General features: G+C 46.7%; 1 protein-coding gene across 2 annotated transcripts; it reads left to right on the top strand.

Annotated features, from left to right (window-relative positions):
• Positions 1–53,788: 53,788 nt before the first annotated feature.
• On the top strand, positions 53,789–195,449 carry KLHDC2 (kelch domain containing 2). Of its 2 annotated transcripts, none has more exons than XM_085627009.1 (13): positions 53,789–54,107; positions 95,884–95,963; positions 100,949–101,066; positions 101,228–101,343; positions 118,477–118,555; positions 118,636–118,719; positions 154,966–155,046; positions 155,118–155,176; positions 166,867–166,976; positions 169,188–169,260; positions 191,680–191,767; positions 191,934–191,986; positions 195,140–195,449. In XM_085627009.1, the coding sequence occupies exons 1-13, from the start codon at positions 53,943–53,945 to the stop codon at positions 195,261–195,263; spliced, it is 1,230 nt and encodes a 409-aa protein (XP_085483135.1). In that variant the 5' UTR covers positions 53,789–53,942; the 3' UTR covers positions 195,264–195,449. The 2 variants fall into 2 exon arrangements, with proteins under 2 accessions (XP_085483135.1, XP_085483134.1); XM_085627008.1 differs by having other exon boundaries at positions 53,808–54,116.
• The last annotated feature ends 92,909 nt before the right edge of the window (positions 195,450–288,358 follow it).

Here is a 288,358-nt window from a genome sequence, read left to right as displayed (position 1 = left end):
TTTTTATTCCATGAAAAGGAAATTAAAATAGCATATATTTTAACGTAAGACAGGATTTAATGGGAATTGCATAAAGATAGAAGAGAATGATTGGACCCAACATCATCTTGATAGAATCCAGTCTACCCGACCATGAGAGAAATAAGGGATGGCTCTGGGAAGTAAGGGTAGATAAGGTTGCAAGTTGTAGAATTAAGAGAAACAGTTTTGCTTAAGGTATTAGTAAACCAAGGACCTGGATATTTAATTTTTACCAGATTCCAAAGAAATTAGATGACAAAATGTCCTGTTTAAAGCACCGCTTATTAGGAGAGAAAATTTGACACTTGCCAGAATTGAGTTTTGAACCCGAAAGCAAGCCAAAGTTAGTAACCGCGTCCATAAATGGTTATAGGGAGCTGTCTGGAGAAAACATATATAAAAGATCATCATCAGCGTAAACTGAGAATTTAATTTGTTTATCTCCACATTTGAAGCCGTATATGCTATCATGTCTAATATTCGATAAAAAGGGTTTGAGTGCTATAATAAAAAGAAAAGAAGAGGGGAGAAGAGACAACCCAGCCGTATTCCTCTGTGGAAGGAGAAGGAGGTAGAAATTAATCCATTAAGAAAGATTGATTCTTTGGGAGATGAATATAAAAGGGAAACTTGATTAATGAATTCTGCCTAAAACCAAACCAAGTAAGAGTAGAAAAAATAAAACTCCAATGCACGAGATCAAAAGCCTTCTCAATGTTTAAAGAGATAGCTGCTAACAAATATTTATATGTTTGGGATTTGCTCAGGATGCCAAAGAAAAGTCTGGTGTTGTCAGAAAGAGGTCTACCTTTAACAAATTCGGATTGTCATTTGCCAATTAAAGTCGGAAGGAGGAGATCTAGCAACAATTTTAGCAAAAGTCTTTTAATCAGAATTGACTAGGGAAATTGGCATATCATTTTTACAGTGTTTAGGATCTTTATTATCTTTAAGAATAAGGCAAATTGGGGGAGGAGCCAAGATGGCGACCGGGACGGCAGCGTAGATTCCCGGCTCCGTGAACCTCCGCATCCCGCACGGCTATCCTGCATGAGATCCTTACTCTGCGCTACGAAATCGTGTTCGTGAACGAAAGTGGCAACCGATCGTGTGACTCCGAGGTTTCTGACTGCCGTACAACCGGAGAAATCAGCGGTTGAACTTTGCGGCCCGTGCGGTCCCGAAGCCGGGACCTCGAGTGGACGCCTTCGCCGGGTGGCAGTTGAACAACAGCGGCCTGTGGTGACTGGGTGGAGTCGGTCCACCGAAGCGAAGCTCCCCTTGGCCTGCGTGCTGTTGCGGACTGATGACATGCCAGGGTGTACAATTCTCGGATTCTGTGGCGATTGCCCCTGCCTTTGACGGTGAGCTGCCCGGACGCCGTCCCTGGCTCGCCCTGATCCTTGGGGGCTGCTCCCGGCTTTCTGCGGGAGCTGGTCCGTGGCGGAGACGACTGTTGCCCGTGCCCGCGCAACGGCTGAATCTGTGCCTGCCCCAAGATCCCTGTCTTCAGCGACGTGGACCTTGAGGCGTTGTTCCCGGGGTCCTGGCCCCAATACGAGTCGGGCCTTCCCAGCGGCCATTTTGTCACGATGCAGCCTACCCTCCTCTCCGCTGGGACGCAGCGAGACAGGGGGTGTGTGACTTTCGGGAGTGTGGCGGAGCGATCGGAGGGAGCTGCTCTGGGGTACGGCGACCTCCTGGAGGCCCTTGGTGCCCTTCATTACTCCTTGGCTCATGGCGCCGGGATCCTGGGGGGGAAGCTGGATGATGTGGTGACAGCGTTGGGACAGTGGCGGCATGCTGGTCCACAGGTACACAGTGGCTTTTTACACTGCACACAAGAGGAAGATGTTGCGGCCCCCCCCGCGATTAGTGTACAGCCGGACACTCCGGACGATATGCTACCGTGTGGTCGGCTAACTGTGGACTTGATCTGTTCCGGAGGTATTGGACCTGAGCGGAAGATGGTGGCCTTGTCCCGTGTGCGGTCTCCGGCGGCCCGGGGACAATTCCGGCAACGTGTGTCTCATTTGGCTGATTCAGCCTGTCTGGACCTTGTGTGCAGCGCAGATCCTGGGGCGGCACTGGAAAAGACACCCCTCCATGAAGCGGTCAGTGCGGAGGCTCAGAGACTTCCACCCCACCCGTGTGCGGCGCTTCCCGACTGCTTTTGGACACTCCTGTACCTTGGGACATCGGACATGGTGCTGGGTCGAGGGGCAGGCACGGGCAGAATCGCAAAAAGCGGTCAAGGCTGAGGCCAATCCTTCGGGGGTGGTCACCTAGTAGACAGGCGGACTCACGGTTGCGCGCTCTCGTGGTTATTCGCATAATTGGTGTATGATGCTCCCCATCCCCCCCCCCCCCTTTTTTTTGATATGTCGACTTGGTGCTGCTAATTGCTTGCTGGGGGGAGATTTCACCGTGCGGGAGGGAGAAGCCGGGGGTATGTTTTTAAGGCCCTCCTCCAGTTTATTATATTCTTTCCGCCCCCCCGTCTGGGGGGGCTCTTTCTCACTCTCTTTTTTCCCTGTCTCTTCTATATTTCGGGTCTAGTTCCAGGGCGACAGGCACACTGCTGGGGGGTGGGGCCATACTCATTCGCAGAGGTGCAGGGTGGGGGGATGGGGGAGGGGACTCTTTAGTCTTTATCTCTTTTTCCATGGCCTCCTCTTTTTTCTCTGTTCCTTTTTGCTTATTTTTCTGGGATCAGTGCGATACACTACCCTGATTGTGAATCGTTTGCTTTTCATGTGTGCCACAGTTTCCGGGGGGTTCGCTGGGCTTTAGGTACGGGGACTTGCAGGCGCAATTATTTTTTTGATATTTCTCCACATCCGTACTTTTTCGCGCCTGCGCCATTGTTTCAATGTATTGCTGCTTATTGTTTACGTCTCTTATCCTTGCCCCTTCTCGCTGTTGGGAAATTGTTTGGCACCTGATCCTACTGTTTTGTCTTATCATAAAATGAAAAACCCTTTCTCTCCTGGTGTCCTACCTGCGCGGCTCATTGGCCAGACTATATTGGATTGAAGAATTTGCTCTCCGAGGTGCCGCCTGTGTTGACATTTGCTTTTATTATCCTGCTTACTTAGCGGCCGGCCCCGGGGGGTTGTAGGCCCATACGTGTAAATGATTGAAACATCAATAAAGGTTTTTCAAAAAAAAAAAAGAATAAGGCAAATTAAAGCATCTTGAAAAGTCCCAGTAGAGGTTTGGTAGCAGCAAAGAATGTAAATAATTGATGGCGTTTAGGAATTAGCAAATTGGAGAAATTATGATAAATTTCAATAGGAAACCCATCGGGTCCCGAGGCTGTGCCTTTTTTAATCAAATTCTTTGCATTATAAATATCGTGAACCGAGATTCCAGCTTCAAGAGAGGAAAATCAGTGGTTAAATCAAATTCTTTCCGAAAGAGGGGTATAAATTAATGTCAGTTTGAAGAGGATTATGGTCTAGTGTATAGGGAGTCTTGTAATATTAAAAAAATTAGACCTAGATGTCACTGTCTTTAAATGTAGGAAATGTATCATCTTGTGAAATAGTGTCTAATTTGACACAGTGCTTTTTTACTTTAATATAGTTTGCCAAAGGTTAGCCTGCTTTTTTTGGGCGTCCATAATATTTTAACAGATTTTATTGAATTTTCACTGCACCAGAAGGGCCGGACTCAGCAAGCAAAGTACAATTGAAATGCAGAATGAAAGGTCCTAAGGTACTGTGTAACACCCACCCCAAAGGTCTGCAGAACATCAGACCGAGAGAAACACCCAGCCCCCCCCCAAAGCGCGCACCACACATTTGTAATTAATATCTGTACATACCAAAAGAACGCCCATCTACGTTTTGTTGGCACTGGAACTTTAGACAGGTAAGTCATTCACCACCAGTCGTTCTATATGGTGCCGGGTGGCTGTCTGCGACATCAGGGACAAATCTATACCTCTGTACTTGGACCAAATCTTCCCATGCTTTTGTAGGCACCTCCTCGCTTGAAACACTACAATCTCCGCTGACATGCACCTATCCAAGGCCCTTTTCCAGTTGGATACAGAAGGCGGGGACGTATCCTTCCAGTGCTGTGCTATGTCACACTTAGCCAGTGTGAGACCCAAAAATAGCAGGTGTCTTTTATACCTGTTCCCCCCGATGTCTTCTGTGCTGTGTAAGAGTGCTAACCTAGGGTCAGTCAGAACATCCCATGCCAACACCCGCCCCATGCAAGAAAACACACCCGACCAGAAGAGCTGTAACGCTCCACAGCTCCACACCGTGTGTAGGAATGACCCCTCGTCTGCGCCACATCGGAGGCAGACCAGAGATTGAATTGCCCCCATTTTCCAAAGGCGAAGACGTGTGTAATATACCCTGTGGAGGTATTTAAATTGGATTAGCCTATATCTAGCAGAGACGGCGCCGTATCGAGGACTTGCCAGCGCCTCGGCCCAATCGTTGTCTGTCAGAGTTGGCAGGTCTGCCTCGCAGGCCGCCCGGGTCCGGTGAATAGTGGTCTTGGAGTGTGTAGTGAGAGTTTGGTAAATTTGCCGGATTTTATGGACTCCCAGATCTCCCATCAGTAAGTGACCTTCCAGCGGGAGGAACTCGGGTAACGACTCTAGCTGTCGAATCAGAGGGGTCAGAGTGTGTCGGAGCTGCAAATAATGATGGAACTGTGATTTATGAAGGTCAAAATACGCCTGCAGTTTTTGAAAGGATTTGAGGGTGGTCCCCTGCATTATGTCCCCAAGTGTAGAGATACCGATATCATCCCATCTACGAAACCCCACCAACGACGTGACAGGCCGGAGATACATTCCCTGCCAGAGTCGAGTGGTGACGGTCAGCGTACCCCACCAACCCATGGACCTAACCACTTGTCTCCATATCTGAATAACTACTCGGCAGCCGGGAGGAAGCGCTTCCAGGTAGGAGCTACTGTATAGGAGCAGGGGGTGCCCTCCATGGCCGACTGCTCCACGGCGTAGGCCGGATCTGTCTGGGAGCCGTACCACCACCTGTTGACCATCAGGAGATGCGAAGCCCAATAATACGCACAGAGATCTGCCGCCGCAATACCCCCACAGTAAATGGACTGTATGCAGGTTGCGAGCGCCACTCGAATAATGCCTCCCTGCCAAAGGAATCTATTCCGGAGCGCATTGATTTGGAGGAACGACAATGGGGGGATAGGATACGGGTAGTTCTGGAGCCGGTAGAGTAAGCAGGGCAGAGACACCATTTAAAAAATCGCGGACCTGCCATATAACGATAGAGGCAGTTGAGACCAGATCGTTGTCTCTTCTCGGATGGCAGGGAGCAATAGAGCTATGTTGTGCGTTCAAGCGTTGCTGGGACGTGTTATGAAGACCCCTAGGTACTTAAGGCCCGCGTCCGCAATGAGCAGTTGCGAAGCCCAAGCCTGGCTTCTCTGTTCGCCATGAATAGGGACCAGTGTAGATTTGGACGGATTGGCACAGAGGCCCGGAGGACCAAGGGTCGGACATGAAGAACAGGACGTCGTTGGCATAAAGCGCGATCCTGTCTTGAGTATTCCGGTGTCCAGTCCAGACTCCTGAAGACAGTCCAGGCGCACCCATACGGCCAAGGGCTCGATGGCTAAGGCAATTAGGAGAGGGGATAGGGGGCACCACTGTTGTGTGACCCTGCGGATCGGAAAGGGGGCCAAGCGGCATCCGGGCACACTAATAGAGTCTGTGAGGTCCGTATACCATAGCGTCACATATGCCAGGAACCTGGGCCCCAGGTTATTGGCTTCTAGGAGTTTAAAAAGGTATGTCCAGCTCAGGGAATCAAATGCCTTGTCGATGTCCCCCATCAGGATTGCCGCGGGCGGCCTAAGCGAGGGCCTCGCGACGGCATTGTGGACCCGCCTAATATTGTGTCTGGTGGAGCGCTGTGGCATGAAGCCTGACTGATCTGGATGCACCAGATATTGAATGCAGGTGTGGAGGCGATCTGCCAGGACCTTACCCAAAAGTTTGGGCTCAAAACTCAACAGGGAGATGGGGCGATATGAGCTCGGATTGTCCGGGGGGCGACCAGGTTTAAGAAAAACAACAATTTCGGCCTGCCGCCAGTCAGGAGGCAAAATGCACTGCTCCAAGGCTTCATGTAATGCCCCAAGCATGTGTGGACCCAGTCATAGGCGGGCGCAGAAACTCAGGGGAACCGGTTCGGGCCCGGAGAGTGGCTCGGATGTATATTGGACAACACCGCCTGTACCTCGTCCAGAGTGATTGGTTTATCCAGTTCATCGCGCACATCATCAGGCAAACGGCGAGGGAAATGTCCGTGAAAAAGGTGTCTACCAGGGGCGCGGCTATCACCTCACGCTCCTCATATAGAGCTGCGTAGAAACCGGCGAACGCCTGGACCACAGCCTCGGAGGAGGTGCACATACTGCCGTCTGGGGACTTCAGGAGGGGAAATTGCGTTGGGGATATCCGGGCCTGACATAGTCTATGGAGCATCTGACTGGACTTGTCGCCCCATTGATAAATCCTGTATTGGGTCGCTAGCCACGCCTCTTTGGCATGGTCAGTATGCAGTTGATTGAGCTGCTGTTGGACGTGAAGGAGATTTCGGCGGGTGCCGGAATCGGAGCCCTCTACCAGTTGGGCCTGCAGGCAGACCCGACGGTCCTCCAGTTCACCCACCTGCGCCAATCGCCGCCATTTTTCCCCGGAGCGATAACTGATGTGGGCCTCCATAATATTTAGCACTGAATTTGAGAAGATGCATTATTTGCCGTAGTGAGTTTATTAAACTCAAATTAGGCTTTTACTAATTCATCTAAGAATAACTTAGATTTGGACGTAAAGTAGGAGTGTTCTAATGTTTTAATATGATTCATGATATCTAATACTTTTTTCGAATGTGTTTTCTTTTTGTTAGCGTCATGCCTGCTGACCGTGGCAGGAGCTGAACATGTCGCAGGAGGCGTGCACTCCAAAGAATCCGCGCATGGCACAGGAGCCGAGCACATCAACAGGAGCAGTGCACGCCGAATATAGACCGGCTCTGGCAGACAGGAAACTGATTGGCATTCTAGACTGCAGCTTCCTGCCGTCGGGGTCATTCTCTTTTGCTTCCCGGTTCTTTCACATCATTCTTTTGGTGTCCTCTGCTGCTTCCTCCAGTTCTTCATGTATGCAGCATTTTTCTCAGCTGTATTTTTTTAGTTGGAGTCTTCCACAGCTGCCCTCGTCTCTGCATTCTCTGGACACCTGTAAAAGACACGAACAAGAGAAACACCATTAAAGTATCGAGGTTCAGTAAATAAGCAGCTGGGGGTAACGCGCTCTGCACAAATCTTTTTTTTTTTAAGTGACAATGTTATTTACTAATCTGAAAGTGGATTCCGTATGATGAACCCCAACTTGTGATGACTAAGTCTGTGGACAAAAAAGCATAATTAATTGATTTGCTTGTTTTTTAAGGGATAAAAATAAGTTTAACACTGCTTCTGGTGTACTATTTCTAAGGCTCCCTATTTTTGGGTACTTTTGACTATGGTTTTCTGACTAGAAAAATAATACATGTGGGAGTGTATGCATTTTTTTTATTTCTTTCTTTTGTCTAAATGTCTAGTGAGTAAAATGAGCCTTCTGACGACCAGAACAGTATTATCTGAGGTATGCCTTTATATAGAAAATACATACTCTTATCACATCTGTTGCTGTTTTCATATCCATATGTACATGTATGTACTCTGATGCTGGGGAAGGGGAGATCCTGGAAGCTTTTAAAGCTATTGCTGCTGGGGTCCTCAAATTGATGACAGCAACCATCCCTAGTAGTAAAGCATAGAATATCCCCAAATGGTTTGATAAGGACTGCTCAAGAACCCTGCCCCACTTCAAGGTACCTCGGAAGCAGGTTCAGAGGGATGGGCAATTGGTGAAAGATTGCAGGTGGGCCTATAAGTTGGCCCAATTTACCTGTAAACATCATTTATAGGAATTGGCCTGAGGGGAGCTTTGTCAAGCTTGTGAGACGAGGGACAGCGCTCTCTTTTGGAGAGTGGTAAATGGACCCTGCTTTGCGTTGGGTGCCAGGTCATCTTTATGCCATCACATTTCAGAGCACCAATGGGTGGGTCTTTTTGATGGTGTGTATAATCAAGGGGTATGTGGGGGCGACACAACTACCGCTAGCTAAGTCACAGCTTGTGACCCAGTGGTTTGGACCTTAGACGACGTTACAAAGGGTATTCTTGCATTGGAGAGTTACAAGGCCCGGGCCCCGCTAGTATCCTGCCAGACCTGTTTAAATCTCATATTGAGGTCTGGGCTCCACTATTAACACAGGTGTTGAATACGGCTGCCAGAATGCGGCCATTGCCCTCTTGGTCTACCGCTGTCATTCTTCCGATCTTCAAGAAAGGGGACAAAGACAACCCGCAATGCTATAGACCAATATCATTACTGGACTCAACGGTTTAGGTACTGGGGAGGGTGATCTTAAATAGGCTAAGTGACTGGGCAGAAGAGAAAAACATCCTGTGCGATGTTCAATATGGGTTTAGAGCAGGGAGGTCCACCTCAGACCAATGCTTGAACCTCCATTTGATTATTAATAAATGCGGGGTGGCTCAGTCTGAATCTACACATTTAACCTTTATTGACCTCTGCTTTTGAGAGGGTGAATCGAGCGAATATTTGGACCCTGCTTAGCGGGATGGGAATAGACCCAAGTATCATGGCCCTTCTAGCCAACCTGCTCAACCTCCGCACCCATATGCTCCGCAGAGGATATATCCCACTGTCCCCTTGCCATCGCAGCAGCCTGCTACTACTGTTTCAACTGTCCCTGTATCTACTGCTGTTGTTTTGATGGCTCTAGCTACGGCAGCCCCTGCTTCCTCTTTGGCTTCATCATCTGTGGCAACTGTGACTGCTAGTACACCTACTGTTTCGACTGCTATGTATCCTGCTCTTTCGCCTCCGGTGCAACAGCCTGCAAGGATTGTGCCTGTTACTTCTGTCGCTTCTCCCTATATCGGTCTTCATCCTCCAGCATTTGTAAGTATTGAGACGCTAGTTCGTGGATTTGAGGATAGAGATTTGATGAAATTTAAGGAGCGTATGGGCCCATTTGTTCGATCTGAGGTGGGGGATGAGGAGAAGGTAGTAGCCAATCAGGCTGCACAGTGGGGTCGTAATCCGATTTACAGTGTGGAAGATGTTTGAGAAGTAATGAGAGATTATGAGCCCTTTCAACAGCAGCACGCCCTTAAGCATATGTCTTAAGAGGTTCATCCAATATATCACCAGAAATACCAGAGTTAACGGACCAGCACGGAAATTTTACCAGACCGGGTGTAGCGGCCCGTTTTCAGGAACAATGGGTGTATACTCGGTGGAAGAGGATTGAGGTTTTATCCCTTTAAGCTCATTTGCCTGATCCTAGAAAAAATCCTACTGCTTATTATAAAGAACTGACTGAAGCTGCCTCTTCTGCTGTAATGACTCTTGCTGACATTGAACTATTCTTTGGTCTTCTTGTTCCGGTTGACATTTGGAGACAGGTTCATACTCAAGACCATGTTGCAGAGCTGGTTGGTACATGGGATGTGATTAAAGGATGGGATCAGGAAAGAAAGCCAGGTGATAAGACCCAAGCCGAGATACTTGCTTTGCCAGGCCGCATTATTACATATATGCATTCTCTTACTCCGCCGAAGAAAGTAAGTTGGGACAAGTTAACGGCTTGTCGACAGAAGAAGGATGAAAGTGTGTCTGATTTTTTTTTTCACTTGGTTTGAAGATACGTTTTTGAATTATAGTGGACAGGATTTGTCTATTGAGGGGGTGTTCGCTTGTTTGTCAACAGGTTTGTTTCTAACCTACTTCCTGAAAATGCAACTCGTTTGAAGGCGTCTGAGAGTACCTGGACCACCTCTTCCTCCTCTGTTATTTTGAATATGGCTCAATATTATGAGCATCGTGATCCGGAGGAGAACGAAAAGACAGATAAAAGGAATAAGGATTTAAAGACGAAAGTGCTGTTGCAGCAAGCGTTTAGAGGGAATAGTAGAGGACATGGAGGTCGTGCTAGACAGCTTCCCCGTACTAGTAGGCAGTCCACCACAACTCCTTTGGAGTCAAATCCGTGTGCATATTGTAAAGAAGAGGGCCATTGGTGTAGCGAGTGTCCAGTTCTTTTGCAGATGGTTGCGGTCCCTAGAGGGAGAGGTCCCGGGGGACGAGGTTGAGGGACTGATAGGGCTCAGGCTGCTGCAGTATCACAGGGTCATTCTGATAACAATTACTTTGATGACCCTCGTGATAGACAGTATAATCATGATGATTATGATACAGAAGAGGTCACAGAAATGTCTTACAGCTAGGATAGCCAGGGACAGAGTGAGGGACCAGTTACGATACTTGTAGATCAGCGTGGTCCTTATGTTACCGCAGATTTGCATGGCTCAACTAAGGAATTTTTGGTGGATACAGTTGCAACGAAGAGTTCTGTTTCTGGATCTTTGGTCCCTGGGGCAGCTCCGTCTGGCCATAATAACGTTTCAGTAGATTTTTCAGGAGTACCGGTTGTAAGCCCCATTTCACGACCCCTTGCATTGACTATTGGTCCTTTTACTGTGGATTCCCCATTTTTATTGCTATCCAATTGTGGTGAGAATTTGATGGGTTTAGACTTGGTGACGAAATTGCATGCTCCTATTTATTGTTCCCCGGAAGGTGTTTATATGATGATGGGCCCAAATGAGTGTACTAAACAGTGCCTGTCTCATCCTCTTCCCATTGAATTTGCTGCTATACCATCCACTCTATGGGCGACTGGTGATACAGATGTGGGGCTGCTGCGTATATCACCGGTTTCGATTCAGGTTAAAGATAATGCTATTTTGCCTCGTATTCCTCAGTATAAAATACTCCAGGTGGGAGGTCAGGCCCTTCTACAAATCATTTAGGATTTGATACGCAACGGAGTAGTTGAAGAGACCTCTGCCAATATTTGTAATAGTCCCATTCTTAAACGGACACCCTCAAGTTCCTCTGATGATCATGAAGATGTTTATCGTTTTGTGATTGACCTGCGCGAAATTAATAAAATAGTGGTTCCCCAGTTTCCAGTGGTTCAAGATATTACCACACTTTTGACAATGATTCCTTCAAACTGCTAAATTCTTTTCTGTCATTGTTTTGAAAAACGCATTCTTCAGTATTCCTATTCATCCAGATAGCAGATATCTGTTTGGGTTCATCCTCGCTGGTAGGAGCTTTAGGTTCTGTTGAGCTCCTCAGGGCAATACAGAAAGTCTGAGCATTTATGGCCAGGCATTGAAAGGTCAGTTGGATTCCTTGTCACTTCCCGCAGGTAATGTATTGGTGCAGTATGTCGATGACCTCCTCATTGCTTCTGATACCGAACAAGGTTGTAAAGACAGTACAGTTAAGTTATTGCTACATTTAGCTCAGAATGGACATAAAGTTTCTCTTTCTAAATTTCAGTATTGTGGACAGGAGGTCAATTATTTAGGTCACCTACTGTCGAAGGAGGATAGGAGGTTGACCCCTGAGCATTTTAGTACTATTGTCAAAATGCCCATTCCACAAATTAAAAAAGATGTGCATGATTTTATAGGTATCACTTCTTACTGTCGCCAACGGATACCCAACTATTCTTTGCTAATTAAGCCTTTGCTTGCATTGACAACGAAAGAAGTGCATGAGCCTTTGCCTTGGATGCCTGAATGACAGCAGTCTTTTGAGCAATTGAAAACTGCGCTTTGTTCGGCTCCAATGCCTGGCACACCTAATTATGGCAAACCGTTTGTGTTGTATGTCCATGAGATGGCTGGTTTCGCGCTATCTGTTCTAACACAAACATTTGGGAATAAGCAACAACCGTGTGCTTATTTCTCTGCTGTCCTTGATCCAGTTACGAGAGCCCTCCAGAGTTGTCTGAGAGCGGTCGCGGCTGTGGCCACTTCGATCAGACAATCGGCTGGACTTGAACTGGATACTGATCTCACAGTCATGGTACCCCATGCAGTGGACACGCTTTTGAATAAGAGAAAGACACAGCACCTCACCAGTGCACGTCTTACTAGCTATGAATTGCTAAACATATCACGATTCAAAGATGTGCTACTCTGAATCCAGCCACGTCACTACCCCTCTCTTCAGAGAGTGATTAAGTTGAAAAACATGACTGTACCTTCCGGACGGAAGTAGAGATGAAAGGATGGGTAGACTTGACTGACGTTCCCTTGTCTGACCCACAAGGGGAATTATATGTCGATGGCTCTTGTTTTAAATTACCAGAAGGCACTACAACTGCAGATTATGCTATTACCACACTGAGTACAGTAGTAGAGACATCAAGGGTCCCTTTACAGTCGGCTCAAGCTGCTGAGCTTGCTGCCCTTATTCGAGCTTGTGAATTGAGTGAGGGATTGGTTGTTAATATCTATACTGAAAGCCAGTATGCCTTTGCGGTTGCGCATAATTTTGGGTGACTCTGGGCTGAGAGAGGGTTCCTTATTTCCCATGGCACGAGAATCCAACATGGACACCTTATATCGAGGCTTTTGTCTGCTTTGACACTCCCAAAGAAATTGGCAATAGTAAAGTGTAGTGCTCACAGAAGGATCACCGATGATGTAGGGAGGGGAAATTCTTTTGCTGACCAGACAGCTAAGGAAACGGCCCAAACAAAAAGGAAAATAATCTTTGTAGCAGGTCCAGCTAGGTGGGTTCCTGAAGTTGTTATGTTTGAAGACACTCTTGAAAGTGTAAAGGAGATACGAAGTGAAGCCGCGATAGAAGAATTCACGGTATGGCATGAAAGTACAGCACAATTGAATGATGAAGGATGTTGGATTGATAAATCAGGGAAGCAAAGATGGATGTTGCCGGATACATATGTTCTTCATGTAGTCACTATGGCTCACGGCCCAGCTCATATCAGTGCTAAAGGCATTTGTAAATTGTTAGATCCTGTGTGGCAGAATGATAATATCTCCAAGACAGCTGCACACTTAGTGAAGTACTGCATGGTATGCATGATGCATAATCCCGGGAAAGGTACCCCTACACCCGCTGGTAACTTTGCACTACCCACTTTTCCTTTTGAGGTCCTTCAAATGGATTATATCGAATTAGAGAGATGCAATAATCTTTAGTATGTTTTGGTGGTTGTTTGTGCGTTTAGTAAATGGGTTGAGGATTACCCCACTAAAGACAATCCGGCCATTACGCCTGCAAAGATACCCCTGAAGGAGTTCTTTCCTCGTTTCGGCTTGCCCCGAGTGATCTGGAGTGAAAACAGAAGTCGTTTTAATGCAAAAGTGATTCAATTGATTGGTGAAGGTCTGCACATAAAGCAAAAATGTCATGCTGCCAGTCATCCGGTCTGGTTGAGAAGTACAATGGTACTCTCAAGCTCAAATTGGCAAAAATTCAGGAGACAACAGGGTTATAGTGGCCAGATGCTTTGCCATTAGCACTTTTGTCAACTAGAATGACAGCACATTCTAGAACAGGATTGTCACCATATGAGGTCGTGTTCGGACGCCGGCAAATGTCTGGGGCGTCCCGTGTCCTCGTCTGTTCTCTAATAGTGAGTACCCTGTGTTGTTGGACTATCTAGGCCAGTTAACAAAAAATTTACTTTCTATTCACCAACAGGTGCGTGAATCTACGCCGTCCATACCAGAGGGACCTGGCCATGATATCCAGCCCGGCGACTATGTGTTATTAAAGAACTTTCAGCGAAAGAAAAGTTTGGAGCCGCCCTGGAAGGGGCCAGAACAAATCCTGCTGGTGACCCAAACGTCTGGGAAGGTCGCTGGCCGAAAGAACTGGGTGCATGGCACCCACTTCCGGAGGCTTCCTTTGCCCCTCCCTTACGATCAGTGGGTGATGGACGGCATCGGGGACTCCGAGTGCGGGTCGGTGCCTCAGTTTGGCGATGCCCAACTGACGTGGACGCAAACAGATAAGGAAAATGATGACGTGCTGAATGCAGCAGTTCCTCTGGAAATACAAGCTATTCAGGAGCCCTTATTTGTTGATCATTCTGTGCCTGGGGCCGCCAGGCACAACTTGCGCCCTTGGCTGAGAGACGGTGCACCAAAACAGAAGAAAGATTAGTTGGGGATGGACTGTGTAAGTTAGGGTGTACTTTGTTATAGTACCAAAGGAGTTAGTTCAGATTGATGGGAACTTTGTGCACTGTTTGAACATTGAACTTAATAGATTGAAGGATACCTTGGAGGTATACCATCCTGATCGAGTTGGGTTATGAGCTTAGGATAGAGCAAGCTCCACTGCCGGTGCTCAAGAGCGCCAACATATTGATGGACGATAGGAGCCTGTACCAGTGAGGCTCGGAAGGACACTGGGAACTTGTATATTTTTCTGGTATTCTGCCCCTATTTCATCATTCGTTATGCATCCCTTTGGTAGAATGGTTGCTGAGGAAGAGCAGCCAGTGCTTCTTGTTGCCCAACACAACATGGTGTGGACCTGTAAACAAAAGTTAACATGTGTTGCCTTTGTGATTTTGTTAATAATTTGATGTGGTGTAACATGGGTTTTGGAAAATAATCAAAGTGTTCCTTTACGTAGTAAGGGTAAGGTTACCTCCCCAACAAGGACAGAAGAGCAGCCCAGAGTAATGTATTCTTAGAGACACATAAGAGGTTCTTTGGAGAAGGAACGGCCTGTTGCCCACTCACTCTGTCACTAGTCTATGGACTGCATACCCTTTATCATTTGTGAACTATACGTATACTCGGCCACCTGATTTCGTAGAAGTGAAAGGAGTGTTTGGGTTTGGTTACTCAGGGCCATGCTTTTATTATAGAAAACCATTGGGGGAGGGTTATCCTGGTTGCGATGATAGTACGTACCGTTATCATTTTTATATGGAAAAACAGAATATAATTCGGTGGGTTGGCATTACAAGGAATTGACAGTTCTCCGAGAAGCTGGTTATTATGCTGCTATTTGTCCAATTATTAATAGTACTGATACCTCACTGTACATAAATTGTTCCGGAAATTGTGTTGCATAAGACCACATTCCCTTTAGTGAAGTCAGAAGACCCCAGTACCTTTGGGTGGAATTCTCGATATTCCTCAGTGTGATAGACCGATTTATGCACACCCAGGATTTTTCTTTTTGTCTAAAGGGACTTATTCTAATGTCCATAATGGTACGAACGATGTGGCACTTGGGATGGTACTGCCCTTTGGGTGTACCCTGTAAAACTGCGAAGCCTAAAGTAAGAAGGATTAAAAGAACGCCGACCAAAGAATTCCGTGAGGGAGTGACTGATATAGAGGTCAATAATTATAGTAATGGCATCACCTTTGGATACATCTTTTCCTCTATTTTCACTTTAGGTGGTAGTCCTATGGCCCGAGGTGAGACAGCCAGAGAATATTTTTGGTGCAAGCTCCTAATTTTATCCAATACTACCGTAGCAGCTTTACGCGACATTACTACTCAGCTGGAGAATATGCGGATATATTCGGAACAAACCAGATATGCAATTGATTTCATTTTAGCCAAGAGTGATGGTGTATGCGCAGTAGTGGGAGATCAGTGTGTTATCGGGATAACAAATATGGAAAAGAATATTACCAAACACATGTTGGGCATTCTGGATAATGTCAAGGGAATGGAAAGGGGGAATTGGAGTTGGTCTCTTTTTGGCAGCTTGGTTGTATTCTTGAAAAGGTGATTTATTTAATAGTGATATTGGTATCTTGTTGTGCCCTTATCCAATGCTTTCCCTTTTGTTGTTTATATTGCACCACTCTTCTTACTCCAAAAAGGAGAATGTCCATTCATGATACTAATGCTGCAATTATGGTCCAGAAGGAGATAGATGATCTCATGCACATTGACGAGGGCATTTTTGAGACTTCTTCCCTCCTTACAGTCTCCCTTCCTGATGCTGAAAGTATGGAGTGTTCATGAGTAGTGTACTCATGATTTTCTGTTTTATTGATTTGTCTGTTCTTTATTATTGTTATAAAATGTTTTAGCTCATGCTAAAAGGAGGGTATGTTTGAATAGAAATTATTTTGTTTATGTATTATCATATGTAAGTTAGCATTTGCGGCACCATTTTCTATTTGGGCGCCATTTTGAATCATGATCAAAACTAATCCTTTGCTCTTTCTGAGAAAAGGCCTCTGCTTAGTTGTGTTTCTCCAAGGTTGAGTTTTGCTTCACTTATGAATACACTGTCCTTATTAGTGTATACCTTTCCCACTACATATAGACCTTCTCCCATGTGTCTAGTGGCAGGCACAGGCGGAACGACCTTGAGTAGTAGATAATGTGTGCCCGGCCTCAGAATCAAAACGTACTTTTTGTACTTCATTGTTTTGCTGCATCTGCTTGGAAAATTCCATTGTGGGCATGCCTTCATTGGTTCTGAAATGTACATAATGTATCTCTATGCTTGCTGATGACATTCCCTCTGCAACACTCCTAGCGACTGAGCAGACTGGGCTCCCCTCTGAGTGTGCCTGAATAAACAGATATTGGTTTGTGTTCTCTGTCAGTCCGACTCTTCATTTGGTATGGAAGGTTGAGAAGTGGTCATTAGTGACCTGAGTGACCTTAATCGGGCCACTTCCTATAGAGCCCAAAGAATTACAAGGGTTCCTAATCCTGAAGAAGGCTGGTAGACCCTTTAGGGGCTCAGGGAAAGCCGAAACATGTTGATTTAACAACAATGAATGCAAGGGAGTACGGATACTAAAAAAAACTGTATATCTCCAAGATACTGATTTTAACCCTGCCAGGGTAAGTTAAGAATAAAGATTAGTTGAACATTCTCCTAGGTAGTTTTAATCATTATTTTTGTGTTGAGAGGATCTCAGTCCCAGGGGGGACAGAGGGTTTGATTCAATCCCCTCAATTGTAGGATTTGTTTGAGAAAAAATATTTTTTAGCTTCATCAAATGACGTCAATCTGCGTCTTGATATTGATGCGGCCCTATGAGGAAGCATGACACTATTTAGTGCGTGAGGGCAGTATTAAAAACCTTATGGTTTTTCCAAAATGGGAAAATAAGCAGCACCCAGGGACAGACTGGTCCCACTGAATCCCCCCTTTCTCTTTTCTTTGTGTGTGTGGAAGTAAAAGCATGGCCTACCCAATTTCAAACCAATTTCTTGACTTCCAATTCAAGAATATGAGTTTCTTATAACAATGCAATGTCAGCATATAATTTGACTAAATGAGATAGTACCCTTTACCTTTTGATAGGTGAACCCAACCCTTTAACATTCCAAGTAGTAACATGCAAAGTCATGAATAACAAGTTAAAGTTAACTTAATACACATACACAGTTGTAAGAGAAATGTGTACTTATACAAGGAAAACGGTAAACATGTAACTATTAGTGAAGATAGATAAAAAAGGGAAGACATTGTGAAATACAAAAGAGCAAAAGACTGAGAGGAAAACTAAGGACATTAAACAGAAAAAAATTAAGAAATGGTATGTTGAAGGAAAGAAGGGGATTGTTGGAAAACGAGGCAGTAGCTGTGAGGCCTGCACAAACAACATGACTACATTTGTCCTTCACTGGGAACCAAACACCCAATTGTAGCGCCTGACTCTCAGAGGGTAGCATTGCAGAGCAGTCCGAGGCTTACTCAAGGGAGGTAGTGTGGGCTAGTAATCGCCATTTGCAGGTGCGCAGAAATAAAACTCAAATTGATTGTTCAGTCTGTACTTTGCTTTATAAAAGTAAGAGTACACACACACTACTCAATACTATGCACCAATTTACAAATATACATAAGCTGTTGGAATTACTTTGTGACATTGCATAACATCTCCACCCCTCCCTCAGGGGGGTGGGGTCTGGTACCACCACTCCAATGTATGCACATCATCTTGCTCCCAATGCAGGTAAATGAACATAACCTGGAGCGAGGGCCCTGCGCACTGGCACCATCCCCGTGGCGACCCACCCAATTACCTCAACATGCATTTAAAATAGGTAACCCAGCCTTGGTGACACATAACCCTGACTGAGCATTTCCTACTGACCCTGAAGTATACACCTCTGCATCTTAAGGGCTAGCAGTCTGGGTCCTTCACCTCAGCGCAGCAGCAGGAATACATGTTTAAACATCACTTTAGAATTACAGTATTAGAATGCATTGCAATTACAGCCCCTAAAGGCATCACAGATGAAATTGCAGAATTACTTGTATACAGCCAGACACCCTAGCAGGAATGTCTAGCAACATAACCCCACTTTGCTTATATCACCACCTTACACAGGTACTTCACATTACATATGTGACCTTCAGTCCCTCTAAAAGAAATAACCTTAGTAAATGCAGTTCTAGGGCAATTACACCTCTTCACCTCCAGGGGATGCCCTTCTCCAGACGTCCCCAACTCAGCCCTTTACTCCTTGATGCACTTATCCATACACGCCCAGTTGTAGAACAAAAGTTCCAGCCCAGGAGGTGTTGCATTACTGGATGAGCCCTTGAGAGGTAGTTTCTTTTAGGTCCCCATGAGACTTAGGGAGGGACTTTTCTTCGTGCTAGATGGAGACTGCGTAGCTCATGCAGCTCCCCCTGCACCTTGGCACACCTTTCGTGGTGACCCCGTTCTCTTGGGGCCACCTCATGCGGCAAAACAACTGGCATTTTCCTGCAGGCCGCCTGGGCCTGCAAAGCATTATGGGGCACGTCTTCCAGCCCCTTGCATGTCATAGCAGCGGCTCTCCCGCTGCGTCGGGGAGAGCCGCAATGTGTGCCTCTGGCCTCTTTGGACTTTCGTTGGAGGGTCCAGTCCCACCTGGACTCCCAGGTGAGGGCTTCGGCTCGGGGAGCCCACCCCAGGCCGCTCCCTTGGCTTTTTGGGGGCCCGGTCCCACCCGGGGCCCTCACACCTTTTCTGCTTCCTGACGTGGTCCCGGTCCCACCTGGGACCCCCGCATGTCATCATGTTGGGGGGCAGCCTGGGTAGCCCACCCCCGGCTGCCCCCGCCGGCTCCCCGCCTGGCCAGCACCCTCGCGTGCTGTTGTGGGAGCCGGCGCTGCAGGTCTGGTCTGCCCGCTCCGGCGGGTAGACACCGAGGCTTGCGCTGGCTGCGGGGGAGTGTAAGAGCACTCCCCCGTCTCCACTCTGCAATTCAGGGGCCCGGAGATGGGCTCCCGGGCCCCTAGGCCACCTTCACGGGGCTCCTGGCACCCCGCGGGGGCACCTTCAAAGGGAGCGTGACGGCGCTACCCCGGCTTATCTTCGCAGGGATGCGACGGCACCCCCGCCCGCCAGCGTGGCCCGCAGTTGGGGTCCCTGGCCCCCTTTGCACCATCTTCACAGGGAGCGCGACAGCACTCCCCGCCTTGACTTCTGCTGTTGGGGGCAGCCCTCGGGGTCTGACCCACCTCGGCGGCACATTAAAGACCGGTGGCGGAGCCCCACGTGCTTCGTCGTTGGTCTTTTTGGAGGTCAAAGGTGACCTACCTTCTGGGGCATATCTCAGCCCCCAGAGTACCGATCTGTGCCATTTTTGCCTCCTCTTGCTCCTGGTGATGCTACCCAGTCACTTTGTCCTCTGGGTCTCCCAGAGGGTGGATTCAGCAGGGAGCTGTCTTCACTGGCTCACTGCGCCAGCCTTTCGTCTGGCTCTCCTCCTGGGCCTCTCTTCTCCTTGGGCCGAGGCCCCTGCTTCTGCGCACTGGTCCTGGTCCCTTCTCCTGGCGCTGTTCAGGATCCTGGGACAGTCGGGGGGTTCCTCCTTCCAACTGCCCATTGCGCCAGGTTCCAGCACCTCCTGCCTCAGCAGACCACACCCCAGAGAGAGCTTCTCTTCCTGTGCAAGTTCTTTTAAGAGGTTGGGGAGGGGGCTGGCAGGAAGTCTCTGTTTTCCCTATCACACAGCGACACATCACTCCTGTTCCCTCCTTCCTGCCCAGGCCTCTGGGTTTGTTCAAGATGGCGTTGTCCAGGGTCTCCTGCCACATGGTCTCTGAGAGCCCCTTCCTCCCCCAGGCTGCCTTCCCTCCAGAGCGGCCTGGTGCCTGGCACCAGGTGTCAGCTTCTGATGGATGAACCTGTAGCTCCACCCATCTACTCTGCTTGGAGTGGAGGTCCTCGCCCTTGGAATGCTTGGTGTGCTGGGCTGGACCTCTGAGGCCATGGTTTGGAGAGGAAGGTCATTAATTCAGCCTGGCAGGGTGAGCCCCCAGCCAGGCCCTGGTGATGAGCTGACTCAGAGAAATATAACATTTCTGGATGACCCAAAAGCAGTACAAATATGACTTGGGACTCTGCAGAATACATCTTCTCACATAGGTTACAGTGGACTTTGGTGCGTGTCTGGAATTTGTAGGCCCTAGGAAAGTAGAACTAGCCCATGTGCTCCCTATCCCCATAAGGGAATAATGTAATAACCACTGTAAAGCACACTGACTTTGCCTGGCATGTGACTTCCCAGTGTATAGAGGCTGTTGCTTGTCACGACCCAATTCTGCATAAGTCCTGCCACACCATTCACTTTGCATCTGCTCTGGGGCTGCGCACGCCAGAAATCTCCCCTGCGCAGCCCGGATGTACACGTGTCTGCATGTAACTAGCCCGGTGCCCCTTCCTCCTGCGGCTGCGCAGCGGCCTGGTCAAGCCAGGGGAACACCAGTAAAGTCCCCTTTCATTGTGAGTTCACTGTGGGTGAGTCCCAACTTATGAGGCTCCCCCACAGTAAAAGCTCAACACATAGGTGCTCAAAAAACTAAAAATCCGGACGGACCATAGAGTCAGAACCACCTTCTAACAGAGATGTATAACAATAAAATAAAGGGAATAATAAACACAACATACCTACAATAAAAGACACAAGAAAATGCAAATAACATATCGGGTAGCAAAACAAATGATTGAAGGGGGTGAGACCACAAAGGAAAGATGACACCACTGGAATCCAGAAGCAACTGGGAAGGGTGTAATCCAGACCACATGTATGGCTATGTGTACATAACCATGAGACACATGAGAAAAAAACATACCAATGGGAGGATGAAAAAGAAATACATCATTATCACACATAGAATGTATAAAATTAAAGTAGGAAGAACATGAACAATACAATAGAAGAACATAAGTGTGTAGACAATAGATGCATATAATTGGAAGCATATGAAGTATGGAGAAACCAAACATTCAAGAATATGAGTTCTTATAAGTTTCTATTGCTACAACTTTACAATTGTCTATACATTTCTGCAAAAGAGAAGGATATCATACATTGGTGTTTTGTTCCTATTTGTCACTTTAAAGAGAGATGGGTGAAAGAGACCAAATTGGGCATTAAGGGAACATTGAGCATGTCTAAAAATCTTTTCTGACTGTCTGCAGTAGGTTTGGTCAGATCCTGAGAAAACATAATGAGTTACCAGACCAAGTGATGCGGCCTTTAGCTGCTTTAATCACCATAAGGAGATCCTGGTATTCCAAAAAGAAGACAACACTTTGAGGTTTAACTGATGGCGAAGATTGTTGGGAACTATGACCAAGTCTGTGAGCTTGTTGTATATTTAAAGGTGTGGATTCTGGTATGTCGAGAACCTTAGGAATAAAAGTTTGAAAAAACAAGATAGGTTGAGAGCCCTCTACTCCTTCAGCGAAACCATAAATGTGAAGGTTGTTACATCGATTACAATTTTCCAAATCTTCACTCAGCTTTTTGAGGAGTGCAACTTCAGTTTGGGGAGATTTAACATCTTGAGCAGTGCCTTGTATGTCGCTAGTTCGCTGTTCTATGGCACTAACTGTTTTCCATCAAGGACCACTTGTCATCAAGTTGCTGAAGTTTCCTTTTAGTATCCTACATGTAAGGCTTCAGAGCTTGTATCTGATCCAAAATAAGTTCCCTAGATATGTAAGTGGGAGGTTTGATAGGGCAGGGAGGATCTTTCTTAGGTCTTTTATTGGTTGGTAAAGGGCTGTTTAGAAAGTTTGGAAAGCACCCTAGAGCAAGAAACAAGTGTAGAGGATGAACATTATGAAGTAGCATCCTGAGGGGGAACAATGGAGTTATCCAACTTGGAATCTAGAACAGAGAAAGGTTTATGGTGTCAACAGTAAATTGAGGAGTGTTTTTTAATTTTCATGTTCCTGGTCTTCCCCATATGGAAGAATAGGAGTAAGCAAGTTAGAATCATTGACAGGGTTCACTAAATCCAAAGTGGAAAAATAAAGCCTTACTTAAAAGCAGAATTTTAGATTCCTGGTCTTCCCCACACTTGGAAATTAAGTTTAATGAGGCAGCCACAACATGATCCACAAATTATGAGGCTAAAGTAAGGCATAAGTGATAGAGAATGTCATAGAGAAGATATAAGCTCCCAACAAGACCCAATGGTCAATAATGCACTGCAGAGTATCAAAACTGCAAACATGGGCAAAAAATGATGAAGCGTGGTGTATAGAAGCCAACATTTGCCTAAGGAAAGATATTAAAATGGCAGGTGTGACCAGGTAGCAGCGCACATACCATCCAGTCGGGGGAGTCGCAAAGCCTGTGAGGAAAAATGTGCAATGTCACTCCATTCTGTGCAAAGGATTCTGCTCCAAGTTGCTTCAATAAAGAAGCAGTCGGCGGCAGGAAAGGTGTCGACAGGCCAAATTCCCTCATCTGGCGTGCTGAAAAATCTGTTATCGGGCAGCCATCTTCACCTGGTGCCAAAGCATACCCAATCAAACAAGTTTAATATGATGTTTAGGAATGTGTTCATTAACGTGATTTAGTTATGCCACGAAGTGCGCAAGAAATTGCATGGAGTGACTGGGGTAGATGTGGAAAACACAATTAGGGATGGCTTGCTGGGGCTACTGCCCCTTCCCCAAAAAGGGAGGAAAAAGCGATATAAATGTGCCCAGTTGGGCCTGCCATTGGCATGCTGCTGTATAGCTATACACTGGGCCAGTCCTATGGTCCCAGCGCACACTAAATGGAGGGTGGACCTACTGGAGTGGGTGGTGGAGAGGAGTGTAGGCTTAGGAGAGTGCGCACGGACGAGCAATCAGAAAGGGATCTTGAGATGTGGTTGAGTATGTTGGATGCACTTGGAGAAGGCAGGGTTGAGCGCAGCAGAAGTGAGGACCAGAATGGGTATGATGAGGTGGGAGCTACTTATGTGAGTGCAGAACACGAAATAGGGGGGAGGCACCGGACTTGCAAGTGTCACACAACAGTGAACATTTGGTGGATTGCACTGGATTTGATGGATATGTCTCTGCATGGTCACTGTCTTGTTTCGCTGGTTGTGAGAGGGTTCCCCTTCCCGCCCCTTGCTGTTGAACGCACATATGTGCCCTACATAGCGGGGACAGGTACATGTGAGAAGGGAGGGAGTTTTTTTTGTTTCTTCCTGTTCCTGTGGACACTTGAGTGTATACACTGAGCCCCCCTGTCTGAGAATAACAAACAACGCAAACCCCTAAATGAACTGTATGTACCAACTGTAATCTTGCTGCAATGTCATCTTTTTGTATTTCAATTGTTGAAAACCCGAATGATCAAATTTTGAGATTTAGTTATGCCACACCTTTGTGATAACACCATGCTTGATAAAATGGATGCTATTTCTGTCTCTGTTTTCCACTCTTGCATTCACCACTCCCATCTGATTCCCCTGTGCATTTACTCTGCCCACAGACTCCGCAGAAGCGAAGACAGTTGATCTAATGTTTTCAATGGCAATGAATACAAAGGCTTATTAATTAAACATTTTGTGTACTAGACAGATTGCAACATTCAAGGACTCATCTAGTGTTTCCGTAGTTCAGTTCAGTTTTGCATGTCCATAAATTGGGCTTGTTTTAATATTGCATATTTTGTTCAAAACATCTTTGGATGACAGTGACATAGAAAAGCAGGATGAGTTCTTAGAACTGGGGTGGTGTTAATGTATAATGCTACCCCTTGGTTTTGTGGGTGGGACACATTTTTATTATTTGTTTTGTCAAATTTTATTGGTTTTAATGTAAGCATGCATATCAAACATAACACATCAAAAGGACATTGCATGCATCCATCCTGCCCACACTTCGCAGCCCTCTGTGTACAGACTCATAACAACTCTATGTTCAAGGCACCGCTAGTTAAACAGTCCATACTATCCCCACCATCTACCCCATATTTTCTGTTACTTCTTTGGACACCCTCTGACAGTATAGACGGACTCCTCTTGTTTAACACACCAGTCCATTGCCTGTTTACACTCAGTCAGAGTTGGTGAATCCAAGGAAGCCCATTTGCGCGCAATGTCCCGTTTAACTACAACAGTGGCCTTCCCGACTAGTTTGTGGTCCCCCCACATCCTACAGCATGACCAGAAGGGCCGCCATAGATGACAGTTCAACTGGTCTTTCCAGTATTTGCCTCAGGGTATAGGAGACCTGCTTCCAGTACTTAGTTACACTCGGGCATTAGCACACCATGTGGAAAACATATGCCTATGGATGCATGCAGCGTGCGCATGTGGAGTCAGCACGCAATCTGGCTCTCCCGAGATACTGTGGTGTGAAGTAAGTCATGTGGAGATAGTGTAGTTAAATCATTCGAAGGCGCACTGATATAGCAATCTCTTGGGGAGCCATACAGGTCTCTCACCAGTCTGTGTCATCAAATGCACCTACCCAATGCTCCCACCTATGATGGAGTATACTAAGTGTGTTAGGGGCATTACAAATCGAGGACTGGTACACTGAATTATGCTGTCACGCCCCAAGCGATCCATTAGCAGTTTGGCCTCCCTCAAACTGATATCTGGTAGGTCAGTCAGTTCTGTGAAGTGACACACCAGTGAATGGTGAAGTTGGATGTATTTGCGAAATTGGGTATGTGAGAGTTTGAACTGCGCCTGAAGCTCTTGGAAGGAAATTATGTGAGACCTTCTCCAAACATCCCCCAAGGCGGTGATCCCTATTTTATCCATTTCCCAAAGCCATCTAACTGGGTGGTTTGGTGTAGCCATCAGAAGCTTCATAGGAGAGTCTATTGCGCCAGCCTCTTGTCCCACCCCGCAAGTCTTTTAAAAGCTTGCCAAATGATGATCACTATTCTTGTGATCCCAAGAGTATGGGAAGGAATGGACGGACCATAGAATAGATTCATCAAATGATCTTGTCCCAAAAGGGCTAGCTCCAACCAATGCACCTGATCCTCTGAGCTGCAGTGCAACCAATCATTTATAACCACAAGTTGGGAGGCCAAGTAGTACAATCTGATGTTAGGTGTCCCTAAACCCTCATCATAGAAAGACAGCCGGCATTTGTCATGGTCAGTATGTGAATGCAAACCCCACAAGACGAAGGAGTGAATCACAGCTGATCGTCAATAAACTACCCATTTGGGATAGGGAAATTCTGCCGCACGTACAGAAAGCGCAGGAGAACCCTCATTTTGATAAGGGCCCCTCAAGACATTCAGCAGAGGTTTAGACCAGCGTTGGAGGTCTTTTATAATCTTACTCAGGAGGGGGCTGAGGTTGAGATATCTGGTAAGCTCCGGTATGATCAATATGTGCTTCTCTGTGTATTTGAAACTGAGATGCCGAAAAGGGATACCGACTTCCAAGTGATGGTAGCATAGTAGAAAGAGGAGTACGTAGTTGGCATATAGCGCAATTTTGTCCTCCAGTGAGCCCCCCTATTTCACACCCTCACTTGAGCATCACATCATACCAATGTGGCCAGTGGCTCGATGGCGAGGACAAAAAGGAGAGGAGACTGCCGGCAACCCTGTCTCGTGCCATTTCTGATTGGAAATTAGGTTTACAATACACCATTGATGAGGACCTGAGCTGTAGGTTAATGATCTAGGAGCTTTACATAACACCGGTTTCTGGAACCAAACCCAGGCCACGGAGGACTTGATCCAAGTATCCCCAGTCAACTGTATCACAGGACTTCTCAAAATCTACCAGCAAAAGCGCTGAGGTTGTTTGAGAGAGCCTGAATTCTGGCTATAGTGGTGTGTACACGCCGTATACCATGTTGAGTATTTCTACTGGTCATAAGAATATCTATGACCTGTTGTAGTCGACTGGCTAAGATTTTGGCAAAAATTTTGATGTCAGTGTTAATCAGTGAGATGGGTCGATAGGCTGTGTAGGCATCTGCAAGATAGCCAGCCTTTAAGAGTAACACTATGGTGGCCAGGTCCAGATTGGGTGGAAAGGCGCCCTTATCGACTGCCTCTGTATAATTTGAACGGATATGGAGCATGGATATTCCTCTACTTGCTGTAATATTTAGAGGGGGGGTGCCCAGGTCCAGCGTTTTGCCTGCCTGTATATCTTGCATTTCCTCCCCAATCTCATCTATTGTGAAGGAGACATCTAGATCTGCTCTTAAAGAACGAGAGAGAGAGACACCTCATCGAGGGGCGGATGACACTACTCTTAGGGCCGCCTTGGATGATGGGAATATAGCTGTGTGTGGTAATTGGCGAACATCTCAACAATTTCTGTGGATGTGTGTATTTGTGTGATCTTAAGGCAGGGGATCAGGGTAGAGCCCCTGCCTCAGGTAGCCAGCCAGTACAGGAGCTTCCTGCTCTTGTTCCCATATTCAGACGCGCACCTGGTGGACCTCCTCCAGTTTACTGTGTCACGGCGAGACTCTGTCCAGTTTAAGCTGCCGTCTGAGGGTTACCGAGATGTCAGTCAGGCTTTTCAGTTCTAGGTCTTGGATCTGGACTTCGAAGTTAGTCAACCTGCCATGCTTAGCTCTGTTGATCTGCCTTAAGTGCAATTTAGCATCGCCTCCCGAATGGTAGCTGTAACTTTGGTACATCCATAATTGGCTACTGGTGAACCTGTATAAGTGCAAGTAGAAAAGGGGTGGTGGGTCCCAATTCCTTACTTGCCGTACTTAATTGAGCAAAAAGCTGTTAGGGTACTTGTCCTTGACAGGGGGAAAACCCTAACCCCTTAAATGCAAGAAGGTTCCAAAGGATAGTCTAGACAAGTCAGTATCATTGTGTTGTTCGGAAAGAATTCCAGTACTCAGTGTTCATATTGATACTTTTTTATAGATAGAGGTGTTGTGACTCCCTACAAGAATTTTGAGTCAAATGGCCAAAGAGTTGTAACAGCCAACACATGTTTCGCCCCTTTTACACGGCCATCCGTAACAAAGGTACTGTTTACGAGTCTGCTGACACTAACGCCAGTACGAATCGACGTGGTCAGCTGAAACTGTTGGATTCTGTTATTTTCAACACAGCGGTAGCACCGGACGGGTCTACCGACTTCAAGGAACTGAATTTTTAAGTCATATTTGCAAAGTGCCTATTTTTTATTTCTGTATGTTGGTCTGTTATCATTTTGGTCTTGTTTGCACAGATAAATAATGCTTCATTTTCTAAAACTGGTGTGGTGTCCTTTTGTAGTGTTTTCACTGTGTTATTGTTGGTTGTATGCAAATGCTTTATACAGTGCCTGTGCGATAAGCCAGACTACTCGTGCCAAGCTACCAAGGGGGTGAGCAGGGGTATTTTAGGAGTCTATCCCCCTTATCCTGACTAGAAGGAAGGGCCCCTATTTGGACAAAGGTGCCAACCATTGCACACTAGAGACCCCCATTTATAACAGTTCTCCACGCCAGTTGCGGCTACCAAGGCTTGTTGGTGTGCCCGCCAAACATCGACCACCTAGACACCGACATCCAACGTAGGACAGCTAATGCATGGCTCCTGGTCTTCCTCCGTATCGCCTGGTCCTCACAGCTGCAATGACATGGCCACTGCTGTCTCTTCTGAACCTCTCGACATTGGTGGGCATTATTCTTCCATGCCTCCTGGTCACCTCCAAGTGGTATAGGCTCGATCCCCTATGCTTGCAGGTTCTTAACTTCAAGAATCTACCCTTGGATTCCACCGGACTCCTTCACAGTCTTCTCCAGAGGCATCTTCTTCGAAGTCTCCCATTAGTATCTGCTACACACAGATAAACACAAAGCACACAATACTGGAGCACAGAAACAATCATACGTAGCACTAATACACAGTGGATGTATGACGTTACAACGCATGCTGTTACAACGCATGCTGTTACAACGAAAGTTTTACAACGCGAGTGCATTGACAACGCAGGACATTACAACGCAAGTCTTTACATCGACTTGCACTAGATGGCGTGCTAACATTAAAAAAGTGTAATTTACTATTCCAACTCCAGTCCACGTTACAGTAGGGAAGGTGTTGGGATAGTAAACTACACTATTTTTAATGTTAGCACGCCATCTAGTGCAAGTCGATGTAAAGACTTGCGTTGTAATGTCCTGCGTTGTCAATGCACTCGCGTTGTAACAGTTTCGTTGTAATGGTAGTGCGTTGTAAAAGTTGCGTTGTAAAGGTTGTTCCCCATACACAGTGGGCTCCTGGGGGAGACCACACCATATACTAAAATAGTGGTAGAAGAACCACGACTCGTGTCAAGACAGTGTCTAGAGGTTGCAGAATCACTGGGACCCCAAGGAACCACCCAAGGTGAGTAAGGAGGGACCCCACGGAGGACGGGCGCAGTGTGAGAACACGACCGCGTGCTACATACAATTCAATGGGAGAGTCACGGTTGCAGTTTTAAAGTTTAAGGACCCTTCCAGTGGATTACGAGGAAGCTCTTTGGATCATAGGAGGTTGGAGAGCCACCCACCCGTGGATACCGTAGTACCAGAGTGACATATTCCAGGGAAGCCGGGTGCATAGGGCTGAAGGGGTGTCGGAAACCGGCGTTTATCTCAATGGAGGACTTCAAGGAAATACCACTGCAGGAAAAGAAGAAAAGTGTCAGTTGGAATCAAAAAGTGGATTCTTCGTGAAGGGTACCTGAAAGCAGAGGGGACAGAGTCCGGGTCACTCAGGGGTGACCAGGGGCTCGGTAGACGAATGCCCACCGATGTCGGGTGCTTCAGGTGTGATGATGAAGACCTTGACTCTACAGCTGCAGGGACCAGGAGCCAGATACGAGCTGTCCCACTGAGGATGTCGAGTGCTGAGGGTTCAGTGTCCAGCGGGAGCGCCAACAAGCCTTGGCAGCGGCAACCCACGAAGAAGGTCAAGGAAGGTTCCGGTCTGGCCCAGCAAGGACCAGGGGACTCACCACAGCAAGGGGAGTCAGGGCAGGCCTAGAGCAACCAGGGGAGCCCAGGAAAAGCAATATTGACCCTCAAGAGGACCCACAGGTCAGAGGCACAGAAGTCGCAAGGGGACCTCGAGCAGATTTACATAGCAACAGCCCACAGAGCAAGGAGGCCGAAGTTCTTTGGTGGAAATGTGCCCAGAAGTTGAAGACTATATAAAGCCCAATGCACTTGCTTGCAAAAGTATGCGGTGCACAGGGGTTTGGGTTATGCAGTCCCCTCAAGGGATACTTGCATCAAACTTGGTGAGAGGGCAGCTCGACCTCAAGGAGCATAGGAACCCACCTCCTGTGTTGCTGGAGCCGTAGGAATCCGCAGGAGCTCAGGATCAGCAGACCGGTCAGTTGTGTTACGGTGCCTGCGAATGCAGGGTGTGACTCCTTCACCCCAAAGGAGATAACTTCAGTTGTCCTTAATGCTCCACAGGTCCTGCACGGGCACAGACGATGCTTTGGACGGAGAGGGAGACGAGGTCGGGCCCAGTCGAAGTCCAGCGAAGTCCAGAGTGTCCAGACGGTCGAAGATCAGTGGTTTCTAGTTCAGAATCTTGTCCTAGTCGAATCTAGGGTTCTACAGCCAGGTAAGCCCTTGTGTACCCATGGGAGAGGGATGGACAGATTCAGGGGACCCTCTCAGGGGAGGGTGGGGACACTGGGGAGGATACTCTCCTGTCCTTAGTCCAGTTTCGCGCCAGAGCAGGAGCCAACAGCTCCCAGGACTGGTTTAAACTGGACTATGCACAGGGGTGCCAAATGTGCCCCTCGTGCAGACTTTCAGGCACTTTGGAAGTGCACGCACCCAGCCCCAATACACTAAATCCTGTCTGGGAGGTGGTCACACCTCCCTGTGACAGGATGCCTATTGTGCTGCTTCCCCTGCTCGAGCGTGGCTCAGGAGTAGGAGGGCATAATTGATTCTCTGGTTGGCAGCAACCATTTTGTGCTATCCGGGTCGAAAAGGCTGCTACCAGGAAGAGCAGGGACCCCACGAAGCCCATTTCAGAAGGGTGAAATCATACCTCCCACACCGGTTACCGGTGTGGAGGTATGATTCCAAGGTGTTTGATACCAAATACGACATGTTTTGTTGCAGCCGTTTTCGAGATAGCATTTTACGCGAGCATATAATGCACCTCTGCCTATATGTCTGGCTGCGTCACCGACAACCTGGGAGAATGGTCTCCGAAGGCTGTAGGGGTGTCCCGCTAATGCAAGGGCATTCTCTCACGTACAACCCAGCACTCTGCCTTCAGGATTGTTAAGGCCTGATAGAGGGGTGACTGGTAGGTTTTAAGTGTAGTGACCTATAGATATAGGAAACCTATATCTTTCGTAACGTGGTGCAAGCACCAGCTTACACAGGCTGGACTGGCAGGCCTGTAGTTCCATTTTGCATGGCCTCTCATGAGTGGCATAATACAGGCTTCAGCCCATGGGAGGCCCTGGGTACCTATGCCCAGGGTACATGTGCACCATATACTATGGACTGACAAGGGTACCCAAGTATCCAATCTGGAGTATACCTGAGTACATTGCATAACATTTTAGGGAGAAAACAGATAGACTGGGGTCCTGATTAGCAGGATCCCAGTCAGACTAGCCAAAAACAGTGTAACATCAAGCAAAAAGTGGGGGTAACCATAAGAAGCAGATCCTACTTTCCTTCAGAGTGCAAGCAGCGCACACCACGTTTACATGGCACCATTTTTGAGGGTGAATTATCAAGAAGAGCCTGTTACCGCTGTGCAGTCTAGTGTCACATTGATGTCAGCAGTGATCTGCACACATTTATTTAAGCATTTCCATTAGTGAATATTGGTGCAGGACACATGCGGTAAGACAGTGGGATCAGTACCTCCCCATCTCCAAATAGTGTAAGGTAATTCCAGCTCCTCCTCATCTCCAGGAAGTGTGAGTTCATTTTAAGCCTTGGTTTCTGTGCAACATGCGCTGATTTGCATGCCTGGAAAAAACATAAAGTGGTTTAGTGACCAGTCTTTATTTGAAATTGGCTGTAAAAAAAGGTGCCTCATCTCAAGGCGGGGTGCATTCATAAGAAGGTTTATTTGCAACATGCAGTGATTTGCACACCTGGAAAGTTTTAAAGTGCTTTAGTGACCACGTCTATGCACATTTCAGTTTGATCAGTTTGGAGTTAATGAGAGTATGCACACGGTGATACACTCACTATTGTTGACAATCTGTACATAACAAGTGGTGCCATTTTTTGATAGTACATTACAGTGAATGTGAAATGGCATCTCAAAGTAATATTATCACTCTGCCTTTCTTTTTATCTCAGCCAGGTGTGCCTGCAATAATTTGGGAAGATTGGGTAGAAATGTTGGAAAATTACACCACAGCACTAGATGCCCAGAATTTTTGGCCCGCAAGGAAAAAAGCATTAATACTAGATTTAGGGAGGTATTGGAGCAATTGCAATCAACTTATAGTGCAGTGTAAGGAGAAGAAGATATAAGAGAGATTATGGGCTGCAAAAGATCCATTGTTTAAAGATGCTGTGGGGATGGCAAAAGTGATAGAGGAGTCACAACAATGTATGAAGGAGTTAAGTAAAAGAGAAAAAGGTTATCGAGAAGTGGTGATCCTAAGTAGTGATAGACAGAGTCCGGAGAGAGATGTCAATGTGATGTCTATAAATAGTAGTAAATGGGGGACATTGACCATGTGAAGAAACAAAGTGAAAGAGAGGACTTGATTTGGGAGCACATATCATACTTCAAATTTCAAAAGATGTTTTGTGGTGAATAAAAAACTTCAGGAAATGTGGTTGCAAAGGTCATTATGCGCAAATGTGTAGAGAAAGCATTGACGACATTGACGACCCCAATGACAAAAACAACGCACACCTCCTCGACAGTATGAGCAGCCTCGGATTAAACCCGATTGTCCACGATGCTACACACACCACAGGACACGCGCTGGGCACAATTTTCACCTTCAGCAACCGTGTCAAATACAGCCATGTCGATCATCCATCGTCCACTTCAGCATCTCCAGCTCCCACACTGCCACCCCCAAGATAACCAACGCCCCCCAACAGAGGTGGAACAAAATCTCAGATACCAGCTGGGCATATCACCTCAACACCTCCAACCCTGCTACCACCACCAACCTTGAATAGGGAGGGAAAAGCTTTAACACCTGGATCACCAATTGCACAGACAACATCGTCCCCATTAAGAGTAACATCCAGAGAAAATCCTCTAATAAGGCCAGCTGGTATACCCAAGAACTCAGAACAGCAAAATGAGACAGCAAACTGTTGGAGAAGAGATGGCGCACCAGCAAAGATACCTCTGACAAGGCAGCCTTCAAGACCTCTCTCAACCTCTACCACTGCCTTCTGAGGGCAACAAAGAAGACAGCCATTGCCGCATGCATCAATACTAGCGCCAAAAAGACCAAGGAACTTTTAAACATTGTTAAGGAATTCTCCAACTCGACTGCCAGGGAAAACAACATCACAGGATCACAGGACAGGAGCTGTGCGACAACCTCGCCCACTTCTTCCACAACAAGATCACAATCATATACAGAGACTTTGAACCCCAACCCACACCTACGGACTGCCACGACAGATACACCGCCACTGTAACCGCCACGAAACACACACTGATCACCTGGAACATCCTCTCCACCCAGGACATCACCTCCACCATGAAATCCATCCACTCGGGAACTCCCACAGACCCATGCCCAAACCACATCTTCAACCTGGAAACCAAAGGATTGGCCACCAACGCAACACTTCCTGGAAACATGCCGAGGTCAGACCACTACTCAAAAAACCTTCCGCCGACAACAGGGAACTCAAAAACTACTGGCTAATCTCCCTGCTCCGATTCACAGCGAAGGTACTGGAAAAGATCATCAACAATCAACTCATGACACACCTGGAGCAGAACCAGCTACTTAATGCCTCCCAATCCAGCTTCCACAGCCATCACAGCACCGGAACCACCCTGATCACAGCCATCGACAACATTTGAAACCTCAACCGAGGAGAAACAGCAGCTTTGATCCTACTTGACCTCTTTTCAGCCTTCGACACCGTATCACACCACACACTGATCAAAAAACTCCACCACATCGGCATCCAAGGAAATGCGCTCAGATGGATCACCTCCTTTTGAATCGGATGAACCAAGAGGATTCACCTCCCACCTTTCACCTCTGAACCCAAGGAGATCACCTGCAGTGTCCACTATGGCTCAGCCCCACACTCTTCAACGCACATATGGCCCCGCTGGCCAACATCGTCAGATACCACGGTCTCAACATAATTTCCTACACAGATGACAGCCAACTCGTACTCTCACTCACCAATGAGCCCACCACCACCAGAACCACAGATGCATGATAAACGTTGCCGACTGGATGAAGAACAACCGCCTGCAGCTGAACACAGACAAGCTGGAAGTACTGATCTTTGGCAACAGCATCAACACATGGAACAACTCCTGGTAGCCATCAGAACTAGGACCTGCACCCACCCACTCCCTCCAACCATGCCAGAAACCTCGGAATCATCATTGACAACGAGCTCACTATAAAATCACCAATCAACGATGTCTCCTTGGCCTGCTTCCTCACTCTGCGCATGTTACGTAAGATCTTCAAGTGGCTACCCCTACACATGAGACGCACCATGACACAAGCCCTCGTCACCAACCGACTGGACTACGGCAATGCCCTCTATATAGGAATCAACGCACACCTTCTACAGAGACTTCAGAACATACACAGTGCTGCAGCCAGACTCATCCTCTGCCTTCCTCAATAAACTCAAAACACACCCCACCTCAGGAAACTCCACTGGCTCCCTGTACAGAAGAGATGCCAATTCAAGCTGCTGACCCACGCACACGAGGCTCTGCACAACATGGACCTGCCTTCATTAACCAATGAGAAGACTACGCTACACCTCCCTTTCACTTGCCCATACTGGATGGCTGCACCAATTTTTACTCAATATAATGATTAATCCCTGAGCACCCAGTGGAATCATGGTGGTGGAAGAGGTACAACTACAAGATATATTGATGGATGCACAAGAGTATTCGGTAAAACCCTTGGAAGTTTAAAAGGGTTTGTACATAAAATAACCTTAAAGGAGTATGCCATGCCCATACAGCAAAAACTGAGAAGAATGCCATTGTCAATGAGAGTTGAAGTTAAGAACTTTTTTAATGATATGGTGGATGGAAGTATCATAGAACCTGTGGAAGCCTTTCCCTGGATTTCTCCAGTTGTAATTAATCAAAAATCTGATGGACGTTTGAAGTATTGTGTGGATCTGAGATCATTAAACCATGACATTGTTGTTACGTTTCTATTTCCAAATGTTAATGAACTGTTATCCTCTGTCTAGGGTGGTAAGTATTTTTCAAAATTAGATTTGAGAAGTGCTTACTATCAGATTAGGTTAAATGAAGATTCTAAGTCTCTAACACCATTTATAACAACAGAAGGCACATTCCAATGCGTATGCCATTTGGCTTGGTGTCAGCTGCAAGTGTGTTTCAGCAGATGATGGTGCAAAAGTTTGAGAAATGTTGTCTGTTTTCAAGATGATATACTGGTAGTCGGAGAAACTGTGGAACAACACAATGTCATTTTGAAAATGGTGTTAAAGAGGTTGGGGCAAACTGGTTTGACTCTGAGTAGAGAAAAATACACATTTTTAACAAAATAAATTGAATACTTAGGGGGATATTCTCAAGAACGTGTGATAATCATCGCAAAATTAGCATAACGCAACTTTGCACATCGCAGTCTATCGCGGGAAAATAACACCGTAGTAACTTGGTATTCTCAACCCAGCGGTACCATGAGGTAGGCTCACGATAAAGCGTCAAATGTCCGCAATAAAGTCAGTGCTACGCCGCAAAAATACGAAACACGAACACAAACAAAGCTGCAATGAGGCCAATCGCGATACAAAAATCTGTGAAAACCAGCGACAGGCCTGCAATTCCCACGTGTCATGCGGAAAAATGCACTATAAAAGCAACAAAAATAAAGGGGAAAAACAGAAACTGCGCAGCACCATGGATGCACCCGGACCGAGTGCAGAGGCCTACGCGAACCTCACAAGCCCCACAGACCACCAGCAAGGAGCCTCGTGGTCGGGGAAGGCCAAGGAGAAGAGGAAGAGGCAGACTGGGTGCAGTCCGCAGGAAAACCAGATCAGCTTCACGGAGGTGACGCAACACTTCCATCCACTGAACGTCAATATGACAAACGTGAATGCAGTCGGAGTGTCGAGTAGGTCCATGGAGGAGGACAAGAGATGCTGGTATGATGGGAGAAGGTATACCAAGCACAAACCCGCTGCTAACAGGAAGGCAGCAACGGTGACTTGAGGTGGGAGTCGTGTGCCACAGGAGGAGCAGGAGCAAATGGAGGCCACAGTCATCAGGGTGGAGACGGCGCACAGCTCAATAGGACCTGACACAACATCAACAGGGTGAGTAACGACCAGGGACTGGGGGGGACGGGGGTGACGGGCACAATGTTACACATGCACAACGACGTGTAGCACACCGCACACCCACAATGACCCCGAATCATTTCCCTGATCCCCGTGGCACACTGCTGCACACACACATAACAATCACAGCACATCCCACGACAATGTGGTACAAAGTGCAACACCAACACTGCAGAACAGAGGACACAACTGGATCCGCCCATGCGCAGAAACAGGCCAATCACATCTAACGTAGCAGGAAACTGTGAGATTGAAATGTACGTGTACAAGCTCACACCCGTCATGCAGTCCAAATGTCCACTGTCCCGCCTCAAATTTCAGCACCTCCCAAACAGGCACAATGTACATTGTCATACAGTCTGCATGTAAACAAGAACAATGCACCAACATACATGTCAACACAATGTCAACATGCATCTCCCCTTCACATTGCAGAGGGACAAACAACACCTCCAGCAGAGCAGACCAGACAACTCATCAGTGATGCTGGAGAGGACCACCACACTTCTGACACAGACGCCCTACAACAGCTCATGGACATCTTAGGCAACCCACCCCCAGGAGCAGGGCAGTCAAGCTACATAGAGGAGACCCCAGCCCCTGCACAGACCACACAGCAGGAAGCAACCGTCACCACGGCTGGCTCCCAACACTCCACCGAGGCACACATCGCATTCCAATGCCAGGTGTGAGAATGCCAAAAGGAGGTGGCCGAACAGGAGCGAGTGGGGTCAGAGCTCATGGAAGCTGAACTGGACCACATACGTGGGTGTCTAAGTTCCATCAGGGACCACCTACACCCCACAAAGGAGACCCACACTGTGACAGAGACACATGCATGTGCACATGTCCTGTAATGAACCACGCCCAGAGCCCCAGAATTATCATTCACACACCCATGCCGTACGACGGCCCAGTCCACTCCTCTTACGTATTGAGTGGGTGAGGACAAAGCTACATGTCCAAGGTCTTACCCGCTGCCAGTGGGGACATGGTTGCCTCCGCTGTACACAGCACAATGTAATGTTGTAGGGCCCATGCCCTCATGCACACATTATGAACACACGGACATGTCGGACTGTCTACGGGCATGTGCGGCCGGCCCCTTTATTGGCAGGGTCACATGTACAGTGACGCCTGTGCTGGATGTGTGTGGGGAGAGTGTAAGCCAGCCCCAAGGAGTGGTTGGTGCTGGCAACAACTACAACAGTGAACACCATTAAAACGGAAACAGCAAACACCAGCATTACAGAGACAACTACGGAGGTGAAAGGTGGAATTTGAAAAATATGGCATTATATCAAAAAGGAGGTGAATGTATGAGAAAAGAGGATGATGGATGCTTAGGTGCTATGTTGATGAGGGATGAAGAAATTAATACTAGGGGGATTAGTGATAATTCCACTACCAATGAAGTTGATTATCAAGAGTTACTAGAGAGGCAAGAGTTTGCAGAGCACCCTCTTATCTTGAGGACTATGTGAGATCATAATTGCTATCAGGAATCTAGTATGTAATGTTTTTTTAAATTCAGTATTTAAAAAATATATTATCTTTATATTTACCACATATTTATTTTCTTGTAATGGTAGGAAGATTTAATTTAAAGTTCATTAGTCATGCTTTTACTTTCATATTAAATTTACTACTTAATTCTGGATCAAAGGCAGGTTGTGTGCTCCAATAAACCTTACTTAAAAGGTTACTTTGGCTTGGCGGTGTCTTTTCTCCTTCACAACATAGTGCTGCAGGTCCAATAGTAGCATTTCATTTACAGGCCCTGGGCCGATGTAGTTGGTGCACTTTGCCAGGGAATTATAAATAAATTAAATATGCCAATTGAGTATGAGCCAATGTTACCATGTTTAGAGGAGAGAGCACATGCACTTTAGCACTGGTTAGCAGTCAGAGTTCTAAGTCCAGCAAAAAACAAAGTCAGCAAAAAGTAGGAGGAGTACGGAAAATAAGTTTGGGGGTGACCCTTCAGAGAGGGCCATTTTCCAACTGTGACCATACAGGCCAATAGATCCGATTCAACATTTTAGAAGAGGAACGTCAGAGGGACTTATTTATGAGCCCTTGCGTCACTTTTGTGACTCAGGTGCGTCACTTTTTGTTACGCACCAGTGGCGTAAAAGAATTAGCCTTGTTGCACCATATTTACAAAGTGACACATCTAGGTAGATGCATCACTTTGTAAACCCCTGCGCCACATTATACCCGCGCCAGGTATAATGTATGCAGGGGGGGGCGTTCTGACGCAAGAACGGGTCGTAGAAGTGACGCAGTGTAATCTTACAGATTTCACTGCGTCACTTCTAGGACGCAAATGCGTCAATATCTTACGCCTGTCTCATGGCAAGCGTAAGACTGACGGAGGCACATTTCACATGGGACTTGCCCATGTGTAATGACCCATTGCTGGAGTTGTGTCACTTTTGTGACACTCCAGCAATGAGTAATTTTTGTGCCTACAGATAAGTCAAAAATACTGACATATCTGTAACTCCTTGTGACATGATGCATCATACTCTAAATATGACGCATCATTGGTGGTGCAAGGAGGGCGCAAGGAAAAGTGATACATTGCTGTTTTCTCACAGCGATGCGTCACTTTTCATAAATGAGGCCCAGAGTTTTTAAAACAATAATCAGGAGAATGTATTTAATTCATTGATTTCTATTGAAGCAGAGGCAATTCCAGGTGGGAGACAATCAAAATAAAGCCATTTTTGGCATAAACAATTGTGAGTCTCCCACCTGAATCTGGTCTGTTGGCATGTCTGTGTGGGCGTGTCGTTTTCCTTCTCACATTAATGCAAAGGATAAGCTTACGCTAACCTAGGTTGTCTTTACACTGTCCTCCATCTTGCACTGATGTCGCAATACATCACATGATGACTATTGCTGTTGTTCATGTTCTAAATAAGGATTTGTGAGGCTCACACTTATAAACAGAGGTTTCTCAGAGACGTTCTCTCACTGTACCAAATCTAGGATATTTTAACTGTCCTAGGCTAACGCCATATAATCTATCAATTGAGATGCTTGAATAAACTGTGAGAATGTCTGAAAATCCAATGTATTATTACCATGAGAGAACCTTTGACTGTATTCTGTTATAAAAAAAAATCTTGCTTGTTACCTATTGGTGCATATCCTGAGAACTATGGACCCGTGTAGAATGTATGACTGTCTTTGTCTGAGGTCCTATAAAAGGACATGAAGATTCTGTACAATGAGAGACCCTATCCCCCACCTTTAGAATGTGAATCTACCACGGAGTTCTCTGTACTTGTAGGCTTATTTGCTAAACTTGCTGATGGCATATTTCATGTAATTGCCTATTTATCTTATAAATATATACATAATATTTGAAACGACAACCCTTGTCTGTCATTCTTACAAAAATGTTGCAGTATCTGTTATTGAACATGATATATTACTTCTGGATGCAGACCCAATAGGGGAGCACCAAAGTCTGTAAAGCGATTTAGAAAGGCCTGGAAAACTTGGCTTTTTAGTCGGAATGACTAGTTTTGTCTGTTATAGCGCCAGGACACCCCATTTGGGGTAGCTGCGCACTCTACAAATGTCTTTTAATATTATATATATTATAGGGATGACACTGCCCCCAGTCTTAGCCGTTGGCGTACCATATGAACGGGATTTTAGGAAAAAGTTTGCACACTGACATATGATAGAAGTTAATGGGGGAAATACCTTCTCCTACTTATTTTTTTTCAAATCTCCCACTTTACTTTTCTAAAATGCTGGCATGTGTGACACACAGTGGTACCCTGTGAGTTGGCAGGTCTGGCTCCCACCCACCCACTCTTCTTTCAGTTCTTTGACGGGCTTGGAAATATACAGGAGGAGCCAGGAGTGCCAGCCCCCTTTATGGCACCCAGGTTAGGTGCGTGCGGCTAGCTTACTTTTGTTCCTCTTTCCTTGTTTTTTAGGTCTCGCTGAGCCAGCGCATGCGCAGCTCTGTGAGAAATTTTGTGTGTGGGTTTTTCAAAGTGCTGCCACAGGCTTTTGGTGGCCTAGCGCTTGTGTTCATGTGAGCGTGCATGCGCGCATCCGCCATCTGTCTTTGATCGCGATCGCTATCACTTTCACTTTCGTGGGCCGCGCGCCCGTGTCACTTTCACGGCTGCGCGGCCAATGCTTGTTAATCCTTCTTGGTCCCTTTTACTCGCCTCTCATTTAACTGCCCTGTAAGCGTATATTCTCTTCCCCACGCTCTATTTTGTCATGAAAATAAACGGCACCTTACTCCTTCTCCAATCGGCGGATTCCATTCACTGATAGCCATTAGCCAAAAAGCTGCACCTTCGACTTAAGCCTGCCGTGTGCATACTAGCTTCAAAAACAAGAAACATCGGGCTCTTGTGATTTTGTTTCGATAGCCACCATGCATTCTCACAATTACCCGCATATCCTCACCTCTGCAGTGAACGCGTTTTTCACTAGGTTTGCCCCCACTCGTGCCAGATCCACGGCGCTCATTTTTCTGTTCTCTGCCGTCTGTCTGGTTAGCTCTTTTTCTTTAAAACATACTGTTCACAGCAACGCCGTGGATGCAGGAGATAATAGTGCAAGCTCCGCCTTCCTCATAACTATGTATGTTTCTTTGACCAATTGGGCTGCAGTACTGGTATACTCTGGTCTTTTGTCCTGAATGGTTCCGCAATGGGCGTTGACCTGTTGTGTAAGTGAAACACGCTACTGTTGCATAAATATCCAGGAAGTGGCAGAGTGCCTTGAAGGGTGTGCAGCAGAGCGCCCTCTTCAATTGTTAATACAAAGCAGGCCCAAAAGAGACTGCAAATGTCGCTGACATACTCGTGATTTGTCTGATTACCCTTTTGACTCGTGAATCACAACAATTTGCATGGAATCTGTGAGCAAGCGGCGCTTCTCGCAAGTCCATGCATTTGGCGTCAGTCGTAATGCAGCTCCATGTCGCCCTCAGAGGCTCTTCCAGCCTAGAACAGAACTAGAACGTGCTTTTGGTAAAATACACATATTTTTTTTAGCGAAACCTCAATTTGTGCTGATATTGTTTTGGAGTACCCGAGGTAATTTCTCTCTTAATGACTGTAAACAGCACCCTCCTGTCGTACCCTCCACGAACGTCATTGATTATATATAAAAAATAAATACCAATTAATTTTATTTCACTCTTCGAAAATTCTTTTCAAGTGATACAGCCTATATAACAAGCATTTGCAATGCAATAGGTCTCGCATTTGTCGGAGTTGGAGCTATTTGCATTGTAAATGGCAATGTTGTTTATTTATGTTTTTCTTTGCAGTGGAGTGATTATTATTTAAAGGAAAAAAAGCATGTTTTAATCTTGAAGTGGAGCCAGATTCGTAAGACAGGCAGGCATTTCATGTGTAACCCTGTTTGAAACCCCACCTCAGGGAATTTATACTCTCCGTTGGGTACAAGATCCGTACCATATTCCAGAAAGGTCCTCCTCATGCTCCCAGAATGCAAATTCACCATAATGCTGAATCAGGAGCTTTAAGGTATGTCCCTTAGCAACTGAGCACTGGCCGCAGTTCTCACCACCAAGTGTGGTGCCAAAAAGTGCAGCGCAATATTATAAAGCGCGTAGCTGCACTGCATCATAAGTACAGCCATTTAGCACCGCAAACAACACCGAACCTTGACAAAAGCCATCTTGTATAGCGCCCTGATGTACAGCAGCAAAACGTGCAGCGCCTGCCATGCTACTAAGCGGTACACGTCACATCAGCAAACACAAAGCGCAGCGCCATATGGCATTACGTCTGTGCGTACCCAGCGTAAATTGTGGCACAGCAGTGTTCAGCAGCTTAATGTGCACCACCAAACGTTACAGCGCAACAAAGTGCATGGTAATCTTGTACAGCACCACTGTGCACCAGTGCACGGTGACACACTACGTCATTGCGGCACTGCACGGTCTCCTCTTGTGCAACACACCACATTCTGCAGAAGCACCACACGCATGGCGTGCAACAACCCACCGCAGCGCCCTACAGCGGAGCAATCCCATCCAAAAGAAAGACGCGCGTGGGGTCCCTCGGTGCACGCCCAACACTACACAAGTCGGGCACGAACACTGCGGCACTGCACAGCAGCGACGGCTGAAGCGCGCACGGCCACCGGCCCAGGCCTTCGGGCAGCGACCGTCCGTCGCCAGCGCTAGGTTGGAAACATGCCCAAAAGGCAGGATTTCTGCAATCTTCATGTAACTGTAATGAAAAAACGTGAAGAGGAAAAAAAGAGCGATAGACAAGTTGATAGAGGAGGAAGGAAGCCAGGCCAGAGTGAGCCCCGAGCGTCGCATCATGAAAATATGCAGAACAGCAGCAGAGTTCCAGTAAGCAGGGCAACTAAATTACCTGTAACAGCGCCACAAAGTCTCTGGACTATACAATAAAGCGCTACAGAGATGAATGTTATAGGATTGACCGTTAACAGAGGGAGCCAGGTGAGGGTGGGAGATGCGGCCCTGTCCTCGGACAACCACAAATCAAAATATAAGGCGCCAAAAAGCAACTCTTCCGTCGTAGAAGAGCCACAGAAATCAGAAGCAATGCTTCTTAAATTCGCCATCGAATTGGCATAAAATGATTTTCAGTGACGATGTGTCCGTCGCCCCTAATATTTGTCTACATAATGCCGGGGGTCCACCCCACACAGCCGGACGCACCCGTGCTGTGCTCCTCTTCCAAGCCCGGCATGCAGCCTTCTAATGTGTGATCTGCGGCAAGAGTTCCACACTCACACCTTGCATGAAACCCGCAGTTCGGTCCAGCTCGCAGGGATTTCTTTTCACGAAGCTGCACGTGCTCTTGTGAGCTGTTAGACAGTAGGACTGGGTCTGCTTGTTTATTGTGCAGTGGAGGTTCGAATCTCTCCCCTACTACGCTCCCTGCCCCTTACAATACACATTAGTTGCAACCCTACTCTCGATTGTCAAGCAGCAAACCAACAGTGCGCAATGGGTCAGATTATTGAATAAAACTGCAAGTAATGTATGTACCTCGTCCAAACCATGTGAGCGTGTATGCGTTGTGTACAGTTCGTGTGCCCACAAATTATTTGTTTCGACATGGACAGCTGTTTTGTGTTCTTGCCAAAGTAGTGAAAGGGTGCTTAAAACGGAGTTTTCGCGACAGGGTTTTGGGAACGTTTAATGGACGCCTTTCTTTACTGAACTGCCTGCGCGCAGAAACATGTCGTGTAAGAATGCAGGCGAGGTTCGCCGCCCCGTGTGATCCTGTGCGCTTCCTTTCAGCACCACATCGATGATATGCCCAAGCTGGATTCAGGGAGAAGCCGATCCTATCTGCCAGGTTACACCACAGAGTCGTTTGATCAGTTTAGTTAAGCTAGCACGTTCTCCACAGCGCTCTAGTGCAAGTGTGCAAGATTTTACTTGGCCACTTCTCAAAAGTCCACACAATACATGCGTCATTAGTCCACAAAATAAAGGAATGCATTTACACTACCCAGGAAAACCAGTTAGGGTGACCAGATTCCCAAAACAAACAAGCGGCCGCGAAAGTGATCGCGATCATGATCAAACATCAAAGCGGCTGTGCGGCCGCGAAAGTGAAAGTAATCGCGGCGCGCGTGCCGCGCACATGCACTGTAGCTCTAGGCTGGCCTGGTAGCACTTTTTGGAGCCCTCTCAATAAGTCTCGCCAGAACAGCGCATGTGCTGAGTCAGGCGAATCCACAAATCCACAGCATGCCACCCGCAGCCAAGTCCACCTCTCACCACCACTACAGACCCTCAAGAAAACAGGCATGGCACAAACACAACAGGATGCTGAAAACAGCTTCTGCCAGCTGTGTTGCTCCATCGATCAGGCTTAGGTGCATTGTGCGGGCCTTTGTCTTCGAGTGCTGCCCTCACGGCGAGCACTCAAGCCTGGAAAGAGGCCGAGGGAAGGTGAGGCGCAGGGCAAATGCGGGCTCTGTAGTCATGGCACAGAGCGGAGGCGCTTCGGTGAGAAATGCCGCTGCCCGCGTCCCACGCAGGGGGACATCAGCAGGGCAGCCCTCTAGTGGCCACCCGTCGGAGCCTCCCCCCCTCCCCCTGCTCCGCCTCTCTCGTGAGGCCGCGCCTCGGGGAGGGGAGGCCCCAATGGGTTTGGCTGTGGGAGGCGTGCCGCGGGGCTGGGCGAGGCTAGTCCCCCCCTTTTTAAGCTTCGCACCCCTGCAGATTGCCCTCTGCTTCCTGCGCTCCTCCAGGCCATGCGAATTTGCGCTCCTCCTGGCCACGCAAGATCCTTTCGCCTCGTCGCTCCGGTCGCCGTCGTCTGGCCATACGTGTCGTCTGCGAGTCGCTGGTAAGTCTTGCCGCAACCACTCCGCCCCGGCCCTGTCCCTGGGTAGTACCAGGTGACGAGGGCCCTGTGGCTCGGAATTGCCACGGGTGGAGGGGGCGCAAGATGGAGTCTTTGGGGCGCGAAGGGGGGTCGGTGTAAGGCGGGAAACTTCGGCATCGGGCACTGAGTAATGGTGTGGCTGGCCAGTCATAGCGGTCGACGTTTTCTGGGGGACCGGTATTCAAGGCTTGGCTACAAGCAAGGGTCTCGGCGGCGCAACACTGACAATTGCAATGAGGGTGTGTGACAATAGCTAGTGTTTCACATGATTGCGCCTTCAGCGCTGACCGCGAGTCGGGCCTCGTCAGCGCTCCTACCACCTCCCCGGGGGAAGGGGCGCAGGGCTCAGCATATACCCCTTCGACGGCGCAGCCGCCTTTGGGGCATAGATCGGGGTTACGGACGCTTGGACTGTAGTACGCGGCAGAGTCGCGCTTTAATATTTAAAGGTCAGACCCGTGGATAAATCGGGGTGGGGATGTGGCGCCTCGGCTAGCCTCCGGACGTTCGGGCGGAGTGCCAGTGTTCAAGCCTCGGGGTCGCGTCCGCTTACTGTGCTGTTGGGGCGGGTCGCTTGGTCTCTCCGTGCCTGAACGCGTAGTGTAAATGCGGAGCTCGTGTGAAGCGCTCCGCTGCCTTCGGGTCGATTTCGCGCCATATAATTATGCAAATAATTTTCAGCCGTTAAGCGTTATAATACCTGCTGGGTTGCCACGTGTTGCGGTGCTCGTCAAGACACCCCAAATCCCTCCCCTCCCCCCAACAGCGCTACATAGTTATGAAGCAACCGGGGCGCCCGCGGATCACGGGAGGTGCAGGCGGTGGGTGCTCACGAGGTCTGTCGCCGCCCCCCCCTCCGGTGGCTGTATCGCGGAGCAGGTGTGAGGGGGGGCATGCATGGGGCGACGTGCTCAGGAGCGCGTGGCTGGGGGGATGAGGAGGGGAGCGGGTCCCGGAAACGCGGTCAAAATTTCATAAGTTGGCAAATCTCTTCTTTACGATCGGGATATTCGAGCATGGGAGGTGGTGCCTAGCCCCCATTGCTGTAATGTGCGTTTTTAACGCGGCGCTCACGCAAAACGCGCCGATGCCTTCTGGTCGATTCCGCGCGTTCGAAACATGCAGCATGCCAATCCCCCAGTGCCGCGATGGGGGATTTAAATACGGCGCTCCCGCGAAGCGCTCCAACACCTTGTGGTTGAAGGCGCGCTATATATAACATGCAGCATGCAAGCCCCCCAGTGCCGTGGCGTAGGTTTTCAAATACGGCGATCGGGCAAAGCGCTCTAAGGCCTTCTGGCCGAATGCGCGCTATATATCTTGCATGATGCTAAGCTCCTAGTGCCGGGATGTGAGATTTAATACAGCGCGCACGTAAAGCGCGCCAATACCTTCTGGTCAAATTCGCGCTATATAAACAGGCAGCATGTAGGGGTTGGCTGCCTAGAAGGTTGATGGTGGAGGCAGGGATTGCATTGTTCACGGGCCTGCTGAGATGAGTGCCGAGTAGATTATAGTTGGGCTCGCGTCATGCACGTGGGTCAGTGGGTGGTTACTTGTGAGAGAGGCATCCTTTGTTATTGGCAAATAAAATTTTGATTTAAGGTCCTCAGATGCAACAGCGTGCTGTGAGTTTAAATGCGGCGCCCAAGCAAAGCGCTCCGTGATGTGGCAGCACACATCGTCGGTGGACGTTTGGCTACACCTGAAGGGTTTTAAGAATGTTATCTATTTTAGGATAATGTCTGACATTCTTAGGGCTTCTCCGTTCTTTGTACACTTTTGGTTGCACGGAGGGATAAGGCGAATGTTTATGTGTGTGTTCAGCATACTGTACCCTGAGGACTGGGATGACTCAGCTTCAGTAAGGGACGCTGTAGAGGGCAGTCACTACATGCGCCGTATTGCCCAGTCCTCCCCGATCCCTAAGACTTAGAATGGGGGAAATGATTCTGAGTCAGTCTCATCATAAGAGGTACTGATGCGTTATGGACACTGCGTGGGTAATGAGGTAATTGCGCCAGACTGCCGTGTCCATAGGTGCCGCCTTGGGTGTATTGTGCTGCATCGAGCCGTTTAACCAGGGAGCAGTGCCGGTGATTCCTCGCAGTGAGTAGGGGGCCCACTGGGGCCTTTTCAGTATCCTAAGTTGGCTCATTGAGTTATACCGCGAGCATTGGGCACGGCGAGGCGGAGTTTTATGATCCCTGCATTTCCAGGCGGCGCCATTGATGCCAATTTATACGGCCACTGGGCAATTTTGGGCACGCTTGGTCTGGCTTTTGCATGGGGTTATACTGAGATCAGAGCAGCCCAGGAGCTGTTGCTCCAGGGCAGGGTTGGTACATTTGGGGCGCGGGCGCCTGGTGTTGCACCGCTTGGCGTTGGGAGGTCATATGACACGGCAGTTGTGTCACATGGTGCATTTCAGTGCTCAATGGAGCAGAGGCGTGCGGATGGCCAGGTGGTATCCCTCGGGTCGTTGGTTCGGTCCCGTTCTAGGAGCTAACTTGATCCAGAGAACGTTGATTGTCGGGTGATGTGTCCAGAGCTGAGATTGCTCTGCATTTTGTGTGTGGACAGGGTTTATGTCCATCTACACATCGGATTGATGATGTACTGGACGTGGTGGCTTGGGTGGGGCTGAACAGTCTGGTTTCGAAATAGAGGTCTTTATTGGTCACGCTGAAACGAGTTAGACTGCGATGGTGCCACAAACTGCTACTTTGGCACTGTTACTTCCCGCTGCTGATCGTGGACGTTTTATACAATGTGATCACCGACATTCAGAATGACAATGCCCAACCTCTTTGGCAGGTTAGGCTTGAGTGTTTCGATATGTTCTTTTATTTGTTGGTCGACGTACGAACACCCTATTGTTTGTGGATGTATATTACAGAGTGTTATAAGGTGGTTATGCCCCCGGGTGGAACTGTGCCGCGGCTTTTTGATACTCCTTTATCGTCAGCTTGTTCTTGTATAAGGCCATGCTGGTCTCGGTGTGAGTGAGTCTCCTGGCCTGCCCGCGCGGTTTTGGGTGAGCCCGGTTAAGGTGACCTGGTGCCTCTGCGACCGTAGCTGTGCTGCTGCCCCCACCCCACCCCCCTTGTGTTCGGGCTGGGCCTCCATGTGCAAACTCGCCACTGCAGCTCATATAGACTTGGACCTGTGGGTCGTTTGGGGCTCTGGTGGGAGAGCAGCGCCTTGCGCTACTTGGGTTTTAGTGACTGCCTTGGTGTTTTCACGTGTCGTGGACATAGGAATTTTAAATAATAGCATAAAGCTTAGAGACAGCGGCAGGGCGCCCCATCGTCATCGCCGTCTGTCACATGTTGTCATATGTCTACTTGCAGGTAGTATGGCGCCGCTTGGGTGAATGGTCAAACGCAAGCCCTTAAGTCCAGTAGTTAAGCTGCAGGAGCAGGATTAAGATGGCCACGGGTTAACTGTTATCCTCCACGGGGTGTTCCCGTTCGCAGTAATGCAGCCACCTCGCACGTGATGTGCAGTTGTGGTGAAGCAAACGCGGTGCTTGGGGGCAACTCAAGCAAAGACCTATGACTTCGGGGTCCATTGTTCAACTTGAGCTAATCGCACATGGTGGTACGTCGCGGGGTCTGCCCACACCAAAGTGGGCCATGATCACGCAAATCATAGGATCAGAGTGCGGTGTCATTCATATATGGCGTTATACCGTTATTCCGTCCCACGGGTCCTCGTAGTGCCTTCAGTTACTTCAGACGATATTAATACGTTGGAAATATGGCAACTGGCATTGAGACGATTGTCGAACCTCATGTGTGCCTTACACTTCCAGGTTCAGCATCATGGGTACTAGTGGGGAAATCCCGGCATATGGAATTTTGTTTCCCACAAAGGCGCAAGAACTGGTTGATATGTCGCTCACGTCATTGAATTGGATGATATCTGCATAGCAACAGATAATAGGGCATGGATGCAGGTGGCACAATTGATACTGGTGCAAGCTAACTACTGTTTTACCGTAGGAAACCGGGAGGTTATGCCCAGGTTCTGTCTTTCTTTGCCACCGGTCATACATAACATCTTGAAGGTATTTATTATTGTGAGTTCCACGCTTAAGTCAAGAGATGCTGCTGCCTTTCATCTTTAGCCATAGTGGCAGCTTAGTCTATACAGGAAAGTCAGCAGCCTGAGCTGTTTTGAGACAGGCGGAAGGCCTCGGTTTGTGTGTCATACATAACATCTTTAAGGTTATTCTCCCTGTCCACAGGGAGGCAAGGTAAAGCCCAGCGGTAGATATTTGGTGTCGCTCATGGATGCCCTGTGTTGGGTGAATGATATCTGAGAGCTGTACTCCTTCGAAAAGGACATTGCCAAATAGTCAAGCCAATGGCACATCAAGTGGTTATGGAAAAAATCCCGAAAGTAATTTTGTTTTGGAATAAAAAAATTAAAAAAACCTGCTCTCTTTTATCCATTCTACGATATTAATGTGTTGACGTGAAATGTTCACCTTGGCCACGTCACGACCCCCAAGATTAAAACTACATGTGGTGTTCCCCAGGGATCCATTAAATGGAAACACTTTGGTGGAACAAGGTTTATCACACTAGGTCCCAGATATTGGAACTCCCTACCTCTAGAGATTAGGTCCTGCACAGACCTCATGACTTCCCGCAAACTCCTAAAACATGGCTAGTTAGACAGGTATATGAGTAACATACCACCCTAACAGGTTTCAGAGTAGCGCCAGGAAACCAATCTGGTACGTGTGCCCTACAAATTTAGTATAACAGAACATAACAAATGTTGGATTGGATTTCATATTCTTTTAGGAGCTGAACATAATGTGTTTATGCATAAACTGTGAGATTCGAAAACAGCTCTTGGAACCACACAGGTTGTTTCACAAGGTGACAGCAAGCCACACTGTTGGAATAAACAATTAATAAAAAACAAATTACACTATTTTGAAATTAATTGAATAGAAGTCAACAAGTTTAACGATATTTTGGACTAATAGTTATGGTTAAAGGTGAGATAAGGTTACCTCGTTTTACAAAATCAATTCTAAGAAATTGCAGTTCAAGTTGTATCAGTCAATAACATTAACTAACAACATTATATAACAAACATTACACAAACGGTAAATAATTCCAGTGCCTGTATTGAAGGAAAAAAAAGAAATGGCATTTGCACATAGGTTTATAATTGTTGTGGTTAGCATTAGGTTTGAATTAGGGAAGGAGGTGCAGAGCCAATTAATTATTGAAACTGATTTGATTTCTATAAATATTAGTTCAGATTACATGCCGTCTTCAGGAAATAAACTTTAATTTAAGTAAATTAAAAAGTAGGAATGAACCGAAATATTTCAATAATATTTATCTTAGTTTGAGTTTATATGAACTATTGAACAAAAAAAAGCCAGAATAAGACTCCATCATCCAATTTAATGTAACTTAATTTGAATAAATATTCAATAAAACCTGTATTATCTGGTTAGTTAGGATAGATCCCCAGAATGCTAGGTCATTATTGGCAGTAGAGAGGCAAAAACAAGGAGATGTTGCTGAGATATTGGTCATTTGAAGTAAACAATAGGATAATAATACAATGTGAAAGGAAGCAAAAGTAGGGAGTTTATGGCAGAAAAGGTAAATACGGCAGAGTTAGCTGTTTTATTGATTTTCATTGATTTGTATTAGCATGCTGTAGGAAGGGGAGATTGTCTCAACGAAACATTGCCAATAATGCTGTCACTAGCCAAGGTTGTGGCATTAACCATTCAGAGACGGTGACATGAAGCAGCCAGGGACAGTGAGCATATGTTTTCCGTGTGCTGGGTGAGAGTTTAAAGACAGAGGCTGTTGCCCCCATACTGTCTGATGTTCACAGCTTTTAAGTGCCCAGCCCGTCATTAGATACCCGTGATGACAGCTTGTGTTTATAAACGTAGGGAAGGCAGTTAACCCACACGTTACCTTCATCTTGCTTTATTGTGCTGTAGCTGTTGGAAACACACTTCCAAGCCAGAAAGGACCCTAATTTGGCCCAATTGAAATATCACAATAGGATTTCATGTCCATAAACGCCAATTTCATCAATGACTTGTTACCCATGCCATATTTTCCAACATGAGAAGCGGATTTAGGTGTTGCTCTCCTTCGCTCAGTCTTTCCTGTAGCCTAGGGAGTTTGAAACGTTCACAAATTTTGGTCCTCGAGCTGAAAGATATGTATCCTTCAGAAGCAAATTCTCAGCTGTTAGTCAGTCAGTCATATTGGCTTTATCCGGAGTCATGATATAGGCGTCCAGATAAGCAGTCAGCTTGCAATATTTGGCCCTGCCTAGAAATCCTGCAAACCTCGAAGCAGCAGCAATTCGGGAACCATAAACACTATCAATACATCACCTTTTTTAGACAAAGTGGAACATGTAACCTTCTTCGTGCTAGGAAAGAAACTCTGTTTTCCGAAAATACACCCACCTTTACCTGCAGAGTACATATTCTTATATTGTTTATATAATTATGTTCAAGGAATGAAGAGTATAGATGGATTGAAGAATTTAAAAAAAAACAAAAAAAAACGATGGCTCAGCTCTACAATCTAGGTTTTGGATCTTCACACAATTACGGTAGGAAGATCTGCAGTTGCATCGCAAAGAAAGTTAGGAACATCATTCACATATAAGCTGAACAGCAGTGGGGCCAAAAGACATCCTTGCGTCAATTCGCTTTTTCTAGAAATCCCCTTTGTTAGTCTGCCCTGGGTTTCTGAGTAAAGTTGCAAATTATTGCTGTTATTTACGAGTTACAGAACAGGATCCAAGTTAGCCCACTAAAGCTAGCTCGCAGGGGCAGGGCACCTATAATAGCGAAGGGAGGAAGGGGGGGCTCTGGCAGCGACGGGAGCCTCCCCAGAGCTGTGGCGGAGTTACAGGGCGATCTGGAGGCAGAAGCGTACAGTAAGAGTACCTCTGCGATAGGCGGTACAGTAAGGGTACCCCTGTCAGGCACAGTAAGGGTGTCCGAGCCAAGGTCCGGGAGCCGAAGGAGGTTCTGGGAAGACCGCGACGGCGCCCCGTTAGTCCTTCGGGCGGTTGGGGGGCCTGACCAACCGGGGGTGTGCCATAACACGCTCCGCCCCCGTTAAAAGGGGCGGGAGTATTAGACAGATCACGTGATCCAAAGGAGGATCTGAAATAAAATGTGCCGCACTGCCGGGCATCGACCCACCGTGCGTGCTGGCTCGCAAGGCGGGCGGAGCAGCGAGGGGCTGCTTGCCCTGGATCGCCCGTAAGATAACCCACTTATCGTCATACTTATGTTGTATGAAATAAACCTGCAGCAGTTCTTCACCCATAACGAATGTGTCAGTGTAATCTTTGGGTGACGTCTGTGCATGCGTGTTGAGTGGAGCGGATGACGGTGTGGTCACTATGCCGCTGCCCGCGTCCCACGCAGGGGGACATCAGCAGGGCAGCCCTCTAGTGGCCACCCGTCGGAGCCTCCCCCGCCCCCCTGCTCCGCCTCTCTCGTGAGGCCGCGCCTCGGGGAGGGGAGGCCCCAATGGGTTTGGCTGTGGGAGGCGTGCCCCGGGGCTGGGCGAGGCTAGTCCCCCCCCTTTTTAAGCATCACACCCCCACAGATCGCCCTCTGCTTCCTGCGCTCCTCCAGGCCATGCGAATTCCCACCCTTTCCGCTTACCCTGCGTGGCGGAGGCAGCGCGCTATTGAATGTAGTAATGTTTTTACTTGCGTTGCAGGCGGAGTTACAGGGCGATCTGGAGGCAGAAGGGTACAGTAAGGGTACCTCTGCGACAGGCGGTACAGTAAGGGTACCCCTGTCAGGCACAGTAAGGGTGCCCGAGCCAAGGTCTGGAAGCCGAAGGAGGTTCTGGGAAGACCACGACGGCGCCCCGTTAGTCCTTCGGGCGGTTGGGGGGCCTGACCAACCGGGGGTGTGCCATAACACGCTCTGCCCCCGTTAAAAGGGGCGGGAGTATTAGACAGATCACGTGATCCAAAGGAGGATCTGAAAAAAAATGTGCCGAACTGCCGGGCATCGACCCACCGTGCGTGCTGGCTCGCAAGGCGGGCGGAGCAGCGAGGGGCTGCTTGCCCTGGATCGCCCGTAAGATAACCCACTTATCGTCATACTTATGTTGTATGAAATAAACCTGCAGCAGTTCTTCACCCATAACGAATGTGTCAGTGTAATCTTTGGGTGACGTCTGTGCATGCGTGTTGAGTGGAGCGGATGACGGTGTGGTCACTATGGCGGGTCACTTCATTGCCTGCAGACGGCCACCCCCGCTCAAACCACACACTTCTGTCCTCTCACCTTGTCCACACCTTTCTATTTGACCCCTAGCAGCAGGGCTTTAAGTGGGATGAAAAAAACTGTGGGGTATATGAAAGGGGCGTGGCTAATGTAATTAACGGCGTGGCTTAAAAACACACAAGTTAACAATCTGTGTTTAGCATAGTGTGCCCTCCGACTTGTATTTTGCTGTTTGTCATTGCATCGAGATATACGGTACAGCAAGTAACATCATACCTGCAACAAGTCGGTACTATTGGCTTTGTCAATGGTTGTTCGTTGTATAAGATAAATAAGCAGCAACTATGGCGTGTATTTAATATTGAGCAAGCATTAAAAATGCAACAGGTCTCGCCTTTCATTAAGTTAAAGCCATTTGCTTTGCTATACAATACCATTAGCAAAGCAAATGGCTTTAACTTAATTAAAGGCGAGACCGGTTGCATTTTCAATGCTTGTTTTTTGTTTGGCACATGTACCAAATAATGATTTATTTACTTTGATTAGGCTCCTTCCTTCAACTGTCCATCCGTGTTAATTTTTCCCTCCCACCTCCACCATGCCATTGCTTCTTCCCTCCAAACTTACCCCGCCATAAGAAAACAAGCATTGGCATTGCCAATAGGGCTTGCTTTTGGGACCTTATAAGTATTTAGTTATGCAGCACAATATCCTTGGTGCAACATCAACTGTTGCATGGCTAAACACTTATAATGTACAAGGTTTAGCCATTCAACAGCTGATGTAGTTGCACCAAGGATATTGTGCTGCAAAACGAAATACTTATAAGGTCCCAAAAGCGAGACCTATTGGCTATGCCAATGCTTGTTGTCAGTAGGTGACAGGCTCCTCTTTAGTAACGAATATGACCAGGACAAGATGGACTAAGGGAATTAATAACCCTTGCCTAGCAGGGTGGCGACCCACGACATTACAACGTTAATAGTTTCACATTATGACGCAGTGAGGTAACAATGTGAGAGTGCGATACCTCCGTGCTGCCTTTAAGAGGATGCAATTGCTGTATGTAACAGGAGTCTAAATAAGAAGCGCTCTATAAAAACAGATCTAATTAAAACATGTATATACACATCGATTCTGTATTTTGTATGTGAGAAAGAAACAAAGCACCCTTTTAAATATATGTTTCGTGTTGTAAATATTCTTGATTCGTTAAGAGCGTTCCGTTTCCTTAATATAGATCAAGACAATCGGTATGATCTGTTTCATAGTTTAAGAGATCCATTCCGTTCTCGTTCAGTGGACGTTGTACCATTCAAAGATGGCCATCTACTCTACACGGAGCTGCATTCGGTGAGTGTTTACAAAAGTGTCCCTTTTCCATGTCGATTACCCTTCTGTTCTGTGTTATGATGATTGCAGATTAACGAGTCGTCGGTGACAGTGGAAGTCTGTGAAGCTAGGCTAGTTGTCCCATGCCCATCTTCTGGCAGTGGTGATGGGCCCTCGCCTCCTTTAGGCATACTCCGCGCGCCGTGATGGCGGACGATAACGAGGAGCTACTGGAAGAAGATGAAGAGGAGGAGGAGGAGGAAGCATACCTGCCTCAGGCCCAGGAGGTCCAGTGCTCGGGCCCCGCGGAGCGCAGTGGACACGTCGCCGTGACAGACGGACAGCGCATGTTTGTGTGGGGAGGATATAAGGTGAACTTTGTAAGAACACGGCTCTGCCCACAGAGCATGTCTTCCTGGTGAATTTTTGAAGACCAACACCTTGATATTTAGGGAGGCATACGTTGCGACACTGTATGGGGTGGGTAGTTTAGGTAGTGAACAGTCGTAAAGTATTTGTAGGGACAGTAATGGGTTTTCACCCTCTGGCCCGGCAAATTGGGGTACGTTAGCACATGTCAATTTTTTCTGAGAGGGTTGACTGAGGGAGGAAGGTTTCTCTTTAAGTGTTCCAGTGCAGAATTAGCATCACCTGTCAGAAAGCATTTTAGTTAACAGTGATCACAGATGATATACTGTGTGTGAGAGAGTTGCACATAGTGCATTAGTGCTTCATTGTGTTTTCTGTTTTGTGAGCGCTGTCAGCTTGGTGATTTTGTACCCCTTTAGGGATACACCGTTGTGCTACTGGATCTATGTGTAAATGTCCCGGTTTTTGGTTTTTAATATCTGTTCACCGTAGCTTCGAGGTACCTTTCATTGGTGTCAGTGACTGCAGATGGGCAAGCCAGGTCTCGGCTGTAGGCCCCGTTATACCCTCATGCCCCAAAACAAGCCGATCTTTAATGTGGCTTCTGCCTGCCACCTAGCGTTGTACCATAATGAGCTAATAACTAACAAGCATTTGCTATGCAATCGATCTGGCATTTCTGAAAGTTAGAGCTATTGATATTGCAAAGGATAATTTTTTTAACGTATGTTTGTTTGTAGTGTAATGTATGTATTTTTGGTAGTGGTATTGTGTGTTTTGCATTGGAATTGTAAGTTGTGGAATTGTGTGATGATGATGATATGGAGCTTATTAAGTGCCCGAATGCCGAGGCGTCTTGGTGCTGATGAGTGTAGGCAGAAGCAGGGACTGAGCTTGATCTACTTGGGAGTGAACAGCCGGGTTCTCAAGGCTTTCCTAAAAAGTAGGAGGTTAGTGTAGTGATCAAGCAGAGTCAAAGGTGTAAAACAGCAAGACTTTATTCCACGAGCTCCCACGGGCACGCAAGCTTGCCTGTGGCTCCACAATAAACGTTGTCACCAACTGTCATAACTGTCATTAAACACCACGTCATCGCGAGCAGCGCGAGATGCTGAATGTACGCCTCGCGCTCTAGCAGCGCGAGACAGAACAAGCCACTACATATCTCCTTTTCTTGGAAAAAAGAGAAATAGAGAAAGCAGCGAAGGGGAGAGCAAAAGACAGGGAAGAAAGAAAGAAAGAAAAGCCCTCGAGAGAGAAAGAGAGAGAGAGAGCGAGAGAGAACGTAAGAGAGAGAGAGAGAGAGAGAGAAAGAGAGAGAGAAAGAGAGAGAGAGAGAGAAAGAAAGAAAGAAAGAAAGAAAGAAAGAAAGAAAGAAAGAAAGTGCAGGAGGAACACAACAGTGGCAAAGAGAAACACAGAAAGTCATTGACGGTACCTAACAGGAATATTAACTGTTCTGGTACTCCTCCTGATAGCGGCGTGGCTGGGAGAAGAGTTAAGAACATCAAGTTTACCTTGAGAGATCCTATGAGAGACCTCTCTTCTCAACATGGGACACTTGACGTCATTGAGCACATTTTTTACTTTCGCCACCTTGTTACTATTCCACCAGTCTTTTCCATTGACTCGAACCGCATTACCACACACTTTATCCACCACCACAATTTCCCCATACTTAGCTTCTCCTTTCCTTACAAAGCCTGGTTTCTTAATTCTGATCCTGTCTCCCACCGCAAATTCTCTGATCTTAACACGCTTCCTTTCATCAAAGTACTCTTTTTGTTTGACCTGGACCTCCGCAGACTTGGACCTCACTTTCTCATCCATTTCTTGGGGAGTAGAATTGGATTTATTCCATTTAGACATCCAAGCCGGTCTAAACTCGGTACATGGTTTCCTACCCCTCAGTAGTTCAAAAGGGGACACCCCAGTGGAAGAATGAGGAGTGGTTCTATAAAACCACAACATTGTCCTGACACTTTGGGGAACAGCTTTGTGGTGGGCAAGAGCCCACTTGACACAATCGCCTATGACTCTATTAAGTCTCTCTACCAAGCCGTTGGTTTGAGGATGATAGAGAGAACTTTGGTGATGAGTGATGGCAGATTCTCTAAGAAACTCTTGTACTTCAGATGATACAAATTGTACTCCGTTGTCTGAGATTAAAGTTTGGGGGAACCCTTCTCTCATAAATGTTTCCCTTAAGAAGTCGATGATTTCTTGGGAATCGACCTTAGAGACAAACTTGGCCTCGGGCCACTTTGTGTAATAGTCCACCATGACAATGGCAAATCTGCACTGTTGGGGAAGGCTGTGAAAGGGTCCTAGAACATCTATGCCAAGTTTTTCCCACGGTCCACCCGGGAGGGGAATAGGAGTAAGAGGGGGACTACTAGTGTGAAGACTTTTGTCACTTGACGAACAAACAGTGCACTCTTGCACCATTTTCTCAATATCTCTATCCATTTTGGGCCACCAAAAGTACTCTCTTACTCTACGCTTGGTTAATGTGGCACCTAGGTGCCCCTCATGTGCTTTGGTGAGAAGAGTGGATCTGATGTCCACCGGTGGAACAAGTTTTTCTAACCTGAAAACTAGACCATCCTCAATCGAAAGTTCATCACACACCTTGACATAGGGTTGTAACTTAACATCCACATTCCTTTCCCTGGGCCACCCTTGGGAAATATATTTCATCAGGTTTTTTGAAACTTCATCCCCAGCCACCGCCTCCCTCCATTTTTGCTGATCAATAGTACAAACGTTACTAAGTTCAACACTTGCTATAATATAATCCTCCTTATCATCAGAACAACATTCATCAATGCCTTGTATGTCCTGACTGGTATTAGCAGGTAAACGTGACAGTGCATCCGCTCTTACATTTTTTCCCCCAGCAATATGTACAATATCAAAGTTGTATTGTAAGAGTTTGGAAGCTAGGCGTGCGATGCGGGGAGTGGCCCCGCGGCTGTTGGTACACCCTAAAATCGCAACTAATGGTTTGTGGTCCGTTTGAAGAATAAATTTTTGTCCCCACAAATAATTTTTAAATTTTTCAATGCCCCACCAGCACGCTAGAAGCTCCTTCTCAATGACAGAATAGTGAGTCTCAGCTTCTCTTAGTACTCTGGATGCAAACCCTACAGTGTGTTCCTTTTGGTCAACAATTTGTGTCAAAACAGCGCCCAGTCCATAACTGCTAGCATCAACAGTCAAAGTACACTGGACCCCTTGTACAAATGGCTTCAAGGCCTTGACCGTGCTAAGTTGCTCCTTGATCCAATCGAAGGCAGCTTTGCATTCATCATCCCACACAAATTCACTTCGGTCTTGGAGAAGCTTGGAAATGGGACGAATCTTTGTAGAATAGTCTTGAATAAAGCGGGCATAAAATTCTGTGAGACCTAACAGTGATTTGACTCCTGCTTTGTCTTTGGGGGCGGAGGCATCAACAATGGCTTGAACCAAACTCGGTTTGGGCGTGACTCCTTCACTTGATATCGTGTGACCCAGATAATCCATCTTGTCTTTAGAGAATTCACCCTTGTCCCTTTTTAGGACCACCCCATGTTCCTGGAATATAGACAGGATCTTGTTCAGCACAATGTCGTGTTCTTGTTGGTCTTTTGCGAACAGCAGAATGTCATCCTGGAATATGGCCACGTTTTTTATTCCCTTCAGTAAATTGACCATAACTCTCTGAAAAACAGAGGCTGCTGAGGCCAAACCGAAAGGCATACGACTAAATTGGAACAAACCTGCAGGGGAGTTGAACGCAGTGAAATGGCGTGAATCCTTGTCCAGTTCAATTTGGTGATATGCCGAGGCCAGATCTAATTTGGTGAAGACCTTGGCACCTTCGACTACACCCAGCATTTCAGATATATTCGGTAGAGGATGCGAATCCACCCAGATGACCTTGTTTAGATTGCGCAAATCAATGCAGATTCTGAGGTCATTATTTTTCTTCCTTGCCATGACCAATGCTGAAGACCAATCAGACGACTCTATGGGTTCAATAACCCCTCTTTTTTGCATGGACAAAAGTTCTTTTTCCAAGTCTTCTCTGATGCTGAAAGGGATACTCCTTATTTTGTGTTTTACCGGTTCCGCATCACTCTTTATCTTGATCTTGTGTTTAAATCCTTTGATTTTCCCCAATTCGCCTGAAAACACTCTATGGTATTTATTGAGTAGTTCCTCCACCTGTGTTCGGTCCCGAACAACCAGAATCTGTTCCTTTGCTCCAGGGCACAGCATCATACTGAACAAACCTTGGTGGAACCATCCTAATATGTCTAATCCATTGACTGCGACGTATACTTTTCCATAAATGTGTCTGTTCTTGAAAATCAAGATGTCCTCAAAGTACCCCATCAGTTCTATACTTCTCCCTTCATAGGATACAGGCTCACGGTCAGGCGGTTGCAGAGGTCTGTTACCCCATTTTTTCCTGAACAAAGATTCACTGATCATTGTGATCCTTGCACCAGAGTCTACAAGCAGTCTCAAACTTTCTTTACCTACTCCAATGATGGCATAGGGATCTATACAGTCATCAGGGTTACCACTTCTTATGTTCCCTTCACTGACAACCACAACCATGTCCTTAAGTTCACAAAGGGTGTCGTCACTGTCACTACCACTAGCATCCATGGCACATGCTACCTGTTCTTTCTTATATTTTTGGCTTTGGCATACTTTGTCAAAATGTCCCAATTTCCCACATTTGCGACAGGTTGCATTTCTCGCAGGACACGGTCTACCACTTTTCACATGGGAGGGATATCCACATCTGTAACAGATATCAGTCCTTTTGAAAAAATTATTTGGCTGATAATCTTTTTTTTTTCTCATACTTTTTAAAGCGGACAGGGGTAACAACTTCAACACTTTTACTTTCCAGTTCCTTTATGGAAGATTGTGACGTTTCAATACTTTTCGCTATGCGAATAGATTCATCCAGGGAGGGATTTTCCAAAGATAAGAGCTTTTGTCTTATGGTTTTGTCCAGACATTTCCCTATGAACTGGTCACGAATCAATTGTTCACTGAAATTTTCAAAATCACATTCTGCCACCAACTTCCTCAAAGCAGTAATGTATGTGTCTACATCTTCCTCGTTTTTCTGCACTCTTTTAAAAAAATTTGTGCCTAGACACCACCACACTGGGTTGCTTATCAAATCTGACTTTTAATTTCTTCACTGTGTCTTTGTATTCATCAGTTTCTTCGTCTTCTTCTCCCACTACATCAGGTAAATGTTTAAGGGTTTCTCTCCCTTCAAACCCCAGAGAATGGAGTAGTAAAAACTTTTTCCTTTCTGCCCTGAACCTATGTGCTCCTATTGCACCCAGGTAATTTTCAAATGCGTCGAACCACTTTCTCCAAGGCACAGGAGGTTCGCCAGGTGTGTCCAGGAAAGGAGGTGGAGGAAGAATAGACTGCATCATGTAAAATTTTCTTCAAAAATGCGAATGAGGAAATATATATATATATATTATTCCTTCTTATAAGTGGTTAATGGTGGCAATCCCCAGAGTGTACAAAATTGCATCAAAGCCAGTGTTCTAGATGAGCCACAACGTTTGAAACAGCCTCTATAACTCCAACAAGGGAGACTGCGAGAGGAATAATGTGTAAAATCCTTTTATTTCTTAAGATCGTGCCCACGTCATGTCCTATTTGCCAAGTGCAGAGAGAGTAACCCTTTTTGCCTTAATGCGTTTTTTCTTCCCACTTGTTGATACTGCCCAGAACACACCAGTCCACTTTTCCTGCACTGTTCGGTGATAAACCTAGCGCAGCACTGAAAGTGAACTAAAGGAGGCTGCCGCTTTAAGAGCTGGGCGGGGAAGATAGAGTGTCAGAAGGCAGAAGTAGCGGAGTCTGCGCGCCAAACGCCTGTCGTCATACGTTTCCTCACCTCAGGCTATTCGAGTCAATCACCCGGACACATCAGGAAGCAGACGCTCGCATCTCCGTGCAAGGCTGTGGCAGTGGACGAACACCGACCGTCGCGTGAGGGGTGCGCAGGGCGTCCGACACTTCAGGTTTCTTCTATGGGTTCTTCTGTGGGTTCTGTGGGAGTCGTACTCGTCGCCACTTGTCCATGTAGTGATCAAGCAGAGTCAAAGGTGTAAAACAGCAAGACTTTATTCCACGAGCTCCTACGGGCACGCAAGCTTGCCTGTGGCTCCACAATAAACGTTGTCACCAACTGTCATAACTGTCATTAAACACCACGTCATCGCGAGCAGCGCGAGACGCTGAATGTACGCCTCGCGCTCTAGCAGCGCGAGACAGAACAAGCCACTACAGTTAGGTTGTAGTCTGAGTGCCACTGGCAGCTTGTTCCACAATTTTGCCAGAGATTGGTCCCCCCCATCTGGCCCTTCGGGTTTTAGGAGTACAGATCAGGCCAAGACTGGCTGAACGTAGGTTTCGCTCAGGAATATAGGGCCTAAATATTTCCTGACAGTCATCTGTGCCCCCCCCCGAATTGTGCCTTGTACACCAGGCAGAGTGCTTTAAATTCGATTCTTCGTCGCACAGGGAGCCAATGTAGTGCTCTTATTACATGTGACATAGGGTGACCCTTAGGAAGCTTTAGAATTAGTCGTGCCGCCGCATTCTGCAGCGATTGCAATTTGCTAATCTGATGTTGATCGATACCCAAAAACATCGCATTGCAATAGTCCAATTCGAACAAAAAAAGGGCCACCATTACAGTCTTCTGAAGTTTGAGGGGAATGAAAGGGAAGATTTTACGAAGGGTCTTTAACAAGAAAAAACTAGCAGATGTCAAACTGTTGACCTGTGCCGACATGTTAAGTTTGTCATCGAAAATAATTCCGAGGTTCCTGACCTTTCTAATAAGATGTGGCATTCCCCAGCCTCTACCGGCCACCAGGACTTGTTCCATAGTGATTAAGTTCTGTTTGCAAACTTGATCACTTCCGTCTTTCCTGTGTTTATCTTTAAGAAGCTCAGGCTCATCCAATTCATGATGTCATTTAGGCAGGAGTGAAAACTGGCAGCTGTTATCTCAGGCCTATCTGACAGAGATCTCACCAATTTCGAGTCGTCGGCATACGACACAAATGTGAAACCATGTTTCCTAACAAGTGTTGCTAGTGGTTTCACATAGACGTTAAACAACATCGGGGACAGAGTTGACCCCTGCGGAACACCACAGGGTAAATTAAAACTGTCCGATTCTAAGCCGTCCCACCTCAAACTCTGTTTCCTGTCCTATAAAAAGGAGGAAAGGAGGGCCAGAGGCACATCCTCAATTCCTACCTCCCGTAGTCGCCGCACCAACACCGTGTAATTCACGGTGTCAAATGCGGCCGACAAATCGAGGAGAATGAGAATTGCCCTGCCCCCGTCATCCACCACTCTCCGAATCCCCTCTGAGACCACAATCAGGGCGGACTCAGTGGAGTGTCTTGGCCGAAAACCATGTTGGGTGGGATCCAGTAGCCTGTTACACTCTAAGTATTCTGTCTGTGTCTTGTTGACAGATTTTTCAAGAACTTTAGCTACAAATGGTAGCCCTGAGATTGGACGATAGTTTTTAAGTTCAGTAGGCTCTAATGTGCTCTAATGTGGCCTAATACATGCGGTCTTCCAGGCCGTGGGGTAGATCCCTGATGCCAAGACTTGGTTAATCAGGCCGGTGAGAAACCCACTGATCGTCTCGACGGCCAGGTGCATAATAGCGGGGGGCAGGGGTCGTTCGGAGATCCAGATTTAATCGATTTTAAAAGGTTCGTTACATCCTTAGTTAGAAGGGGTCTAAAACAAATTAATCTAGACTGCACTGTCTCAACCATGGGGCGAGATTGGTTGGTGGCTAGCTGAACATTTAATGAATTGGCAAGGCTGTCATATATCACTTGCACCTTGTTCTGAAAGAAGGCGGCCAGCTGGCTACAGAAAGCCTGATCAGGAGTGAATGAATTAGCCTGCTGTGGTTTAGCTATAAAGGTCACAGATTTAAAAAGTTCTTTGGCTGAGTTTCCTGCCTCTTGAATCTTGGCTGTAAAATATAATCGTTTAGCTTCCAAAATAGCCTTCTTATACTGTTTGAGTGCCTCATTATAAGCATCCTTGCTCTGTCTACTGTAGTCTACTCTCCAGAGACGCACAAACCTCCTGAATTCCACCTTTAGCCCTTTAAGTTCAGGGCCATACCAAGGTGTCACCGCCTGACGCCTCTTAGCTGTTCCGGTATGTTCATTGGCCACGCAGTCAGCAGCATTCAGAATCCACTCGTCGAACTGGGAAGACGCGACTTCATTGTCGCTGTCTAATGTTGGGAGGGAAATACTAAGAGCGTCCTGTAGGTCCCTACCTTTTACCTTATTCCAGCGTCGAAACATCACCCTGGTTGCTTTGGGCCGAAAGCAGTTCTTTAGATCCCTAGCCTGAAAAAAAGACTGCCTTGTGATCATTCCAGGGGAGTGACTCTACTCTTACAAATCTAATGTCTGGATTATTAGAGAAAAGCCCGTCCAAAATGTGCCCCCCTTGATGTGTAGGCTCCAGCACTAGCTGGCCCATGCCGTACGCCTCCAGGTGATCTAGGAGTTTAGCAGTCTCGACATTTGCACCCAGTTCCAGATGATAGTTGAAGTCTCTGTATAGTGAAGAATTCAAAATCTGTGCAGGTTTCCATATAGGTCAGGAAAGCCTGCGAAAAAGCAGCTCTGGGGCCCGGCTGTCGATAGACCAATAGGCCCTGTAACTTAAAGGAGTCTTTGAGCCTGACGCAGAAATACATAGCTTCCGCTGGTAGGTCCCCCACTGCCTCCACCTGAACCTTCAGGAAATCCTTGTAAATAATAGCTATGCCCCCCCCCCCCCGTTCCCTTGTCTGTCTTGGTTACATAGTACATAGCCAGATGGCAGCGCAACATTCCAGTCTGGGACAGAGGTGTCATCTGTCCATGTCTCAGTAAGAAAGACTATGTCGGTGTTATGTGCGTTCAATAGAATTTCCAGTTCGTATTTATGCTTAACGACCGAGCGTGTGTTGAGGAGTATACAGTGGAGGCTCCTTCCTCGTCTATCCGCGGCGCCCATTGACGGCCATTGGTCTCCAGAAGTAGAAACTATATGGCCCTCAACTAAAGATCCCGCCCGACTCCTCCTCCCCCCCCCCCTACCGTTTCACTAACTCCCCCCCCCCTCCCCCCCATCAGTGTGCCGTTAATAGCAAAACTCCCCCCTACCTGGTAGAAACAATGTGTGCATGAGGGTACTACCACCTTATCCCCCATGCTGAACGTGTCGCATTGCAGCATTTACCCCGAAGCCTCAACAAAACCTCTCTGGTGTAGGCGTGGACCCTAGTACGACCAGGAGTCCTGGCGCTGGGCGCACTCCGGGCGCAGACGGGCTTGCCTTTGGCGCGCCTTCGGTGTGCCTGCTGCGCGCTTGCGCCAGCGTGCTTTTTGTAGTCCTATGGGCTGGAGAACTAGAGCGCAAACCCAGGCAAAGCAGGCCCGCTCTCACAGATGGGCACCGCGGGTCTAGCAGAGGGGATTTGGCTTCGAGGGGGAGAGTTTTAAACAAAAGGTATGTGCAAACCAGCAGTTGTGAAAAACCATGACAATTTCATACAATTAAAATTTTTAAATAAGTATTGCACTCGCACCAGAAATAGCAGCCTGACAATTCAATTTTAAGCTAAAAATTACACTCGCACCGGATATCAACCTAGTAGACTGAGCACGCAAGCCTTGTATGGTGGTTAGGGTATTTGAGTTTTGGAATTATGTGGAATGGTGAATAGATGTTGGTGAGCGGTGTATAAAATATATTGAAAGTAATATGGAAATGGATAGATAGTTTGTGTATGATGTGGTGAATTAACACTGGAGAGATTAGTTGAAAAAGTTTAAGCGAAAGTGTGAAAGAAGGATAGAGAATGTTAAAGACTTATAAAGAGGCTGTTTTTGTGTAGATTAAGACACCATAAGCAGAGGATCGTAGTGTGAGTTAGTGTTGCTAATTTTTAGAATTCTTTTGATGTATGAAACTGTGCGATAGACTTGAAGTGAACGAATCTGAGAAATTATGACTTAGTGTGTTGAGTGCGAGATAGTGTTGAGAGAGAGTGAGTAGTGTAAGTGTTAATTAGAGGGTGGTGGAGATTAGAGATGCATTTGAAAATACTTTTAGTATTTATAGGAAGGTAGCATGTGTTAGTAGATAGTTTGTAGAGTAGAGATCGATTTTGCGGGCATCATGTGAGGTGGTAGTGGGTATGTGAGGTTTAGATGCTAGAAGTAATATTTTGTTTTTATTGTTAGTTGTGTGGCGTTTAGTGCATTTGTGTTTTGAAATTTTGTTTCGAGATTAGTTAGTTTTGAGAGATTTATTGAATATTTGATACTGAATTTGAGAGTGCAGTAGTTTGTGTATGAATTGGCAAAATAATAGTAGAGAGAGTAGTAGTTAGTGTGTGTGTGAGAGATAGGGAGATGGGTAGATAAGTTTGTAGACGGGTAAAGAGGTTGTGTTTGCACAGTTAGAATATACTTTTAGGAAAGGAAAGTATGTGTGTTATTTGTTTATTGCTACTGTAAAGCTTTTGTGATGTAAAAAGGGAATTAAAACCTTTTTTTCCCACGAAGAGAGTGTGTTTTACTGGAGATCAGACCGAATAACCAGAGAGCTTGCTGTGCCGAAGCAAAGTCGCAAACACCATCTGATTTACATTAGGAAAAGTTGGGAAAACTCTTCACAAAACTGCAGGTTCCGCCAAATTGTCCAGGCAAACAGATGGTTTTCAGTCAGAATATTTGGTCCAGATTATGATCTGGCAACGTGCCAAAAGAGACTGAGTGACTCATTACTAGTGTATGACCTGCAACCTGCTAACTTTGCAAGTGTGGAAACAAAAGGTCTAGCCAACACCTATTTTAAAAACATTTTAAGGTTGCACCACGGATCAAATGTAAGGCAATGTCTTCAATGAGTCTCCCCTAACAAAGTAACTGTTTACCATTTCACATGAATACCCTAACAAGACGATGGCATTTGACCAGGGGCCACCGTTGTGAAAGATCTCGTGCGGCGCCTACGGAATATCACCGAACCGCTCACTTTCAGATAAGTCCTGGCGATCAAAGAAAGTCTTGACATGAACAACTCCTCGTCTTACCCCGTCCCCCGATGTGAACGTATGAGGCTTTTACAGGCCCTGCTACCTTAAGGATTTCTGTACTATCAAAGTATCTAAAATGTGGTTTATGTTTGTTGTAAAGAAGATTTAGTTCAATGGGAGCGAATCCTAGGTGGGGCAGTATCAGAATAGGAACTGAACGCAGTGTTTGTTTCCGTCTTCCAGCCCTTCCTCAAAGGAAGAAAGTAACATCCATCAACAGCAGACAACTGCTTCTTAGATGCAACTCTGCCTGTTCCTTTGCTGTTCAGATCAGGACTTTTCTGCAACACCTTTGTGACGCTTTTCATATTTGTCCAATTTTTGGTTGAGAACCTTTAATTGTAATTTCCATGCCTCTGTTTCTAAACGTGGTTGAAGTTCACTCTTGAGGTTAAAGATTTCTTATTCAAGTTCTCTTATGGTTTTTGACAATTCTTCAATAATAAGCAAGATCAAATCCAGGGAACATTTGTTGAGGATTGCGTACCATTTTTCCATGAATATTGGGTTGAGGTGAAAACGGAAAAACATAGGTTTGATTGCCAATCTGAGACCCCTCGGTATGCGTTTTGACTTATGATATTGCACAAGGGTAGATGCATGTAGTTTTTGGTTAAGTTGTCTTCTGGTAATGAATTCTAGTTGTCTGAGTTGTTGAGTTATGGAACCACCATGAGCATCGGAAAATTTGACATCCTGAATTAGTGAATAAATCTCCGTTGCTTCATCAGTGGTGTGTTTTTATAACCGCCCTGTAAGATTGGTAATTGTATCAAAAGACATTTGTCTGGTGGGGTGCTACCTTAGTGTGACATGAGAATTAAGTTAATAGTTGCTAAAGGTGCACTCCTATTTTATGCTTATCTAAATTATTTTCTAACTGTTTAGAAAGGGTGCTGAGGTACTGAATCCGCTGTCACTGCGGATATGTAAACATCAAGAACAACAGGTGGGAAAACCCACTTAGTGCCTCGCACTGTTCACTGGATTGGAAACTATCCAAAAGCAAAAATATCACGAATAGATAAACTATAATTAAAACAAATCTTTGGTAAATAACGTGATACAGTAATATATTTGGTTATACACATACAAATACAATTGTCAATACTTCATTTTTACATTGCTATTAGAACAATTGTGAGGTACATCATATTAATAATTCTTAATAGAGTGTACAGTCGTCATAGAAAAAAACAATGCAAATAATAGAGCGATAATACTGTTTTTCTTCATGTGGTTGGTAGAAGTGCCCAATGCATTTCCGGATCTTAAATCCCTTCGTCAGGGGCCAACCTAAAAATGAATGTGGAAATAATGAGTGATTCCTACAGTGTGTATTGTTACTTTAGCAGATGCTATGGTGGTGGATGTTAATCATAGGTGATGGTATTCATGCGTTGTCCATGTGGGTAATTCGTAGGTGTTTGTGGTGCCAGGGTGGTAAATTAAATGAGGGAAAATAGAACACGTACGTGAATTCCGAGAGAAGAAAAATAGGAAAAAAGTAAAATCCTACGTATTAGTGAATATTAATATTGGTGAAAAAGAAGGAATAAAGAGAATGGAAGTAGGCACGGGTTGACTATGATGCTCCCTTAATGTGACTAGGGTGCTGTGGAAACAAGTGATCCCAGAAATGCAGTTGTGAAAAGAATTGGCGAGAGGGTTACTATAGTGAAGAGGAATGACATGGTCGCTCACCTTGGTGGCGTGGATCAGAAAATAATGGAATGGACTAGGACGGTCATGCGGACAATTACTGTGTGAAAAACCTGTGTGGAAATATGACAGGAGGTAAAGGGAAAATGGATGGAGAATAAAGTCTTGGAAAAATAATTTGTCTCACGATGGAGGAAGCTTACCTTCAGCGGTTGGTGTTTAAATATAACGTGGCGCTAGCGGTGTAAAGTTCCCTTTAATGAAGGAAGTAGACCATACAGCCGGGTCCCAAATGAGACGAGATTACCAAGGTGGCACACAGTTAAGTAATTGTATGCGATTTATTTCACCACCTTGTATATATGTGATATCCTGCTATGCAGATAACGATCACTTGAATTTTCTATTCGCTTGTACTGTAATTAGAGAAAATGAATACAATTTGTTTAAAAAAATAAAAATAAAAAATGTGCAAAATGTAGGAAGCGCTTTAAACAAAATGGTATCATTGCAAACCTATTATTCTGCCAGTACCCAGTTTACTTTTAACAGCGCTGAAAAGACAGTCTGAGGGGCAATTGGGTGCCCTTTCTTAAATAAAGGCCAGCGCTTGAAGTCAAAGCAGCGCCTTTCATAAATACATAAAACAGCATTAGACATGCTACATTTGTCCGAGCAATGAATAGCCAAAAATGTGCAGTGCGGCATCCATGAAGCGGCAGCTGTGCTTGTACATGAGCAGAGGCAAAGCGAAAAATAATGCTTACAAGACTAAATAACACATACCGTGTAACAACCGAAGTAAAAGGGTCAGTCACCATGGGAGGTTACAAATGAAGAAAAGGCGGAACTAAGCAGGTACTAACAAGCCTATTTATGAATCAGAAGCCAGCATTTCCGAAGGACAATGACAAATATGGGCAGAGAAGGGTGGGGCTTCTGTTCCATACTACACTACAACAAGTCTCTCACACAGCAGCGCATGCATGCTGACTCTAGGCTCGACCTAAAAATGGAATGTAAAAAAAGCATGAACATTTGGCATAACTATATATAGTATAAAAACAAAGCATAAACAGTTTGTGTTAAAAAGCAAGAGAAAGAGGTAGCCATCAAACCGGTGTATTGCATAATGTGGAACCTGAAAATGTGGAACCAATCCCAGCTTGACCAAATTATATGATCGTAGGTGAATATTTTATTTTAGAGAGCCTCCTTTTACTTTGTTAACACATATGAGAGCGCCTTCCAGTACTTGAGTTCAGGGTGTGCACTATACAAAAATAACCTTATGTATGAAGGTGAAAATCTTCTGCATGTCAAAGAAATACCCTTTTTAAAAACTTTTAAAAATATTTGTTGCATGAGTTAGATTCCAACTATTTTCAGGGCTCAGCTTGTAAACTGGCTCATCTTCTCTATTTTCAGGACCCCTTGGCTGGGCTTTCCTTATTAATTTGTTGGTTCCCCCACCTCCATCAGTGATCCTCCTTTGCACATCTGTTTAAAACATATTGAACTATCTGTGTAGCCTATTACAATATCTTGCATATATACAGATTTACATGAACAATAGACTTCTTATGTGGAAGTCCCATTATGATGGAATACTAAGGTGTCACAAGGGTGCCAAATACCGATAATATGGCAGTCTCACAAGGGCCTAGACGGGGATGTGTCGAGAAGATTGTCATTGAAGTGGAGTGTGGGGAAAGGGCTGGGGTGGCAACATCAGGGACGGAGACGAATTGTTGAGAGCCATGCACTCAGCAGAAAGTAAACAAGCATTGAAAATACAATAGGTCTCGCCTTTGATTAAGTTAAAGCCGTTTGCTTTGCTAATGGCATTGTATAGCAAAGCAAATGGCTTTAACTTAATAAAAGGCGAGACCTATTGCATTTTCAATGCTTGTTTTTTACTGCTGTGCACGGGGGTGAGGGACCAACCCGTTTGCCAAGCATTCCCAGGACCTGTGACACCTCTGCTATTCGTTTGCGATGGTTTGAGGGAAGTCTGACCGCTGGAGCGTAGCTGTCATTGGTGTAGCAGGTGCAGTGGCACCGGGTCCCAGAGCACTAACGGCCAACTGAACCCTGATTATTGCCAGCGGGTCCACTTCCTTTCTTACTCAAAGCTACGCCCCACTGCCCGTCCCACTGCTGTCTGCTCTCCTGGTTGCTGTCCTGTGTGGGTAGATATTGTCCTATTGCGGTCTCTGCTGTACATAAAGTCAAGTTTTGTCGATGTGTGGTATGTTACAGCCTTCGGCCGTCCCAGCTCTCGTAGTGCTGTTGGCGAACATCCCAAGTGCTGGAGGTCACCCTCTCGACAGAGGGTCTGTTCATGTAGCAGATGGAGCACCCCCTTGAAGGTCATGCTGAAGAACTCTTCCCCCCCCCCCCCCCCCCCTTCTCCTGCTCAGAGGAGAGTTCACCTTGAAGAGGAGCCCACTCCAGTCCAAGGACTGCTGCACTCACTCAGCACATCTGCGGGGACCGGAAATATGCCTCCGTAAACCCCGTCCGATGTGACCCCCGTGCTGGCAGCGGGACGTCCCCAGGTGCGCTCTCCCGAGCTCAATCAGCGCATGATTACTGAAAAACCAGGTCATAGCTAGCCCTGTGACCTCAGAAGGGCACTGTAGAGAAAGCAAATGTGTTACTTCCACCATGATGTCAGCTGGGGTTTTGAGGTCTTCTGTGGCATAATTTACCGACTGGTCCTTCAACTTCACAGGGTCACAGGGCCCTAGAAGTGTGTATTTTTTGAGCTAACAAAGTAGGCAGTGTTACATCGATTAAACACGTTTCTATGTATTTTCTAGCGCAAAATCATCTTGTCTGCATAATTTCCTGTACCCCTTTACAGCGGTACAGGTAAATATTTTGGTTTATCATTGTGTGTGTCTTGGTTTCCCATATCAAGGTTGGCTCACTGCAGAATTATTCCATGCATTCAGGCTGCACCGCTGCCAAGATGCCCTTTATTGACCATTATAAAACAGACCTGACTGGTACGACATTGCCAAGTGGTAGTGGCTAGAAGTCCAGGACTGGTTAGAATTGTGAGGCGTGTCAGCTAGGCCGCAGTGACTATCACTACGGGAACACATGTGCCATGCCTGTTGCTGATGGTATATGGTCTCCAATTTTACCATGGCAACAGGAGTCGCCAGATAAATTGGCATTACAAGTGGTGCTCAAAAATGGCATAATGTTCATGGTGGAAGGGGACCTGGATGGAGGAAAATCATGTGGCATTCTGGGAGCAGTCCCTGATTCATGCAGCGTTATCCCCTCCCTCAGGATTGCTTTGCAATGCCTGCTAATACTAAACCTGGGCTTGCTGCACCACAGTGTCTGACAGGAGCGCTGAAGGCGTGGGTGCAGAGGTGCTGCAGCACCCCGATAACCTTTGGGGAGTTAAGCTGAATAATCGACCATGAGGAGTCGATTGATTGATATGTTTTTCTTGTAACACTTTCTGTTTCTTCCAAGGCTGTGGGTCAAGTGTCAGCCAGCTTCTTATCAAAAAATGCTTCCAATACGTTTGAGTCCCTTGGCTACAAGATGAGCGAATTGTATTCAAGGACACACTTGCCTGGTACAAGATAGTGTGAAATGGAATTGTTACAGTGTAGAGAACCGTTTCCACGCGCATGCAAAGAAAACCATTGGCTCAGGTTTGCATACTTCAAAATATATCAGCCGCGTGGAAAGTACAAGTGACTCATATGGTAGCATCAAATCACAGCAAGCAAAAACGGTGCCACTTAACCACCAGCAGACTCCTGGGGCAAGCTGCACAGATCTCAATGTGCAAACTCAATCCTTAAAAGTGTCCGCATGCTTCATGCCCCATTGTATCTCTTAAATGCCAAATCTGTCCATTAGTGTCCAGGGGAACAGTTACTGCTTATACTGGGTTTCACCTCCTTATTTAGCCAGCGGTATAAATGAGCACCATTTTGCTTCTTTTCAGTTTGCCATCCGGGCTCTTTTATGTAGTTTCTTTCAGTGCGTTTTTTCAACTAAGGTTTTCATTCATCTTTCATTCTGTTGTCAACATTGATGGGTGCATGCGACAGGCGCATTAACTGATGACACGCCTGAACCATTAGGTGGCCCTAAGCTGCGATGTGAGCATCATCTGCTGGTTATAACAATCCACCTTTGGAGTGCTTGAGTTCTATGTTGTAATCATAACTTCAGGGATCAAACACTTACCAAACTCAGTGCTTACCAATATATACTTAAAAAATGCCAAATTCTTTAGGGTGAATTAATGTAAATACGTTTCAAATCATGCCAGCAAATAACAATTATGAGGTGACCAGAAGTACACAATTTTACAATGAACATAGATGCAGTTGAAAGTCAAGTATGTTTGATAGCTCACACAACTACATTGTGAGATGAATATATTCATGTGCCTTCGTTCACTCAGAAAGGGGATGTTTCAGAGGGTTAGTGAGTGGCAGAATGGGTGAAGCTCTGGAGTCTGCATCTGACTTCTAGTCCCCTTGGTGTGCAGATATTCACCCTGACAAGGATGCTGGGAGTACAGGTTCTGCTCAGTATTCGCTTGATGCTGTAGGGGTCTGCCATGCAGGGACTTTACCTGTGTTTTGCAGTGTTAAGTTTAGGGTTGTCCGATTGCTTTGTGTCTGATGTGTAAACAAAAGGAATGGAATTGAGGTATTTTGCCCACGTGGATTAAGAATTTGGCAGACCTACTTATAGAGCATAGGGCACACAGCTGCTTATTCCCACAGGCCTCTGGCACTGTGTTTCAGATGCTCGGCCTTTCCCCGCAGTTTCAAGTAGGCCAGCTCTGTAGTGCAGCATCAAGGTGTTTTATCTCATTCAAGATCAGAACTTTAGAGCATGCTGTTAAAGACTGGAGAGGGCTAGATAGCCGTCCCTGAGAAGCATCCAATATGTCATTTCTTTTTCACATTCCCCAATGGCAACAGTACAGAGGAAGAGAGGTAGAGCGTGGGAGAGCGAGAGAGAGGGAGAACAAGAGTGTGGGAGAGAGGTCGGCCCCTGAGAAGCAATCTTCCGTTTGCCCCGACCTGTGGGCTGCTCTAACTCCAAGAGGCAGACAATAGCAATTTAGAGAAGAAAGGTTCACACGACAGTGGCAGTTGGTACACTTACTCTTTAAGTAGCACTAGGATTATTCACTAGTTTCAGTGACCTTGTGCGGATGACCAGCAAACCCCATTCACAAAAATTGTTCCGGCACCACAGGGATCTGTAGTTTGGGGGGTGGTGTTGTTGCCACTACGGAAGTTACAAGGACCGCCACGAAAAGCACTTGAGTTGTAGAACTTTCCTTATTTTTTCTAGAAATAGGCAACTTGGTGCTCCGTATCTGGCCACATGGCAGTGCTAGAGGAAAACGTTTTCTTTTTAAGTTGGCACTGCGCTGTTCCAACATTAGCACCTTTATTTATGAAGCTTTTTTTAGGAAGCACAGTGACGGCAGGTGTCAAAAGTTATATAGTAAGGTGACAACAGGAAAATCTTAATAATTAGGCCAGCTCTTGGTTTCTGTGTGAAGTTGAACAGAAAAGGAGGTTGTGGAAGGACAGAACTCAGCAGGAAATTAAACACAGATGAAACAGCAATGAAAGAAGGGAGTGCATTACCAGGTAGCAGTTATCGCTGCTTAATTTGTGCCGGTGTTTGCAAGTGTGGGCTCAGACAATCGCTGTTAGAGATCAGAATTTATATTACAACATTACACTTTTACTCACATCAAGGGAGAGAAAGGGAAAGAAAGAGATAAGTAAAGACTAAGAAGAATTAGAAAGCAGAAATGAAACACAGACAGGAAGTGTAGGCGGTGGGAGAAAGAGGCATGAGCGGCAATCAAGACCAAACAACCTTGGTGTTTAAATCCCAGCATTCGGAGGCACCAGCAGTGGGCTTCCAAGAATAACTTTCGCCTGTTACAATTATTTATTCTTTTTTTATTTTATTTCATTTACAAATTGATCCCCGTGAGTCACATTATTGTCAGCTCTATGTACTAAAAAAGAGTTCACACTGACACTTATTAGAGCACTTGGAGGCACAGGCACCGAGAAAAGTACGGCTATAGCACCGAGAAAAGTGCGGATATAGCATCATTGGATCCGCACTTACAGCCACAGGCTTCATTTAAAAAAAAAAAAAAAGAATGATCTTATTGCTGCAATGAAACAAATGTGACAGCCGGACTGAGAACGGCAGGTGACAGGATGTGACAGAGACACGAGAGGAGCATTCATCTGTTGGGATTTGTCACCAGCAGACCAAGCATTAGGCGCATTTCAAGATGTTGTTTAAAACGTACTAGTGGGCCATATCGTTCCAGGAAGAAATGCTGCAGTGTGAAGGGGCACGTTTTGTTTATGCCACAAAGAGATCAGGTGTTTATGGAGCTGGTCGGGCAGCGTTTCCTGGATTAGCAGCTACGTGTGAATTTGAGGGTTTGGTAGGCCAAATCCCGGAACACCAATTAACACGCTATACACACAAAACAAAGGCGACACTGTCGATCAGCAAAAACCAAACTATAGGCAGGCAATTGTAATAATACAGTGAGCTGAGCAGTCTATGGCCAGTGAAGAAGCAGCTTCTGATGAGAGCCAAATGAAGCACGTGAAATGTCCGGCAAGAGTAAATGTACGATGAATCAAAATAACACGAGAAAGAGACATGAAATAGTGCTGTGGTTGTGACAGTATTATCACATAATAATTAAAGATTTTCAGCATTAGTAAAGCTCGCCAAAGGGTTTAAAAGGAACGAGTACTAAGTATAAGTATACAAAATGAAAAACAATACAAGCGCGGCCCGTCATAGGATGTGAACGGCTCTTTATAGGGCGGACAGAAGATGTGCACGCGGGGACTGCCTGTACTGGCGGCGGAAAAAAAGTCCCCAGTGTATCACGCCGCCAGTAAAGTATCCAATCCCCGCGTGCAAATCTTCTGTCTCGTTCGTATCGATTACAAAAGGCCTCTGCATGGCAGAGCAGCGCATGCGCTGCTTTCGCCAGGCCGAGACCTAAAAAAACCAAACACAGGGCAAGCGCTGTGCAGGCAAAATATTTTAAAGAGAAAAAAAAAGTCACACAAAGCGGATGAATACAGTACTTGAGCCACAGGAGAATGATAAGAGAAAGACACAAGGAACAACAGGAAATAGTATACTCCAGCCTATAGAGAGGAAAAGTAAGTGGCAAGCACGGGAACCATTGAAAAGCAAGGGGGCGAGATGTTAGCCCCTTTTAGGATTTACATTCATATTGGATTTCACAAGCACAGTGCAAGTGCTGTGCAGGCGAAACCGGAAAAGGAGAAGGAAGCAGAGAATTAGCTGTACACAATAGTAACAGATAGCTGCCCAGCCTACTCCTGCCAACAAAGGTGCTCGTGTAACACATACACCTTGTAATGGTCCCTTTGCTACCGGGCAAGCTAGTGTAAACCAGGTGAAATAGTAGGTAGTCTTCTTTCTAGTTTGTGATCAGAGTTAAAAACAGGTTGTGCAGAGGCATGAGTCAAAACTGTTGTCAACAGCATACAGCAGTTCTGGATGGACTGTTCCCATGAGGCACAGGGTCAAGACTGATTTGAATATAGCTGGGTCTGAACTGGGGTGGCGAACTGAGCTAAAGAAGCATGATAGATTCAACCCAGATCTGTGACGGGGGGTGAGTGTCTGAAAAGTTTCAGCGCTCTGTCAATCATCTCCTTCTGTTTGCTTTGTTCGTCCGAAGTTGGCTCGGTATGCCCAGACGTGGGTCTCTTGCTCACTTTGCCACTGGATTCAATCTAGCTTGGCTGATGAGGGGTGTTACCCCAAAACCGGTCCCAGGATGCTTGTTTCCGGTCCAGGGAAGACCTGGCCTGGCAGTTCGGGCTGGACTGTTCCCATGAGGCACAGGGTCAAGACTGATTTGCATATAGCTGTGTCTGAACGGGGTTGGCGAAGTGAGCTAAAGAACGATAATGGATTCAACCCGGATCGGTGACTTGTGGTGAGTGTCTGAAAAGTTTCAGCGCTTCGTCCATCATCTCCTTGTGTTTGCTTTGTCGACAGCATATTATCCACAAACTACAAGTTCTAATTTTTGTAAGCCTACTTTAATTTTGATATGTGGATAGGCGTCTATTTTGGATAGATCCATATGATGTAACAAAGAGATTCAGATAGGTCATAAGCAACTTGAAGGCCAGCATCAGAAAGAGGGACAGTTTTTTACTTCCCTTTGGAATGCATCTATCGGAATTGAATATATTGAAAAGTAACAGCCTAGGCAATCATAAAGGATAGAAACAATTACTAAATATGTGTCTATTAGTCAAAAATAACTCAAATCAACAATGAATAAGATATATAAAAAATGTTTGTTGAAAAGTAAACAGTCGTGCCACAGCATTGTCTACTTTTTTTATATAAATAATAATTTTTATGATTGTAATGAATTTACTACAGATGTGTGTAGAATAATATTGTGTTTTAAGGCAACTTCTATGTTATGAATTAACTAATTAATAAAACAACAAACATATTTTTTATATATCTCATTCATTGTTGATTTGAGTTATTTTTGACTAATAGACACATATTTAGTAATTGTTTCTATCCTTTATGATTACTTAGGCTGTTACTTTTCAATATTACCCTGTCCTAGGAATTGGAGTTACCAGGGGGTCCTTGTTATTTTCAAATATCTATCGGAATTGAAAACAAGCATTGGCAAAGCCAAAATGGTCTCACCTACAAGTCCTGTTGGCTTTCCTAGTGTTTTTTTTTAGCAATGTTGTACAGCATCTGCACTGCTGTTCAGCATGGCTTGAAAAAAATAAAATAAACACTGGCACATCATTTTGTAGAGAGGTGTATGCGTTTGCGCCTACAAAAGGATGCTTTCGTTTACTGATCCCAGATGGATTGTGTGAAAGTGCTTTAAGAAAACAAGCATTTTCAATGCAATAGGTCTCGCTTTTGCGAGCATTTTAGCGATTGGCATTGTAAATGACCATGCCTTTTATGTATGTGTTTTAAACCCAGGACATATATAAAATAATAATCCACTTTTGTAAACCGCGAACAATCACCCGTAAGGGTCCCTAGGAGCTGGGGACCGTCGGGAAGATTAAGCAAGCTATTGCCCAGAGTTGCATGGTGCTGGGCTAATCTGCCGCCGGCTCCGGGGATCGAACCGTGATCCCCAGATTCCGGAGACAGTCGCCCTGGCCGCGGGCGCCACACCTCTTCCCTATAAAAGGCATTGTTATTAATGCCAATAGCTCACACAAATGCGAGAGCACTTTAATGTTGGTCACGCCCCTTTCTTTAGACGCTACTCGCCTTATTCAGGTTACATTGAGCATTGTCTAAACAAAGGGGCACAATATTAAAGTGAAAGCGCGTATGGTGCGCTTTCACACAAAGCCAAAACAAAATAATTAATTTAGAAACGTACTGCAGCGTGGCCGCTGTAGTTAAAGCAGCCTGCGCTATTAATAATTAAATAGACGCAGCCGCTAATGCGAAAGCGTCTGCCTGTAAAATATATAATTAAATATGGGCGGCCGCTAAACTGAATGTGGACCGAGCCGTAAATGAAATATTTGAATAGGTGCGGCCGCTGTAGTTAAAGCGCTCGCCGTGGTGCGATGTCGTGGGTGGAATAGGGGAAGAGCATTAAAGAAAATAGTGCTCACCCACTTATGTAGCAGACCATGTAACAACACCAGTAAAAGGTCCAGTCGTTATGGGAGGTAACAAATGCAGACAAGGTGGTACCAAGGAGGGGCTAACAAGCCTACTAACGACTCGTAAGCCAGCGTTTATGAAGGACAATGTCACAAGCCAATTAAAAATGTGGGCGGGGGTTTAAAGCCATACTTCACTTCTTCATGCCTCGCAGCAGGGCATGCGCTGCCCAGGCTCGACCTAAACAGTAATATATGAGGGTTGCAGGAGTGGGTTTGGAAGGGCTGGTGCATGAAGTGCAGGTGGTGGGGGGAACAGCACATGGGCAGACAGATCAAGGTGAGGGGGTAAACACACAAGGGTGATAACTAAAACACAAGCACTCATGGTACGCCTAAACAAAAAGGAAAAAAAGTAGTTTTCATAAAGTGTGCACAGAAAGCATAGTAGTCAACCAAAGAGATGGGTAAAGAGGCAAAAAGGTATCGGATGAGAAGCAGCCAAAGGATTGACAGGAAAGCCAAACAATGGCAAGAAAAGGGCGGAATCCAAGCCCCTGCATATTCTTGATAAGCCTCCAATATGTATTTCTCCACCAGGTTGCACTGCCTGGTAGGTTAAAACCTAAAAAAAAGGCGTCAATGTTTTGAGCCTAGTTTTTCTTTTTTTGTGCGCACTACAGAAGAAGCAGACATAGCATTCACTCCTGAGTTTTGCGTGTGTAATTTTTTCACAAGCCTGCCTGGAGGCTTGCTCAGGTAAAACAAGGCAAAAGGAGTGATCATCTGTGCCAAAATTAGCTGTAAAGCTCATTTTCACAAGTTACACAATATTAAAACCCACAAAAATTGTAACAAGACGCAATATGAAACATGTTCCCAGACACTTCTTTGGTGACGAGTGCCAGGTTGGGAGCAAGGTTCCCTTTACATCACAGTTTATATTAACTTGAACAACTGGTGGTTCATTTTTTGCCCTAGAAAAGCAATCTTGTGCATGCCCCAGACACTGTACCAACAATAGTGTTTGTTGGAAATAACTGGTGCAGCCAAAACGCCACAATTGCAGGATAAACTGTAACAAAATAATGGCATCACCAATTTCAGACAAATTGCTAATGTAAAAATAAAATTGCTGTATCATAAACGATAACTTTAAAGCTTTATTATCTCCTGCTCAAATTTCAAGTGTTCTATAGTAATTGCACATCCCATGGTCAAGCTCTCCCTAGGCAAAAGAATAGCTTTTAAAAAAAATACTTTCAATTATTGTGATGCATGTATGTATTCAACAATTGTTTGCTAGTAGATCGGGATATTGAGATGTTTAAACAAGTTTTTAACCTTCCATGTCGTACTTTGTGTCCTGGAGTTAAGTCGAAAGTATATATAAGTGGGATGTAAACACCTAAAGCAGAACATAGGCAACGTGAGCTGCTTTGTAAACATTCTAAATAAACCACGAGTGGAGGTACGGTTTTTGCCGGTGGATATTTGGGCTTCTCAATGGCAGCAACAACACCATCTTTCCACACGAATTGTCATCCCCCTCCAAAATTATTAAAAGGTAAGTCAGGGACAGTTATCTCGTTTTGTGAACATAAAAGTCAGCTGCTTCTTTTACACCCTGGCTTCTTTCTTGTGAGGTCACACACAGGAGACTGCCCCACAGATATGCAGCTTCCAATGTTGGTGACAACATGGACGTCAAGTGATATGTAAACAAACCAGGTGTTAGCCTCTACCCACCCCGAAAAACAGCTGCGAACAAATGTGGCCAGAGAGCCTGCATGACAACTACCTGAATATCACTTAACATGGTAAAAAAAAGAATAAAAATGTAAAAGTCCTAGCTGTTAATGCTGGTGTTGGAGGTGGTGGGTTTAAACTATTTACAAACAAGCATTTTGAAAAAGCAGGATTAATCATCAAACCTGATACCTGTAACTTTTAAAGCGAAGATGTGGCTCTGTTTTTATCTTGTTTTCCTGATCGTTGCTTGAGACGCTGAAAAGAAGTTCCACCAAAGCAGATAAACAACATTACTTTTGCAGATAGGAAACTGAGAAGAGAAACACACACACGGAAGAACAGGAAATAGAATGCCTACAACGATGAAATAAAGACCCTGAAACACAATAAAACAGCAGACCATGATGGCTTTAAGGGATTTTTTTTATAAGACTTGCTACTAAGCTGACCCTAAAATTGAGTGACCTATTTAACTGTTGTGCTGAAAATAAATCTATCACTAGAACTATCATCGGGGCTTTAATTAGTCATCTCAAACCAGGATAGGATCTTACTGGGCCATCACTCTGCTTAAAATGCTTGTGATGTTATTCACCAAAATACCTACCCACCCTTTCTCTTCCTGTTATATTCAGACCAAATTGAGATTATTCAACGTAGGCATGCACACTGGAGTGTGCGAGAGACGGTCCCCAATTTGTCAAAAAGGGTAATTAAGAGTGCATATCTGCTATTTTGTTATCATTAGATGGGGGGGGGGGGAAAGGCCTTTGATTGGGTGGACTGGTTCTCTTTGCGCACTGTCCTGACAGCCATGGGGTTTGGCTCAAAATATGTTGACAATGACTCTCCCAACTGCATTCATCCCGTGGCAAGGATAGCTGTTATCTGTCACCTTTCAGAATCTCTGTCCTTGCATAGAAATGCTCGTCAGGAGTGCCTGCTGTTACCCCCCCTCTTTGCCTTGATTATTGAACCCTTGGTATATCAGTTCATGCAGTAGTCTCATTTTAAGAGGATTTAATTAATGCCAAAAGAAAATAAAAACAATTTGTCTGCAGACAATGTCCTACTCACCTGGGGGTTACCTGATGCCTTTCCTTCCTTCCAGGAGTAATCAAACAAATGGAGTTATTTAAAAAATATGAAGTTTTAAACATAACACTTCCCTGGAAGTAGGTATAAAACCTGGAAATGGCATACTCTTTTACATCGGCGAATCAACACATTAAAATATGTAGGTATTAAAATAACCCCCAAGATATTGGACACGTTTAGTGCAAACTACTCTGTTGTTAGCTGAAATACTAGAGACTTGGAGGAGAAGGTACATCTCTAGGACAGGCAGAATACATACTATTAAGATTAATGTCCTCCAATATCGTCAACATAGCTATATGCATTCCAAAACAATACAAATTATATATTTTAAAAAACCCAAGATGAATGTCCTCAGGCCCTGCTGGGCCCAGTTGATAAGAAGTTTGCACTACAAAAACTAATTATGCACTTTGCAGGAAACAATAAGAAACCCAAGAGTCCTTAAAACTTCATCAACATACAGTAACAAGAAATCTCCTTCGAGACCTGTTAACTTTGCCAATGTCTTTTGGCGATGCTGTACCGCATTAGCTAGGTACCCTTTAAGCACACAGGTGATGTGGATTTATTGTGGGGTTAAACCATTTCAATTTTTTAAAACACATAAAAAAATAACAAGGTATCTTAAATCATAATGACACCACACATATTTTATGACATCATAATAATTTAAAAATCCTATTGGTATTATTTCATGCTGACCAAGTCAAACAAAGTGCTAGTGTAAAAAAAAAAAAAACAGATGAATAGCATGGTAAGGCAGAGAAGTTCAAGTACAATTCCTGGCAAATGGAACAAACCTCATTTGGAGGGAGATCAAGTTACAGGGCACCTGGCCCATGTCTAGCTGCTGGTAGTAAATCAGGTGAGGGCGTCCATTCACTGGGTGAGGGGTACAGTCCAACCAATAAAACTACTACAACGGCCATTTAACACAAGTTAAAATACACAAGGGTCGGGAAGTAAAATTCGAACTTCAGATTGGGGAAACTAACTCATAAGGTGCTAGTACAATGAGAAGAAGCAGTAAGTTAACCTTGAGAGAGCCACCTGACCAAATCGCATAACAATAAAATCACTGACAGATGTTTAAAACACACAAAAGTTGATTAATACTAGCCTCACATAACATGGAAAGAACCTTCATACCGCTTGACAATAATAATAGCAGGGGTTATTCAATGAGAGTGCCCACTATCCGCATTGCGTAACCATAAAAACACTGACCCATATTGAGACACTCAGAAGTTGATAAGTGTCAACCGGACTTCGTATAGCGGAGAACTATCTAACAGCAGCTGATGGGGAAAGAAAGTAGTGCCTCGTGACAGTGGAGGGGAGAAATGCTAACCCACAGTGTTAAAAGCGCTACTCACCCTCACACCAGAGCTCCCACTCGGCTGGTCCTGCCCTCCATTGCCCTCACGCGGTCTATCGACTGTGAGGGTGTCAGCTGCTGCACAGCAGGGCTGATTGGCGGGGAGGGGCTAGGGGTCACGGGAGGCATTAAATCGTACGCTGAGCGGACGCGCAGACCAAGAAGACACGCTTGCCCAGGCAGTGCATGTTGTGCTTTTACCTCTGTTCCTAATATTTTCTTCCGCGCTTGAGTGTCACTACTATCTGCAATTGCCGCACTACTCACCCTCACACCAGTGCTCCCACTCGGCCGGGCCTGCCCCCCATTTCCCGCACGCTCCCATGCGGTCTAGCGACTGAGGGTGTCAGCTGCTGCACAGCAGGGCTGATTAGCGGGGAGGGGCCAGGGGTCACGGGAGGCATTAAATTGCACACTGGAGCGGACGCGCGCAGCGGGTGCGTTGCCGGCGCGCCGAAGGACGCGCATAAGGCAAGCCCACCCGCGCCCGACCGGGCTCAGGAGCCAGGGCCCCTGGCCAATTCCGGGCATATTCGGGTGATGATCTAAGATCCCTTGATCGCAGACCCTATCCCTTAAAACCTGAGACGGTGATCACACTCAAGAAAGAAGGCCTCCTCATCCCACAGAGGGGAGGGACCCCTAGCTCCACCCCGGTATACAACCCGGGCCACTACAATTCCAGCAGCAATGATATCCTGAAACTCACGGCCCTAAACACACGCTCATTACAGAAACATGCTATTGAGGTCCTCACGCTCCTACAAGATGATGCCCCGGACATACTAGCTCTAACCGAAACATGGCTTGACGAAGACTCAGGTCTTACCATCTCGGTAGCACTACCCAATGGTTATGACGCCTTCTGGCATAATAGGCCATCGGAAAAAAGAGGAGGTGGGGTAGCACTTCTGTATAAAAATCACCTGACAATTGATAAGATGTCAGGAGATAACCTAGAAGGAGCGGATATTCTAACAATTAAGGTCTGCCACCACTCTTTCAGTCTAGTAATTATGGTAGTATATCGCCCACCTAAATGCCCCCCACGCTTCATAGACCTCCTGACAGAATGTGTTGCCAACCTCCGCTCACGCTTCCAACAATTCCAGGTGGTAGGAGACTTGAACTACCACTGGGACCAACAACCCAGAGAGGCACAGACCCGACAGCTAGAGGAGACGCTCACCACTCTTGGGCTTACACAGCTAAGAACAACCTCTATGCATGAGCTAGGACATAGTCTAGACTTGGTCTGGTCTACCCTTCCTCTGGTGACCCTAAGGGATATCACCCCATGTGCGTGGTCGGACCACTATTGTATCAACCTTCTACTCCCCCTTGCTAGGCGTTTGATACGCCCACCCCCGGATTGGAAATATGTTCGTAGTTGGTCAAAAATCGAGGGCCCGGCACTAGAAAGCACCCTAAGAGACAACCCCGTCAGGAGGCCGGAGACAGCTGATATTGAGGATTGGACCGAAGCCATCTCAAGCCAGCTTCTATCTGCCATCAATAAACTAGCTCCAGTTAAAAAAATAAAAAACAGTAATAAAGGCAAGGGCGCACTGTGGTTCACGGAAGAGCTCAGGGCTTTGAAACGCATGCTCCGCCACCACGAACGACTGTGGCGTAAAGATTATGAGCCACAGGCTCTCGTAAAGTATAGAGCTAAAGTCTCCATCTACAAAAAGGCGCTCCTTAGCAGCAAAGCGGAATACTATGAAAACAGGATCTTAGTAGCAACCAACAAACAAAAAGAAACGTTTATAATCCTGAAAGAATTAATTCAAAAACAGGCACTGATGACACCATCCAATCTGGATCAGTGTAATCAATTCTTATCGTACTTCTCTGATAAAATGCAAGAGATCTTGATTGAGATGGACAAATCCCCATTTAAGCAATCCCTTGATGTATCGGAGGTAACCCAGGGAAAGAGGGCAGAGTTGTACTCCTCCTTCCAAACTCTCGACATTGAGACCCTCCGTTTCATTGCTACAAAATTCAAGTCTGGCTCATCCGATGATCCCTGCCCCCACCGAGGATTTTTAAGTTAGCTCTTCCAGAGACTGAGGGAGATATTCTCGCCTTGTTGAACCTCTCTCTGGAGACTGGGAAGGTTCCTCGTTATTTTAAGGAAGCCAGAATAATCCCCCTGCTCAAGAAGACAGGTGCGGATACTTCCAATATGAAAAACTATAGACCCATTTCCCAGCTCTCATTTCTGGCCAAAATCATAGAACAATATGTCCTGCAAACACTAACCAGGTTCATGGAAGACCACCATCTCCTGGGGGACAGGCAGGCTGGTTTCAGAGCACACCATAGCACTGAATTGGTGATGCTATCAGTACTCGATGATATCAGGATGACAGCTGACAACAATAAGCCATGTGTCCTAGTCCTCCTAGACCTGTTGGCAGCGTTCGACACGGTCAACCACACCCTACACCTGGAAAGATTAAGAAACCTTGGGATTGGTGGGCCTGTCCTCCAATGGATTTCCTCATTCCTGACCAACCGCCCCCAGAGAATCCAGATGGGCGATTGGGTCTCAGAAAGGGGGCCCATTCCCTGTGGTGTCCCACAGGGGTCGGCTCTCTCCCCCCTCATATTTAACATATATCTTAGACCTCTGATAAATGCCCTCACGGTAATGGACTGCCAAGTTTTCAATTATGCAGACGACACACAAATCATTCTGCAAATAGAAAGCACCCCACAGGCCCACTCCCAGGCCAAAGATGTGTTGCGATTCACGGTTCAATGGATGACGGCTAACTCACTCAAAATTAACCTGGACAAAACGGAGGTCCTTGCTGTAACCAATGTTCATAACCCTAGGAACTCCCTCTACTGGCCTCATGAGCTGGGTGATGCTCCAGCTCCAGCGGTAAAAAGTCTGGGAATAAAAGTGGACGCCAAACTCTCATTGGCCAATCAAGTTTCCATTGTGTTTGGAACTTGCGTGGGCCTACTCAGGATATTGAGGAGACTTTCTCCCATCCTCTCTTTTTCAACTATGAGGACAGTCGTAGCCGCCCTGATCCTGGCTCGCCTGGACTATGGCAACTTGCTCTATATCGGATTGCCAGACTCACTGGTGGGCAAACTCCAGATTGTGATGAATGATGCCCCCAGGCTAATCTTCAAACTACCTAGGCGCACGCGGGCATCACCTCTACTGCAACAACTCCACTGGCTACCCATAAAGCAGAGGGCCAAATTTAAGGGCCTCTGCATCGCACATAAGGCCCTTTATGGGCAGGCTCCCATTTACATCAAACAACGACTTGAGAAATACGTCCCTGGTCGCTCGCTAAGGTCCTCCACAGAGGGCCTTTTAAAATGCATTCAATTCAATTACGCCTCCAAAGGGGACTGAGCTTTCTCCGTCCTCATACCCACACTTTGGAATAAGCTGCCTGGCCAGGTCTGCGGAAAGCCACCTGTTCCCTTTCAGAAAAAAACGGAAGACCCTTCTATTCACAGAAGCTTGGGCCTAACTGTATGCTACTCTCCCTGGAACTGCCGCCGCTCTTCTTGAAGCGCTTAGAGACCTGTTGGTATTAAGCGCTCTACAAATCAAAATTAACAATAACAAAGCAGAGGTGAGGAAGTTCTGTGACTCAAAGCTTCTGAAATCCCGCCCTGCTGAGCCAAGCCTGCTGGAGGCGTGCCGGGGGTGGAGACTTGACTTCCCGGTGGCACCTCTGATCAACTGAGTCTGTTGAGTGCAAGGGAGATGAATTTGGTCAGCAGCATATTTAAGATGGTGCTATCTGGATTCTCACCGTAGCCTGGTTGTACGCACCTCCCAACAATGTGGAGAGAGACAAACCATACGATCAAGAGATTCCTCACAGTGTCCACAACACCTGCAGATTGTTCCTTCCAAGGGTCAACGCTAGATGGCGAGATGTTTCAAGAATGGCACTCCATCAACCTTGGAGCCATAAATCTTGTTTTCAGATGACTGGAGTATGTGCAGGCAGGATAGGATGAGGGGATTGCAGGCTGGTAGGTATTGATGACTGCCCAGGCGGGATTGCGCTTTGCTAGGATTGCCCTGTCGGAATGGTATGACCAGAGGCTGTCCATATTTTTTTACTTCCCAGCTTAAAGGCATGTTGACTCTGCCCAAAGATCGTTCACATTCAGGAGGGGGTGACAGTCCTCAAGGAACTGATGCTGTACAGTATGGCCATAAGACATGTTTTTTTTAAAAAAAGGCCTGAGTACGTGGCCGCAGAGATTTAGCCATTTTTTAGGCATTCATATGCAGCAATACGCATGTCCACCCACAAAATTTTGCAATCACCATTGTTTTAATTTACTGATTTGAGGTGGATTGATAAATTAAAGACAAAAAATGAAGTAGCGGTAAAGCACTTTTATATTTTTTATTTAAAGGGAGCGATCAATAGCAATTTGCTGCCCCCCTCTTCCCCCCCCAAAAAATACAAAATAAAATGCTTACAAACAACGATGGGAGTGGGAGGCAACAAGAGCAGGGAAAGCAACGGGGATTGGGCGAGGGAGGCCATAAGCAGCGCACACGGGGGAGTAACATGGAACGTGGATTATTGCAATTGAATTGCACAATAACGAGGTAAATGACATACTATCTGATTTACACAATTGTATAATATAACGGTATAACACTGCCCCACTGCAAGAGACATTCATCTGTGGCAGGATTCTATCCATGGTGCAACAGGCCCATGAAGTTTCAGATTGCGTCGCTTTTAAAACAAACTTGCTGCCAAATGATACTTTAAGGGTACATCCTAACATAGGGAATGGATGGAAATAGGCTACTGTGATCCGGTGTTCGCACTGAGAAACACGAGTTTGGAAATATGTTGTAAGACTCAATCAAAAATAAAAAAATGTCCAATTTATTTTGCATTTACTCGCATTGTGTTCATCGGTGTTTGTAATCTAACTGACACTTAAGAAGCAAGATGAATTGCATATTTATTGCATGAAATTTGAGATTTTTTTGATTGCTAGGAAAATTGCACCCCTTGCTACAATTGCAGTACTCTGAGGGCAGTAAACACTATTATCAAGGTTGGGGGCCATCAGAGAGTCATGATTGATTCGTCAATGAGAAACGAAACCACAAAAGGCAAGCCAGTACCTACTGTCTGAGAGACCTAAATCGTGCTGGCAGTACGGTTGAGAAGCCCTTAAGTTAAAAGGTTGCCTGGGTGCATACAGGATGTGTGAATGTGCATGACTGATTTACAGTGCTACCGAGCTGCAACAGTTTTTAAGAAATGATTGAAAAGAAATACGGCTACACTTGGTGTTAGTGGTCATTTGGGCCCTGCTACGTTATTTCTCCCCTCCTTGAAAGGCCCTTGCAGATTGTCACAAATGCTACCTCTCTACAAATGGCCTGCATGACAAATGTGTGGAGAAACTCTCTTCCCAGTTATCACGAATTTGCAACGCCTGTGCTCAGGGTGCGGTTTGTACCCCCTGCAGTATTCCCTGTAGTACTAGTGGACACATAGTTGCAGGATAAACAACAGGTTGTGTCTGAACGAAAGCATGCAAGCCCCAAAAGTGACCGTGTACCTGGGTGGTCTGAAAGATTCCACAACTCCTGGTTCTTCAGTGAGCAAGCATCTATTTTATGTTCGTTCGTTTGAAAATGGGGATTGTGAGCTTGAATCAGTGCCTTTCTTTACTGCTTGGCTGTGCACGTTTCGCTGAGGGGTTAACATGCCCAGTTAACTACATAAATACAGACAGTTCTTCATGCACATTGAAAGCCTCATGGTTTTGTTTAGTAGGAAATTAATGTGAAGCGTTGTAGCAAAGTTGTTCTTGCTACCTTTGTGCCTTGAGGTTGTAAAATGTTCAGTGTATGTATATTCTTTATTGTCCGATTAATTAAAATCATTACAATAAAACATAGTTCATAAAACAAGGCAATTTCTTACATTCCTTAAAAATAATGAGAAGGTGTTAACAAATCGTTATAGGTATTTTGTTCATAACCGAATATGAACATTACATTTCATTGTTATTCACCATACATATTAGTAAACCCATCCATACAGAAAATCTTTGAGTCCCCTCTCTGGTTTTTAAACAGCCCCTTAAAAGAAGTAAAGCATACAGTAACACATGTTTGGTCCAATTATGCTCTTAATGCTTAAAATATAAAGTGCATCTGTGCTTCTTAAAATTACCCCAAACCTTAGATACTTTATAAAATGTATCAAGTTACATTGCCAGTATAGGGGAAAACAATATAGTTGGAATCATAACCGCTTTCTATTCTTATTATAGGACCACATCATTATCCTGAGCCAGTTTTTTCTCACCTATAAGGATACATTTAACAGAGTTAACTGTTAAATTGATGATACGTCCTTGAAGGCACAGTATTATCGTTTGGCGACACGTTCTCAACCTTTGTTCATTAAATATTGGTTTTAAAAGTGTTAATCTTTCTTGACACAATTTGAGGCAAATACATACAATGTGCAATAACGTTTCATTTATATAACCACATAATCCATGTTCAGTGGTGTGTAGGGTGCTCGCCCTGTTGCCGTGAGCAGTAACCGGTCCGTTGCCACTAGAAATTTTCCCTCAGGGTATGTATATCCTCCATTGTCTCCAAGCCCACCTTCCTAAAAACAGCAAGTGCATCTGTTTCCTGTGTTACCGAAAAGACCGGATGGTGGCCGAAAGGAAGCACTGGGGCATATAGTGGAAGTTTGTGGGCTTACACCCTGTGGGCCTTCCAGGCCAATGTCATTCAGTGGAGCGTGTTTATTGCTGTGCGGGGATATTGGCATGGCAATGTTGTAAAATAGTAGAATTGGATGAGCGTATCCGGCCTCAACCGCCAGACGTGGCATACAATTTTGTGGGTAATACCATTGGTGCGCATAATGAGCTTGAGCACAAAGATTATAGAGATACATATCAGACGCTCCAAAACCGCCTTGTGTGTGTACGGTAGTGTCCTAGTATCCCACCTGATATGCGGCTGTTTACTTACTGAAGCTAGTATGATCAGATGTGTGCGTAGTGTCTTAAGGATTGCAAAAGCACTATAAGTATATTGCCGAACAAGTAGAGAAAACGTGGAAATATGATCATATTCATGATTGCCTCCCTATCCGCTAGGGAGAGTGGCATCTTATTCCACCTCTCAACTTGACTCTCCTATGCCCTTCCATAGTTTTCGCAGATCACTGTCCGAGTACCTGTGTATCTACAGCCCTAGATATTTCACTGGTTCTGTGCTCCAGTCTGACGGATAATCTAATTTGTGCGGTGTTGTGCACTGTGCCAGTGGTATCGCCACCAACTTGGTCCAGTTGATTCCCAAGCCAAAATGTCCCTCAAACCGGATATTTTCCTTGAGTAGTTTGCCAAGTGTTGTGTGGGGTTGCGAACATATAGGACCATGCTGTGTGCATATAACCATATGCCAATCGGTCTCTGTCAAAATCTTAATGCCTCCTCCGTGTGCTGCTGCCGAATTCTACAGGTAAGCGGCTCTAGGGTCAAAGTAAACAGAATTGGAGACAGTGGGCATCTCAGGCGCACCCATTTTAGGAAATGCTCAGGTTAACCCATTCTTGTTAAGACAGTAAACATTTATGGCCATTCTCTAGAATTGAAGGCTTTGGCGGCATCTAATAAAACAGTCACTGCCTCTAGATCTGGGTTCAGTTGATGTAATAGCCCAAAATAGTTCGTAAGTTATGCGCATTGGAGCGCCCGAGCACGAAACCCGATTGGTCGGGAAGGATCATAGTATAAGGGCTGGAGTCTGCTAGCTAGGGTTCTCGCCAAAATATTTGCATCAGTATTAATTAACGAGAGGAATACAAATGATGATCCTTCCCGGATTCCTTTGTCTTAAAGAACCTCTCACTCTGCCTGTCACGTCATTGATTTCTGACCCTAGACAGACTGGCCGCTTTATTCATTTGAGGTGGGTCCAGACACCGTGTGGCTCTTCTCAACTATCAGCGTGCTCCCTATGATGGTGGGCTATGAATGTCCAATTTTTATTACTATTACCTAGCCACCCAACTCTTGGTAATTAACGACTAGTTCTTAGGAGGGTGGTCAGACCCATCATACCAACTGGAGCTAGCTTCCCTAGGGTTTCCCAAGATCTCCAACTACATTCCAGCAGTGACCCAAGCGTTTTCCTCGCATGGAGAACTGCACTTGGACAGATACGTTGGAACACGAAGCTGGCGCTACGGACCTTCCTCTGATAAAGCACCTGGTTAAAAGAGGTGGCCACATTGGAGGGCTTTGGGAGGTGGGACCTTATAGGTTTATCACACTTGGGAGATATTTGGTCTGGGAACCAAAGACGCGCTTTCCAGGAACTGCAGAAAACGTACACGATCAACGCCACACAATTTTATAAATACTGGCAGATTAGACATGTGCTCACCACCCACGTTCCCGCAGACACCCCCATCCCAGAGTTCAGTCCACTGGAGGCCAAGAGCCTGATGGGGGCACTGGGTAAGGGTGGTGTTTCACAAATCTATTGCACACTTGTCATCAATGCATCACCTGCACTAGACTATCTCAAGACACATTTGGAAGGCAGCCTCGGACCCTTAGAAGACAACCCCTAGCGGAATGCCCTTATGGTCCCTCGGGTAATAACTATTTCTTCCAGTTGTCTGCATCTCTAAAAGGTGTTGTGGCAGCAAGTCAGGGAACTCCTTGTAAAACTCACCATTTAAGCCATTTTGCCCCGCACCTTCCCATTTGGTAGGGAGCGGACTGCTTTGCATATTTCTATTAGTTATGGCTTGCGATAGGTATTCCTTCCGTCCCTGAGAAGCCGCACTAAGGCTATGACTTCTAAATAAGCTATAATGTCCTCAGGTGCGGACAACTCTCTAGTGGCTTACAAATCCTCAGAATTCTTGAAAAGCAGATAGTACCCCATGAGTATCATACCGGTCGCTCCCAACTTTCCCGACAATTTTTAGCACTGGCTGATGCCCCTTAGCTGGTCTTAGCTTGGCAGCCAGCACGCATCCTGGCAGCCCCCTCACCATATGCTCTTGCCATCTTGCTTGGACATGTAGCACATCTCTTGCTCCGCCATAGTATTGTAAGTTGTAATCTGATCTCTCAAAGCGTCCAATGTGGCCGTGCTGGGCACATGCTCCCGTGTCCTCTGCAGCTCTTCAAAGTTTGTTCAGTTTTCTTTAAATGCCCATGAATGTCTTTGAGTATACTCACCTGTGTACTAAAGCAGGTTCCCCATATGGTGGCTTTAAAATCCTCCCATTGGGTATCTGGCCCCTCGACTGAGCCTTGATTGATTTTGAAGTATTCTACAATGGCTAGTCTTCTGGTCTCTATATATACGGGATCTAACAGTGCTGGCACTTGTGTGGGGATTACAATAGTGAGTTGAACTGGATTATGGTCTGATAAGGTCCTGGCAAGGTGTTGTACACCTGTGGTCCATGTACTCGCCTCACCTCACAGGTCGACAGCCAGCAATCTAACCGAGACCAGGAGGTGTTAACCGAAGAGGCAAAGGTTCCCTCCTGTACCCCTGAGTTTCGAACACAACAACCAACATATCTACGCAAACCCGACAAACCGCGCCCGAGGAAAGCCGCCTGGTTCACCACCGACATCCAAGAAGCCAGACGCACCTACAGACGCCTGGAGAAAAAACTGGAGAAATACCAAGACACCACCTACAAGGATTCCATGACTGACTACCACAACCAAATCAGAACCACCAAAAGGACTTTCATCCACACGAAAATCCTTGCCAACTCCGCCAACTCCAAAGGAACTCTTCACTCTCATCCAGGAATTCACCAACCCTCGCAGCGAAGCCACAGATATCATCCCGTCCCAAGACCTCTGCGACAGGCTTGGAACCTACTTCCACCTCAAGATCAAAAACCTCTACGACAACTTTGTCGACCTCCCACCTGGCGCCACAGCCGGCCCACCCCCCTAACGCTCCAGCCAGCCCACCATCGCCACCTGGACACCGAACACTGCTGAAAGCACCACCTCAACCATAAAAGGCATCCGCTCAGTGGTCCCCATTGACCCCTTCCCCCCCCCCCCCACATCTACCACAAAGCTGTCATCGCACCCGAACTACAACGCACCATCAACACCACCCTTGAAACAGGCACCTACCCAGACGACTGGAAACGCGCAGCAGTCAAGCCCCTGCTCAAGAAGCCGACAACCGACCCCACCGACCTCGAGAACTACCGGCCCATCTCGCTCCTCCCCTTCGTGGCCAAATTCGCAGAGAAAACAGTCAACAGGGAACTGACACGATTCATCAAACAATGCCATTCTAGACCCATCCCTATCCGGATTCCGAAGCAACCACAGCACAGAGACCGCCGTACTCGCCACGACAGATGAAATCCGCACCCTCCTGGACCAAGGCCACTCCGCAGCCCTAATCCTACTAGACCTATCAGCAGCCTTCGACACAGTCTCCCACCGCACACTAATCGCCAGACTACACCACACCGGCATACAAGGAACAGCCCTAGACTGGATCCGATCATTCCTCACTGGAAGATGCCAAAGAATCAGACTGCCACCCTTCCTCTCCGATCCCACTGAAATCACCTGCGGAGTCCCATAGGGATCATCAGTGAGCCCGACCCCCTTCAACATCTACATGGCCCCCCTTGTTGCCATCGCCCTACAACACGGCCTCAACATTGTCTTCTACGCCGACGACACCCAGCTCATCCTCTCCCTCACCAAAGACCTCGCCACTGCCAGACTCGACTTCCAGAAAGGAATGCAGGAGGTCGCAGTCTGGATGACCAACAGCTGCCTTAAGCTCAATGCCGAGAAGACTTCGGAACGAGCCCTTCAGCATGGGACAACACCTGGTGGCCGACCGCCTTCGGAAGCCCACCGGCCCCCTTGGACCATTCCAAAAACCTCGGCATCGTACTCTACTCATCTCTCACCATGAACCGACAGATCAACGCCGTCACCTCCAGCATCTTCACAACCCTCTGTATCCTCTGCAAGACCTTCAAATGGACCCCACCGGAGTCAAGGAAGACAGACACCCACGCACTCATCACCAGCAGACTGGACTATGGAAACTCTCTCTACGCCGGCATAAACCAGTCCCTACTCCGAAAACTCCAGACGATACAGAGCACCGCCGCCAGACTCGTCCTCTGCATCCCCCGGCACAAACACATTAGCCAACACCTACGAAGACTCCACTGGCTCCCCGTGGAGAAAAGGGTCACCTTCAAAATCCTCACCCACACCTACAAATGCCTACACAACACCGGACCCAAATACCTAAACGACAGAATCAACTTTAACGTACCCAAAATAAACCTCTGATCTTCCAACCTTGCACTGGCCGAAACCCCACGCATCTGCAGAGCCAGAGCAGGAGGAAGGTCCTTCTCTCACACTGGGGCCAAAACCTGGAATGAGCTCCCGGTAGACATCAGACTCTCACCCTCTCTGAACACCTTCAGGAAGGTCTTCAAGACATGGCTCTTCGGCTAACGCATGTGCAAACGCCCCGCCTACGCTTCAGCGCCATGAGACCCTCAAGGGTAAGTAGCACGCTTAATAACCCCTGATTGATTGATTGATTAACAGTTGGAAAATATGAACAGCAGTGTCTGGGGACAGGGCACCTTAGAGACTTGCGGTCTATTACCCTTATTCTCTCATAGGTCTGTTTGTCAAGATGCTTATCTAATCCACCGGCCGCTCACCACATCTCCTCCGCTTACTGGATCAAATTGGGGGGCTTCACCAGCCATACGTGCTGCAAACGTATCGAGAAGGAGAGAGAAAAGAAAACAAGCATTTGCAATGCAATCGGTTTTGCATTTGGGACCTTATATGTATTTAGCTGTGCAGCACATTAGCCTGGGTGCTGAAACATCTACTGTTCTTTAACATGGAGGGAAAATAAGCACCAAACTGCAGAACACGACAGGTATGGGAACACATAGCGAGAAATATTGTCTGTCAGCGGGAAACTGTATAGTCCAAAGCTCTGTTTTTAATCACAAATTTGGGTCTTCGGTGGTCATATCACTGAAAATACAAGATTTGAGAAAAATATTATTGTCTATGGGTACTCATGGAAGACCAGTTTCTATGGCCTGGAATCTAGAAAATGCTAAAGTGGTTCTGGTATTTTACTCACCCCTGTTGCCAGAAAATTTAAATAATAAAATCCCTAAGCAGGAAGCAATTCTGGTATTTTACTGACCTCTACTGTTTGTTTTCTATCAAGACAGTTAAAATTGAGCTAGTTGAACAAGCAGAAAGCAGTTCTGGTATTTTGGTGACATCTACTAGTCGTTTTCTATCAAGACAGTTAAATAGAGGCTGTTGAACAGAAAAAAATAGTCCCTAAGCAAAAGTGGAAGCAGACAAGTCCTGGGGCTGATCTCCAGAGCCCACAAAGTACATCCAACAGATCATCCAGACAGCTCAAGTGCTGCCTAGGCTCGACCTAAAAAGAGGAGGAATTGGGGGTGTGACTGCAGCGTCTTTCTAGTCTTTGCACACTTTTCAGTCTCCCACATTATCTTCTTCTGGAGCATGCTTGATCTGAGAGTTTTTGAAATATTCCAGCGCAGCCTGGGGTGTCGTGAAGATCTTCATTTTGCCTTCGTAGTCGCCCTGCAGCCTGGCTGGATATAACATGGCAAATATTTTATAGCTTTATTTTGACGGGCAAGTATTCCTTCCGGGCAGCCTGAACATTAGTAGTGAAATCGAGAAACAACAACACTGCGTTTCCCTGGTAGGGGATGTTGCGTTGTTCTTGCGCCAGGTGCAGGACTGTGTCCATGTAGTTTAACAGCTTGGCGATTATCGGCCTGGGAGGGGCTCCCAGGACAGATCTCATCACCAGGGATTGGTGGGGCATGATCGACTGCCAGTAGGCGTGATAGGTTGTCAGGTCCGAATATGTTCATCAGCATGTTTTCGACATACATCTCCATTTTCCCAGTATTGGTTAATTCTGGGGTCCTCACAATATGTATGGTGGTCCGTCTGGAGTGTGCCTCCAACTCTTGATTCATTGCTTGTGTATATGCACTGTGCTGCTTCTGCCATTTGCGTTGCTTACTTCTTCTTCTCTCTCTCTTCTCTCTCTCTTCTCTCTCTCTTCTCTCTCTCTTCTCTCTCTCTTCTCTCTCTCTTCTCTCTTCTCTTCTCTTCTCTCTTCTCTTCTCTACTCTCTCTCTACTCTCTCTCTTCTCTCTCTCCTCTCTCTTCTCTCTTCTCTCTTCTCTCTCTCTTCTCTTCTCTCTCTTCTCTCTCTCCCCTTCTCTCTCTTCTCTCTCTCTCCCCCCTTCTCTCTCTTCTCTCTCTCTCCCCCTTCTCTCTCTCTCTCTCTTCTCCCCCTTCTCTCTCTCTCTTCTCCCCCCTTCTCTCTCTCTTCTCCCCCCTTCTCTCTCTCTTCTCTCTTCTCCCCCCTTCTCCCTCTCTTCTCTCTTCTCCCCCCTTCTCTCTCCTCTCCCATTCTCTCTCTCTTCTCTCTCCCCCCTTCTCTTCTCTCTTCTCTCTCTCTCTCTCTCTCTCTCTCTCTCTCTCTCTCTCTCTCTCTCTCCCCCTTCTCTTCTCTCTCTCTCCCCCCTTCTCTCTCTCCCCCTTCTCTCTTCTCTCCCTTCTCTCTTCTCTCTCTCCCCCTTCTCTCTCTCTTCTCTCTCTCCCCCTTCTCTCTCTCTTCTCTTCTCTCTTCTTCTCTCTTCTTCTCTCTTCTTCTCTCTTCTTCTCTCTCCCCCCTTCTCTCTCTCTTCTCTCTCTCCCCCCCCCCCACTCCCTCCCTGCCTCCCCCTTCACTGTAAGTGCCAGCATTCTGCATTTTCACAAGGAGCACACAAAGTAATTTTGTTGAGTGCCAGGAACTACTGTGGCAATGTGTTCTTTTTGGGACCAAAAACAATTTTTGCTTTTGACAATGTTTCTTATAATGGTGAGGGCACAGCAGCTCCCACACCAATAAAGTTTTACAAAAACCATGCTAAAACAAGTCATAAATTGACATGTTTCCTATAATCTTATTGGAAATGGTCACATTGATTTTTCCATTATAAATATTATTTGGAAACATTAGTATATATCAACACGTTTTACTAAAAGATGCTGCAAAGAAATGGCACCTAAAATTTTACAGTAGTTTAGCTAAATGTTTTATTTCTACATTTTATTTTGAAAACGAAGAATCATCAGTCTTGCTGTCAAGCTTCTGCAAATATTTGCATCTAATCAGAAAGCATTCTGGGAGCATTATACATAGCCTCATATTGCTAAACTTTAAAAAAGGTGTGTACACGTTTATACTGGAATCACTGCCAGTAGTGCAGTCTGAGTGTACATTTACTTATAGCGCTCACCCTAATAACAAAAGCTTTGCATTAATGAACCATAAATACAAGTTTGAACAACATTAACACATGGACACAAATATTAGCTTTTCTGCAGACAATGCTGTTCCCTGATCCATAATATGATACTGTAAACTGGCAGCCAAAGGGTTTGTGCTGTAAGGGGTTGGTCTTACTTGTCCCAAGGACAAAATGCACATCAAAACTTGTTGCCCTTGACCCCCAACAATATGTCCTTGGCGTTGGGCTATAGGAATTCCACATACCTGGATGTGACGAGCATTAACATTTCATCTTGTGACTGTGCTTGGTGTGGTGACCGCCTGATATATCACACCATGAAGGAGACTCCGAGTTTTCTGTTGAGTCTTACTTTCTGCTACCCACATGAGCATGAAATGTGTGCCTTCCTGCTGTAGTAGATGAAAGCAAGTCTAAATTGCTTGAAATAACGGAAATAAGGTGTATTGTTACTAAATATGGTTAGGGTGATATCATTGTGTGTTATTGTTTAACTATGGTGTCTGTTAAATGGTGTTTTCTGTTTGTTTTTTGTTTTTGTAGAATGCACCAGTTACTGGACTTTATGATTTTTATCTTCCTAGAGATGAAATATGGATCTACTACATGGAAACAGGGACATGGTATGTATTACTCTTTATATTTAGGTAGTTAATAACAATGCAAGGAAAAGTGTTGAAAGTACTTTTCTGATGAAGATTTTGCAAGCATTGATATCAGAATAGGTATTTGAGGGTAAACACTGTGCCCACACAATATATTTTAAATACTATTTTTAAATAAGCCAGTGACGACGAGACAAAGCTGTGCAAAAAAAGTTATGTTGAGTGCAGATTTTCACAATTCCACATTTAGATGGCTAACATAATTGTGGGGAGATAGGGAGGCATTGGGAGAAAGGAAAACACATGTGAACCAAGACAGCAAAAGCCAATAGACTAAACAATCCCTTCTGTGAAATGTTTTTAAGGGAGTGCTTATATCCACAATCAAATGAAAAGTACTATCTAAAGCTGTGAGAACAAACCAATTTAGCAATGTGGTGAGACAGAAACATGCAACATGATAGTTGTCTATATCCTTGTGACTAAATCGACTGCAGCCTTTTTAGGTCTCGCCTGACCCAGCGCATGCGCTGGTCTGGCGAGACTTTTAGTGAGGGCTCAAAAAATGCTACCATGGCCAGCCTAGAGCTACAGTGCATGTGCGCGGGCGTGCACTTAGGAGCAGAGGCACCATATGGCAAACCTCATCATGCTCATTAAGCGCCCGTGATCACTTTCACTTTTGCCCGCAATCACTTTCGCGGCGCCCCTTTGATGTTCTCGTTCAAAGAACATCAAACATCAAAGAACATGTTTTTGTGTTAATGCTTTGCTGCACCCGTTTGACTTACAATGTGCTTTCTCTTGCCACAAACTCGATGGTTGTGTTCCTTTATTTTGATATGCTTTTAGTATTACTGTCACACACACAACCACAACCAACCACACACAACCACACACACACACACAACCACACACATACACACAACCACACACATACACACAACCACACATACACACAACCACACATACACACAACCACACATAAACACAACCCCACATACACACAACCACACACAACCATACCCAAACACACACAACCACACACAACCACACACACAACCACACACACAACCACACACACAAACACACACACAAACACAACACACAACCACACACACACACACACACACACACAACCACGCACACACACACACACACAACCACACAACCACACACACACAACTACACACAACCACAACCACACACAACCACACCCACACACACAACCACACCCAACCACACACAACCACAACCACACCCACCCACACACACAACCACACACACACACAACCACACACACAACCACACACACACAACCACACACACAGCTACACACACAACCACACACCCAACCACACCCATCCACACCCACAACCACACCCATCCACACCCATCCACACCCACAACCACACCCATACCCACACCGTACCCACACCCATACCCACAACCGCACCCACACACAACCACACACACAACCATAACCACAACCACAACCACACACACACCACACACACAACCACACACACAGCCACACACACAACCACACACACAGCCACACACACAGCCACACACACAGCCACACACACAGCCACACACACAACCACGCACACACAACCACACACAACCACACACACAACCCCACACACAACCCCACACACAACCACACACACAACCACACACACAACCACACACACAACCACACACACAACCACACACACAACCACACACACAACCACACACACAACCACACACACAACCACACACACAACCACACACACACCACCACACACACAACCACACACACAACCACACACACAGCCACACACACAACCACACACAACCACACACAACCGCGCGCACACAACCACACAACCACAATCACACACAACCACACACACAACCACACACACAACCACACACACAACCACACACACAACCACACACACAACCACACACACAACCACACACACAACCACACACACAGCCACACACACAACCACACACAACCACACACAACCGCGCACACACAACCGCGCACACACAACCACACACACAACACACACACAACACACACACAACACACACACACAACACACACACAACACACAACCACAATCACACACAACCACACACACAACCACACACACAACCACACACACAACCACACACACAACCACACACAACCGCGCACACACAACCACACATACAACCACACACACAACACACACACAACACACAACCACACACACAACCACACACACAACCACACACACAACCACACACACAACCACACACACAACCACACACACACACAACCACACATACATCCAACCACCCACTCATACAACCACACACACACCCACGCACACACATACACACACAACCACGCACACACCCACGCACACACATACACACACAACCACACACACAACCACACACACAACCACAACCACACACACAACCACAACCACACACACAACCACACACGCACCCACACCTGCACCCACACCTGCACCCACACCTGCACCCACACCTGCACCCACACCTGCACCCACACCTGCACCCACACCTGCACCCACACCTGCACCCACACCTGCACCCACACCTGCACCCACACCTGCACCCACACCTGCACCCACACCTGCACCCACACCTGCACCCACACACAACCACACACAAACCACACACACAAACCACACACACACAAACCACACACACACAAACCACACACACACAACCACACACACACAACCACACACACACAACCACACACACACAACCACACACACACAACCACACACACACCCAACCACACACACACCCAACCACACACACAAACCACACACACACCCAACCACACACACACACAACCACACACACATCCACACCAAGCATTGGCATAGCCAATAGGTCTCGCCTTTGGGACCTTATAAGTGTTTAGCCACGCAACAGTTGATGTGGTTGCACCAAGGATATTGTGTTGCATAACTAAATACTTAGAAGGTCCCAAAAGCGAGACCTCTTGGCTATGCCAATGCTTGTTTAGTTCTTCTTTGGAGATGTTCCAGTGCCTTGGAGGGGCTGAAAGTTCGTTATAATAATCAAATATCAAGTGCGCTTGTTTAGTTCGGGGTGATCAAAGTCACTTCCTCTGAGCTGCCATATATTTTGAATATATTTCTGCATAAAAGGTACTAGAGGAAAAACGTAAGGCAGGCCGAAAATCCAGTACAACTGCAGGCATATTCCTTCACGTGTGTTTGGTGTGCCCCTGAGCAGAATTCCTAGATGTAGATGTTCACTAATTCTTTGGTTAGGCGTTTGGTAGCTGCTCCTGTTTTCGTGTTAAGGTCTGTTTAAAAATCTTCAAAAGGAAAACCCTCAGTGACAGTCTGATCTCTTCATTCTAAGTGGCCAATGACCGTTCATCACAAGGCAGTGATTGTTGTACTCTCCAAGTGTGCCCATTAGCTCTGTAGAGATGCATGCATTATGGCTGTTACCTGAAACCAAGGAGGTCTGCGAGGTTTCCCTTCTGTCATGTTTGTGGGGACAGTCCACCGACTGGAAGCTTTTTTAAAAATTTTTACTTATCATTTAAAACAAACAGTGGTAATTAACATATTTGTCACTACACATCCACAGCTAGGTCACACAGTGAAACAAAATGCTGATAGATTCACTTACTACAAACATCGTTATTATGTAGCATACATGACTGTAAAAGGTAGGAGGTGATTTGCGATGTCCGGGGTACACACGCCAGCAGCCTGTGGGCGACATAATAACAGAAGGGCAAGTCTGATCCTCTCCCCCCACTAGTCATTTGGTGGCAAATTCCACCGAATGGAAGTTGGTTATCTGGAATGGTGGTAGTGGCATCAGACGCCTTAGGTTCCGAAAAAATTGGTTCCATTGCTGATGTAAAGCCCATTACAGTGTACTCTCATCCACAAGTGCAAGTGGATGATCGGAAGGATGCAAGATGTCATCAATCGAAGTAGATGGGTGACTACTTCTGCTGTTATCTTTGTGAAAATTCTAGGGCTCAGATGAGTCGAACTGCAAATTGAAACACTCCTCAGGTATTTGCTGTAAACCTTCCACATGAGAACATGAAAGTTTGTGAATAGGAGATGTAAATAGTTTGAGACATTTTTGTTCTGCAGGACTAGCAGGATATGCTGTACAGTGGCCATCTTGCATTCTTTAAAACAAAAATATTTATGAAGTGCAAACCTGGATTACTCATAAAAACAAATTGTTCCAATGATAAATTGTACAAAAAAAGGAGTAAGTATATATATATATAAGAAAAAATAATGCAAGTCATTTGCCCCTTTTACATCTTATAAATCAGCTGTATCTCGAACAGGGAACCCTTGTGAATCAATGATTAGTGTCACTTAGCTTCAGCTAGCGTTGATGAATCTTCATTGCTGTTAAAAAATAAATAAAAAAAAAGAATAATAATAATCTGGGTCTAAGACGCGTGACAGCTGTGACATGGTTATATTTGCAATATGTAGAAACATGAATTAGTTTGTGTCTTCACCATGTGCTTTTGACACACATATTGTTACTCTTGCAACAGGCTGTGAAAGAGATGTACTTGGAAAGAAAACAATACGTAGCACAAGCAGTAGTGCCATCATATATGAATACCGAGAATACGGGAGGACATTTGAGCCTTAAGGGGAAGAGGGAGGTGATGTGGTCAGTTGTCTGAGTGGTATGTTGTGATGACAAACTCAAATTAAATTCCGGCTTTTAAAAAAATATTTACTGTCTTTGCATTCTGCGATTTGCTGTTCTTTTGCCTGATTCCTTATCTTACTACGTATGCAGCATTTAGAAATGGGCTTAACTTAATGATATTGCGATTCAAATCGACTGTGCTTATGTGTTTTATTTTAATAATCATTCGTATTAATCAAAGAAAATATTATGCAGATTGTGTATTGTTGAGCCTTTCTGAAAATAGTTTTTTTCTTTGCAAGGACAAAAAAGAGCACCAAAGGTGAAATTCCACCCTCCATGTCGGGCAGTTGTGCAGTGTGTGTGAATAAAATAATGTACCTATTTGGAGGTCATCATGCAAGAGGCAACACAAATGAGGTTGGTCCTGTATTATCCGTTTTAAGCATGTTCTCTGCTCCTTTCATGCTATTCCTATTTTAAATCCAAACTGGATCCTCGAATCGTCCTCAAGTTTTTATTTCATGACTTAGATTGCTATGTAATTTTAACATGCAGATTATTCTAATTTGTGTTTGCAGTTCTATATGTTGGACTTGAGTTCGGATGACAGCGTATTGCAGTGGAATAGAATAGTCTGTAAAGGTGTTCCTCCTTCGGAGAAGGACAAGCTTGACGTGTGGGTGTATAAAAATAGGTAAGTTTAAAGTGAAAACTAGTACTGCACCTTTTTGTTTGGTGACGCCTAAGACACCTCATGCACTGTCTGTTGTGAGACATGTTATAAGCTTACAGTGAGCTTAGGGCCCGTCCATTTCTTTCTGTTGGTTAGCTTTATTGTCACTCTCATTTACCTGATTCTTCTTTATCAGTTTCTATGGACTTTCCTTCGTCTTCTGTTGTTTGTCCTCCTTTGGAGCATTGACCCATTGCTTGCGTCTTTTCACTGCTCCCGTCTCTGGAGCTACGTTTTGCTTTTAGTTTAAGTACTCTACAAGAGTGAATGTTTTTCAGTAGTCTTTCTCGTGTACTTTGTGTTCCTGTTTCTCCCCTCTCACTCCCTCCCTCAGTTGTTGTTCTTGCTTCCTCCCCACTGTACACCTACTGTTGCTGTTCTTGCTTCCCTATCTCCTCCGTTGTCTATTTGTTTCCCCATCCCCATTCACCAATCCTCTGTGGTCTGTCTGCTTTCCCTCCTCAGCACATCCCTCCTCTGTTGTCCATTTGCTTCCCCCTCCCTTCTTCCCTTGTCCATTTGCTTCCGCATCACAATGGCTTTACATTATCTGTGTGCTTCCCTATCCCTGCATGTTCTCTATTGTTGAGGTGCTTCCCCATCCACTCTCAGTTGTCAGTGTTTTTCCCCTTTCTTGTCTCTCGCTTATCTTTCTGTCCCCTACCCGCATTCTTCTCTCCTGCCCTTCCTTCATGTTGCCATGTCCTCTGCTCGCTCTCCCAACCCACTTACCTTTTTGATAATTATTTGTTTAGAGCATTAGCATTATATCAAAAAAGTGCTTTTTTTTTGGCTACTTTTTTTCTATTTCGCCTCAGAGATCAATTGGGATAAATAAATGCACACCTCCTTTTGTAGGTGCATGCATCGGTGTTAGTGCGTGGCTACAAAAAGATGTAACAGCCACGTCATAATTTATTTTAAAATATTCTTTTTAGCCATGCTACTGTACAGTATGACTAAAATCATTGCCAAAGCCAATAGGTCTTCAAGGCGGGAATTATTGACTTTGTCAATGCTTGTTTTCCCCTATTATTGGTACTGCAGAATCAAATGCTATGGTACGACTTCATTTTAACTCTTTCTTGTGCAGCATGTTTACGTCAACTGTTCAAGGGATTGAAAAATATATACCACCCAACCTGGGAGGTAGATGTTTCCCAGTATCCGATTAGAAAACCACAGGTATCCGAGGGACTGTTGTCTGGTTGAGAATAACCACCAGGAGAGAAGTCTTGGAATTCTGTTCAGACTCAGTCTCTGAAATGAAAGTCAAAATCTTCCAGCAGAGTAAGACTCGAAGCTGCTGACGGGCTGAACTTCGTAATGCCAGATTCCTTCTCTGTAATGTTTTGCTCATCAAGTTTTCTCAGTGGGATGAAACCTTTTTTTTTTTTTTTTGTTTGATTTTTTGCATCTTTAATTGTGACCTCCCTGGGCACATCTCCGCACACTGTCCCAGTTCTTTGAAGGTGGACAAAATGACTGAGTTCCAACATATACAAAGCGCTCAAAATGTTTCTCCTGGTCCGTCCCGTAATCCCTAGCTGCTCAGGTTAGATTTCTCAACACTTTGTCTCTCTACAGCCAGGTATTCTGTAGGGTCCAGTCTTTTTGTGGTCATCTGAACGATCTTGAAATCAGGACTTTGACTGATTTTTGTGTCCCCAAAGCAGACAAACAGGAGGCTAGCGACTTGACTCTTGGTGCAGTTCCTGTCCCTGGCTGCCAGCAGGATTCAGGATTCTCTTTCTTGCTGCAGCAGCCAGGAGTCTTTTTTCAGCAAGTGCTGTCATCTTATACTGGAGTTTTCCTAGGCCCAGTAATGTTCTCAAAGGTGGTGGCTAAGGTGTCTAAGATTCATCAATGCACTAGGCAGACACTGGAGAAATTCTACCACCAAATATTAACTATTTTCTTTCCTATTCCTCATCTTGGAGATCCCATAAAAGGAGATCACCTCACGGCCATTAATCTGGGGAGCGTCCTGAAAAAGCCCTTAAAAAGACCGCTCATGGGTCTCGTGGGCGCAGTCCCTCAAAATCTCCTCAAAAACATGGAAAGGAGAGGAGGGGACATGCTTCAGGGGATAAAACAGCGAAAAAGGCGAGTTCTGAGCTGCCTAAGACACCCCCTCGGGTCAGGCAGTCCTTCCAAAAAGCCCTCTTCAGTGCCTCCTAGACGTCGACAAAATCATCGTCGACGGTGCCGTCGACGAAGAAACAACCTCTGGTGTTGACGTAGATTGAAGTTCGCCTGTTGCCGAAGAAAGCCTCAACGTGCACAGCGTAGTTGGAAACTCTTCGACGAAGGTTTTGTCACCGTCGACGAAGGTTTGGACGCCGGTATCATCATCATCATCATCGACGGCGACACAAACAGCGGTAACGTCGACGACAACGACGGTAATGTTGTCGTTGACGGTGGTTAAACCATCGCTGATGATGTTCAATTTACCGCCGATGGATGCAGCATCAACAACTGTTGTCGTCGGCGAGCTTGTCGACGGGCCCGTCGATGAGGGAAAAAACACCGGACAGAACAGAGAAGATTAGAACAAGGTGAATTACACCTGAAATTACATCACCTAGCAATGTTACACCTCTTTTGCCATCTCACCTGTTGGAAAAGCAGGATTTTGAGGAAGAAGATGAGGGGCCTTATGGCTATGCGAGTACCCCTTCCCAGCTGCACGTTAAGTGTCAAGAGGATGATTTTGACGAAGAATATGGTGAATATCAAGGCAATCCTCCTCAGGGAGAATACCATCAGAATTATCAGGAGGAAGTAGTTTGCTCGCTGTCCTCTTTATTAACGGACCTGCAGTTCATGTTGGCTGACTACAGGAAGAGATTTCCACCAACTCCTGTATCTCAGGAAATGCCATCAGTAGTTCTGGTCTACTCCAAAGAGAGATCAAGCTGTTCTGGCTGAACCCTTACAGAGATCACCTCCATCAATCCCCCAACAAGATCCGGGTTCTACGGATGATGATCAGGAGGAAGGAGAACTTAGAGATCCAAATAGAGTATGGGAGGACTACCTCATTCCCACGCCTTCTTCTTCTCCGGTACCTACTGACTCACCACCAGAGGATATTGGTGGTTTCCATAACTTGCTGGAGAGAGCTCCAAAAAGATTTGATCTGCCAATGCCGGCTACCCTAACGGAATGTTTCTTATATGATTTTAAGGAACCATACAGAAAGTCAGTGGGGGCTATCCCGATTATAAGTCATGTATGGGAGGAAGGAGTCCAGGTCATGAGAACACTACCGACAGTGACACCAGTACTAGCTAGGTTGGAGAAGAAATACAAGGCTCCAGCCTGTTTGGTGGGCCATCCTGAATCAGATTTGGTTATTTCCCAGGCAGATCAACAAAAATCCAAAAACCCTTCGCCACCCATTACAAAACCTCCTGTTAGAGAAGGCAGGCACCTAGATAACACCGGTGAGCGTTTTTCGTCAATGTCAGCTCTGTTGGTCAGAGCGGCTAATGCCCTTGCCATATTGAGCGGATATCAAAGACAGATGTGGTGTGACCTGGCTCCGTATGTGGATCAGCTTCCTGAAGAGAGTAAGCCAGAAGTGAAAAATATTCTGCAAAGGGAGAGAGCTTCTGCAGAAATGATAGATTGTCCGATGGATATCGCAACTACAGCTTTCAGATCGCTGCTGGGCACAGCGGTTTTGCGCCGTCAAGAATGGCTCCGAGCCAAGTCATTTAGATTGGAGGTTCAAAATAAGATCCTGGACCTTCCTTTCGATAGAGAGGCTTTATTTGGGAAGCACATGATGATGCGCTGCAAGATATCAAGGATACCAATAAAGCAAAGGCTTTAGGGACACTCCAGTATCGGAAAGTGCCCTTTAGAAGAGCTAAAGGAAAGGGCCTTTCATCCTACAGGGGAGGATTTCAACAGTATAGATAACCCATCATATGCTACATCTTCCCAGCCGTAACGTCAACAGTACATTCAACGACAGCAGTAGTCAGGGGCGTATTCTAAATCTGCCCCCAGAGGTAGAACAGGACGTCAAGGAAAGGACACCTCACAACGTCAATGACTAGCTTCAGGCTCCAGCTATTTTTATTCCCACCTTTCCAGAAGTTCCCCTGGGGGGCAAAATTTATTTTCACCTTCACAAGTGGCAGAAGATAACTTTGGACCGATGGGCCCTCAATCTAATACAATTTGGCCATACATTGGAGTTTCTCCAGATCCCTCCATGTACTGCATCAGGACGCCAGGAGGCAAAACATCTACATCTCCTGCGTTTGGAGATTCTTATAATGCTCCGAAAAGGAGCAATAGAACTAGTGCCGATCTCCCAGAGAGGGAACGGATTTTACTTACTGGTTCGCAAGAACTTACGTCAATGGCGTCCGATCCTGGATTTGAGAATTCTAAACACTTATCTCAAAAAGCAGTCCTTCCGCATCGTTTCCCTTTAGGACATTCTGTTGCTCCTAAACCCAGGGGATCATATGACCACCTTAGACTTACGAGATGCATATTTTCACATCCCCATCCATCCCTTCCACAGGCAGTACCTTCGATTTGTCGTAGCCGGAAGCCATTACCAGTCTAAGGTACTGCCATTTGGCCTCAAGTCAGCCCCAAGAATTTTCACAAAATGTCTGGCTCCAGTAGCAGCTTTTCTGAGGAAGCAAAGACATCAGGTGTTTCTGTACCTGGACGATTGGTTGATCAAAGCACCTTCACACACAGCTACTCAGTCGTCCAAGGTGGCATGTGCAAGACGGTTTGCCAAAGTAGGCCTTACTCTGAACGAGGAAAAAGCGTCTCTCCGTCCATCCAAGACCATTACTTTCTTAGGGGCAATTCTGGACACCACAATAAACAAAGCGTTTCCTTCTCTCGAGAGACAAAAGAAACTGATCTCACTCTCCCAAGCATTCACAAAATAATTCTCTTTCAGTGCAACGTTACAAGTCACTCCTGGCGGCAATGTCATCATGCATCCCTCTCGTCCCCTTCTGCCGGTTATGGACGCGTCCATTGCAGGAGGAGCTGGATCGGCTATGGCGTCAAACAGTAGGTTCCTTCGAGGATGTTACGCCAGGCATGATCCAGGCCGTGTCTTGGTGGACCCTACGTCAAAATATTTATGTCGGTCTTTCTTTTCTCACCATGCGGGCTCCACAGGTGATCAGCACCGATGCTTCCCTGGAATGTTGTCAAGACCAGCAACTTCACATCAATTTACTGGAGCTAAGGGCAGTGAGATTAGCATTGCTGGTATTTCTGCCGAGGATAAGGAACTCGACTGTGGTGATCAGGACGGACAGCACAACTGCAATGCATTATCTCAACAAGCAGGGCGGCACAAGATCTCTCCCCCTGTTTCAGGAGACCCAGAGCATCTGGAGATGGGCTGTTCAAAACGGAATGTCGCTGAAGGCAGAACACCTTCCGGGGGATCAAAATGTCAAGGTAGACACAAGCCGACTCAAGTCAACCTGCCACGAGTGGGAGATCCATCAGGGAACCCTAGACGGCATCTTTCTAAAATGGGTCAAACCAACAGGACCTCTTTGCGACAGGTCAGAACAAGAACTGCCGTTTCTCTGCAAGTTGGCGTCGCCAGCCGGGATCCTGGGAGAATGCATGTTTGATGGATTGGTCAGGCGTCTTTGCCTACGCCTTTCCATCGATTCCCCTCCTACCACGACTAATGTAGATCAAGAGAGAGCCATGCAGGATAATCCTGATATCCTCATGGTGGTCCAGACAACATTGGTACACATAGCTTCTCCTTCTTTCGGAGACACAACCTATTCTCCTTCAACCCATTACATCTCTCCTAACAATGTCACTGGGACAATTGCTACATCCAGATCCCAACTCACTACGTTTAGCAGCATGGCTCCTGAACCCTGTGAATTTCAACATCTAGAACTCCCATCTGAATGCAGGAATATGCTCTCAAATGCCAGCGTACAGAGTACGAATAAGACGTACAAGATGAAATGGAGAAGATTCTGTTTATGGTGCCCGGATTCCAATGCTCATCCTCTAAGATCCGCATTCTTCTATTAGCAAAATGTGGATTAGCACATGCGTCAATAAAAGTCCTTCTAGCTGCTATATCCTATTTCAGGAGGACATCCTCCGGACCATCGGTATGGTCGGAGAGAATCGTAAAACAGTTCATGAAAAGATTATTTCGTACTTTTCCTCCGGTTAAGCCTCTGTCACCACTCTGGCAGCTTAATATAGTATTATCACAACTCATGAATCATCTCTTTGAACCCATTCATAGAGCGGACCTTAAGTTCCTTTCTTGGAAGGTGGCGCTTCTTCTGGTGCTGATATCGGTCAGGAGAGTTGCGGAGATTCAGGCCCTGACCATACATAACCGTTGCTGCAGTTTAGAGGGGATTGAATGGTCCTTCGTACTAATCCAACGTTTATACCCAAAGTACCATCAGACTTTCACTTGTATGAACCTCATATTATCTCAACAAGCAGGGCGGCATATTAACCTCATATATATCAAGAGGTTCTTCCCTCAACCGACTACTGCAGCGGAAATGACTCCTCAGTCGCTGGATATCCAGCATTGCATTAAATTGTATCTACAAAGAACAAAACTGTTCGCAAATCGTCACAGCTGTTTGTGTCTTTCAGTGCGCCGTGAAAGAGCTATCCTCTTTCCAAAAGGGGGATTGCTCAACAGATCTTGTGGGCAATCCAGTATTGCCATGAAGCAGCAGGGAAACCTCTGGGAGCATGGGTGCGTGCTCATTCAACGAGAGCAGTATCTACATCCACTGCGTTGTTTGCTGGAATACCTATCCAGGATATATGCAGGGCTGCTACCTGGAAGAGTACACACAACTTCACCAGGATGCAGCTGCTAACAATGATGTGGCAGTTGGACAGGGGGTGCTGAGGAACCTTTTCCATTGACAGTGAGCTCTCTCCTTCATCCCTCCTTCCTTTATACTGTAAGAACGTGCACATTTTAATTTAGATGCATTTCTCATTGTGTAGAGGTTTATAATATGGTGGTTACCCAAAGAAGTGTTTATTCTATATGATGTTTAGAATGATAGATGTTAAGCATGGAGTAGTTGGGGGCTATGGTTTTTATTTTTCAAGTAAAACTATTCTTCCCTACAGGTTGACAGTCTAGAGCACACTTTTGCATGCATTCATGTAGATGCAGAATAATATGTGCTACAGGCTGCTAGCTAATCTGATTCAAGCATGTGAATCTATGAAAATTCCAATACTGGAGTAAGGAAACCAGTTACTTACCTGTAACTGTAGTTCTCCAGTATTTGAAGCTTTCATAGATTCACATGCGACCCGCCCTCCTCCCCTGAGAGGCTCACCTTTTGGATTTTATACAGGGTTGTCTTGGGCACAAGTGCTCGGAAAATCTGAAGGTTTAAGGTGCTCTCAGGAGTGTTCTAGAGGGTGAAGGGTCCTGATTGGTTCAAGAATTATTTTGGTCTCTTTTACAAAACAAGAGTTATGGGTTGCAAAACTGAAATGTGCCTAGACCTTTTTTCTGCTTTGAATTGATTTAAGCATGCTTTTTTGATGTACGGGGGACTACTATCTCAATGACAGGGAATGGTTCAAGCATGTGAATCGATGAAAGCTTCCAATACTGGAGAACTACAGTTACAGGTAAGTAACTTGTTTTCATCTAGCATGTATAATGTCCTAGATATCGTGAAAGAAAATGTAGTCCTTTTTAGGACATGGAGATGAGGATAATCCAGCTCTGCACCTCTGAGGGATCCCACCCAGGATCATTGGCATAAGAGACTACGTTGGGTATAAGCATATGTTTTTTTGTTGGCTCAAGTTGATACAATTAACAAATAATGTGCAAGATAGAAGTGTTTGTCAAAGGCAAAGGATATATATATATATATATCACCACCGCCACCACCACCACCGCCACCACCACCACCACCCAGTTTGAGCCCAGCCATATGCAAATCAGTCGTGACCATGTACCTCATGGGAACAGTCCAGCCAGAACTGCCAAGCCATGTCTTCCCTGGACCGGAATCAAGCATCCTAGGACCGGGTTCGGGGTTTCACCCCTCTTCAGCCAGGATAGCTTGATTCCAGTGGCATGGAGAGCACGGGACTCGCGTCTGAGCATACCCGTTCCACTCGGGGTGACAAATGCAAAAACAACAGTTGATGGACAGAATGCAGAACAATGTCATACACTCACCCCGGTACAGAGATCTGGGCCTAAATCCATCGTTTTTTTGCTCATTGGGTGAATGTTTTGCCAATGTGCAACATTCCGTACATCATCTTGTGTGTTTTGCTGTTCGCCCTATGTGGGGAGGGTATGCCCAGACGTGGGTCCCGTGCTCACTACGCCACTGGAGTCAAGCTATCCTGGCTGAAGAGGGGTGAAACCCCGAAACCGGTCCTAGGATGCTTGATTCCGGTCCAGGGAAGACATGGCTTGGCAGTTCTGGCTAGAGTGTTCCCATGAGGCACAGGGTCAAGACTGATTTGCATATGGTCATATCTGAACTGGGGTGGCGTGGTGAGCAAGATAACGATGGATTAAACCCAGATCTGTGACTGGGGCTGAATGTTTTGCCAATATGCAACATTCCGTCCATCATCTTGTGTGTTTTGATATATATATATATATATATATATATATATATATATATATTCACTTAAAAAACCATAGGTTTCACACATGTTATAGTTAGCTGGACATTTCACTCGTAAAAAACCAATGAAATTCCCCCGTTATAGTTGGTGCAGGCAACTATAACTCACGCGACCGCAATCCTCTGCTGATGACGTCCGATATTACATCACTGTATTTAGACACTTATTTACCCATGTCTTCTTCCATTAATCTTTAGCTATACATATATTACAAATATTTATTTTTCATAAAGACACATATGTCATCAGTGATGTAATATCTGACGTCATCAGCAGAGGATTGCGGTCGCGTGAGTTATAGTTGCCTGCACTAACTATAACGGGGGAATTTCATTGGTTTTTTACGAGTGAAATGTCCAGCTAACTATAACATGTGTGAAACCTATGGTTTTTTAAGTGAATTTGCAAGGTTTTTTAAATGCTAATTCGTAACTATAACGTGTGTGAAACCTATGGTTTTTTCAGTGAATTTGTACGTTTTTTTAAATGCTAAGTTATGTATTCATTAATTTTTTGAAAAATCGCGAGGTGCGCGCACGGTGCACTTTGCACACTGTGCGCGCGCTGTGGGCACTCGGTTCGCAGTGCGTGCCGTGTGCGCACGGTGCGCGCGTATAGATATTGATATGCTTTTAAATGCTATTTTCTCAGGAAATACTGAACCGCTTTACACCAGACCGGCAAAAGGCACTTCCTTGACCTTATGGCTACCTCTGCCAAATTCCACGTACTTCTGTTCAGCCGTTCGGGCTGTAGCTGCGACTAAAGGTCCTATGGAAAAATGCATGGGGGAAAACGCGTTTTGGGACCCCCCCTTTTTTCTCGGCCCCCGCTTGACGAATCACCCCGAGACTTTCAAGGTAGGAGCTGAACGGAGCGCCCCATTAGTTTTGAAAATTTCGCGAGGATTCGTCAACTGGCGCCAAAGTTATTCAAAATAGAATTTTGAGATTTCCTATGGAAACTAGGTTGTAACTATAACTATCTACTGGCGACCGCCAGTAGATTATATATATATATATAGATATAGATATAGATATAGATATAGATATATATATATATATATATATAATTTGTTTTAAGAGCAGAACATAAACAGTATTATTAAAAGCACTTACAGAAGAAGATGAGTAGGACAAAGAAGCACGAAACAAGAGAACATGCTATTTTCTGTATCTTTAACTGTATCTTTGATAGTTACTAGGACCAAGGAAGCCCTGGTTTGGTGAACTAAGTAGCTTCAAGGACTCTTGGGAGTTTTAGTCCTTGTGTTGTAATGTGGTAATTGAGCTGCTGAGCAAAATAAAAGAAGATAGCATGCGTAATCAATCAATCAATCAAAACATTTGTAAAGCGCGCTACTCACCCGTGAGGGTCTCAAGGTGCTAAAGGGGGGGGGGGGGGGGAGTAGGCAGCTACTGGTCAAACAGCCATGTCTTAAGGCGTCTCCTGAAGGCTAGCAGGTTCTGGGTCATACGTATATGGGGGGGAAGGGTGTTCCACGTCTTAGCAGCGAGGTGAGAGAAGGATCTGCCGCCGGTGGTTGTTCGGCGGATGCGTGGGACGGTAGCAAGTGCGAGGTTGGCGGAGCGCAGTTGGCGGTTTGGGGTGTGGAAGGACAGTCGTTCATTGAGGTATGCTGGTCCGTCGTTGTGGAGTGCTTTGTGTGCGTGGCTTAGGAGTTTGAAAGTGATCCTCTTGTTGACCGTGAGCCAGTGCAGGTCTCGTAGGTGGGTGGTGATTTGGCTGTGGCGGTGGAGTCTGAGGGTGAGGCGTGCGGAGGCGTTCTGTATGCGCTGGAGTCTCTTCTGGAGTGTAGCCAATGTTCCTGCGTAGAGTGCGTTGCTGTAGTCTAGCCTGCTGCTGACGAGTGCCTTGGTAACTGTTCTCCTGGTTTCGGTGGGGATCCATTTGTAGATTTTCCGGAGCATTCAGAAGGTATTGAAGCAGGAGGAGGAGACGGCGTTGACTTGCTAGGTCATGGTGAGTGTTGAGTCCAGGATGAACCCCAGGTTGTGTGCGTGGTTAGTGGGGGTCGGGGCAGCTCCCAGCACGGTCAGCCACCAGGAGTCGTCCCAGGCGGAGGGGGTGGAGCCGAGAATGAGGACCTCCGTCTTGTCAGAGTTCAGTTTCAGGCAGCTGGTCTTCATCCATTCTGCGACGGCCTTCATTCCCACTTGGAGGTTGGATTTGGCGATGGCCGGGTCTTTGGTGAGGGAGAGGATCAGCTGCGCGTCGTCGGCGTATGAGACGATGTTGAGGTGGTGATGTCAGACGATGTTGGTGAGCGGTGCCATGTAGATGTTAAAGAGGGTTGGGCTGAGGGATGATCCTTGGGGTACGCCGCAGCTGATCGTGGTCACTTCGGATCGGTACGGGGGAGGTGGACTTTTTGGGTTCTGCCGCTGAGAAAAGAGGTGATCCAGTCCAGGGTTTTGCCTTGGATCCCTGCGCCGTGGAGGCGTGTGCGAAGGGTGTGGTGGCAGACTGTGTCGAACGCGGCCGAGAGGTCCAGGAGGATGAGGGCCGCGGTCTCGCCCTTGTCTAGTATGGTCCTGATGTCGTCAGTGGCGGCGATGAGGGCGGTCTCGGTGCTGTGGTTGCCATGGAAAGCCGGATTGGGAGGAATTCAGGACGTTGTTCTCCTCCAGGAAGGTGGTCAGTTGTCTGTTGGCGGCCTTCTCGATGACTTTTGCCAGGAACGAGAGCAGGGAGATGGGTCGGAAGTTCTTGAGGTCCATTGGGTCTGCTGTGGGTTTCTTGAGGAGGGCATTGATTTTGGCGTGTTTCCAGCTCTCTGGGAAGGTGGAGGTCTCGAAGGAGCCGTTGATGATCTTTTGAAGCTGGGGTGCGATGATGGTGCTCGCCTTGTTGTAGATGTGGTGGGGGCAGGGGTCGGAAGGTTAGCCGGAGTGGATGGTGTTCATGATTCTGGCGGTTTCTTCGTCGTTGACGCTGTTCCAGGTGAGCAGGAGGTCGGTGTGATCGGTGGGTGTTGGTGCAGGGGAGTCGGCGTCTGTTGTTTGCGTTTGGGTGTTGAAGCCAGTCAGTCAAATAATCTTTATTTCGGTCAAAGACCATCAAAGATACAAAATTTCACACATATCAATATCAAATACACAAGAATAAAAACAGGAGTAAAAAATGACTGTAGAAATTAATTACAATTAAAAAGTAGGGTAAAATAAAAATTTCCAGGGTTAACAGCAGGAAAAGAAGGACACATAATTTTATATGAAAGTTTTTCTCCTACGCCACATAGCATTAATAAAACGTGAGACCGAGAAAACTATGGGCGTGGAGGTGTTAGTGTGTAATATACTAAGTGCCTGTTTGTAATTTCTAACCCCAAGATTTCTGCAAGGTGGGACGAGCCAGCGATGTCGTATCAATTTGTACCCTTTACAAAAGAAGAATACATGGGCGACAGACTTTTCCTTGGCGCCACAGGCCGGGCATACCATGAGTTTGTTATTCGACCATTTATGGGAGAAAGCCCTTAATGGGAGTGTACCGTATCTAAACTGTAAATACAGTTTTCTCGCAGAAGACGGCACAATCTCGTCAAGGAATGGCTCTACTTTATAATATGTTTTATGGTTAAAGTAGACCAGTGTTAGTGAACCCAACCCAGGATTGCAGAGAGTAGTCGAAATACTATGGGTACGATGTAGGTTGACCAAATCGACACAAGACATCTCAGCACAGAAAGAGGCAGGATTGGACCAGAGACCTGGGATGCCTAATTTCGCACTTACATTCTTTATGTGGGTGAACCAGGGCAATTTATGGGTACCCGCTAGTGATAACAGCTCTTGGATCTCTAGTCTAAAGTGAAGCAATTCGGGAGTTACCCAGAGTCTTCGCCAGAACAGTAAAGGTCGTAGGGAGACAAGTTCTTCAATAGGTCTGATGCCCAAGTCCATTCTAATGGGAATAAGGGGGGTGCTCGAGGGTAGAGCCAGCAGCGATCTGAAGAATGCATTTTCAGTCTTGGAGATGTCAGAGATCGTGGAGTGGCCCCACAATTATTATAGCGTTAAATAAGTAGCAAAGATATGTGACCCAAATAGCCACTTGATCCTTGTAGAGGTCGCCAGGGATATTATCAAGCCCTGGCGCCTTTCCAGCAGGAAGCCTTTTTATGGCTGATTCAACCTCTAATAGAGTAACTCTAAGATGGTAGGCTTCAGTAGATGTGTAAGTGGGGCTGGCTAGGGAGCATACAGACATGGTCTCAACAATCTGCGATGGAGGATAAGAAGAAGATTTGGGAATAGGATGGGAGATAGTAGGAGGGGAATACAAGGATTGATAATGTTCAATCCAATTCTCTGGGGCGATATTGGGGTCATCTGCTTTGCGGCCATCCCTACTTCCATTTCTAACTATTTGCCAAAATTCCCTCATGTCTCGTTTGCCCAGTGCGGATTTTATGTCCTCCCATTTACTTTTGTCCCAGTTCAGCTTGGCCTCATTTAGCACTGACTTGTAGTGCAGTCTCTGTTGCCTTATCAACGGTCTGTCCATGGATTTAATGGCAGCAAACAGTGCCCCCTTTGCGGACTTGCAGTTATGGTCAAACCAGTTGAGGGGTTGCTTGGACTTTCTAGGTTTGAGCAGTGGAGGATTTAATATATCAGCAAGGGAAGACACTAGGTCCAAATGAATGTGATATATCTGCTGGGTAAACAGATCTTTACACTGATCAGAATAGGCAATTAGTTCAGAAAGTGCCTGGGAAGCCACTTGATATAAGATAGCCATTTTTTCTGGAGATCTTTTGACCAGTGGCCGTTTGAGCCTTCTTCTGTCGTTGGAAAGAAGAGGAATGCCGCTAGTAATAGCTCTATCCTCTATGTTTAGACCAGACACGGGGAGGCTTACATCGAGAACAAGGGCATCATGGTCACTGTCGTGGCGGGGAAGAACCTTAAAGTCTATTACCCTGGGCCAAGTCCTAGTCTCTACCATAATGTAGTCGATAAGAGTGGACTGGCCGGGACGATTAAAGGTTGATCTACCCTCCAGATCTGATAAAGAATGGCCATTACAGGCTCTCAAAGAGTGTGCGAGAGTGATGGAATTCCACTGAAGCGCAAGAGGGGACCAGGACTTTATCGGTGGAACTTGGAGGTAAGGGATAGACCAGAGTGAATCCTCCTCTAGGGTAATAGACTCTACAAGACCCGGCAAGGGTTCGTACTGGCAGTTAAGATCACCAGCAATTATCAAAATAGTCTCGCCCTGGACAGTTGGGATAAATTTGTCTAGAGTGTCTAGTAACGGTGATTCTTTACCAGACTGGGTAGGCCGAGAATATACATTAATGAGAGTCAGAGAAGTTTTGGGGGAAAACAAAAGTCTAACACACTGCTTATCAGGAGAAGAGATAGGTACATGAGACACTATACAACCTAGATGTGAGCCAATTAGGATAGACATGCCCCCAAACGGTCTACCCCTCACAGCGGAAGAAGCCAGATTGTTAATGGATAAAAAACCCAACCTGGTAAAATGCTCCGAGAGCCAAGTCTCCTGAAGCAAACAAACATCGAACTGGTCAATGAAGGAACCCCAGTCTGGTGAGCCCATCTTATTACGGAGCCCTGCTACATTCCTTGACAAAAGAGAGAGTTTGTTAGCAATCCCCGAGGCTTCGAGACCATTGATATTTAAAGAACTAGGGGCCACGGGTGCAGGGAGAGAAGGAGATCTGGCCAGGTAATTCACTGGTTTAGTAGTGCCCTTCGCTAATTGAAAACCAGCAAGAGATGGAGATAGAGGATAAGGAAGACCCCCAGGAGGATCAGGCCTGCTCTTAACTGAATTTGGAGCAATCGCAGTGGAATCTCCGTCATAGGCCAAAGAGCCTTGGTGATAACTATCTAGAGGCTGATCGGGTGGCCTAATAAGTCAATCTACATCTTCCAGTGGAGCATAACAATTTGAAACTGGTAAGTTATATAAAGTGGTGTAGTGCTGCAAATTGGGAGGTAGAAACTTTGTGGGCGGAACGCATCTATCGGAATTAAATGGAGGAAAAGGAGCGTCCGTCCTCCAAGGGCGGGGATAATAGAAGTCGAGAGTGTGAGCACAAATTGACGAGGGAGGATCCCTTGTTGTTGGATGTTGAGTTAGTATACTTCGAATAATTGCTGGAGTTCTGAAGTTTATGATCACACAGTCCCCGGGAAGGGACTTGTGTGTGGGACCCACCCAGGCAACCCGCCTGACCAGCAAAATATCGTCAGCCTCACTGTATGGAAATTGCTTGTTTCTAGCCAACCAAAATAAACACTTGTTACGGAGTTCCAGCTGAGATTCTCTATTACCGTGCTTCAGTTCGGGCAACCCTGAAAGTATTAATACATAGGGGGCAGCTTCCGGGGGTAAGTTGATTGTGGGGAGACAAGTTTGTGTTTGCAAAGAACTGGCGCCCCCTGCGTTCTCTAAAGTAGAGGGAAAAAGACTATTAGAAGTGACAGCATGAGGTCTAGTTGTAGTTTCGCTTTGCCTTACTCTTTGAGATGCATTAAGATGAGTAGTGTTATATGAGTTACGGGAAGATGAACCGACCATATCCTGGCCAACAGCTGGGATAACAGCTTGTTTGTTGCTAGAGACTGCAGGATTTAGGGAAGGTCGATCTTGCATCGAATTAGCAACTGCGAGAGGCTGCAAAATCAAGGGGAGAATTGGGTTCTGTATATGCAAAGGCCCTGGAGTTATAATGGAATCTGAATGGGTTGACCTGGATTCCTGGTTCAGATGTACCTGTGGAGTATTGTTAATAAATGTACTATTGTGAAGTTTTGATAAAACAGGAGCAATCTCTTCCCTCACCATCTGTCGACACTGGGCAAGTAGGTCCGTAAGGAGGGCTTGAGCCCAGGGAGGGTAAGACCGAGATTGGGGAGATTTAGAGGGGATAGAGGTCGATCCTTGTACAGGTCTCACTCTGTTTCTTTCCCTTGGACCCCTCCCCCCCCCCCCCCCCCCCCCCCCCCCTGGGGAGCTGATTTTTCGTTCCTAATTTTGGTAATGAATCCCTCAGTGGTAGACACAATATTTGGAAGTGGGGACGGGTCAGAGACAACAAGAACCTCATTTTGATCACAATTAGAGTCAATAGAAATTGGACAGTCATTCGGGGGAGACTGGTTAAAATGGAGACAGTCCGGAGTAATAGAGAGACGCCTCTCAGTCTGTTCAATTTCAGAGGTGACAACTCCAATCGCCTTCTGGAGCATTAAATCAATGGAGGTAGGGAGAGCTAGAGCGGGAGAGTGCAGCTGTAGGCCAGAACGTTTTGCTGCACATGCACGTTTTCCCTGTATACGGGAAGGGGGGACTTTGGGCGCCATCAGAACCAAAATACAACAGTACCTGAATGTAGAGGGAATCGGATCGTTGAGCGTAGGCAGCAAACGTAGATCCAAAGGTGCACAGATCAGAGGGATAGCCCAGCCCAGGCTTCTCCGGGCAAGGACGGGCCCGGGCTTTGCCCGGGCAAGCCCGCGCGCATCCCGCGCTGCGGGAGGCGCTCCTCGCCGTTATGTGCCTCTGGCGCCACCTGATGACGATTCGGCGCGTTTTGCGCTCAGCCCACTGGGTAATGTAGTTCGTGGCCGAGCCGTTCACCTCACGTCAGTGGTGCGGGGAGTAGAGGGATTTTCAGCAGCCCAGAAGGGGAAAAAGATTTGTAGCAACGAAGGGAGAGTCCAGCCATTCCCCTCACAGCTATACGTGTGCTGGTATGGCGCGTCGAAGCTGTTGTAGATGTCAGCGATCTTGCGGTGGAAGAAGGTAGGCAGGGATCCTCGTATCTTTGCCCTCAACTTTCTTTCCCTATGGGTATGAAGTGTTGCATTCCTATTGCAAACAGTTTCAAGATCGAGCACCAGTTGCCCTCATAATCCGTGCACATTATGCAAGCAGGCCAGCGAAAATCTGGTGAATCTATTATGCATCTGCCCATTGCTGTTAAATTAAATAAAAGAACTACTAAAATGTTTGGTGGAGAGATAAAAAATAAAATAAAACTAATATACGCTGCTTGCTGTGTGCTGTATGTTAAGTGGAAAGGATTTCATCATGTCCAGCAGTTTAAGTTTGTAAGTAACTGTCGGAAGCTCCTTTCTGCATTTAGCCACACCAATCCTGGGAACTGTGCAGTAGTCGAACTAAAAAGGAGACATTTTTTTTTTTTATATTTCTCAGTTTTTATTCTAATTATGTGTGATTTGCAATGGTGTAAATAATTTAATGATCTGGGTCTTCATTAAGTTCGATTTTACCTTCTCTACCTTGTTAAAAATAAATTTTGATGCTGATATTGATATGGTTTTAATCAGAAACTTGATCATAATAATGTCTGAATGAATTTTGTTTGCCTAGGTTGATCTTTTTCGGTGGCTATGGGTACTTTCGAGAAGAATCCATCGGGAACTTTGAATTTGATGAAACTTCCTATGGAGTAAGAACAAACTTGGGTTAATATAATTTCTAAATTCAATTTTGTGCCTCCTAGAGTAATAATGTTTTTCGTTTCTAAAGAATGCAGGACCTCCAAGAGGATGGAACAACCATGTGCACATGTTGGACCCGGACACCTTTACTTGGGAGCGGCCCATAACCACGGTACTTTTTTGTTTCAGTTTTAATTTTGGTATTGAATGTTTGACAGTCAGCCTACAGGACCATTAAATAAGCAGCCACTACCCTATTTTCCTCCTCCCCTTTTCCTGTTCATTTCCTTCTTCGCTCTAATCCTTAACTCTATGCACTATTTCACCAGAGCCCAGTTTATATGTGCAACTCTCCAACATTCCTATAGCTGTTAGCTTCATTATATGGACTGAGTTCCATATGGGCTGTAAATTCTTATTAAGGCTCATTGTCACCCCTTCATTCTGAATCTCTTCTATCTGGTGTACTCTCTGAATTCGTCGGTATTTTGGGCATGCAAACCCCCTAAATTTGGTGATTGACTATGTTAACATCCACCTACCAAATCAAATTCAAAGTCTCTTCTTATGTTAGTTAGGGCTCTAAATAGCTTGTTCGAGGCATATGAGCTGTAGATCATATACTATGCTTAGATCGCCATCTGGTGTTGGGCTCGGATGTTTACAGTTTGTTTTGTTCGAAGAGGTCTTTGTAGTCACGAGATAGGTGACTCCTAACGATGACTGTGCGCATGGGCATCGACTCCATCCCCAGATTGTTTTTTTCCGCCATCGGGTTCGGATGTGATCAGTTTCTCCGACATCGGGCTCTGGTGGAGACTTTAGCGGACCACTGGGGAGATCTACGGGAGGGACCAGAACAACACTTAGCGGTGCAGTATCTTCATGTTATGGGACGGGGGAGACACCTGGTTAAATGGTTTGCGGCGGCGCTACGAACACATGCGGCGTTGAGCCTGGGGTTGTTGCGCGGAAAATGGGAGGCGGATCTTGATCGCCCCATGTCCGATAAGGAATGGGAAAGGGTACTACAGGGTCCGAAAAGAGTGCCTTGTAACATGCGATTCCGCCAAATACATTTCTTCATCTTACACAGGGCATACCTCACACCGGCGACCATTAACAGATACTTCCATCGTACAGATGCATGCTGTCCCCGTTGTGCGGAACCGGACATTGGCTTAATTCATATGCTGTGGGGCTGCCCAGTATTGAGCACCTACTGGCAGGCAATACGGGAGGCGCTCCGCACGTGTACAGGACGGGATATCCCCTCCAAGTGGTCAACCTGCTTGCTGCACCTTTTCCACAGACCGCCCTCTTCAAAAGTCGCCTCTAGATTTATAGATCTGGGGATTGTGGTGGCGAAGTGGCTCCTCACTAAGCGCTGGAAGGCAGCTAACTCCCCACATGTGAAGGCATGGCGTGGCTCATTCCTGGTCTGGGCAAAGGCGGAGGAGGTGGCCCTCCGGAGGGAGGAAACATTGGGACTCCGGATGACACCCATAGCATCCCAGTGGGAGGTGATGTTGCAATCCCTGCTGCAATTGGGCGTAGCTGGCACGGAGGACAGTGGGGGTGGGCTGAGAGAGTTGCGTTAGTCGGCAAGGGGCTGGCTCGCCGGGTGGAGTATCGCGGCACAAGGGGCTACAGCTTTGGTAAAGATGGTGCGACACAGGAACACATATGCCACTGTCTGCAGGGCACACTGAATAGGGGATGTGTAGGCTGAGAGGAGGAGACCCAATAGGGGATGGCAGGGGGGGCACTTAGACACATGTTGAGCGCTGCTGTTGTTTTTCTAGTTGTTACTCTGTAGGGGAGATAGCTTCCCGGCTGCAGAGATTGGTTATTGATAAAATAATTGGATGTCTGTTTGTTGGAATTACTGTAGGGAACGGACATAACACTAAGACTGCTACTCTATAGTCGCCTCATAGGGTACGACTTCGAAGCATGTGGTGCATCAGTAAACGTACTCACTGCCATGAGGCCTTTAACATAAGACAGAATTAAATGCTGCCCCCACCGTTACAGATTACTGCAGTTGATTGTACAATATCATGAATGTATGTCGTGCGTTCACTGTAACTGTACACTGCATTGCTCCATAACCTGATGTATATCTTTCGCTACAAAACTCAATAAACAGATTTCTAAATCAAATCGGGTTCGGATGTGATTTTCTGCGCTCGGGGTCGGTATCATCTTCGAACCCCCTACGACGCGCAATCCTTCACCACTCAACCATATTGTTCTCATTCGCGTTCCCCTTTCGACGCGCATCCTCCAACTTCAAATAATCTTCGACCAAGAGCTTCGACCCGGGCCGTTGGGCCTACCCGCACCGGCTGTCGATGGAACGGCCCCATTCCGACACCGAATATACACCTTCGGCACCGAAGCCAAAAACCAAGTCGGTGCCCCACACTTCATTGCCGGCACCGAAGACACCTTCGACGCCGAAAACTACGACGCCGAAGCCACCAAAAGACAAAGCTTCGGAGCCGGATCAGAACAAACTGAAAGCATCGGAGCCGAAACAGGACAAACCAAAAGCTTCGGACCTGAAGAAAATCTCGGATCCGAAAACTCCCTCACCAAAGGTTTCGGAGCCAAAAACACCTACAAAACCTTCACAGCTTAAGCCCGTTAAGGAACACTCTACGGCCAAGCTTCCAGCTCCAGAAACAAGAAATACCACTCAAAGACCTATCTTTTTTTTTTTAGAATCTTTGGATCCAATGCAGAAAACTCTTCATTTTGACCCCGAAACTGGCCAACTCCCACCAAACCTCCTAAGAAACGGAAACTAGACCTCCCAGGGGATTCTCACATACCTCTCAAATGCAAGGACATGGGTACTAACCCTTCTCCCCCTTATATACCTCTCTCTCCTCCTCCTGATCCTAACTTATTTATCTCACCAGCAAACTCACCATCACCTACATTCTCACCTGCACCACAGGATGATGATGATGATGATGATGATGATGGGGATACACTAGTGGAGATGACAACCATAACATACCACAGGACCCAGACCCATGAGATGACAATGATGAAGACCAAGATCTACACAATGACCCTGATCTGTATTCCTCCAGGCCATCATCACCTGATGATAACTTATTAATAGGGCTGCTCATTACCATGGGGTGGAACTAAACACTGATCCCCTAGAAGAGAACTTCTTAGTGGAAACATTTGCACCCTCACAAAAATCCACCCACACCCTGCCCATGCTAAAAGGCATGTTAAAACACACCACAGAAGTATTCAAAGACCCTGTTAGAGCCTGAATACTTACACCAAGGGTGGATAAAAAATATAAAGCAGCTCCCACAGACACAGTGTATATTAAAGGCCAGGTACCTTTAGACTCTCTTGTTGTGTCTAACGCACGCAAGAGGGCTAATTCCCAAGCTACAGGTGACACCCCTCCTCCTGACAAGGAGTCAAAAATTATAGATGCCTCAGGGAAAAGAATTGCGTCGCAGGCTGCTAACCAGGGCCGGACGGCAATGTCGGGCACCGGGCAATCCCCCGGTAGGCTGCCAGGGGTGGGGGCCGGTATTTTGGCAGGGGGCCGGTTTTGTTGCTGGGGCCGATTTACGGTCCGGCGTTAGTCTGAATAAAATAAATCAGAGAAGTTCGCTCAGTACAGAGTAGTCACTCACTAATGCATTAGAGCACTGTCTGTGCACCATTTAATAGGGGGTGGGTCGCGCGCAGCACGCTGATGTCTCTGCTGCCGCGTCTGCGCGGTCTCAGTTCACCAACCTTAGGGAGGGGCGGCTGGTGGTGGTGACATGCACATTGAGGTTCGCGCACACTTTTGACCCGTGACGTGAGGCCAGGTCGAGAGGAGCATTCCAGAACAACTAAGCCAGAGACTGAGGAGGCACAGGCACCCCATAATTGTATCATTTCTAGCCCCTGTCTGCCTGTTCCTCCCTGCTGCAGACTGTCTGCCGCCTGCAGGTGCGTCACTGATGTCGTTTTCATTTTTGGAAAATTGCATTTGCATTCATCAGATTCATCATGGCATTGGCACTGTGGGCTGTGGGCCGGGCCGGGATAAAACAAAAGGTCTAGGTGCACCTGCTGCACCAATTGTAGCTGCGCCCAAGCCCAAGGGGGTTTGCATCGTACGCATGAAGCTAAAACACATATATGTCAGTATAATAATGCAAGGGCATCGTTCACCATATAGTCCATTACCTCATGCACAACCTGTAAATTAACAAAAAATATAGCTTCGATTAGAAATTACGCGACCTCCTGACAAGTGTGGGGCGCCTCAAAATATTCAACCTGAAATGTTCCTAATGTAAGACGAAAATATTTCAATAAAACGAGTAAAAGACAGTTGCAGGCGGCAGCACTATACCACGCCTGCTTAGGTGTTTGCATCCTGGAGAATTAGTATTTTACTGATCCATATGTCAAAAACTCAGCCAGAAATCACACATTCGAGGAGAGCGTCGCTGGTGGAGTACTGTGCTTGCTCTCTATTTACATTCGGGGTCACTCCCAGGTCTCAGACACAGTGTGAGGTCTGAGGTGGTGGGTGGCAGGGCAGCCTTGTTTTAGCAGCAACGGACCGATCCCTGTAGGCTCTAAAGTAAGGCAGCCTGGACTCACTCTCTGTGCAATATTCAGCACAGAAGAGCACCATCCGGTCGCCCCCAGCCCTGCCCAATGAGGACACGCTGACGCTCATCCTGGCAGTTGGGCAATGAGGGGCACTTGTCACAGGTGAGTTGTGCTGTGAATGGGATAAGGTGGTGAGGGATAGGCCAGTACGGCTGCTACCTTACCCAGGGAATAATAACGGCACTTTCTAATGTTGGAAGATTCTCCAAAAGCCTAGACATGATAAACAGGACTCTATACAAATAGTTCGTATTCCTTTTTAACACTGACTTTCTGCATTTTATTACTTTATCAGTCACAGACCATCAAAGCAGCTCCTCCACACATTTTAAAGTGCTTTTACTCGTATGTTTGCTGTTTTAAATGTGCACTGATAAGAGGGAAAAAATGGCAACTTTTGGCGATTTGTGTGCTGAGACATTTGAATAGTAATCAGCCAGATTAAAAAACAGCCAGGTACAAACTCTATAGTCTGGTTGCTGTATCTGGGGCCAGATTTGCTTAAACTGACTGGGTTGCATAGATATGGTGTTTGCATGCACCGGGCAGGGATGACTAAATCATACTGGGAAAAGGCTACTAGATGGGACTGGGCAGGGCCAGGATAGTTGTGTTGAGGGTTAAACGGTTTAGAATGCACTGGGCAGGGTCACACTAGTTCTGGTGGATACGAATGAGCTAGAATGAAATTCAGCTGGCGGGGATGGCTCTGATGGAGGTAAAGGGGTTGGAGTGCATTGAGCAGGGGTAATTCTGCTGGAAGTCTTCAGGGTTCCAACACACTGGGCTGGCCCTGGCTGTTTCTGATCCGGTCAATGAAGTTAGGATGTACTGAGTGGGTCAGGTTACTTCTGATTGGCTGTTAAAGGTGTTAAAATGGACAATATAGTCTCGTAAGTGCTCCTTATTGCCCACAAGGTGAGTAATTTGTGATATTTAACTCTCAATATGGACTTTATTGCTTATTTCTACTGGGGAGAAAGTGGCACTCATTTTGCCAAACATTAGGCAGTAGAATGTCACTCACAAGTACACTAAAACCATGGAAATCTCATACATAAGCAATCTGAAAATGTGGCTGCTGTGTTATAAATTCAGTGTTTAGGCTAGTGTGTGGTCATGAATGATCAGATCAATGAGATCATCTTCTGAGCAGTTGCAGTGCCTGTCTGCCCTCTGTTACTATGAACTGCAGTCATGCAGTCTGTCTCTAGTGAGTGCTCTTCCATTTCTGGTGCTATGCAGCAGTTTTAACATCTTCTTAGAGTTTCTTGTTGCTCAAATGGGTGTAATATCTGATATTTATATGTTTCCCTCATCTTCATTGCTTGATTTCGCTCACGATAAAGTGTCACTTATAGTCGTTGAAAAGTCACTCATTATTACACTGATTTTAAGAAAATGTCGCACATAATCAATATGAAACCTTGGCAGCTATACGAAAGGGGTCGGACGTAAGCACGTAAACACAAACCACAGCGCCACCAGTTGCTGTTAGCTTTTTGCCTGAACTTCTTTTATTGCCCTGCCTCACATTAATGTTTTATTTAGAATGAACATTTCACATAACGATTGTGATACACTTTTGTTGACTGTATTTATTTGTGAACTTTTTATAGCGCTGTACTGGAAGCTAAAATGCATCTGGGCACTTTTCAGTCCATTTCAGAAGTGACAACCATTGGTCTGCATATCTTTACAGCGCTCCACTAACTAAAGCCACTATCATACAAGCTCTAATTGTCTGTATTTTCAGACCACTTCCATTTTTTTTAATTATCTATCCATTTGAGACCACTAGGGCAGTGGGTGGGTTGCTTGGTGCAATCGCAGTCTCACGCAGAGCCAGAATTTCCCAGCAGCACTAGTGCAACAGTTTAAGATCTTAGAGTTTCTGGTTGCTCAAATAGGTGCAATTTCAGATATTTATATGTTTCCCTCATGTTCATTGCTTGATTTTTGCTAGCGAGAAAGTGTCACTCATAGTCATTGAATATTACTCGTAATTACACTGAATTTATGAAACTGTCACACATAGCAATCTGAAACCTTGGCAGCTATGCACAGTGCAGTGTGCACTCCTGCCTCTGCTCTGCGGAGAAAAAGCACAACTGCCATTGGTGAGGTGACCTCTCACTCACAAATGGCAGTGGTGCTTTTTACCCGCACAGACAGACAGAGGTGCTGCGGTGCAGTAGTTGGGTTGAATGTAGTAGTGCGTGTCCCTCACACACACACACTACTAAATTCAACCCAAGTTACCATACCAGTCCACCCAACTACTGCACTGTGCGTGCACAGGAACAGGGTGCCGTGCAGGCTGTGGCCCGCGTACACTTACTTTCGGCGCCAAACCCACTATCTACCACCAACCCGCCTCGTGACCAGGCAGGCACTGAGGCACCTGACCTGCCTTAACTAACCTGGTCCTGGTGTTGTAAAATGCACCATTTTGGCCTGCCCCCCCCCCCCAACCCTCCCCCCCCCCCCCCCCCCCCCCCCCCCCCACAAACCCTCCTAGTAGTGGTCAGGCTCGCTCGCTGTGTTCGCTATGCGCCGGATGGGGACTGCTCTGGAAAAATTTGCCAGGGCTACTTTCAGTTCCCTGTCCGACCCTGCTGCTAACCATTGGCGCAGTGCCAATGCTCAAGCTCTCTTAGCTCGCTACGACAGAGCGCACTATGACGAGCTGGAAAAACGAATGCAGCATTTACCAGAGGAACACAAAAACAAGGCCAATTAACTCATTCAAGAGGGCAAACTTATAACTAATACCTCCATAAAATGTGCCCTAGATGCGGCTGATATCGCATCTCGTGCCATTAACACCAACATATTACTGCGTAGGCACACTTGGCTTCGAATCTCCGCATTCAAGCAAGAAGTTCAAACCACCATATTCAATCAGCCCTTCGATCAAGAGCATCTTTTCGGACCTACAGTCGATACTTCATTGGAGAAAATGAAGAAAGATACCGAGACAGCTAACTCCATGGGAGCCTTGCAACTACCTTCCCACAAGGATTCCTTTCGCCGCTTCTTTTACAGATGTGGCTCCAAAGCAATGTTGTCAGAAAATCCCTCCTCATCTTACAAAAGCCCCAATCAATCTCCCTCCTCCAGAGGATATTTTCGAGGAGGATACAGAGGGAACAATAATAGGGGAAGAGCCAGAGGTAACAGCACCCGCAATTCCCCTACCACCAAGCAGTGACGTCCCTACAATACCCCTTCCACTCCTGTCTCTCCCAGTTCCTACCTGTCTGCAACTCAATCACAACAGACAAGTGGGTAAGACAAATTATCCAGTATGGTTTTTGCCTAGAACTCACTTCCACTCCCCCAAATATCCCCCCCCCCCCCCCCCCTTCCCCCAGGCAACATCCAATGTCCTCAGAACATCGGACCCTCCTAAAACAAGAGGTTCTCTCCCTGTTACAAAAACATGCAATAGTACCAGTCTCATTGCCTCATCAGGGCACAGGGGTTCACTCCCTATACTTCCTAATTCTGAAAAAGGACGGCTCTCTCAGGCCAATACTGGACCTCAGACCACTAAACCTCTATATTCAGTCAGATCACTTCCACATGGTCACCCTCCAGCAGGTACTCCCATTGCTTTAACACAGCGATTTTCTTTCCACTGTGGATTTAAAGGACACCTTCTTCCATATTCCCATTCATCCAGCTCACAGAAAATATCTCAGGTTCCTGGTGGACGGTCAACACTACCTATTCAAATTACTCCTGTTCGGTGTAATCACAGCACCCAGAGTCTTCACCAAGTGCCTCGCAGTAGTTAGAGCTCACTTAAGAAGACCACACATTCACCTGTTCCCATATCTGGACAACAGGCTCATAAAATCCAAGTCACACAGCAGCTGTGTTCACCACACCCACAAAACAATTCCGTTGCTTCACAACTAGGTATTCACTGTGAATTTCACCGAGTCCCACCTCCACCCATCCAACATACAAATGTATCTAGGAGCTACAATAGACACTTCCAAAGCTCTAGCATACCCCAACCCAGTCAGAATACACAGCATACAAGCTCTAATATCACAATTTCAGCCTCAACACTCATTACCAGCTCGAGTGTTCATGCAATTATTGGGGATGATGGCCTCTTGCATTCTAATCGTCCCTTATGCAAGACTCCACATGCGTCCTCTTAGGAATGCTTAGCACGTCAATAGAACCAGGCTCAAGGTCAGCTAACAGATAGATTCATGAAAAGTGAAAATTCCCATGTCAAGTCCATGTAAAATAGTTCAGTGAACAACTATTCAAAGACTGACAGATTAAAGTGCAATCTGTGCCTTTCACCGAACAGTCTGTTGAACATATATCAAACACTTAGCAAGTGATGTGCACTACCTCATTTCATTCTCTCAAACCTGTACAAAAACTCATCTTTTTAATGGATGCATCCTCCCATACATAATGACGTGAATTTCCCCAGGTATCTGACTGAATCTAGAAATGTTCCAGCTGACATTTGTCAACATGGACACCTAATGGCGCCGAATGACATCACAAATGGAGCCATGTGATCTCTGCCTATGATGCCATCATTGTTATATAGAACACTTTGTTGTTGATCACGTCTTTTCCTTTCTTTCTGTTCATACATCAATATGGATCTAGAGCTTTGAACATGTTGACAGTTGCTTAGCAATGACTAATAAGAAATGTTGCCATTTTACTTTGGTAATTTGTTCTCCTAAATCATAAGATTGTAAGTGGTTTGGCAATGTCAGAAAGCTGATGTCTGTGACCGACTAGAATAAGGTTTATATGGTGTCCAAGTAAAACTCTTGTTGCATCGTCCTGTAATTTATGTGCATAGATGAATCCGTAAACTCTTAGTGAGTGAGGTAGGGAATGTCTAATGACTGAGAATAGGAGAGATCTCATTCCCAGTCTAGGAGCCGTATCCCTAAGTTGCATAAGAAACATAGGAGGGTCCATTCTTCCAAGTGAAGGGGGAGTCTGTGCAGCAGCTTGAAGCTGTGGGTCATGATGTTTTTATTTAGCCCTCTACATTCTGGTGTGCTTTCGAGCTACTTCTAATGTGAGGACTAGGTCAGTGACATTGGCCATTATTGTTTCAGAGTATGCAACAGCTGCTCCAGCTTGGACTGGTTTTTGCAGAACATGTAGATCGCAAAGATAAATAAAGCACTCTGTGTAAGTCAGTGGTCTTCGTAGACCAGGGCCAAAGTGCAATTTCAGGGCGACTGCGAGGCAGCCCATGTCGGATGCACCAAGTGGATTGGTCCTGATGAGAGTATGGATGTCAAAAAGCTCAAGAAAGTTTCTAAGTTGCAAGTCAGAGTGGTACTTTGCCACTTTTTGAGATAATAATCCTGCCAGTTTCTTTTTCAGAGGTGTAGACCCCTCTGCACAGGACAAAGCTCAAATTCAATCCAACACTGTGGACTGTTGGATATTTTTCTGGCTGGTACCTCTGGAGAAAAAGATTTCAAACGTTAGCGTGCTTTCTTCTGGTAAACAAGCCAACACAGAATTATGCTTCTAAACACCACAGGTCCTCAAAGGAAGGCAGTTAGAGACTTTCCGGGTGTCAGGCAGAGGCCACCAGCCAAGTTCAGCTCCTGTCCAGTTGCCACTGGAATTCTTCACAGGAATGTCCTCCTGCAGCTTTTTAATGTTTCTGGAGCCACCCAGGGTATCGGCCTTATGATCCTTGGCAATCTTTCTGTCTTTGGATTTCACAAGAATTGTGATCTAGACCTGTTTGATCTCTTTCAGTGTAGCAGTCGTTTTACAGATGCCTCTGATAGGCTGGTCATGCAGGATTTGATACTGTTGTCCCGACAGCAAGGGTAGGAGCTCCCTCTGTGAATATTCTGATGAGCTCAGATTGGGCATTGCTTCCAATTCAGATCGAGCTGTCAATCAAAGTGGCCACCTGAAAGGAATTTCACCCCTTATTATTGGCAGCATAGCAGCTGCAGACTAAGGTTAGGTAGCCTATAGTGATTCAGGCAATTAAACACAACTTGTGAAAAGTTAGAATTCCCAACTATTTGGAAAAATTCTGATGTTACAAGTATATTGGATTTTTAAAGGTAATTAGGAAAACTTCTTAACATTTTTCTGTAGCTGCTTCCTACTGGATAATGCAGAAATAGTGATTTGATCTGCCTTACCAGTATTTTCTATGGGAACCACTAAACCAATGCAGTGAAAATAGCTTTTGGTGATTTATTCACTGTAGGTACATGCTAATATTAATTTGGGCATGTGCCACTGCCAATTCTAGGCAGGATGCACCCTTTCTTATGGAAAATCGTGCAGTTGGGTGGCGTTGTTCACAGCAGAAATGACATGTGCAGTCCCAATCTCGGCACTACCCCAGTGCACTGACATACGTTCTATTCCTTCCGCGCCAACCTACTCCGATTCAGAAAGAACAACCTCCAATTTTTGACTGACTTTCTAAAATGATTTGTTGAATATGTTTCCTAGACTTTGTCTCCTGATGTCATAGGAATGTTCCCCAAAAAGCCAGCAGGTTTTAAACCCTGTGGTGGTTTTCACAGGCAGATGTCTTTGACCGGCCCACACCTGGCTTGTCTTTGCTTCTTGGAGCTCCATGCACCCGAAGGCATTGTGGGAGCACTCTTTGAAGCTCTTGTCGCCCAACGTCAGACGACCATGTGACAGTGTAGATCCTGGTCGCATAGAAGGTCCATGGACCATTCATGAAGCAGTTCTTTATATTTTCATCTCAGTCGAAGTCGTGGGGTAAGTCCCACAAAATGAAAAAGTCCAAAAAGTTGTGTTCTTCAACTTCACTGTGCTGGTCCTAGTCTGCAGAAGAGGCACAGGAACAACATCACAAATCGACGCCTTGATCCTACGCTTCCACTGCAGAGTCCATGCTTGCCGTTCCTGGCGCCCCTGATTCACTGTGGTGGTGCTGGCCCCATTGTCATTCCAGACACCGATACAGATGCGGATGGGTGTCACCCCGACTTCGGCTGGAGCCATTCTCTTCAATTCCGAGCCACTGCCTTTTTCTTTTGACAAGCCTGGAGAGGTAGACGATTGGGAGCGGTATCAAGACCCTTATTGCTTTAACCCCCTTGATGAACCCAAGTACAATTGGTAAGAGGAACTGGCAGATGCCAGTGGATTGGATACTTCATCCGACACCGGATTGGTCTCTTCTCATACTGTTGCTACTGTGGAAGGGGCATCCTTTGCCATGGTGGTGTGGAGAGCAGCTGAGGTCCTGGACCGATCGCTGCCCTTGGTGGCAGTCAGGACAAACGTCTTGACAGAGCTGCTTCAGCCAGGAGTTGCCCCCTCCTGAACCTCTGCTCCCATTTAATAAATCCCTTATGGATGTCCTGTTTGAAGCCTAGCCTAAGCCCTGCACAGGGCTCTTGTGCACAGGACAATTACCCACCACCATCGCCCGGCTCCTGGGGACCCCAGGTTTCTCACTCAGCAACCGACACTGCAGAGCTAAGTGGTCCAAGCCTCCACTTCCAGAGTCAACCCTGGCATGTTCCCTATCACTCCACCAGATAGGGAATCCAAGAGACTGGACACCTTTGGCAAGAGGATGTTCTCTTTCGCCAGCCTAGCACTGCAGTCTGTGAACACCACATGCTTTTTGGGCCGATAAACCCATACAGTTTTGGATTCTGTTGCACATGTTTCCCATGGTCTTGGAGGAGACCCGAGCCATTCTGTCACAAGTGATTGCAAATGGCAGGAAGCAGCTACGTTCACGATTTGCTGTGGACTGGACACAACAGACTCGATAGCCTGATGAATTGTGCCATTCTTAGCACAGAGATGCCACGCCTGGTTTAGAACTACTGGCTTTTCAAAGGATGTCTAAACTTCCTTTATGCCTATGTCATTTGATGGCTACTGCCTATTTGGTGAAAAGGCAGACTCCGTGATGGAATGCTTTAATAACAGCCGGCTACTGCCAGGTCCTTGGGCCTCTCTTTGGCCCCCGCCAGCCTCGGTCTGCTTTTCGCCCATTCCATGGCAACAGTAGGTGCTACCAACTGCATCCTTTCCCACCCAGCTACCAAGGCCAGCAGACTTCCCAGCCTTTTCAAAGACACGGATGTGGTTCCCACAGACCACCTGGGACTACCAACCAGAGGTCGCCCCAGCTTGCCACCCTCCCGGAAGCTGCAGCCTCCAAACCCCTTTAGTTTTCCCTCATACCTTCACTGGCACCCAGTGGGAGGCAGGACCTGCCATCACCAGCCCCATTGATGGTTCAGAACATTGAGCAAGTGGGTACTTCGATCATTCAGCGGGGTTACTCCATCCTTATTTTGGAAATCTTGCCACCCATTACACCTTCTTATGACTGGAAAAACACCTTTCCCTGCTCCATCAGGAAGTACCGTCTCTTGAAGCTAAAGGAGCTTCAGAAGTAGGTCATGTTAGCTATTCCTGCTACTTTCTGGTGCCCAAAAGCGACAAAGGCCTCTGACCTATTCTAGAGCTGCACCCTCTCAACTTCTGCCTGAAAAACCAGAAGATGCTCACATTGGCTCAGGTTCTGTCCGCCCTTTACCCTGGAGACTGGATAGTAGCTCTGGACTTGCAAGACTGTAGGCCAAAGCATTATCAGTTTGCTTTGCGTCTCATTGGCTTTACCAGCACCTTTTGGGTGTTCACCAAGGTGATGGCAGTGGTTGCAGCACAACTGCGGGAGTTTAAGGCTTCCAGTCTCCCTGTACTTCGACAATTGGCTGTTGAGGGCAGGCTTGTCCCATGCGGTCGTCTGCCACACCCAGACTACGGTGGACCTTCTGCACTCACTGGAGTTCACTATAGAGTTCCTAAGTCATACCGACTCCCCCCAGACGCTCCCATTCATTGGGATTGATCTGGAAACAGTGCTCTTTCGAACCTGTTCTCCAGAATGGCAAGGTGAGGAAATTCGGCATATGATTCCAATGTTTCAGCCTCTATCATAGATTTTGGTGCGACTGACTGTGAGGCTGTTGGGTTTCAGGGCCTCCAGTGTCCAGCTGTTGACACATGCCCTTTCGCACATGCGGGCTGTGTGGTGGGACCTAAAGTCCCAGTGGGCTCAGCGTCAGGGAAATCTCTCCGACCTGATCCAGATCTCAGCGGGAACTGCAAAAGACCTGCAGTGGTGGCTGACAAGCTGCGATTTGGTCAGCGGCAGAACTCTTTCCCTTCTCCCAAAGCCAGCTATATTGACAGATGCGTCACTCCTGGGGTGGGTGGCCATCTTGGAGAGGTGGAGATCAGAGTACTCTGGTCTGGTGCAGACCACAGCTCCCCATAAACTTGTTGGAGCTGAGTTTGATTCAACTTGCTTTGAAAGCCTTTGTTCCTTCGATCAAGGGAATGCTTTGTGTAATACTTGGGATTGTCTACAAGTCAGGGTTTTTTTTAAAGCTAGCATTTACAAGCTTTAAAATAATGGTTTATTTTGAACTGCCAAGATTTACAAACGACTCGGTTTGCAATACTTCATAAAAAAGGCATGTCCCTTTGCAGCGCATAGTGCTAGCTAGGCGCTGTCTATGAATGGCACATATGCATCAAGAAACAGAAGTAATTTGCTCAGGATCACACAGAGGTGTCAAGTGGGGAGTTGAACCCATGTGTCTCGGTTCTGCAATTTAGAAACAAAAACACACTCCATGCAAAAACATATATGCACAATATTGGAGCCAGTTTGCTCTGATCTATTTATATTGCATTTATATAGCGCTTACTATTTGACAGCATTTTGAAACTCAAGTTGATTCAAATTACATTGCGCCTTAAAGCGCCCCTAGCTCACAGGGCACTATTCATATAGCATGTGTCTCCACGCTAGAATAGGTAAGGTGGTTTTTACCTTTTACATTCTGTCTGTCCTCTTTCAAACACTTCTTAGTGCTACCTGGACGCCTCAACAACAATGTGTAGACCTTTTTTTTTACTAGCTCAAAACTTAGTTTCCTGTGATTCAGTTTCTGCCCTTGATACATTTCGAAATCGATGCTACTTTCCTTGGAAACTTTGCTAGTTGCCACTAACAGACCCATGCATTCAGAGATGTGTAAGTTGCTCTGGTGTATAATGTACTTGCTGCAGAATTCCGTGCGAAGACTCCAGCCATTGTGCTTCTGAGGTCGATAAAACAGAATACCCCTGATTTTTAAAACCGCACTTCTCCCTTGGACAGCGAGAGCTAGAAGTCACAAGGCTAAGAGAACCGAAGAATAAACAAAAATCAATATGTATTGTCATGAGCGTGGGTTAAAGGTGTGCACATTGTTTTCCATACTAAGCCTCTGCATTCGGCGGGGTTCTCTTCTAAGAGACAGTCGTCAGCTTATCGTACTATATTTGAGGCTTTGACATTATTGTGATCTGTTCAAGGCTTTTGCGCCCCGGCTGGTGGTTCACGAGTGTTGTGTTTAATTCATTTTTTTAAATTTGTCTTGTCAAGTATCAACATGCACCTTCGGTGGTTGTTTCAGTAACTAGAACATTATGCATGTTTATGTTACGAACATTATCTGAAAGAAACAGTTAGTTATAAATTCCTTACCTTAGAATTACCCCCAGGCGTCAGACTGGAGCCGGAAAGTTTTTTCGTCAGCAGTACCCCTGCACGCCAGAAGATGGCGTTGGTCGACTCCGCGTCCATCGTCTGCGTTGCCGGGCTGACTTTGCGGTAGCTACATTGATGCCACCCTCGCACGCTGATGTCAGTTCTTTCTTTTTCCGCGCCAGCAAGTGCAGATCTGCAGAGAGTAGTACCTCCAGTCATTTTTTGACTGACTTTTTGGCGACTTTTGTCGACTTTGTTTTTGAGTCTCAAACGACTCCTGGTGCATGAGGGATGCTGGCTTCAAGGCATGCGGTTCCTGTTACCGACTGATGTCGGTGACGGATCCGCACCCCGTGTGCCTCTACTGCCTGGGGCACGACCATGACCCATAGTCGTCCTCCGGTGCCGAACCATGGCCCCAAAGTCTTTACGGGAGCGTTCCTGAAAGTTCCTTGAGGCCCGGCACTCTGCTCCGCATCCCTCAAGGTCCCAGTCGCGTGGGAGATCGAGGGACCGATCGTGGAGTCATCATCACTCCTCTTCGAAGTCTTTGCACTCGGGGTCAGGTAAGTCGAAGCCCAAGAAGTCGTCGAAGAAGCATCGTCGCTCATCGACTTCCCCTCGTCCGTCGGCAGGCGCGACGAAGGGTGCGGGTGGTGCCCTTCCCGCGGCTCTGCGTGCGGAGGCTTCAGGGTCGACTCCAGCCTTCCCTCCCTTCCCGGGACCGGGAGCGACTCCTGTCCAGCTTCGTCAATTTTATGAAGCGATACACGCCATCTTTGGCCTGCCGGACTCCGCCGGCGCGCCTTTGGGCCTGCAGACTCGGCTAGGGGCCCTATGCCTTCGACGCCTTCGGCTTAGGCACTGCAGGGCCCCCTTGGATCCAGGCCTGGATCCGGATTGGTTCCTGTTAATCTCGTTACACCTCCACCGGTGCCGATTCCACCGGCACCACGCCGCAGCTGACGCCGGCTAGACCTCCAGCCAGCATCGACCCTGGCTTCTGTGGACACGGAGCCGGACCGGCGTTGACCGATTCCAGATCTGGCGTTGATGAGTACTTTTGTCCCTGTGCTTCAACCTGGCCATTTTCAGCCAGATTGGCAGCTAGAGGAGGGTGTGGAAGACCGGGAGGGGTCTGGTGACCCTTTGGCAGACCAGTTGAGTATGATCCAGACTGGAGAGATGAACTGGGGGCTGCCAGTGGTCTGGATACCTCCCCAGACCTAGGCATGTTGTCTCCTCCTACCTTGGCTATGGAGGAGGGAACGTCATAAGCAGTGGTGTTGCGTAGCGCGGCCGAGGCTCTCCACCTCGAGCTACCTACGGTGGCAGTCAGGACTAACCTCCTGACAGATGTCCTTCAACCGGCAGCGAGCTCTTCAGAGCCCCTGCTGCCTTTTAATGAAGCCCTCACAGACATCCTTTTGGGCACGTGGTCCAGGTCCAACACAGGGGATCCTGTGGACAGGATGATTGCCCGACGCCGGGGCCCAGGCGACCCCACTTTCCTTTCCCTACACCCCACCTCTGAGAGCTTGGTGGTTCAAGCCTCCACTTCTGAAGACGCCTTCCCTACCCCAAAAATCTGGACCACCTTGGGAAGAAAATGTTTTCTTCTGCAGGCTTGGGACTGCGGTTAGAAAACACCCCATGTCTGTTGGGCTGTTACGCCCACTCTGTGTGGGATACGGTGGTGCAGGTGCTGCCAGAAGGCCCGGGCCGTACTCTCCCGTGCAGTTGCCGAGGGGAGAGACGCAGCGCAGTTTACCATCCGCTGTGGGCTGGATATCGCTGCCGCAATTGGCAGCACGATTTCCACCTCAGTAGCCCTTTGACGCTACGCCTGGTTGCGTTCGACTGGTTTTGTCTGGCGATGTCTAGTCCACCCTTATGGACATGCCCTTTGATAGCTGTTGCCTTTTCGTCGACAAGGCAGACAACGCGCTAGACCGCTTTAAGGACTCTCGGGCTACGACCAGGGCCTCTCCACCACCAGCCCTGCGCAATCTGCCTTTTGCCCCTTTCATGGCTACGGAAGGGGTGACCCGCTATGTCCCGCCCAGAGCCACAGGCCGGCACAAGCTGTTCAGCCCCAGCGCGGCCGGGGACGTGGGAACCACCGGCATGGTTCTGGGGGCCAGTCCACCACAGCCCCCTCTGCAGCAGCCTCCAAACCCTCCTAGTCCAACCTTTCAGGACCACCTAACACCAGTGGGCGGCTGGATCCGCCATCCCCTCACCACAGGCGCTCCATCTCGTCGTACAGATGGGTTTTGCAAATAGTCCGAAGGGGCTACTCCTTCCCTTCCGAGACTACCCCTCCTTCCAAACCACCTCAGTACCATTGCATGTCGGAGGGTCACCTGGCCCTTCTCCAACAGGAAGTTTCGGCACTCTTGGCCAAGGGGGCCATCGAGCGCGTTCCTGCCCCAGAAGTAGGTCGTGGTTGCTATTCCCACTACTTTCTGGTACCCAAGAAGGACAAAGGCCTGCGTCCTATCTTGGATCTCATGAACGTCAACCGCTTCCTCCGGAAGGAGAAGTTCAAGATGTTGAGGCTCACTCAGGTTTTGTCTGCCCTCGACCCTGGAGACTGGAAGGTAGCGTTGGACTTGCAGGACGCTTACTTTCACATCCCCGGCCCACCGACGTTACCTGCGGTTCACGGTAGGCCATGAGCACTTTGTTTACCGTGCTCCTCCTTTGGCCTTACCAGCGCCCCTCGGGTGTTCACGATAGTGATGGTGGTGGTCGCAGCTCATCTGTGCAGATCAGGGGTTCCAGTTTTCCCCCTATCTCGACGACTGGCTGTTAAAGGCGGGCTCGCCCCAGGCTGTCGTCTCCCACCTCCAGACAACGGCCGACCTCCTGCCGAAGTCACACCTGACCCCCTCTCAGAAGCTTCTCTTCATCGGAGTGGTTCTGGACACAACACAGTTTCAGGTTTATTCTTCCGAACAGCAAGTCTGAGATATTCGAGCTATGATTCCGATCTTTCAGCCCCTATCCCGGGTTTTGGTCAGGATGATCCTGAGGCTGCTGGGTCTAATGGCCTCCTGCATCCTGGTGGTCGATCATGCCAGGTGGCATATGCGGGCTCTGCAGTGGGACCTGAAGTTGCAGTGGGCACAGCATCAGGGGAACCTGTCCGATTGTGTCCAGATCTCAGAGGGCATTGCACGACAATTGCAGTGGTGGCTCACGAACCAGATTGGGTCAACGCCAGATCCCTCTCCCTTTCCCAACAAGAACACACAGTGGTGACAGACGCATCCCTTCTGGGATGGGGTGGCCACATGGGAGAGGCGAAGATCAGAGGCCCCTGGTCTCTGGAGGAGTCCGGGCTCCACATTAACCTTCTGGAGCTTCGGGCGATCTGTCTTGCACTCAAAAAATTCCTTCCCTCTGTCCGGGTAAGAGTAGTGCAGGTTTTCACGGACTACAACACCGCCATGTGGTACTGCAACAAACAAGGCGGGGTGGGATCGTGGACCCTATGTCAAGAGGCCCTCCACCTCGGGACATGGCTGGAACATCAGGGCATATCCCTGATGGTTCAACACCTGCCAAGTTCACTGAACACTAGGGCAGACAAACTCAGCCTCAGGTGCATGATGGATCACGAATGGCGTCTTCACTCGGAGGTGGTGCAAGGTCTCTTTCAGCAGTGGGGAGAGCCTTGGTTAGATCTATTCGCCACCGAAGAGAACGCGCAATTTCAGCAATTCTGCACGTTGGAATTTCCAAGGCGGCACTCGCTGAGCAACGCTTTTTGTCGCGAGTGGAGTTGCGGTCTTCTATACGCTTTTCCTCCTATACCACTTCTTCCCAGAGTGCTGGAGAAGATCAAACGTGACCGGGCCCAAGTCATTCTTGTGGCTCTGGATTGGGCACAAAGAGTCTGGTATCCCGAGCTGCTCAACCTGGCCATCGATCCTCTGATCAGACTGCCTCTTCAGGAGGATCTTCTGTCGCAGCAGCAGGGGACGGTCCTCCACTCGAACATGTCCAGCGGCCACCTCCTTGCGTGGAGATTGAGCGGTGGCAGTTGACGTCATTTGACCTGCCTCCCAAAGTCTGTGATGTAATCTTGGCAGCCAGGCATCCCTCCACTAAGATGGTATATGCCTGCAGATTGAAACCATTTGTGGCATGGTGCACAGCAAAGGCTGTGGATCCCCTTTCTGCCCCTCTTTCTGAGGTTCTCTTGTTCCTCCTATCTTTGGCCCAGCAGGGCTCTGCTCTGGGCCATTTCAGCCTTCCCCAGGCTCCCTGATCAGCCTTCTCTTTTTAGGTCCCCTGTTGTAAATAGATTTCTTAAGGGCATTACTCCTCTTTCCTTCTGTTCCCTTCATAATGCCTCAGTGGGAATTGAACGTGGTTCTGACATATCCTATGTGTGCTCCATTTGAGCCACTACATAACTGTCCTCTCAGAATTCTCACTTTGAAAACTGCTTTTCTGGTGGCCATGACCTCTGTGCGCAGGGTGAGTGAGCTACAAGCTCTGTCTTCCAAGCCTCCTTTTCTGGCTGTTCATCAGGACAAGGTCGTCCTTAGAACTAGACCTTCCTTTCTTCCCAAGGTGCTTTCCACATTGGCCAAACCATCACTTTGCCCACCTTCTTTCAGCCTCCGCATCCTTCAAAAGAGGAAGAGAGGCTCCACCGTCTGGATCCAAAATGTGCGCTTTCTTTCTACTTGGATCGCACAAAACAACTCTGTGTGGACGACCAGCTCTTTGTTGGTCACGTGGGCACTAAGAAAGGTCGGGCGTGCACAAACAGACCATCTCCAGGTGGGTTGTTCTGTGCATCAAAGCCTGCTATTGTTTGGCTAAGAAGGAGCCTCCAGTGGGGCTGCGCACCCATTCCACCAGGGCTAAGGCAGCTACTACTGCTTTAAGACTAGGAGTTCCCCCTAAATGACATCTGTCAGTCAGCTATGTGGGCATCGCAGCACACGTTTACGAGACACTACTGCCTGGACAGCCAAGTCTGGAGAGACTGCTTCTTTGGCCGTTGTGTTCTCCAGGACTTTCTGGTGGGAACTTGGTTCGCAGACCCAGCTCCGGGGTTGGTATCTAGTTGAAGGTAAAGAATCTAGAACTAACTGTTTCTTTCAGATAGACAAGTTACTTACCTTCGGTAACGATATATCTGTAAGAAACATAGGTTAGTTATAGATTCCTTACCGCCCCACCCATCCTTTCCGTTCTGCGAACTGACTTCTAGGGTTAAGGACATCCTTTCAGGGCACTAGTTTTGTGCACCAGTGGTCAGTGTCTTGCATGGCTCTAGTTTCTGGTGTTGAAAGTCGTGTACAGAACCGACTTTAGTGCGCGAGGGCGGCGGCTATGTAGCTACCGCAGCGCTGATGACTGAAGCGGAGTCGACCGACGCCACCATCTGGCGCGCAGGGGTAGTGCTGGCGGAAATTTTTCTGGATTCAGTCTGATACCTGCGGGTAATTCTAAGGTAAGGAATCTATAACTAACCTATGTTTCTTACAGATATATCGTTACCGAAGTTAAGTAACTTGTTCTTTACTAACACTATTTGGTGTATTTCCTTGAAATCTAAATAAAAAATAATCCCAATTACAGATGTATTGCCTCTTCCTCCGTATTGTATGCAACTCTCAATAGTAAATGCCATACATTATTATGTATATTTTAGGGTGTTCCACAGAATCTTCAATTATCATTTGAGAAGATGTATGTCTCTTGACAAATTTCTCCATGTTTCTAGAACTTCAGACAGTTTTCCATCTTGCCCAACACATCTGTGTCTTATCTCTTCTGCAGTTGACCCTTCGTGAAAGTCTAATCTACTGGTTCTTTTTTCATAAATTTAGTAGAGATGCTCCAGCTTGATAGCACAAGTACCAGCAGTACTGCTTTCTTTTTAATTGTGTTTTGACTCATTAACAGCCTGCAGGCATTCTTTAGGAATCGGATCATGCAGTATTTCAATTCCCACAGCTGAAAAGAACCTGTCATTCACCTCGCTCCAGTACTTCACTATTATTGGACAACACCATACAATATGATAATAATATACTTTATTGTTTGATTTATAAAAATCATTACAGTGAAGTTCATCCGAATATTCATTCTCACATTATGATAAAAAACAGAGGTATATCAAAATAGATAGTTGAAATATGTGCCCCCCCCTAAAATGTCCTTGGTTTCTAGGTCCATACTACTTATTTTCTGCAGTTTGTGGATATTGTTAATACAGCCCTTAGCCCCTTAATTGCTGCAGATTTGGGGGACAGTAGTAGATGGTTGAAATATAGAACAATAAATACTTAAAACAGACCAAATTAACACCCACTAAAAGTCATACATTTTCTGATTCCATACTACTTAAACAGGGTTTTGGGGGTGCCATAAAATTGAGGCCCTTTCAGTTGGTTCTCAATTGTGGAACAGTAATAAACAATTAAACTTTAACTTCACTACTAAAAAGAGGACATATAACTGATCGCAAAGTGTTATGTTTATAAACTGTATTCAGTATTATGAAAGGATGGCTTTGGTACTTGCGGGCTTCAACTTAAGGAGACTCTTGGTAATGTAGCGGAAAGCACATATTTTGAAACAAAATCCTCACAAACCTATAGCACCACTCCTTATGGACCCAGCCACAAACTGAATTGGAGCTCCAGGAACCTCCAGCCCTCAACATTGCAACCCAAATTAGGGCTCACCCTTATTAGAAAGCACCATGGGAACAAAGAACGTGTCACCGTTCCTTTCTTTGTTTAAATAATTTATGTTTCTGGCAGCGGAAGTGCAAGTACATATGAGTTCTTATCATTTCGTCATCAGTAACATGATGTCATAAGATGGGCGCGGGCAGTGCCTCGTTCCCCCCCCCCCCCCCCCCCCCCCCCCCCCACCGCCAACAGGGAAATCCAAGCTTGTGCAGAAAATATAGTTATGTATATATGTTTTTCAGAAGTACAGGTCTCTTTAATGAAGGCAACACCATTGTATTTTAGAAGCACGTGCTTGCTTTCAAAACACAGCAGGAGTCGGGAGCACAGGCATCTTGTAGGTGAGGTCAGTCCCTGGGTGTAAAAACTGGCTCTATATATACTACACCAAAATAAGGTATAGTGTGTATAGAGTCAAAGTGTTCCCAGAGGTAGGCAGAGGTTAAAGTTAGATAGAACCTTACTCTCTAATAGTGGTAGCTTGGTCGAGCAGCAAGGCAGTATCAGATGACAGTGTTAAGCATTTGATGTACACACTCAGTCAGCAAATGCATTCACACACTCAAGAACTGAACTCTAGGCCAATTGTTTTTGTATAAAAAATATACTGTTGTTTTATTTCTAGAACCAAGCAAGCCTGGCACATTCCGTCCATCATCTTGTGTGTTTTGCTGTTCGCCCTATGTGGGAAGGGTATGCCCAGACGTGGATCCCGTGCTCACTACGCCACTGGAGTCAAGCTATCCTGGCCGAAGAGGGGTGAAACCCCGAAACCTGTCCTAGGATGCTTGATTCCGGTCTAGGGAAGACATGGCTGGCAGTTCGGGCTGGACTGTTCCCATGAGGCACAGGGTCAAGACTGATTTGCATATGGCCATGTCTGAACTGGGGTGGCGTGGTGAGCAAAATAACGATGGATTAATCCCAGATCTATGACTGTGGGTGAATGTTTTACCAATGTGCAACATACCGTCCATCATCTTGTGTGTTTTGCTATAAAATAAGGCACACACAAATTAATCAGTGGGAAAGGCATTCGTAAAGGATGACATTTCTGTTGGTTAATGTAGTCCCTGCAGATTTCTGAGTGTGTGAGAGTCCGAGAATTGAACCTGCTTGGTGCAGTGTGGAATAAGGACTTTAGTTTTTATAATGCTACAAGGACCCTGTCTTTGGCAGAAAGCAGTGTGAATGTGTCATTATTTTTAAATTTGATTACACACAGCATAAGACATGCTGCAGCAACATGATTTAGGCCAGATTTACAAAGAATTTGCACCAGATTTGTGTTATTTTTAACACAAACCTTACGCAAAGTGTGTTGGTATTAACAGTCCAGTGCAAATCACGATTTGCACATATAATGCAAGGATGTGGAGCGCCACTGTAGGGACCAGATTTACAAATGCTTTGAAACCGTTTTGCATTACTTTTGTAATGCAAATCTGATGCAATGTGTTCTGCTTGGATTTACTATCCAAAGAAAGTCAGGATTTGCATTGGATAGTTTACCCAAAGTAACACAAGGTTTTTGCTACATGCTTCCTTGCATTACTTTACATCAAGGGTGCATTCCATGGGTAGAGCATGGGTGTTTTTGCAAAAGGGACATTAGGGCTCATATTCCTTGCTAGCATTAGAGCAGAGGGAACCCTTGCTGCAGAACTGACAACGTGTGGGATCTATTTTTTCTGAAAGGAATAGAGGGCTTGTGTCAAGACTGGAGTGACGGCCAGGGTGGGGAATGGGTGAAAGAGGTACAGAAGACAGCCTGCTACTCAGAAATGCAGCTATCATTAGTAAAGCAGACAATGTTGCATTGGGTCCCAGGAGTGTAAGGAGCTCATCAACTTTGTTCAATTTCTGTTTCAAGCATTTATTCTTTTATAAGTCTTACATTACTGTGGATTATGAGCTACATAAAAAGTACCCCTGAAATAATCTCACTAGCCCAAACCTCTGTGCTCAGCCCTGCCCCTCCTGCTCTTCCAGTCCCTGCCATAAAATTATGGAAGGGGGCCTGACTTCAAAATATTTAGCTTAGGTGGGCTCAGCACAGCAAAGTTTGAAGACCTCTGCCCTTAAGCCCATAAATCTAGTATTTAGGGGAGCCCCTGGCACCAGGAAATCCGATTCTTGCCAACCTAAGAAGGAGTATACTAAAGAACCGTGAGAAGCAAGGACTGTGGAGCAGCAACTGACTTGGCGCCAATTCTGCAGGCCTGTCTGCTGTTTTTGATAAACGTGCACCAAAGTCGTCTCATCCTGCAGCTCTTGTGCCTCCAAAAGCCTGGGAGGACAGCCTGCCTTCAACAAAGACCCTAGAACTCCAGTGGAGTAGTGGAGCTTCTTCCCTGCATCCTGCAGGCACTCAAAAGAACTGTGAGGACACCAGACCACAGCAAACCCGATGCTGGAAAGCACCACTGCACCCGTGCCCCCTAGCCAGAGTTGAAGTGGGGCAATGGTGCTATACTAATTAAAGAGCCAGCTTCCTACGTTGGTGGTGCAGAGGTGGGGTACAAGACTTGACATTAGCTTTACCAGTTGGTTAAAAAGTGATTCCACTAAGGAATGCAAAATTGTCTTTAGCTAAAAATGTTTTGAGTCCATTTCAAATGTTTTCTAAATTGTTTAACCTAACTGCTAGGGCCTTGTGTCAAGTCTCCCAGCTCCAACTGTTTAAAATGTAGAAGTATTTTAGTTAATGAGGCCTTTTTTGAAAAGACCCCAACTACTGTAATACCATGACTGATGCAGCGGGTCCTTCCCAGGAGTTCAAACTAGGGCCATACAGGACGCTTAAGTTTGCCCAACTTAAGATCCTCTGCCAAGCATGTAACCTTGCTATGGGGGTCTAGGCCCAATATAGTACATCTGAAAAAGATGCTTTCCGAGAATGATACAACCATAGCAGGGCAAGAAGCCCCTAATGACTCTGGGGAAGTGGATGCTGAAGAGGATGATGAGTCCTTCAGCACTCCTACTGAAAGCAATACCACTGGGAGTACTTCTGATAGTACCACAGAAGAATTAGACAGTGAAGATGCTGATCTTCAAAAACTAGCCAAGAGGATAGACAAAGAGGCTAAACTCTTGGCTGTGGATAAGGATAGAGCCGAGATGGGCCTAGGATCCCTCTCTGGTGGCAGCAACATTTTAAACTGTGAGAAAGGGGAAGCATTTGATGCTAAGATTTCCAAAGGGATTGTACCCAAATTTGTAGAGGGTGATGAAATCACCAAGTGGTTTTACAGCCTTTAAGAGGGCTTGTAAAATGAGGAAACTCAGCCAGAAGTACTGGGGCTCTCTGCTCTGGGAGCTGTTCTCCGTAAAGTGTAGGGATAGGCTCCTGAAACTGGATAAGACAGATGCGGAGCCCTATGACCTCATGAAGAATACCCTGACCACTGAGAAGTACGGGATCAGGTTCAGGGAAACTCTCAAAGCCTCATGTCCGACATGGGTAGATTTTGTTGACTTAAGTCAAAACACTAGGTGACTGGTTTAAAGGTAACAATGTGCAATACTATGAAGGGCTTTATAATCTTATTATGAAAGAGCATCTGTTGAGTAACTGTGTTCCTGAAAAATTACATCAGTACTTGGTGGACCTAGGCCCAATTTCTCCCAAAGAATTGAAAAAAAAAGGCAGACCACTGGGGTCAAGGCTAGGGTAACCAAGACAACTCATAGTGGAGGTTACCAAAATAAATGAGTTGCTAAGCCCCAGAGAGAAGCCCTGTCAGCCCCAGAAGGAACTGAACCCCAGGAACTTGGGCCTTACTTGGCAGAATTCCTAGGTTTAGGGGGACCCTCTAGGGAAGAGATATGTCAAGGACAGAGTACCCGTCCTACTCTTGAGAGCCTGAGACCTCAAGCTGCTGATCAGGAAAGTGGAGATGTCAGTGACTCCCACTGAACCTATTGGGAGGAGAGACTCGGTACACTGAGGGCAGAGACCCCAAACCTGGTGCCACTAGGAGAGTGGTTGTTCCTCAGCAGCTTAGAGAGTTTTTACTCTTTAGCTCATGACATCCCCTTAGCTGGGTATCGTGGGCAGACCAAAACTTGGAGTAATTACTCACCCATTTACTCCAGTATTGGAACTTTCATAGATTCTCATGCTTGTATCATTCCCCGTCGTCGGAATGGGAGTCCCCAGTATACATAAAATAGCAATAGAAACCATTACCAAAACAGAACCTAGGCCTAAGCCCATTCTTGTTTTGCAACCAATCCACCTCTTTTTGTAAAAGAGACCACAAAAAAAAGAACATCCAATCAGATTAGCCTCACCCCCTAGAACCCTCCTGAGAGAAGCTCCGAACCTCCGATTTTCTACCTCACGTTGTGCAAGGGAGTTTCCAGTGAGCTCTGCTCAGTTTTTTTCCTAAAACTTGGATTCTAAAACTTTTTCAGCAGTTTTTTCTTCTTTCTTCAATTTCTTCAGGATGTCGGATAAAGAGAAGAAGGCCCTCTTTAAAGCATGTGCTACCTGTGCTAAGACGAGGTTATATATTGAAGACAAGCACAAGGACTGTATTTACTGTCTGTACCCAGACCATAAGGCTGCAGACTGTAACATATTCCACACTTTTTCTACCAAGACTTTGTGTGATTGTGAAGGGCGTCTTTTGACCTGGCTCCAGAAGCTGAAGTCCAGAAAGGAGCCAGTGTCCAGTGACAGCGACGAAACATTTTCTGCGACCTCTTCCAGAAGGTCTGTCAAAAGGGGTAGAGCTTCTCCTTCACCTTCTGAGAAACACCCTGGTAAGGCCTTGAAAAAGACCTCTGATAGGTCTGAAAGGCTTAGTCCTGTCGAATCGCCTCACCAAGGTGTAAAGGAGAGGGAAGGACTATCAACAGGAGTAAGTTCTGAGAGGAAATCCAGTTCTGTTCCTCCAACGTCTCCTCCGGCGGCTTCAAAGGCCTTCAAAAAGCCATCATCATTGACTTCTGAGGTGAAATCATCAAAAAAGACTCACTCGTCGACGACGCCATCATCGATTCCGTCGACGAAAAAGCCTAATGTACAGTCCTCTTCATCTTTCACCCCATCGACTGGCTCGTCGACGGTGGTTTCATCGTCACCGGTACTGACACAGGGCTCTGTGTCGACGAGTTCAACGCCAGTGGTATTTGTATCCTCGATGATGGTGTCGACGATGTTTTGTATGTATTAAGGCTCCCTTGAGCCATTGGGCTGACGAGCCCTGGACCAGCACCTGCTCGCCATGAGTGGTACATTACCCGATAATACTTTTCTGGCAGTCTACGCGGCAACCCCACACACTCGCCTACTCCCTGCTGACGAGAGGCAACTACCTCGAAACACGTGTCCAGGGATGGCTAATGCGACACTTACTTTCATCGAACACTTTGGGACAGGCGTAATCGCCGTCGCTACTACATGGACCACAGTTCCTTGGGGCAACATGCTGGTAGGATGAGCAGAGTGCGGCCAATCGGACGTCGTCGATGATGACGACGAGTGTGACGATACCAACAACGTCGACAAAGACGACGACATCGACTGCATTGATGACAGCTGCGTCGACGACGGTTCTTTCTTCGACGTCGACAGTCCCGTCGCCGACATCGTTGACGGTGGAAATTTTTTCGATTTTGCTTAGTCAAATCACACCGGAGATGATTTCGCCAAGGAGGGTGACTCCTTTGCCCTCCTGCACTTCTCCTCGAAGAAGAGGAATCGGATGAGGAGGAGGGACCTTTTGGCTATGCTAATAGTCCTTCTCCGCTACATGTCAAATGCCAGGACACGGATTCAGAAGGGAAGTTTGAGGATTTTGAGCAGTATGGTCCTCCCTCTCAATATCAACAAGACTATCATCAGGAGATGGTCCAAATGCCCTCCTCCTTGCTAACAGATTTGCAAGCTATGCTCTTGGATTACAGGAAAAGATTTGCGGCACAGCCTCCTGTTCCAGAAGGAGTGCCGGTTACTGCTGATCGTCCCGTGGCCCCTCAATTACCACAGCCTCAGCCAATGCTGGAAGCACAGGATGTTCCATCGGTTGCGCCTCCCGTCCAGGATGACACCTGTGACTACGACCAAGGCAATGTCACAATCCCGGATCCAGATGTAGAGTGGGATGACTGTTATTCCGGATCCAGCTTCTCCTGCTCCAGCACCTGTTGATTCCCCCCCTGTGGATATAGGGGGTTTCCATAACTTAATGGAGAGGGCCACTAAAAGGTTCAACCTGCCCATGACCAAGAAGGAATCTAAGTGCTTCCTTTACGATTTTTAAGGAACCTTATAAGAAATCCGTCTGGTCAATTCCAATTGTGGACCATGTTTGGGAGGAAGGCTTAAAGGCAATGCAAAATCCAGCCACGGTCATTCCAGTTTTACCTCGTCTGGAGAAGAAATACAAGGCTCCGGAGGGTAGCCCAGCCTGTTTAACCAGCCAGCCTAAACCGGACTCTGTCATCTCGCAGGCCGCTCAGAGGAAATCTAGAAATCCTTCAGCTCCCCTTACCACTCCTCCAGATAAAGAAGGCAGGCGTCTGGATAATGTGGGCAAGAGATTTTCTTCTATGTCCAGCCTGCTGGTCAGGGCGGCTAATTATTTGGCTATACTTGGACGATATGATCGCTAGATGTGGTGCGACCTGTCCCCCTATCTCGATCAGTTGCCGGATGAAGGAAAGAAAGAAGCTAAAAAGATTCTCCAGGAAGGCGAGATAACATCAGAAGAAATAATTGATTGTGCAATGGATATTGCAACGACTGCCTTTCGCTCTTTGGCTGGAGCGGCTGTCCTTTGCTGACGGGGCTGGTTGCGGGCCACTTGGTTCCGACCAGAAGTCCAGAATAAAATCTTGGATCTGCCTTTTGATGGGGAAGCGTTGTTTGGAAAACATATCAATGATGTGCTCCGGGATATTAAGAATGATACAGAAACCGTAAAATCCTTAAGGACTCTGCAGTACCGCAAGTTCCCATTCAGAGGAGCGAGGAGAAGAGGTAACTCTTCATATAGGGGAGGTTACCAACAACAACGGTACTCCTCGTATGGTTCCCAGTCTTAATCCTACAAGCTGAATTATAACCAACGGCAGAATCAATCTTCTTCTTTTTCTCGCTCGAACAATAGAGGGCAGAGACAACTCTAAGCGCCAATAGCGGCTTGCTGGCTCTGACTACTGCACCCTCTCCTCCTGTGTCATCAGTGGGAGGCAGAGTTTCATATTTCCTCCACAATTGGCAACATATAACATCAGACCGCTGGGTATTAACCATCATTCGTTACGGCCATACCCTGTAGTTTGTCCAACCACCACCATCCAAGCCCCCTCGCGCCACGGTATCGAAACATCTCCGTCTGCTATGGTTAGAGGTCCATCAAATGGTCCTCAAAGGAGTTATAGAACCGGTCCCTATCTCCCAAAGGGGGAAAGGGTTTTACTCCCGGTTCTTCCTGATCTGGAAGACGTTAGAAAAGTGGCGCCCTATACTAAATCTGAGGGAGCTCAACACCTGTCTCATCAAGCAATCCTTTCGGATGGTTTCTCTACAAGACATCCTTCGACTTCTCAACTCTGGGGATTTCATGGCCACTCTGGATCTAAAGGACGCTTATTTTCATGAACCCATTCACCCAGCTTACAGGAGGTTTCTTCGCTTCACAGTAGCCAAGAGCCATTTTCAATTCAATGTTCTTCCCTTTGGACTACGATCTGCTCCTCAAATCTTCACAAAGGTATTAACTCCGGTAGCAGCCTTTCTGCGGAAACGAAAGCTCCAGGTCTTCCCTTACCTGGACGACTGGTTGCTAAAAGCTCCTACCAAACAGGCAGCAGAGGAAACAGTCATAACGTGTACACACCTGTTTGCCAATCTCGGCCTAACAATCAACGAACAGAAGTCTTCTCTCAGTCCGTCAAGGACAGCCAGATTTCTGGGAGCCATTCTAAACACATCCGTAAACAAGGCTTTCCCGACCTTGGAAAGGCAAGAGAAGCTGAGGTCCATGGCTTCCCGACTGTTAACAAGAAGGTCACTTTCAGTTCACCTCTACAAGTGCCTGCTGGGTTCCATCTCCTCATGCATACCCCTGATTCCTCACTGCAGATTAAGAATGCGTCCACTCCAAGAAGAGTTAGACTTGCAGTGGCGCCATGTCGACAGATCCTTCGATGACAAGATCTCCGTGACCGAGGCCATAAAAGAGGCCGCGTCATGGAGGATGACCAAAGAAAACATTTCTCAAGGTATGTCTTTCAGGCTAGCCCCGGTTCCACACATACTAACTACGGACGCCTCTCTCGAAGGCTGGGGAGCGGTGTTACAAGATCTTCATGTGAGCGGCCGGTGGCAGCCTCAGCATCGTCTGTTGCATATCAGTCTGCTGGAGCTCAGGGCGATTCGCTTAGCCTTGCAAGCTTTTCTTCCACTAATTCAACAGTCAACAGTTCTTGTACGTACGAACAGCACTATGGCCGTGCATTATATAAACAAATAAGGAGGCACCAGATCTCGACTGTTGTTGCAAGAAGCCCAATCAATCTGGGAGTGGGCAATTCAACAAGAAACATCACTTGTTTCAGACCACAACCTACTGGTGTGGGTCTTCCCAGCTCTTCAAAATCAGAATCTATTCGGATCCCACACTAATTACTTCATAGGATCCCCGGCATTCATTTGTTGCGGCGGTCAACAAATGTTTTCCTACCCCCCTGTCCTGATGAAGACCCGCCTTTGACACATATTAAACTGCGCTACCACCTAGGGTCGAGACGTTCACGTTACACTAGTCCATGCAGCTTCCCTGACCCAACACAGAGTCTCCCTTGGGTCGTGTATTCATGCATTGAAAAATGGACAGTACAACATAACTATTCTTGTCCTTACGTGTTATCTATTTGTATAATATATGTATAGTACTTTTTTCACTTATCACCACGAGTCACTTTTCCTGCACTTCAATCCCTTTATCGCCTTGCATTGTATTGTTTTATTGACAGCCTTTTGCATTACTTTATGTGCATAATACTCATACAATACAACTGTCATTCTTGACCAAAAAGTATTTTGTCCTTGTGGTGTGTTCCGTGTATCCCTAATTGGTTCTTTAAATGTGATGTTGAACCTTTGTCTTCCATTAATTTAGTAAATGTTTTTCACTAAAAATTGAATGTTTTGGATATATTAATTACATTTCAACAAAGAAATTGTCACATTCCCGACAGAACCACTTCTCTATACATCGTACATACCCAGGTTCTGAGGGACACAGGGTCACCCCGTTATTGCTAATGGTTAACCTCTACCAGGACAGGGCTGATGTGGCCATGCTGATGGTCACTGATGAGAATCAGTAAGAAGATGATAAACCTCTCCCTGACCACCTCTCACAACCCTAAAGATGGGTCAATAGAAGAAGTTGTCTTTTCAGACACCCTCTCTGCCCAACAGCAGGCTGACTGCAAGCACATTCTGAGCTCTTCACTTGACCCCTAGTCAGACAAGCTGGTGTTCACATGATGTGGCACTGGGAGTGGCCTACCTGTCAAAAATAAAATATACATGCAGTCTGACCAAGTCCAGGAGAGCATCAAGGCTGAAGTCAGCAAGATGCTGGGATTGGGAGTCATTGAACCCTCTGAGAGCCCCTGGGCCAGCCCAGTTGTTTTAGTCTGAAAACCTAATTCCAAGGGTGGAAAACCAGAGCTGAGGTTTAGTGTGGACTGTAGGGGCCTCAATGCAGTGACCAATACAGATGCACACCCAGTTCCTAGGGCTGATAAACTGATTGACAGGTCGGGGCAACCAAGTTTCTCAATACTTATGATTTAACATCAGGGTACTGTTAGAGTGGTATGACTCCTGAAGCAAAAGTATGATCCGCACTTTTTGAGTGCAGGTAGCAGTGAGTCCATAGGCTAGGCAGCATTGTGCTGGTGTTTGCCATATGTAGGGCTGGAAAAGGGTAACTAACCAAAACAGAATCCATTAACCAAAGCCCATTCCCCCAATCTTCCCCCTCCATATACTTACCCCCAATAGAAGCATCTGTCGCCCAGTAACTGTCCCTGTCTCAAAGGTGGGTGGTGGTAGATACGGAGCATTAACTTTCTGTCCCGAGGCTCTTGTCCTTTGTGACCATAGAAAGATAATATGGTGCTGGTGTGCCTAATCGTTGTGAGAAATGGAGGCCCCATGCATATCTTATACCATCGAGTCAGGTGTTTTCACTCTCCACCAGTGGGCAGCTCCCCCTTCAGGGTCGGATAGGTCCATTGTTTTTTCCTGTTCTGAGTCCGACGCAGCCGGGACATCCCAGCGGTTGCAGTGGCCTTTGTAAAAGTGCTTCCTGAGCCTGGACTCACTGCGCTTGGTGCTTGGGTCTCCAGGACCCCGGCTGTCTGGGCGGCCTCTCAGTGGAGGCAGCGCGTTCAGTCAAAAAATAGGATTTGCCCTCTAGGACAACGTGCAGGCGCACTGGGAAGAGGTCATCAACACAAAAGGAGCTACCGGGGGAAAGAAAGCCAGGCCGCCCCCCACTCAACGCACTATTAACAACAGAAGGCCTGACCAAAAGAGACAACACCTAATACCATAACTTCGACACTAGCGGGTTTCTATACTTTTCAACTCCCTCTCATGCGTATTTACTAACAATAGTCAAAGTGTCGTGGTGTGTCACTTTACAACAAAGAAGTCAAATTACCATCATAGTCCCACCCAAAGATAGAAAAAGTGTGGGAAAGGGGAGAAAGCACCTCACGGTCATAACACCAAGGGGGTTGCTGGCTGGTACTCACCGGCACATCCACTTATCATAGGTTACTTTCTCTCCAAAGAAAAAAGTGTGTGTTCTGTCGTTAAAAAATCTCAAACCCAATGAAGTGAGGAAAAAAGACAGTGAAACCTAAGTGTAGATAAACTGTCCGTGCATAGTGTCATTACAGGTGCCCACTGGACCCCTGTGAGAATACAAACACATAATTCTCACCATTAATACTAATTAATTCTACGAATGTCATCTACAAACTGACGTGTAACTGTGGGTTGCACAATATTGGGTTGACCTCACGGAAGGTGAAAGTTCGTGTACAAGAACATTTAAGTACTCTTAAAGCCAAAAAATTGGCAACTCGGCTGAAAATTGTCCCTCAAATGCACTTTTAAATTTCTTTGTTTCAAAACTTTCTCTTTTCTCTGTGAAGTTGGGGCTCTTATCAAAACCTTACTTGGGGAAGGTTGGCTGGCTGAAATTCAGATCAGGTATTAAATCTTGCCAGGTGTGGGGCGGAGCATATTGAGAATTAGGTGGAGCCAGTCCATGGATTAGGTGGAGCCGATGACAGTGGGTGTGGCATCCTAAAAAAATTATATCACCTGCACTTAATATTTTACAAATTAAGCACTGTGCCTGGGGTCCCTACCACATTGTCTTCCCAAAGAAGTAGGGCCGATACCCCCTCCCGACTAGTTGGTTGAATCAGTGAAGCTGCTCCCCTCTCAGGCCTTCCACAGCCCTGCCAAGTACCACGCATAGTTGGTTAGGGTAAGCAAAATAATGCTTTTCCCCACATCACCGCACTAGTATTCAAAGTCACGCATACGTTATTAGTTGCAATATGGCTTGAGACACTCTGCTCAGTAAATGTTGGCGAGAGCAACTCGAGCTGTGCGGAACCTGTTGAATTGCACAGTCAGAGAGCCTGTCCTGGCTGGAGTAGAGGTCATAGTAGCCATAGATACCAGGATCACTTGCGAGTGCTAGACCATTCCCTTCATCCCCACCTCCTTCCAGGCACTGCTGAGGTACTTCACAGAACTCATAACTAAAGAAGCATGAATCGGCCAGTCGGCCTTCTAGCGAAGACCACGCAATAAAGTGTGCAGATCTTCAGCGTTGCGCTATCATAGCAGTGACGTGGCTGCTGGATGAGGACTTTAAGTAAGCAGTCACTCAAGGTTTAGTCTGTCACTCGGCAACAGACGGCTCCAGCTGTCAGAGCATGTACAGTTTAATAAGTCAGAGCAGAGACACTGGCAATCTTGGAGAAATATGCATTTTTTTTCCCTAGACGTTGAAAATCCAGCAGATTTTTTTTTTTTTAATATTGCTCTCTGGACTGTTGCGCCCTTCCTCTGATTTAAACTATAGTGCTTCATTTCTCCCAGTTGTGTTCGGATCTTGTGTGGTGCATTTCTCCATTTGCTCTGGCGCACTGCATTCCATCTTCCATTAACGTTTCAGGGTGGCTAGGTGATTAAATGGCGTGGGTTTGTTACATTGAATAAACACATGAAGAGCTTTGCAATTACTTCCACACTCCTTGACCATACCTCTGCACAGAAGTGTGTTCTTTTTGCAACGTACCACATTACATCGACAGAACAGAAATGTCACACATAAGCATTCAAATGTCACTGAAACATTGACATGTCACATATAAGCAAGATGAAAACTTCCCAGCTATGCTCCCCAGTGGCAGCCGGCATGACTCGTGGGGGAGGGGTGGGAGGAGCAGAGTTGCACAATGCAAAATAAAAAATAAAAATATACACTTACCTTGCTGTTAGGTCCCGTATCTCTGCTCCTGCTCTCTTCGTGAGACTCGAGGAACTGGAAGCCCGAAAAAACAGACTGGCTGCCCTGACCATAACAACGCTGCAATGCAGAATTGTGATTGGTTTTGAGCGTCCTTGTTTGACGCTCAACCAGGGAATAGAGGTCTGGGTATGTATCCATGCAGGCTGTAATGCAGCCTGCTTGGAGAACAGGGAAAGTGCGCATGACTGTTTTGGGCAGCCTGAAAGAGCCGACCAAACAGTCTTTGCGCATTTAGGAGTGGGCGAACCACTCCTGCCCTGCCCTGTTCTGGAGCAGCGTTACAACAAACACTACGCCACTGGAGTCAAGCTATCCTGGCTGATGACGGCTGATAGCCGGAAACCGGTCCTAGGATGCTTGATTCCGGTCCAGGGATGACATGGCTTGGCAGTTCGGGCTGGACTATTCCCATGAGGCACAGGGTCAAGACTGATTTGCATTTGGCCATGTCTGAACTGGGGTGGCGTAGTGGGCAAAAGAACGATGGATTTAACCCAGATCTCTTGACTGGGGGAGAATGTCTGCAATGTCAGCATTCCGTCCATCATTTGTTTGTTGTAAAGCTGTTCTGGAGCAGAGCAGCCCTGCCCACCCGGAAAGGAAACATAATATTATAACTCAAAGTTATCATTTTATATATCCTTTACTTTGAACTGCTCAAAAGCACTGGGGCGACGCTCCTCTGCCATAGCGGAGGAGCCGCCACTGATGCTCCCCCGCCTCTCCGCGGCCCCAGTGTTGTGCGTGGCCAGGTTGCTTTGTCCCCGGGTTGCCAACGCTTGCCATGGCTCTCCTCTGCCACGGCATGTCCGGGTCATTCAAAAACTGCCCGGCAACGGCAAGCCGCACACCAGCACCGCCACCAGCAGTCATGGGCCAGGAGCCGAGCAGGAGCTCAGGAAAGAGTGACTGCGTTCTTGGCCGCCCCGGGACCGCCCCTAGAAGAAAGATTTATTTCATCCTAGCTGGGCCATCCTTGTCTGTTTCGCATGAAGGAAGATAGTCCTATTGTGATCCGCTTTGTATGCATTGTGGCAAGTATTCATAGATTGGTAGATGAAACATAAGCGCCTTTGCCCAAGAATAGCCATAGGTACTATTTATGTCAAAGTAAACATGATTAATGTTCTGTGATTTGAACAGGTGGAAAAATGATTTGCAGATACCTACTCCTGCATGGGGAAGGGAAATGCGCAGGCGGTTTGATAGCTATAAACTTCCACCAGAGCAAAGGAGCACTAATTAGTTTATTGGACCTTTCAGATAGTGTCCACGAACGGTGGTGGGTGGGTCTGTTGAAATAAGATGAGAGAAGTAAGCTGTAGAATCATTGCTGTACCCTCCACTTTCTAAGAAATCAGTCTGTTATCTGCATGGGCTTAAATCCTTTAAGGTAGACTAAAGCATGTAACTATAACTTTTGCTAGCATTTTATTGTGTTTATGATTGATATAAAAAAACGACATGTCAACTAAGTTTTGTATTTAAGCCCTGTAAATAACAGTCTCTCCTCTCAGTTGATATGACCGGTCAACAGCAGGATATCTGGTCCGTTGCAGGGCCATCTTGGCAGACTTGTGTGTACGTAATTGGCGCATAGGCATTTATTAGCAACCCATATGTTACTGTTATGGTGGACAATCCATGTGGATGGTTGATAATACTTAAACCTTGTTAGGTTACGCAAATCCCTGTAGTGCACTGCAGTAGACAGGCCATGTTCTCAATGCGAGGCTGTTAGCTAGGGTCCAGCTTTCTTCATTCACATGTCTCCTCCCTTTGTTTCTAATTGTAATATTGCACAACACGTAATTTCTGTTTATTTTGGTATTTCTTCACTGCAGGGTAAATCCCCATCCCCCCGAGCAGCACATTCCTGTGCTGCGGTTGGAAACAGAGGATATGTTTTTGGAGGGCGATACCAAGTGAGTGTTTGACTATTTAACTATATCGTCAGTTTGTGCTTGTTTTTATTAACTATTTGTTTTTCTTTCAGGATTCTAGACTGAATGATCTGTATTACCTTAATTTTGACACCTGGGAGTGGAATGAAGTGTGAGTAACCTTGTTTGTTAAAGTAATCTACAAATAGATGAATGTTCATATCTTTCGTATTGTGTGAATGTTCATTTTAGTTTTTGGACGAGTTACCCAAATTGCCTCCAATTTAGATGTTAGAGCAAAATACCCACAGAAAAAAATATATTTTCACTTTCTTCATGCCCCACTTCTTTTCTGACCTGTAGATCTTTTTTTCTGTCAGACTTACATCATTATTGCTGTGATTGTTTGATTCATCTTTATACCCCTCTTTGCCCTTCCCTCTTCTCCTGTATTGCCCTTCATTTCCTCTTCTCCCTGCTTCTGTTACATCTTCCCTCCAGTCCATATCGGCAAGTGATCTTTTTTTGCAGTTATGATGACTTTGTAAAACTGTTAAAAATTGTTCAAGGTGATAGTTATTTCTCACCTGCAAGTGTTTACATTTTTTCAGTGCTGTTGAAATTAATTGTTTTTCCTTCTAATCATATTGTGTCCATGCAAGTAAGTATATAAAGAGCACTAACAGATTGGATAACCATGTGGAATAACTAGACAACCTCTCTGCAGCCTACTAATCAGTCTTAAAGAAGACTGAAGTGAAGAAACATCATACCCTCAGACATGGTATCTGCTAAAAGACGCTTGGATGGTGTAGCAGCAGAGACGTATGCGCTCTAGATTGCAAGTTCAATACTCTGGAGGTGTAAACGTCATCATTCTTTCTTAATACTGATACGGAAAGCCTTCTCCACGTCCTTCACAGTATGGTTCAGTTGGAGTGTAGCTATACCTCTTTGAACGCTTTGATTACAAATGACGATGCCGGAAAAAAATTAAAATTAACTACCATAAATTGTTCACCTTTCATACAGAAATACAGTTTTGCTTGGAGCGACCATTCACACTTCATTAAACCCATGATTTTGGATGTCCATGTTTGCGAAAAATGCAAACTATGTTTCTAAAATCACTGTTTTTGTTCCCACATTTCTACTATTTCAACTGGTTTACTCTGTCAATGAATAAGTCTTGGATTCAAACATATAACTGTTCATTGTCACTGGATTCCCCTTCGGAATCCGGGCTTGCCCCTTTTATCTGTTCAAATGGCCATGTAAAGGAGGACAACAGTAGCTGGCTTGTTTGCCTTCTCTAGGCAAGCCCTTTACAGAAGATAATCCAAGTAGTGTACACTTGAGAGGGCGAAGTGTCGATTACCTATGGTTCCTAAGTCTGATGAAGACTCTATTTTGTGCGTGGTCTCATTCTTTTCTCTCTTGTCCATTCTCTTGTCTTTCTCACGCTTACAGATTGAAGTAGTAATCTATTTTTGGCTACCTATTTTTCAAGTATATAAACAATATGTTATTAGTTTGGGATGATGTGAGTCCTTTGTAAGTAATATGTTCAAGATCTTTTCCGACCCAACATACAAGTTAGTAATTAAACCTGTGTTGAACCTTTGATAGCTACAGCCCGCTGGCTTAACTTAAGTAAAAGTGTGTAAAGTATTGAGCAGTACCAAGGCAATTAAAGTAAAAATCCCAAACAATAAATAATCAATTTCTAAAAATGAAGAAATATTTTATTAAGAAAAATGTCACCAAAACACCAAGGGAACTAGAAACGTGAATTTTTAAGGTTTTTAGGCAAAGAAAAAATAGAGTGCCAATCAGAAGTCCCTGTTCACGGTTGACTGGGACAAGGGTGTGATTTTAGACTAAAAACGATGGCGGAGAGGTCAAATACATCAAGCGGGTCGTCCCAATCAAAGATATTACCTTCAAAGTTAGTCTCTGGAATGGATGTCTAAATCCTACAGTGGGAAAGGTTTGCAGGCTTTATCTGGCAAAGTCCTTGTAGTCGGATAGCAGTTAGTAAAGGTCCCACTGAAGGCATTGACTTTGTCAAGAAAAGCTTTGAGAAGGAAAATTCAAATTTCACATCCACCAAACTGCTTTCGTTGGGCGGTTACATTTAGCACATTTGCCCAGTCCAAATTTTAACTTTGGTCTTTTTTGGAGCTTAAAATCCACCAGCGAGGCAATCTATGAAACTGTATCCAAAGAAGTCCTCTCAAAGTCAGATACCTTTACCCCCTCTGGACCTGCTTAAGCTTTGGAGGTCTAGGAAGTCCAAAGAGCTTTTAAGTTCCATTTTTCAAGTCTTTCGGGAGCAGGTTTATTTGGGCTTTTCTACAGCTAAAGCAAACACAAGGAGATGAAGGACGGAGCACTGAAACGTTTCAGACACTCACCCCCAGTTACAGATCTGGGTTGAATCCATCATCATTCTTTAGCTCACTTCGACCCCAGTTCAGACAAAGCTATATGCAAATCAGTCTTGGCCCTGTACCTCATGTGAAAAGTCCAGCCCGAACTGCCAAGCCATGTCTTCCCTGGCCCGCAAACAAGCATCCTGCGACCGGTTTCTGGGTAACACCCTTCTTCAGCCAGGCTAGCTTGAATCCAGTGGCAAAGTGAGCAAGAGACCCACGTCTGGGCATACCCTGCCAACTTAGGGCGAACAAAGCAAACACGAGGAGATGATGGACGGAGCACTGAAACGTTTCAGACACTCACCCACAGCTCCCAGGACCTCAGGGAAAGCACCTAGGGGAGAAGACTCACTTCAGCAGAGTCTACTAATAAGGTCCAGTCCAGTCTAATTCCAGTTGCTACTGGTCAGCTGGTCACTCAAGGAAAAGGGCCTCATGCAGCTTGGTGTGCCCCTGCTGCCACACAGATCAGCCAACTGACCCTTGGATTCCACTTCTGGATTTTTTGTATAAGTGGGAGCAGGTCCACTCAGGTCTTCACACAGGTGACCGAAAATAGGTCCAGTTCTATTCTGTCCTTCTGCAGGTTCAGAAATTCTGATGAACTTTGGGTGAAGTCCAACTTTTGTAGGATTCACTAGCCAGGGAATAAGGGTTTCTGTTTCTAAAAAAAATGATAAAATTCCCAGGGGCAACAATTTATATTTTTGCGGCACATCCTTTTTTTCCCCTTATTATAGATTATTCTACAGTACACTAGTCTGAGTAAGCTCCAATAGGACAGCACCCTTCAGTCCTTAAAGTATTCTGGTGTCAGCGAAATAAGGGATTCCCTCCTCTGCAACTCCCACCAAACTGGTTCTGGGACCAGACCAGATCCCCTTCTCACTGGATTGGTGCCAACCTGGCTGTAGTTATCCCAGGGTTTCAAGGCTTCTCTTCTCCAGGTCTCCCTTTACAGTTGAATATGAATAAGCCGCAGTCACGGGCGGCATGATTCGCGGGTGGTTAATAAAAAAAAAAATAACTTGCCTTCCCGGGTCCCGCGTTGTCTCTGCTCCTGGCAGGGTCCTGCGTTTTCCTACTCTCCTGCCTCCGGCAGAAACAGAAAACAGGCAGCCTCTCTCCCCTCTCCTAAGCCAATCACAAAGCTGCAATGGTAGCGTTGTGATTGGTGGGGACGCCGACCAGCCAGGCGTCTATGGGAAGGCCATTTTCTCCATCTAGGCTGCATTCAGCCTACATGGAGAAAAGGGAGTGTGCATGACTGGTTTGGTCGCCCCACAGGGCCGACTAAACAGTCGGGGCCCGCAGCATTGGGTAAGCCACTACTCCCCTGCCCTTTGAGCAGACCCACCCACCCGCCCCCAACCGAACCCTTCTGCTTTGTCTCAGTGCGAGAAGCAGAAAAATAAAATTGTAGTTTTACCATTTTATGTTTCTGCTTCTCGCACTGCGATAAAGCAGTGGGGCAACGCTCCTCCACCCTAATGAAGGAGCCACCCCTGATCGGCAGGTCTCACCCTGTCCATCTGAAGTTAATGAAGTTCTTGAAACCTCTCTTCCTGTTTTGAGAGGAATTAAAATTAATCAGTGAATTTAGATTTTTAAGGAATATGAACAGTAGTGATTTAACAATCCCTGTAGCTAATCCAAAGCCGAAGTTAGCAGAAATAGTACTTTATTCAGAATTTTGATTTTCTCATGGAGACAGCTAAAACCCTTTATATTTTAAATAGCATTTGGAGACTAGTCACTGTAGGTATATGCTACCATTAAATTCTTGCCTGTATCACTTTTAAAATCTAGGCACCTCCCTTATAGGTTACAAGGCCTACTTAGGGGTGACTTGTTCAGTATTTAAAAATAGGGTTCTATCTTGTCAAAAAAAGAATATATTGCCAGGTTTCCTTGCATGTTTAAAAGCTGCAGCAGTCAGACTACACACAAATGGCTGAAACAATGTTTTTTTTGTCAGCCTAGGGGGTGGCACAATGTGTGTTGCAGTCCAAAGGTGACATTTAACTTCCCATGCTATTTGGTGTATTTTCTACACTGTGTACTAGGACCTTACTGGAAAGTTAAATATTTACAATTGGCGCTTAGACAATATTTCAATGTTTTAGGGTTCAGAAGCAAACCCAAGGGCCTGGACAGAAGAGCAGAGTTAAAAAACCAGCAATACCAGTCAGTACAAAATGGGGATGATCACTCAAAAAGACAGATTTTTCTCACATCCACAATAAACATTGTGTAAAATATAATGCTTCTCCTTATATATTGCACTAAACATGACACAAACGGTTGATATCCAGGTTTAAAAAAAATATATCGATTACTATTTGCTTGCTCCCAAACTTGTTTTCTGTGCTTACAACTCCTGCATCTAAATTTGTGTGGAAAGGTCCTCATTTCAATTTAAGTACTGCCTTTAATTTGCCAATATATGATCTCATAAATGTCAGATGCATGAAAAATTATGCATAATTTTCCAAATATAGGAGGAAGCGTTTTACTTTCACTGTATTTTTTCCTAAGTAGATTCAAGCTTCCTGTGCAGTAGTTAACTAGCCAGATTCAATACTAAAGGATCTGTGGCACCTTATAAAAGACTGCATCTATAATTTGAATGATTAAAGTAGGATCCAGAATGGTGAGGGTCTCCGATCAATTTCAAGACAAATTAAAAGGCAATTTTGTAGCTTACTTCTATGTCCTGTGGTAACATGATTTTTTTTTCGCTTTCCTACTTCTATTTTTCATTAGCTCTCTTTTCGGTCTTTACCACTGCAGAGGCAGCACATATGTTTGCTGTTTTGTATTCGTGATTATATTGAAAGTCCAGTTACGAAGAAAGCAAAACTAATTGTCGAGAATCCTAATGCTGTAGCATGGGTATGTCTGACTTCTCCAACTGCCCCTCAGCCTCACCCTCTTCTCTCTGACAACACTGTAGTAATTAAATCTGTGAGCAGGAAATACCTTGCTTAATGGTGTCCAGATCTGACACAATAAGAAAGACTGTTGCTTCTGTGAACACTCAGCTGGCTTATTTGTACCCTATAACATTTAAATAACCAGCCTAAAGAAATGTTTCTGAAGGTAGAGAGACCATTTTCTGATCACACTGAAACTGTTTGATCTGATCCCTTGTTCCTTACTGCATATTGTAAAGGTTATAAATTCAACACCCTTCGCGTCCCCAAAGAAAGTCATCTAGTACAAAGTCAAAAGTTCCATATGGACTGACCCAAAACCTTAATTGGGAACCTTGAATCCGATACTACCTAAAGGCTATATATCTAATAGAGATTTTAGCTGCACATTCCTTACCCTTGAATATCCCCAGGTATCAGTCTGAATCCGGAAGATTTCTGAGCAGTACGGCTGCGCGCTGGTAGGTGACGTTGTTCGGCTCGGTGGCGTCTATGCTAGAAGTGGCATGTGCAGTACCTATATAGATGCCACCTTTGTGCGGTAAAATCCGTTCTTTCCTTTCCGTGCCAGATAGCACTGATCCGGATTAAGCTACCCCTCAATTGCTTTTTGACAGGTCTTTTTCGACTTTTTGTTGACTTCTTTGAGATTTTTGTCCTGCTGTGAAGATGTCACCAAAGAAACTGGCTGGTTTCAATCCATGTGGGGCCTGTCATTGGCAGGTGTTGGTGACAGACCGCCCACTTGGTGTGTTTGTGGTACCTAGAGCTGGGACACAACTCCAAGGCATGTGGCAACTGCCGTGCCATTCACCTGCAGGTGCTCGGGGAGGTCGACTAAGTCCCATTAGCGCAAGAAGTCCAAACAGTCTTCGACTTACCCGCATCCGTCAAAGTCATCCGACGAGGGAGCGTTGGCACTCCAGGCCCCGTTATTCAATGGGACCTGATCCTGGGTCCACTCCGCCTCTCCTCATTTTTCTCAGAGCCGAGCAACCGTCCCCCAGCTGAAGGAATTTCCATGCACCTCATCTTTGGGAGGCTCGGCCCCTCTGGAGCGCCTTTGGGTGTGGGAGGGGCCCAAACCGGGACAACCCAAGCAGGGTCACCTAAGGATCCCTTGCTGGATCTGGACCGGAGAAGCTGGCAAGATCGAGACCTTCCTCTGCTCCTGCTCCCGTGCTGATTCCCCATGTGCTGCTGACACCCCTAAGTGGCAGCATCCCCATTGTTATTTCCGGCGCCCGAGGACATTCTTCCCAGAGTAGAGCCAGTGCCTTATTTGATGGATAGGCCTGGTGAGGGAGACGTCTGGGAGGGGTTTATGGACCCTTATGGGGATGACTCACTTGAGAAGGACAGCTGGTCTGAGGAACTGGGGAAGGCCAGCGGGTTGGACACTTCACCTTACATTGGCCTGGTTTCCACTCCTGTTGTGGATGCGAAGGATGGTGCCTCTTTGAGTGGTGGTGCACAGGACAGCTGAAGTCCTGGACCATAACCTACCCTCAGTGGCAGTCAAACCTAACATCATGACAGAGGTACTTTAGCCAGGAGTCACCCCCTCAGAACTCTTACTTCCATTAAGTAGGTTGTGGTTATTCACACTACTTTCTGGTGCCAGTGGTCTTCGTCCTATTCTTTATCTGCACCTTCTCAACCTCTTCTTGAAAAAGGAGAAGTTCAAAATACTTGCGCAAGTTCTGTCTGCCCTGGACCCAGGAGACTGGATGGTATTGCTGGACATAGAGGAAGCTTATTTTCACATCCCTGTCCTGCCTGTCCACAGGCGTGACCAGTGGTTCACGGTGGGCCAAACCCACTTTCGGTTTGCTGTGTTACCTTTTGGCTTTCCAGCGCCCCTCGGGTGTTCGCCATGATGGAGGTGGTCTCGGCTCATCTGCGGAGGTCAGGAATTTCAGTCATCCCCCCACCTCGGCAACTGGCTGTTGAAGTTGGGCTCGCCCCAGGCAGTTGTCACCTAACTTCAGACTACGGCGAACCTCTTGTACTCGCTGGGGTACACTATCAAAATGCCGAAGTCACACCTTACTCCCTCTCAGACGCTCCCTTTCATCTAAGCTGTTCTGGACACTGTGCAGTTTAGAGACTATCCTATAAGTGGCGAGTCCAGGATCTTCCGGCTATGATTCTGATGTTTCAATCTCTATCCTGGATTTTGGTGATATTATCTCTGAGCCTATTGGGTCTCATGCATCCTGCTGGTGACACATGCCCGCTAGCATATGCGGGCTCTGCAGTGGGACCTGAAGTTCTAGTGGGCACAGCATTAGGGGAATTCCTCTGATGTGTTCCAGATATCTGAGGGAACTGCAAAACACCTGCAGTGGCTGCTAACGAACCGTGATTGGATCAGACGCAGACACCTCTCCCTTCCCCAACCAACTCTAACGGTGATGACAGATGCATCACTACTGGACTGGGGCAACCGTCTAAGAGAGGTGGAGATCAGAGGACTCCAAACTCCACATAACCCCTGTTGGAGCTTCGGGCAATTCGCTTGGCATTAAAAGCCTTTCTTTAATCACGGAAAGGCAGGTACATGTGTTTATAGACAACACAACCGCCATGTGGTACTGCAAAAAACAGTACGGGTAGGGTTGTGGACCCCCTGTGTTAGGAGGCTCTATGCCTCTGGACCTGACTAGAAAATCCAGGCATTTCCCTGGTGGTGCAGCATCTGTCGGGATCTCTGAACGCCAGAGTGACAAATTCAGCCAAAGATGCCTAGCAGACAACGAATGGCATCTCCATCCGAGGTGGTGCAGCACTCTTTCAGCAGTGAGGAGAGCTGAACCTCTGAGAACTTGCAATGTCAGCAGTTCTGCGATCTGGAGTTTCCATGACTACTCTTGCTCTGAGTCACTTTTTGTCTCGAGTGGAGCTCCGGCCTCCTGCATTCCTTTCCGCCAATACCACTCCTGCCCAGAGTTCTCAAGAAGATTAGGAATGACCGGGCCCAAGTCATTCTTGTTGCTCCGGATTGGGCACGGACAATCTGGTATCCTGAACTGTTGAGCATGACCATCAGTCCTCAAGTCAGTCTACCTGTTCGGGAGGATCTTCTGTTGCAGCAGCAGGGCAGGGTTCTGCACCCAAACCTGTGCACCCTCCACCTGCATTCATGGAGATTGAGCAGCGACAGCTGACAGCTTTCGACCTTCCTGTGATGTTATCCTGGCAGTGAGGTGTCCCTCCACTAAATCGGTATACACCTGTTGTTGGGATAAGATTGTGTCATAGTGTACTTCCTACAACGTTGACCCCCCTACTTCCCTTTTCTGCGCATTTGTCCAAGGTTCTCTTGTTTGCTTTATCTTTGGCCCAGCATGGCTCTGCTCTGGCCACAGTTAAATGTTACCCCTCTGCCGTCTTGGCATTTTTTTGGTTGCCGAACCAACCTTCTCTCTTTAAGTCACCAGTTGTGGATAGGTTCTGAAAGAAGGTCTGCAGCATATGTTTTCCTCAATGCCATTCATCAGGCCTCATTAAGACCACAACCGGGTCTTCACCTTTGTTATATGTGCACCATTCGTGCCTCCACACAATTGCCCTCTTAGGCTCTTGATAATAAAAACTGCCTCCTGGCCATAACGTTGACCAGGAGGGTAAGCGAATTGCAGCCACTCTCTGTGCACCCTCCTCATGCTACTGAGCATTACCCTGCTTACCTTCTTTGCTTAGACTCATCCTTCCAAAGAGGAGGAGAGACTCCACAGTCTGGATCCAATAAGAGCGTTGTCGTTCTACCTTGACCGCTCAACAAATTCCGGGTAGATCAACTCTCCATGGGCTATGTTGGAGCCAAAAAAGGGAAGGATGTGTAGAAGTGGGCCATCTTGCGATGAGTTGTCCTCTACATCAAGATCTGCAAGGCACTGACCAAAAAAACAGCCTCCTGAGGGCTTGCAGGCTCACTCTACCAGAGCTAAGACTGCGACCACTGCATTGGTGCATGGTGTTCCTCTCCTGGATATCTATCAGGCAGCGACTTGGGCATCACTCCACACATTCACTAAACATTACTGCCTGGACAGTCAGGTCTGCCTTGAGTGGCACATCGCTCTTTCGGTCCTGCAGGAATGTTTGGATTGATTAGTTTTGCAGACCAGCCTCCAGGGAGGTATTGCTTGGGTAACTCTTCAAAGGTAAGGAATCTATGGGTAGAAGTGTCTTATCAGAGGAACAAGTTAATTACCTTTGGTAACGCCTTATCTTTCTCAGTCTCAGTCTCGCCACAGATTCCTTACCAACCCTTCCTTCCTTCCGCTCTGTGAACTGTTTCAGGTTTAAGGGACACCTTTTTGAGGGTCTTAGTCTTCAACACCAATGGTCAGTTCTCAGTGTTGCTCCATGCTCCTGGCTTGGAAAGTTGTGAAAGTAGCTGACGACAGCGTGCCGATGTGGGGCCTATTTAGGTACTGCACACGTCACTTCTAGTGCAACTGACGCAGAGCCAAACGACACCACCTACTGGCACACAGCGGTACTGCTTGAAAACTTTCCAGATCCAGTTTCACACTTGGGGATATTCAAAGGTAAGGAATCTGCTGCTAGATAGTCTCTACCAGATAAGACGTTACCAAAGGTAAGTAACTTGTTCGTTAGTGCATCACTTTGACTGAGGAAGCAAATTATTAGAAATAAAGAGATTACAGATTATGGTTCAATATGGAAGTAATAATTGGCTCCAAACTGGAAAAGTTTTGTATTCTGAGCAGGTTTTCAGATGCTGAATACTGTTAAATTGACATGAGTGCAATCTCTAGGGGCATGAAGGGCCAAGTTATTCCCACTAAGCTGCTCAAATCGTAGCATTTTTCTAAACAAGTCAGTTGTTCAAAATTGACTGTGTGATCACTGTTGTGATGGGCTTTAAAAATGCACCATGTTCAGCCCAAGGATCTGGTCAAAGTCATCCTGATCGTGCAAAGGTAATCCATTATTATAGCGTGAAGTTCCTTGACTCCTTAGCCGTGTCCTATCTGTTGAACCTACCACAACCCCTGCAGATGATGCATAGAATCAAAACCTCAAACCTGTCTGTTCACTTCCCAGGAGCTTTTCACTAAGATTCCTTTGCTATTCTTGCCATGGAAATCACAGACCTGCTGAATTGATTTGTAGAACACAGATCATTTTTTTGCAACATCAAACATGACATAATTGGGCCCATCCTAGATAAAGCAATATCTAATCCAAAATTGTTCACCATTTACCTCTGTATTTTGACTGTTTTGTCTTGGCAATGGTCGCGAAAACAAGTTCACAAAACAGTTGTGACTGAGCTAAAAACCATGTCCGCCCTAACAATAACTTTACAATTGTGATAGAGAGTGTACTGGTGAAAACAAGAGAACTCTTTGCATCAGTAAATGAGGGTGGTCCTGATCCTCTTTGATCTTTCCACAGAACTCGTGTGCATACCAAAGCATTCATCTTTAACGACCTCATCTGAACTCTTCCTTTCAAATTTGACTTTTTTTCATGTGTGGTTGTCCAAAACTCCCTGTAGCCATTGACCCACATAATCATGCTTCACTCACCACCACCACCCCTAGTTCCAGATTTGCACGGATAATACTGATACTCTTTTGGTTGCAAAGAGGATCATAGAGATCATGCGGCAAACCTCCAGCTCGTTGGAAGTACTCTACGGTTGGAAAAAGAAAAACGAAACCTCTGAATGTGGCTAAATCATTTAAGTACTGGGGCGCAAACTTCAGTGCCATCTCTTTTGGGGGGTCCTGTTCCTTCTGGACAGGCACCCCAGTATTGAAAGTTAAAATCAAAACATAGAAAACTTGGACTGCAACATCTTTCATTACAAATGTTAATGGTGTCCGCTGGAGAATACAGTACAGTTTGGTATGTTTATGCCCAAGTAGGTTCTGCTGCTCCTTCAGTCAAACAGTTGGGCAAAACTCAGGAGGGTATTATTACTGTATCAGCGCGGCTACAACATTGTCTAAATGGGGATTAGCCATTTGCGAGAGTTCAGAACCAGATGTCTCAACACTTTGAGCAAGACACCATGCACCCTACTAAAGCCACTCTATCAGCTCTCCATCAAAGAGATCACAAATCGCAAAATGCATCTATAAAAAAATATAATTGGACCATTGTGAAGCCTGCAAACACAACAATACCTTTAAATGCTGCTGTTGAAATTTGTGCCAGGGCCCCAGTTTTGTAGTCTTTGAGAGAGTGGGTTAATGTCATGAAAATAGTTATGTGCAGCAGACGTATATAAGCGAGTTTGACACAAAGTTTTGTCATGTGGTCGCAAACTAATATGCATTTGTTTTAAAAATGTGTTGTGCTTCATTTTATTTGTATGGAATTGTGTAGTAAATTATATCATGGTACTTTATGGTAACGTGCAACAAATTCACCTCACACATTTAAAAATATTTCAATTTCTACTGATAAGTTAGAGTTACTTCATCTGTTACTTCTTTCTCTAGTAAAACACAGGGAATCTGCCCGGTGGGACGATCTTGGCATTCTTTAACGAGAATTTCTTCTGATTGCCTTTTTCTCTTTGGAGGATTTACTACTGATAAACAGCCACTAAGTAAGTAAACACTAGTCGTTTGAGAAGTATGTCGATCTGAAATATTTCCATTCCCCAGCGACCCTGGAGGCACCTCAGGTTTACGGAGTAGTATTCCCCGGGGTTCATCTGTTGCCCCCGCCCCAGCTGGTCTCTTTCCGGTACAGTCTGGACCCCCTCGAATGCGGGTTTGACGCATGGGACACGAATAATACGTGTTTCCCTCCACTTTTGATGGGATTATAGGACATACCTGTTCACGTATCTCAATTTTATCCCTTCCTTTTCACCAAGGTCCTGACGAAGCGCTAAGGATCCACTAGGGACCACGGGCAGCGCGAAACATGTTGACCACCCTCCTTACATCCTCACTCTCACTCTAAAAACCTCACACACGGGTTGAGAGCAGTGGGATTGACAACTCTACTCCCCTACTCACTTCAGTGCGACTCAGACACTACTCCCCGTTAGATTTTACCCAGTCGGGTCTGGGTCAGACACTACTCCCCGTTAGATTTTACCCAGACCCGACGGACTCACTAATAAATCAGTTCAGGGTACCAGAGGGTCTTTTTAGACACACCACGTCACGTACTTCCCCATACACCCGCATGCACAACTACGGCTACTCCACTAAAAGATCTCCGACAGAGAGCCCTCTTGTAGGGCCCGTGAGGGACTGCAGCGCCACCCCCACGAGGAGCTTCACCCTATGATGATGCTTTGCACCCGCAAGGGTGTGTGAGGGCACTTCGAACACCACCCAGGAGTATCTGGCCTACACCACATCCACACTCACGAACCTCTCCCTAACTTTCCCTGTTGCTTTGTCCCTTACCCTTTAGGCAGTAGATCATACCGGCACTGTCTCTCTTAGGAACTGTTACCCTATTGTACGTGTAGTTATCTTTGGAGCATTGGTACAGGACCTACTCTCTAATTTTTGCTCCCTGTCCCCCTCTCAGTGTGTGTATATTTTGAGTAATGCTACCATGGAACTAGACACTGCTCTGAAATCAATTTCTGAAGCACAAACGTGGGTACTCATAAGTAAATGGAAGCATGCTGGACCTGGTACTTTGTGGAAGCTCTTTAGTAAGTGTCTAAAGATGGCACTTATGCTACTTGTAACAAGCATTGGCAAAGCCAGTAGGTCGGACTTTAATATGCCAGTGCTTGTAAACACAAGACATTCACAAAGGCTGTTTACATGTGTTGCATGCACAAAGGTTATCACATTACTATTACCTTTACCAATGTTGGAAAGACTTAAGAAAAAGGATTGCTTTCTGTGTCTGAGGAATTTGGAAGCTAAAAATTGAATGTGGGGCAATGGTGTGAATATTGAGTGTACATTTCAGATGTCTTTTCAAAATACTGATTCATGCATTCCAAAGGATGCACTTCCTGGAAGGCAAAATGATACACCAACCAGGCTGTAGCATGAAGTGAGTAGATCCGAAGCCCCTTTTCCTATGCATATTTTAGAAATTGTTAGTGATGTGCTGTGCAGACAGCTGCACTTGCAAGCGCTCATGCTTTACTTAGAACAACCTTAATTTTTTTTAATTTGACTAAACGTGTCCATTTGCAGCATCACTGTGTCGATTCCATAGCTTTACACTCATAATTCAAATCACAATTTCTAAACTATCTTATTCAATAAGAGTCTGTGACAAACTTACTGGTATGGAGAGCCCTCATTTAGCTGTAATCAACATTTATGTAAAGATAATACTCCCTATGAACATTATGTGTGTAAGCTGTCTAATACTAATTTGCGTGGTTTATTAACAAAAATGTCATTCTCTCAAGAATATACCTATAGGCACCAATCTAAAGTCATTCTTAACTCTTGCTACAGAAGTTAGTATTACCTTTGGGAAATATGGAGGTGCTCAATCTTTCATGCTGAACAATGTGCATTTGGGGGGGAAAATGGCAACATCAAAGTGGTACATTGAATGAGCCTACTCTACTGTGCCAATGAGCCGGGCTTTTACCTAGTGTGTTCTCAGCAGAATTAATATACTGTGAAAACTGTACTCATCTTTATGATTGGTAACGGTTAAATACAAAGATTGTTTAGATTAAGCAGTATATTTCATAAGAGGCTGTTAATTTTTCTTTATTGATTTCCATGATCAGATTGTTAATTTGGGAAGTTGTACAAGCTTTAGCACATATATAATGCAACATCTTTAACTATCGAAGACCATATTTTATTTTTAGGTGATGCCTGGCTTTATTCTCTTTCAAAGAATGAATGGAGTCGCTATGCGAACATTTACCCAGATAAACCAAGGTAAAACCTGGCTTTTTAAGCAACTATTTGAGAAGCTCGATGGTAGCCATCTTCTGTACAACATGTGTGCAAATGACACCCAAGTTCCAGTTCATTTTCATTTGTACTCTGCAATAGGGGAAGTGTCTGAGATTTACTATGTAAGGTTGAGATATAAATTAAAATCTGTGTTCCCCAAGTGCATACAAGATGGACATTCCTGTACTAGTTTAGTGGTTTTGAATGCCAAGCAGCTGAAGGGGACCCACCCAAATCCAGAGAATGAATTTAAAATTCCAGTAGTCATTTTTGAAGGTTATATGACAATTCCGCCTCATGTCAGCATTATGGTGAGTGAAAGTTGTCACCTGTATAACATTTCAGTAGGTTGCATCACTACTCTTTCAACTGATTAATACAGGTTATTCCTCGGATTAGGCTACTTGTACTGTGACTCAATGTACCTGACCTTCCACCAAGAAAATTAATCAGATGTACGAAATGATTTATGTTCTGGAGTATTTGGAATCTGAAATGCCATCAATACGTCTGAGTTGAGACGTGTTGGCATGACTTTCCACTCTTTCCACCATTTTAAAGGTCCATCATGAAAAACACTAAAGACAATGTTTTTATTACTCTCTAAAAGACTTACTTCCTCCCCGGGCGCTTCCCCAAGGCCGGTCATCACAAAGATCATGAACTATGCCTATTGTGATGCTATTCTGCGATTCGCCAGGACACATAAAGACAGCTTTGTACACGAATCCTGCTCTATAATGGTATTTCCGAACTATACGCGTCTGATCCAACAACGCCGCCAATCCTTCATGGCTGCGAAACACAGACTTAGAGAATTGAATGTACAATATATGCTGCTGTATCCAGCCCGGATGCGCGTGATTTATAATTCCAAGTCCTACTTCTTCGACATCCCTGAGGCGGTCTTTGCTTGGACGGATGAGCGCCCACAGCTCCGAGCGAACTCTCCATTGGCCTTAGACTCAGATTCTTCTCGAAGCTCACAGAGTCAGCGGACACGAGGCAACAAGTCTCAGAAGCGGCGAGGGCCGGGGTCGGACAGGGTGTCACCTAGCCCTGAGATTCCGCCCTGAAGGATCTGGATTGCTCCACAGACCACATGGCGATCTGTAAGACACTGTAAATGTTTGAATTCGCATTAGCAATATCGTTCTCTGGCCGGGCGTGGGACCTTGACCATGGGCTGCCAGGCCAAGGACTTCTTGCACTTCCCGTTTTCTTAGAGTTATAGGTTGGGGTGGGAACCTTTGGTGTGATATCTGTGGGCCCCCCGTTGGGGGTCCGCTGCTCTATGACCGTGACAGATGGTCCTTGTTTCTGGTAGTGTCGGGTGGGGGTGGGGAGGGTATCCCTTCGGCAATGTAGTTTTATAATGTTTATATGTTTTAAGTACATGCAGACGGAGGCTATTTTTCATATTATTTTCTATGCAGATCTCCTTGCTTTATTCAACTCCTGCCTAAGACTTAATGACGCCCGGTGAAGTAAACCCCCTCGGAGACCTAACGGTGGTCTCATGGAATGTTCGGGGATTGCTGAATAAGGTAAAACGTGGCACGGTCCTACGGCAGGCGAAGAGGTATGGGGCAGGCATCCTGCTTCTACAATAGACCCATCTACTGGGAACGAAAGCCCCGTGCCTCGCCCGCTTTGGCTTCTGCCACATCTACCACGCAGTGTTCTGTTTACAAGGGGCTCCAGGGGGGTGGCTGTTCTTATCCACCGCAGGGTTCAGTTTCAATACATAGCTCATAGGGCAGATCCCGGGGGCCTATTCCTTTTCGTCACAGGTACAATTTATGGCGAATAGATCACCATTGGTAGCAGTTATGCCCCCCCACCGTTAGGGGCTACTTTTATTTAAAAATGATTGGGGGTTTGGGGATCCCTCCCAACTGGTTTGATCCTGATGGGTGGCGACTGGAACGACACCATTGGGCCTTTAGACCGACAGCGCAACTTAAACTCCCCTCAACCATTGGGTCCGACCAAACTGTATACATTGGCATCAACACTGGACTGGGCTGACATATGGCGCAAATTCCACCTACAGAGCGAGATTACACATACCTATGGACGGTTCACGGGTCACAGTCCCGACTAGACTATTTTTTTGTTCCTCGGGTATTTCTTCATAGATTTTCGCAGTTACAGCATCGACCACGCGGTCTGTTCGACCTTTCCCCGGTCGCAATGAAATTTCACACATGCTCACGCAGGCCCCCATTCCGTTGGAGAATGTCCCCCTGGCACCTCCGTAGTCCAGCCTATCAAGACATGCTCAATACGGCTATCACTACTTATTTAGCAGACAATGGTCCGTCCGCCCCTTCGCGCACTACTCTCTGGGAAGCCCTCAAGCCGACCGTCCGGGGTTCTGAAATTAGCTATCACACACAAGAGAAACGTACACGCCGTGAACAGCTTGATACCCTAGAAGCGCGCCAGGCGAACATATCCTACCAGCTCAGTTCCAATCCCTGCCCCATCTTCAGCCGCAATTTGATCCTCGGGCAACAAGAACTGCGTCAATATTTGCTAAGTGAAGCCAAGGAGATCTGGGAGGCATCACAACATCGGATATATCAGTGGGGGGATAAATCCAGTAAAATGCTGCACAGACTGTGCCAAGTGGACGGCGCCCAGGCCGTCACACCTACTATTCGTGGTTCAGACGGGTCTCTTTACACGTCGCCGGCGGGGGTTGCGGAGTAATTTGCGAGGCACTTCACATCCCTATATGCCTGGAAGGAGCAGATCTCTACCGAACTCATAGCGGAATTCCTAGTGGACATTCTGCCTCGCCGGTTCCCCCACTCCGTCCGGGAGCGGCTGGAGACCCCAATTACAATGGATGAACTTACTGGTGCCCTCAGTGCGATCCAATCGGGTCGTGCCCCGGGTCCCAACGAGTTCCCCATGGAATTCCTCCGATCCCACATGCCTCTTCTGGGGCCTCATTTATTGGCGACCATTGCGGACGCAACAGACTTGGCAGGTCTACCAAGAGACTGGCGTCATGCGGAGATTGTGCTTTTCCTCAAGCCTGGCCGACCCCCTGAGGACCCATTTTCCTATCGCCCCATTTCCCATATTAATTTTGAACCCAAATTATTAGGGAAGGTCTTGGCTGATCGCCTTCGGGGGTGTATTACGGATCTGATTCACCCAGACGAGTCGGGCTTCATGCCGCAGACACAACATCAGACGAGTCCATAACACCATCCCTTCTGTCCCTACCTTAGGCCAACCTGCTGCCCTATTGTTAACCGATATCGACAAAGCATTCGACTCGTTAAGCTGGATCTATCTTTTTCAGCTGCTCGAGGCAATCAACTTTGGACACCGTTTTTTGACATATATAGTCTGCTATATACGGACTTGATGGCATCAGTTCGGATTGCGGGACACCGCTCTCGCCCTTTTCCGATCCAGAGTGGTACCCGTCAGAGCTGTCAACTATCTTCATTGCTGTTCGCCCTAGCAGTTGAGCCTCTGGCGGCCTGGGTCAGAAGCAACCTGGTGCTCAGGAGGTTCGATTGGTCCCGATCACGTTCGGAACGTATAGCATTATACGCCGATGACGTTCTCTTATTTATGACAGAACTGTGGTACTCGGGACCCCGTATATTAGAAATTCTTAGGGTATTTGGTGGCACCACCGGCCTCCACGCCAATCCCGCTAAAACCAACCTCTTCCCAGTGTTTGGACATCAAGGCCGTGAATCATGGGCCGCGCAGTTCTCCTGGGCCACAGACGGGTTCACATATTTGTGGATCTACATCTCCCCGTGCCCCAAGATCTCATGGACACACAATATTACCCCATTGTTGATCAGTCTCGAACAAAACGACAATATGGTCCGCTCTCCCTTTATTCCTCTATGGGCTTTCGGCCATCTTCAAGATGGTTTCTCTGCCTCGGATCCTATATCGCCTACAAAATTTTCCTTATCCTATCCCTCGTGCTTGGTTTGCACAAATAAATGCGATACAAAACAATTTCCTTTGGGGTGGTGGAGCTGTTCGCGTGGCGCTCCACACCTGTGCATCATCTACGTATTGTTGGGGAATAGTGGCCGCTGACATTTATTCATACTACGTTGCGTCCCACATCCTTGTAATCAACGAATTGTGGTATAATTCTACCGATCCGGCTTATGCTATTGAGCACGCTGCAATGGAACAAGCCCCTCTGCTCCACTTATTATATAGCAACACAAGGCTAGACCACTTACCACTGGCTGGCAGAGTAGCCATACAGTTATGGAGGGCCAAAACCAGACAAATGGGGTGGAAATGGAAACTTACTTGACAGACCACCTTATGGTATGGTACACACCTCAGAACAGCTACCACATTGAGCGGGTTCCAGGGATGGGACCTGGTGGAGATTTCGACCCTTGTAGATTTAGTGAGGGGCACTACGTTAAAATCACTCCAACAATTACAGACAGACTTTGGCTTCCATATGTTGCAATTTTATACATTTTTACAGCTTCGTCATGCACTCTCCCCCCAGATCCGAAATGTGGAGGCTCTCCCCGAGTTCCAGCCCTTGGAGGGCCGCCTGCTAATGAGGGACCATGGACTACACAAAATCAGACAAATATACCAAACACTGACTGTTAGACTTGGGGGTCTCTAGTTGGCACAGGTATGCACTTGTGACAAATAGGGACCCTCACCTCTAGTCAGGGTAAAGGGGTACACTCTTAAAATAACCACTGCTCACCCCCTTGGTAGCTTGGCATGAGCAGACAGGCTTATCTCAGAGGCAGTGTGTAAAGCATTTGTGAACACATACAGTAATCTAGTGACACACTATAGATGGGAACCACACAGGTTTTATATCAAAAATAAGTATTCTTAATATAGATTTACCACAAGACCATTAAATGATAAAAATCCACAATACTGTTACTTTAAGATGGTAGAATTTAGCTTAGTTCTCTTTAGTTCTTAAATGTGACACTTTAAGTCAATGTACCTTTTAGATGCGACACGCAGGGCAACAAAAGTGTTGCAATGATGTTGATGCGATGAAAGTTATGGTGCAAAGAAATAAAGACGTGAAGATCTTCCAGATGCGGCACGCTTCTCCGATGTTGCGAGAAGACTCGACTCGATGCGTCAGCTGCAGCGGTGACACCACTCTACGCGATGCGACGACAGCGGCTTTGGCGGCGACACTCTTCTCCGACGTTGCGAGATGCTTCCGCAAGATGCGATAGCTTGTAGCGGCGACAAACTTTACGCGATGCGACGAAAACAGCTCCAATGGCAGCATGCTTCTCCATGGATGCGAGACGCTTTTCTTGATGCGGTGCAATGCGTCGGCTGCGATGGCGACACGCTTCTTCCTTGATGCGAGACTCTTCTTTTGATGCGGTGCAATGCGTCAGCTACGATGGCTGCGATGGCGACACGCTTCTTCGGTGTTGCGAGACACTACTTCGATGATGCGAGATGCTTCCGCTCGATGCGACAACTGCAGCGGCGACACCACTTTACGCGATGCGACGACAGCGGCTCCGACGGCGGCACGCTTCTCCTTCTTGAGTCGCGCTTCCAGCTCCTTGCGACACGCAGTCCCTCAGAAGGCCCAAAACAGCAGCAGGCACTTTCAAAGAACTCTGGGGAGCTGGGGGGTGAAGTCTGTTGTTCCTGAGACTTCAGCAGGAGGCAAGCTTTTTTCCAAGCCCTTGGAGATCCTTCACGAGTTGAGCAAAAGTACACACAAAGTTCCTTTCTCCTCTCTTTAGCAGTAGGCAACCTCTGCAAGCCAATCCCCCCAGTTTCAGGGATAGTCTCTCCTCAGTTTCTTATTGGTTCCTCTCCTCAGCAGAGGTTTCTTCTTGTTTTCCCAAAGTGATCTAAATTCTTGGGATCAGGGTCCCAATACTTATACCCCAACATCCTTTGTCCTCTGAAGGCAGAGGGGCCTTTGCCTTGTTCAAATCGGTTCTGGTCAGTCCTGGAGCACTTTGTTTACCTGACTCCTTCTTTCCTTTCAGAGTGCAAGGCAGAGACATCAGACGCACCACAGGAGGTGGAGCCAGCATTGTGGAGGGAAGGCACAGCCCTATTCAGGTCCCAGGTGCTACTCCTCCCACCCATCTAGATGCAGATCTCTCTATTCACCACTGGGCCACCTCACCCTGTCTCCTGGAATTCCCCAGCCCTGTCACTCAAATTCCAGACAAGGAATACACAGCCTAGCAGAGGCAGGTTTGAATGGTTAGACAAGAAAATACCTACTTTCTAAAAGTGGTATTTTCAAACACAGAATGTTAAAACCAACTTCACTAAAAGATGTATTTTATCATTCTGAGTTCAGGCATACTAAATTCGAATTTCTACCATGTTCCCTGAGTCAGTTAGGATTATAAAATGTAATAACCAAACTGCCCATTCTGGCCTATGGAGAACAGGTAGCCTTGTAATAGTGAAAAACGAACATGGCTGTAATTCACTGTGAGAAAGTGGCTCTGTATATACTGTTCCCTAATAGGTACAGGGTGTACAGAGTCCACAGTCCCCCAGGGGCTGATAGAGGTCAAAGTTAGGTATGACCTTACTCTCAAAAGTGGTAGCTTGGTCGAGCAGTAAGGCAGTACCAGAGGACAGTGTAAAGCATTTATTGTACACACTCAGTCAGCATATGGTTTCACACACTCAATAACTGAACTCTAGGCCAATGATTTGTATATATAAAATATATGCTTGTTTTATTTTTAGAACCACAAAGGGGGTAAAAATATACTTTCTCAGAATGAGAGGTTGAATATAAATACTTTTGTTTTAAGCAATAAATTTGTGTAAACAGTCACAGTTGGTTGCAATAAACAATCCTATTTCCTAAACATAACAATGCATTGAGCTCAATGGTAAATTCAGGTTATTTGTAATAAATTACTTTTCAGATTACTTTTGGAATTCCAGGTCTGGCTCCTAGAACCAGCCTGGGGTCAGTATTCAGAATCAAGTGATGAAAGTCGACTTAATAACTGTAATGATTTTTAAATAATATTTAGCTATTTCAAAAGTTAGCACTTAGAAAATATTTCACAGAAAACATTCAATGGATCTCTATGGCAAGAAATTCAAATTGCAGGTAGAGTACTTTATCGTTACTTTAGTAATCCAGGACTGGGTGCCTAGACCCAGGACTGGGGTCCTTATCAAAAGCAGGTAAGTAATTTTGTTTGCAGAAATGGTACGATTTTAAAAGAATATTTCAAATTTGCAAAAGTAGACACTTAGAAGAAATTTCACAGAAAAGCAGACAATGGTTTCCTATGGGAGAAAAATGAGTTAGAGGTAAGTATAGTTGTGAACACTTTTCAGAGTCAGGGCTGGGCACCAAGATCCAGCACTGGGAGCTCACCTAGGAGCAGGTGAGTAAATTCGTTTTTGTCACTTGGCTGATTTTTGGTGAATTTTTGCAGTTTTGAAAAGTTCACACTTAGAAGATTTTTGAAGAAAAAGCCAGTCAATGTTACCCTATGAGGAAAATGAAGTTAGCGGTTTAAGGGTAAGTACTCTACTGGTAGTGTTGAAATTCCGGGCATGGACTCAGGGGTCCCCCAGTGTCAGGTAGGTACAGTTGGTTCACCCTCAGCGGTTTCAGGACGGCCGGGTGCAGAGAGAGTTGGGCCCAATGTTATCCTATGAGGGATAGGGGGGCCTTGGTTGGTGGCTGCTGTCTGGCAAGCCACGCGGCTGTGGGAGCTGGGCTCCTGGTCACTTACTCAGGGCAAGTGGGGAAGTAGGTTAGTGTAGAGAGGGCACTGCCAGGGCCACTCGGGCGGCTGGGTGCAGGGTGCTTTTGAGCCTTAGGGCGCTCAATGGAAATCAATGGGAATGTTCCGGTTTGGAAAGAGGCTGCAGGCTCGGGGACGAGGATGTTTCAGGTGCCACCACCACTTCGAGAGGTAAGTTGGGTAGTTGTAGGTTAGGTGGGTACCCCGGGATTGGGCACAGGGGGTCGCAGGGCGCCGGGTGCAGGGGTGCCTTTTGACGTCGGGAATCTTACCCTCTGGTTGATCGCGGCTGGGGTGGCACTTGGTTCTGAGGCTGCAGGCTTCTTCCGGGATGTCGAGGGGGGGTCCTTGGGTGCCGGACTCTGGGTCACAGTCGCCGTGGGGTCGTCCTCTGGGTCTTTGTCCACTCCGGCACTGGCCAGGCTTGGCTGGTGCAGAGTGTGTTGGGTCCGCGGTCCCGGGCTGGTGCCAGGGATAGCAAATAGGTTTCTTGAGTAGAGCCTCTACTCGTGGGAGTCCCAGGGGCTTAGAGCTAAAAGGTAGCCAGGTCCTCCGGGGTTGGTGAGGTTGCTGGCCACGTGGGATGCCGCGCTGGTGCAGGTTCGAGAGTCGACAGGCCGGTAGGGCTGGGGCCAAAGCAGTTGGTGTCTTCTTCTCTTTTTAGCAGCTGCAGGGCAGGTCTTTGTTCTTCTTGCTCTTCTTGTCGTTTTTCTATCTGGAATCTGAGGAAGGAAGGTTCAGGGGGCCCCTAAATACTAGATTTAGGGGCGTTACAGGTAGGTGAAGGCCAGGGACCAATGGGTCCTTGTCCTGGGGTGGGTACACCCCCTATCCTGCCTCTCTCCTGTGGGAGGGGGGCAGTAGCCTAATCCTGATAGGGTAGGGCCTCCCATCTTCAAGATGGCGAGAGCCCGGAGATGTGCTTCACCTCGCCTCCCCCACCTGAGGGGTGGGGTGGGCAGGCTGGCACATCCCCTGTCCTTGTATGGGGTTTCCGGCCAAGCTTCCCGCCAGAGTGGGGGGTTGCAGTGGCCTGGGGAAACTCCAACTGGCGGCATGCCTTTGAAGCTTCCCTTTGCTCATCCTGGGGGAGGAGATTTCTCACCTCACCCAGGATGTGCATTGTTGCAGGCCCGGGAGAGCAGGGGCTCTCCCACCCAGGGGTCCAGCAACGTGTCTGCTGTGTGGCAGCCTGGGCAGCCCCAGAGCAGACGTGGATTGCAAGTTAGCTGTAAGGGGGCATCTTCTAAGATGCCCTCTGGGGTGCTTAGTACATTAAATCCTACACTGGCATCAGTGTGGGTTCAATGTGCTGAGAAGTTTGATACCAAACTTCCCAGGCTTCAGTGTTGCCAATATGGTGCTGTGGAGCTCGTGTTTGACAAGCTCTCAGCACCATGTATTCTTAAATGACAGCACTGCACTTACAGTGCCCAGGAATGGACCCGGGTACTGTAGGGGCACAGGGCTCCTGCTCCTGTGCCCACACCATAGGCGTAATGCACCCAGCTAGAGGGGTGGCTGACATATGCCTTGGCAGTGTAGGTGATGGGCATGGTACACAGTGATGTGTGCCATGTCGACTCTTTGTTTTGTCCTGCACCCAGACACTCAGCCTGCAAGGGCAGTGTGTGTGTGTAAGGGTACAGGGCCTCTGAGGGTGGCACAATGAGTGCTGCAGCCCTTAGAGGCCTTCCCTGGTCACAAGGCCCTGGGTACCATTTACTAGGGGCTGACATGTGGCTAGGGTTTGCCAATTTGGAGTTTGTGTGGTTTAAGGAAGGAACATAGGCCCTGGGCACCTGATTGGCAGGAACCCAGGGTACACTCAATCGAAGTACATTCAGCAATTTAGCAAAAAGTGGGGGCATACCATGCAAGAAAGATGGCACTTTCTCACATTCACTATTAGAACATGCCACACACACACAAGGGCATGTCCTACCTTATCCTTACAATGCACCCTGCCCTTGGGCCTACCATAGGGTGTCTGATATGAAGAAAAGGGAAGGTTTAGGGACTGGCAAGTGGGTGCACTTGCCCAGTCAGCATGACAGTACCAGACTGCACGCAGGCTCTGCAATGGCAGACCTTAGACACACTTTTACAGGCTGCTTCTGTGGGTGGCACAACCAGTGCTGCAAGCCCACCAGCAGCCTTTGGATTTACAAGCCCTGGGCACTCCTGGTTCACTGTACTAGGGTCTGACAGGTAAACCAAACCAACCAATCATGGCATCACAAATTCATACATTAATTTACAATAGGGAGCACTTGCACTGTGGCACTGGACATGATGCTTCAAGTGACTTCATCAATGTAAAGGCCTTACTGCTTGCCAAACAGCCTTTACAACTGCACACATTAATATATCTTTCAGCTAGCAGCAGGTGCTCACCTTTGAGAAGAGACAAAGCCGCAATGTACCCTACTTCGTCAATACATGCTATGCTTTTGCACTGATGCTAAACACTCTCACCTCTCCAGGACTTAATAGGCATTGTACAAAAGAAAAGTAAAAGAATATGACTCCAACAGAAAGGGCAGGCATTGGCAGTTCGGCGTCGGGTCTGATATGTTTTCCTGCCATTTGCCATACACATTGAATATTAAATCATAATACAAATCACGTTATGCGATTATTTAATCACCATTGTGAATTGCACATAAAGGTGGAAAATTGGGGGAGCCGAGCCCAGCCTCAAAAAAAATAATATATATATATATATATATATATATATATATATATATATATATATATATATATATATATATATATATCACTCACAAACTTCCGGTAGTCCGGGGCTTTGCTGCATGTCGGTCCGTAGCGGAATCCGGTATTCCGTAAATAAAAGAAGCTACATACACTTCAAGATGCTTAATATGTTTATTCCGTAACAGATCACATCCTACCGACGCGTTTCGCCTTTACGGCTTGTTCACAGTACGGCAAGTCGTATTTCGCTTCCGTATTATAGATAGACACAGTGCATAAACATAGAAAGTTGTCACGCCCATTCCTGGTCACAATTCATAAGCACCATATTGTAATGTACATTGTATCATGATTGCAAGGATCGTAAAATAAGATAGTTAAACGGTAAAGTGCAAGTGCATATTAATTCAGTGCAAGCATTTGTCATTTCATGTCATAACCGTCAATGTCATACCCTTTATATACGTAAGATATCGGTTCAGATCGTCTATTCCAAAGCTTCCTGCTCAAGTGGGCTCACAGGTACTGTAAGGGAGAGTTTATACATCACACACGGGTATACATGTATTAAATAATACCCATTGATTTCTTGGTAGTCAGACCCCATTGGGCATTAACAATTTATCACATGGTAATATTACCCAAAGTTGTTATACTTATTCATGACATTTCAACTTACATTTGCTTCATCACAATATTCTATCAATAACTGACTCTTCATATTATGCTTACGAGCCTTGCCGCTAATAATACTATTATTTCCAGATGGTGCACGTTCCTGTTTGCACTAACGGAAAAAAAAAAACACTCCTATTGTGATGTTAATAAAAAAACATATCTGATTACCAAGAAATTCTTTAAAGCATTTAATCCTTCAGTGGCTGCCCCAACATCTGTATGTAATCTGCATACATATTTAGAATTTTTCCTTTAATATAAGAGTGACTAAGTCACTGGCTCTTCTTGGGCTATACAACCACCAAATGTGATCGGACATTGCACCTTACCTGGATCTAATTCCAGAGGACAAGTGAAGTAAAGAAAAGTAAATCCTTTGCATGAGAGAGCCTCAGCTATGGTCCATCGGCTCTGCAAAGGACATAATCAGCACAGACTTCAGACAGTTGGCAGGAGCAGTGGTTCTCTTTAGGCAAGGCTGGTTAAGGTGCATGTCTTTCAGGCCTTGCGTTCAGAGCATAATCCTGGATATACCATTTGATGGCAAAGACAACTTCGGCTGTTATGTTGACAATGCACTGTAGAACATCAAGGTGAATACTGATACAGCCAGGTTGCAAGGTCTTGTGCAACTGTGCTACCAGAAGCCCAGTCTTGGAGCCATGGGCTGAAGTCCAGCTTTTTACAGAGGAAGATATCAACCCTACTGTTGATGCCATGCAATATTTCCATCCTTCTGTTGATCTTATGTACAGACTCACTTTATACAGAGAGGAGGAAGGGATGCAACCAGCCCAAATAGCAGGACACAAGTAGACTTGGATTTCTTACCGGCCTCCACTGCACCGCACACGCACAGGGTCTGGCAGTGGGAGAATCCCGGCGTTACTCCAGTATTGGAGCTTTCAGGGATTCCCATAGCTTGCATCATTCCCCGTCGTCAGAATGGGAGTCTCGGTACACAAAATAACATAGCAGTAGGTACAAAGAGAAAGAAAAATGCCTAGGCCTCATTCCGTTTTGTAGCATATCTACCACTTTTTGTAAAAGAGACCAAAATAGAGCAACAGCCAATCAGATTAGCCTCACCCCACAGAACCTTCCTGAGAGAACCTCCGAGCTCTGCTCACTTCAACTCTAGTTGACTACTTTTTTCTACATTTTTCTTCAGAATTGTTTGGTGTTTCATTCAGAAATGTCTGACTAGGAGAATAAAGCCCTTTTTAAGCCTTGTTCCACCTGTGGCAAGAAGGGGCTGTATGTGGAGGACCGGCATAAGGACTGCATTTATTGCCTGTACCCGGATCATAGGGCAGCGGACTGCAAGATCTGCCGCCCCTTCTCTACGAAGACCCTCCGGGACCGTGAGGGTCGCCTTCTCACTTGGCTCCAGAAGGTAAAGTCAAGGAAGGGACCTCTGTCAAGTGACAGTGAGGACTCATCATCTGGCACCTCATCTCGCAAGTCAGTGAAAAGGTGTAGGGCTTCCCCTTCACCATCCTCTGAACGTCCTGTTAAGGCCACAAAAAAGACCCCCCGTGAGTCTGAGAGCCGGAGTCCGAGTAAATCTCCTCACCACGTGCAAAGGAGAGGGAAGGAGTATCTGCAGCTGTGGTGGAGTCTGCTAAGACGTTTAAGAAGCCCTCTTCTCTATCTTCTGAGAAATCAGAAAAAGATTCCAGATAGTCGACGACACCGCAGAAGACTCCGTCAACGAAAACTTCAAAATCTCAGGTGAAGAAAGTTACACCGTTGACGGGCTCGTCGACGGTGCCTTCTACTCACACATCGACGTCAGCGTCGACGGGAGCATTGACAACGGTTACGGCGACGACGAGAGTGTCGACGACGGTGGCGGCGACAACCGTGTCGTCCACGAGAGCAATGACTACGTCGATGATGACGACGGCAGGAGTGTCGACGGTCTCGTCGACGGCAGCGTCGACGGTCTCGTCGACGACGCCTATCTCTTCTTAGATGATTCAACCGTTGACGGTGCATCTTCCGTCGACGACCTCGTTGATGATAGTTTCTCTTTCAACTCCATCGCAGATGGTACCGTCGACAACATCTTCGTCGATGGAGAGGATTACAATATCCTTAAAGAGAATAACACCTGATATGACGTCACCAAGGAGGGTTGCCCCCTTGCCTCCCGCGCTGTTGCTCGAAGAAGAAGAGTACTCTGACAAGGATGATCAGGATTATTGTGGCTATGCCCATAGTCCCTCACAATTGTTGGTCAAATGTCAAGACACTGATTCGGAGGGCGACTACACTCCTGGGTACTCATACCAACAATCCTCTTGTCGCCAGGACAGCGCAGGCCAAGAGTTGGTTACGGTCCCTTCTTCGCTCCTGGCAGATCTCCAGGGCATGTTGCGGGATTATAGGAAGAGGGTTTCTCAAGCTCCTCCTCCTCCATCTTCGACTTTCTCTGCAGTACATACTGTGCCTACACCATTGGCTCCTGCAGTGTTTTCTCCGGGAGAACCATCCCAGATGGTTTCACAGTCGCAGGTCTCCAGCCCAGGTTTACCTCCAGTAGTCCCGGATTTTCATGATGATTCCTCGGACTAGGATCAGGATGATGGCAACAGGTCTAACCAGTGTGTTGAGTGGGAGGACTGTGTGATCCCGGATCCTGCTTCACCTACTCCGGATCCAGTGGATTCTCCCCCGGCAGACATTGGGGGTTTTCACAAGCTGATGGAAAGAGCCTCCAGTAGATTCCAGCTTCCTATGCCGTCAGTTCAAACGAAATGCTTCCTTTATGATTTTAAGGAGCCCTACAGGAAAGTGGTCCGTTCCATTCCCATTGTCGGCCATGTCTGGGACGAGGGTTTGAAGGCGATGAAGAACCCGGCTACTGTTATTCCAGTTTTGCCACGCCTAGAGAAGAAGTACAAGGTGCCTGGGGATAGTCCAGCGCCCTTGGCCGGTCAACCGAAGCCGGATTCGGTAATGTCCCAGGCGGCGCAAAGAAAGTCACGCAATCCTTCTGCGCCACTGACGACTCCTCCCGATAAGGAAGGCAGGCGCCTTGATAATGCGGGGAAAAGGTTTTCCTCTATGGCGAGTCTTTTAGTACGGGCAGCGAATGCGTTGGTGATCCTTGGTAGGTACGATCGCCAAATGTGGTGCGACCTTTCACCATATTTGGACCAGCTCCCACAGGAGTCCAAGGCGGAGGCCAAGAAAATTCTACAGGAGGGAGAGGCTAAATCAGCGGAGGTGATCGACTGCGCCATTGATATCGCCGCAACAGCTTTTCGTGCACTGGCAGGCGCAGCTGTTCTTCGTCGCCAGGGCTGGCTCCTGGCAACATGGTTCTGACCGGAGGTTCAGAACAAAATCCTTGACCTCCCGTTTGATGGTGAGGCATTGTTTGGGAAACATGTCGACGATGCCCTCCAGGACATTAAAAAAGATACGGAGACGGCACGGTCTCTAGGCAATCTTCAGTATCGAAAGGTTTCTTTCCGTGGGGCCAGAGGGAAGAGTACCACATCCTACAGAGGCTTGTACCAACAACAACGGTACTCTTCTTATGGTTCGACGTCTCAGTCGTATCGCCCACCGTACCAACAACGACAAGGCCAGACCTCGTCTTTCTCTCGCTCCAACACTAGAGGAAAGCAGAATCGCCAGGGACGTGACACCTCCAAGAGACAATAGCGGCGTTCTGGCTCTGCCTACTGTACCCACCTCCCCGCTAACACCTGTGGGAGGCAGGGTGTCTCAATACCTCCACAACTGGAAACGGATAACATCGGACCGTTGGGTGCTCAACATCATTCGAGATGGCCATACGCTGGAGTTTCTTCATATACCACCTTCCAAGCCCCATGTCGCTATGCCTCCAAAACCTCTGCGTCACTTACGGCTTAAAGTTCATCAGATGCTCTTCAAGGGAACAGTGGAGCCGGTTCCCCTGTCTCAGAGGGGGGAGGGTTTCTACTCCAGGTTTTTCCTGGTCAAGAAGATGCTGGAGAAATGGCGCCCCATTTCAGATCTCAGGGAGCTCAACACCTATCTCATCAGTCAATCCTTTTGGATGGTCTCTCTACAGGATATCTTACGTCACCTCAACCCGGGAGATTTCATGGCCACTCTCGATCTCGTGGATGCGTATTTTCACATACCCATTCATCCAGCCCACAGGAGGTTTCTACGATTCACAGTAGCCAAGAGCCACTTCCAATTCACAGTTTTACCCTTTGGACTTTGCTCTGCCCCGAGGATCTTTACCAATGTGCTGGCACCGGTGGCAGCTTTCCTAAGGAAACAGCATTTTCAAATCTTCCCCTACCTGGAAGACTGGTTGCTGAAGGCTCCGTCCAGGCGGACAGCGGAGGAAAACAGTTGAGGCATGTACGACACTGTTCAGCAATCTGGGTCTGACTCTCAACAGGAAGAAGTCGTCTCTCTGTCCGTCAAACAGAGCACGGTTCCTAGGGGCTAACTTGGACACGTCTCTCAACAAGGCTTTTCCATCCTTCGAAAGGCAAGAAAAACTAAGGTCTTAGGCTCATTTGTTGAGAAAAAGAAAGTGTCTTTCAGTACGCTGTTACAAATCCCTTCTAGGAGTGATTTCTTCATGCATCCCTCTGATACCTCACTGCAGATTGCGGATGCGATTTCTTCAAGAGCAACTAGACATGCAGTGGCAACAAGTTCATGGCTCTTTCGACGACACGGTGGGGATTACTGCGGCAATGAAGGAAGCCGCCTTGTGGTGGACACAGGAGGAGAATTTATCCCAAAGGTCTATCCTTCGTAATCAATCCAGCTCCTCAAGTTGTCACAACAGATGCCTCGCTGGAAGGCTAGGGTGCGGTGCTTCAGGACTTTCACGTAAACGGGCATTGGTTGGCCCGGCACCGCCTTCTTCACATCAACCTCCTGGAGCTCAGAGCGATTTGTCTGGCTCTTCAAGCATTTCTTCCACGTTTGCAGGGTTCGGCGGTTCTCGTCCGCACGGACAACACCACGGCCATGCACTACATCAACAAGGAAGGGGGTACCAGATCTCTTCCGTTGTCGCAGGAGGCCCAAAGAATTTGGGAATGGGCGATCCTGCACGGACTATCACTCACGGCAGAACACTTACCAGAAGTGCTAAATGAAAAGGCGGACAGACTCAGCAGGCTTTCGTCAGTCAGCCATGAGTGGGAACTCAACCAGATGGTCTTGGATGACATTCACAGGTGGGGCACACCCTCAATAGATCTCTTTGCTACCCCGGTGAACACAAAAGTTCTACGCAAGCAAAGTTCACCATCGCGGATCACTGGGGAATGCACTTTTGATAGCTTGGTCAAGAGCATTTGTGTACGCCTTTCCCCCCCTTCCGTTAATTCCGAGGATACTCGGGAAGATCAAATCGGAGCCATGCAAGATGATCCTAATAGCCCCAGCTTGGCCGAGGCAGTTTTGGTTCACGGAGCTTCACCTTCTTTCTCTGGTCCCTCCACGCCCTCTACGGGCGATCCCGGATCTTCTCACGATGTCCCAGGGCCAGATCTGGCATCCAGATCCTCGTTCCTTACACCTCTCAGCATGGCTCCTGAGCAGCGAGAATTCCTAGATCTTCATCTCTCGGACGAGATAAGGAATGTTCTCTCTCAGGCTAGAGCTCCTTCCACTAATAAGACTTACCGTCTAAAATGGAAACGCTTTTGCATCTGGTGCCAACAGCAAGGTGTGGACCCTTTCTTGTCTCAGCCTCATCAAGTTCTTCCTTATTTCCTGTCCTTGGCTAAGGCAGGTCTGGCTCATTCGTCCATAAAGGTTCACTTGGCTGCAGTTTCTCGCTACAGCCTCTGGGCCTTCTCTTTGGTCCTCTAGAATTGTCAAACAATTTCTCAAAGGCCTGTTTCGAGTCTTTCCTCCTGTGAGGCCTCCGCCTCCCACATGGCATTTGAACTTGGTTCTCACCCAGCTGATGAAGCCTCCCTTTGAACCGGTTCATCGAGTAGATTTGAAATTCCTCTCTTGGAAATTAGCACTCCTTCTTGCTCTCACTTCGGCAAGACTTATTGGAGAATTACAAGCTCTCACAATCCAGAAACCTTTCCTCCAATTCAAAAGGAATACAGTAATTCTAAGGACTAATCCAAAGTTCATACCAAAGGTGCCCTCGGATTTTCATTTAAAGGAGCCGGTAATTCTCAAGGCTTTCTTTCCTCAGCCATCTTCACCGGCGGAAAGGGCACTTCATTCGCTGTACGTGCAGCGGTGCTTGAAATTTTATCTGGACTGTACTAAAGATTTTCGGAAATCTTCTCAAATGTTCATTGCATTCAGTGCTCCCTGCAAAGGCTTACCCCTGTCCAAGCAGGGTATTGCTCGATGGATCTCCAGTGCTATACAGTTCTGTCATTCTGCAGCGGACAACCCTCTAGAGGGCAGAATTAGAGCACACTCGACAAGGTCCATGACTTCCTCTACGGCTCTCTTTGCGGGGGTCCAGATTAAAGACATGTGCAGGGCTGCAACTTGGAGCAGAACGCACACCTTCACAAGACATTACTGCCTGGAGACCTTGGCACAAGAAGACACGGCTGTAGGCCAGGCAGTCCTGAGGAACTTCTTCCATCGATAGATATGCTACAAAAGGGAATGAGGCCTAGGCCTTTTTCTTTCTCTTTTGTACCTATTGCTATGTTATTTTGTGTACCGAGACTCCCATTCCGACGACGGGGAATGATACAAGCTATGGGAATCTATGAAAGTTACCAATACTGGAGAACCAAAGTTACAGGTAAGTAACTTGTTTTCTTAGTGCCCATGTGGGAATCTGTTACATCATACAAGCAAGACGATGACACCTACATAAACTCCAGGCAAATATCATGTCCATGCACTAGAAAAAGGTCCATAATCCCACAGTTCATCTTAGCAAAATGAGTTGTTTTTTTCTTGTTTGAAAAAAATACTGCAATTTGTGTCTGATTCTTGACCTGTGGCAGGTGAAAGAGTAACTCTAGACATGTTTGTTTCACTTAGTTATGCTGAAGGATGCCCTTCACCTGCTTCTGGAAGGAAAATGTATAATATCCTTAGACCTGTAGGACATAAATGTTCATGCTCACATCTACACCAACAGTCACAAGTTTCTAATGTTTGAGATGGCTATACCCATTTCAAAATACTGCCCATATGCCACCAAAGATTCAAGGATTTGTATGAAGTGCATTGTGCCAGCAGATAATTTCCAGGGAAAAGAAGTGTAGGAGGCTGGCTCTGTATATACTATACCAAAGTAAGGTATAGTGTGCACAGAGGCTCAAGTAGATCATACTAAAAGTTCTATTTGTGGTAGGGTCGGGGAGCAGTTAGGCTTATCAGAGGGTAGTGTTAAGCATATATTGTACACACTCAGGCAAGAAATGATAGCACACACTTAGACTGAATCCAGACAAATTGTTTGGTATAAAAAGTTATTTTATTTTCCTGAACCAAGAAATACTCAGTTGCATCTAAGTAACAGATTTCAAAGAAGTAATACTTTAAAAAATGCATTATGAATTGTTTTATTAGATAGAAGAAATGCTTTACAGTCTTAGAAATGCTTTTGTAATTGTCAATCGGGAACAGTAGCACTTCGCAATGTGAAAAATAGAAAGTTGTTTGCAATAGATAGAATGCAATGCAATCCTATGGGAGGAAAAACGTGTTATGCATTAACAGGTAAGTACTGGATTTGCAATCTTAGTCTTTGGGGGTTTGGACCAACACTGTGCAAGGTTCAGTTTAAGGTAGGTACTGCGCCACAAGCGTCACTGGGTTGGCCAGGTGCAGCGGTCACTGGGCACACTGTAAATTAATGAAGACTGGGGGCACCTTGGAGAGGCGCGGTGTGCAGGTAAGTACCCACAGTTTCAGGGCGTTAAGATCAGCACGGGCCCTGCAAAGCTACATCACCAGCGGTACAGGGTCGGGCGCCCAATGCATTCAATGGGGACTCTCAGTCGCACAAAGAGGCTGCAGGCTCTGACCAGGAGGCCGGCTGAAGGCGACCACCAGCTGCACACATAATTTAGAAGGTTGAGGAGATCGAGGGACCATCGGTAGGGCTCTCCAAGGTCGAAGGGCTGAGCAGGGGTACCTTTTGGTGTCGGATCTTCTTGGTTGGAGCCGGTCGCAGTCAAGGAGACCCTTTGTGCCGAGGCTGCAGGCAACTTCATGGGGTCCAGTAGAGGTCAGCCACCGAAGGTCGACGAGGTCAGGATCGCCAGGGAGACTTCACTGGATAGCTGAGCAAAGCAAATTTGGGCTATGGGCATCGGGTGCAGCGTGGGCAGGGGTCATGGATCTGCCTGGATCTGGAATTCTTGGTGTAGTTTCTTTTGGTCAGGGCTGTTGTCCTTGGGAAATCTGGTCTTGGCTGAAGAGTGGCAGTCTTCCTGGGGTTCTTGGGAGTCGCTGGCCGCGGGACAGGAGTCGTCTTCTTTGCAGGGTTGTTGAGCAGGAGATTGGCCGGAAGGGTTAAGGCCAAATCAGTAGTCTTATTCCGTGCTTGGCTGCACAGATCTTCTTCATCCTTTTTCTTTTTGGGTCACAAGAATCTGACGATAAAGGTTCAGGGGTGCCCCTAAATATCGAATTTATGGGTGTTACAGGTACTGGCAGATGGTAGCCAATGGGCTAGTTGCCTTGGGGAGGGGGCATCCCCATAACCTGATTCCTGATTGGGTCGAATCCTTCCATTCAAGATGGAGGAATTTCTTAGGAGGGGGGTCACCGTGGTCCAGGGCACATTAGGGGTGGTGCTGGCAGAAAGGGGACACGCCTCTCCTGACTACTAATTTTCCCACCAACCTTGCCACCAAAAGTGCGGCTTGGTCAAGGGGGCGGGCATTTCTACTGGCTGGAGATGCCCTGGCTAGCATATCAAAGGGCATGCCTGCATTTTAGAGTAGAGACTGACATAAAGTAAAATCATTGACCAGCCTGAGCACCTCTGTACCAGCGTCTGTGCACTCTGGTTGTCTTCCTTGGTCTCAGGAAGGCTTCCACTGGTGGACGTAGTCATTTTTCGTGTATTATGGCCTTCTTTATTGATTAGAGAGAAGGTTTACTAGCCAACAAGGTAGTATGCACTGCGCACTGTGCACTGGGTTTCTAGAAAACCCTTTTAATGATTTGACATTTCAATCAAACAAGGAGTATGATAAAACCAATATTTAAAGCCAACATTTGCACATGAATTTATAACTTCTTGTATTTAGTTATACATCATAATCATTATGGTAATTATCACATTAGACATTGCGCAATTTTGAAAATCATAATGTGTGCTCATTACATCATGAAAAACACATGTAACAATAATGTACAAGATGCTTTAAAACAAGCCCGATGCATTTCGGGACTGGAGCGTCCCTTCCTCAGGGGCAACCTGTAAGAAAGATCATCTTTGTTAAAGCAACAGGTAATCTTACTGACCGTTTAAAAAAAGGCTGCATGTGGGTGCCATTACGTGAAATAATCCAAGCGTGCAGAGTCATGCGTCAAAAAATAGAACCTGTATTTGGTATATTACAACAGGATCTTCCGAGTGCAGTAAGTGAACAAGAAAGAGATATGTGACAAAGAGAATGAACACGCTGAGAGATTTGTTGACAGTAATGAGTATTATCTGTGAACTCTGATAGTATGTGGAAAGACGACACTGGATGTCAAGGAACTATGATAAAAGGAGAGAACAAAAAGACCAAGTGTGTGAAAATACGTGTAAGGAAAAAGACTTACCTAGATGAGCACACAATATACGACTAAGGGAAATTCCACGACAATGCTGTAGAAGTAAGAAAAAAAGAAACGAAAATTGTAGTGGAAGGGATAAAAACTAGCGTCAGTGACGGAAGAAAGCGCATGCCAATATAAATTACCTGATAATGTGCAGTGAAGCACAATACTAGCTGGGTGCGAGTAGCGAGTATCCAAGTTAGCAACAAAAGTGGAAATCGACTGAAATGAGACCAGCAATAATGAGTGAACCAATCGATGAAAAACACGGTGAAACACAAATCAGGCGGTATACAAAAACACTCACCCAGATGTAGAGAACGCTAGTGCCCAGCAATCAATAATCAAGGGGAACTGGGGAGTTCAAATGACGATATCTGGAATATAAATAATCCGAATGAAAAACGGGGTAACGTGAAAGCGATAACGAGATGAAAGAGACTGGAAATAATGCTGACCTGATAATTTCTTAGGCGTGACCCGACGGTAGACGGGAACGTGAACTGCTAGCTGAAACTTGCGAAAACGCATACTAACTCGGTGCTAATGAACGCATTACAAAATGAAGGAGGACTAGATGGCACAAACCGGGGGGAGCCATCTTGAAGTGGATAAAACAATTCTAGTCTGTGTGAGGCAGAAGCTCCAACAGGAAAAATTAAAAAAGATGTGTGAAACATGTAGTAGAACACATTAACCAGTGTGAAAAAAATGAATGAAATGATTAAAAAATGAACACAATATCCAAAAAATAAATACAAAGAAGGTCTAAATAATTTGTCCATTGACCTGCTCAAGAAAGGAAAACCAAAAAGTGTAAAAGGCCCTAACGCTATAGGCACATGTGGTCAGCGCCAAAAGTAAATAACACGGGGATCTGCAGAAAGTGCTGAAAAGGGAAAAATATACAATGTGTCTACTCCTACAGATGCACCAGGGAGAATCGAAAGATCGGTAAAAGGTGAGATAAATATTAGAAGGGTGTTAAATATAAAGATAAACGAAGGATACAAAATGTAAATTAACTAGTGAAGAAGAAAAAAGAAGAGAGAAGTGTGAAAGAAAACGTGAGTAGATGATTAAACTAAATGAATAAATAAGTGACATACAACCTCCACCATTAACATTGAGCACTAGGTTTTTCCTTTGTCCCTTAAGGGAACGGTTTTTGAACATTAATATCCTCTTAACCATTTTTCTTGACATTTTCCTTATTACCATTATAATCTTTCTGATTCATCTTAAACCAAAGTTTCTAATTTCTTTGACTATATTGTTGTTGCCTATCGTACCACATGCACTTGTTGCTTTCTATGATAAGTGTACTGCTGCTTCAGTTCTGCATCCTCTGTACCTGTGAATGTCCAAATTTGTGTTACTGAAATAAAAACAATTTGTGCGTCGAGAACAATTCTTGTTTTTTGCTTTTATTTGAATATGTGTTAGTGACTTTTGGACATTCTGCTCTGATCTCTTGCAGGTTGTGGCATACAGCATGTGCCAGCAAGGAAGGAGAAGTGGTTGTTTTTGGTGGATGTGCCAACAATTTGCTTGCCCATCACAAAGCGGTATATTTGTCATTTTGTTATGTAATTTTTAAAAATCTGTATCATTATTACATTCCATAGCTTTTTGAACATTTCTTAACTGGTCATTAAAACTGCAAACGAGTTTGAAGAGTATGTCACAAACTGTTATTGATCAACTTAACCAAGGCCATCTTTGTTTTTTCAGGCTCATAGTAATGAAACACTTGTGTTTAATATTCAACCCAAATCTCTTGTGAGGTAAAGACATATTTCTATATTCTTATTTTTTGTTTTTGCTGGAAGGGGAACCTGTTTCATGTTCTTTTACTCTACAGTCTATTAACAGTGCAAAAGGAACTGCTAAAGGTAGAATTTTACACTAAACATGATGATCTTTAATAGTTGCTTACTGTGAAACATGATATTACAGGTCTAACAAGGTAGATATCTTTGCTCTGTTCTAACGAGCTATGATGAGTTATGATCTTTACACTATTTGTTATATGACCTAAACTTGCCCATTAAACATTATTTTTAGTGTTTCATACGTTTGGCAGTGATTGTGGTATGAACGAGTAGTGCAACAGGTTTTGAATAGGTAGGTATGATAAATGGTTTCACTGATATGAATCTTATGTTTGTATGCCCAGACATATAGGTGTCTTACTCACTGTACCATAGGACTCAAGCTACACCCTACTAATGAGCCCCAAGCAGTGCAAAACTGGTCTTGGGTTGCTTGTGATCTCTTCCAGAGGGGGCCTCGTCTGACAGTTTAGAACAGACTCTTCCCATTGAGCGAAGGGCCGGTACCGATTTGCAGAAGGTGGGCCTTTGTGTAGAGTGTCATGGTGGAGGAATGTCACGAACTGGAATGTGGACCTAGGCGATTGCCAGTGATTGAGATCAATTGAAGCATTCCATCCATCACCTTGTTGTTGCATTATGTTTGTGGCTACAGTAAACCATACTGATCAAAAGAAAGAAGATTTTTTTGAAAAATTGTTTGTATCTTGATTTGATTTTTCCAGACTTTGATTGCGATATTGAGATTGCTGGGCAAATGTGATGGAGTGCCCGGTCCACCAAACCTTCGATCCCCCTACCTCATTTAGGGACGGCCAGACCTTAACTTTTCTGCAAACAGAGCCCCAGTTGGCCTTGTCAATGGAAGACTTCCTCAGTCAGAGAAGGGGCTGTTGGATGAAGCACATTATGCCATCCACCATCTTTAGGGTGGACGTTGTAATTTATTATTTTCCTGTTCATGACTGCCAGAAAATGTCTGACTATGAGGGACAGAAAATAAATGACTCCCATGCCCTGGGACAAAATTCTCAGACTGTGTGGGGTCATCACTATTTTATTTTTCTGAAATCAACTTCCACTTTTGCAGTTTGTTTCAGAAAACAAATGTGAAAACAATTGGTAAAATACTGTCAAACCGAGCAACTTTTTGTACATTGAGAGGAATCACCATGATGGTGGTCCCTTTCAATGTACCATGGTCTCATGGTCATCTCTAAATTTGGCGGACGGTAGTCCAATGTTGTACACTGGACATAATGTCCTACCCCACCCTGACGGGGCAGAATACCATTCATCAAACTATAAATCAACGTCTAGGTTAGGTTATCAATTAACACTGAAAGGAATCGTAGCCAAATGTTGGTTTATCGATTTCATGTTTTGTATCCCATCCATATATAGACCATACTTTAACAACATAAAACTGAGTTCAGCAAGGGTGGCTTTTAACAACAGGGTTGTTAAATGCCATCTGCTGGGCTTAATGCACATGTCTGGCATCCTATAGTTAGTTAGAACTTGAACCTGGACTTGGCCAGACTCATGTTCAAATCCTTGGGTCTCATGCTGTCAGCATCAACTTCAACTCTTTAACGACTGCATGTTCATTTGCTGTAGTATCTCTGACGCATGTTGCAATCGTCAAGGCTTTCCACATCTAACTATACATTGGTGAAAGCTAATGTGGGAGAGGTGCTGCCCCCCCCCCTTTGTTTCCAAATTGTGGACTGACTTCCTCCAAAGTGGAGACTTTTTCCTCCCTACCTTATTTCCATGCTGCATGCTTTCTTGACTGATGAATGCTACATCTTCATGTCCCGTACTCAGTACCTTGACTGAACCAGGACTGTCTAATCTACTGATCAACTGTTAAGTCCAATTTGAAAGCAATGGAAGTAGAGGCCTGTAGCCAAGCTCAGCATTTCTAAACTTTGCATTAGACATACCTCTTTCTGCTGTCGAACACAGTCTACCAGACCTAAATCAGCTTAAGTAGAATTCTGCTACCATTTGACTGTCCGCGATTTCTAAGGTAGTTGAGTAGACTAATCTAAATACATTCTTCAGCCATTACACTCTTAAGACTTCCTTTTCATGCAGTGCACTATTTGTGCTTAAACTGCTCACTTTTTTCACCCTTCTGTTCTCCTTGTGTGCGATACTTCCCACAGTTTGAGAAAGTAAGAGAGCCAAGATATAGGATAAAGTTATCTTAAGGTGAGTCTGCTATACCTCCTCTATGAGCTATCCCCTATTATCAGTGGCCACAAAAACACTGAGAAGCTGCTTTCTTTAACTACTAAACTGAAGAGGAAGCAAAACCCACACATGTGTATGTACAACTGAAAACCCTATTGCGAGATGCTTGGAATAATTATTATTTTAAACCCTGTGGAAGCAGTTTCTGGTTTCTTCACTATTTGCAACAGTTATTTGCTTGTACAAATGGTGTGCTCTGTATTGTAGTAATTGTAAGGACTATACCCTACTGATATAGTAATTTGGATAGGCCTGTTAATCGGCATTGTGTCTGATTAACCTATTATGTCACACAATGATTCTTATGTCCCTTATCACCATCGTGCAGATGGGGAACAGACCTCTCGCTGACTTTGTTTTGCAGTAACCTCATTCTGTTGAGACACTCTTTGGCACAGTAATTCTGATTGACATAATCTCCTTTAAAGTCACACTATGTCCTTGTTTTAGGGTACAGTAATACTGATGGACACGTTCTGTGTCAGTAATATTTAGGGGCACTGGAATTTAGTAGCTGTTTGGACGATGTTTTTATGATGTGACTAGGGCAAAGGAGTTGGTCATTGGTATTATCTTGGTGAGATGATGGTAGAAATTGGAGGTGAAAACAAATGTTACAATTTCTGTATTTTTACATTCAGTGTAAAGCATTTTAATGTAGGGAACAGTTTTCCAGTTGTATTTATAACAGTGACCATATTAATTATATAGTCTATAGTTAGAGAATAGAATATCTATCATACAGATAATAATTGTTGGGCTGTGTTTTGCACCTACCTTGCTCATAAAATCTACTGGAAGTCTGCTTTGTTTTTAACATAACATGATTATTTTTTCTTAAAGGTTGTGCCTGGAAGCCGTCATTTGCTTCAAAGACATTTTGTCCAGCTCCTTGGACTGCCTTCCCAAGCACCTGCTTCACAGTGTCTACCTGCGAGCTGCAAGCATTAACACCTCTGGATCCTGAAGCTTTTACTAGCTGCACCTCCCTGAGCTTGCATGGACAAGGAATTTTATTGTCATATTGTATTGCAAATGTTTGTGACTTTGTATAGTTATAGTTGCACTGTTTTAGGTAGCAGCTTTCCATCTCATGCCTTTGCATACAAAATACTTACTCATGTATAAATATGCAATAAATACATGGATTTGATCTTGTACATTTATTATGGCTTCTACCAAAATTAAGGTGAGACCCCGTGTTATGATAAATATACTGAGCAGAGTGACAGACTATTTATAAAGGATTTATCTTCATTTTCTAGGAGCATGCCCATGAATGATGATTTTTGAAGTATGTAAATGTGACATTTTAAAACTGAAGTTTGTTACTTTCACTGTCCTAGAAGGGGTTTTTCATTACTGAATGTATCTGTTTGGTCATCAAACAACACAAGAAGTTAGCTTTATGTTTCTGCACAGCATCTACTTTTTGTGATTACTGGCTTTTCATAATACAAGCATTGATCTCCCCCAAGAGTTCATTAGAGTTAGCCCTTTAACTAGCTTTTTTTTTTTTGCAAATTGAGAGATACATTGTCCAAGCCATTTTTAGGGCGAGCATCAGCACGCATGCTCTGTCTGCAAGACCTGCTGCAATCACTCTGAGTGTAATCCCACGTGCTGCTTACCATTGGTTCTCTCCTGCATCTCTCTTCTTTGCTGCCTTCTCATTGGGTAGTGCTCCGATACATCACTTCCGGGCACTGGCCAACTACAGTTTCTTTAAGCTGTATGTTTGTATATGCTCCTTTGAGGACTACTTCTTACTCGTTCTTAGATGTGGCCTTTTCTTCCTAACATCGGTATTTGTAATTATGATTCTATTTCGATTCACCATTGTTTGTTTATTTTTATTCATTCCAATTTGCATTTTCTTGTAAGCACGCCATTTTTTATATAATTGTATTGGTTCTGGTTAACATTTTTTTTGTAGGCGCGGGAGAGCCTACATCAAGACTCTAATCGGGTTCATAAGTCCCAAAGTCAGCAGCTTTGTACATTACACCACGCGCTCTATGGTGTTATGACGGTAATGTCATTGACACAACACTCATTTTCCCTTGTGTCTTTTGACAGTGCTTAAAATTCAGGCTGAGCGCTGCTGTCTATAATAAGAGCTGGTGCTTCTGAAGTCCCCGCCTCTCATTAGCACATTCTCAGGGCTCTTGCATGATGGTGCTGAGGGTGGGACTTGAAGTTACCATGGAGCAGTCATGCTTCCTGTATGATGGCTATCTCATTCCATCTCCTGTTCTTCCAGTCCTCTCCTGCTGTTCCGTCCCCTGAATTCCCCTCCTCCTCCTTCTTCTTGGTCATGGTCATACGTCCAAATATGGCTGCTCACAATGTGCTGTTACTGAGCCTGATGAGATACTTGCAGTCTTGCATTATGGGAAAAATACTCCGTCTATGAGTATCGTTCCACATTCTGTCTGGCGTGTGCATGCATCTTATGGTTTTCAAAACCCCTCCTCAGAGCTTTCATCCAACCTTAGAATAGCATTAAGTGCTATAGGAACGATGGTAGTGTAGCGTTGGCTGCTGACAGCGTTCGCATCACCTAAAGCAGTTTCCTGTTCAATCAATCAATCCGGGATTTATAGAGCGCATTACTTACCTGTAAGGGTCTCAAGGCGCGGGGGCCCGGGCAGATTTGAGGTCACCCAAAGAGCCAGGTCTTGATGTCTTTTCTGAAGGCTTGCAGTGTAGGGCTTTGTCTGATGCTGAGGGGGAGTTCGTTCCAGGTCTTTTCCACGATGTAGGAGAAGGATCTGCCTCGAATTCTGGCTCTGTGGAGTGGGGGATTTCGGCGAGGGCTAGGTCGGCGGAGCGGAGGTTTGTCTAGAGGGCGTGGAAGGAGATTCTTTTGTTGAGCTATTGGGGTCTGGTGTTGCGGAGGGCTTTGTTAGCATGTGGGAACAGCTTGAAGGTAACTCTCTTTTAGACGGGGAGCCAGTGGAGGTCGCAGAGGTGCTGGGTGATGTGGTTGTGTCAAAGGGATGCTGAGGACGAGTCTGGCTGCGGCATTCTGGATGGTCTGGAGTTTACGAAGGAGTGATATGTTGATTCCGGCGTATAGAGCATTTCCATAGTCCAGCCTGCTGGTGATGAGTGCGTGGGTGACAGTCCTCCTGGAGTTGGCGGGGGGAGGGGGGATCCGTTTGAAGGTCTTGCGGAGTATGCGGAGGGTGTTGAAGCATGTGGAGGATATGGCATTAATCTGTGGGTTCATGGTGAGAGAGGAGTCTAGTATGATACTGAGGTTGCGGGCGTGGTCCATGGGAGTGGAGGGTTTCTGAGGGCGGGGCGGGGCCACCAGGTGTCATCCCATGCGGAGGAGGTGGATCCAAGGATGAGGACTTCCATTTTCTCCTGTTGATGCAGCAGAATGCTTAGTGCATTGGAGGAAACCAGGCGTCCATTTTCCATGCCTTGTGCTCGCACATTGCTCTATCTCAGGACTAGCTGATCAGACGTCCCACTCCCTTTCACTTTTATAAAGGCAGCAGGCACCTTCCTTACACTCGACCACTGGCACTCTAAACACTTTGTTTCCACCGCGCCATGCCGCACTTTCAGTTTTATAAAGGCAGCAGGCGCCTTTCCTAATCGCCGCTGCCGCCAGCACCTTCAGAAGGCTGTGATTCCTCCACTGCCTAACAGCAGATCCGCCCGTCAGATTTTTATGAAATTGTTACTTTACGGCAGTCACTTTTTCCTGGGTTGATTTGTTTCTTGCACTTTTTATATAGTGTAAAATCACAATGACGGTATTGGAGCGCTTTACAATAGCACCACTTACTTTACCCTCACCCTCGCCGCAGCTGCTCTGTCGTCATTAATTACACAAGTACTAGTTACATTCCCATCCCCTCGCCAAAGCTGGTCTGTTTGACCTGCCCTAAACTCTACGCAAAGCGGCTGTACATATCAGACTAGAATGCCACCTCACTCACCTCTTGTCCACAACACATCCGATCGGGGCACTTTCCGCTGCTCAGGTGCTATCCCAGCAAGGCGGCTTACTTCCATTCTTAGGTCGAGCATTCAAGACCTCTTGTATATACTTTAATATATACTTATATGTGTATGTACTTTGTGGGCTCTGGCGATCAGCCCTTGGACTTGTCTGCTTCCGCTTAGGGATTTCTTTTCTGTTCAACTCCCTCTATTTAACTGTCTTAATAGAAAACGACCAGCAGTGGTCAGTAAAATACCAGAATTGCTTTCTGCTGAGGGACTTTCTTTTTTTTAAATGTTCTGGCAACTGCCTCTATTTAACTTTCTTGATAGAAAACAACCAGCAGAGGTCAGTAAAATACCAGAATAACTTTAGAATTCTCTAGATTCCAGTCCATAAAAATTGTCTTCCACAAGCACCCGTAGACAATTTTTTTTTCAAATCTTGTATTTTCAGAGATATGACCACTGAAGGCCCTGCTTTTATATTCAAAACAGAGGTTTGGACTATACCATTTCCCGCTGAAAGGCAAGATTTCTCTCCATGTGTTCCCATACCTGGCGTGTCACGCAGTTTGGTGCTTACTTTCCCTCCATGTTAAAGAACAGTAGATGTTTCAGCACCCAGGCTAATGTGTTGCATGGCTAAATACATTTAGCCATGCACGAAGCCATACACGTAGGAGGTTGTTATACTCTCAACCGAGGACTCCGGAAAGTGCTACCATTCTTGCCAGTTCAGGCAAGAACTACGGTTGTAAGGAGCATTTTGCAGCGTGAATCTTTCTGGATTCACTATGCTGTGCATTATTCCGCGATCTTGTGGGTGGGTCCGGATTCGTAGTCTTTTCTTTGTTTTTTTTTTTTGTAGCCCAGGTGGGCGGCGACGACCCACCATTTGGTGCACCTCCCGTGACGTCGTCGTGCTTCCTGCGGAAGTCCCCCCCTTTGGGGCGCCATCTTCAGATTCTTTTTTCCGCCGTTGGGTCTGGATCGTCATCGGGAAGCTCCAGAAATACACTCGAAGGAAGAAGAAAGAAAAGCGAGTTTCGTCGATAAATACTAGAGGATATCACAGGAAAGGAAGAGATTTCATCAGGAGCGCGAAGAAAGGAGGTTCAGCGCCCTTTTTCTTCGACGACCTTGGAGAATGCGCACTCAGAGGCCCTGAGCGCAATGGACAAGACGCCATTCAAGTTCTGCCCAAACTGCCACCACAAGTTCGCGCAGAAGGACCAGCATCCGGTCTGCAACCTCTGCCTACCGGTCGAACACCAGAGTAAGGACTGCAACGCCTGCTCAGCCTTCGCGCCGAAGACGCTCAGGGTGAGAGATCGGCAGAGAAGAGCCAACGCCAGCATGGATGGCAAGGGTAAGGCCCCGTCGCTCTACGATCTGGGCCTCTCCACGGACGACGAGGACAACGTCGCCGAGACAGCCGAAAACTTCACGGTCGTAGAGACCGACAAGAAAAAAGAAGACGAGGTAAGAGAATCGTCGCGCGCAAAACAGAAAGTACCTCGAAAAGACGAGGGTGACTCGAGAAAATCAGAGTCTAAGTCCACGAAGGGAGCCCCGGCGCCGAAAACTTCGACGACCAAAGGGGGAACCATGGACAAGGGGCCGAGTGGATCCTTAGAAAAGGACTCCCTGGTGCCGAAAGACGCCGAAAAGCAAGGGTCGTCGAAGACAACCCAGGAAACGGGCCGATCGACGCTGAAAGAACGGTCGACGTCGACGCAAGTTTCATCGAAAAGACCCGCGGTCGACGCCGAAAGCATCTCCGAGATGGAGAAAAAGAAGAGGCGGCTCGAGGCCGAAATGGAGAACATCCTTCAAAGGAAGAAGGAGTTCGACGCCAAGATGAAGGAATTCAAGATTCCAACGGTTTCATCGGCGGACGTCGTCGAGGTCGAGGAGGAATTCGACACCGAAGGCCTAACAAGGGATCTCGAAGAGGAAGACGAGACCTATTATGACGGAGAAGCCGAGGAAGAAGACCAACAGTCGTTCTACGACTCGGCGCCATCTACCAGCCACGACATCGAATGGCAGGATCTCGACACCGAAAACCCGGAGGAGCCCGTGGACACGTACCCTTCGAGGCCTTCGCCACCCGACGACATCGGGGTGTACAATATGGTGGTCAGGAGCGCAGCGACAGCCTTTGGCGTCAAACTCGACGAGGAGAAGCCGAAAGCCGATTTTCTCCTCGAGACCCTGCTCCCCATCCAGACAAGGAGCCAGTTCCTCCCCATGCTACAAAGTGTGATGAATCAGGGGAGAGAAGCCTTCAAGGAACCAGCGACCTGCCGGTCGATCACGCCCAGGACAGAGAAGAAATATAAGCACTCTTCCCTGGACCCCCCTTACATCAAGGGTAGCGTGACCGCCGACTCCATCATAGCTTCCACGGCCAGGAGAAGGGCCAACGTACCAGCAACTTCGGGCCCACCACCTGATAAGGAGAGCAGGAGGATAGACCTCACAGGAAGAAAGGTCGAGAGGAACGCCGCAATGCACTGGCGCATGGCGAATTCCAATGCACTCCTCAATAGACACCAGTACCAGCACTGGGACGAGATGGGGGAGCTAGTAAAGCACCTCCCCGAAGAATACCGCCAGAGAGCCTCACACCTGATAGACGAAGGCAAGAACATCGCCAACTCCTGTATAAAGACGGCGTTGGACGGGGCAGAGACTTCAGCAAGACTCATGGCCATAGGGGTCACCGAGAGAAGGCATGCATGGCTAAGAATCTCGGGATTCAAACCGGAGGTGCAGAACAACATCCTTGGCACCCCCTTCAACGGAGAGACACTGTTCGGAGCAACAGTGGACGAGAAGGTCACCCAGCTGAAAAAAGAAAACGAAACGGCGAGGTCCATGGGGGCCCTACAGCTGAGGGGAATGAGGCGAGGCAATCCCTCGAGGAGACCCTACGGTAGGGGAGGAAGCCAGCAGGGGCCGTCGCACCAGACGTTCCAGCAGGGTCAGCAGGGTGAAAGTCACGGACAAGGTCAACAGAAGCAAAACTGGCAGTACCAACCTCGGGGCCAGTCCTTTCGCGGGAGAGGGAACGGACGTGGCCAAAGGAGGAGAGGGGGCGAACAGCCCTCATCAAAGTGACTCAGCACGCAAGAGGACGCCTACCCTCGTCATGCCCCCAAGGGTGAGGCGCAAAAAAGTAACATCAGGGGGAAGAGAATATTCAAAAGCCTACGAGCATACAACACCAGTAGGCGGAAGACTGAGGTTCTACCTTCAGGAGTGGCGGCGTATAACCACAGACAAGTGGATACGGAACATCATGCAGTACGGATACTGCGTAGATTTGGAGTAAAGACCTCCAAACAGGAAACCAAAGGGAAGACAGAGATCGGCCCAAGAACTGGCACTACTCAGAGAAGAAACACGGAATCTTCTAGAAAAGAGAGCCATAGAGGCGGTGCCGTTCAGAGAACGCAACAAAGGGGTCTACTCAAACTACTTCGTGGTCCCGAAAGTAGACGGAAACCTCAGACCCATCCTGGACCTGCGTTACCTAAACAAGTTCATCAGAACGCAGAAGTTCAAAATGACTTCGCTGCAGGAGGTACTGCCCCAAATAAGAGACGGGGACTTCATGGTCACCGTGGACCTCAAGGATGCCTACCTGCACATCCCAATAAACAGAAGACACAAGGGCCTTCTAAGATTCAACATCGAGCAGGAACACAACCAGTTTACAACCCTGGCCTTCGAATTAAAATCGGCACCAAGGGTCTTTACAAAATGCCTGTCGGCGGTCGCGGCCCACCTACGAAGACAGGGAATCCATGTCTACCCCTACTTAGACGACTGGCTGGTCAAGGCAAACTCACACGAGAAGTGCGAAAGGCACGCAAAACGCGTAACAGACACCCTCACGAATCTGGGGTTCTCGATCCACTGGGGGAAGTCATCGCTGGAACCGGAACAGGTGAAGATTTTCCTGGGGGCGAAAATCAACTCCCTCAACAGTACAGTAGTGCCCAGCGACAGGAGGACAGATGCACTACTGAAGGAGACGCGGCTCTACCAGAAGGGGCGAGCTCTGACAGTGAGGGCAGTGAGCAAGATGATGGGGATGATGGCGTCGTGTATCCAGCTGGTGCCGAATGTACGCCTGCACATGAGACCATTCCAGGAATGGCTACAACAGCAATGGTCACAAGCAAACGGAAGTTGGGAGGATCTAGTGGTTGTTACGCACGCAGTGCAGGAGGAGATAACTTGGTGGAACAGAGACAACATGACAGCAGGGAGAAGCCTGACACCACCAATCCCAACAATGACCATTACCACGGACGCATCGCAAAAGGGATGGGGAGCGCACATGGACAACCTCAGAGTGAGGGGTCTGTGGGCTCCAGCAGATGCGGTTCGCCATATCAACTACCTCGAGTTGAAAACAATCCTGCTAGCCCTGAAGGCATTCCAGAGGCACCTGTACAACCAGAGGGTGTTGGTTCAAACAGACAACACCACGGCAATGTTCTACATCAACAAACAAGAGGGGACACAGTCGTTCCCTCTCTCCTCTCTAGCTCAGGAGATTTGGAGATGGGCCATACCTCTCAGGATAGATCTACTGGCAATTCACCTACCGGGGAAGGACAATGTGGAGGCAGACTGGCTAAGCAGGCAGACCTCGGCATCGCATGAGTGGGAGCTCAATGGCCAGGAAACGGAGAAACTCTTCCGGAGATGGGGAACTCTCACAATAGACCTATTTGCAACACGCCACAATGCAAAATGCCAAAGCTTAGCGTCCAGGCAACCAGATCAGCAATCCCAGGGAAATGCCCTATGGATAAGCTGGTCGTGGACATTTGCCTACGCCTTTCCACCGATAACCCTGTTGCACAGAGTGCTCGACAAGTGCAGAACCAGCAACATGACTCTGATCCTAGTGGCTCCGCAGTGGGCGAGGCAGACATGGTTCTCACAAATTCAAGAAATGGCACAAGGCAATCCATACAGGTTCGAGAATAGGAAGGTCCTGCTCTCAATGCAAAACGGAGAGGTCCTGCACCCAGAGCCAGAGACCCTCAACCTGGCGGCATGGCTCCTGAAGACCTAGAGTTCGCACACCTAAGATTGCCTCCGAGCACTATGCGAGTGCTACGGGAGGCAAGGAAACCAACTACACGAAAATGCTACAGCGCAAAATGGAAGAGATTCACTGTGTGGTGCAGGTAAAAGGGCCTGCGAAACAGAATGACAAGAGACTCAACAGTACTGAGGTACCTCACACACCTTCTAAAGAGTAACCTCTGCTCGAGCTCCCTAAGGGTACACCTAGCGGCAATCGTGGCGTACACCAGAGGTGAAAAGGGTGGAAGTTTCTTCACCTCGCAGGTGCTGAAGAGATTCATGGAAGGAGCCAAAAGGATGGCCCCCCCGAAAAGGTTGCCGCCGCCGGTATGGAATCTGAACGTGGTTCTGACGGAGCTCATGAAGGCACCGTTTGAACCCATTCACAAGGCCACACTGCAGATGTTGACGATGAAAACGGCCTTTTTGGTGGCCATAACCTCACTACGCAGGGTGAGCGAGCTTCAAGCACTAACACTACAGGAACCCTACATTCAGATTCACAAGGACAGAATAGTCCTGAGAACAGACCCACACTTCATGCCCAAGGTGGTGCCGGCGTTCCACATGAATCAGAGTATTTAGATACCAAGTTTCTTCCAAAACCCGACTTCTAACGCAGAAAAGGCCCTGCACACCCTCGACGCAAGAAGAGCGGTGATGCACTACATTGAGAGAACCAAGGAACTCAGGAAGTCGAAGCAGCTGTTTGTGTCCTTTGCTACTAGCTTCATGGGTAGGCCAGTGACTAAGGGCACCATCACTAGGTGGATTGCCCTCACTATTCAATTCTGCCACAAACAGGCTGGACAGGAGCTAGCGGAGGGGCCTCAGGCTCACTCCACAAGGAAGAAAGGGGCCACCGTGGCCTTCCTGGCGAACACGCCAATCCAGGACATATGCCTCGCGGCAACTTGGGCATCTGTGCACACGTTCACGAAACACTACTGCGTGGACATTCAGATGAACAAGGAAGCACAGGTTGGACAGAAGGTGCTTCAACACATTTTCAACGACCAACGCTCATCTACCACCCAGCCGCCACAAAATTAGGAAAACCGCTACAAAGTCTATGCACAGTATAGTGAATCCAGAAAGATTCACGCTGCAAAACGAATAGTTTCTTACCTGTCGGTGTAGTTTTGCAGCTTGAAGATCTTTCTGGATTCACTAGCGAACCCACCCACCTCCGCCAGGAAGATGAGGCTGGAGGAAGAGGGGGTAAAATGGAAAAGTTCGAAAGAAATGAAAACGTACAGAAAAATGGACAAGAAGGATTAATCAATCGCCTAGGGTTAAAAAAAAAAAAAAGGAAAAAAGAACCCGAAGATGGCGCCCCAAAGGTGGGACTTCCGCAGGAAGCACGACGACGTCACGGGAGGTGCACCAAATGGTGGGTCGTCGCCGCCCACCTGGGCTACAAAAAAAAAAAAAAAACAAAGAAAAGACTATGAATCCGGACCCAACCACAAGATCGCGGAATAATGCACAGCATAGTGAATCCAGAAAGATCTTCAAGCTGCAAAACTACACCGACAGGTAAGAAACTATTCGTTATACTGACCCGCTGGATTACTGTAATGCCCTGCTCTTAGAGTCCCCAGGCTATCTGATCACTAGACTCCAGAGTATCCAGGCGGCAGCAGCAAATCTTGCTCTGACTCGAGCATGCGGCTCCTTGACGACACAAGTGCTGGCTTTCAGTGACTCAAAGGATTCTGTTCAAATCCTTATGTATTGTGTTCAAGGCACTTCATGGACAGGGGCCTAAATTACTCCAAGACAGATTCCGATGGTATGAACCTATACGCAACCTTCGCTCATCCTCTGCTAGTCTTGCTAAGATTCCTAGGATAAAGAAAGCAACCCTGGGGGGGGAAGAGCTTTTGGCGTAGCTGCTGTCAGCCTTTGGAACTGTCCTCCTCTGAATTAGGAGTATACTGAACCTAATGCTGTTCCCTGTTCCGTAAGAGAGTCAAGACGTGGCTCTTCCCCAAAGTATGATCCTCTGATCTAGCCATGTAATACTTAACATCAGCTTTCTCTCTCTATGTCTCAGCGCCAGGATGCCCGCAGGGTTGCAGTGCGCTTTATAAGTGTTAAATAAGTATGTTCCCAAAGGCAAGACCGATTGCATTGCAAATGCTTGTTTACATCCAGTTTCGCGTGTTGCTGTAGCCTTGGCTCGCATTTCTACTTCTTTATGGCATTGCACCATGAGCACACAGCGCGGGCCACAGGTCCTGGGGGTATACAGCCCCACTATCTAGTCCATCCACGTAAAATCTGCACTACTTCATTTTTGTTCCTGATGGGAAATAAATTAATTGTGGGCTTAACTGAACCGACGAGGTCAGAGGCAGGGCTTTAAGTGGGCCGGGTCCTGCCGGTGCTGAGACGGGTCCCTATCAGGCTCTCCAATTTGCCAAGGGTGAAAAAAAAAAATCTTACCTGTGCAGCAGTACCACCCTTCCCTGACTTTGATGCAACTTCAAAGAGACTCGTTATAGTTCTTTCACAATCTCATCACTTCAGAACTGAAGCATTTTCAATGTGATATCAACAAAGCCGTAGTTGTCGCCTAATTATGTTATGCAGCTAACAACCATTGGCAAAGCCAAAAGTCCTGGTTTGCTGTAGGTGTAATGTCACCAGTTGTATTATATATCTGAATGCAGTGACAGAAGCAGCAACAATTCAGTCGAGTTGCGCGCTACGCTAGGTACAGCATTTTATATTATCTGTTTTTAAGCCACGCTCTTAATTACATCAGCCACACCCCTTTGAGAGATTCCCTAATTGTGTCATTCCACTTAAAGCCCTGGTCGAAGGCGAGCCATACTGGCAGACTATGCTGCCGGGAACAGCAGAATTCTTGCACACCGACTGCAGTATGCCGTCACTACACGCCATATGCCGAAAAATGTGTCTTGTATAGACGTAGTGGAGGCTTTCACATCTGCACTCAGCCAGCTGCGGAGCTTCAGCCCGAGCCGTTCTCCTTTCCACAACTGAAGCCAAGTTCCGGGCTGCTGGTCTCAATGTGCATTTAGGCTGAGTATCGTTATTTGGGAAACCCTCATTGAGAAAGACGAGTTTCCTCAATATTGTCTGCATACTGGCTACGTCCACCGTTGCTCTTGCCATGTTTGAAATGGCGAGCACTACAGTGTTAGTAGACTCTACTGTGTACAGTGGAAAGTGAGCTTTGATTTCGGATCTTTCCCAAGCCGGTGATAGTGCGGGTTGTACAGCACACGCCCGAGAAGACTAGTGTGGGCATCACCCTCAGCAAACACAATATTGTGACACTAGGAGTCTCCGTCTACGTCGATTCACAACTATAGGCCCTTGTCCAGATCTGTGCAACGCTATAACATTCCAAAACGTGACCGTGCCCTATAAACCAATAATTTTCCAAGCATTTTGTTTTTTTCAGGGAAAGTGCATAAAGTAAATTGTTATGTTTTGTGGCAAGTAAAATAGCATAAATCTTGAGCACGGATAAGGAGTATGTTAATGTTGTGCAACCATGCATTCAAGAGCAGCAAAGCATGTGACCCCTCACTAAGACCTCCAACTGAGGGACAGAGGTAATTGAGCCACATTCCAGTCAGAAATATGATGTCTAGTCCCTTTGAGATAATCACCTCGGTAATGTCTGCAGCGGGTTTAATGGTTGATATACAATTGTTAAGCTTTCATTTTATGACATCGCCGGGTGCTGGGGAATGGGTGTGTGAACCAGGATCAGAGGACTTGAGATAGGTTTTGTGCGGTTTTGTCCAAGGGTATTCGTGCAGGGACTACGTGTATTGGAGTTAGCAACGACCTGAATGCCGTGTGATGGTAGCTGAGGGACCTGAGAGGTATTTCTGTAGGATCATAGAAGGGAGTCCGGTTTCTGCTTCTGTAACAGTAGTGCAATGTTTTGGGTCATTAGGTGTGGATATAGAGAGCTGAGCCAGGACTGAGTGGGAGATTGTTTTCATGAGATGAAGACCACAAAGTATGTAGCGCGTGAAGAGTCTAGTCTGATTGATGTTAATTGTAAAGTACTTTATTTCCTCGCTAGTCCTGCCCATTTTGTTTTCTATGTGGCATTGGGCTGTGCGAGGACACTGTAGATGGACAGAAGGTGTATGACACTGGTTGGGCAGGAATTGTTAGGGTTACCTGGTAAGTAATAACCAATACCCTGACCACACAATAGAACTTATCACATTCAGCCTAGCTGGGCAAAAGAAAGAAAATAAAGAACACGAAAAGGAACCTTTGTGCATTACATTGTTTACTTGAATGTGATAAGTTCTAGCGTGTGCTCGGGGTCCTGGTTATTGTATGTTAACGATCTTTGAATCTTTATCTAAGGAGGTGGACTGATTCCTCCTTCCCTTGGAGCACGGCAATATACATTGAGGTCTGTGGAACAAACTCGTGAATAGTGAGCACCAGAAATTAACCTGGAATATTTTCACCCAATTTTGATTAGACTGTTACCTGGTAAGTAGCTTGATGAGGAGGGGCGGCTAACGGGTAGTAATGAGGACATGACTGATGCCACCATGAACATTTTCCTGCTAAAACCATCTTTAAAAAGAAGAAGTCAAGCAAGGGAACTGAATTTTCCATCATCCATTTGCACACCGCCCACCTGGCTCCTGCTCCCAGGACCTACTTAATGGTGCCAGTGCCAAAGGTGCACCAAATATCAATTAACAATGGTTCTGAGCCTCTTTTTTGTAAATATGCACTCAACCCTACTAACTCACTAAGGGGCATATTATCAAGAACGGCGTTAAAAATTACCGCCGGTTTAGCGGCAGAAAACTGCCGCTAAAGCGGCGATAATGAGCTTGATAATATGCCCTTGAGAATTCCAATAGAAGTCCATGTTCTGGTGTGAACATGGGCTTCTATTGGAATTCTCACGGGCATATTATCAAGCCCATTATCGCCGCTTTAGCGGCAGTTTTCTGCCGCTAAACCGGCGATAATTTTAACGTCGTCCTTGATAATATGCCTATGTTTTCAAATAATTTTGGTCTGTTCATTCTCAAGTATACATGTAAATGTCGGCAAAATCACTGAAAGTGCGGATTGCGCAATGCTCCAAAAATGCAATGGTGTGCAGTATTTACAGTGATGCATATATACATTGGGATGTCATTAAAATTCCTGGTAAGCAAGGAACAATCCAAAGTACATTCACAAGTTCCTAATTTAATTAGGACAACAGACAACCCCACTGAAATTGTTGGCGTTTCGAACCTCGGTAATTCATAAATGGCTCCACCATTATGAATTACCAAGAGGGGCGAAACGTCATCCGTTTTAGTGGGATTGTTGTTGTGCTGCTCTCTGCCTCCCTGAACTCTGCTGAAACGGTTTGAAGAGGGACTACGTCTCCCAGACACATGAGGCAAGGCGGGCACAGGAGGAAACCGTCTTGCCGAAAAGAGAGCATGAAGTCCCGCAGTGCAGGTGTTGTGCTGTTCCCTGCCTCCCTGAACTCTGCTGACATGGTCTGAGGTGCTCAATCAATCAATTAATTTTTAAAGCGCGCTACTCACCCGTAGGGTCTCAAGGCGCTGGGGGGAGGGGGATCCGCTACTGCTTGAAGAGCCAGGTCTTGAGCTGTTTCCTGAAAGAGAGATGGTTCTGGGTCAGTCGTAGGTGGGTGGGGAGGGAGTTCCATGTCTTGGCCGCCAGGTAGGAGAAGGATCTTCCTCCGGCGGTGGTCTTGCGGATGCGCGGGACGGTGGCAAGGGTGAGGCTGGCGGAGCGGAGGTGGCGGGTGGGTGTGTAGAATGTGAGGCGGTTGTTGAGGTATGTGGGTCCCATGTCGTGGAGAGCCTTGTGTGCGTGGGTGAGGAGTCTGAACGTGATCCTCTTGCTGATAGGTAGCCAGTGCAGGTCTCTCAGCTGGGGAGAGATGTGGCTGAAGCGGGGGGTGTCCAGGATTAGTCGTGCAGAGGCGTTCTGTATGCGCTGGAGTCTTTTCTGTAGTTTGGCTGTGGTTCCAGTGTAGAGGGTGTTTCCGTAGTCCAGTCGGCTGGTGACGAGGGCCTGGGTGACCGTCTTCCTGGTGTCGGTGGGGATCCACCAGAAGATCTTTCGGAGCATGCGCAGGGTGTTGAAGCAGGATGACGAGACGGCGTTGACTTGCTTGGTCATCGTGAGGTAGGAGTCCAGGATGAAGCCCAGGTTACGAGCATGGTCCGTTGGCTTTGGAGCGGAGCCCAGGGCAGGGGGCTACCAGGAGTCGTCCCAGGCGGAGGGGGATGTTCCCAGGATGAGGACTTCCGTCTTATCTGAGTTCAGTTTCAGCCGGCTGAGCTTCATCCATTCCGTGACGTCTTTCATTCCTTCCTGGAGGTTGGCTCTGGCTGTGGCGGGGTCGTTGGTGAGGGAGAGGATCAGCTGGGTGTCGTCGGCGTAGGAGATGATGTTGAGGTTGTGTTGGCGTGCGATGGCTGCGAGGGGGCTCATGTAGACGTTGAAGAGGGTGGGGCTGAGCGAGGATCCTTGCGGGACGCCGCAGATGACTTCGGTGGCCACGGACCGGAACGGGGGAAGGCGGACTCTCTGGGTTCTGCCGGCGAGGAACGAGATGGTCCATTCCAAGGCCTTTCCTTGGATTCCGATGTTGCTGAGGCGCTGTATCAGGGTGCGGTGGCATACGGTGTCGAAGGCTGCCTAGATGTCCAGGAGGATGAGGGCAGCCGTTTCCCCGTTGTCGAGCAGGGACCTGATGTCGTCGGTGGCTGCGATGAGGGCGGTCTCAGTGCTGTGGTTTGCTCGGAAGCCGGACTTCGAGGGGTCGAGGGTTCCGTTGGTCTCGAGGAAGGCGGAGAGTTGTTTGTTGACGATCTTCTCGATGACTTTGGCCGGAAAGGGGAGGAGCGAGATGGGGCGGAAGTTCTTGAGGTCCGTGGGGTCCGCGGTGGGTTTCTTCAGGAGGGCGCTGAGCTCAGCGTGTTTCCAGCTCTCTGGGAAGGTGGCGGATGCGAAGGAGCTGTTGATGATGTTCCGGAGTTGGGGTGCGATGATGGAGTCGGCTTTGTTGAAGATGTGGTGTGGACAGCGGTCGGTTGGGGAGCCGGAGTGGATGGTGTCCATCGTGTGGGTGGTATCTTCGGTGCTGACCGTCGTCCAGGTGCGGAGGGTGGTGGTGGGGGGCGCCGGATCGGTGGTAGGGTGCGCGGTCTGTGCGCCGAAACTATTGTGTATGTCGGCAATCTTGCGGTGAAAGAACGAGGCGAGTGAGTCGCAGAGGTCCTGCGAGGGTGTGATGTCGTTGTTGCAGGCGCTGGGGCTGGAGAGCTCTTTGACGATGCTGAAGAGTTCCTTGCTTTTGTGGGAGCTGTTGTCCAGTCGTTCTTTGAATGTGGTCCTTTTGGTGGTGCGGATCAGTTGGTAGTGTTTGCGGGTGGCGTTCTTGAGGGCTGTCATGTTTTCTGTAGTCTGGTCGTGGCGCCAGGCTTTCTCGAGGGTACGGCAGGTTTTCTTGGAGTTTTTGAGGTCGTTGGTGAACCAGGAGGCTTTCTTGCCTCCGTGTCTGCTGGGGGGGTTCTTCAGTGGTGCGAGGTCATCGGCGCAGTTGGTGAGCCACTGTGTGAGGTTGCGGGCTGCTTCGTTGGGGTGCGTTGTGTTGGTGGGGGGGTTCTGGCTGAGGGAGGTGGTGAGCTGGTTGGCGGTGATCTTGCTCCAGCTTCTGCGGGGAACCTGTTGAGGGTGGTTGTGGGTCGTGGTTCTCCTGAAGTTGAAGTGGACGCAGCTGTGGTCTGTCCAGTGCAGTCCGGTGGAGTGGCTGAAGGAGATGTGCTTGCTGGAGGAGAAGATGGGGTCAAGCGTGTGGCCGGCGATGTGGGTGGGGGTGTTCACCAGTTGCTTGAGTCCGAGGTTGGCGAGGTTGTCCAGCAGGGTGGCGGTGTTGCTGTCATTGTTGTTCTCCAGGTGGAAGTTGAGGTCTCCTAGGAGGATGTAGTCTGAGGAGGTAAGGGCGTGCGGGCTGACGAAGTCTGCGATGGCTTCGCTGAATTGTGTGCGTGGTCCCGGGGGTCTGTAGACGAGGGTGCCTCTGGGGGTGGTCTTGGGGTCGGTGTGTATCTGGAAGTGAAGGTGTTCGGCGGCGGTGAGGGTGTCGTCGGAGTTGGTCGTGATTCGGATGGTGTTTCTGTGGACGATGGCGATGCCTCCTCCGGCTTGGTTGACGCGGTCCTTCCGGGCGATCTTGTAGCCATCCGGGATGGCTATGGCGATGTCGGGAGCTGAGGAGGCGTTCATCCATGTTTCTGTGAGGAAGGCGACGTCTGGTGATGTTGTGTTGAGATGGTTCCAGAGTTCGACGGCGTGCCTGTGGATGGAGCGGGTGTTGAGCAAGATGCACTTGAGGTGGTCGTTGCTGGAGCCTGGCTTGGTGGGTGCGGTGCAGGATCGGGTGCAGGTGAAGTTGCAGGCGTGGCAGGTGAATGCTCCGTGGGTGTGTTTCGGGTTGGCTTGGTAGCAGGCTGGCTGTCGGCCGGTGTTGAGTGCGTGGAGGGTGGCGGCGTCGTATCTCTGACGGGTTGGCTGGCTCCGGCAGGGTCCAGGGGTTCTGGCGCTGGGCGCGGTCCAGGCGTTGACGGGCGTAGACGGGCTTGCCTTTGGCACGCCCGCTGCGCGTGGCCCCTGTGCGTACGTTCGGTCCCCGCCATATATGGCGAAGTGGGAGGGAGGAGCAGCTGGGAGGCGGGAGCGGGGCGGCGAATGGGGAGCGGGTGCCAAGAGAAGGGGGCGGGGCTGCAGGAGAACAGCGGCGGGGAGCGGACGGGGGGGTGGAAAGAGCGGGAAGACGGAGCGGGAGAGCGAGGGCAAGCCTGGAGAGCAGGGGCCTTAAGGAGAGGCGGCAGCAAGAGAGGCCAAGAAGGCAGCAGCAGCAGAATCTGGGCACACGGGGGCCGTGCGGAGTGGAGTGACCGGGTCAAGGGTCACTGCTCACTGCCGCGCGGTCCCCGCCATATATGGCCAAGTGGGAGGGAGGAGCAGCTGGGAGGCGGGAGCGGGGCGGCGAATGGGGAGCGGCTGCCAAGAGAAGGGGGCGGGGCCGCAGGAGAGCAGCGGCGGGGAGCGGATGGGGGGGTGGAAAGAGCGGGAAGACGGAGCGGGAGAGCGAGGGCAAGCCTGGAGAGCAGTGGCCTGAAGGAGAGGCGGCAGCAAGAGAGGCCAAGAAGGCAGCAGCAGCAGAATCTGGGCACACGGGGGCTGTGCGGAGTGGAGTGACCGGGTCAAGGGTCACTGCTCACTGCCGCGCGGTCCCCGCCATATATGGCGAAGTGGGAGGGAGGAGGAGCGGGGCGGCGAATGGGGAGCGGGTGCCAAGAGAAGGGGGCGGGGCCGCAGGAGAGCAGCGGCGGGGAGCAGACGGGGGGGGTGGAAAGAGCGGGAGAGCGAGGGCAAGCCTGGGCAAGCCTGGAGAGCAGGGGCCTTAAGGAGAGGCGGCAGCAAGAGAGGCCAAGAAGGCAGCAGCAGCAGCAGAATCTGGGCACACGGGGGCCGTGCGGAGTGGAGTGACCGGGTCAAGGGTCACTGCTCACTGCCGCGCGGTCCCCGCCATATATGGGCAAGTGGGAGGGAGGAGCAGCTGGGAGGCGGGAGCGGGGCGGCGAATGGGGAGCGGCTGCCAAGAGAAGGGGGTGGGGCCGCAGGAGAGCAGCGGCGGGGAGCGGATGGGGGGGTGGAAAGAGCGGGAAGACGGAGCGGGAGAGCGAGGGCAAGCCTGGAGAGCAGTGGCCTTAAGGAGAGGCGGCAGCAAGAGAGGCCAAGTAAGCAGCAGCAGCAGAATCTGGGCACACGGGGGCTGTGCGGAGTGGAGTGACCGGGTCAAGAGTCACTGCTCACTGCCGCGCGGTCCCCGCCATATATGGCGAAGTGGGAGGGAGGAGCAGCTGGGAGGCGGGAGCGGGGCGGCGAATGGGGAGCGGGTGCCAAGAGAAGGGGGCAGGGAGCGGACGGGGGGGTGGAAAGAGCGGGAAGACGGAGCGGGAGAGCGAGGGCAAGCCTGGAGAGCAGGGGCCTTAAGGAGAGGCGGCAGCAAGAGAGGCCAAGAAGGCAGCAGCAGCAGAATCTGGGCACACGGGGGCTGTGCGGAGTGGAGTGACCGGGTCAAGGGTCACTGCTCACTGCCGCGCGGTCCCCGCCATATATGGCCAAGAGGGAGGGAGGAGCAGCTGGGAGGTGGGAGCGGGGCGGCGAATGGGGAGCGGGTGCCAAGAGAAGGGGGCGGGGCAGCAGGAGAGCAGCGGCGGGGAGCGGACGGGGGGGGTGGAAAGAGCGGGAAGACAGAGCGGGAGAGCGAGGGCAAGCCTGGGCAAGCCTGGAGAGCAGGGGCCTTAAGGAGAGGCGGCAGCAAGAGAGGCCAAGAAGGCAGCAGCAGCAGAATCTGGGCACACGGGGGCCGTGCGGAGTGAAGTGACCGGGTCAAGGGTCACTGCTCACTGCCGCGCGGTCCCCGCCATATATGGGCAAGTGGGAGGGAGGAGCAGCTGGGAGGCGGGAGCGGGGCGGCGAATGGGGAGCGGCTGCCAAGAGAAGGGGGCGGGGCCGCAGGAGAGCAGCGGCGGGGAGCGGATGGGGGGGTGGAAAGAGAGGGAAGACGGAGCGGGAGAGCGAGGGCAAGCCTGGAGAGCAGTGGCCTTAAGGAGAGGCGGCAGCAAGAGAGGCCAAGTAGGCAGCAGCAGCAGAATCTGGGCACACGGGGGCTGTGCGGAGTGGAGTGACTGGGTCAAGGGTCACTGCTCACTGCCGCGCGGTCCCCGCCATATATGGCCAAGTGGGAGGGAGGAGCAGCTGGGAGGCGGGAGCGGGGCGGCGAATGGGGAGCGGGTGCCAAGAGGAGGGGGCGGGGCCGCAGGAGAGCAGCAGCGGGGAGCGGACGGGGGGGGGCAAACCTGGAGAGCAAGGGCCTTAAGGAGAGGCGACAGCAAGAGAGGCCAAGAAGGCAGCAGCAGCAGAATCTGGGCACATGGGGGCCGTGCGGAGTGGAGTGACCGGGTCAAGGGTCTACCCAATTGTCTCTATAGGCTTGACCAGTATTTAGTAAGAACTAACTATTACCATCGCACACTTTAGTGTTCACTATAGAGGATGAGGAGGAAAAAAACAGTAATGGGGTGGGTGTCCCATCCCACTCCCCCACCCCAAAATTTGCCTCCATTAGACCGTGTGCTCGAGAAGGTGATAGGGGGTAGTAAGAACTGAGATCACCCTCTCAGAGAAGAGGTTGTCGCTAAACTTGGGCCACCCCCCCAACCCCCCCCCCCCCCCCCCCTCCCATGGCCCCTCATCCCCTTTAGAGGTACACTCAGATCTGTACCTAGATGTTGCCTCGTCTCAGGGCTTATTGCTTAGCCCTTCCCCTGAATTGCTATCTCAGGCACAGCTAAGAGCCTGTAGTGGAGAGGATGACAATAGTCCCCCTGGCCATATTATCCACCAGCCTCAAATATAAATTCTAAGATGGCAACACGTACAAACGAGAGAGAGCGAAGGTTTCTGACTTGGCTCCCCCAAACGACGAATTCCTGCTAGATAAATCCTCACAGTGGAGCGACCTGTACCCCTACCCCCATGTGGCAACTGAGGGTCCTCACGAGCATTCATTACAGCTCATGGCCAAGCTAATGGAGAACTGCACAGATAGATTTAGGTATTTATTAAGGATAAACCTTGCTCACTTAGTGACTCGTCTTGACACGTTGGATACCGAATTAGAGGCCCTAAAGGCACCTCCTCCTCTAGCTGTAGGAAATAGTTCCCTACCCACTATTGAGCCGATACACCAAACTGTGTAGCAGAGGCAGGTTAGGTCCAACACACCCTCTCCATCGCAACCTGCTTGTCTGAAATTAAAAGTTATTATACTCAGAAAATAGAAGGGACAATAGATTACGCCTTCTCTCGAGAGATCTGTATTACTCACAAAACGAGAAGGAGACATATATAAAACTAATTCAGACTAACATAAAGAGGGAGAAAAAGACCCGAAAGACGAAAAAAAGAGATTGGCCCACTTAATTCCTGGCCAAAGCAACCAACATTGGTAAACCACTAAGAAACCCACTTTAATAAAACCCTTAGGATTTTTTGAATTGCCCTCACCCACTAGATAGTGGCATGCTTCATCATAGGGCTGCTAACACACCCTGGCTCAAGCTAGCGTTTAGGGTGGAGCGATCTTGTTTTGGAACAAAACATTTTCAAACTAGGGATCCCCAATGCAGAAATCAATTTAAGTTAAAACTGTCTAAGTGGGTACCCGCCTATATTTTATTATGGGTCCCACTTGGCAGGATTTAAAACACTCTAGACGGGTATATGTTAGAACCAACAACGCCATTACTCTATCTGCTGTACCGAAGTGTTTCATCCTATCACAATCGCCCAACAGAGTCAGAGGCCTACCTCAGGATACAGATCCCTTATAATTTGTTAGACTCCCTCCTAGTCAATCCTTGTATGGTAGGGATAATATATGGTCATTCTTGTCCTTAGTAAACTCACTTCAAAAGACGTACCTGAGTTTCATTAATCGTAGTCCTAACCCGGGGATAGAGTGGGAACATCGCCCTGTATTCACACTTTCATCAAGAGATGATGTGGCTTTATGAGCCCCTCTGCCAACAAATTAAAACAGGCCAGGGCTTAACGGGTAACCCAGCAGTGCAAGCCTGGAGTAACATCAGTGTGCAGTGGATAGAAGGAAGAGGTAGGCTCAACCCAACCAAATACCCCCAATTGCCCCTAGAGTGCACTTGATTGTCCTTAAGAATGTCTCTGAAACACCCCCAGTGCAATGAAAGATTCTCAAGCTTTGAAAAATAAAACTGTTCACTGGATAAAAACAAATGCAAGATGGTCCCAGGAACTAGCTCAGAAAGTCATATCGGTAAGACGAGCCCCTTGGCTAGGTATCCACCCCAAAAGACTGCCCTGGACGCTGTGTACTAGTCAACATTAAGACTCCGCTACTAGTAGAACTGCTACTGCAGCAATTAAGAATGATGACTCCACCATCTGAAAGAAACACGTTAGTAAGATTCCTCACCTTAGAATATCCCCAGGCGTCAGACTGGATCCGGAAGATTTTTCGTCAGCAATACCCCTTGCGCGTCGCTAGGCGTCGTCTGCGGCTCCGCGTCAGTCGTCGGCGTCGTGCGCCGGAATGACGTCGGAGTACTTAGACCCCGCCCTCGCGCGCTGATGTCAGTTCTTCTTTTTTCCGCGCTAGTAAGCGCAGATCCGGGAGAGCTACCCCTTTAGTCAATTTTTGACTAACTTTTTTGACTCTTTTTGGTCAATTCTCGAGTCTGGTGCCGGTAGGATGCCTGGTTTCAAGGCCTGTGACGACTGTCACCGACTGATGTCGGTGACCGATCATCACCGCCGGTGCCTGTACTGCTTGGGCCTCGACCACGACGCGGCGTCGTGCTCCGATTGTATGGCCCTGACCTCGAAAGCTAGGCGGGAGCGGTCCCGCAAGCTTCTCGAGCTTCGCCACTCGGCTCCGCGTCGCTCTCGATCCCGGTCCAGGAGGAGGTCCAAGGATCGGTCACGGAGCCGCACTCGACATCGTCACTTGTCTGGCTCGAAGTCTTCGGGTAAGTCGAGGCACTCCAAGAAGTCCAAGAAGCGACACCGATCTTCGGACTCCCATCGCCGGTCGCGCGACTCGGCCGAGGGTCCGGGTGGTTCCAGCTCCGCAGGAGCCGCAGGCGCCGCGCAAGTCCCCATACCCGACGGTCCCTGGGACTGATGCGATGCCGGCAGAGGTCAGTGCCTTCCTCTCGGCCATGAGGAACCTGGCCCTGCCGTCGACGCCCGCTGGCGCGCCTTCGGGCCCCGCGGACTCGACTGGGCGACCTCGCATGCCGGCGGCTCCGGCCCCGGCGCCGTTGGAGGCTCCGGCCCCAACGTCGCAGGTCCCCGAGGGGCCCGAGCCTGGGCCCCCGTCGACGCCGGTCGACCTCGTTACGCCTCCTCCGTCGGCGGCGCCGACACAGATACCACCCCCGACGCCGGTTCCGGTCGACGTCGATCCTCGGTTCAGCCCCTGTCCGGTCCCGACGCCGATGCGGCGCTGCCCGACGCCGCATCCGACACCGCTAGAGACACATATTGTCTATCGACCGGCTCCGATCATTCCTCCTGTTTACCAGGAATCGGATGACGGGGGCGACTGGGAGGGGTCTGATGACCCTATGGCCCTTCAGAGCCAACTTGCACAGGACTGGGCAGATGAACTGGGGGAGCCCAGTGGTTTGGATACCTCACTGGACACTGGATTCATCTCTCCTCCGACTGTGGCTTCGGAGGAGGGTGCAGCTTTTTCTGTGGTGCTGCGCAAGGCGGCCGAAGCCCTTGGGCTTGAGCTGCCTGCCGTGGCTGTGAGGACTAACATCCTCACTGAGGTGCTTCAGTCTGCCGCATGCTCCACTGAGCCTCTGCTGCCATTCAATGAGGCCCTCACTGACGTTCTGCAGGGCACCTGGTCCAAGCCCTCCACAGTCCCTCCTGTGGATAGGAACGTTGCCAGGCGCCACCGCCCTGCTCCGGGCGACCCCAGTTTCCTGTCCCAACACCCCACCCCCGAGAGTCTGGTTATCCAGGCCTCTACCTCCCAATCCTCCTTCCCGTCCGCTCCTCCGGACCGGGATTCCAAGAGACTGGAACAGTTTGGTAAGAAGCTGTTCTCTTCGCTCAGTTTGGGCCTGCGGTCTTTGAACACCGCCTGTCTCTTGGACCGTTATTCCCACTCTCTGTGGGATGCGGTGGAGGACGTGCTGCCACTGTGCCCGGAGGAGGCCCGGGCGCGGCTTTCCTCGGCCCTGGCCGATGGGAGAGATGCAGCGCGCCATGCATTCCGATGTGGACTCGACACTACGGACTCGCTGGGTAGGGCGATTTCTACCACGGTGGCGCTTCGACGTCACGCCTGGCTGCGTTCCACGTCCTTTTCAGGGGATGTCCAGAGCACCCTCATGGACATGCCTTTTGATGGCGCTCGCCTTTTTGGCGACAAAGCGGACAGTGCGCTGGCTCGCTTTAAGGACTCCTGGGCTACGGCCACGTCCTTGGACCTCTCGGCCCCGCGGCCACAACCTTCCGCTTTTCGCTCCTTTCGTGGCCAAGGAAGGGGCACTTCCTCACGTCCGCCTAGCCACCGGCCGCAGAACCAGCCTGCACGCGGTCGCGGATGTGGTTTCCGCCGAGGCGGTACTGGAGGACGACGCGGTCAGTCCACATCCACCCCGGCAGCATCCGCCTCAAAGCCTTCCTAGTCCAAGCTTTCAGGCCCATTCCACGCCAGTGGGCGGCAGAGTTCGCCATCACCTGCTCCACTGGCGTTCCATCACGTCGGACAGGTGGGTGCTGCAAATCGTCCGAAGGGGCTACTCCCTCCCCTTCGAGACGACCCCTCCAGCCATGCCACTGCAGCACCACCGTATCTCGGGGGATCATTTGAATCTTCTCCACGAGCAAGTTTCGGCCCTCTTGGCCAAGGGGGCCGTCGAGCACGTTCCGGGCCCAGAAGTAGGTCGTGGTTGTTATTCCCACTACTTTCTGGTTCCCAAGAAGGGCAAAGGGGGCCTACGCCCTATCTTGGACCTCCGGAACGTCAATGCCTTCCTCTGGAAGGAACGGTTCAAAATGTTAACTTTGGCTCAGGTTCTAGCTGCCCTCGACCCTGGAGACTGGATGGTAGCGTTGGACTTGCAGGACGCATATTTCCACATCCCCGTCCTGCCGGCCCACCGGCGTTACCTGCGGTTCACGGTGGGTCAGGAGCACTTTCAGTTCACCGTGCTCCCCTTCGGCCTTACCAGTGCCCCTCGGGTGTTCACGACAGTGATGGCGGTGGTCGCAGCTCATCTGCGCAGATCAGGGGTTCCAGTCTTCCCCTATCTCGACGACTGGTTGTTGAAGGCGGGCTCGCCCCAGGCAGTCGTCTCCCACCTCCAGACTACGGCGGATCTCCTGCATTTGCTGGGGTTTTCCATCAACGTGCCGAAGTCACACCTGAGCCCCTCTCAGAAGCTCCTTTTCATCGGAGCGGTTCTAGATTCGGCGCAGTTCCGGTTTCATCCACCGGAACAGCGGGTCCGGGATATCCAGGCCCTGATTCCCATCTTTCGGCCTCTATCCTGGGTTTCGGTCAGGCTAGTGTTGCGGCTTTTGGGGCTGATGGCCTCCTGCATCCGACCAGGCGGCGCATGCGGGATCTGCAGTGGGACCTGAAGTTTCAGTGGGCCCAGTATCACGGCAACCTGTCCGACCATGTCTTGATCTCGGAGGGCACTGCACAGCAGTTGCTGTGGTGGCTCACGGACCGCGATTGGGTCACGGGCAAGAGCCTCTCCCTACCCCTACCGGAGCATGTCGTAGTGACGGATGCGTCCCTCCTGGGATGGGGTGGCCATATGGGAGAGGCGGAGATCAGAGGCCTCTGGTCTCCGGCGGAGTCTCGCCTCCACATCAATTTGTTGGAGCTGAGAGCGATCCGACTTGCACTGAAAGCCTTCCTTCCCTCTGTCTGGGGAAGTGTCGTGCAGGTGTTCACGGACAACACCACCGCCATGTGGTATTGCAACAAACAGGGCGGGGTGGGGTCGTGGACCCTTTGTCAGGAGGCTCTGCGCCTCTGGACATGGCTGGAACGCCAGGGCATCACCCTGGTGGTTCAACATTTGGCGGGCTCTCTGAACGCCAGAGCGGACGAACTCAGCCGCCGGTGCATGATGGATCACGAATGGCGTCTGAACTCCGAGGTGGCGCAAGGTCTCTTTCAGCAGTGGGGAGAGCCTTGGTTAGATCTATTCGCCACCGACGAGAACGCGCAATGTCAGCAGTTCTGCGCGTTGGAATTTCCAAGGCGGCACTCGCTCGGCGACGCTTTTCGTCGCGAGTGGAGTTGCGGTCTGTTGTACGCCTTTCCGCCTATACCACTTCTGCCCAGAGTGCTGAAGAAGATCAAGCACGACTGGGCCCAAGTCATCTTGGTGGCTCCGGATTGGGCACGAAGGTACTGGTATCGCGAGCTACTCAGTATGTTGACCGATCCTCCGATACGTCTGCCCCTTCGGGAGGATCTTCTGTCGCAGCAGCAGGGGACGGTCCTCCACCCGAACCTGTCCAGCCTCCACCTCCATGCGTGGAGATTGAGCGGCGGCAGTTGATGCCATTTGACTTGCCTCCTGAAGTCTGTGATATCATTCTGGCAGCCAGGCGTCCCTCCACAAAGACGGTATACGCCTGCCGGTGGAACAAATTTGTGGCATGGTGCACAGCAAAGGCTGTGGATCCCCTTTCCGCCCCTCTTTCTGAGGTTCTCCTCTTTCTTCTTTCTTTGGCCCGGCAGGGCTCTGCCCTGGGCACCCTGAAAGGTTATCTTGCTGCTCTCTCTGCCTTCTTACGGCTTCCAGATCAGCCCTCTCTTTTCAAGTCCCCTGTAGTGTCACGCTTTCTTAAAGGCATTACTCACACGTTCCCTCCTGTCCCTTTCGTAATGCCTCAGTGGGACTTGAATCTTGTCTTGACATTCCTGATGTGCGCTCCCTTTGAGCCTCTTCACAATTGTCCTCTTCGTCTTCTAACTCTTAAGACTACTTTCCTGGTAGCCATCACCTCGGCTAGACGGGTGAGTGAGCTCCAGGCTCTATCGTCCAAGCCTCCTTTTCTATCTGTTCATCCGGACAAGGTTGTCCTTCGGCCTCGTCCTTCCTTTCTACCGAAAGTGGTGACCCCCTTTGATCTTGGGCAATCTGTCACCTTGCCCACCTTCTTTCCGCCTTCGCATCCTTCCAAAGAGGAAGAGCGGCTCCACCGTCTGGACCCAAAACGTGCGCTCTCCTTTTATTTGGATCGCACTAAACAGTTCCGAGTGGACGACCAGCTTTTCGTTGGCTACGTGGGTGCAAAGAAGGGAAAAGCTGTACACAAACGGACCATCTCCCGGTGGGTCGTTTTGTGTATAAAAATCTGTTATTCCTTGGCAAAAAAGGAACCGCCTATTGGGCTGCGCGCCCATTCTACTCTGGCCACAGCGGCTACTGCTGCTTTGGGACGGGGGGGTCCCTTTGCAGGACATCTGTCAGGCGGCAACGTGGGCTTCGCTGCACACGTTTGCCAGGCATTATTGCCTAGACAGCCAAGTCCGGAGGGATGGCTTCTTTGGCCGTTCTGTCCTCCAGGACTTTCTGGTGTGATCTTGGTTCGCAGACCCACCACCGGGGTTGGTATTGCTTGGGTATCTATTCTAAGGTGAGGAATCTAACTAACGTGTTTCTTTCAGATGAACAAGTTACTTACCTTCGGTAACGATGTATCTGTAAGAAACATTAGTTAGTTAGATTCCTCACCGACCCACCCATCCTCCCCGTTCTGCGAACTGACATCTAGGGTTAAGGCTATCCCTTTCAGGGCCCTAGAATTTTTTTTGCACCAGTGTCGGTATCTTGCATGGCTCTGCGTTCCTGGCGCGGAAGGCTATGTACAAGAACTGACGTCAGCGCACGGGGGCGGCGTCTAAGTACTCCGACGTCATTCCGGCGCATGACGACGACGCGGAGCCGCAGACGACGCCTAGCGACGTGCAAGGGGTATTGCTGACGAAAAATCTTCCGGATCCAGTGTGACGCCTGGGGATATTCTAAGGTGAGGAATCTAACTAACTAATGTTTCTTACAGATACATCGTTACCGAAGGTAATTAACTTGTTCTTCAGTCCCAATCAAAGCGCTTCCATTAGGGTACCTCTGTAGTCCACTTGTTGCCTTTACTCCCCAATAGGAACACACCCTGTTTGGAAGGTTCCACTAACAACCCTGGCCAAATACTCTTCAACATAGTTCCTAAAAATTCCTTTGAACCCCTTTCACGCTTGGATGTTACAGACTGACTGTGTATGAATTCGGCACTTGGGGGCATCAGAACATCACTAAAAGTGGGAGACCAGCAGGACGACTTTGAAAGTTCCACTACTCCCAATTTGGTATGAACAAAGGGGGCATATTGTCATCTAAGGGACTTTCCTTCTACCACGAACTTTATCACCCGTGCACCTGGAATCATATTACAAACAGGGTGATCCTGTCAACGTTGCAATGACCACCTCCAATTTGAGTCTAACGAAGGAGACACACTGATCCTGTAGTTTTATCACCCCCAACAATTACACCTCAAAGTCAGGCAAACTGGTTGCTGAATTTCCTCATACTGGCCAAAACCACAATTCCACAAAATTAGAATTCTCTCATGGAATATTGCGGGCATCAAGAACAAAGAGTCTGCACCTAACTGGAGAGAACACACAAATGAATTTGATGTATGCATGTTCCAAGAGACTTCGGCTACCTAACCTTTGTTCAATTCTGGCTATACAACCTTTCATGTTAATACCTTCCTGTCTGGTCGCGGCATGGCATCAGGGAGTCTCCTTGTTTGGATTAAAATTGATCTAAACCCACGAATTTACATTTTAATTATCGATTCATTGAAAATTCTGGGATTAAAATCTCACTTTTCAGGGAGGAATCTTGTATGTATTTATTCAATGTCTATTGTAGGCCCAAAAGCAGGAGTGGAGAGTTGTCTACTTTATCTATCCTGCAACATTCTGTTAGCTTGATTAACTCCAATGATCTAGTCGTTAAAGGGGTAATATTTCTTTCAAACCCATATATGGTTATGACTTGGTGGCTGAGGATGAGGATGAGAGTTGGGGTATACCATTCCTTTGTTAAAGAAAAAAGCCAGCTAATAACGCACACCCATCTTGAAAATACAAACAGTTATATATCAAACCCTTGTTTTGGAGCCAATAATTGGACCAATAATTTACTCAATGTCCTTCAAAATTCCAGAGTGTTCCAAACTTCCATAAAGTGGTTCACATAGACGTCAAATCTTCAAAAACGTATCCTTTTTAATGATTTATCGAACTCATATCCAAATATGCAACAGGGATATGAGTTCGGTAAATCATTAAAAAGAATACGTTTTTGAAGATTTGACGTCTATGTGAACCCCTTTATGGAAGTTTGGAACACTCTGGAATTTTGAAGGACATCGAGTAAATTACTGGTCCAATTATTGGCTCCAAAACAAGGGTTTGATATATAACTGTTTGTATTTTCAATATGGGTGTGCGTTATTAGCTGGCTTTTTTCTTTAATGATTCTGGACAAGTTGCCTCTTCAACTTACCAACGGCACTCCTGGGTAGTGAGAGCCCACAGCTTCTTCAGCACCCCGCTATACTCATAGCAAACATATACCTAACACGCCACTGACTGAATTTTTTATTACATCATTGTTGCTCTTGATGTGCGGTTTTTTCCAAATGTTTTGGAACACTACTACCCCTCTGTTTTGCATGACCATTCCTTTGTTCCAGGGCCTATGTCCTGAGCACAGTGGCTGCCATTCAAGATGTCTGCTTTACAACGCTAAATGGGTTGAGGTCATGCAATGACAGGTCTGCATCTGATAAACTGAGGGCTCCAACATTCAAGAAAGGCCTATTAAGAACTAGATTACATCCTGATCAAGGCTGGAGGGCTTTGAAGTAGACAAAAGAGAGGCGAGCGATCATTACCCCCATACCTTAACCTCTTTGGCTGTCGCTCCAACAAGTACCCTGCACCTGTTGCACCACTAATAATGCAAATAATGGGGAATAATTGCAAGTCTATTAAGGGGCCCTCAATTGTGGGGAACGTGGAAACTAGGACTGAGATATGCAATCTATTTATGAAGGCCTTGTCTCCAGGAAACACTTCTGATATCGATTCAAAATTGGTAGCATCCCTAGACCCAATCCTGACTCAACCACCAAAAAAGAAACCCTCAATTAGGGCGCGCAATGCAGATAGTAACCCCTTGTACACAAAGGAATGCAGATTGGCTAAAAAAAGCACTTGTGAATGCTTTAAAAAATAAAAATCCCCCTGAGGTCCATACAGCAAGAGATTTGTATACAAAGGCACTAAGAACTGCATGGGGCAAGTGGGAGGAAGCTAAGTGGTGTGATCTGCTGGTGGTTACCAGGTCCAGTGACAACAGGTCATTTTGTAAAATAGATGCCCATGGGAGCAGATGTTCCAGATCGACTGCTACCTGTACCCTGGGGCTTAAGTAGACCACTTCGCAAAGTCATATGATCATGCCCCAATTGAGCTTATTGCACCTGCTTGCTTCCTCCCTGACCTTACTTCCTTGGACCGTCACTTTACACTCAAGGAAACCGGGATAGCTGTTCCTGCAATTAAACTAGGCTAGGCCCCAGGACCAGATAAAATTCCTGGTGAGCTTCTCCGTCATATATCAACTGCGTGAGCAAGACAATAGCCCCAGGGTCTTCGATCCCTGAGACATGGAAAGGGGTGGAAATTATCCCTATTTATAAAAAAGATGATCGGAGAAGCCCTGTTAACTACAGCATGATAAGCCTTTTGGATATTCTCAAAAAGGTTTATGCGAGGCAGTTGCTAAATAAACTAAATGACTGGATTGAGGGTGCAGGGATCTTCTCCCCTTACCAAGTCCTGAGGCTGCTCCTTATAATCTGGAAGGATAGATACAAGGCTCAAAAAAGGTAATCTGTATATAACCTGTGTTGTCCCCAAAGCAGCCTTTGACTTGGTCCCTCAGGAGGAGATCCTTGGCACTTCTTCAGGGCCAGGAAAGGAATATAGGTGCATAGAATTGTGTATAGGGCAGCCTCCCACAAAGTATAGAAGTGCCTCATGCTAGTGATCCAATCTCCTAAAAGTTAGGGGCAAACCTCCTAGGTCAAAGCGAGAGGTGCTTTATCGTCAATCAGGTTCTGGCGACCGCTAAGAGGAGCCGCACCTACCCATGCTCTCGTATGCCCGTGCACCAAGGATCTCCTCCTGAGACCAATAGGGGCGCGAAACATGTTGACCTGATAAATATAAAACTTTCACCACACATATCTACACCCAGCTACTTAAGGCCATTATAACCCTTCAGTAGCCTCAACCTTTTGTATTTTTTTACCCTTGACAGAGGAATCCACTTATTAAACTGACATAGCATTGTTATCCTCTAGTCTAGTCAATTTTACATTCACTTACAACTCTATGAGCACTACCTCACACGCATCATATGGCGAGAACTCAGAAGACCCTCGCAAAAGCGACCCTTCGGGCGACCCGTAGGGCATTGCCGCGCCGGCCCAATGAGGAGCAAGTGCCCTATGATGAAGCATGACATCCCTTGGGATGTGTCAGGGCAACAAGTAAGAGCCACACTGACTCTTCTCCCACTCCCTAGACCGACTCTTCTTCTCTAAGGCCACTTGCATACTGAGTAAGGATTTGGACCACGGAGGAGCTAAGCCTTACCGAAATGCGATAAAGGAATTCCTGTCTATTGACAAAGGCCTGGCTTTCCCGTGGATAAGGCATGTCCAATCCTGGTGTAAAAATTTAGGCCTAGATCCTTTTGATCGGACCCCACATCATTAGTTCTTGTCTCAAAAAAAACTTGTTACAAACTTGTTCTTGGGAGTATGTCCAAGCTAGTCTCTTCCATATTTCTAGCCATTTCTTGCTTGTCAAAGACACCCTATCATATGAAGTTTTTCTAGATATTGCTCAACAGCAATTGGCAAAAGCCCTGTATCTGAATTTTCGTCATAGCACGCTCGAAATAGGGTCCTTGTCATCCACTTGGAAGGCTGGCAGGAGCACTTACTCTACAGATCTCTGTACAGTGTGTCTCTGACATCTGAGGAAAGTATAAGCCACTGTTTGTTTTTCTGCCCTGCATATAACAAGATCAGAAGTAAATAGATTCGCCAACTGTGCAACTATTTAGGCATCCGGAGGTACACAGAGGCTTTAAATGTGTTAAATTGATATTTCTACCTATACTGTGGCTACTCTAAGTAAAAACCTGTTTTCAGTAGGGTTGATCAGGAAAGAAAAAGGGCAAAAATTATAGGTCTGATAGAGATGTATAATTGGTAAAGCACGTTGCCTAAAAACACGTACCAGGCAAAGGGGCATTCTTTCAACCTGTAATGAAATTGACTTTTGTACTCTCTTTTTAAGTTCTTACAACTGTCCCGTAGGGAAACCGTTTAATCAATTAGTGGGATCGATTAGTAGTATCGGTTAAATAGTTTGGTAGTAAATAGATTTTATTGTGCATTATGTTTCATTTGATTGTTACAAATAGGCAAAATAACTTAATATTGCCAGTATCTGAAAGAGGGGCGCAAATTGACCATGAAATGTTACTAATTGTCATAATGCACTTTCTTGCTCGGTTTCGGTTTTTAATGTACCATATTAGAGTTGAATTATTTTATGAAAATATTTTTTTTGCTGAGTGTATGTTTTAAGGAATGTAAATTCCGAAAAAAACGTTTTCCTACTACTAGTGGGATTGTCAGTTGTCCTAATTAAATTAGGAACTTGTGAATGTACTTTGGACTGTTCTGTGCTTACCAGGTATTTTAATGACATCATAATGTATATATGCATCACTGTAAATACTGCACTTCAATGCACTTTTGGAGCACTACACTGCAATTACACAGATTTTGCTGACATTTACATGTTTATTTGAGAATAAACTGAGCAAAATTATTTGAAAACTTAGAGAGTGAGTTGGGTTGTGTGTATATTTACAAAAAAAAGAGGCACACAGAACTATTGTTGTTTATTAATATATGGTTCCCCGGTTCTGAGATTGGGCATAACGGGTTAGTCCTGTGTATCATTCCAAATACGCACCAAAGTCAAACCTGTTTGCGCCTTGACCATGCTCAGTGGCAGGAACCCTGGTCTTCAACCCTATCTGCCGCTACCCTTCTGTGCTCTCAACCTCGCCCGCCACACTGCTGCTACGCCGCACAGCACCTGCACCTCCACCAAGTTCTAATGCGCTGTCCACACTCTATCATCCCACCAACAGCACCCCTACTCGCTTACATTCACACAAACCAGCAACCTGTTCACATGGACCAATCACCCCCCATGCAGCACACCACAATACCCGCTCACTTACCAAACAGACCACAGAGATGTGGGACCTACTGCACGATGACGCTCTGGATCTGCTCTTCCATACTGAAATATGGCTAAACCCGACCTCTGCACCCAACATCACTAAAGCCATCCCTCACCAGCCCAAAGATCACCAGGCAAGACTGTCAGCCCAAACCAAGAGCTGGAGTTACCATCATATTAAAAAACACCATCAGCTGCACCACCTACACGGACACCCCCACCTGCTACATGGGGAACCTCCCGTTCAAGATGCACATCACAGCCAACTTCTTCCTGGTCAGAGCATTCCTGGTCAAACAACCAGGGCCCAACACCAATTAGGCCAACGACACCAAGGACTTTGTTGCAAACCTCATCAACGCACACACCTTCATTCTCCTCAGAGACCACACCAACCCAAACTCTATGGCCCTTCCAGAAAACCTGGTCACCCAGCACGTTACAGAACCCACCTACACCGCCGAACACCTACTGGATCCAATTTTTCCTCAATAAGCAACATCATAGTAGACAAGCCAGCAACTATGACCTGGACAGACCACAGCCTGATCAGTTTCAGCATACCCATCCCACACCACAACAGCCTTACCACCACCCAACCCGCCTGCTGCAACTGTAAAAGTATCACATAGAGAATTGGGCTTCTTCCCTCTCCGCACTTGAGCAACTTGGCAAAATTCATCAGGAACTTCAAAAGTTGGATCACTGCAAGTAGCGACACCCTGGCTCCCCTCAAGTTCAACCCAACAGCAAAAGAAACAGACCACAGGCCAGCTAGTTTACAGAGGAACTCAGGCTGATGAAACGCCACGGTAAGCAACTGGAATGTAAATGAAAAATAAGGCAGCACCATGGATATAGAAATCTTCAAATCTGACCTAAGCACACACCTTTTGCAGATCGCATCAACGCTGGCACAAACAGCTGCCAGGAAATCTTCACCATCCTCAAAGATTTTTCTGTGCCTCCTGCCATATCCAACAACTTCACCTCCTTGCAAGACCTTTGCAACAAGCTCTCTGTATTTTTCTGTAACAAAATCACCTCCATATATGTCAACCTCGACCCTCAACCAGATCTCGTCACAGCTCCACTTCCCATCACGGCCAAAGAAGGAACCCTGACCTTGTGGACCGGGGTCACCACCGTCGATATCGCCACTGTCACGAAGACCATCCAATCAAGGGGGAGGGGGCACTTGACGTTTAACCCCACCATGCCTTTACCAAAGAACTTCTACCACTTAGCAAAGCACTAACACTCATTCTCAACTCCTCCATTGAATTCTTGTTGATGGAAATTGACACCAGCTTGGAAGCAGGATGAGGGTACTATGGATAGTTTGAGCCCATAGGGTATTTTTCTTGAGTTTGATACACAAGGGCATGTGTTCGGGGATTCTCTCCAATGGAACCTTTTATCGGGGTTGTGTACTTCTTCCTGGTCATGAATGAGAACTGGGACAAGTGTTGTGCTTTGGTTCAACTCTGTTATATGCAAGGTGATTACAGAAGAGAAGGGGGAAAGTGATTTAGACATTTTCTCTTTATCTGTATTTAGTCTCAACCATAATATGACGCAAGACTCTTTGTGCCATGTTTCAGAGTTACTATATGCTCGTTGACTAGTTGTTAGTGAACAAGGTCTCCAGGGAGTGATATAACATTTTTGTTTTTAAATCAGTAAATGCAAATGCTTTTCTAGAAAGTTATTTTCCCTTTATGTGTCCCGTCCAGACCTTAGCAGAATCTTGAGATAATGGGCAATAATTTTTCTTCGAGAATGGCAGAGCCCTATTTGTTGCTAATTAGTTGGTGTGCCAATTCATTATTTGTATGGAGTTTGTTTAACTGATTCTCTTATTTGATCAATCTAGTGCAAGTTCCTCCTTAGTTGTGTCATTGTTGTCCTATGGGGAGAGGTCTGTCTACCATTTCCATGGACCCTGTGTCTTTCTGCTAGGTCTTTTTTCTCCCCTGGTAGTGGAAACTGTGGGAGGAGGGTGTGGCCATGGTGTAGAAAGGACAGGAATGGCCAGGGGTGTGGTAATTAGCTTCTGGTATGAGGTTATGCTTGATGTCTGCTTCAGTGTATCCCCTGTTGGCAGTCCTAGAACCTCCCGCCTCTTGAGGAGCCAGTGTTGGCAAATACCAAACTATGCTTGGCCTGATTCCTGCTGTGAAAGCTGTGCCCTGACATTACAGAGAAACGAGGTCCATCGGGGAGGTGTAGCCACTGCTCCCAAGGCTTGGGAGTTGTGTCCACTCCTGAGATGGGTGTGGCCACCACCACCCATGCCAGTTTCTGCTGATCTGTGGCGTTGCTGGCCTGCCAGGAGGAGTCTTTGGGCTGTTGGAGAGTGCAGCCACTTCTATTGAGACTGGGGGAATACAGTTGATGTCCCTGTGTTGCCACAATGGTGTGGCATGGATCAGGAGGACAGATGAGGCCTGTGGCCCTCTTTTCCCCCACCCCACACTTCCTGCTTGGACTATGATGGACAACACAGAACTCCTCCGCTGCAGAGCAAGGCCTCTAGCATTGACGGGCGGGATCCTTCCTCTCTCTTCTGTGGTTCTCAGTTTCTACAGGCCCTACTGTTTGGATCAGGGCTCTGGTGAATTGGCGAGGTGGGTTGCTTGGACAGTTGGGTTCTCATGTTTGAGCCCAGTTCTGGCAGGCGGGTGCCCACAGATATTGCCCAGTGTGGAAGAGCTGGTACATGAGCTCCGTCATGTTCCATCTCATCAACCCCCAGCCTTCACAAATAAATCTGTTGTTGTTGAGGGGGGTATGTGGCCCTTATGCTATCCGTGTTCCAGGGTGGATCATTGGGGCGGGGCAAGGATTTCCACTGATGGCGATTCCTAGCCACTAGACCAGTCATCAGCCATTCAGGAACACCAAAGCTTTTTGGGTAACATTAGTAGCATTTGACAGAGGAAGCAGGTATTGAAGAAGTATACGGTACTAAGAAAGAAAATGTAAAGAAGTCATTTGGCTGAGCAGCATTATAAATAACATTTTACTCTCAACTACTGGTTGATTAATCATGCAAGGCATTCTGCAGCAGGAGCAAACGCGTTGACTTCAGAATTACTAGAGACCAATTGTTAAGCTAAATACATGTATGAAGAGTCTTGTAGTGTTGAAAGTAAAGTAGATGAAGAGGTGAGTTGCAACTTAATAATAGATGGTCAGTACATCTTTAGAGACCACAGAGACACATTTAGAGTGAGGAAGTCGTCAACAAGAGTGAGGAGGGTATCAGGATAGCAGAGCCATGCAGGTGATGAAATAAAGAGAGCTGGAATTAAATGCTATGTATGAGACATAAAATTAAACAGACAAGAACAGATGTTTCCCTAGAGGCTTGATCTGGCAGAAGGATTTACACATTTGAAAAGTGAACATTCTTGGTATAAAAGGGGGAAATAATTCAAGATTGTGGAAGCATTGTTAGAGAAGAACCTGGAAAGCCAGGAGTTCTTTTTAAAACACTAATTGGAGGGGCTTTTCCTGTTGAAAGATGCAACATCCAAGTATAGATTGCTTCTCCAAGAGATTGTGGAGATTCAGAGCTTTGTATGTAAGGCTAGTAGTTTGCATGGAGCTGCATGCCTCCATTGAAAGCCATTTATGGTGGGCAGGGAACTTATGGTCTTTTTTGTTAAAAGTGAGATCCAAGGCAGCAGAAAGAATAACTCCCAGTGGGGTAAGAATGTTTTCCTGAATCGGATGAGGACAGCAGAGCCCAGCAGTTTACTTAAGTTTAACTGCTAGCTTCAGGCCTGGGGGGGAGAGGATATACATTAACTTATTGAGTTTGCAAAGATGCAGTCTGGCAGAATTGACACAGACTGCATGTGCCCTATGAGGTTCGGGTCTTCTTTGAGAAATCAGTTGGGTGATATAGCAATAATAAGTCTTTAAAGAATTGCATTGTTTATCCTTTTACTCCTTTCATTTGTGAAATTTGTGCAGTTAGGATTTTGTCATGGGGATGGTTCAGGAAGTTTAATTTGAGATAAACTTGGGTGTCATCTGCACATTGATGAAGTAAGATCTTTAAGAATGTTAAGTCAAAGGTTCAACTTACAGCTTCGATAGGATGGTTGCCACCATCATCCCCTAAGGATCTCCACAAGAGATGAGGATGGGATTGGAACATAAGTTCTCTAAGAAGAGATCTTTATTAGTCTTGAGCACTGAATTGTGCCGCCTACATGCAGGATTTCTCAGACAAAAAGAACAGGCTGTGAAAAGCTATGTTGGCAAATGTTCTGGTATATACTTTAAAAGGCAACTAATTTTAAATGGAAACCATGGCACTAGACTACCCTAGTGACTAGTACACGTCTCCCAAAACGTTTTTAATGGCAGGGTTAAAGATAGTAGAGACAATGTAGCCTAATAGGCTGAGAAAAGTGCTGCTCCTTTAAAGAGTAGCATACCACCAGTATCCCATTTTTCCCTCTAGGAGATGTGCAGCTAGTTCTCTTTTTTACAGAGATGAGTGGTAATAGAAGAACTGAGGATTATTTTATTTGGCCTTATGGAGGGAGGCTTGTTTAGGACTATAATGATGATTCTCCTGGAGATAAACTAAGATTACAGCTATGAAAATAATTAAACCATTTCAGGACTGTTCCTACCAAGCCCTCTTTAGTTTTCTCAGTGTCAAGGAGAGCTTGATGGACAACAGTGTTTAATGCTGTAGTCAAATCCAATCGGATTTTAAAGCAGAAGTGCACTTCCTCAGAGGTCCTCAAATCAATCACCTTTAACTATGCAGTCTCAATGCTGAGACCTCCCAAAAAATCTGATAGAAACATACCTAAAATAAGGTCATTTTCCTCAGTATACATGATCAATTGGAAGGAGACCCACTTCCAAATAACCTTAGGGAGAATGAGGTTGCAAGAGAGGTTACACTGATTCTTACCTTAAATGTTTTTTTTTATTTTTTTTTTAGGAAAGCTTGATGTGTGCATTTTTAAGAGGATCAGCCGATGAAAGAGGAATGCTTAAACAAGAACTTTGGCAATTGAAAGACGAATCGGTTCACCGTACTACATAGAGGGTTTCATATTAGAGACAGCAGAGAGAAGGATGTCTTCAGATATGTTGAGATCAACTTCAAGGTGAGATTGATGCTCTGTGATGATGGGAAGAGGAAATGGGAGAGGAGCTAGAGACTTCTGTCCTAATTAAAGTCATGTAATGTGAGGCAAGAAGTTCATTTTTAAGAAAAGGAATTGTTGTCTGCAACTTGATCACTTTAAAAATGTTCTTAGGTTTGTTCTGTGGTTAATAAACTAACAGCAAGGTCCCGGCCTTCAGCCACAGCAAAGCATTTATGAGATTTTGTGGGTTCTAGAGGGGGGTTTTCCTTTCGAGGCCATCCGCAAAGAAACAACAACAAAAACTACCGTATAGTAAATATAGAGGCCAGGGCAAAGGAAGAACAAGCCTTACTTCTGTTCTCCCCAGTCACTACAGGGAAGTAACCCTAGTTCCCTCTTGTCAGAGCACAAACCTGGAGCACCATTACTTACCTATGTTTATTTCAAATTTGGAAACGGTGTACCCTCTAACCTTTCAACAGGTTACCCTTCCCATCCCCGCCTGCACGCCCATCAGACCACTTAGAAGTCCTGCAATAAGAGGTAGAAATCTTACTTCAAAAAGGTGCGATCAAGTTGGTGTGAGAGCAGGAACATAGTCAAGGGTGTTACTCCCAGTACTTCTTGGTCCCAAACAGGATGGTGATCTTCGTCCAATCCTAGACAACAGGGTTCTGAAAGGAAAAGTTCAGAATGCTCTCCCTAGCTCAAGTTCTGCTTGCACTGAAAAAAAACATGCTTTTTGTGATTTGGTGTAATTACATTCAGTAGTTTTGGAGACATTAAGGCAAAAAATGTATGTACGTATATTGCAATGAGTGGTTACATCATAGTGGATCCACAAGCTCAAGCACCCGTGTTGCAGGGATTCTGCTCATGCACAGAACTATGCGCAGGAAACCAGGACCTCAGTGAATTGCGGTGTACCAAAAACTCACCTCAGTACCCAGAACCCCTATCCGACCAGCATCAGTGTCTCATTCGTTCTTCATACCATATAGAAGCTACCAATGATTAGACAACCCAGAACATGCGACTTAGAGTACTCTCAGGAATGGTGGGAATCAGAAATACCTGTTCGTTATTATTCGCATTTCAGTCCACAACAAGAGTATTCAGAGACACAGTAAAGTTTAAAATGTTTATTTTATAAACTACGTGTCCGAAGATGCAGTACTTTGGCTAACATAAGCAGACAAATGATTAAAATTAAAACCATCAGCATTGTTACAATACCATAGAAAATGAAGGGAGAAATCATATTACAAATGACAGTGGAATACAACCACCCTCCCTTCGCTAGTAAGCTAGTATTATTAGACTAATAGAAGGTCTCTAGGTTTGAATGGGGATCCCCATACCGTAAAGATCAGCTTAGGTGAATCACATCACAGGATCAGCTTTGCTCTGTGCTTGGAAAAAGTTCTTCTCCAGAATGTGTGTCTAATGCATCCAAACTGCAATATTAAAGGCTCTCGACTTTCAGATATTTGCAGCTGTGTGCGTGTTAGGCTAGAGCGTGGGCCGATCAACCTGAACTCAAACGCATACATTGTTTGTTGGCTCAGACTGTTTCTGCACACAATGTTCAGACCAAGGTCGCAGTGCACGTCTAGGGATGTGAACAACAGACAGTTCTCATGTGAAGAAAAGGCAAGCAAGCAGTTTTCAAATAATAACATCTATCTGCAGTGTCGTGTGCAAAAGCAGCAAAAGTGGCAAGATGGCATTTCTAACATCTAAGACTCTTATGCTAACATAGCAATGTGTGTATCTAAAACGCTGCCTCCACTACACCCTCCCTTGATCGGACCACGAACAATTAGAGATACAATTAAGGAACGCAGAGTTCAAGTTCGACAGAGCGGAACCAAGTGCATGTATTGGAAATCCATATAAAGGGGAGTGAAATTTCGAAGAAAAACAAAATGCCAAAAAAAGGAAGGGAAAAAAAGCAAATGGAAAACCACGTAACAACTCGTAAAGGCTCAGCGAGCCCAAATGTCTACTTCAAAAAAAAAAATGTGTGGGACATCCAAGTTAATCCATCAACGTGTAAGCACAGTAAGTAGCGACAGCTTCCAAGAGAAAGTCATTAGAATGTTCCGTAAAAGTTTCCGCCATCCAGTCTAACAAGGTAAACGAACATACATGTTCCTTGACAACTGGGGCCTCTAGCACAATCAGAGGGCAACTGGCGTGTTCTTCAAGATAACTTCTTGCCAAAAAGTCATACGCTGCCGTACAGATGTCCCAATTCCCTAGGACTCCATGTGCCGCTCCACAGGCCATAATCCTGATACCAGAACAGTCCAACTCATGAGCCACAAAGGGACTCATCAGTCGATCATAATCCGGGGCAGGATACACCGAGTTTGACAAGCACAAATCCAGAGCCCATTCGAAAGGACAATCTAGGCAATGAAAAACAGGTTGCACGCATGTAAAGTAGGAAAACCGGAAGGACAATCCATAGGCTATGCTCAGGGTGGCCAGTGGTAATGTTCCATAATATTCAAGCATCCGGTTACGAAGATGGAGCAGCTGGGACAGGCTGTCGTGTGACACAAATTGTGCAGCCATTGTGCAGTAAGCAGACCAACAACAGCACACCAGCCACGAGGGCGAGAATCAACGGGAGCACGCCAAAGACGCTGGAAAAAATAGAATGAAAAAATGCCGGTATCACACCAAAAATAGTTTGGAAGGAGGTCACGAGGCCGTAGCCCACAATTTTGAAAAAATGCGCCAAGCCAGTTATTGACGAGGCATTAAATATAGTTTGAATCAGGGCCCGAAATGAAATGGGAGATCAGTATTTAAAAGCGCATGCACCTCGGTGCAGGTGTTTGCTACGTGAAGGACAAATGTTTCACGGGAAGAGGTCAGTGCGGCTTCTTTTTGAGACAATAGAGCCCTTTTTCTGCTCATCTTGTTGAACTCTGCTTTCAAGGTTGGAATGGAAGGCCAGATGGATACATCCAGCCGCCCATGCGGGGGCGGGAAAAGGACATTTTTACAGCTGACTACTCTTTGTGATACAGTTACAATGTAGGGAATTCCCACTAGCATACCGCAGCAAGCCTCGTTATTTAAAAGCAAAAAACTACCGTTGGCTAGCAACGTGAAAGAGGGTGTAATAGCTGGGACAGGAATCCCTTTCAGGACGCATTCTAAATTTGGTGCCTGATTGTTGCACGTGCCATGTTGTACCAAGGCATATAGCGGCTTGATACGCTGGGCATAATCGGGAATGTGAGTACGCCCGAAATTCAGAAAACCCAGCAAAGATTGTAATTTTTTCAGTGTTGTCGGAGCACGCAAACATGCGCACTTCTCCGGGAAGTGAGGAGCTAATCCTCGACCTTCATTGTTGAGCTTGTAGCCCAAAAACAACACTGTATACTCTGCAATATGGGACTTCGCAAAGTTGATTTTGTAACCGAAGTCCGCAAACATAACGATGCGATCAACGCGACACAGATGCGGCCATAATTTGTCGTCTGTGAGATAGATATCATCAACATACGAGTACGCATCAGGGTCAATGCTCTCCAATAGAGATAACACATGCGGCAAAGACGACAGGGCTGTTTTTATAGCCCATGGCTAATCTCTTAAACTGTTTTGTTTGCCACCAGAAGTAAACGCTGTCCACTGACTACTAATAGAGGACAGGTTATGGCTGTAAAAGCCATTGGATATGTCAAGTGTGGTCTTAAACCTTTTTCTCACGAGACTATCAAAAAGGGCAGAACTGTGGGTATTCTGTACAGCACACGTCCGACAATGAGAGTTCAAATGCCGGTAATCCAAAACTAGGCGGTACGACCCATCAGGCTTCGTTACAGTGAATAAAGGATTATTCATTGGTGACACACATGTTTCAATAACACCCTAATATTCCAATTGCTCAAGGATTTCCGCGACGTGAGATCTAGCTTCGCGGCGCATGTGATATTGGGGCTGCGGCTGGGGCATAGACCGTAAAGGAATCTCATGACTTGGCGACAATTTATCCCACCCAACCTGAGTACGGTACAAAGCCGGAGCAAGCACCTGAGCCCACTCTTTGGCAAACCTTTCAGCGTGCTCCTTTGGCACTGTGTGCGCGAAGGACGGGAGGATTACCTCCTCCCCTCTAGGAGCCTCTAAAATGAAAGCCGGGGGCCAGTCCGCCTCTGCTAAGAGAATATCGTAGGAAGAGGTCAGATTATCCCAAAAAATCCCTTGTATTGTACGTTGTTTGTCACCTTCAATTAAGAGGACTATGTCATATAGTCTGTCGGGGGAGCCACTCTAGTATCAGCAGTTTCTACAGTTATGAACATATCAGTTGCTGTCGCCTTCAGATATGGACGCAGTGCTTGCCGCACTACTGTAACCTCCGCTGCGCTGTCGAGCAGCGTTAGTGCCCATGTCAGGTTCCGAAGCTGCGCTCTCACTATCTGTGGCATACCTCGCTGTTAGCGCAGCAACTTTCTTCTTTTGAAACGGGGGACGTTGACGTGCAAATTCGTCCTGCTTGCCTTTACCGTCAGACAGACGGGGTTGCTCACGTCCTTGTTGGGCACCCCGACCTTTGCCACGTTCTCCGCCACTGGACTGTGAGGCCGATGTTTCCTGTGAAGAACGAGGAGAACGTTGTTCAGTAACCTGAAATCTATCAGGTGACCTAATACTAGTGTGATCGCGCAAATCATATGTGCGTTCACCAGTCGCCTGTACCGGTGACGCAGGACGAGACCCCGGTTTCTGTTGCTGCTTTCCCTGTTTTTTTGTTCTCCAATTTTGTTTAGGAAAAGTTGGACGATCGTCTTTAACAGACGAACTCACATTAGTTTGCTGTTGTTTGTCAGGCTTAATCCCTAAACTACTGTGGCCAATAGTTCTATAAGCCTCCGCAATAATTTTAGGCAACTCTCGGGGCTTATCAAGTTCGTCGACGAGGACTAAACCATTTGCCACTTGAAAGTGTACTGCATCTCCCTTGAGATTACCAAGGATGAGAGAGGCCACTACGTCGAACACTGCGACAAGCCTCATTCCCAACTCGACTGCCTCCTCCGGACCATGTTGATCTTGAACACGCTTGATGACGGAGGGAAGCACTGCCATAGATAAGGTGCCGAAGCACTTCGAGTAGACCGCTGCAAAAACTTTACCCCAGTTGTCACAATCGGCCACCTCTGGGACTAAGTCTTTCTGCAAACTAACGGTGACTATCCTGTGTTTCTCCACAGGAGTAGAGTGCGGAAATACTGCTTCCAGCTGGTCAAATTTCTCAGCAAGCCAATAAGGGAAATCGTCCTTATTCTGGGGGCGCTTGCCCATTACCGAATTAACCATGACGGGACTAATGACAATCCCGGCCCGGCCAGCTGGCTGTCCCGCAACAACAGGTGCCCCCACCTGCACGTTGCGTGAAACGTATTGCACTAAAGCCCGATATACAGTAATCAGGGCCGTATGGAGGACACGCAACCCATCCACCGTAGCATTCAAATAACGACGATAAGGTGTAAATCCGGCCAGTACCGGCCAAGTGGCCCCTGGAATTGATAAAGGGCCCATTCGAACCGGTGTAACCGTATGGGGAAGGGCGCCATTAAACCAAATGCGATGCTGCCAAGCTGAAATAGGAATCTCCTGTGTCCTATATGGCGTATAATTTTCTGGGATCCGCGTGGGAGTATAGGAATGAAACGTATTATCATCCGCATTTACTGCCGGCATAGTCACCCAAGAGTAAAATAACTCGTAGAGATATGATGCATCGGCACTCACCACAAAAATAACAGCCATCCCATCGTCCAGCACCCCAAACTGCGTCAAATGACGCCGCAGAGGAGTTCGGCTATGCGCTGCAATATCGACTGCCATATGGGCACAGAGAAGAACAACAATTTATATTATAGTTGCACAAGGGTTCAAAAATATAAAAAGCTTTTTAATTGACAAGCTTGATTGAACCTATCGTACTAATAGGTAGGTTAAAACCGTCACTCCCGCTATCCGGAAACAAGAGTGAGGGCGCCGTGGACTAATATAAGCACCACTAAGGCGTCTCAAATCAGAAGACCGTTAGGTGCGCCATGTTGCAGGGATTCTGCTCATGCACAGAACTATGCGCAGGAAACCAGGACCTCAGTGAATTGCGGTGTACCAAAAACTCACCTCAGTACCCAGAACCCCTATCCGACCAGCATCAGTGTCTCATTCGCTCTTCATACCATATAGAAGCTACCAATGATTAGACAACCCAGAACATGCGACTTAGAGTACTCTCAGGAATGGTGGGAATCAGAAATACCTGTTCGTTATTATTCTCATATCAGTCCACAACAGGAGTATTTAGAGACACAGTAAAGTTTAAAATGTTTATTTTATAAACTACGTGTCCGAAGATGCAGTACTTTGGCTAACATAATCAGACAAATGATTAAAATTAAAACCATCAGCATTGTTACAATACCATAGAAAATGAAGGGAGAAATCATATTACAAATGATATTGGAATACAACCACCCTCCCTTCGCTATAAAGCTAGTATTATTAGACTAATAGAAGGTCTCTAGGTTTGAATGGGGAACCCCATACCGTAAAGATCAGCTTAGGTGAATCACATCACAGGATCAGCTTTGCTCTGTGCCTGGAAAAAGTTCTTCTCCAGAATGTGTGTCTAATGCATGCAAACTGCAATATTAAAGGCTCTCGACTTTCAGATATTTGCAGCTGTGTGCATGTTATGGCTAGAACGTGGGCCGATCAACCTGAACTCAAAAGCATACATTGTTTGTTGGCTCAGACTGTTTCTGCACACAATGTTCAGACCAAGGTCGCAGTGCACGTCTAGGGATGTGAACAACACACAGTTCTCATGTGAAGAAAAGGCAAACAAGCAGTTTTCAAATATCATCCATCTGCAGTGTTGTGTGCAAAAGCAGCAAAAGTGGCCAGATGGCGTTTCTAACATCTAAGACGCTTATGCTAACATAGCAATGTGTGTATCTAAAACGCTGCCTCCACTACACCCGTAGTGATTATATGGCCACAATCTGAAGGAAAAGTTGTGCCTGCCATCTTAGGATGGCAGGTGGACTCTGTCCTTGAGTCCTACAAACGATATATATAAAAGAAGATATAAGGGGGCATGGTAGGAGTATCATGACCCCCCAGGGTCTTCCAACAGTGGAGGGGTCCTTCTGGCCCAATAAAAACAATTTTTTGGGGGGGATTCAGTGGTTTGCAGATACACCATGAGGCCCAGTGAGGACCCCTTTAGATTCGCTGCAGATCCACGACGCTGCAATATTAAAAAGAAATACAAACTGGGAGCGTTGGCACTCCCAGGAGATGGGATGCAGGTTCTGGCCGCTTGCCAGGCCGTCTGTCAACCCCATGACGTGCATGGTGAAGGACGTGTGTGGCTGGGAGTTGGATGCTTGAAGGGGTTGGGCACAAGGCCTGGCCACAGGAACATCCCTGCAGCCAACCCCATGCTTGGGGCCAATTTATGAGGCTGTTTGCTACGTTTTTACGCCACGCAATGTGGTGCAAGAGCAACAAACATTAGGACAGATATTTGAAGCCACAAAAAGCCACTTTGCGTGGCTCCATAAATCTGAAGTAATGCAATGCAGGACAAATCGCTGTGTTGTGTTACTCTGCCCTGGGAAGGTGTTCCATTGGCGTTGTGTGAGTGTTTACACACAACTCCCATGGATTCTGATGCATCCCCATACATACAAGAACTTGTAAACCTGGGGATGCGTCCAAATCATACACCTTCATAAGGCGTAATGAAATTCCTGTTTCCCCTTGTTTCTAAGTCTTTCGATGTGCGGTGCATTTTGCAGCACAAATAGAAAGAGGAATATACCTCCCAGGATTATTTTTGTGCAGGAAGATGTCCCTTATTGTACAAAAACAATCCTGCATGCAACGCAGGGTTCCTTGCACCAAGGTGCAAGAGTACCTGCGTTTGCTCTAGGCAGCCCATTGTGTGCCAGTGCATGGGGAAAAAAAGCAGGAATGTACTGTATTCTATTAAATATGGGGCATTCCTGCCTTTTCCCTGTCATGCAGTGCAGCGCTTCAAGGTGACTTGCTGAGCTGCTCTGCGTCACAAAGCTCATAAATGAGCCCCTTTTTTCTCAATGAATATATATACACACAATCATATATATTGAATTGCACCTGCCTTTATGACGTCATTCTCATCCATCTGCTGCGAAAACTGTGGTGTGGGTGGTAAAATTGTGCCCTTATTTCATATAGATATCGAGCGTGTGTGCTGATAATCGTCTGGTTACAACATCGTCCTCTACTATTTTAGATGTATTTAAGCAATTCTATGAACGCTTATAAGCATCTTTCTATTTGTATTGTGCTATTTAAATATTGTTGTGTTCGCCTTAATTGATGATGAAAGAAGGAAATTGTTAATTCCCCTTTAACGATTTAAGATGTTAAGAATGATTACAAATAGTGTCTCACATCTTAGTTTTCAGTATTTTATTACAAACCAGAACAGAGCATTACTTTGCACCATGCGATTTAAAAGACATGTCAAGAGCCAGTAACAACGAAGCAAGAAATGGGCAACAAGGATCTCTCCCATAGGATAACATTGGAGTTATCTTATTACCTTTTATATGTGTAATTTCCAAATGGAAAGAGATAACCAGTAATTTTTTGAGTCTCCAGAATCACAAATCAAAATCCTGACTTGAAAAAGGACCCTTTGAAGAAATAGGATTGAATCAGGACTTTAGGGCAATTGGTCACACTCCACCACGCGTAGATGCCAAATTAAGACGCCACTATCTGCCACTATGAACACCACAATTTCACGTTAATTCTCAACGGAGATATTTCCTAGACTTTTTTCATTGCGTTGTGTTTCAAACTATGCTGATAATCACAGCAACTCTGTGGCAGAAATCCCCCATGATTTGATAGTCTTTGAAGACTCATTGCCTTAAAGTTCTGATTCAATTGTATTTCTTCAAAGGGTCCTTTTTCTACATAAGAAATCCTTTAATATGTTTTCTAGGGACAGCGAGGACCCCTCAGCCATTAGCCCTATTACCGTATTAGACAGTGAGTCTTGTGCACCCCCCGTCAAAATCTGCGGTAGAGATGAGGTCCTACCTTTGATGTTAGCTTTTCCATTATTGTGCCCATTCTCCACCTCTGGCCCCCTACTTTGTTCTTGCTGCTCCAGCTCAATTGCTTCTGTTGACTCCTGTAAGGGAGGCTCTCCTCCGTCCTGTAGAATACTTCCAGCAACGCTCACCGCGGGATCCGGGCGAGCCTTGCTCCTGTGCTTCCCATCGCGACCCGGAACTAACCCAGCAGCGGGGCCTCTCAACAGGTCTACCACTGTGGGGCCAGCCGGGGTCCCCGCTGAGTCGCTCCGCCTCTTCCCTTCCTTTCCGGATCCGGGTCGTCCATCCCTCGACGACCTCGACGCGGAGTTTGAGCCGGAGTCCCCATCGGTGCCGTCATGAGCTCCGCAGCAGCGATTCCCGGCGTCACTGAAGGTCCTAGTACTCCGGCGGCCTTCGCTTTGGCAGCACCCGCCACGGTCTTGGGACCCATCCCTGCGGTCTCGACCTTCTCTCCGATTCCAAAACCGCCCACGGACGTCCCAGACAGGTAAGAGCTTTCTTTAGTGCTGCCTGTAGCAAACTTTAACAGATGTCGTAAAACAGAGAGACCAATAATTGTTCCCAGAATCCGCAAGTACTCATTGCCTGCTTTGGGAGGGCTATGTGGGTCTAAATTGGCCAATGCAGCGTTCATTATCCCGATCTAGCGGAGGCAGCATTCATAATATCCTTGGCTCTCAGTACTCAGTGTGCACCTACGGTCTCAAGCGACCGCCATCTTGCCTCTCCGCCATCAATGACAGAGGGGGGGTTGATACACAAGCTGCTGAACAGCATACTTCGGCCACGCAACCACTACAGGGCGATTTCAACCCTGTTTGTGCGACTCACCCACAAGGAAATTATTCCTGCAGGGTTTTGGATAAAGCGGCCAAGCTAAGCCGGATAAGGAACCCAGCGACTTTTTTTTTTCCAGTATCGGATGGGGATGACGTGGATTGGTCAGAGGGGTCATCAGCAGACAGCACTGACCTGAGCTATAGTGATTGTGAGGAGGCAGGTGGTGCTAAATGTAAAACGGTGCAGAGGAAAAAGAAGAAGAGGCAGGGGGGAAAAGACCTGGCTTGGGATTATACTCCGACAAACCAATTCTCTATCTCTATGTCCACCTCCCAATCAGTTACCGACCCCCCCCAGAGCCAGTTGCACCATCTTCCCCCAACCCTGGGGGCTATCTTCCAAGCTATTTCTATGAATCGTGAGGAAACCCGGCAGGATAATCGCAAGGCCCAGCTCGCTATGCGTAAAATGCAGGGGGTTGTGCGGAAGCTATCTAAAACGTGTAGTTCATTTGGGGAGCGCTTAACTGAACTTGAGTCCAGAACAGTCATTACAGAGTCCGATCTCGCCTCAAATCATGCATTGGTGGATTCACATGAGGCACAACTGGTTGATGTAAGATGGAAGCTGGAGGAGTTCGGGAACCGTCAACGGAGGAACAATCTGCGGGTTCTTGGGGTCCAGGAGGGGGCCGAGAAGGCCGATATACGCTCATTCATTGTCGAACTCTTGCAAGATTCCTTGCCTGAAATTATCGGATGGAACTGGACACTGGATTTTCAGCGGGCCCATCGGGTCCCATTTGTTCAAAAACAGCCAGTAAAGGCGGGGGGTCTCCCCAGAACTATTTTGGTTTATTTTGGTAATTTTTTGTTACATCAGGCAGTTTTTGAAAAAGCAAGGCCCGACGCAAAAAGGTCTAGAACTGGGATATCATATTTTGTTCGCCCTGACTTTTGCCATTCCACCGTTGAAAGGCGGTGGCGTTTGCGGCAACTCATTGAACCATTTCAGGATAAAAGGCGCAAGCCTTTCTTAATAACCCTGCATCCCTAAAAGTGATTTTTGAGGGGCAAACAAAGTTCTTTATCTCAGAAATAAAAGCTAAAGAATATCTGGACGGGCTACCCAGTTAGGAGTAGGCCCAATTCTAATTCATACAGGTAGTATATAGCTCGGGGCTATGTGGGGGGCACTAAGGGGGAATTACTGGGTGTTTTTTATTTCCCTTTTCCTTTTCTTTTCATTTTAGAGCATATAATAAGTGAGGTGTTAATTAAGGTGGGGAGCACGGCTTAAGGATACAGCATAGTTTGGGTATACAGTAGCTCATAGAATTAGGGCTCTAAGCCTCGCCACGTGCTGCACATCCATTGTGACCAGACTCATGATTGAGTCTGCATGCCTCATGTGGGGAGGTGGGGAATTTCAAGGGGTGGGTGGGCAGTACAGTGGGTGGGAAGGGGTGGGGAAGGGGGATGATGAAATGTTGGGGGAAAAATAACATATCTAGAAAATATAAGAAAGTAATGAAACAGTCAAAGAGGGTAAATAGAGAGCAGCAAGGGAAACAAGAACCCAATGGGGGAATGAGTTTGAGTAGGCTTCAGGGAGGAATTTGGGAATTTGAGTCCAAGTTAAGATGGGGAAGACAACTATATGTTCATGGAACATAGCTGGGTTGAGAGACAGGGTAAAGAGGGCTAGATATGCTGAACTGATAAGGCTTAGCCGCACCGATGTAATATGCTTACAGGAGACGCACATCCCTTGGGGTAGAAGAGAATTATTACGAATAGCAGGCTATAGCCTATTAGCATGTACAACCCAGACTTCCAATATTCGTGGTGTGGCCGTCCTAGCAAAGACCTCTTTGGGTGTCACTAAGCGTAAGGTAGTGGATGCCCTGGGCAGATGGGTGATTGTAGAGCTTCCTATGGGCGGTACTGTTTGCGCAATTTATGAATCTAATCAAGATGATCCCCTGATAATAGAGGCTCTGGAGGTTGAACTTGCTACTTGGCCAACTCCTTTGATTCTTTGTGGAGACCTTAACATTTCTCTGGACCATAACACTGGTAATTGGGGCCCAGGGGGCTATGTGGGTAGAAAGCCACGAGTCTATAGGGCATTTAACTCTTTAAAAGCTAGCCATGGTCTGGTGGATATCTGGGCTACGAAGAACTCGGCTAATCCTGGCTTCACATTCTTTTCCTGTCCCCATAAAAAATACGTCAGGATTGACTACTTTTTTTGTACAAGGGATTTAGTAGGGCAGGCTGGGATCAAGAAACTCCCTAAAATAAATTCCGATCACAACCCCCTGATTTTAGAACTGGAACTTGCTAATTTTAAAAGATCACGAAGCAAATGGACATTCGATAGGAAACTTCTTGTCAACCTTGAATACGTTGAGTATATGAAAAAGTGGGCACAGGAATTTTTTGATTTAAACAGGTTTAGTGCCAGCAGGGGGGCGGTTTGGGACTCTTTTAAAGCCGCTCTTCGAGGGGAGACTATTTCTTTTGTTAACAGGGCTTGGAAGCTTCAGGAACAGAAGAATCATCAATTAATGGAGGATTTGGCCAGGGCAGAAGAGCAGCACATTTCACAGATAGCACAGGGACAAGTGGGAGATCAAACACAGTTGCGAATAATTGCACTGCGAGCAGAGTTAACAAACTGGCTAACAAAGAAATCTGCTGAGGAGTATCAATCTCACCCGAATAGTGTTTATGAAACTGGAGAACAAGTCGGTAGGGGTCTAGCCCTCCGTACCAGGCAGAAGATCTCCCTTAATGCTATATCTATGATTAAAATAAACGGGCATGTCTATACCGTTCCTCAGGAGATAACTAGGGGGTTTCAAAATTACTACCACGACCTGTAGCAAGACGATATCAATAAAAGCCGGGAAGAGGTTTCTCAGGGTTTGGCAGGGCTGGTCGCCGCTATCAATGTTGGGGAGGGGCTGGATGGGCTAACTAGAGAGGAGTTAGAGGCAGAAATCTCGCTCTAAGAAGTAGAGCTTGTATTGTTAGGAATGGCTTCAGGAAAAGCAGCTGGTCCTGACCGGATCCCCCTTGAACTATACAAAATCTTAGGCATAGTTACTACACCTCTGCTCCTAGATTTATTTAAGGGTGTACAATATAATGGACCCCCCACCCCCGAGTCCTGGAAAGAGACAGCCATCATAATCTTCCCTAAAAAAGGGGAAACCGGTGGATGATCCATCCTCGTATCGGCCGATTTCCCTGATCAACTCCGATACAAAAATCTACTCTAAGATTTTGGCTAATCAGCTGGGGAGGGTCATAGAACATCTGGTTTCCCCATGGCAACATGGGTTCATCCCTGGCAAAGGAACAACGGACCATACCTGAAGAGTTGTTTCTCTTTTTGATACTGAGGCCAGGGTGGGAGACCGGATGGCTATGATCCTCCTCGATGCCGAAAAAGCCTTTGATCGGGTGTCCTGGGAGTACCTTTGGCAGATACTGGAATTTTATGGTTTCGGCCATAAGTTTATAAAGGCTATTAAGGCAATGTACTGCCAGCCAAAAGCAAGACTGCAATTAATGGGGGGAGAGTCTGACAATATTAATATATCAAGGGGGACTAGGCAGGGCTGTCCCTGCTCCCCTATTTTATTTGCATTGTATATTAACCCCCTTGTGGCTATGCTGCTGCAGAGTTCGGAAATTGAGCCAAAATTACCAGTGGGTTTGAGACTAAAGTATTGGCCTACGCGGACGATATTGCGGTTTTAACAGTGAACCCTGCTGAGGCGATTAAAGAAATTAATCGGATTGCAGCAGGTTTTGGCCTTCTCTCTGGGTATGCCCTGAATGCGGGGAAAACTATAGTTTTATGCACGGACAATATTGTTTTTAATGATTCCAAACGAGAAACTTCAGCAGTCTACCTGGGGGTTCGAATTAGCGCAGGAGAGGAACAAATTACCAGAATTAATTTTGAACCTTTGATTAAAAATATAGGAAACTAATTAAGGAGGGTCAATGGGCTACATCTGTCTGTTATTGGGCGAGGGTACTTTCTAAAAATGACTATCTTACCAAAAATATTATATTTGTTTCGGGCAATTCCCTTGGTCGTAGAGGATAATCTATTAAGGGCGCTGGAATCTACTTTTTCCAGCTTTTTATGGCAATATGGGAAGGTCAGAAGAGCTTTGAAATATGTAGCATTACCCCAAGACAGGGGTGGACTTGCAGTTCCTAATATTACTTTATACTACTGGGCAGCCTTTCTACATCAGATGACCCCCCTATTATCTGTAAATAAACCAGGGAGCTAGCGCAGGGATTAAGAATACCGACAATTTATGAGCTCTCCATGGGGAAGGAAGCCCTTGGGCTGTTATTGAGGCAATTGGAACCTAGTTACTATAAAAAGGTGCGGTTTAAAGTAATCTTTAGCTCATGGAAAGTTTGGAAGCAGGTTTCTAAATTTATGGCAATTTCGAGAATCTCTAGATACACCCCCCTTTGGTGCTCGCAATTACTGCCCCGTTTGGCTAATGATGATATGGGGGGAAAATGGGAGAAAGATGGGGTAAGATCAATAGGGGATTTTTGTGGGGGAGGACAGGACTTCCAATTTTCTAGGCTACAACAGATGTTTGGAATCTTAGACAACCAATACTTCAAATTTATTCAGATTAAGAACATTCTTACTTTATGGCGCCCCAAAATCATGTTAGATAAGTTACCGCTTTTGGAAGTAGCAGCAAGGGACACCTGTAGAATTAGAGATTTTTATAAAATACTTCTCGACAAAAGCCCCGACGACTTGGAAAAAACAGAGGAATCCTGGGCAAATAAACTGGGAAATCCAGGTGTGGATATTTATATGTGCCTTTCCTTATCCTCAAACATTTTGGTATCCTCGAGCCTAAAAGCACAATTATATAAAACACTATTTAACCTTTATTTTACCCCTGCTAAATTGTTTCTATGGGGAAAAAGGGCAGATGATAAGTGTCCTAGATGTGGTTTAGGACCTGCCACCCTGCTACAATGTTGTTTGAATGTGAGAAGCTGGCTCCATTGAAAGAAGAGCTGCTGTGCTTTTGGGAAGCTTTGTTCGGTTGTAGGCTGGAAATAACCCCAACCCTGCTGGTTCTCGGCTATGATAGTTCGTTGGCTCTTAGTACCGAACAAGAATATGGTTTATTTCTGGAGGCAGCGGTATTTAGGATACTACTAGCTGCAAGATGGAAAGATGCCGAGCCACCAAGCTTCCATATATGGCTTGCTAGAATCCTAGGAATATATAAACAAGAGCTATCTCTATATTCATGCCGAGGTAGAAAGGGTAGAGCCCGGGGGAGGAAGATCTGGGCACACATGGCAGAATGGAGCAGAGAAGTAAGGATGGAGTAGAGGGGGGGATAAGGGCGGGAAACAAAGGTAGGGAATATTATTTTGAAGACGCTGCAATTAAATCTTTGTTGCTCTTTTGATCCTCCTAATTTAAAAAAATGGTTTTTTTTTTTGTTTTTTTGTTCGTTGTCTTTTTCCTTTTGGTTTAGGATCTGTCTCTTTAATTTGCAAGTTGGATTTTTGTTGCTCTGTGTTTCTTTTCTCTTTCTTCTGAATTTGTATGAATCTGTATCTGTGTTTTTCTGGATATGTTCTAATAAAAAAAATTAAAAAAAGAAATCCTTTTGTCCTGAAGATGGTCTTGTGAATGGACAACGTAATAAGCCCGAAACGTCGACCAACTAACCCATGTTCATTGTATAAGAGATGTCTACCCAATGTATAGGAGAATTTCTGTGTAAATAGGTACGACAAATGGGTTAATGGCACAAGTGACAATTAGACATTTTGGCAGAAAGATTGTTAGTCTTTGTCACTCATGTTTATGAGAATATTATTTTGTACCATTGTAAATGTATTTATTGGATTATAAACCGCAACTAAAGAATACACCCATTCCTTCTTTCTTTTTTTGATTTAATTTGTTTGTGATATGTAAATTGATTTCTAGAATTTATGTTTTTGAGGCCACTGTTTGAGCGTTCATAAGTGATTTTGTAAAAGAAAATAATCTTCAAATATGTTTTAAAAAATCCCTTGTAGGCATCTTTATCATACAACTTACCTGTTACCCAAGCCCACAAGGGTATATCTGGTGGCCAACCAAGACAAACACTTTTGGAAAGTTGGCATTTTACTGCCTTATCAATTTAGTGCCTGTAGCCTGTCTTTGGTCACATGACTGGGTGTCGCTGACATTTGGGCTTTGTGTATTCCTTCTAGACAGCCACACACAATAGGGAGCGTAGGGGTACCTGGATGAGCCATCCCTAGCAGGAGATGGGCACTGCCCCACTTTCACCTGAATAGTCTGTGTCCTGTCTCCACACAAAGGGCTGCATAGCCCCTGTGGTTACTTTGGAGCCAGGGCAGGGGAGTCAGGATGCCTGGGAACTTCAAAGAGAAACTTCTAGAACGGGCCTAAGTGGTTCATTGTAGCTGGCCTGTGTTCCATCACAGTCGGCCTAAACTTGTGATTTTGTCCCAGTCGGGCGCGACCAGATATCCACAGTAGGCGCTTTATGCCTTTGGCGCTATTTTCTCTAAAAACTTTACAATGTAATATCTCTGGTTCTACTAATTGGATTTTTATCATTTGTTTATTAAAAACTATTCAACTTTTCTAACTGCTGTGAGCGCCTTTAGTGGTGTGTTGTCACTGTGTTACTGTTTGAAGTGTTGCACAAATACTTACACATTGCCTCCAAGTTAAGACTGACAGCTCTGTGCCAAGGTACCCGAGGGCTTAGCACAGGTTCATTTAGGGTTTGCTTATGACTTTACTATGAGAAGAATTGTGGTTGCTGCTTGAGAAGGGTTTCATCCCCCTAAACCAGTAACCCATTTTCTTACAAGGTTATATTCAGAGTCTGATGCCACAGAAAATCATCTGCCCTATACTGCTATTGGGAGCTCAGAGCTGGCCATTTTGCCCATACTCCTTATTGTGAATATGTATCTCAGTGGGGAGCAGAGGGTCGACAGCTTCAGCATCATGATAGAGGTCTTAAATGTGCTTTTCCTTCTATTGCAGGGCCCAATATTTGCTCACTGTTGTCCATTTGCTCTACTTAAGCCGGCTATTTGCACAGATGGTGTGTTTGAGGTGGCGGAAGAGGAGGTAGAATCCACCTTATTACCTGCCTCAAGATAGAAGCCCTCCAAAAACATGTCCACCCTATTTCGTGCTTTGTTCACCACACTTCCACCATGTTTTGTGATGTTTCATTACTGTCACATGGGTTGTGTGAAAAGCGAGTGGTAACAAATGCAACCCTAACTTGAATTCACAGTCAAATGGGGCAGTCGTTCACCCAGACTGCTGGCCTGCAACTGCTGTTTTTAAAAGTATGTATTGGTACCCTGATGGTTAGATAGCCACCATATTAGATGTTCTCTTTGCAAATCGGGATGTCATGACTCTAAGATGCTGTCCCAAAACCTGACAAGTTTGTGGCTCGTGTTGTTCCTGTGACGAATGTTGAGACAGATTATCTACTATCTGTATCATGTGCAGCACATAGAGATAATTCAAGGTGCACTGATACCACTACCAATCATGAATTACCACAAGAAGTTCTTGCAATTCACGGTAGATAGGGATAACTATTAGTTTGTGGTAAATCCCTTTGGCTCGACATCAGCACCATGAAGTGATGGCAGTGGTGGCAGCCCATCTGAAAAGGTCAGGAATTCCAGTTTTTCCCTGGACGACTGGCTCTTAAAAGCCAGAACTCTGGAGATGGTGCAGTTGCCTTTGTAGATTGCAGCATCCTTCTTTCCTTCATGGTTGGTTAATCCAGATCTTGACAGACAATATGACCGTGGGAATTATGTCAACAAGCGGGAGGGTAGGGCCCTAATCTCTCTGTTAACAAACTGTAAGTCTCTCGTCCTGGATGCAGCAGCACAGAATGTGGTTGGTGAATAATCACCTGGCTGCCTGCTGAACACCAGCGCCAACGACGTTAGTCCGCATCTTGTTGCTGTCTACAAGTGGCATCTCCACCCGGAGGCTGTCAAGAGGCTCTTCGATCAATAGGCCGTGCCTAACATGGATCGCTTTGCACTCATTCCATTTCATATTGCCTAAAGTTCTATGCTGTCCAGCATCCGGTGCAAGTTTCCTCTCATACCTTTGGTTCTTTGGGTTTTGTGGAAGATCTGCAAAGATCGGGCTCAAGTCATCTTGGTGGCTCCGGATTGGCAGAGAAGGGTGCGGTATGCAGACTTTCTGCACTTCTTCCTGTATCCCTCGCTCTACCTTTCTCTCGGGTGGATCTTATCTCGCAATCAGAGGGGGTAGGTCATCCCTCAAACCTCCAGACTTTACACCTTCATGCATGGAGATCGAGAGGGTACACTCGATGGCTTTCAGTCTGCCTGATGATGTTGTTGATGTAATCTTATCTGCCCCTCGTGCCTCCGTCTGATCAATTAAACTCTGGGAGGTAGCACAGGTTTGTCGCTTGGTGTGCGGATCACGAGAGTGATCCCTTGAAAACGCAGCTGTGTAGTATTCTCCAGTTAGCACTTTTTTGGCCCAGGAAGGATGTGCCAGGGGTACGGTAAAGAGTTTCTAGGGCCTTGTCAGCTTGCCTTTGCCTCCCAGACCAACTGTTCCTTTTCAAGTCCCCCATTGTGTTAAGGTGTTTGAAAGGTCTGGCCAACATGTTTCCTGCCACTCCATTTAATATACCGCAATGGGACTTACATTTGGTGTTAAACTTTCTTATGGGGCCTCCATTTGAGCCGTTACATAGTTGTTCCCTACGTTTCATGCACTGAGTGTCAGGCCTCCTTTCACTTAATTTTTTCTTGACAGGTTTATCCTGACAGAACCACAGCTGCTTTCCTTCCTAAGGTGGAGACCCCCTTCCATATGAGTTAGTGGATCATATGCCCTTCCTTTTTTCTTCTCTAAAAGGAGGAGTATAGGTTGCATAGCCTGGATCGAAAGATGGCAGTGATATTTTTTTATTCAACCCCACAAAAGGATTCCAAGTGGATGGCCAGCTCTTTGTTGTTTAGGTGAGCAAAATGTTGCAGAAAAGGACCTTATCCAGATGGATTCACTTTTGTATTAAGATCTACTACGCAATGACCCAGAAAGAACCTATGAAGGGCATTGGGGCACACTCTATGAGACCAAAATTTCAACATTTGCTCCGGCCAAGGGTATTTCCGTAGACAGTATTTGCAAAGGGCCCACTTGGTCACAACTTCGCCAAGCATTATTGTCTGGGTTCGGAGGTGAAGACGGATAAGCATTTAGTCTGATGTGTACTTCAGGATTTCCTGGTGTAACCATCTATCAAACCCTCCATCCCTGGGGTGTTATTGCTTTGGAAGTTATTCAAGAAGTGAGAATCTGCAGGTAGAAGTATCCATCAGAAGAAAAAGTTACTTACCTTTGGTAATTATATTTCTGGTGGATCATATATTTACCTGCAGATTCCTTACTGATTTCTACCCACCTCTATTTTTTAGGCATGCTTATGTGCTTCTATCATAAGATCCCCTTTCCTAGTCTGTTGCACGACATCACAAACTGGCAGAACAGAAAAAATGGGTGAGAAAATGATGTCATGTTTACAGTCACATGATGTCACTTCTGGTGTAGAAATGGAACCGGTGCCCCCTTTCAATAGGGTATATCTATGGCAGTCTGGTGCGTGAAGGAGTAGTCAAGGGTTGAGAAATCTGAAGGCAGGCAGAGTATCCACCAGAAATGTAACCAAACATAAGTAACTTTTTCTTTACAACTTTAACTAACCGTTCATTCCATCTTTTCTGTTCATGAGGAAAGGAATTAAGCATTATTTTACTGATGATAACACCAGTTAATATTTTGGAGTCATTACTGCACAAGTGTTCCATACCGAGATCCCTTACAGAGTACCAGCCAACTTTCATTTTTCCTGTATGCATAATCATTACTAAAGGGCAGGGTGACTTGTTCTTAAACATGGATAATTCCTCAGACTCACATTTGGGGCTAGATGTGTTTGCACAGTGAGCTTCGGGACTATAGGAGTACGACAGGGTACCAGGGCATCTGAAAGAACAATAAAGATGTACACATTCTGCATTTGTGGAAAAGCACCTCCTTTGCAGTGGGACGTGAGACCTTTCACTGTCTCAGCCACATTCAATATGTGAAAGACCAGCGAGCTGTTTTGTCCAACTCCAAATCCGTCTATGATCCGTGTAGGTTCGTGCTTTCTGGGCCACATACTCTCAATTTAGGATTTTAATTTCTGTGCACATCTGTTCAAATACATAAACATCTTCATGTTGAATTAAACACACACAAGTGGGTCTTCTAACCACGTTAAGTGTTTGTTCAGACCGCTGCTCACAATGCGCAGATAAATTAAGCCCAAAAAACTAGCGTCAAACACCCTACAATTAATTAAGAAATAGCATGCTATCGAGTCCTGTCCCTTGCATCCACCACCTTCTGCCTCCAGTCCTGTCCTCTCACCAACCCCTGTGCCTTCTGGTCAAGGGTCTTGGCATCTATCTTGAGGAAAGCAAGTAAACAAGAAGTCACAGAGTGCAAAATAAAATTACTGGGCGACCGATACATGTGATGGAATATGGATTTCCAGCCTGTGGTTTTTGTTCAATGAAAATCATTTCAAGATAATAAAAACGTTTGTCAGTGTAAAATAGTACAACAGACAAGGTCACCAGCTTATCATTGTCACCATGTTCAAACGCCTCATATGGACAGATGCTTACCAGGTGCCCATGCATTCCTTCACCTGTCATAGATGACAACCTTATTGGTTAGGTAGGGGCACCATAATGCCAATTAGGAGCAATTGGGTTGTTGGTTGAGGGGGTGAAACTCTACTGAAGTACCAGCCACAGCCCTTGAGTGGGTGAGCCACAAACAGTCATTAAATTAACCTGTGCTTACACCTCTGGTAGCTTGGCACAAAAGCAGTCAGTCTTCACTTAGAAGCAATGTGTAAAGTATTTATGCAGCATACAAACAGTAATGAAGTGAAAACACAACACAAGCAAAATCCCACAACAATTTAGAAAAATAGTAAAATCTAATAAACTATTTGGCACCAAAACGTCAAAATTCCAATCAGTCGAACCAGAGATATGCAATTTCAAAGATTTAAGGTAAGTATTGCGCCTAAAAGCACAATGAGCCACTTGCGGTTATCTGGTCGAGAAAGACTGAGAGAAAGTCACAGGTTCAGGCCGACTGCGATGGAGCGCAGGCCAGATACATGGACCAGCTTAGACCTGCTGAAAAAGTTATCTTCTAAAGTGCAGAGCAAAGAGATTTTAAATCATGGGGGAGGAAGCAGCAAGCAACAGGGAGAGCGTCGTGGATGGTCGTCGCTACTGTGCAAAGAGCAGGCTTGGCGTCGTGGCAGTCATCAAATTAGTGCAAAAATCCTATCAGGCGTCGCAGACAGTTGTTGCTGGAGATTCATGTTGGTAGTCCCCGCGGGCTGACGATTCTGCAGCATGAAGTGAAGACCTTTCACTACCAGTCGTCGCTTGCGGTCTGTAGCTCAGAGTCAGGTTCACCGGAGCTTCGTGTTTGTGGTTGGCATGGGTGGCAAGATCTAAGTGTGTGCAGTCGCGAAGAGCCCAAAACGTCAGGATTTCTCATTTTCTTCAAGGAGGTGCTCAACTGATGTTACAGCAAGGGTCCGCAACCTGTAGGGCACCTTCCAGGGTTCAGGAACTCACTCCAGCAGAGGCCAGAAGGGCTCAGGCAGTTCCAGTTGCAGGTCAACTGGGCAGATGCAGGGAGGTGTCTGGAGCTTGTTATGTCTCTGTAGCTCACAATAGGAGGTCAGTCAGCTATGCCTTGGAGTCACTTCAGCCTGGGATGAAGGGAACAGGTTCAGTCTTCCTTTTCAGCAAGCAGGGAAGGCCTCAAGCAACAGTAGTACTGCAGCAGTTTTTAAAGCACCTGCTGCAGAGTTCCTTGTAAATGCAGTAGTTTTCAGGCAACAATTTAAGTGTCAGCATAACTCTGGTGCGTAATGTACCTGTTGTAGAGAGACTAGAATTGTGTCTAGTGACATGACATATGTAAGGTAGCGGAGAGGGTTAATATGTCTCCTGCAAAGGTTGTGTACTATGCAGATAACAGAACAGTATTTTATGTGCATAGCTTAGTGGGCTATTGCCTTTGTCACAGAGACTCTTTTGTTCCTGTGCAGTTCATAAATTACAATCATAATCTAGCATGTAATGAAAAGTTATCAACAGAGCTGCATGCAAACTACATGGTACAGGTTTGAAAGTTATGTTTTTTTCCGAGTCTTTCATTATCCTAATGTTGCTAAAAAGGGCTTGTTTGGTTAGAAATAAATTCTTATTAGTAAAGCCAACCCTAACCACTGTGTTACATTCTGAATCCTGCGTTTGTGCTTCTCCAGACCAACCACTCTTAAAAAATGCCTACCAGTATGGATGGCGTGAATCCTACACCTAGTAGTCCTCTTTGCCTAGTATAACATTTTCTATATACTGATTTACACACGTATGATTCATTGTCTCTGTATTTGTGTGTGATGTAAAGTGCTCCGACAGCCCACACTGGTATGAGAGGTGCTACAAAACAAATTAAATACATGTGAGACAGGGGCTATGGAGAGATGAGGGGCACTGTTGGAGGGTGATAGTGAGGGAATCATTGAAGAGCCCCAACAAAAACTGCTGAATCCTGGTGGCCTCCAAGGTCATCGGTTACTATGCTTTAAAAGCTTACACAAATGAATATATAATAAAAAATGTTTTGTAGAATGCACAATTGTTGCACACATTTTCTTTGGGGAGAACACCCCTCCCCCCCACAAAAGCCCCCTTTTGTAGTGGTCAGACTCACTATACACAGTACAGGGGCTGGTCTGACAAATTTGCCAGGGCTCTTTTGGGTTCCCGGTCAGGCTCTGGTCTCAATATGTGATTTCCACCTGATAAACCTGTTAGCTACACCTGAGTCACAAAACACAGAGCAAAAACACTTTACTGTACTTTTGCAAGCCTCGATTTATTCAGACACGTAATAGATTATAAAATACTAGAAAGGTTTGAAAGAAATAATTTTGTCCAAAGTGTAGATGTGATAATCAATATTGGTTAGAATGCAATACATCCTGGTGAATTCAGAGGATTGCAGAAAAATGAATTTGTTAAAATGACACATGAGTCAGCCAGACATCTTGGCAGGATGGAGAAATGACGGAACTGGCCCAATGGTAATCAAGCCTAGAATCACAAACTGATCTTCAGGCAGTGGCATCTTTCCCATGTGCTCAGCCAGTAGGATGCAGCGACCATCTCACAATTCTGAGTGCGGTGACTACCTATTTAATCAGGTATAACGTTCCAAAATATGTCTAAGTTATGTGGAAGGTAATTCAAAGAAGGAACAATACCTGGTTCTCTACACCTTTTATGCAAAAATAGAGATTCAAACAAACTTAATCTTCAAGTAAAATTAAAACCCTCAGACTTTAGATGCTTTCAAATCCTGTGGGAAATCCTACAAAAAAATGCTTGTGGGAAGCGAAACTCATAAAAAAGGCAAAGAGTGGCTGGCTTCACGCGATAAGAAGGTTTTGGGCATATATTAACATTATGGAACCCTCCAACATAAGAAACTTGGTAAACAGCATTGTAGCGACCCCATTTTATTTTTATATTGCCAAAGCTGGGAAAAAGAATCAACAACTTAGAGTGAACTCTGCGCCGCAGAGGAAACAATAACGTCTGAGCACTGGTGCACAGTCCAATCCATAGCTTGTAGTTTTAGAAAAGCCAGGCCAGGAGGCGCTCCTGGCCCAAACGGCTAGCCAGCCTCACTGCACAGCAAGATATGGACTACTGGTCTTGATAGCTTCATCCATTATGCAGTGCTTGCTACCTGATGGGCTTCACACCTCTGCCTTGGGACGGTTCAACTCTTTGTCAACTGCATCAGAAAAGCTGTCTCAACTGTTCAGCCGACTACAGAATGATTGCCCTGTTAGATACAGAAGCAAAACTATATGCAAGCTGCTTTTGAATGACCTTCGAACTAGGGCAGAGGTCACCGGGTTAATCCCTCAGCACCAGACAGGGTTATCACCTAACTATGGACAACATAATGACTTTCTTGAAGTTAGTTGCTATCAAGCAGCCTCTTCAACTGATCTTTAACAGATCTTTATGCTTGATTTATCGATTTTAAAACAGTGGTTGATACTATTGATCAAAGCAATCTTTGGCTTAAATTAAAAGGCTGGAGAAATGACAACGAACTGCTAATGCCATTCAACACACCGGGGTCTGCGTCAAAGAAGATGACAACGTTTTACTTACAAAAAAGTTCATCTCGAACAAGGGTCTAAAGCAGGGTTGTGTTTAGCCCCATTACTTTTCAATCTCTAGGTCTCCGACTTTGCCAACGGATTAAGCAACAAAAGAGCATATCTGCCAAAAATTGGAGGTAGGCGGATCCCATTATTGATATATGAAGACGACACCATGAATTTTGACCAAACGAGAACAGTTCTGCAACACACATTTGGTTTTCTGGAATTCGACTGTGCCAACAGTCGATAACAGGAAGTTAGGAAACGTTTGCTAGTACATAAACAATGAAAACATCAAGCTGACCGACGGATGAACAACAAAGGCACCTTTGCCAGACAGAAGGCACAACTGACAACCAAGGCACACAATTGATCATATTTGCTTCTGAAACTGGCAAACAACTTGACATGCCCTTCATTAAAGCCACTACTTGATGCTATTAAAGCAAAGTATAAGCACGGGCTGTCCTACGGTTAGACAGTGTTTCCTGCATCATTGGATTAAATGACTAGACACAGCTCAATGCAATCTATTTAGACAGAGTTTTATTGTTCCTTCTTCAACTGCCCCATCCTAAATTTATCTAGAACTCAATCTGATAAACCAAACAGTTTATCAAGCAGGAGGTATATTACATTTTTGGTAGAAATGCAAGAAGGCCAAGCACGGCTGATCAAGATCTAGCCTATGGGGCGAACTTGTTTCAATCCAACGGATATGCAACCGGCCAGTATTTTTGAAAAATTTCTTTACACAGTTTTAGTTAAGTTACATTTGTTACAACTTCCTACAAAAACATGCACAGAGACACTTGGGAAATTATGAAGTGGAGTCTCGACAGAGCTAGTCATTTCTCATCGACCAATGCTTGAGCCAACCATCTAGTTCATAGAACTGTATTTTTTTAATCATGATTAAGTCATCTGCCTTAAAAGGCTGGCATGTCTGCATTATTTGTTTTTGTAGCTTTATTCAATTTCTGACAGTTTTATTAACTAATCCTAACCTAGATTCAGACTCAACCACAGCACAGAGATCACCCTCATCTCTGCCACCAACAACAGCCACCTCTTGTTGGTCACGGGCGAGACAGCGGTACTCATCCTGCTTCGCAACTTGGCTGCTTTCAACACCATTGCTCACACAACGCCTCCACAAGACCAGAATCTGCATACCAGCAATCTGTTGCGTCAGCTCCTTCCTCTCAGGGTGTACTCAAACAGTCAGCTTATCCACTTACTCATCCACTGCCTCCAACCTGATCAGCTGTGCCCCTCCTCGCTTAACCCTACGCTTTTCAACATCTTCATGACCCCGCTTGCCAAACTCATCTGAGCTTATAGCCTCAGCATTATCTCGTACGCCAACACTCATCGTATCCTCTCAAAAGATACATTGAACACACCTGTTAACTTCATTAGCTGCATGTCAGAGGTTGCAAACTGGATGAAAACTAACTGCTTAAAACTCAACACCCACAAAACGGAAGTGCTCCTATTCAGAAAAGACACCTCTGTGGTCCTCGGCCTGGTGGCTCTCAGGGCTTCTGTAAAATGGTAGGGGAAGTGATTAGGAAGCTATGTCAAGAGACCACCCTGAGAATTGCTTTACCTACTCTGATTAGGAAACTCCTACAGCAGTGGTCTTCAAACTTTTTTATGCCGCCACACCCTCTCCCCCTCACCCCCCCCAGTGGGAAAAAAATGTTCAACGGGCCCCCCCCCCCCATCAACATTTGTCACAATTATTCTATTAAACTGGCAATGTTTAAATATATCAAGACTTATTTAAACATTGCATGTCAAAACTCAATAAAAAGATTACATTTAAAAAAACAATTCAACTCGACCACGAACATAGGGATCGTGATTAACAATCAAATCTTGATGTTCAACCAAGTCGGCACAGTCGCATCCACCTATTTCCATATCCTAAAGTTTCTCAAAAAAGTCTTCAAATGGATCCTGCTGGACACCCGAAAATCCGTTACTCAAGCGGTGATCACCAGCAGACTGGACTACTCCAAGTCATATAGAATGCAGCAACTAGATTTACACTCAAACTGCCTCTCCACACTCACATATCCAAACAACTCAAGGACCTCCACTGGCTCCCTATCCACAAAAACACCCTTTTCAAGCTCCTCAAACACACCTACAAAGCCCTTCCCAATGAAGGTCTAGCATCCCTTAACAACCAGATACAGTTCACACAGCAACTGGGCACTTCAGCTCTGCCAGCCTCCTATTCACCTAGGTCCTCCACATCTGCAGAGCTTGAGCGGCGGCCAAACGTGTTCCTACCTGGCTCCTAAAGACTGGAACAATCTCCCTTGCCACATCAGAGCTGCCAGCTCCATCTTAGAATTCCACAAGAAACTGAAAACCTGGCTCTTTCAATAGGCTTCAGTCAGGGCTGCACCACCCTTCTTAAGTGCTAGGATACCCTCCTGGGTGAGATGCATGCTGTACAGTTAAACATTATATGTATGCAACAAGAGCAGCCCTCTAACCCATAAGAACCTGGGCGATTGACAATTATTCAAGAAAACAACGGTTGTCCTTGATGTCTTTCATAGTAGCATTTACATAGCCACTGAAATCATTGTATGCATTCAATGCCAACATTCATAATACAACCACACAGCAACATGAACAAGTAGTTCATGTTAAAAATACTATCCATCAAGTTACATTGTCCAATAATCATCACAGTCTGTGCATAACGTGTCCCCAGTGCAAACAAACCACAAGCAACAAGTAGTGAAAACAGAAAGTGACAATGACGTGATTCCTTGTGCATTTCTTTACAACAACAATTGTATGTGAATTATAAAGTTCCAACACATCAGGTATAGCTTGTCGTTCAGTAGCCTATGACGTTCTGACCCTCAAATGGATTTGGGGGTCTCAGCAAGACAATTTCAGTCGGGGGGACATCTGTAGAGGCCAGACATCAATGTACATGAGTTGCCTGAATGTGCATGTAAATTCAACACATGTGGTTGTCTCGCCTACCTTCGCCCACCTGCATTAAACTTTTCTATTCATATTCATCCAATAATCCACGCTTTTGCTCAAGCCCTCGTCCGTCAAATAACAAGCATGTTCACTAACAGAAAGACAAAACGATTGTTTTTTGCCAACACTTGTTCTTTTCGTCACTTCCTTTATTGAAGAAGAAATAAGCATGTTGCAAAGAAATGCTGTACATAGCAACAGAACATTAGTGAAGAGGTTCTATAATGGTTGGGTTGTTACAGATAGAGTGTTTCTAATGGTAAATGAATGAGAGGTATTGAGAAAGAGAAAATATAGACTGGACAAAATTTTAAATAGGCTAGGCAAGTTAGTAGATTGTTGTTAGAGAGGGCTTAAGCGTATAAGAGTGAGTTGTTAAAAACATAGCTTTGACCACGAGTGAAGCACCCAATGTGGACAGAATGCTTTTCACGGCAATCAAGTACTGCTTCATTTGCCTGCTAGATATATGTATTCTTCATTCCACAGAAAAGTGCAGTGCTGTTAACCTCTTCTTCAGTAAAAGAAAAAAAGAACATCCGATAGCACATCGCAACACTGCGCCGGCCTCATCTCTTGCTCCCACCCCATCCTGTAGAATCATGACATGGTCAGCCTTCAAAGCCATGTGTTCTCACTGACACTCTCAACTCTCTCAAAGCACTTTTTATGAAGATGATGTTTTAGCTGCATCCTTCATCAAGCTTTCTCTGGGGATGCTCTCACTCCTACTAACCATTTTCATTGCCTCCCACACTCAAGGCATCTTCCTCAAAGCTCTCAAGACAGATCAGATACTCCAACTCCTAAAGAAACCTACAGAGGTCCCTGGTGACCTTGTCAACTACGGGACTATCACTCACCTGTAATTTATACCAAGATCATTGAAAAAGTAGTCTATGTTCAACTCCAACACATTGGTATATCTTCTAGCCGGAGATATCAACACAATACACAAGAATACTTTGCAAGGGGGAGACCAAACCATATATTAAGAAAGTGGAATATGAATTGCAAAGGAGAATGGGACTTGGACCAGAAGACCCAGGGGTGACACAAGGAACTACCCAAGGTAAATACCCAGAACCTCTCAACATCAGTGGGTATTGTTCTTCTGTGCCTACTGTTCTCCTGCGAGTGCATAGACTGTCCCCTCTGCTTGCAGGTTCTTCACTTCCAGAATCCACCTTCGGATTCCATCAAACTCCTTTGCTGTCTTCTCCGAAGTCTCCCATTGCTCCATTGACTTTCATTGGGTACGCGGCTGTGTTTCCACTCTTCACACAGCCTCGGTACGTGGGTCAACAGGCAGTGTATGAGGTTGGGCTCCATTTAAATTCCAGTTACCGCCCTCACTTTCTCAACCACTCATAGCCAGTAGAGTGTTGTCTCCCAGAAGCCAACGTTCCACGGCGTACGACGGGTCCCTGCGATCTCAGTACCACCATTCGTTGAGGACGAGGAGGTGTGAGGCCAGGTAGTATGCATGAACATCCGGGGTAGCCACTCCGCCGGAATAAGTAGATTGGAAGCAGGTCCTCAGCACAACTCGCAATGCACCACCTCCCCAGAGAAACCGAGCAAGAATGGCGTTCAATTGACTAAACCACGTCTGCTTAATTGGGTGATTTTGTAGTTGATAAAGGAGGAGAGGAAGAAAAAACAATTTAAAAATGGCAGACCTGCCAAAGAGAGACCGGGGCATATGGGACCACACGCGCGTCTGGTCGCTCACCTGTGTCCACAAAGAGGCAAGCTTTTTGCTCCACCCCACTGACGACGGGGCTGAGAGAAAGACACTGAAATACTTGAAACCATCTGGGACCACTACGACTTCCTGCGACCAGTCGCCTAACCGATCCCCGCCACGCAGCGGCCACAAGAATGATGCGGTTATATCCGTATACAGTAAGCGAATAAGCTGCATTAACCGGGAGCCGATGTTTGAACGACTGAGCAAGGCGAAAAGATAGATCCAGCTAAGGGAGTCAAAGGCTTTATTCATGTCCGCCAGGAGGAGTGCGGCAGGGCACCCAAGCCTGTAAACCGCGGCTATAGCATTATGCGTGTCAGGCTTGCCGAGTCCGAATCCTCAGGGCTGTGTCGATGCTCTATGGGGGCCCACCTCTGAATCGACCCAAGACTGGCCCTGTAAACATACACAGACTTTTGGGGCAGTTGAGCGGGGGAAGGAAAGGGTGGGGACTGCGGGGAGGGAGACCTGTGGGCGAGAGACAATAAACACAATGAGCACTTAGTATTCCCCTTTACTCCCTTAATCTATTTACTACCCCCTCTCACTACACCCTTTCTTACCTGTAAAGAAAAAGATGAACGGACCATCACTTAAAGAGGAGGTGCAGGGGCAGCGGGCCTTGCTTATCTGGCTCTCTGAAGTTTTTGTTTTTTGCGTACGTCCTGTTTGACTATAAAAGAGAAGCACACACATACACCAGAAAGGAAGCGAGAAGAAACATAGACTACTACCACTGCAGTGTTAAGATAATGCAGGTCTGACCAGGTCTTAGGTGTAGAAATAGCTGGAAAACGTTAAGTATCACGTTCCTTATACCTTTGGGGTATCTCAATTCCCAATAGGATGATGCTATATAACTGATACCTCGTCCTGTCTCAGTCACGATAGAACACTGGTTATACTGGCCTGTACAATGTCATGGAACCAAAAGAATATAATATTCGCTGCCTTAGGATGCCCAGAGAGATAATGTTACACTCATCCATCCATTCAAGGTTGCTACTCATACCACTCGCGGGCGCGTCTTCACCCCGCATGAAACCGGGACCGGTTTCTCCAACGGGGTCAAGATAGCTGCCCAAGCGCCACTATGTGCGCGGTCGCTCCCCTGCACGGTGATGCTCTCACCTCCAACAGGGGAGTCACAGAAGTTTGGCAATATGTATGCCCTTGAGACTCTAAGGATGCGGTCGTAGGTTGTGTCACTGACACTCTTACCGCCAACGGTGATGCAAAGCGAAGCGTCCAGCTTCCTCGCGGGTGAAGTCGAATAATCGGCACCGCGGTCCGGGCTGCAGGGCTTTTATTTCCTGCTTCCGGTCCGCCGCCGTCAGACGCGCAACGTGCTCGCGTTGCCTATCGGGATTTGTAGTCTTTTCCTTTCTGCGTCTCGCCCACTCAACCATCGGCAGCGAGCGCGATCACGGAAAGGCAAGTTCCTGACAGCACACCCCCCTTTTACCGGGAGCGTGAGCTGCAAGAGGGTCTTTCTGGGTGCAGACGATGAAACCTAACAACCAACTTGGGAGCATGCACTGCCTCCCTCGGCTCCCATGAGTTCTCTTCAGGGCCGTAACCCTTCCAGGCAACCAAATACCACACCTTCTTACCCACTCTCTTGGAGTCTAAGATACTCTTAACCACATACTCCAGATCCCCTTGCACTACCACAGGCGCAGGGCGGGACCGTGTCCTACCCCGAGCGGGTTTCAGGAGGGAAACATGAAAGACGGGGTAAATGCGCATATGGGGAGGTAGCTTAAGCCGCACGGCCACAGGGTTAACATGTTTCTCTACCTGATAAGGGCCTATGTATTTCAGATTAAACACGCTATACCTTCTAAATCTGATATGTTTCGTGGATAACCAGACCCAGTCCCCCTTGACATATGTCGGACCAGGTCTACGCCTTTTATCCGCCGGTGTTTTGTATCTTTCCTTGGCCTTGATTAGATTACCATGTATGGCCACGAGTATTTTGCGCATTTGCTGCAGTCTTGTGTGTACTTCAGGGATGTGTGTAGTAGAACTCGGAAGTATCAGTGGTGTAAATCTAGGGTGGAAACCATAGGTGCTAAAGAATGGAGTGTATAGTGGGAGGAATGTTTGGCGCTGTTGTATGCTACTTCCGCTGCCCATAACCATTCCACCCACTCATCAGTGTTAGCTTTGACATAGCACCTTAGATATTGTTTCAACGTCTGGTTGAGTCTTTCGGTTTGTCCGTCTGTTTGCGGATGGAAACTAGTAGAGATGGAAGTGGCCATTTGTAACTCCAAACACCATGTCTTCCAAAATCCAGCAGTGAACTGGGCCCCTCGGTCCGAAACAATATCTTTGGGAAGGCCATGGAGACGAACAACGTGGATTAACAGCAGTTTTGCCAGCTGACTGGCAGTAGGGGCTTGTTTACAAGCTATGAAATGGCCCATCTTTGTTAAATAGTCCACCACCACAATTATCGCTGTATTCCCTTGATCTCTTGGTAAACCCACTATGAAGTCAACCAAAATCCTTTCCCAGGGGACTGACGGCGTGGGCATGATTTGTAATAATCCTTGCGTGGCCTGGTGATCTGTCTTTGCTTGAACACACCTGTCGCATTCTTGGACCCACCTCAATACGTCTAGACGGATTGTTGGCCACCAAAACTGACGCAACATCTTCTCCAGCGTTTTGGCGCCTCCTGGATGACCAGCACATGGTAGCTCGTGACACCATACGAACGCAGCCCGACGTAGCTTGAGATTAGGAAGCAATAATTGTTGTCCTTTCATGGGAAGCCCTTGTCTCACTCGCCATTCTGGATGTGATTGGAGCCAGCGTCTCCACGTGAAGTTTTGTATCCCAATTCGGGTGTCTCGTAGAAATCCTTCGGTTTGTAAGGCGCATATTACTTTGGCAGGTTCGATGATGGAATCCTCGCTTGCCTTCACCTCAGGGAGAACGACTTTCTGTCTAGTCAGAGCGTCTGCCTTCTTGTTTTGGGTTCCAGGACGGTAAGTAACCATAAAATGGTATTCCGCGAAGAATAGCATCCACCTGAGTTGGCGTGGGGTAAGATGGCGTGCTGCCTTCATAAACTGGAGATTACGATGGTCAGAAAAAAACGTGATTTTATGGACTGCTCCCATTAACCAATGTCTCCATTCCAGGAAGGCGTCTCGGATGGCTAATAGCTCCTTCTCTGCTATTGTGTAATTCTGTTCCGCTGCGTTGAGTTTCCGAGACATAAAGGCAATTGGATGTAGGCATCCCGTGGATTTTTGTTGTTGTGAAAGCACCGCTCCTATCGCTGATTCTGAGGCATCCGCTTCCACTACGAAAGGTAGCTCTGGATTGGCATGGGTAAGGATGGGGGCCGTGACAAAAGCATTCTTGAGAAGGTCGAAGGAGGTTTGGGTATCCTGGGTCCATAAGAACGGGGTCTTTTTACAAGTTAACTTCGTCAATGGCGTGACTATTTCTGAGAAACCCCTGATAAACCGGCTATAGAAGTTCGCAAACCCCAACAGCCTCTGTATTTCTTTGACGTTGTGTGGACGAGGCCAGTCGAGAATGGCTTTCACCTTCCTTTCCGCTATAACTTGTCCTGGCGGGGTAAGCATCACCCCCAGGAATTCCACCGTTGTGACGTGAAATTCACACTTTGTAATCTTGCAGTACAACTGATGTTTCCACAGGGCTTGCAAGACCAAACGTACGTGACCGACATGTTCTTCTTCGTTGTCGGAGTAGATTAAAATATCGTCTATATAGACCACTACAAAAATATCCAAATACCGTCTCAGGACCTCATTGAGAAAGAATTGAAATGCAGCTTGGGCGTTACATAGCCCGAAAGGCATTACTAGGTATTCGTAAAGGCCGTATCTGGTTTTAAATGCGGTCTTACATTCATCTCCTGCTTTGATGCGAACTAAGTGATACGCACCCCGTAAATCCAGTTTAGTGTAGATGCCGGCTGCTCTCACTTGTTCCAACAACACAGGAATCAGGGGGAGAGGATACCGATTCTTGATGGTAATCTCATTCAATGCTCTGTAGTCAATGCAACATCTCAAATCTCCATTGGCCTTGGGAATGAAAAAGAGGGGAGATGCCGCTGGTGATCTCGAAGGTCTAATAAACCCCAGCTCGATGTATTTGTCCAAATATTCCCGCAGATAAGTTGTTTCAGGTAGGGTAAGGGCATAAATTCTCCCACAGGGTATAGCCACTCCGGGAACAAAATCTATGCGACAGTCGTATTCTCTGTGTGGTGGTAATCTTTCGGCCTGGATGTCGCTAAATACATCGGCGTAGGGCGCATAGCAGAAAGGAAGCGCAACGTCTTTTTCAGCTGCAGTGGCTACATGGTGGCTAATGGCTAAGATCCTCTATGGCCTGAGCTGTGGTGCATTACAATGTAGTTTACAGTACTCAGACTCGAACCTCACTGTCTTTTGGGCCCACATGATTGTGGGATTGTGCTTTTGGAGCCACGGTAGGCCTAGGATAACACCGTATTGTGGAGCTTGTATGTTGCTGAACGATAGGGTTTCTCTATGGCAATCCTCGTGAATGATTTCGTAATCCAGCGTGTTATGTGTGATGGGAACGGTTTCCAGCTCTTGTCCATCCACCGCATACACATTCTCCGGAGTGGACCGGGGAACCATTTGCACTTGCAGTCGTTGTGCTTCTTTTATATCCATAAAACACCCGGTGGCTCCAGAATCCACCATTGCCATCAGGTGTTGAGTTTCGTGGTTAACCCTGATTGCCAGTGATATAAAAAAGTGTTTGGTGGTATCGAAATCGTATGCATCCACTGAAGGGATGGCGTATTCGCCTGAAGACTTCCCTTCTTTCTTCTTCAAGCTTTGCTGTTTCCCTCTTCCTTTTCTGTGGTTAGAGCTGTGGTTTGTCCTACTCTTCCCCTACCATACATGGGTTTTACGGGGCATTCTCTGAGGAAGTGCCCCTTTTTTCCGCAGTATAAACACAACCCATGCTTCCGGCGATGGTCTCTTTTGCTGAGCGTCAAGGAGGCTCTCACCGTGCCTATTTCCATTGGTTCCGGTTGGTTGTTCGTTTTTTCCCCACTGTAGCTTCAATCGCTGAAACCAACCCCTGTCTCTTTCTTTTTGTTGTCTCCTCGCCTTTCTTTAAGCCGGTGATCTAACCGAAGTGTTAAGTCAATCAGATCCGTACATGTGCGAGGTTGAGGATCAATTTGGGCTATTACATCTTTGAGTTCTTCTGAGAGTCCCTGGTAGAATATAGCGGACTGTTTAGCTTCTGGCCAATCCGTCTCTGCTACGAGTTTTCTAAAGCTATTTAAATAGCTAACCAGCTCAGAGGATCCTTGGCGTAATTCCAAGAGATCTCTATCGGCTGAAAACGTGTCGGCTCTTCGGTCAAATGTTTTTTCGAAGCTTTCCCTGAACTCTTCCCAATCATATAGTTTCGGGTCGTCTCTCCGCACTATAGGGACTGCCCATTGAGCGGCCTCTCCTCCCAAGTAAGAAATCAAGAACGCCACACGGGCCTGATTCGTACTGAACATTTTGGGCTTGCAGTTGAAATGTAGGAGGACTTGTGTAAGGAACACCTGTACTTTTTTAATGTCACCGAAAAACCTCTCCGGTGGTGCTAACTGGATTTGTGCTGGCATCTCTACCACTACTGACGGTGTGTGTGTAGTATCCCCTACATCAAAGGGATTTTTCTGCAGTCTGTCTACTCGGTTATGTAGCGCCGCGGTCTCCTGACGTGAAGCGGCTAGTTCAGCTTGTACAAGCGTTAAGGCCGCGACTACGTCTTCTAAGGTGGCCATGATAAACTCAACACAACCAGGAGGACACTGATTCGTGGGCCGATTATTCTGTCAGGCTTGCCGAGTCCGAATCCTCAGGGCTGTGTCGATGCTCTATGGGGGCCCACCTCTGAATCGACCCAAGTCTGGCCATGTAAACATACACAGACTTTTGGGGCAATTGAGCGGGGGAAGGAAAGGGTGGGGACTGCGGGGAGGGAGACCTGTGGGCGAGAGACAATAAACACAATGAGCACTTAGTATTTCCCTTTGCTCCCTTAATCTATTTACTACCCCCTCTCACTACACCCTTTCTTACCTGTAAAGAAAAAGATGAACGGACCATCACTTAAAGAGGAGGTGCAGGGGCAGCGGGCCTTGCTTATCTGGCTCTCTGAAGTTTTTGTTTTTTGCGTACGTCCTGTGTGACTATAGAAGAGAAGCACACACATACACCAGAAAGGAAGCGAGAAGAAACATAGACTACTACCACTGCAGTGTTAAGATAATGCAGGTCTGACCAGGTCTTAGGTGTAGAAATAGCTGGAAAACGTTAAGTATCACGTTCCTTATACCTTGGGGGTATCTCAATTCCCAATAGGATGATGCTATACAACTGATACCTCGTCCTGTCTCAGTCACGATAGAACACTGGTTATACTGGCCTGTACAATGTCATGGAACCAAAAGAATATAATATTCGCTGCCTTGGGATGCCCAGAGAGATAATGTTACACTCATCCATCCATTCAAGGTTGCTACTCATACCACTCGCGGGCGCGTCTTCACCCCGCATGAAACCGGGATCGGTTTCTCCAACGGGGTCAAGATAGCTGCCCAAGCGCCACTATGTGCGCGGTCGCTCCCCTGCACGGTGATGCTCTCACCTCCAACAGGGGAGTCACAGAAGTTTGGCAATATGTATGCCCTTGAGACTCTAAGGATGCGGTCGTAGGTTGTGTCACTGACACTCTTACCGCCAACGGTGATGCAAAGCGAAGCGTCCAGCTTCCTCGCGGGTGAAGTCGAATAATTGGCACCGCGGTCCGGGCTGCAGGGCTTTTATTTCCTGCTTCCGGTCCGCTGCCGTCAGACACGCAACGTACTCGCGTTGCCTATCGGGATTTGTAGTCTTTTCCTTTCCGCGTCTCGCCCGCTCAACCATCGGCAGCGAGCGCGATCACGGAAAGGCAAGTTCCTGACAATGCTGACGTGTGATATTATGCCGCGTGGCACGGCCGGGTATAAAGCCTGCCTGGTCTAGGTGGATCAACTCTGTGATGTGTATGACCAGGCGATTGGCAATCACCTTGGCCAAAAGTTTGGCCTCCACATTGAGTAAAGAGATCGGGCGGTAGGACGTGAATTGTTCCAGGGGGCCGCCCGGGCTTCAGGAATACAACTATTTCGGCATGTCGCCAATCCGGTGGAAGTCCACCGCTCTCCATGGAAGCCTCAAGAGCCTCGATGTACGGTTTTAGGTGTTGCGGGTGATATTTCTGGAAGAACTCGCAGAGGAAGCCATTCGCGCCTGGCGCCTTGCCCGCTCGCATACTGAGCAGTGGGATCAGAAGTTCTTCTATCGACAGAGGGACGTCCAGCGCGTCCCGCACCCCATCGGAAAAGGCCCGAGGTGGAAAGTCATCTATAAATTTCCGGACGAGTTCTGCGGGCAACACCTCCTGAGGAGCATACAAGTCTGCAAAGTAGGAAGCAAAACAGTCAGCAATGGCAGATGGGTTTGTAAGAACTGTCTCGTCAGAGTCATGTATACATGGGAGCATCTGAGGGCGCAGTGTCAGCTGACACAGGTGGTGTAGCAGGGCACTAGATTTGTCCCCCCACTGATGTATGCGGCTACGAGTGGCGAGCCAGTACAGATGGGCCTCATCCAGGAGTTCTCTGGCATACGTCTGTTGTACATTTACTGATTGCCTACTCGCTGCGCTTCCCACTGGGCACCTACCCGCGCGTTCCAGGTCAAGTAACTGGGCTTCAATTTGTATTCGCTTGTCGTGGCGCTGTCGACGCCTCGCTGTGGAAAAGGCGATGGGTTTCAATGCCTCCCATAGAACAACTGGAGAATCTACCGAACCAGTGTTTAAAGTAAGATACTCTGCGAGAGATTTATGAATATGGCCTCTATATTCCTCATCTCGTAGTAGCCATAGTGACAAGCGCCACCGAAACTGGGAGTGCCTGGGATCCAGAGATAAGAGAAGGCAAACAAGGAGTGATCCGACAGGCCCCGAGGGAGACTGTCAGCCACGAGTAGTCTATGGGTGTGCGCCCCCAAGAGAAAAAGGTAGTCTAGCGTGAGAAGGACTCATGGGCGCCAGAGAAGAATGTGTATGCGCATGTAGTGGAGTGTAGAGTCCTCCACGAATCAACTTACCCCAAGCCTTGAACTAAGGGTAGCAGCTTAGAGTCCTGAATCCCTGTTGTACGAGCCATAGCACGCCACCAATCCTACGATGCAGACAGAACATCGTTCCAATCACCTCCAACCAAGTTTAATCCTGATGGAAGTTCAGCCCAGAGTGTCAACATTTCAACAAATGATCACGAAAGGGGGGGGGGGGGCAAAGATACTAACCAGAACAATGGGTTCCCCATACAGAGTCCCTTACACCACAACAAACCTGCCCTGGGGGTCCGACCATGTCTTCATGTGGACAAAAGGGACACAGCGGTGTACGATAATTGCAACCCCCGGGATACTCTGGTGAACCCAGTGTGATAAGTATGTGTAAATCTAAACCTCCCCAAGCAGGGTGTCTTGGTTCCCGTTAAATGAGTCTCCTGCAGAAAGAGAATGCCTGCCCTGTGGAGCTTAGCTTGGCATAGCACCGCACCCCGTTTTATCTTGTCGAGCAGGCCGTTTGTGTTCCAGCTAAGGACTCGGAGCTCTCTACTCCCTACCTGTGGTACTTTAGAATTTGGGGCCGCGTGGGAGGCAAGGCCCTACCCCTGTCTATCCCGGTATTAGCGAACCGCGAATGGTCAATGCGGTATGTACAAGTGCTTTATATAACGCTTCAGTGATAAATGCACTATGTATACGTTATTATACATTGACTTCGTGGGTTCGATTTTAGAGCGGTGGCCATCTTATGGTTGCCCTCACATAGGCTACATATTACAAGCAAATACGGGCCTTTAGAACACATGTGCCTTCCTTTGACTTCTCTGTGACCTGGGCAGCTTGGCTCCGCTGCCCCAGGTCAGTCCGGTCTCACGAGCTCCCCGTCCTTCGGCCACCTGTGATTAGCATCAGGGTTTGACACACCATAAAGCCTTTTCATCCCACACGAGCCTCCAGCTAATCTCTTTCACACCTGACTGTTCCTGTTTTATGGCTTGTTTTCCAAACAGGAGATGCTCGTGTTTATTGGGGCCTGTTGATATCTGATGTGGGATCTGAGCCTTGCTGGGTAAATAATTGTGGGCAGGCTTAACTGGAATGTGGGATGGTCATCATGACTCTGCCTTTTCGTTTGTAATGTATACATTTATATGGCCATATCGTAAAACAAGGAATGTGTGCCTGAAGCATGATATTTTGTATTTAAGGAGAAGCCCGTTTCTGTAACTTTAAGCAGTCTCCTGAGAACATACACGCTGTTGTACTTCTAGGATGCCTGTAATTGGTCTGCAGCCAATAAACTGATCTTTGACTTCACCCAGAAGACTCTGTGTTTCTGTAGGTCTGAAACAGGAAGAACCCGAAGTCTTAGGGTGTGTTCCCCTGCACCGCTGGGCTTAAAATTCCCAGTACTTCAGTTGGCGCCCAACTCGGGACGATTTCAGCGGTACCGGTCCAAGCCAGAGGTTCGTGAGGAGCTTCGTGTGGAAATTCTGGAGGAAGGCCGCCACTTCATCGACCCCTGCATGTCGACGTGGTCTGAAAGTCTTTTCTGTGAGGTTCTCCGCGTCCCGACGGCTACGAAGGACTGCTGCCCTGATTAATCGCCCTGTTTTGGACCCTTGACGATTTTGGTAGAGCGAAACAATCGAGAGAGTCTTCTGGTGACGCCATTGATCATCGATATTCAGTTAAGTATAAGTGGAGCGTCTCCCAGTTTGTTTGGTATCCTTTGGGATTTTTGGTATCCTTCGGGATCATTTTGATTTGGAATTTGCAAACGCCAAAGCCAGAGGACTCGTGTATTCACGAGACTATCGTATTCGATAATCCTTTGAAGTTTGAAACTAGACTAGTGAGCGAAGATGCCTGGTTCTAGTGTATTTGGAAGATTGTTTTGTTTGGGTTGTGGAAGGGATTTCCAGTTAGAGGATTCATGTCCGGTTCCTCCAATTGGAACTCCAACCTATGAGCTTTATGTAAAACATGGCGTGGGCCCCATTGCATATAATGAAGTATGGATCCAGTACACCAGAAAGGACGGTGTTTTAAAATGGCCCCAAAATGGTAGTTTCGATACAGATATCTTAGATAATTTGTAAGTTAAATTGTTTAAAAAGAAAGCCCGGCCGGCGATGTTTGATTCTTTCCGCCTATGGCGAAAGGAAGCCAAACAGAAGGAAATTAAGCTAGCGAAAAGGAATAAGAGAGAAAGAGGTATGTCAATGATGCAAGCAGCTGTGCAATTTAAAGATAATGAGGAGGAACAAATGAATGAGCAATTGCACAGACAGCGCAAACTAGGGATTGATAAATGTTACCCTGTTTTGTCACCCCTTGTGCAAGATGAGACAAAAGAGAAAGAGAAAGATTCCCTAATGTCCCATTTGCTAAGTTCGCCACCCCCGTATGCGCAAAATGCCACCGCACCTCCACAGCTTGTAAATGCGCAGCCTCCAGTAAATATGCCGCAAGCCTTCCCGCAGCCGCCAGCTCCTCTTCAGCTGGCTCCTATCCCTGCAGTGCAGCCCTCTCAAGGGCCGCCAGTTTTGTTACCCGTTGCCCCCGCGCTTCCTGCGACTTTGCCTAGCACATCAGCTGCCTCCCCTGGCGCTCCTTCTTACACTACCCAGGTACCTGTATCTGAATCCGTTTTTCTTCCCTCTGTCTATCCCCCCGTTTTCGCCTCAACTTCTACTTCAGCACGACAACGACTAGCTAATGTAGTTACTAGTTTAATGTCGCCTCTCTTTGGGTCATCTAGTGCGACTCCTGGCTTACAGCGTAAGCAATTGCGCAGTCAGCTGCCTGGTCCCGACGAGAAAGAGGTGTTAGATCATCTGGCGCGTAGGTGGATTGGTTTCCCTTCACTCTATGATGTGGAATCAGTTGTTAACGTTTTTCACCAATGGGATGCCCCAACACAGAGGTATGTCTTTGACAAAATGTGTGAATTCCTCTGTGAGGAATTGGAGGATAATGGTGCAAACCCAAACCCACAGGAATTGTGTCGAGTGCGATTTGATTTTGAAAAAGGTACAATTGTGGGTCCCAATGTAGGTAAAGCAGTTGTGACTTTACTGTCCTTCAGAAATGGCGATTGTCAGCAATCATTGTTCGAACAGGAACTCCCTGTGGGGAAAAAGGTAAAAGCGCGCCAATATCCGATGCGTGAGGTTCCCCCAGTTTGGAGACCTGCTGAGGCAAATGCTGTTCCACCTGTCTTAGCACATTTTCAGCGTGTTTGGGTACATGTTCCATGGAAGCGTTCTGAGGTGTTAGCGCTTAAGCAGACATTGCCTGACCCCCATAAAAACCCTACAGGATATTATAAGGAGTTATCACAAACTGCAGAATCGTGTGTAATGAATCTGGCTGACATAGATATGCTGTTTGGGAATGTGGTTCCACAGCCTTTATGGGGATCCATTCGTAATGTAGATCATGCTGCAGAATTGGGTAACACATGGGCTAATATCATTGCTGCAGATGCTGGCCAAGTTGGTGGTGCGAAACCTGACCCTTTAGTAGCAGAACTCCCTGGTAGAATTATTACATACATGAAGACTATAATGCCCGCGATGCGCGTAAATTGGGATAAACTATCCGCATGTAAGCAGAAGAAAGATGAGACAGTGTCCGATTTCTTTACCAGGTTTGAAGAAACGTTTATTCGCCACAGTGGTCAAGACATGAGCACTGAAGGTGGCCAACGGTTATTTGTTGATAAATTTGTGCAGAATCTACTTCCCGAGTTGTGTAAAAAATTAAAAGACTCAGAAAGTTCCTGGGCTGTTTCCTCTTCAGCGCAAATACTGGCTACTGCACAGTATTATGAAAATAGAGATAAAGATGAGAAGGATAGAACAGATAAGAAAACGAAAGAACTGAAAACAAAGGTCCTCTTGCAGCAGGCTTATCCACCACGTGGAGGACAGAATAATTATAGGCAAACACAAGGTATCTATCAGCAACCCCAACAATTTCAGAATAATCAGCAAATGAATGGGTATTATCAACCACGAATCCCTGTAGGTCCCAACCAATGTTCATATTGCAAAGAGGAAGGTCATTTTAAATATAGTTGCCCTAAATTAATGCAGCGTAACAGTAATGCGTATGGCGCAAGAGGTAGAGGTGGTCAGCAAGCTCCTAGAGGTAGAGGGCGTGGAAATGTTCCCCAAAACGCGCATCCTCTTCCGCCTCAAAATACCATAAATAGCTTTGATCAGCAAGCCAACGCGACTGGTAAAACAGCTCAGTACTACAATAATGATTATTATGCAGAAGACGACAATATGGAAGGTAATGATTACTAGGACAGCCGTAGACCGAGAGAGGGAGTTGTTTCAGTGCCAGTGGATCAGAGCGGACCATATGTTAAAGTGACTACAGCGGGTGTAACAGAGCCCTTTCTGCTAGACACTGGTGCTGCAAAGAGTTCAATCATGCATTCAAAACTCCCTGGCGCGCCTTTGTCTGGCGAAATGAATGTTTCAGTAGGTTTTTCTGGCGCCCCAGTTAGGAACCCGATTTCTAGTCCTATGTCACTTTCTGTTGGACCTTGTGAGTTAAAAGCACCCCTCATTCTAACGACAGGTTGTGGTGAAAATCTGCTAGGATTGGATTTGCTAAAAAGATTGCATGCAACGCTATATTGTTCTCCCTCAGGAGTACAACTTACATTAGGTAAGAAAGTGATTTCCCTGATGTATTTGTCTAAGAATGCAATGCCACCTGAATTGTCATCCCTCCCGGATGTCCTTTGGGCTACTGGTCCCAATGATGTGGGCCTTTTGGAAATACCGCCATATGTGGTCACTTTAAAAGCCAATGTCAGATTGCCACGCATTCCCCAGTATAAGATCTCCAATGAAGGTCAGAAAGCGTTGTTAGCAATTGTCAGTGATTTGATTAAAAAGGGTGTAATTGAAGAGACAAGAGGCAACGTTTGCAATAGTCCTGTTTTACCTGACTTAAAACGAACGGACCCTTCACAGCCACCTGTTTACAGATTTGTGATTGATCTTAGAGAGGTTAATAAGATTGTTGTGCCACAGTTTCCAGTTGTCCCTGATATAACTGCCTTGTTAACTATGATTCCAGCCTCCGCTGCATGGTTCTCAGTGATCGATTTGAAGAATGCTTTCTTTAGCATCCCAATTGCAGAGGAGAGTAGACATTTTTGGCTTCAGTTTAGGAGGTCGCAGCTTCCGCTTTAAACGCGCTCCCCAGGGCTACTGTGAAAGTCCATCAATATACAGTCAAGCTTTAAAAGCGCAACTTGATGCACTGGTTTTACCCAGTGGCGCTATCCTTATTCAGTACGTTGACGATTTACTAATCGCCGCGGATTCTGAAAAGATTTGCAAAGAAGCTACATTGTCATTGTTGCGTCATTTGTCTGCCTTCCATCACAAAGTGTCTCTCTCAAAGCTGCAATATTGTCGATAAGAAGTGACCTACTTAGGTCATCTCTTATCGAAGGAGGGAAGGAAACTGACCCCAGAAAGAATTCAAGCCATTACACAATTGAGTGTGCCAAGAACACAGAGAGAAGTGCGTGCTTTCTTGGGCATTACTTCATACTGTAGGCACTGGATACCAAATTTTTCTTTGCTGGCAAAACCTTTGTTAGCATTAACATGTAAAGACACACCGAATCCTATCCCATGGTCTGAAGAGTGTCAGAAAAGATTTTTGGGATTGCGTAATGCATTATGTTCAGCTCCTGTGTTGGGTACCCCTGACTACAGCAAGCCTTTTATATTGTATGTTCATGAAAAAGATGGTTGCGCATTATCAGTGTTAACACAGCCTTTTGGCGATAGACCGCGTCCATGCGCATATTTTTCGTCAACCTTGGACCCGGTAGCGAGGGCATTGCCAAGTTGTCTGAGAGCCACAGCCGCCGCAGCTATGTCTATTCGACAGTCTGCTGGACTAGTAATGGATAATACATTGATTGTTATGGTTCCACATGCTGTGGACACATTGTTAAACAGGACCAAGACACAGCACTTAACTAGTGCGCGATTATCCGGATACGAGTTGACACTGTTAGCAAATCATAAACACATAAAGAGATGCAACACGTTGAATCCAGCTACATTATTGCCGATTCCAGCAGACCTAGATGAGATTGAGCAACATGATTGTCTGTTCAGAACAGAAGAAGAGACAAAAGGGAGAATAGATCTTAAAGATACTCCCCTGACCGAGTGTGATGGTACCTTATGGGTGGATGGTTCGTGTTTCAAGCTTCCAAATGGTGATACGACTGCTGCATATGCTATCACGACTTTGCACACGATTGTGGAAACTGCACGTGTGCCACATAATTCGGCCCAAGCAGCAGAATTAATTGCCCTTACAAGAGCATGCGTGTTGTCTGAAGGGCTCCTGCTTGAGGATTTTGTGGACACGTCCTGAGTTTCTGGGCATCACTTACCTTCGCCCCTTGCACCTCGCTGTCCTGCTGTCCTCCTGCTCTCCGTCCCCCGCTGCCGCTATTACCAGCTGCGGCCGCTGTGCGGGGGCGGACTACATCCCCCAACTTCCCGTGCGCCAGGGGACCAGCTGACGCCGATTACGCGCCAGGAGGCGCTCAAATTGACCGGTGATTCCTCGGCAGAGCGGGCTCCTGCTTGAGGATTTTGTGGACACGTCCTGAGTTTCTGGGCATCACTTACCTTCGCCCCTTGCACCTCGTTGTCCTGCTGTCCTCCTGCTCTCCGTCCCCCGCTGCCGCTATTACCAGCTGCGGCCACTGTGCGGGGACGGACTACATCCCCCAACTTCCCGTGCGCCAGGGGACCAGCTGACGCCGATTACGCGCCAGGAGGCGCTCAAATTGACCGGTGATTCCTCCGCGACGCGGGACGCGCGCGGGCACTGCCGGGCTAAGCCCGGGCAAAGGGCGGGCCCTCTGTGGCCCTCAGAGGCCGGAGGAGACCGGACTGGACCCGTCCCCCTGGTCAAATCGTGCTTAAAACGACCTGAGCGCACAGTAAGTCTCTATTTCATATTATCGCTATGACATCTGGTTGCCAAGTTCATAATATGTCCTCGCAAGTGCTGAGTCCGATAATAACAGTGGCCAATAGAGTGGGGACTTCATTGAATGGAACCCTGGATAATTATATTGTCAGAACATCATCCGGAGGCCTGACAGAACGTTCACTTGTAGAGCGCCGGGCTGAACGCCGACGCTCTATTGAAAATATTAAGAATAGGGCATTGTCTGAGCCTAACCCCGCAGCCATTCTTAATAACGAGATAGCCCTAGATCCTGTAAACGATACCCTATTTTCAGATGGTGTACCTTTCTTGCTGAGAGACTGTGAAGTGCCTTGCACTAGTTCTACCGGAACAGACATTCCTATTTCACCACATAATACTCACTGCATTCCCAGTACCGCTGGAGTGTTGATTGCTGTGTCACCTACTCCTCCTAAGACAGTACGACAAAGGTTTAAGAAACCTATACAAACTATTAAGCATGGACCACCTCCTACCAAGAGGAGACGCAAAAGGATGGAACCTAATAAACAGAAGCTAAGTTCTACTGACTTTGGGAAAAAGACCATCCCCTCTGGTACTAATGTTACAACTGCTGCTGTTCTCACGGAAGTGACTGGAACGGTTAATGCTTCTATATCAATGTTAACTTCTGCATATCCAGAGGGGGAACCTAGCACTAAATCTAGCCTGGAGGACAACGGGTCTAATTCAATATATACCAGAAACCTTTTGGATAGTATCGAGATTATTATGGGAACTTATACTCTAGCTATAGTGGAAAGATTGGAAAGTATGGAGAACAGATTGGGGAAAATAGAAACAGATCTGGGTAGGAAGAGAAGCCCTACAAGTCAAAAAGCTAATCCAGAGCTTAAATTGGTCTCAGTCCCTTCCCTAGTGGATAACTCCGTCAATAACTCCAGGCCATTGTCTACTGAATCTGTGTTAGTATTAAATACAATTTCAAATAATCCTATACCAGATGCTTCGTCGCCTAGTAGACACCCTCTGAATGGGATAGCTCTTGCCCCTAAATATGCTCATAATAATTTTACTACCAATCAGATAAATGCTCCTGTGAGCACTGCAACAGTTAAAACTAACTGCTATCCAACAATCTCTGACATTAAATCTTTCAGAGATCAGGGCAGTTGTCCGATTGGATTAACGAGAATTGAGGAGGGAGGCCTCAGGCAGACCCGGGGGGAACAGATTAAGAGACCACTACCGGATCTTCCCCCAGAAGCCGTACCATATGTAGTGATTCTTACAGGGGTACCTGAGCTCTCAGCGAACAAGAGAGAGAGTTTTTCCCAACTAAAGAATAAAATAACTCACTGGCTGACACTACACAGGCCAATTGCCGGTAATATAGATGGCAAAATAATACATGTACGCCGTCTTCAGTGGTTGGGTGGAAGACCTAAAGACATTGGGGGGGATGTGGTTGTGGTAAATTTCAGAGATCAGAATGCAGTACGATGCCTCCTGAATTGGCCCCAGATAAATCTTAATAGCAGCATTATTCCATGCCCTTTGACCTACTTCTACCCAAGATCTGTGGTATTTCCTCACCAACCTGCCCATGATTACTCTTTTCCTACTACCAACTTCCCCCTTATGCCGAATAATAGGAATTCGGCCCATATCCATCATGCAGCTCCAGTCGAAGAAACACCTGGGTGGAAATTAGTACCTACCAGGCCGGGTGTTGCTGTACATGTGAGTACGGACTATCCAGTGTCATTCACTCCGTTGGAGATGTCAAATAGGTTTGACATCTTCAGCGGTTTGGATGCCTGTGATTGAAGTTTACAGTTAGGAGGGGAGGAGACAGTGGGTGTACACCTTCTAACTAAAGGTGGTTTGGATGAGGCTCTGGAAGGGAATGTACCCTCTGTTCCAAGTATATCTGATGGAGATTCTGATCCGATTAGTGTCACTGTTAATGTCCCAACTAATCTCGATAACTGCACACAAATAGACAACCAAGGTAGCCGTTTAAGTGGTACAACAACTTACGGTTCAACTAATTATGAGGCCCTCCCTGGAGTTACAGGATACTTTTCACCTAGTGACTGTTCAGGGAAGGCCAACAAATGTGGTTGTCCGGTGGAGGTCAGCAGATCAGAGACAGTGGGAGTGCAGGCCATTAGTAGCACAGGAGTTACAACAAATGTTCACAATCCCCTAATTAGTAGTGTGGAGAGCCAGTTTCTGGTCTCGTGGAATGTGGCAGGTCTTAAAAACAAGATGGCATCCAGGAATTGGGCCTCCTTTATTGATAACTACATGATTGTCAACATGCAAGAAACTTGGGCATTAGAACCCCAATATAGATCAGGGTATCTCCATTTTGCAATAGCTGCAACTAAAACAAATAAAGGAAGACCTAAGGGGGGACTGACTACTTGGGTAAAACAGGATGATGGATTCACAACTACCCAACTAGCAATTAATTCAAGGGATATTCTGGGGGTCAAGTTAAAATCTCCCTCATTTGGTGAACTCATTATTTTTAATGTGTATGCCAGGGGAAAGCCGGGAGGGAAATCATCAGAAGTTGTGGTGGCACTGGGACACTATCTAAGTATTTGGAGGGGTGGTGCCAATATATTAATCTGCAGAGATTTCAACTGCTCTTATGAGCCTCTGGACCATATGGATCTAGAGCTCACGGAGGCAGAGGATATCTGTTGGCAAATTCCCCCCCTTAGTATATCCCCTATCACACGGTGGACCCAGGCAGCCCTTCAACTTAAGAACTTCAGTTTAGAACATGGGTTGAGAGCTGTGAACGGTAGGACACGAGGGGATGAGCAGGGTAATCCAACTTTTAATAATGGACTGAGTTCCAGCAGAATTGACTACATTTTGGTCAATCTTGAATTCTGGTCATCAATACGGGATATGACTGTAATTCATCGCATTGAAAGTGACCACAACCCTCTCAGTCTCGAGCTACAGCTTCATACAGGGCTGGGGTTAGCTTCAGATGATATAATAGATGATATCGTCATGGCAAATGACACTCGGCGGGTAAGATGGGCCGAGTGTCTGGGCAAACCCGGAACCATTAGTGAAATGAATGATTTGGTAAAAGAAGCAATCACTGAAATACAGGGGGAGCCGGATTATGAGGATTACTGCAGTAGGGTAGTTCATATCCACTCGACCTTTTTTTTAAAATTAAGTAAATATTTTAGTACTCCGAGGAAGAGGAACCCTGGTAAGGGGAAAAGAAAATCGGAGTCATGGTATGATAAAAACTGCAGTACCACATATAAATCCTTAGCTGACGCAGTACGATCTACTGATAGGGAGGCCATTCGGGCGGCAAGGAACCATTATAAATGGATACAAAACACCGCGAAAAAAGCGTGGGACTCTAAATATTGGGAGGAGTTATTGGCAGCCAGTAAGTCCAGAAATTCGACGGACTTCTGGCATCTTGTGAGGTGGGGCACGGGGAATCAAAAGCCAATCCCGGTTAATTATGTCCCGCCAGAACACTGGGTTAAGCACTTCAAGTCCCAGTTTGCTAACACAAACAACGCCCCAATACCTGCCCCAGCCTTTTTCAGCCGCCCCTTATTAGTAAACACGCTAGTGTTCACCAAGAAAGATGTTGAATGTGCCCTTAACTTAATACCCAAGGGCAGGGCCCCGGGTTTAGACAAAATTCCTGCAGATTTGTTTCTGCATAGCAAATCAGTCTGGGTCCCTTACATCGAATTACTGGCAAATACTATTGCCAAAGGTACCACGGTGCCGGACATATGGCGGGGAGCGGAACTGTGGGGGTCGTCTAATATAGCAGGTTTACAAAAAGCACATAATAAATTTCTCCGCAGTATAACAGGGCTTCCACTTTCCACACCACTTGTACCTCTGCGCATGGATCTGGGCTGTCAGAGTCTAGAAAATATCTGCAGATTTAGACCAGTTGCCTACTGGAGAAGACTGTGGGTGACCCCAGAATTGCATCATTATGCGCTAGCACTTCTGGAAACACGTGATATGGACACTGGGGGTAAAATTTTATGGTTTAGAAAGGTTAAAATTCTTCTTAAGTCACTAGGTTTGGGTGATCTTTGGGATAATCCTCAGGAGGCATTATTTCCAAACAAACAACAGTTAAAAGAGGTGTACTGGTCATTCATATCCCAGGAGGAGTTTCAGTCACACACTGCCCCATCGCATACTAGGGTTTTTTTTGAGCTGAAACACAATCCGAGGTATGAGTTGTACTGGGATTTGATCACTATGCCCCATGATAGGAAATTATTCCATCAGTTTAGGGTATGTACCCTCCCATTGAATACGGTTACCTGTAAATGGGCATCTAGTAAAAGTGACCAAATGTGCCCTTTCTGTACAACACAACCGGAATCCATAGCTCATGTTTTGTTTATCTGCCCAGAATACAAGGCTCCCCGTCATAAATGGATTAGAGCAGTCTGCATTCAAAAGGGTATCATGACAGGGATTACTGCACTGAGAATATTTCAAACTGACTGTTCGGAAACAATGGTGATAGCGATAGCTAAATTTTTCAAATGGATGAGGATAATAAGAGCTGGGAAACTGAAAGCTCTCCAGTCGCCAAAAGCTTATCCAGTATAATTGTGGTATTCTTATTTTTACTACTAAAGTTTTAGCATGTTTTTACGGAAGACAGATATTTATTTTTTTAATTGGGAGAGAAGGAATATTAATTATGTAGTGAACTCAAATCCTGCGGTTCTCGGTCTCAGTGGTATGCTTTCTGTGTATAACTTAAATGTGTAGCTCTAATGGATGTGCTTGATGATGTATTGTGTTTTTTATTTCTTTTTATATATCTGATGATGAAATGTGTTTTTAAATTTGTCTTTTATGACAATATGTCGAAATAAAGACTGAATTAAGTTGTCTGAAGGAATGAAAGTGAACATATATACGGATAGCCAGTACGCCTTCGGCGTGGCTCATAGTTTTGGGCGATTGTGGAAAGAACGTGGGTTCCTGACTTCGCATGGAGCTAAGATTCAGAATGGCAAGTTGGTGAATGATCTCCTTGAGTCGCTGACCCTACCATTACAAGTTGCGATTATGAAATGCAGTGCGCACAAGAAAATCACTGATGATGTTGGTCGTGGTAATGCGTTTGCTGATGAAGTCGCGAAAGAAACAGCAAAAGATGTGAAGACTCGAATGTATGTTGCAGGCCCTGCAAGATGGGTTGGTGATGTTGGAATGTGTGAAAACACAATAGAGAGTGTGAAGTCCCTTCAAGCTGAAGCCACAGAGAAAGAGTTGAGCAAGTGGAGAGAAAGTACGGGTAAGTTGGATGAGAATGGTTGTTGGATTGATCTGTCAGAACATAGGCGATGGTTGTTACCTGATGCATATGTGCTTCCAGTGGTTACTATGGCACATGGAATGGCACATATCAGTATGAAAGGAATCTGTAAGTTGTTGGCTCCAGTATGGCAGAATGCTGGAATTCCCAAGTGTGCAGAGAATGTGGTCAAGAATTGTATGGTATGTTTGAAGTACAACCCTGGTAGGGGAACCCCAACTCCAGCTGGTCATTTTGCGCCTCCATCATATCCATTTGAAGTTTTGCAGCTAGATTTTATCCACATGGAAAGGTGCAACAACTTGAAGTATGTATTAGTTGTTGTTTGCGCTTTTTCAAAATGGATAGAAGCCTATCCCCTAAAGGACAACACTGCTTTATCCACAGCCAAAGCCCTTGTGAAGGAATTTTTTCCTAGGTTTGGAATGCCGAGAATGGTGTGGAGTGATAATGGGAGTGAGTTTGTGGGTCGAGTGATGAAGAATGTGTGTGAGGGATTAGGGATTAAGCAAAAGTTCCACGCTGCAAATCACCCCCAATCAGCTGGATTAGTAGAGCGCTACAATGGCGCTCTAAAACTCAAGCTGGCCAAAAACCAGGCGAGCTCCGGTCTTAAATGGCCTGACGCTCTGCCTCTAGCACTCCTATCCACCAGAATGACTGTGCATTCACGAGTGGGACTCAGTCCATACGAGGTGGTTTTTGGCCGCCCGGCCAATGTATGGGGTGTGCCAAGACTGACGAAATTCAGCGAAATCGAACATCCAGTACTGCTTGATTACTTGTATGAATTGACGGCTAAATTGCGTGTTTTACACCAACAGGTGCATGATACTCTCCCCCAGGCCTCTGAGGCTCCAGGACACCCTATCGACCCTGGCACATGGGTGCTCATCAAGAATTTCCAGCGGAAGAGCAACGATGAGCCCCGTTGGATTGGCCCTCACCTAGTACTTCTGTCTACAAGATCAGCTGTTCGAGTAAAGGGGAAAAAGAATTGGATCCACGGCGCCCACATCAAGAGGATACCTTTGCCTCTGCCGTATGACCAGTGGGTCCAGGAGGGTATCACTGACTCTGAAACAGACACTGTACCTCGTTTTGTGCCGTTCAGTGATGCACGCGTAAGAGGTACAGCTTCAGCACAGGAAAGTGACGATATTTTGCAAGAAGCTGTGCCACCGTCAATTCGATTGGACACCACAGAGCCTGAACTCTTGTTTCAAGATCAGACAGTACCTGGCCGTTTCCACTACAATCTGAGACCAAGGCCTATGGACAAATAAAGATTCCCTTACCTTTTTGTTTTTGATATTATAGCTCTCCCATCTGAAGGACTTTCTTGATTTTTGTTTTTCGAACCACCATCCGGGTTCAGCCGCAGGGTCTCGGTGCCAAGACTTTGGGGTACAGGCCGAAGACGTTAGGTCAACGGTTCTGGTTGGTCTAGGGCATTCCCTGGACTGACAGGCGTACTCCTTAGCAGAAGATACTCACCCGCCGCGAGCGGCACGATTAGAGGATGGAGTTTTTCAAGATGGAGAGACCCATTGAGGAAATAAACTTTAAAGCAAAAATATGTAAAATAATGAAGAGCAAACATTTTGTATTATTATGTCTGTTTATATTATGTAGTATGGTAGTGTTTACTGTAGGATTTGTATTCTTCTCCTCTCAAGAGCCCATTGCACCCACTGTACAGCCTATACCTCCTCCTACTGTCCCCTCACACTCTTTTCACCCTCTGCCTGAACACGAACAAGCTAGACGATCAGAGTTTGTAAACAACTCGTTTATTCAGCTCCTGCACCAGCACCAACTAGTCATGAATACAACCAATTGCTGGGTGTGTGGGTTAATGCCACATACCATTAGCAAGGGTATTCCTTATCTAGTGCTGCCGTTTAGTTACAATGGATCGTCATGGGCATTCCAGACCATGTTTCTCTTTGCATTAGATGCCTACTCCCCGCGACAACCGCGTTCCATCAGACCTAGCACCAATAATAAAGCTTTAATGAAAGGAGTTGCCGATATGAGCAGAGATATCGACGCATACTCATCTATTCCCAAGGAGGAATTGAGAGCTTATGTAGGGTGGAACGCGACGGGGTATAGTATTAGTCTGGGTGAAAGACAGCGAAAAGTTTCATCCCCAATTTGGGTCGTACCCCACATAGGTCGGTTCTGTTTACAAGGTAATGGTCAGAATCCTAGAGCTCAACTGGGGAGAAGTGACTGTACTGAAACGTACACTTTTCCGTCACAGTTTTCCCCTGCATTTTTGGCTGCCAAGGGTACATATTTTGTCTGCAATGACCGAGCTTATACATGGTTGCCCCCTGATTTCTCGGGCACATGTTATATTGCAAATCTGCTACCGCCAACATTTACTGCCGCCTCTGACTATCACAAGATCAGAGTTGTGAGAGGCGTGATTAGTAAGGAGGATACTGCCGGTCAGGAAGCAGGAGACTTCTTTTTGGGTTTCCTGCCGTTTTGGGGACCTATGGTCAATAGTAGGAACCTGAGACAACTGACTCGTGTGGTTGAATCCACCGTTAATGTTACGGCTGGTGCCCTTGGTAATTTGACAGCTGAGCTCCATGCGGATCGCCTCATGACTTTGCAGAACCGTATGGTTCTAGACGTTATACTTGCAGACCGCGGTGGGGTATGTAAGGTTATCCAATCTATTTGTTGCATTTTCATACCAGATAACGCTCCAACAGTTTATCAAGCCATCTCCAAACTGCATAGAATATCTGAATCCATACACGTGGATAAAGGAGATTGGTCACTGGTGGGGTGGTTCTGGGAACTGATATCTGCCTGGGGTTGGAAAGTTCTGATGGTCATTGGAATGATCTTAGCCATTCTTTTCCTGTTCTGTCTGTGCATACAGTGTGCTCCTGCGATATGTGGCCTCTGTGCTACATTATGTGTAAGGAAACCTGTATCGAGGGACGAGCTAAGTAATAGGATGATGCTACAGCAACATCTCCATGACTTCGTGAATATTGACCTAGACTCGGACTGATGTGAGTATAGTTATTGCCTATGTAAGGGCAAAAGGAGGGTCTGTGGTACTTTAGAATTTGGGGCCACGTGGGAGGCAGGGCCCTACCCCTGTCTATCCCGGTATTAGCGAACCGCGAATGGTCAATGCGGTATATACAAGTGCTTTATATAACGCTTCAGTGATAAATGCACTATGTTTACGTTATTATACATTGACTTCGTGGGTTCCATTTTAGAGCGTTGGCCATCTTATGGTTGCCCTCACATAGGCTACATATTACAAGCAAATACGGGCCTTTAGAACACATGTGCCTTCCTTTGACTTCTCTGTGACCTGGGCAGCTTGGCTCCGCTGCCCCAGGTCAGTCCGGTCTCACGAGCTCCCCGTCCTTCGGCCACCTGTGATTAGCATCAGGGTTTGACACACCATAAAGCCTTTTCATCCCACACGAGCCTCCAGCTAATCTCTTTCACACCTGACTGTTCCTGTTTTATGGCTTGTTTTCCAAACAGGAGCTGCTCGTGTTTATTGGGGCCTGTTGATATCTGATGTGGGATCTGAGCCTTGCTGGGTAAATAATTGTGGGCTGGCTTAACTGGAATGTGGGATGGTCATCATGACTCTGCCTTTTCGTTTGTAATGTATACATTTATATGGCCATATCGTAAAACAAGGAATGTGTGCCTGAAGCATGATATTTTGTATTTAAGGAGAAGCCCGTTTCTGTAACTTTAAGCAGTCTCCTGAGAACATACACGCTGTTGTACTTCTAGGATGCCTGTAATTGGTCTGCAGCCAATAAACTGATCTTTGACTTCACCCAGAAGACTCTGTGTTTCTGTAGGTCTGAAACAGGAAGAACCCGAAGTCTTAGGGTGTGTTCCCCTGCACCGCTGGGCTTTAAATTCCCAGTACTTCATACCCCACCTAACTCTGGTGACATGGCTGATTGCAGTGCAAGAACACAGAAAGAGGGAACTGGTTGGACACGACAACTCCAGAGTCGCACATGACAGAGAATGCAGTGGCATTAACAGAAAGCATCAAACAATCCCATGTAAAATGCCCAGCCGCCCCCCCACCCCAATACCTCATAAACATAGAAGTATCTGTCGCGGAATGGTCCAGGCCAGAACCCCAACAGGGGGTAGAGTCAAGGAGCAGCCAATGGATCCCCAATGCGAGTCTTCTATCCATAGGAAAACAAAACAGCAGAGGGACAGAGACTCGTAAAAACCAATGGAAGCCAGCAATGAAGTGATACGGCAAGTGACCTATAGCCCGCATACATAGTTACAGTTCTCAAAGCAACAGCATTCAGGACGCTGAGAGTCCTGGTCGATCTTCAGGAAGTATCTTGTTGGACTTGCTGCGAGTCGTGGACCTCTTCTTGGATCTGGATCGATGACAACGCCCGCCACCCTCTCCCATGGGGCCACGCCCGCACCCTCTAGACGATGAGTCGGAGTTAAATCGAGGCAGAGGGTGGGGCTTATGCCGAACCGTCTCCTCCAGCCACTGGAATACCTCCTCCAGGGACTCAAAGAAGTGGGTGCTTGATTTGTATATCACCCGCAGGCGGGCCGGATAGAGCAGGGAGTACGGCAGCTTAAGACCCCGAAGGCGAGCCTTGGCCTCCAGAAAGGACTGTCTGCGCTGCTGTACGAGTTTGGTATAGTCCGGAAATATGAGGATGCATTGCGATTCATAGAGAAGAGAGTCCCGCGCCCTGGTCTGTTGCAGGATGACGTCTCTGTAATTAAGGAGACGGGTGATGATAGGGCGAGGGCGAGCACCCAGGGGCTGCTTTTGCAGCAGCGCATGGTGGACACGCTCCAGTACGAAGCATGGGGATAGTGAATCTGGTGGAAGCCAACCTCTGAGCCACGTGGTGAGGAACTCTACTGCATCTTTTCCCTCGCAGCCCGTCGGAAATCCAATCAAATGAAGATTATTGCGCCGAGCGCGTCCCTCTGCATTTTCGACCCGCGTCGCCAGGCCCGGGGCACCCTCACACTTATAACCAAGCACCTTGCCCTTAGGACTGAAGAGCCTGCCCTAGGAGTGACTTATAGGTTTTAAGTGCAGTGACCTTGATATAAGGAAACTTATAAGTGTTGCAAGAGGTGCAAGCACCAACTCACACAGGCTGCAATGACAGGCCTGTAGTCACGGTTTAAGTGGACCCCCATGGGTGGCACAATACATGCCGCAGCTCATGGGAAACCCTGGTGTACCTATGTACTGTTTACCTTAATACCATATACTAGGGGCTTACAAGGTTACACCATTAGCCAGTTGTGGAGGTACCAAAGTACTTTCCAGAACCAATTTAAGGAAGAGAGCATGGTTGCTGTGGTCCTGCTTAGCAGGATCCCAGCAGACTGGAGCAAAAACACACTGACACCAGGCACAAAGTGCGGGTAATCATGCTGGAAGGATCCTACCTTCTCTCTTATCACTCACTGACTTTCTGCTGGTCTTCGACACTGTACGCGACTCTGCTGCTTTTCAGGTAGGTTCACGCTATAGAAATACCATACACATACACTTTCAATCATATGTGTTGCGCGTCTTGAAGGGAATTTTCAACATGCAAATAGAGCATAGTTTAAGTGGTGTTGATTCCTGAAGTATGGCCAGAGTAGATTGAATGAGCGTAAATGTGAAGCAGCACAGGGAGGGAAACCAGGTGTTGGTTAGTTGAGTGAAGGTTGCCAGAAGGCACTGCAGGGTCATCAGATTTGAAAATCAGAACTGTTTGTAAGTTAAATATAAATGGTTCTTATAGCAAGGTTTACTGCTTAGTCCAATGGAAAGGATGAGCATTGGGAGGCCAGGTAGCAGGCTACTGCAGTAATCTTGTTCAGAATGAGAATACCAGGAAGTGTTTCTTTAATTAGCATGTCAACTTGGGAAACAAACATCAAAATCACAATCCCACAATGCAATAATAGCCTGAACACCATAGAGAATCCTCTGCCCTACACTGCTGTGTGAGCCCAGAGGTGGCCATCTTGCCCCCCATCCTCCTATGTATCTCAATAGTGAGCAGAGCGGGAGTCAGCTTTAGCATCAT

The sequence above is a fragment of the Triturus cristatus genome, chromosome 9, assembly GCF_964204655.1.
Source record: "Triturus cristatus chromosome 9, aTriCri1.1, whole genome shotgun sequence".
Lineage (NCBI taxonomy): Eukaryota > Metazoa > Chordata > Amphibia > Caudata > Salamandridae > Triturus > Triturus cristatus.
Note: the sequence above shows the minus strand (reverse complement) of the source record. Positions and strands in the feature narration are given on the sequence as shown.

What these genes read in the sequence shown, in the direction of transcription:
- KLHDC2 (XM_085627008.1), top strand. Translation starts at nt 53,943, where the DNA reads ATGGCGGACGATAACGAGGAGCTACTGGAAGAAGATGAAGAGGAGGAG. An exon ending in GGGAGCGGCCCATAACCACG is followed by an intron (nt 118,720 to 154,965) that starts GTACTTTTTTGT and finishes TCTTCACTGCAG; the next exon opens with GGTAAATCCCCATCCCCCCG. An exon ending in TACTGATAAACAGCCACTAA is followed by an intron (nt 166,977 to 169,187) that starts GTAAGTAAACAC and finishes TTTTATTTTTAG; the next exon opens with GTGATGCCTGGCTTTATTCT.